This window comes from Hemicordylus capensis, chromosome 4 (genome assembly GCF_027244095.1).
Source record: "Hemicordylus capensis ecotype Gifberg chromosome 4, rHemCap1.1.pri, whole genome shotgun sequence".
NCBI classification, from domain to species: Eukaryota; Metazoa; Chordata; class Lepidosauria; order Squamata; family Cordylidae; genus Hemicordylus; species Hemicordylus capensis.
Window position 1 is genome coordinate 132,548,060 of NC_069660.1, and position 288,358 is coordinate 132,836,417.

At 45.0% G+C, this 288,358-nt stretch overlaps 2 long non-coding RNA genes across 2 annotated transcripts; one reads left to right on the forward strand and one right to left on the reverse strand.

Annotated features, from left to right (window-relative positions):
• Positions 1 to 28,148: 28,148 nt before the first annotated feature.
• Positions 28,149 to 208,913, reverse strand: LOC128325436 (uncharacterized). Its single transcript, XR_008307448.1, has 4 exons — positions 206,817 to 208,913; positions 172,000 to 172,101; positions 127,740 to 127,823; positions 28,149 to 28,338 (listed from the first exon to the last, which is right to left on the reverse strand). It is a non-coding gene; the product is annotated as an uncharacterized LOC128325436 (long non-coding RNA).
• Positions 81,873 to 96,829, forward strand: LOC128325437 (uncharacterized). Its single transcript, XR_008307449.1, has 3 exons — positions 81,873 to 81,987; positions 91,672 to 91,917; positions 94,914 to 96,829. It is a non-coding gene; the product is annotated as an uncharacterized LOC128325437 (long non-coding RNA).
• Positions 208,914 to 288,358: the final 79,445 nt, after the last annotated feature.

The following is a 288,358-nucleotide window of genomic DNA, read 5'->3' on the forward strand; positions in this document are numbered from 1 at the left end:
GAGGTGAGGAAGGGAGAGCTCCCCTTAACCAACTCTTTACCTTTTACCCAGGGCGGGAGGGTGGGATGGGGTATGGCACTGGTGGCGGAGGCTGCAGGGAGGGGGGTGAGGAGCCGAGAGTTCCCCCTTTTACTGGGATGGGAGGCTGCGAGCTCCTTCCAGCTGCCCTCCCTCCTTCCAAATGACTGCATGGGCCTCCCGAGTCCCACTTCTCTGCTTCCTCAGAGTACCCAGAATGTTGGGGGCAATATGCTAAATCATTGTAAACCGCTTAGAGAGCTCCGGCTATAGAGCGGTATATAAATGTAAGTGCTATTGCTATTGCTATTCCTCCACATGGAGGAAAGCAGGACACAGGCCGCTCATCAAAGAGACTCTGCGCCCCAAACAAAGAGGGAAAGTTTCCCCTCAACTTCCATCCCTGTAGCTATTGCTGCCATGCGGCAGCAGTTTTTTTAAAAAAACAAAACACCATGATGGGACTTTCTCCTCCCCCCTCCCCCCACCTTCAGCGCAGCTGCTGCCGCCATCCCCGGGAGGCTGGATTTGAGGCGCGGCAAGCCACTCTTCAGATTTTGCCGCCGTAGGCAGATGCCTCTTCTGCCTCTCTGGTAATTTGCCATTGTGTGCTTCTGATCAGGGGAAAGCTGTTCGATTTTTAAAAGCCATAACTTAACTACTTTCTGATCTATGGGGCTAGTTCTTGATTTATTACATTTATATCTGGCCTTTCTTCTGTGGAACTCAAAGCAGTGTACATGGGGTTCCCAGTCAATCTCCCCTCCAGGCACTGATCAGACTCAAACCTGCTAAGCTTTAGCAAGATGGCTGCATCATGTGCTGTCAGACTCTGTCACTCATGGGAATTCCCCTGATGACGAATTGGCTGCATGCAATGTATTGGGGAATTGTGTGTGTTTATATTTTGAAGACAAAGGACATTTTGTAACAGAATATTATGGCTCATATTTCTTGTTGCTTATTTTGTTATTCCCAAGAGCTCCATAGAGAGCAGATGCCCCATCTTTCTATTTCTTGAAAACAAAGTGTGAACCTGCCTTTTGTGGCATTTCGTCAAAGAGTTGCTATGGTTTGAGCTCTCTATTTACAATGTCTGAACCCGTAATGTGTTTGTAACAAATAATGATGGCTGACAATACTGCACAACAGTACATCAGCCTACTAACATTGCATGCGCCCAAGTTGTGGAAGTTACATACATTGTGCAAACAGCATTACACAAGAGTAAGTCCACTGGAAATAATGAGATTGCTCTTATGTTACATTTACACAAAGTTTTAACTTGTGTGCATGCAGTATTAGTAAGCTCTACCATTGCTACCTAATGGCGCAGCAGGGAAATGACTTTCCTAGCAAGCAAGAGGTTGCTGGTTTGAATCCCCGCTGGTATGTTTCCCAAAATATGGGAAACACCTATATTGGGCAGCAGCAATATAGGAAGGTGCTGAAAGGCATCATCGTCTCATACTGCACGAGAGATGGCAATGATTAACCCCTTCCTGTATTCTACAAAAGAAAACCACATGACTGTGGTCGCCAGGAGTCGACACCAAGTCGAGGGCACAACTTTACTTTACTTTACCATCGCTATTATGCCAGCCAATATTTCAATTGCCAGAATATTTTATAAAACCCCTTTCTAATAGGTTGTTATATGTTTTGTTAAACCTCAAAGGGCAGTTGCATTAACTCTTGTACATGGCAGGCATTTCCCCTAATAGTGCTCTTACTTAATAATTACTATTATTAATTATTATTACCTAATACTTACTATTTTTCCCTTAATAGTGCTCTCAGTTTTCTTTGCCATTGGTGGTTAGCTGTAAACTCTTATTTTATATGTGTTTTGCTAGCTGCTCTGATGGCCTTTCTTAGGGCCAAAGATGCAGGATATAAATCAACTTATAATATCATATAAAATAAATAGTGGTACTTATCTTAAGATTCAGTGCCATTTTGTAGCAGTTTATACTATGCATACGTTTATAACTGCACTTTGCCTCAGACAATATTAGGAAGTTAGTGGAACTGTCTACTGCTAGTATATATGCATATGCTGCATCTAACCGGTTATTCATATCTTCAAAAAGCAATTTAAAATAGTTTAATCTGGTAAATCAAAAACAACCCAGTTCCCTCCAAAATATTCAGGTTCATATTTTATTTGAAAATGACAGAATAAAATGTGGTAGAAATGGATAATTTTTGGATAATTTCTTGCAGGAGCTTGGATAATGTACTCTAGGAATAAAGAAACAGAAGTTCTAATCTTAAATTGGTGCTCAAAAAAGCTAGAAAATAATCTTGGTATTAAATTCCATTATTAAAGTATACTTGATATACTTTATCTATCTTATTTTCCACAATTCTAAGTTTATCCCCTGAAATGTTGCATCTGTTTGCTTTGCATATTTTAGTGGATGCACTAACATTAAATGAAAATTGATTTTTAAAAGCTTGAAGGAAAACATTGAATCGCAGACCCACATTGTCCTTGCATTAGAACATGTTGCACAATGGTTTTTGCTGATCGTCCATTTCTACCTAATGGTGCAGCGGGGAAATGACTTGCCTAGCGAGCAAGAGGTTGCTGGTTCGAATCCATTCTGGTACGTTTCCCTATATGGCAGCAGCGATATGGAAGATGCTGAAAGGCATCATGTCACACTGCACAGGAGGAGGCAATGGTAAACCCCTCCTGTATTCTACCAGAGACAACCACAGGGCTCTGTGGTTGCCAGGAGTCGACACCGACTTGAGGGCACAACTTTACTTTACTTTACCATTTCCTACGCTAAGCCTGATGCCTCCCCAATATGTCACTGAGGACTGGTGGACCTTCAGGGGCATACATCGGGGTAGTAGAGGGAAGGGGGGATTGGCAAAAAATGTTGCATGCACAAAATGTTCTAATGCAAGGGCAGTGTTTGTCTGGATGTTGCCCATTGCACGTTTGCTGGATTCACAAACAGTCCCCTACCCCTCCCCCCCGATTGAGGTGCCACTAGTGGAATAAATAGACAACTAGTAGTTCAGGAAGCAAGCCTGTCCATAATTCTTCTCCCTAACATCTAGCTTCCTATATACAGAGAGGTTTTTACTGTCATAATGAAGCATTACTCGTGCCATTGTACACCTGCGATCTGAAGAAGTAGTTCTACTTCAGAACTGTAGTCCATAAAAGTGGACTACACTTTTTAATAAAATCTTATTATGCATGGCACTTGTCATTTTGCTGTTCTTGTTCTGAGCTAGTTTTTGTAAGCAACTTTATCCCAATGGGCAATAGTAAATTTCACATGAATGATGAATGTCAGTTGGAGTCTGTCCTTCATGGTGCCCTTGTACACTCCACTGGCTCAAAGGAAAAGACAGGCAGTGCTTTAAAACTGCAGTGCCTGTGCCACGGTTGGCCAAAGTAGGCTGCCCATAATAGTAAGTCATTGATGGTCATTAGCTGTTTTTCTTGTTTAATTTAATTTAATTTAAAATTGAATGTATTTATTCAGATGATATACTGATTGTTAGAGTGTTGGACTAGGACCGGGAAGACCTGAGTTCAAATCCCCATTCAACCATAAAACTCACTGGGTGACTCTGGGCCAGTCATGTATCTCTCAGCCTAACTTACCTCACAGGGTTGTTGTGAGGATAAAAATAACCATGTACACCGCTCTGAGCTCCTCGGAGGAAAAGAAGGATAGAAGTGTAAAAATAAATAAAAATAATATTCAAGCAGCATAAGTTGCCTTACATTACTTTCACAAGAGCCCTGTGAGCTATGCTGGGAGATAGTGGGGCTATTCTCATAACCAGCAAAAATCGGGCTAGGAGAGAGTCTAGACCGATTTTTGCTGGTCGTGTAAACCACTCTGCTCACAGGCAAGCCCAGTGGTTTACAAGCGAGTAACCCACTTAATTGCCCCTGCCCTTAGCTGAGGTTAGCGGAGTGAGCGCTCCGCTAATCCCGTCTTTGTGCTCATGTGTTGCTACGGCGTGGCTCCATGCTGTGGCAACTCATGAGTAGACCCCCTGACTGGGAGGCTAAAAAGCAGCTTCCTGGCTCGGGGGTCTCTCCAGTATGCCCTGCACGCTCACACAGGGCATGCTGGCGCTTCCGGAGGCCCCGCCACCTCCATAATGGAGCCGGCAGTCGTGTGGGTGGCTGCTTCGGCTGCCCAGAGCAGACTGCTTGCTCGTGGAGAGCTAAGCCTGCTCTCCCTGCTAACCCTCCCCAGGCTCTTCTCACCAATCATGAGAAGAGCTTCAGTGACTTGTCCAAGATCACCCTTTTCAAGACTGAGCAGGGATTTGAACTGAGACCTCCCTGATCTAAGATAAACACTTTATACACACCACCACCACACAATGTTCTCACCACTTCTTAGACTCACCATATTTCTCAATGCTGAGTCTAAGCAGCTATAACATTGTGGTCTCAGTAATGTCACTGATCAGCGCCTACGTCTTTTGTGCCATTGGCTGAGTGGTCTCTACATAGGGACCAGAAGACGAGGGCATTTCCATCTTTTAAAAAACAAGTGTACCCCTTCTTTATGAAACCTTCAGCTCATAAAGGTACCCCATAGAGGGGTTTTTTTTGAGATATGGACCTTTTCCATAGTTTGCTTAATTGGACTATGGCAATCCTGACACAGAAGGGTGGGATGAAAAGCCTATGGTGGAATGATAACTTTGGGATCTTTCTGTGCACAGTATTGGCTCACGCCTTGTAAATAATAGTCCAGTCAATTCTAAAACCAATGTTAATGATGAGATCTCTCCACATCACCATGTTGCTTTATGCTAGGCAGCTAATCAATACAGTTCTTTTATTCACATAAATCTATAGCGTTGCTCTTTTTACTGAGCATTTACATGGAGATATTGGATAAATGAAATTCAGAGAAGACTTCAAAAGGTTTACAAGTATTATCTCACCCTCTTTATCAAGCATGTTTTTAGCAGATGACTACACTATAACAAAAAAAAATATTAGCAGTATGTCAAAATAACAAGACAATGTAACAACAATACTTTTATCTTGATTGTTATTTCAAAGTGAAGCATTGTGGCTTCTCTGTAGTTTCCATAGAAACATTATAATGAAATGAAAAACAGCATTTTCACTTTTGAAGTGCTCTGTGTGTATGGTTTTTCTCTCCACAATAAAACTTTATGAAAATTCCCATCAGACTGCAGGCATGGAGCTGTAATGTAATGTCATTGGTGAATTTGCAGAAGTATAGAGGCTAACATGTTAAGATGGCTGGCTAGGCTCTATGTGGATGTTTTGATTTAATACCCATTGCCACTGGGGATTCCTGGAGCTCAGAGTAATAGTGTCTCCTACATTAATGTGCACTGAAGTGAATGTAGCATTAATCTTCACAGAAAGTTCAATTCTCTCAAGACTGTAAGAAAGATAATATAACCCACATTAGGAGATGGAATGAGCCAAGTAACGTCACACACACACACACACACACACACACACACACAACGTACCCCCCACTGTTCTTGATTAAAGGAAACCTTAATATCTGATATCCTTGCAATTTGTCACCATCATTTCTTCATAATGAAGTATAAGAAATATTGTCATGATGTGTGTGCATATGACATTCAAGTCTAGTTTTATTTTTTCAATTCAGGGATCAATTAATGACAGCCATGTTTTAAAAAATGGTCTCATGCAGTTGAAATCCCATGGAGGGAAGTCACTCAGCTGTGGCATTTGAAGTAGGCAAACAATGAGGAGGGTAGAGGTTAAGCATTAATGCTTAATGGGGATTCATGCCTATGTGAGTTATTTTCACTGTTTGTCCAGAGAAATCACACAGAGGTTGTTCACACATGGCTCAATGCCTTGGGGTATCAGAAGAGCAAATCTGCTTCACAGCAGAGCAGAGGCATTTTAATTCAAGAGATTAGATGGACCATTCATATAGCCATCAGCACCTACTTTGCATAGCCATCATCACCTCCATCAACTCCTTTTGAGAAAGCAGAAGCCCTGGAGTCCCCCCACCCAAAGCTGCTGGAAATAGAGGGTTTTTTAAAAAACCCCTTTGGAGAAAAACAAAGCCCTGTCTGTCCTGGTCCCTGATAGCCTGCAGGGAGGTCAGGTTAAATCCAGCGAATATGTGGATGGGCACACTCCAATCAGGAGTGGATTTGGGGGAGAACGAAGCCATGTCTGTAAGACCTCACAGTGAGCATCTTCTCATGATTAGTGAGAAGGGCTCCGGAACGGGATTCAGAAAAGGCAGGTAATACTTACCTTCCCTGCACATGATCCATGCTGCGTTGTTGGGAGCTTTCCTCATGTGCCCAAACGATTCCCTGTGCGCCCAGGCAGGGGGGAGGGTCGGGGACCAGGATGTGTCATCCCGGAAATACCATGATGCAACACTCAAGTGCATGGGGCATCATGGGGATGTCGTGGTTGCCAGATGATTTAAAAAAATACCCCTGCTAACTTGGCAAAGAGGCACCTTTTAACATGGTGATTCTCTTTATTTAGCAGGGGGAGAGTAACTGGCCCTATCCACCCCCAGCACAGTACCTCCAGTGACTGTTCCTGGTGTCTATCTTATGTTTCTTTTAGATAGTGAGCCCTTTGGGGACAGGGATCCATCTTATTTATTTATTTATTATTTCACTGTGTAAACTGCCCTGAGCCAAGGGCAGTGTAGAAATCGAATTAATAACAATAACAATAACAACAACATCAGTTGATAACCCCCAGGGAGGCACTACCAGTGAGGCACTACGTACCCAGTGAGACACTACAAATAATAACCCCCAGTGAGGCAATACCTTGGTGTGGTTGTGGGGCTTGAGTGCTCTGAGGAAAGTGAGAGCTATGCCAGAGATCCAGCCATACTAGACAGGTCTCATCAGAGGAGCCAGACAAAGAGTGCCTCTCCCATCAACAATATAGTGAGACGTAACTTTAATAAATCTATACCGGATCGGTCGTCGCCCTGGTCAACAAGGACTGTGACAGGTGCTGGAGTCCCTGGACATCTGGTGGCAAGTGGGCAACAGGACTCAGGATCTTCAGTTGAGCAACCAGGGCTGGAGACTGCAAAGTTACTGGAAGAAATGTTGCTTAACCAAAAAAAAAAAAGAAAAATGCCAAAAAGGAAATAATGATCTGCTAGTACAAGTGTAGTCCAACTAGAAGAGGTTACTTTAAAAGAATGTACCAAATTTGGAAATAGAAGCATCCCCATACAGAAATAACAGAACAAAGGCTAGGAGACCAGAGAAGATTTATAATAAGAAATAAAGTATTCACAGGAGTTGAGCTAGAAGAACTGCAAAGTGCAACACAGGCTCAAGATATGGAAGAAGAATTGCCACCAACTGAAGCAGTTGCTCAGAAGTAGGTGGAGGAGGTGTTGGAAATAGAGGATGCCACTGTTGCTGAACTGTTTCAAAATCAAAACCAGGCAACCACCCTTTTGCCTTCACCTCAAAAACGCCAATGCCATTTAACAGAAAAGCAACAAGAACTAAAGCAAAAAAACCCACAAAAAACTGAGCACATGAACCAAACAACCACCAGGGTTCGACTTCCAGCTCTAAAAACAGTTGCCAAAAAACAACTTGCTCAGGCATTAAAAGATGTCAATGCTGCACTTGCAGAAATAACAACCAATAATTTGCAAGAAATAAACCAACTAATGTATAGTGCAGCAACAATAACAACACAAGCGCTCGGATATAAGATCAGTGGACCTGTAAAACAAGAAAGTAGTACATCTCCTAAATGGAAGATTAGATTAGAAAATAAAATTGCCAGGCTTAGATCAGATGCTAGTAAACTGAAAGATATGAAAGACAAGAAGCTGAAGAATGAAAACACCAAACAGTATCTGATCCAAAAATACCACCTAGATTCAAGGAAAATTAGAGGAGTCCTGGAAATAATAAAGCAGCAAATAACAGCAGTGTCAAAGAAGATTAGCAGATACAAAGCCAGAATTACACAACACAGGCAGAATCTCCAATTCTAGTCAAATCAGAGACGTTTCTACCAAAGCATAGAAGGAGAAACTGCAAGAAACATAGAAACACCAAATAAAGAAGAAACAGTGCAATTCTGGGGGAAATTATGGGACAATCCTCTAGATTATAATAAAAAAGCAGGCTGGATGAAAGAGGTCAAATAATGTAACCAAGAAATGCAAGATCTAATAATAACACCAGAATTAATAAGTGAAAGAGTAAAGAAAATTAAAAATTGGACTGCTCCAGGCGACGATGGACTGCATGGCTTTTGGCTTAAACACCTAACAAGCCTTCATAAACAACTATCAAAACAGTTCAATCACATTTTGCAAGGAGGTGATATTGAACAATGGCTAACAACTGGAAAAACTCATCTCATCATGGAAGACCCAGCAAAAGGTGCAGTTCCAAGTAATTATAGACCGATAACCTGCCTGCCAACCATGTTCAAATTATTAACTGGAATAATAGCAGATGAAGTGATGCAACTCTTATTAACTAACAAACAACTTCCAGTTGAACAGAAAGGAAATTTCCTGAACACCAGAGGCACAAAAGACCAGCTGCTGATTGACAAAATGATTTTAGAAAATGGCAAGAGAAGAAAAACCAATCTAAGTGTTGCATGGATTGACTACAAGAAAGCCTTAGATTCATTGCCTCACACATGGATACTAAAATGTGTAGGAACAACTGGTGTCAGCAAAAACATTCAGATATTTATTTAAAAAATGCAATGAGTATGTGGAGTACACAGTTAACAATCAATGGCGAGACACTTAGACAGGTTAGCATTAGAAGAGGCTTCCAAGGGGACTCAGTATCCCATCTGTTGTTTGTAAGTGCCATGACCCCACTTTCACAAATACTAAACAAAACAGGCCTGGGATACCAAACATCTAAAACATCAAGTCAAATAAACCATCTGCTGTACATGGACGATCTGAAGTTGTATGGAAAGTGCCAGTCAGAAATTGAATCACTGCTAAACACTGTCCGTATATTCAATAGCGATATAGCAATGGAGTTTGGACTAGACAAGTGTGCTGCATTAATAATGAAAAGAGGAAAAATAAGAAAAACAGAAGGAATAGAACTGCCCAATGGAAGCAACATCAAGAACCTGGAAGAGAAAGAACATTACAAATACTTGGACATTCTCCAGGCTGATAACATTGCACACACTGAAGTTAAAAGAAAAGTTGGAAGTGAATACATCAGGAGAGTTAGAAAAATCCTCAAGTCCAAACTCAATGGCGGGAACACCATACAAGCCATAAACACCTGGGCTATACCTGTTATCAGATACACTGCAGGAATAATAGACTGGACCTAGGCAGAGCTAGAGATGCTAGATCGTAAGACCAGGAAAATCATGACCATCAATCATGCTCTGCACCCCCGCAGTGATGTAGATAGGCTATACCTCTCTCTCAGCTCAGGTGGAAGAGGAATGCTGCAAGTCCATCAAACAGTAGAGGAGGAGAAAAGAGGCCTTGAAGAATATATCAAGGACAGTGAAGAAGATGCACTTCAAATGGTCAAGAACAAGAAACTATTCAACACCAGTAAAACAAAGCAGACCTACAAGAAAGAACAAGTCAAGAACCAAGCAGAAAAATGGAAAAATAAGCCACTGCATGGTCAATATTTGCACAATATAAGTGGAAAATCAGACATCACCAAGACCTGGCAATGGCTTCAGAATGGCAAACTGAAGAAAGAAACAGAGGGTTTAATACTGGCTGCACAAGAACAGGCACTAAGAACAAATGCAATAAGAGCAAAAGTCGAAAAATCCACCACAAGCAGCAAGTGCCGCCTTTGTAAAGAAGCAGATGAAACAGTGGACCACCTAATCAGCTGTTGTAGAAAGATCGCACAGACTGACTACAAACAAAGGCATGACAAGGTAGCAGGAATGATACACTGGAACATCTGCAAAAAATACAAGCTACCTGTAGCCAAAAATTGGTGGGACCATAACACTGAAAAAGTTGTCAAAAATGAAGATGCAAAAATATTATGGGACTTCCGACTACAAACAGACAAACATCTGCCACACAATACACCAGATATAATTGTAGTGGAGAATAAAGAAAAACAAGTCAAAATAATCGACATAGCACTACCAGGGGATAGCAGAATAGAAGAAAAAGAAATAGAAAAAATCACCAAATACAAAGATCTACAAATTGAAATTGAAAGGCTGTGGGGAGTTTGGGGGCCGTGTGTCTCCTGGAAGCTCCAGTATGCTCTGCGCAAGTGTGCAGGGCATACTGAAGAGGCTCCCGACCGGGGGTCTACTCATGAGTAGCTGTGGCGCAGAGCCATGCCACGGCAAAAAAACTGCTCGCTCCGCAAACCCGGTTTAAGGGGAGGGTTACTTGAACGTGTTACCCTCTCAGGAACCACCGGGTTAGCAGATGAGTCCGATGGTTCACATGGTTGTAGAAAATCAGGCTAGCGGAGGCTAGCCCAATTTTCTACAATCGTGTGAATAGCCTCAATCACTTCTACCCAGGTTTTCCTGTTACCTTTCTTCCACACAACCAAAAACTGAGAGCGCACATACCTACCAAACCTAGGTAGAACACAGTTTACGATTGTATGAATGACCGTACTGTATTGTAGATCTTACCTTCTGTCATCTAGGCATGACCTTCAGACACATATTTAGATGCATGCAAATGATACAACCAATCTTTAGTGAGGCGGGTCTCACGATCCGTGAGACCCGCTTTTTTAGAAACTGCAGGGAGAGCGGGCTAAGCAGAGAGTGGGCTAAGTGGGCTAAGCAGACAAGCGGGCAGGAAGCCCTGGGCGGCTGGATCAGCCGCCCACACGGTTGCCGGCTCCGTGACGGAGCCGGCAGGGAGTGGGGGAGCGGGGGCCGCGCAGCCCCTGCAAGCCCCAGTATGCCCTGCGCGAATGCGTAGAGCATACTGGGGAGACCCCCGGAGCCAGGAGGCAGCTTTTTGCCTCCTGGCCAGGGGTCTACTCATGAGTAGGTGCAGCGCAAAGGCACGCCACGGCTACTCATGATTGCAAAAAGCAGGTTTGCGGAGCACTCGCTCTGCAAACCTGCTTTTTACCAGGGTTTCCAAAGCGGGTCAGCTGCTCCAGAACCACCAGGCTCGGCTGTGAGCCCGGTGGTTCTGATGATCAGCAAAAATTGGGCTAGTGGAGGCTAGCCCGATTTTTGCTGATCGTCAGAATAGCCCCAGTGTTTCATTCATCTTGAAGATATGAAGCTGCCTTATCGGTCAGATCACTGGTCCATCTAGCTCAGTATTGTCCACACTGATTGGAGGCAGTTATCCAGAGTTCCTTTCAGGCAAGGATCTTTCCCGGCCCAGCACTGAAATGTCACCAATTTAATTGGGAGCTTCTGCATTCAAAGCATGTGCTCTAACACTATTGTCCTATCCCCGATAGTATCTGAAACGGTAGTGGGTGTGTAAGGAGAATCAGGAAAAGTGACCCACCAAACTTCAGTGTGTGAACCACCCGAACAATATAAACAAAACAAAATACACAAAAAGGTTTTTCCCTATAAAACCTTTTATAGGAAAGAGATTAAGCCACTGTAGCCTCAGGCAGTGGTAATTTATATTCAGGAGTTTATGAGTGCTTTACTGACTTCATTATTCAGAAAGGAAAATCCATACTTATTATTATTTCAGCTGCTGCATTGACACACGCTCTAGGTATTTTCAAAGCTCAGAGCATCAGTGCAGTGAATCTGTATGCACTTTTTATGCGAATTACCAGAGAGAACCTAATGGCATTAGGCCTCGTGTATATGCAAAATCTAGCTTCCCACAACTATTTCTTTAATGCAATTTGGAAACACAAAGCCTGAAAGGCAGATGGAAGAAGAAAGCAGCATAACATTAAAGACAGGCCATTCTTTCAAGGATCTTTCCTCCACCTTACACATCCTCACATGGACTCCCTGGACCGGGTCTCACGATCCGTGAGACCCGGATTGGGGCTGTGAGCGGGAAGGGAGCCCTGGGTGGCCGGATCTGCCGCTCACACGATTGCTGGCTCCGAGACAGAGCCGGTGGGCAGGGGAGTTTGGGGGCCGTGCGACCCCTGGAAGCCCCAGTATGCCCTGCGCGAGCACGCAGGGCATACTGGGGAGACCCCCGGAACCGGGAGGCGGCTTTTTGCCTCCTGGTCGGGGGTCTACTCATGAGTAGCCACGGCATGGAGCCGCTCCGCGGCTACTTACAAGCAGATGCGCTCGCTCCACAAACCTGGGCTAAGGGGCAGGCTACAGGAGCGGGTTAGCCGCTCCAGAACCAACGGGCTCAGCTGCGAGCCCGGTGGTTCTGACGATCAGCAAAAATCGGGCTAGCAGAAGCTAGCCCGATTTTTGCTGATCGTCAGAATAGCCCCCCCCCCTCTTTAACTGAAAGAAAATTGTTCAGACAGAGAATAGTGATAGTGATGCCAGGAGTGGGTTCTCTCATATGTTCCATTTTTGCAGGTCTGGCTGACCTGCAGAACTCAGCACTCCTGTGTAGAGAGAGGTGTGCGAAAAGCTGCCTCCCGGCTCCGGGGGTCTCCCCAGTATGCCCTGTGCACTCGCGCAGAGCATACTGGACCTTCCGGAGGCTGCGCAGCCCCCAAGCTCCCCAGACCCCACCAGCTCCATCATGGAGCTCCCACTTACTTGTGTGCGGGGAGAGCGGGCTTAGCCTGCTCTCCCCGCTCCACTTCTCAACTTCAACCCCGCTCAACTTTGCAACTCACTAATCATGAGACCCGGCTCTAAGTACAAGGGGGAAGGGTTCTAGCTTAGCCTTTTTCCTGACAAGCAGTGGTGTCTGGTGGCTCCTGGGAGTGGGTGGGTGCTAGTCAGGGCATGTAATGGGCGGAGCCAGTGTGGGCGGTGTTGGGGCGGAGCCAGTGTGGGTGGTGCTGGAGGTGTGGCATTACAAAAAACTCAGGAAGCTCACCAATTTTCCTCCCTCTGCCACCTTCCTCCTTAAAAAAAGAAAAGAAGCAATTTAAGCAGTGCCATACAAGGCTTTCTTCTACTATACTGCACTGTTTCTTACTGTGGTTCCTGAAGCATTGCTCTTGCTCCTCCACTGGGAAGAAAAGTCTGGTCTCTGCCTCCCCGCAATAGCCACCCCAATAGCCACCAATAGATTTCTTCTCTTCTTGTGAAAAGAAGACTTAAACTCCTGAAAAGAAATTTTTAAAAAAGATAGTGCAATTATTATTAGAAAGAAATGGGCCTCTATGCACACACATCCTTTGAGTAGCCTATTATGCTATCTGATGTGTGTTAATCACTTTGCTGTAGTTATGAGGTCCAAAAAAGAAGTTGCAATAAATGCTCTTAAAATGCATTGCCTTTAAAAATTTTAATTGTGTTCACGAGTGGCCTTTAAAACTTGCTAAGAACCTTGCATTTCCCTCTGAAATATGAAATTGCACCTCTGGCCCAATAATCAAGTGATACATTTGCTAGAAGTGCTAGGCCCCAAGATGGTTTCAAAAATCCTCGGCCAGACATCCCATCTGCTGCCAGACCAGATGCTGCTTGCCCTTGCTGATGTGCTTCTAGACTAGTCATTCAGCTTGGTTAAGAGGTAGGGTGGTGGGTGTGTGCATGTGTGAGAGAGGGTGAGTCTGTTCTCGCTTGCCTGCCCATAAGAACCGTTGGGATCCATGTGGCTCTCGGCGATGCTGCTCCGCGATCATGTGTCAGTGCGAGTTGCTTGCAGCTCACACTTGCACAGAGATGGATGCCTAGAGCTCCCATCCCCTGTGTACTATGCTTGGCATGTGGTGCACTGTGGGATTCACAGAGGCCGGGAGAATGAGTCCTAGCCTCTGTTGACTAGCACTGCCAGGTGTTGCATGGAGAGTCATTCCCGCTGCTCCCATCCATGCTAGTCATGTGGGCACGTGGCTTGTGTGCCTCCTGGACTGTTAGTAGTCATCTGGGGAAAGGTAGGTTGCCTGCCTTCCCCCACATCTGCTGAACCACGCATGCAGTCATGTGAACAGCCCCAGTGTGTGTCTTTGAGAGAGGGTGGCAGCGAGAGCCCCCATAGGAAGTGCACATGAGGCAAGCCCAGGGGCGTAGCTAGGGGAGAGGGGGCCCGTGTTCATCCCTCTCTCGGGCAGCCCCCCAGAGTGAGGGAGACAATGAAGAAAATAGGGAGGGATGGAGCTGGAGGGCCCTCAGGAACTGGGGGCATGTGTTCTTTGAACCCTTTCATTCAATTATAGCTACACCCCTGGGCAAGCCAAAAGACATCTAACCCTGCTCAGTACAACCTGACCAAGGTGTAGACCAAGGTGTAGACCAGGGCTGCACAACTTTGGCCGTCCAACTGTTTTTGGACTACAGCCACATTAGTCCCAGCCACAGTTACCAATAGCCAGGGATTATGGGAACTGTAAGCCAACATCTGCAGAAGGGCTGAAGTAAACACTTCTGGTTTACATCTCTATATATATTTCTCTTAGGCATACCCACCGCTAATCCCATGTGTGGCAGCTCTTGCGAGAGTTTGCAAGCAGCTGCCAGATAGCGACAGGGATGGGTGGGTGGGGAAAAAGAAACTGCTGGCCAGGAGAATGGCCAAGGGTGGCACAGCCTCCCTCTCCAGGCCTCCTGCCCGGTCAAATGCAAGGATGGCAATGGCAGTGGCGTGTGTGCGGGAGAAAACGGGGGTGGTGGTGGTGGTGGCAGGTGGGCGGGCAAAACTAGAGGCACAGATGCTCTGTGCCCGGCCGAGCTAGTATTTATTTTATTTATTTATTCGATTTCTATACCACCCTTCCAAAAATGGCTCAGGGCAGTTTACACAGTGAAATAATAAATAAATACGATGGATCCCTGTCCCCAAAGACCTCACAATCTAAAACGAAAAATAAGATAGATACCAGCAACAGTCACTGGGGGTACTGTGCTGGGGGTGGATAGGGCCAGTTGCTCTCCCCCTGCTAAATAAAGAGAATGACCACGTTAAAAGGTGCCTCTTTGCCAAATTAGCAGGGGTTAGTATACAGGTGAAACTCGGAAAATTAGAATATCATGCAAAAGTCCATTAATTTCAGTAATGCAAATTAAAAGGTGAAACTGATATATGAGACAGACGCATTACATGCAAAGCGAGATAAGTCAAGCCTTAATTTGTTATAATTGTGATGATCATGGCGTACAGCTCATGAAAACCCCAAATCCACAATCTCAGAAAATTAGAATATTACATGGAACCAAGAAGACAAGGATTGAAGAATAGAACAATATCAGACCTCTGAAAAGTATAAGCATGCATATGTATTCAGTACTTGGTTTGGGCCCCTTTTGCAGCAATTACTGCCTCAATGCGGCGTGGCATGGATGCTATCAGCCTGTGGCACTGATGAGGTGTTATGGAAGGCCAGGATGCTTCATTAGCGGCCTTCAGCTCTTCTGCATTGTTTGGTCTCATGTCTCTCATCCTTCTCTTGGCAATGCCCCATAGATTCTCTATGGGGTCAGGTCAGGCGAGTTTGCTGGCCAATCAAGCACAGTACACTGTATACTTTTCAGAGGTCCGATATTGTTCTCTTCTTCAATCCTTGTCTTCTTGGTTCCATGTAATATTCTAATTTTCTGAGATTGTGGATTTGGGGTTTTCATGAGCTGTACGCCATGATCATCACAATTATAACAAATTAAGGCTTGACTTATCTCGCTTTGCATGTAATGCATCTGTCTCATATATCAGTTTCATCTTTTAATTTGCATTACTGAAATTAATGGACTTTTGCACGATATTCTAATTTTCCGAGTTTCACCTGTAACTGATTGCTGCTGTCTTGGGGGCAAGTTTGCAGGAACATGTGAAGAGGGGCCGAGATGTGCCCACCCTGATGTCAAGAAAGGATATCCCGATGTGCTGTCAGGATGTCCTTTAATTGGGTGAGGGGGCTATTCATCCAAATAGCCCCCCAAATGTAATTTGCTAATGTTATTTGAAAGATGTGGACATTATTCCACAATCAGTGGCACATTTTTTTTACTTGATTCTGTGTTGCTATTAGTTTTGCCAATCCAGTTTGAATCAGAACCGGCTTCGAATGGACCCGGCCCAGTTCGGTTTTGGTTCCGGGAAGCCGGTGAGGATTCCCTTTACAAGTAAAGAGGCAGGGGGATTTCCCTAAGCTTAGAGGGGGTGGGAGGGGAGTCAGTCAGTACTTACAAGTACTATTAGAAGCAGCCACAGCTGGGGGGGGGGGCAAGGCAGCTCTCCTCCACCTCCAGAGTAGCCCAGGTCTGGTTCGGGCCTTGCTACTCTGGGGGAAACCGGTGGAGGTGGGGGAGAGCCAGGGTCACCCCACCATCCCCCCGGCAGCCACCACTGCCGATGATAATACTTGTAAGTTCTAACTGACTCCCTTCTGCCCCCCCAGGCTTAGGAAAGCCCCCCTTCCTCTTTACTGGTAAAGGGGAATCCACACTGGATTCCCCTTTACCAGTAGAGCTCTGAACTAGTTTGGTTCAACCCCGAACCTGTTGAGCCGAGCTGGCTTGACATCAAGCCCAGCTCGAACCAAGCTGGCTTGCACACCCCTAATTCAAAGGTTTGATGGGATCCAAACTCTGTTGAGTGCAAACTTCATAGAATCATGGGGAACACAGATTTCACTGAGTGAAATCACGTGAATTTCACTTGAATTCAGAGTGAATATGGACTTGGTACAGGAGTTCCACTATACCTGTCCCCACCTTAATTGTTTACATGTCTATACTGCCTTTTGTTAAATAATCTCAAGGCAGTGCACAGAGTTTAAAAACATAAAAACGACAAAATATAACCAATACCTTTCTCCCTTGTGTTTCTGATTTGCTTTTGAGATGTTAATGTTTGATCTCGCCTTGCTTTTGAGATGTTAATGTTTGTGTAATGCAGCACGCACTCTATTTCTCTTCATCACGGATCCCATTATAGTATACTGGTACCCCAGATTCCCACCTTCCTGTGAGGAGCTCAGAACAGCACAAATGAGGATTATCCCATCTTGACCTACTTGCTCAGGCTCCTTTGTTTAACATGATATCTTGGAAATATCCTCTTGTAGCGGTTATGTGTTTTTGTTTCTAATTAATTGCCCCTTCACTCCAATAGTATTTTATTTTTTGTATGTTTTAATGATCTTTCTACTTTCTTAAGCTGACATCTAAACTCTCTATCTTCCACACATAAAAAACATAATGGTGATTACTTCTTTACATCAATTTCTCATATTAACTGGTGTATGTGCACTGGTTCATATTTTATCAATTTCCAGAATTGCTGGAAAGGTTATTATCCTTGTCTTGAGAGGTGCCGCCAGCCTTACTGGGGCCGTCTGAGTGGTGGAGGGATCAGGAGCAGCCATGGCAAGACCCGGCAACTGGGGAAGGGCCCATACCAGTGGCCGGCTGGCCAGGGAGTGTGGGAGGCCATCACTGAGCAGCCGCCTGGGCTGCGCATGGAGAAGGCACCTCCTGATGACATCAGGGAGGCACCGCAGGGAGAGTGGTGGGGCCACGCGAGGGGTGAGGGGACAAAGGAATGGAAGACAGCTGCCTGTACTCAGCAGGGACAGGGGTTAAAGCAGGGCGGGGGCTGCTCAATTTGCCAATGGGTATTTAGAGGGCAAGTTGCTAAGGATGACAGGGTAAGCCAGGAGAGTGCAGGACTCAGCGGGAACACCAGAGTCAGTTGCCGTGACCCCACACCACCTGGAGGAGGAGGGCTCGGGTGATCGCTAACTCTTCCCCTCTGATCTCTGAGGCCTTGCAGCAAAGGACCAAGGTGGGTTGGAACCCTAGTGTGACAGAGTACCCTATGGACAGAGAACCAGAGCACCTCCAGGCAAGTGGGAGGTACTGGCAGTCTCAGGGTGACTCATAGATATGTTGGTTTCACAAAGATCTAAAGGGGGAAAACGTAAGGTGACCAAACGCGCCCCCCCCACCAAACCTGCCCTATGTTAGTCAATGGGACAGAATATTCATGAGCTCAGATATTTAACAGGTAGACAGGGTTAATGGAACTCAGGGAGGTCATTCACACAATCAAAAACTGTGTTCTGCCTGGGTTTGGGAGCTGTATGTGCTTCCAATTTTTGGTTGTATGGAAGCAGGTTTAGAGGAAAGCCTGTGTAGAAGTGGTTGTGTGGAAGCAAGGTAAGAGGGTTTCCCTCCTACCTTGCTTCCACTCAACCAAAAATTGGGAGCATACACAACTCCCAAACCCAGGTAACACAGTTTTTGATTGTGTGAACGACCTCCTAGGCTAGGAGGTGGGAATGAGGCTTTCAGTAAAAAGAGCAGGGAAATTTTGAAGAATACTTCCTCAAGACAATAATGCCTTCCACCCCTTAGGGGAGAAATGTCTAATAGTCAATGGGGTGATTCTCATGATCAACAAAAATCGGGCTAGGAGAGCCTAGCCCGATTTTTGTTGACTGTAAGAACCGCCGGGCTCGCAGCCGAGCCCGGTGGTTCTTGAGCGGGTAACCCGTTCGAGAACCCCTGCTAAAAAGCAGGTTTGCAGAGCGAGCGCCCCAGCAAACCTGCTTTTTAGGATCGTGAGTAGCTGCGCCATGCCTTCGCGCTGCGCCTACTCACGAGTAGACCCCCGGGCCAGGGGTCTCCCCAGTATGCCCTGCGCGCTCACGCAGGGCATACTGGGCCTTGCGGGGGCCATGCAGCCCTCGCTTCCCCCCCCCCCCCGCCGGCTCCATCACAGAGCCGACCATCGTGTGGGCGGCCGATCCATCTGCCCAGGGCTGCCTGCCCACTCGTGAGCGGGGAGAGTGGGCTTAGCCCGCTCTTCCCGCTCACTGCCCCAAACCGGGTCTCACTGATTGTGAGACCCGGTCCAATGTGGCTGTTCTCATGGGCAGGCAAAACCAGGCTAATGAAGCCAAGCCTGGTCTTGCTCACGCGTGAGAACCACCAGGATCATTCCTGATCCTGGCAGCACCTCAGCGGCAAGCCCACCAAGCCAGCCACCCTCTTAAACAGGGTTAAGAGAGCAGGTGCTCTCTTAACCCCATTTTGCTGATTGTCTGCCAGCCCCAGCTGCTTGCAGGGCTCCCTCCCAGTGTCAGAAAGCTCCCCATAATGCACCATGCACTTGCATGGTGCCTTATGGGAGTTCCAGGGCCTCCTGGCCCCCCAAACCTCCCAGCTGCCCATAGCAGCTGGCAAACATTTGGGCGAGCGATCCACTCACCCAGCAAGAAGACCAGAACCTTCTCCTGGGGAGGTAAACATTTTAAGGTTTCGTCCCCTGCAGCATGGAGCCTTTTCTCCGTGATCACAAAAAATGGCTGTATAAGAAGAAAATACTGAAACTCTGTGACTCCCTTTTCACTCAGGTAATCCAAATCTATTTCTGAAAGGGAAGGAGTATGACACAGTTGATCTCTTGGTGTTATGAAGTACTGCCCTCTCAGGTGCTGGTGGGCAAGTTCTGAGGGAATTTTGTCACAACTCCTCAGCTTTATGGTTCAGATCACCTCAACAAGACTTAACAGAGGAAATATGCCTTAGCCCACTCTGTAGAAGTTACATAGAACTGAAGATCCCTGCTTATTAACATTAAATCATGAAGCTTTAGGGCTGGGAGAAAAGGAGCTGAGACTAAGCACCAGTGTCCACCCCCACCCCCATTAAAAAGACAATTTGCACATGGTGTAAGATGCAGTTTAGAGCAGGGACTCCTGTCTATTATCAAATTTTGTTTTTCATCATGCTCAGCCACAGGCTCAAGTTACAGATGCACACTGGGGATATACTGCACCATTTTGTTGTCGGGCCATACTTGTTTATGATATATGGAAATAAATAGCACATATGATGAATGCCTTTGCTCCATACAAAAGGGATCTGGAAAAGTAAGTAAAGTAAAGACATCAAGTCGATGTCGACTCCTGGCACCCACAGAGCCCTGTGGTTTTCTTTGGTAGAATACAGGAGGGGTTTACCATTGCTTCCTCTCGTGCAGTATGAGACGATGCCTTTCAGCATCTTCCTATATCACTGCTGCCTGATATAGTACCAGCGGGGATTTGAACCGGCAACCTTCTGCTTGTTAGTCAAGCATTTCCCTGCTGCATCGCTTAAGGTGGTTTCTGGAAAAGTACAGGAGGACAATTAAAATGCTCAGGAGCTTGAACTATCTTCCCTATGATGAATGGCTAGGGTTGCAATCCTATACGTCCATACATGGGGAAAACCAGAAGCATACACTCAGAAGTGGGTTCTGAAAGTTTTACAGCAGCCAAATGGCGGAACTGGGAAGTAGAGCTGTGCATAGACGAAATTATCTGATTGAACCCAATACCAATATGATGCAAGTGATTACTGAATAATTGTACCAACCAGGATTGAATCATTCAATGTAATGGTATCAGAGTTGATGCATTGGCCCACATAATGGCCCCAAATGGGGAATCATCAAAATATCTATAAAAATATTATTGTAAGTCAGAATGGGATGAAACTTTCAGGTGTGATAGATATACTTGATGGTGGACCCTTCTAAGGCTTGATACCACCTCATTTTATGCAGACGTGCTAAGGTTTCTGAGAAGCAGGCAATGCCTGAAGAGACAGTGTTTCGAAGCAGGGATGTCAGCCGTGTAACTGTTCTCTTCCTCCCCATCCACCCCCAGCATTTTCAATATATGGCACACTACCAGATTCAACAACAAGCAAGTTTTGCAAGAATGCTTTTTTTTTTTTTTTTTGCAATACGTGCAATTTTGCATTGAAACCGACATGATGAAAATGTTGTTGATAGGAACTCGGTTGAATTGGATCCGATTATTGTTCTGTTTTGAGGCACAGAACTAATATCTGAGTACCAGATGCCAAGGCAAAACAGAGAAAGGCTGTCACCTTCATGTCCTCTTTATGGACTTTCAGAGACATCTGGCATGACACTATTAGCAAAAGAATGCTAGACTAGGGCTGATTCCAGGATAAAGAATGCCCTGGGCAATGAGGGCAATGCCCAGTTCTAGATGATCCATGTTGTCAAGTTGTTTGACTTGGGCAGGATTGCAAAACCTAGCAGTGTGATAGGCCTTACTGTGCTCAGGCTTTCCCAGCAATGCTCATGAAGAGCCCAGAGTGACCTTTCAATAATCTGCTGCCAGTGTTCTCCTGCTTCCATTCTGGGATCCCACGTCCAAATTCTCACAAGCCTTCTGCAGCTTCTTCTTCAGTCTTTCTCCCTCTCTTCCCCTTGCTCACTGCAGACAGTACACTTGAACAGTGAGGCACCAAGCTCTGTTCAGCACCCCCTCAGATAGCCACCCTGGGTGCCCACCCAGCTCACCCCCTCCTAAGGTTGGCCTGGTCAGGCTGGCAGAGGGCATGCTTTGACAGCTTCATAGAGGTAGTCACCAAGACAGGGAGGCCTGTTGGCAGGGTACCCATGCCTGCAGCTTTCTTATTTAGAGCAACCTGTATTGGTTGACATCTGCCATCTGGCCCCATGGACTGACACTTTTGTGAGAGAGCGGTCCATGGGAAAAGGGGGATTGTTGTCTTACATTATTAGAGATTCTGCCTGATACCCCATCCCCTCAGATGGTTATGAGCTGTGAAGGGGTGTTCCCATGGCCTTACACTCTCATGAATGAATGGTCTGCTCAGGAACAGCATCCATCCTAATCACACATGAGGAATTCCTTCTTTCACTGGGGCAATGCTGATCCCAGCTTGTATTATGAATAAGCATAAAGACAGCACCAGTTCCCCCAAAGGGAAGGGGTCCCCTTCTCCAGCATCATTACACAAAATTAAGATCTTAGCCATTCAAGAAACCCTGGTTGGGGCTGCCTTTTAACCCAACCCCAGGTATCACTGCCTTGCCAAATGTTTCTGTCCCAGCACTCTAATGGGGTTGCCCTGCCCATGTTGCAATCTTGAAGAGGTGTGCTTGTGAACATACATTGTTGTCGCTTCAAATTCAGGCAGCAAAGCACTTAGTACCCATCTTGTCATCCCATCCCCTTTCTCTTCTGCTTGCTGGGGGGCAGGAGGGACAGTAAGAAGAGGACAGCTGGTCTTGTGGTAGCAAGCATGACTTGTCCCCATAGCTAAGCAGGGTCCACTCTGGTTGCATATGAAAGGGAGACAAGAAGTGTGAGCACTGTAAGATCTTCCCCTCAGGGGATGGAGCTGCTCTGGGAAGAGCAAAAGGTCCCAAGTTCCCTCCCTGGCTTCTCCAAGATAGGGCTGAGAGAGATTCCTGCCTGCAACCTTGGAGAAGCCGCTGCCAGTCTGTGTAGACAATACTGAGCTAGATAGACCAATGGTCTGACTCAGTATATGGCAACTTCCTATCTTCCGATGTTCCCTGTGTAACCTTGCCATTTGACAGGCTGACTGGGATCTGGCGGTGTCCCTGTTGCTGTCCAACTGCTTTGTTGGATCAGAGACAGGGGGTGAGGCGAGTGCTGCACCCCAGTCATGGAGTGGTCTGCACCATCTCTATGACTGCAGCCCCAGAAGCTAACAAACCCATGATAATGACGTGGTAATGGCACATTTGGTGGTAATGCCACTGCTGCCAAACTTTAGGGTGGGACGGCAACACTTACTACAAATTGAAGGTTCAAATTTGAGTTTGGTGAGGCAAACCACAGGTCGCTTTTGCAGCGAAACTGCAGTTGCATGCATTTGGACATAACAGAGTTCCAACATCTGCCCCATTTAACTGCGGTTTCATATTATGCACGAATGCGGCCTCTGTCTATTGAGCACAATACTTTTGTAATGTGACAAAATTAAAATAAATTAATTTAAATTAATTAAAGATACTTTTAATTATCTTTTGTAAAAGCACAACACATACCCACATATAACTATTTTACAAAGCACAGTAACCAGATTTCTAAATGCAACATATTTCTAAGTGCAACATAGAAAGCCAGACGGAGACTTTAAAATAAGTCAACTAGGGCATAAAGCTTTTGTAAAAAAAGAGGGTCTTCAGTTGTTTTTTGAACATGGCTTGGGATGCAGCCTCTCTGAATTCCCCAGGGATGGTGTTCTATAGATGCAGCACTGTAACTGAAAAAGCTCACCACCACGCAAACTGAAGACAACAGTAGGCCGCAGAAGGGGGTTTTAAGACAGATCTTAGAGGTTGGGCAGATTCACAAGCGTATCGTCAGTCCTTCAGGTACTTCAGGGCTTTAAAGGTTAATATTGACACTTAAACAAATCAGACACCAATACTGACAAAAATCAACAACATTGATTACAAGGAGGTGCTGACTCATCTCTGATCCCTGATGGTGATAAATGGGAATCCCTTTGAGCTAACGATGCTGACTAAAGGATCAACTGTGATGGGGATCTTATTTTTCTAGTATAATTTCTTACTAATTATACAATCCTTTGTGATCATTTATTTTTATTTTTCATTTAAATTAAGCATTCATAAAGAAACAGCTGGAAGTCCACCTATGTGATAAATGTATGATTTGACTATGGGGCTATTCTTACGATCACAAAAATCGGGCTAGGAAAATTCTAGCCCGATTTTTGTGACCGTAAGAACCACCGGGTTCGCAGCCGAGCCCGGTGGTTCTGGAGTGGCTAACCCGCCCCGGTAGCCCGGCCCTTAGCCTGGGTTTGTGGAGCGAGCACTCAGCAAACCCGGGCTATCTGCGCGTGAGTAGCCGTGGCGCAGCTCCGCACCGTGGCTACTCATGAGTAGACCCCCGGCCCGGAGGCTTAAAAGCAGCCTCCCAGCTCGGGGGTCTCCCCAGTATGCCCTACGTGCTCGCACAGGGCATACCGCGGCTTTCAGGGGCCACGCGGTCCCAGAGCTACCCAGCCCCCACCGGCTCCAGCTCGGATCCGGCCGGCCAGGGCTCCCTTCCCACTCAGCGCCCTAAACTGGGTCTCACTGATCATGAGACCCGGGTCTATGTGTGACTCAAAAGGGCTTCAGCTCACCACTCATCCCGTGAACTTTATCTCTGCATGTGACTTCCTGTCCTCTCTCCTACATCCCAGGTGTAGTGCCAGCTACTGTCAGGGCATAGTATAGATAGGGAAGGGAAAGGCCAACTATTGTATCGGCATAGTAGAGGTAGGGAAGGGAAAGAACGAATAAGGGCAGGCCATGAACCTTCTTGCCATTCCCGATATTCAGTCCAGAGTATGTGTGTCCAGGGATGGTTCAAGACATGTTGCTGCTTGAGGCAATATGATACATCCCCAATCTGTTGGCCGGTGCTCAGGCCATGCTCCTGAGGTAGCAGCATGCAAGCACTCTCAGACTATGAGCCAGGTCTCACAATCAGTGAGACCCAGTTAGGGGAGCTAAGCGGGAGAACGGGCTAAGCCCGTGACGGGCTAAGCCCATGAGCAGGGCGGGAGCCCTGGGCAGCCGGATTGGCTGCTGACATGATTGCCGGCTCCGTGACGGAGCCGGCGGGGGCTGGGGGGAAGCGGGGGCCAATTGGGAGCGTGCAGGGGATGCTGGCAAGACCCCCAGAGCTGGGAGGCGGCTTTTTGTCTCCCCTCCGGGGAGTCTCCTCGTAAGTAGCCACGGCATGGAGCCACGCCGCAGCTACTGACAATTTTTAAAACCAAGTTTGCTGAGCGCTCGCTCGCTCTGCAAACCTGGTTTAAGGGCAGGGTAGTTAGGCGGGTGATCCACTTGCAAACCACTGGACTCACAGCTGAGCCTGGTGGGTCACGCGATGGGAGAAAATCAAGCTAGCCTCCTCTAGCCCAATTTTCTCCCATTGTGTGAATAGCCTCTATGTCATCAAGTCAGGCAGTAGTGGCAGGGGTGTTTCTAGCTCACTTTGTGGGGTGGGGTGGGGTGAGGGTAGGGAGTTTGGAAAGAAGTGATGTGCCTCAGTAGAGTGAGGAGGGGAAAATGGCCCTGTGGGGTGAGGAAGGGTGATGGCAGTGTGTGGCAGGGAGACCCATGGAGTACCTCCAGTGGTGGCAGGATCCGTGCTTGCCTCTTTCTGTGCCCCCCTTGCACCTGTGCCTGGACTTCACTCTACCTCACCCTATGAGGGTGTCTGCAAGGTCCTCACCCAATTTTAGGGAACAGCCACCCAGTGTATGAGGTTTATCAGCCTTTCTAGCAGCCTATCTGCCCCCTAGTGGGCCAGGATGGGAGGAAAGCAGACGAAGGTCCAAGTCTCTTAACCGACATCTGAAGTGCCTTGAAGTGAGGGCTCCAGAATAAGCTGGTGGCACAAGAACAGTCTTTCTTATCCACCCTGGAGCCAAGCCTTTGCTGCCATGTTCATTATGGAAGCTATAGGCAAGATGTTGCAGATTGGAGAATTGGGCTGCCTCTGGCTTAACATGGCCATGCACAGCACATCCAAAACATGCTGGGGTTTTGTATACATGGTTAGTGCAGGAGAGTTCAGTCTTTGACTCATCCTGTCCTATAAGTAACAAGAAGGTGGCAACTACTGCTGAGTTGAAGCTTTTTACCTTGTTTCATATTCTTTTTTCAGAGCACTCTTTCCATTTTACGGGTGTTTCATTCATGTGTGAAGACATTCTTGTTATGTCAATACTGTCTTCATGCCATTTTCCTTCCTTTCCCTCACAGTCCCCACCGACATTTGCCCCTACTGTCCATTTAATTCTATTGGCCACATGATTTTCACCCCCCGCCCAAACTTGTTGGCAGACATGTTTCATTATTGCTCTATGCAGATGATATTGCCCTTTTATCTCAAACCAGGAGAGGTCTCAGTCGTGCTTTGACCTCCTTAGGTAAGTATACTGAGAAGGAGACTTTAGAGATCAATTATTCTAAGAACAAGATAATGGTGTTTTCAAAGCACCCCAAAATCTTTAAATGGACAATAAACAGGCATAGTATTGAACAGGTTAAGGTTTTTAAGTATTTGGGGGTAGTATTCCACCAAACTGGAACATTTAAAGCCCATCTTGATTGTATTTCCCAAGGTGCTCAACAGACGGCAAATGTGATTAAGTCCTTCTGTTACTCTAGGGTGCCTTTTTTTTGTACCAGTGGCTATAAAATTGTTGAAGGCCAAGATATATCCCCAAATTCTTTATGGGGCACAGATTGGTCCTCTGGAAAATTTCTCTCAGCTTTAAACAGTACAAACTAAATTCCTGAGAGCTATTTTTCAGGTACTCAGGGGTACAGCAAATGCCATCCTTCGTAGGGAAGCAGGGGTCACCACTCTGAAAGCTAAAGTATGGTTTTGCATAATGAAATTTTGGTTAAGCCTGGTCTTCTTTCCGGCTGGTCTTGCCCCTTTAGTGTTATCAGACAGTTTCGTTTCCAAATGGAAATCAGCTCTGAAATTAAAATTGCATCACTTGGGCACATCTCAAGAAGATCTTATTGGGCGAGGATTAGAGCAGGCACTTTGCTTTGTGAAGCAACGGCTCCGAGATATAGATTTGCAGGAGGAGTCCGCATGGCTACCCAAGGGAATATACTTAGGTTCTCAAACTTTTAACTATAAACTGGCTGAAAATTTAGACCAGATCAAATTTAGACCAGTACTAAAATTTAGGAGATTTCTGACCCTCGAGCGATTGAACGTTCTCCCTTCGGCACTACTTGATGGTAAATTCAAACGACTTCCTTATGATCAGCGCTGTTGTCCCTGCAGCTCAGGGGATATAAGGTCTATCACCCATGTTATTCTTTATTGCCAATTTTATAAGGACGCTCGCACCAAATTTATTGCTCCTATTTTAGCCATTTATCCTGGTCACACAGACCAATTTTATTTGGAAATTATGCTGGCCAGAATTTTAAATCTGTAATTTCAGATAATGTGGCAAAGTTCTGTTTTGTGGCATCGAAACTCTGAAAAGACTGTATTAGTAATTTGAACAGTTCGTGATTTTGTAAACTTTTGAAATCCTTGAATTTTCTTATTAATGCTATTAATTGATATTGTTTGTTAATCGGGTCTGTGACCACAATAAACATACTACTCCTCCTCCTCCTCCTCCTCCTCCTCTTACACATGATTTTTCTGAGGATGAGACACTCAAAGGCTATGACATCAAACATAATCACAAATCAATGGGAACAAAAAAGTAGTCACAACCCATTGACCTAAATGGCAGTGTAGGCAACTGAGGCAGGGAGCTTTGAGGGCAAAAAAGAAAAAAGAAACTGGAGCCAAGAAGGGAATAAAAAGAGCATCAGTGTTGAAACACTATGAATGGTCAACGAGGTGAGTACTTTTTGTTTCAGTTTGGCTCAAAGGCAGTCACCATGCCATTATCTGACATTCAGAGGCCACAGACTATATTCTCATCCAATGACTGGCCTACAGTTGTCATTGCCAGGGCCTATTACCAAAGACTAAGGGAGTGGTGCACACCTGCGTTGGAGGGAAATTGTCCAGATAGAAGTAGGAGGAGTCCCCAAGGGGTGGGGACTCTGTCCCAACAGTGGGAGGAGTCCCCAAGGAGTTGCATATAGAATCCAGGGACATCAGGAGAACAAACAGCTGGACCCAGGGACTGCCTTAAGAGAGAGAGAGAGCCTGCCACTTTCAGGAAATTTCTCAACATAGCTACAACTGAACGCCAAGCACCTATGTGAAGAAGTTCACAAAGAAGTCAGTGCCTGGTGCTCTGAAGTAATGACCCCAGAGCCGACTGGAGAAGACAGAGGGCCTCCGTTGTGATGTTGCAACTCGAACTAGGAATAAAGGTCTGTTACAGTTGTGTTGCCTGTGCCGGGATGGTAGGGATAAGAATAAGTTCCCAAGGTCCTTATGATGTGGAACTGCAACCCTAGGGTGGCAATGCAGACAGCTGCATTGAATATACTGCTTTTGAACTAAACATTGACCATGTAGAATATTCGGCTCAGCTCTAGGAACTGAAAACAAAATGTAAGACCTACTTGGGATCGCAGTCATCAAGTGTTGACTGTGCCTGTGTAAAGCAACCCATAGACCCCTTCCATGTTTTGTCCATTCATTGCAGTAGGCAGTGCTGGCTTTCTGCAGCATCAATAATGAGCATTCACAGTTGTAAGATGAAAGCACCCCAAGTCATAGCCATCATCAAAGCCTTTTACAAAGTCACAGGCAATTTGGAGCTTTACAAAATAATATGTAGACAAATAGATATTTTTATATGCAGCCGGGTTTTCAGACAAAGTCCTCACGGGCAGGAAAATGATACTTGATCTTTCTCTGTCTCTTCTCTATTCTTTTTCTCTCTTTTCCCTGTCAGTTTCAATTACAGTCAGAAGGTGGAAAAACCTGGAAGATGTGGGAAGAGTATGCAATTTTAGGAATCAGTAGTCACAATAAATTTACATCAATGGCTTTGGGGCTAAAATAAGTTTGTTTACATGCACTGTTACAAACACAAAGGAGACCCAGCTAATACACAGTGTGGAATGGAAAATAGGAATATTGACAAGAAAATAGCTATGATATGCATGAATAATGATATGTAAATGTGATCAAATCTAATCTATGTGAAGTTAACATTTAACAATGAGGATTTTTTGAAATAGCAAGTTAGATGGTACCTAGGATTCAACCAACTACACTTTAAAACCCTGAAAGTGAGCTGTTGAGGTGTTTAAAATGAACAAAACTATTGTTTAAATGCCCCAGTGGTAGAGTATGTAACCATGTAGAGCAATGGAAGGCTGGAACAGAGACCAAGGACACGATTCAAAGTTCTGCAGCCACCTCCAACATTGGTAGCAACCATGTGCTTCACAGGCCATCAAAAGCTGCCAGTGCTTCTTGACTCAGGATCAGCACCAAATTCATGGCGGCCCTCAGGCAACTTGGCCTATGAGTCTCCCTGAAATGTTTTGGGAAGGCCAGTGAGAGGCAGAGGTCGGTAGGCTATATTTATATGGTGTGTATAGAGCAAATGTCTCAGAATTCCCTGCTTCATCACAGGTGGAGGAACCCTCTCTGCATTCAGTGCTACCCTCTGCAAACAAGCAAGTAATGCATGGATGTCCAGGGACATGGCCACTTTCACAGGAGGCGTGGGTAGTGTGTGCTTCCGGTTCCTCCTCCATGCATTCAATGAAAAAAGGAAGGGTAAGTGGGGGTTATTGTGAAGCTCAGTTCTTAATCTGGTGAACCCCATACCATGTTTCAGAATCCAAAAATTGCCATACCCGAAAATGTCTATATATTAAGGATTTACTGACAAGAACACATAGCATGACTCACTGTAAAATGCCAGGGAGCACAGGAAGGTTGGGTTTCATTTGACACTTAACACTTAACACATAGTTATGGGCATAAGTGGAATATAAACATTCACATCTTTTGATGTGACCCATTATATCCATGTTTCGTCAAGTAGCACCACTGACGTAGATAAGCTTCATGCTCTATAACATTTAGAAGCCTTTCCCAAAATTGGGAAAACCTTCAGAATTGAGAATTGGTTAAGGAAGAGAGCACCTTAAGCATGTGGAGAATACTACTTACTGCAGTCTCTTAACATCTCTCTTTCTGATTCTCTGGCAGCCCACAAGCAATGGATTGGAAAAGTCAGGCATCTGGGGCAGATGGCTAAAACATGTTCTTGCTAAACGCTGAGGGCACCTTCTTTTACCAGACAGTGACCTAGAGCTACCTGAGGAGGTCTTCCATCATAAAATGATCACTCTGGGAGCTTTATATGCCAAACTCTGAATGCTTGCATGCACTGCTGTGAATAGTGGACCGTGAGGGTGAGGGAAGGAGGCAAAGAACATATGGAAGTGCAAACTAACTGGAAATGTAAGGAATGGGAATGCAGATAATTTCCTGACCACAAAAAAAAAGGCAATGCTATGAGCCTTTTCTCACAGTTGGAGAAAGGGGTCAAAAAGGGTGAGGAGAGGAAGGTTTCAAAAGCTTACCTCCATGCAGACGAGCTCCTCATAGAGTCTGAGTGCAGAGATCGCATCCCCAGATGTGTGGAGGGTCAGGGGCCTGGGAGCATCTCCCTGCCCCCAGAACTCTCATAATGCCACACGCGAATGCTTGGGGCATTATGGGGATTCCTCCAATGCTGGCTGACATCCCCACAGTCTCCCTGCCCTGTCTCCCAACCCCAGGGCTGGCAGATGACCAAAGAAATGAGGTGAAGAGAGCACTTGCTCTCTTCACCTCATTTTGAACGAGGGCTCCTCCAGCAGGTTTGCTGCAGCAGTGGCAGCCACTTGCCTCCCACTGCTTCTCATGAGGAGCCAAGAGGAGGCTTTGCTGCCTTCGCCCGCTCTTGGTTGCTTGTGAGAACAGCCTCTCTATATATCCACAAACTTGATAGAAGAAGTGGTTGCAGAACTTGGTTACAGAAGAGGGCAACCAAGATGAACAGGGACCTGGAGCCCTTTCCTTATGATAGGGATGTGTGAGCTGGCTCGATTCAAAGAGCCGGGTCTCTCGATCAGGGAGACCCACTTTGTAAGGGTAAGCGGGGAAAGCAGGCTAAGCCCGCTCTCCCTGCAGACGAGCAGGGTGGGAGCCCTGGGTGGCCAGATTGGCCCCACACACAACTGCTGGCTCCATGACGGAGCCAGCGGGGGCTGGGAGGATCGGTGGCTGCGCGGCCCGCGGAAGCTGCAGTATTCCCTGTGCAAGTGCACAGGGCATACTGGAGATACCTCTGAGCCGGGAGGCTACTTTTAAGCCTCCCGGCTTGGTGTCTACTCATGAGTAGGCATGGAGCCGTGCCACGTCTACCTATTATTTTGAAAACCAGGTTTGCGGAGCACTCGGTCTGCACACCCAGTTTAAGGGGAGGGGTAGTTAGGCGGCTTAACCGCCTGGAAGCCACCGGGCTCACCTGCGAGCCTGGTAGCTCACACGGTCAGGAAAAATTGGGCTAGGCTTTTCTAGCCCGATTTCGCCTGATCGTCAGAATAGCCTCAAACTGTAGTTTGAATTGAACTGGATCCGGTTCAGCCGGTTTCAGTTTGCACTGGTCTGGTTCATACCAGTTCAGGGGTCTACTGGTAAAGGGGAATCCGGTGAGGATTCCCATTTACCAGTCAAGGGGCAGGGAGGCTTCCCTAAGGCTGAACAGGGAGTGGGACTAGAGTCAGGGGTACTGAATACAATTAATACAACCGCCTCTGCAGCAGAGGCAGTGGTGTGGAGGTCACTAGAATGGAGGCTTGAATGGACTGCTAGCAGGCTGGGCTACTCTGGGGGAGTTTAGTGGGGGTGGGGGAGCCACTACCACCCCCATTTCTACTCCCACAAATTGAGTTAATTACCCCTGACTTCCCTCCTGCCCCCTCTTTAGCTTTAGGAAAAAACCCCTGCCACTTTATTGGTAAAGGGGAATCCTCACCAGATTCCCCTAGACCTTCAAACCAGTCTGTAAACCAGTCCAAACCAGTCTGGTGGTCAAACCAGACCAGGTCCAGTTTGAACCAGATGAGGCTGGGTCAGTTCGAATCTGGTTCAGCTGTGAATTGAACTGGCTAAACTGGTTCCATGTACACCCTTCTCTTATGAGGCAAGGCTGCAGCATCAGCGCATTTTTCATTTGGAAAAGAGGTGACTATGGGGGGACATGATAGAGATGTATAAAATTATGCATGGAGTAGAGAGAGTGAACAGAGATAAAATTTTCTTCCTCTATCACAACACTAGAACCAGGGGTCATCCCATGAAATGGAAGGCCAGGAAATTTAGGACCAACAGAAGGATGTACTTTTTCGCACAGTGCATAATTAACCTATGGAATTCTCTGCCATGGGATCTGGTGATGGTCACTAGCTTGGATGGCTTTAAAAGGGGCTTAGACAAATTAATGGAAGACAGGCTTATTCAGTCTGGTGGCTATAGGCTCAGAGGCAAGTTGCCTCTAAATACCAGTTATGGGGGAGCAACAGCAAGAGAGAGGGCATGCCCTCACCACTTGCCTGTGGGCTTCTTAGAGGCAGCTGGTGAGCCACTGTGTGAGACAGGATGCTGGACTGGACAGACCTTCAGCCTGATCCCTCAGGGCTGTTCTTATGTTCTTAGAAGTGATCTCTGAAGCACAAGTGTCCTCATCCATGGATTTTAATTTTAACTTTAATTTATTTTTAATAACATCTACCCCACCCTTAGCCTATGCTCTCAGGGTGATTTACAACCTAAAAGCAAAGAGCAATAAAAACAATCAGTATCAAACCAAAACCAAAAATAAACTTTAAATACAAAATATTGGGTAGGTTTGAATGACTGTCAGAAAGTCAGTTGGAGGAAACGGGAAGTTTCCAGTGAGCACACACTTCTGGCATGAGCTGGAAATTGTGCACATTTTGTGTCTGAACTCACCAATATCGAGTTTCCTCCACTGCCCAACAGGCACTCTATATTTGTTAATATTATTTGAGAGTGTGCTGGCAATGTGAGGTGGCAAAGGAACCCAACATTAGCAGGTTTAGGTGACCAAAAAATTGTGCAACTTCCAGCTTGTGCCAGAAGCACACACTTGCCAGGAACTTCCAGTTCCCTCCAACTTATTTCCTGGCAGTTGTCCAAATCCACCACATAATCACGGTCAGGAAATAAAAAAGCTTTCTGAAATAAATAAGAGTCACACTCCAGAGGGGAGGAAGTGTGTTCCTGGCCCTTTTTGACTCCAAAAATCCTGGGGTGAGAACTACCCCCGAGTAAGCCAGGGAAGGAGGTCACTTCATCACTTTAATCCTCCTCCTGGCTCGCTACATCCAGCCAGTTCCCTCTCCAGGGGAACCCCAGTTCCCATGCTCAAGAGCAGACCTCAACATCGGGTGCCTTGGCTTTAAATGCCCTAGTACGGAGCTGACAAGGCTTAGAGCCTACTCCAACCCCTGTCCCCTTCCTGGTCTCGCTTCCTGCTTCTCCCAACATGGTGGCCTCCTGGAGCTGTTACCTGCAGCTCTCCCTGCCTTGCTGCTCAAACCCACCAGGACCCAACAGGCCTGGAAACATCTCACCCCTGCTCCCTTTGAGGGTAGACAGAAGGCCCAAAGGCGGGACACCACACTCCCCACGTGCCCCGCCAACTCCATGGGGCCACTCAGGCAACCAGGTAGTGCAGCATCCCAGCAATAAGTCTTAACATACTTTCCAAAGATGGGGAAAGGGCAGGACTTTTGTATGTTCTTGGGGAAGACATTCTACATGATAGGCCTCATTATTTGATCACAGATCATGGAAAAAACATATATCCATTTCAACTGTAGGGAATAAAATGATTTGCACTAGCAGAGGAAACCCATAAAGGGGACTGATCTCAAAGAACACCTAATGGAGTCACATTCATAAAGGTGGCTAACACTAAGGCTGAGCCAAAATCTCTCAGCCAATACCACACACAAAGTTTTCACCAGCCAGATCAGGCACAATAGCTTCTGGTCAGGACATAGTTTATTCTTTCTCTTTGATCTGTGGTGGAATGTCTGTCTTGTGGGAAAGGTGATACAGAAGTACTAACAGTAAGTACGTTGTTTAAAAACAATTAGTCTCTGGAAGTCAATATAAAAAAAGCAAAGCTAAGCAAACTATCCATTACACCTTCTGGAAAATCAACAAGCTAAAAGATGCAGGCATAAAAAGCAAACACAACATTATAAGACGCAAACACAATAACAATATAAAGAGAGCAACAGAATTAGCCAGCTTCAAATACCGGATCAAACAAGCCTAAAATTTAATGAAGGTTCATGGGGCTGTCTGTCATGGGAGATGGAGCAGAGGGGGCAAGACCCTGAACACCAGATGGGAGGAGGCAGTTGCCCACTTTTCCCCACTTGCAGGCTTCCCTGATGCAGCTGGTTGTCCACTGTGTGAAGCAGGATGCTAGACTAGATGGACTTTTGGCTTGATCCAGCAAGGCTTTTCTTATGTTCTTAAACTATGACTGAGGTGCCACCACCAAAAAGGCTGCACTCCTGGGTCTATTAGCAGAGCTATTTATTTGCTTGGGATTTCCCCCCATTTTAACTGCCTAGCACAATATGAGATAATTTATACAGAATAATGATGACAAGTCTTATGATGGACTAATTTCTTCAACATTTTTTGATAGAGGGTATTTACTGTATAGATGTTATCACAGTGAATGGAAAATAAGTAACTTTGATTTTCTGGAAGCCCTTGATAGGGTTATGCCGAACCATTCTGGGCTAGTTCGACTGGTTTGATCATGGACCAGACTGGCCTTTGCGAAAGGAGTCCAGTCCATAATTGGTCTGGACGAAGCCTGGTTTGCCCACAGACTGGTTTGCCAGTTTGAGGAGCTGTAAAGGGGAATCCGGTGAGGATTCCCTTTTGCTTCTGAAGTAAAAAAATTTTTGTAATGGGGGGGGGGTGGCAGCAAGTGAGAGTTGCCTTTAAAAGTCAAATAGAAGGTGCTTCCTGGCAGGCCTGCTGTGCTCCCCCATCCTTGCAGCAGCAATATCTGGCCACTACACATGCACAGAGGCCATTTGTGGTGTGCTCAACAACATGCTGACCATGCAAATGGGCTCCATGCCTGCACGGAGGCCAGCTATTGCTGCAGCCACTGCTGCAAGGATGTGGGGAGCACCACAGGCCTGCCGGTAAGTGCTTTCTATTTGACTTTTAAAGGTGCCTCTCACTCACTGCTGCCCAGCCGCCCTTTACAAAAACTGTTTTTTACTTCAGAAGCAAAGGAGAACCTTCACTGGATTCCCCTTTACAGCCACTCAAACTGCTGAACCGGTTTGAGTGGGTTCGTTTGGACAGCTTGGATCAGCTGAATGGTCTGACCAAACTGGTTCACGGACCACAGTCTGGTCCAAATTTGATCCGAATTCAGATCGAACCATGAAAATTGGTTCTGTGCACACCCCTAGCCCTTGATGAAGTTGTTGTTATTTATTATTATTATTATTACTACTACTACTACTACATTTATATCCTGCTCTTCCTCCAAGGAGCCCAGAGCGGTGTACTACATACTTGAGTTTCTCTTTCACAACAACTCTGTGAAGTAGGTTAGGCTGAGAGAGAAGTGACTGGCCCAGAGTCACCCAGCTAGTTTCATGGCTGAATGGGGATTTGAACATGGGTCTCCCCGGTCCTAGTCCAGCACTCTAACCACTACACCACACTGGCTCTGCACAGCACTATGATAAAGAAACCGCGTTCCCACATAGGCTCTTTTGCACCTTCACCTGAACACACATATATGAGATGAAGGCCCAGCAAGCTACTGTGAATTGCCACAGTATTTCTCTTTGTATGTGTGTTGAGTGTAACATATGAAAGGAGCTACAGGAGAGTACTTTTTAATAGCCATAAGTCCATCAAATTGAGTTCTTCCAAGGCTGCCACCTTGAACTCTCTTGCTTTGTCATGGATCCTATTTGGTAGTCAATTCCACCCCCATCCCACCCCAAAGTCCTTGCGCTCTTAAACAGTAGGGATAATGTGCCAGGCAATTTAGCAGTGAGAAGCATTTCTTCTTATTACTGGTTTCATCAGCAAAAGCTAGCAGTAAATAACAATGTCACTGAAAAAGCTGTGGTGAACCTAAAGCCTCTGTGTTCAATACAAGTATCTGTTTATTGGATGTGTCCTCAATAGGATCACCACTAATGGTTCATAAGTGGGAGAGGGGGAGTCGATTGTCCCCAATGACAACCCAAGAAGACAAATGCTTCTTTCACTTTTCCTTCTTTATTCTAGCCAATTTAGAAGATTCGGAATACAAACCAAAGAAAGCATCAAAGAACTGCAAAAGGCAAAACTATACATCTCCAAGCAGCTTTTCATTCTTTTGCATTTTTGAGGAAGACATTTGATCTGAATCTGCTGAAACCTGACATACCAGAAATCTGGGTTTCTCAGATAATTAGAGACAGAACTCAAGGACAGAGAAATAGTTCATCTCCTTTCAACAAATTTGTACACTCTTAATAAGAGCTGATTAAGTAAGTATATTTTTGTCTTCTCTTTGCTATCTAGCCCATCATATTTGGTGAAGGTAGAGATTAAACATTCAACTGCATAGAGACAGTTTGAATACTTCTGTCTGCCATCTTGAGCAAATAAATATGCCAGTCAGAAGCGCCATGTTATCCTCTTCAACAAATATGGTGATATGAAGCTTCATACTGAAACTAACATATTGTTATCTTATGGATCAGCTTATTGATCAACATACTGAAATGAACATCCTGTCAGGATCTGCCTTTATTGAAGAACTAGTCACATTAGGCCCGTTACAATAACGGGCGCTAGAGGAACTGTTGCTGCGTCCCCTCTCACCCCCCCAGGGGGAGACAGAGGCCTTGACGCCCCCAGCAGCCTGCTCTCTTCGGGAGCAAGCACTGCGCAGCAGCAATGGGGCTCCTTGCCCCCCCCCCGAAGAGAAGGAAGAGAAAGCCAAGCCTGGCCGCCCGCGCCCCCACCTCACCTCCTCCGGGCCTCCTCTGGCAACTGGTGGCGGCAGCGGCGCCGGGTGGTCCCCGCCGCGGACCAGCTCGGCCGCCAGGAGCCAGCTCGGCCGCAGGCCAGCTCGGCCGCCTGCAGCTCCGGGCTGGCGGCTGCCTCCAGCGGGGCCAGAAGGAGGAGGAGGCCGCCGCCGCCGCCAAGCTCGGGCTCCTTCAGGCATGCGATGTCGGCCGCCAGCCCGCGGAGCCCGATGTCGGCTGCCAGACCGCCGCCTCCTCCGGCTTCCCCCGGGCCCGCTTCCCCCAGGCACCGGCTTCCCCCAGGACCGCCGCCTTCTCTGGCCTCCCCCGCCGCCTCCTCCTGGCCAGGCCCACTGCCTCCTTCGGCCGAGCCCGCGGCTCCGGCCGGGCCCGCCACCACCCGGGCCTGCCGCCGCCTCGCCCGGCTTCCCCCGCTGCCGCCTCACCCGGCCAGGCCCACCGCCTCGGCTCTTCGGCCTGTCCCCGTCGCTTCCAGGCCAGGCCCACCAGCGGCCATGGCCACCGCCGCCACTGTTCTCCATCTGCGCGCGCCAGCCAATCAGGCTGCAAGCACAGCCATGCATGCGCAGAACACCTCACAGAGACACGGACGCAGATACCCTAGGGTTTTATTATATAGGATGGCAATTGTAGAACCTACATACTGCTCCCCTATTTGGCAGCCAGCTGAACTACAGCAGCATTGCCAGACATAGAGCAGGGATGTGCTCGGAATGTGCACGCGTTTTGGGTTTTGTTTTGAGCTTGAAACAAAATGCCGACAGCCAAAATGTTTCATCAAAACAACGGTTGACCCGGTTGAAACATTTTGAGTGTTTCAGCCATAGAGAACAATGGGGAAACCTGAAACACCCATTGTTCTGCATGGGTAGTGCCTAGGGACACCCAAGGTGGATTGGGTGTAGGGCATGATGGGTGCTACCTATCACCCTACCCACAAAAGCAATGGGCAAGCCGGAAATTTGTAACAAATTTTATGAAGCAAGTATATTGCAAGCCATCAGCAAGGGGAAAACAGGCCTCCAAAATGGTGCTCAAAATGTCAAAACGTTTTGACTCAAAAAAGGGTTGTTTTGTTCCAAGCTCAAAACAGACCCTTTATTTAAAGGGCTTTTTCTTTTAAGCTTGAAACACTCAAAACAGCCCACTTTGAGTTGAAACGTTTCAACGTTGAAATGTTTTGCACATCCGTAGCATAGAGTTCTCAACCCATGAACTGACCCCACCCAGCCAGGCAGCTCATTGGCTCTTTTCAGAACAGGAAGGACATAAAGCCTCCTTGCATAGGCTCAAACATTGAAGTGCTTCACACGATTGCTGTGAAGCACCTCAATGTGGTCTGCGGGGATTGACCGCCCACACAGCTGCCGGCTCTGTCATGGAGCCGCAGGGGGCTGCAGGGATCGGGGGCTGCACAGCCCCTGGAAGTTCCAGGTTGCCCCGTGCAAGTGCGTGGAGCATTCTGGAGAGACCCCCAAGCCCAGGAGGCTGCTTGAAGCTGCCCGGTTGGGGGTCTACTCATGTGTCACCAGATGCTGCAGCAACACATGAGCAACCAAATGGGGTTAATGGAGCGCTCACTCCGTTAACCTCATTTAAGGGGAGGGGGATTTAGGCAGGCTAGCCACCTTGGGAGCACCAGGCTCACCTGTGAGCCCAGTGGTTCCCACAATCCCTGGAAAGCGGGCTAAGCTCCCTTAGTCTGCTTTCCAGTGATCGTGGGAATAGCCTCTTTGCCTCAGTTTCATGGTCTCCTTGGTTCTGGTTTGTTGTGAATCTGATCCTGATTTTAAACTCTGACACATTCTCCAATGGATGCCCATGACACCTCCTTTACAGAATTTTGGTGAATGATGATCAAGGAAGTTCTCTGCTCACCAAATCTTGATTCAGCCATGAACTGGCTAGATGATCATTATTAATGTATGAGTATATATGTAAGTTTTTAATTTACATTTCCCTCTACCCTTATGATCCAGGCCATTACAGAAGTGCATGAAAGAAATTTTTCAATTTGTTTTGAATTCAAACCAAATTCCAAAAATTCATTTAGAATTCAAATCAAATTTGAATCTAGTCCAAACATTCAATCTGGATTTGAATCAAATTCAAATCAATTTAATCATGTTTTGGTGCCTTTAAGAACCAGTCAGGGGGCCAGAGTGGTTTTTAAAAAGTGGCAAATGACTCTCGAATCAAATTTTTAAATCAAATTTTTAAATCTGATTTGAATTTGAATCAAATTGCCCTTTTAAGGGGTGATAAGATTCAAATATGAATCACCCAAATCACCCAGATTTGAGTCAAATCAATTCAAATTTGAATCAATTTGCACATCTCTACAGCCCATTGTTACAACATTATTGTCCAGAACTTTGTATGGGACAAGGAATAGATTTTATTTAGCAGCAAACTTCAAAGTATAGTGCATATGCATTTTATTTCAGAGGATTGTCATGAGTGCACTCATTCAGCCATATGTTGATAATTATTCAGAGTTTCTTAAGGCTCTATGGTTGCCCAGAGCATGTGTATTAAGACTGGATTTTGGCTGATTGTATCTCTTCTGCTCTGGGTGATGGGCTGTCTTTGGAATGGGAACCTTATAGATTCATCATCAACACAGGACTTGAATGTCTTTTTGCAAAAATGATGATTTCATTATCCATTTGTGCTGGATGTGATTACTCTGTGCTTATCATCATTTGGGAAAGAGATTGTCAATATTTCTACATCCATGTCCTTGATTTGATGCCTCTTTCTATAGATGCCTCCTCCTTCACAGCAAGATCAGGAGAATCTCTAAAACAATCTGTGTGTGCAGATTGGCCAGAAATTTCTGGGTAAGTCCCTTTTCTCATACACATCTACTCAGAGGATCACACATTTCATACTGATATATTTTCGTAGTTAACAATCACAATGTTAACAATCACATGTTAGTGTGATTGTATGAACCAATATTAGTGTGATTATGTGAACCCATGCCAAGGCAGGAATCTCAGGCCATAAACCACCTTGAAATGGGTTCACACAATCATGTCAATGTTGGTAGCCCACATTTCAGCTCAATTCAAATGACTGCATGAACCAGGCCTATGTCTATGTGTGACACCGGGAGAGCACCAGAAGAATTCAGGTTGTACATGGTTTTTTCTGTTTAATTCCTATGAAAACTCTGTAAGGTAGATCAGGCTGAGAAAGAGTGATTAGTCTGAAGTCACCAGTAAATTTTATGGCTGAGTGGGGATTTGCACCGGTGTCTCCCAAGTCTTCGTCTGGCATGCTAACCGATACACTATGCCCAGCATTTGCAATATAGAGATAACAGCAGTAACCTACCTTACACAGTTATTTTAAGAATTACTGAGAAATTTATGTGAAGTGCTATGAATACTCTAATAGGCTGTATAAATTATTCTTTTATTTTAACAATTAGCATAATTGAGACTGAGGTTGCTATGTAGCATTATTTCTCTACTATTTTATGCTATGTTCCTGCCAGTGGAAAGCAATGTACACCACTGGGTTAGATCAAGTTTCTTCTGAGGCTGGAGAGCAGTAGGATCCAAGCAGTACTTCCGGCTTGAGCTTGATGTCGAACATGCTCAGCTTGACAGGTTTGGGGTTGAATGAGGAGCAACCTCGGCCGGTCCAAGTTTGAACTGAACTGGGCCTAGTTTGAACCCAGCTGGTTTGGAGCTCTATGGGTAAAGGGGAATCCGGTGATGATCCCCCTTTACCAGTAAATGGGCAGCGGGGCTTCCCTAAACCTAGAAGGGGCAGGAGGGGAGTCATTTAGTACTTAGTGTCAGGGTCGGTTCAGACTGGTTCAGAGCTCTATTGCTAAAGGGGAATCTGGTGAGGTCACGTAAATGGCCTCTGTGCATTCACAGAGGTTTCCCCCGCAGACCTCTGTGAGCAGTGGCATGAGGTCATGTGCATGACATCATTGTTTACTGGCTGGAAATAACTCCTTGGAAACAGCTGTTTGCTGCAAATAGCAGCTTTGGTGGCAAAAAGATCCATTGGATAAACAAATTTCAGCAGGAAATTTGTTTGGGAGAAAGGGTTAAACCCCTTCTCCTGCACTGCACTCCTGATCTGGGCCCCTAGCTGCTGCTTTTTGAAAATAAAAGTGAAAATACAAAGCACAGCAAATTACCATTACTGATTAGTAATGTCTACTTTGGCCCAAAAGTGTTCTCCACTCAATGACAGGGGCTGTCACTGGTGGTGGTGATGTGGGGAGCAGAGAACAAATGTTCCATATCATGATGCTAGGGCACAAAGTAAGATAATTACACACTTACGGAGAAGGAAGGGGAACTCAGCATTGGCAGCAGGGGCGTATCTAGGGTAGGGCAGGCAGGGCACATGCCCCGGGTGCCACTTGAAGGGGGGGCAATTTTTAATTTTTTTTTTTAAAAAAGGTCACCAAAAACAAAATGGCCACCATGCATGCTCAAATGGCCTCTGTGAGGCCCTAGGCCAGGCCAGGCCTCGCAGAGGCCATTTGAGCATGCGCAGCAACCATTTTATTTTCAGCAGCCATTTTTCTATTTTAAAAAAATTAAATAAATGGCTACTGCACATGCTCAAATGGTCCCTGCGAGGCCCTAGAGACCAGCAGGGGGAGGGGAAACCTTTTCAGACCCCCCCCCATGGCCTTTAGGAAGCCCCCCAAAGGGGCTACACGTAATTTTTTAAAAAAAAATGTCACTGAATATATATTTAGTTTGGCACTATGTGCAGAGAATCAGGGCTTGTGAATACTAAGCTGAAGCTTATGAGCTATGATTGTATTCATTTGCTCTTACTTTGCTTCTTGTAATAAGTGAGATAAATGTGATGTCTTGCTAATATGGCTATTAATGGTGAGTTTGTCTTTGAATCAGTGTGAAATCCTTAGGATTAAGGCCCACTGGGAGTTTCTTGCTCTCTTTCTCTCATTTTAACTGTCTTTCTGAAAGACTAGAATATATTCCAAGCAGTGACACAATTTACTCTGCATATCCTTTAATTATTTTCAGAGTATCTGGGAAAAGTCAAATTCTCCATAGTTTTCCAAGTACACCTCCACATAGTATTTGAGTATTTCATGAGACCCAGCATACTGAAATTTTTTGGTCTGGCTACATCCACTGCTAAATAGTTTATGAAATATTAAAAGATTAACGAGCTTGACTTTTATTTTTCAGCTGATATTATGGTAAAGTTATCTGAAAGATGGGTGTCAGATGTATGGACATGGGGCGCAATTTCAGTGCTTGCCCTAGGCGCTATTTCCCTAGATACGCCTCTGATGGGCAGTTACAGGCTACAGCCCAATGAGTAGTTTAGTTTAACCTTCAGGTGACAATAGCAAAATGCAGCAACTAACAGTATCCAGTAAGATGCTGGTGAACATCTCCCAGCTCAGATTTTGAGATGGCATTTCAGGGTCTTGTAAAACCTTCCTCAACAGAGAAGCAAGCTTTTCAAGCCACTACAATTAAATCCAAACCATATAAAGAACTGCCAGCATCCCTCCATTTCCCCATCAGCTTCCCTGTCCTGAAACCACCCTCCCCACAGCCCCCCACTCCCAATATACATTCTTCTCTGTCTTTACTTGTCTGGCAAGGGAAGCAGCAGTAGTTACACAAGGCAAGACAGGAGGAGGAAAAGATAAGTCCCAAGGGCTACAACACATCAGAATGATGGAGGGAGAAAGGGAAAAAACCAGCTTCCCATACAGATCTGATGCTGCTGGTATTGGTCTGGCAGCAGCATGAAGTGAAGAGTAAGGGGGAAGTGTGTTGGGGAGTCATACTGAGGGTCTTTTGATGAAGGGGTGGCAGTTGAGAAAGGCTGCTAGGTGCAGTGGGTCATTTTCTGGGCCTTGAATTGGCTCAGAAAATGATCCAGCTTATTTTCCACTTTGGGGAAGGCAGAACTTGGATTATTTGCAAGTTTACCTGCGGCAAGCAAGAGAGAGCTCAGGAGAGCTAGTCTTATGGTAGCAAGCATGACTTCCCTCTTAGCTAAGCAGGGTCCACCCTGGTTGCATTGGAATGAGAGACCACATGTGAGCACTGTAAGATATTCCCCTCAGAGGATGGAGCCACTCTGGGAAGAGTATTTAGGTTTCAAGTTCCCTCCCTGGCATCTCCAAGACAGGGCTACAGAGAATCCTGCTTGCAACCTTGGAGCAGCCGCTGCCAGTCTGTATAGACAATACTGAGCTAGATAGACCAAAGGTCTGACTCGATATATGGCAACTTCCTATGTTCCTATCCTGAGCCATGTACCTTCCAAACTGGATAACTGATCCATTCTCTGCAATATAACTTTATGCTGGGAATGAATTTGATATAGGTTGTACTTTATTGTTGACTGCTGAAAGGGACAAGCAGCTTCTGACTCTTTCTGGAGGAGATGTAAATCTCTGAAGGAGAGAAATAATAGGGAAAAGAAAAAGAAAAATGGTGAAAGATGGGGGAAAGAATCTGAAAGAGTATATCATTTATTTTATTTTATTTTGTCTGATGTGTGTGTTGAAAGAATGTTTTCAAAATACTGGGAAGTCATATGGTGGAGGTGGAGAGGTCATTTAATTCAAATAATAAAAGCTTGTTAAAGGTAAACCTTTCTTATACAGTATTAATCCATTTAGGCTGATAATCCCATGATTACACCAAATCAATGTCTTTTATTTCATGTTGCATTTGTTGGAATTGTTTTCTTCTCCCCTACAATTCAGGAACTGTCTGGAGGGAATATTTTGTTTCACTTTATTTCTTCCCTTCAGCCCTATTCTCCGTATGTTTAAAGTGAATGTCACATGCATCTCACTTACATTACATTACAGCATCTTCACGGGGCACAGCAGGCAGTTGGCAGAGTTCTTGGGGTACTGTATTAAATAGAAGGTTCATGGAAATGGCTTCAGCTTATAAAACACATATGAAACAAAATATGTGCAGAAAGAAACTGCGGATTCATACATCCATAATTCTTTTCTTAAAAATATGGGTAGAGTCGGCTTGTTCTTGTGTTATGTATGATCTACTTCCGGCCTTTTCTCAATTTGTCCATCACCCCCAATTTGAAAGGTAATTCTTGTATGTAGATGAGGTCAGGTAAGAACTGGATATTCTGAGGGAAAACGCTGCATTCCAAACTCTGTGAGATCATTCACACAATCAAAGGCTGTTCTCACAAGAAGCCTAGACTGGCTTATCCATGCCGGGCTCTTAGCCTCACAAGCTCTTAGCCGAGGTTAAAGGAGCAAGCACTCCCTTAGCCCAACTGCCAGGATTGTGTTATGCTGCCGAGATCGGGCTAGGCTGCTCGTGTGGACTGCCAGGTGGCTTTCCCTCCTACCTTGCTTCCACACAATCATTCTACCCAGGTTTTCCTCCTACCTTGCTTCCACAAAACCAAGAATTGGGAGCACACACAGCTCCCAAACCTGGGTGGAACACAGTTCTTGATTGTGTGAATGACCTATGTGTATTTCTGCAAAATGAATGCGGTGCTGGAGAGACACTTGTAGAGGACAATGCACTGGGTGGGAGAGGGTGATGAACACCACATCACAAACGCTCTTTCACCATTCTAAAGGCCAAACCATTCAATATAGCTATTGCTTGATTGGGGCCTGCATGTTTGTTATTTATTTAATTTATTACGTTTATGTACTGCCTAATATGTGCATCTCTAGGCGATGCACATATCAGGTGGTATATAAATCATACCACCTGATATGCACACATTTTAGCACATATCTGTGCTAAAATTTGTGCTAAAATTACTAATTTTATCATAAATAGCCACCATGGGGGCTTAATCTGGATCAAAACCAACATTAATCCTTTGTTTTTAGTCCTTTGGCACTAAATAAATGTTTTCCTCAGCTGGGCTCTGAAACTGGGACTAGCTGGAATTAAAATGGTCTCAGAGTCACATTTGCAGGGGAGAAATTGTGAGCCAACCATGGTTAAGAACTCTTTCCTCCCACCTGTCAATCCTCTCATTTTACACCTGGGTTGTAAAGGATCTCTTCATTGCATGTTCATTGTTCAAAATCACAAGCTTGTGGAAACTTGTGACCATGTTATGGATAACTGCTTCTGTTAACCTCACAAAAGGCAAAAAAGAAGCATTACAATGCAGGGTGTGTGTGAAAGCAGGAGCTCTTAGAAACAATCACTTGCAGTTCTAACTCATATTGAGATGAAGCTCTTCTTCAGGGGATAGGACAGCAATATCTAAAGTAATACTCAAGGATGTATTTTTGAAAGCAATGAGAAGCATGTCCCTGTGGGAACATGGGAGAACAGTGAAAATTGCTTCCCCTCTGCAACACTCTGGCTGAGTTCAGAGCTGCCTCTCTGCACCAGATGCAGCTCTGGATGTCTACCACTATCTGGAGGTTGTTGCGAAGGATCTCTCTACAGTTTGGTGAGAGAGGGTCTTCTACTAGAGGAAAGGTGTAGCACTGACTCCAAGCCAGATTATCTACTTTGGTAAACTAGAGCTGGTGGAGACAACAGAGTCCCCCTTCCTGCTGCTCCACCTCTTCTTCTCCCATGGCCATGACCTTTCCCAGAAACTCCCTCTTTGGTACTCATTGTGACTATGAGCAGGATCACAGACACTGTGTGATGCTTCCATTCACACAAGCAATGAAGCAAACTAAACACATATTCAAACATTGAGGCTATTCACACGTGCATGCAAAACCAGGCTAAGGAAACCCAGGCTAAGGTGCAGTTTACCTAAGCACTCCCTAGAGATGCCGCTGATGAATTTCTGTCTGATGAATTATTTATCAAGGCAAAGTGTTGGTGCATGGACCCTCATTTCTAAAGCCATCATCATATACCAGGCAGAACAAATTATTTACAGCTTATATGCTGCAGAAGTTAAGATGGGCACCTTAACTGGCAATTTCCATTCTTTTTAGAGGACAAATGAAAATGTAAAGCATCTTAACTCTCAGTTTAAACCAAAGGTTTTTGGATTACTGAATGTTCATTTAAGTGAATTTATTCTTGTAGCTTGTCCTTGGATATGCATGCCTATGTGGGAAGATTAGTGCATAGAACATCTGTCTTCTGTTAACTACAGGTGTGCATGAACAGGTTCAGCGGTCTATTCACACACCCACCACTTCTGGTATGACACTGTCCAGGCCAACGAGCAGCCGCCTTGTATCAGTGGGTTTGGAAGCAGCACCGGAGGGGGAAACTCAGCGGGGGAGGTAAGAGCACCCTCTCCACAGCTTAAAGCAACCCCTCCCCATAATGCGGTTGTGCATGGAACCGGTTCCATGCACATCCCTACTGTTAACTGAGTCTGTTTAAAAGCTTTTATTTCCTATAGAACAAATTCCTCGTTATCCTTATGAACCTGAATCTTTGCATGCTGGTGATCTGTTTTCAAGCTGTAAAGACAGCTAACAGTAAACATTTTATTTTAAATCATACATTTTTTTTTAGTCTTCTCCACTGTAGGGGTTCTAAATCACCTAGGGTAAATCTCATGGGTTGACTGTCCCCTCAGTGCTGCCCTCTTCAGACAAATGCTGGAATGGGAAGAGCAGGGTGTGTGGCTAAGAAGCGCATTGGTACTGCAGTGTGGAGTTAGCAGGAGCACTCATGTTCTATCCATGTACAGTGTACCCACATTAATCATGCCTAAATGGGTTTTTGTTTGAGTAAGATTATGAAAATGAAAGAATATTGCAGCCAAATTCTACCTACTTTGACCCAAATATTAATCTAGTCAAACACTGAGACACACCACATGAGCAGTGTGGAGAGCCTGCAGGGCTTCTGTGGGGAGCTGCTCTCCCCACAGACAAGTGTAAATTGATGAATATTGGGGCAAAAAAAACCCAACTTCAAGTATACTTTGATGGGATCTGAGCAGTTGGTGACTGACCAGGAGAGGGATCTTGGGGTCATGGTGGACAGCTCTTTGAAAGTGTTGACTCAATGTGCAGCAGCTGTGAAAAAGGTCGATTCCATGCTATCATTAGGAAGGGGACTGAAAATAAAACTGCCAATATTATTATGCCCTTATACAAAACTTTGGTGCAGCCACACTGCGTACAATTCTGGTCACCACACCTAAAGAAGGACATTGTAGAATTGGAAAAGGTACAGAAAAGGGCAACCAAGATGATCAGGGGCTAGAGCACCTTCTTTATGAGGCAAGGCTACAGCATCTGGGGCTTTTTGATGATTGTGGGGAGAGATGATAGAGATGATGATAGATTGTGGGGATAGATGATAGATAGATATAAAATCATGCATGGTGTGGAGAATGTGGATAGAGAGACATTTTTCTCCCTCTCACATAACACTAGAATCAGGGGTCATGCCATGAAATTGATTGCCGGGAAATCTAGGACCAACAAACGGAAGTACTTTTTCACACAACACATAATCAACTTGTGGAATTCTCTGCCACAAGATGTGGTGACAGCCAACAACCTGGATGCCTTTAAGAGGGGTTGGATACCTTCATGGAGGAGAGGTCTATCAATGGCTACTAGTCTGGTGGCTATAGGCCAGCCTGTGCGGCAGGATGCCTCTGAATACCAGTTGCAGCGGAGTAACAGGAGGAAAGAGGGCATGGCCTCCTGCCTGTAGGCTTCCAGTGGCATCTGGTGGGCCACTGTGTGAAACAGGATGCTGGACTAGATGGGCCTTGGGCCTGATCCAGCAGGGCTGTTCTTAAGTTCTTTTGTTCTCCTTTTATGGTGGCAAGAGAGGTGGGTTTATTTCATTTTCATTTGGCCAGCAGCAAAAACAGCTAGCATTCTAACCAGAAGCTGCTGTCTGTCATGTCATCTCCCACCATAATGCCCTAAATAGCTCCACATGTGGGGAGGAACATGGTGAGCAGCAACCACTGGCTAGAATGAAACCACCCCCTTTTTGTTACTTGTCCAATGAGAATGAAAGAACCCCATGTCTGCTGCCATGGTAAGGGGAAAGGGCCTACCTAGCCTGGAGTTAACTTGCAAAGAGCCCTTTCAGACCTGGAGCTAGCCCTGTCTTCACCAATGGGTTTGGACCTCTTCCCCACTCCCCCTGACCATTTAGAGCTAACTGTCCTGTGAGCAGGAGGCAGAGGGGAAATGAGCATGGTGAACTGTCCTCATCACCTTATCCACCAGTCACTGCTTCAACAACGAAGACTGGGCTCCTTCCCACTCTCCTCACAGCAGCCATTTAAAACTAACTGCCCTATTAGCAAGAGGATCAAGGCAAACTGTCATAATTGCCACCTCTGTCTGCTGTGCTTCACCAAGTGGGAATGGACCCTTTCTTCCCAGGAGACTATTTAAATACTACAGATCCATTTACAGATGGGTTGGGATGGAGTTATCGTTATATATTTTTTGCTTTTGCTTTTAGCTGTATCTTTCTTTATTTTTGGTGATCTGACATTTACAGCAGAAGGAAGTGATATTCTCTCTCTCTCTCTCTCTCTCTCTCTCTCACACACACACACACACACGAGTGAATGAGGTATATTGTAGGAGGGACACAAAATTCTTTGTGAGTGGAAAGGAATCAGTTGCATTTGCCCTTGTAAAAAAATCAGAATGTTTTGTTATGGAGTTTACCACAGAGGCTTTGCTGGCTTAGTTTGACAGGATTCCTCTGAAATCACTCGTAGCTAATATTTAATTTGTGATCCCTTTAGGAGAAATCTATGTCCAGATGAGCATGTACAGAATGCCAGTTTAGTTGCCACAGCAAAAGTCAGCCTTTGTGGGTCAGCAGTTACAACTGATACATTGGTCTGAGCTATATGGGTTGGTTCAGAGGTCATCCCCTCCCTGCCACCACAAGTCACTTCTTGCATAATGTTTATTTATTTGAAGTATTTATATTCTGCCCCTTCAGTAAAATCCTGCTAGGGGCGGCTAGAAGAGAAACACCTACCATCCCATTGATCACAAACATAAGGTAACATGTGACATGCAGGCTTCATACATAGCACTGTCTGTCCATAGGCCCAACTTCTGCAGTTTTCTTCCCTCACCTCCTCTGAAGGTTAAGAGCAGTGCCTCAGCCTTCATAATGGTGTCACACACAAAACTCTCATGTCATATATTACCACATGTGTGTCGTAGGGAGGTTGAAAGCAACTTTCCTTCTCTGTGCAAACTGGGATTGAGGACCAGGAGAATACATGAAAGAACCCTATCACAAATGGCCTCAAGCAATTAAAGAAGCAACATGAATGCCTGATGGGGTGGCGGAAGGAAAGCTTCATGATACTGATCTGTTGATGGAACCATTTTAGATTTCATTGGTTTTATTGTGTGTAGTGGATTGTACATTGCTTTTGATGTTGTGAATTGCTTTGTTAATTGTATAATTGAAAAGTAATATAAAATGTGATTGATTGATTGATTGATTGACTGACAGACCAATAGATGACCAACAGTAATATCTACAGTTTATGGTACAACAGAGTTATTATGCCTATGGCCAATATTTCTAATTCAACATTTCTATAGCTCTTTTCAGTGTACAAAGTGCTTTAGAGTGCACATTTTATATGCCCTCATGGCTGTTTAAAAAACATTGTAATGCTATCAGCATTTCCTCTTGAGCACTGTACCCAGTCATTTTATCTACTTTTTACTTGAAAGGGGGGTCCGACTGAACAAAACAGCCAACTGCTTCTCCCCAAAGCAGCACAACACAAAATGTCATTCAGATAAATATTTGTAGAAAGTGATAATTCATATATTCCGTGAAAGGTCTCTCGACCTCTATCCTCCCAATGGCCATTACTCTGTACAAATATTCCCGTTGGTGAAAATAGATACTCCAGGTCTGCAATGGCTTTTGTTAGCAATAATCCACTCGATGATTCGGAGGTGATTTTGAAAGACACAATCTATTCTGAAAACTGACAGGCTCAGTCTTGTGATGTTTCCAGCTCTAATCTACTTTGGAAAAGCCTAGAATTGTCTTGTAACTCATGTCATCTTTGTGTCCTTTAAAAAAAAAAGTTGCAGAAGTGAACTTGGAAATAGCAACAAGCTGTTGTGGAGCTTAAAATGTCTCTTATGTGAAAATAAGAATGGGAGAGGTGTTAATGACTCAAGTGATAATATTGCACTAATTTACACAGACCAAGTAAATGGTCAGGGAACAGTAGATGTTGCTGCTTTGTTGAAGATGAGGTGTTCTTGATCAGTGCCCACAAAGGAGACCAGTGGCAGCCCCATATAAGCTGCTTTGAGTTTTCTAGAGAAAGATTGGGATTTACACAGGCACAGTAATGCCTATATAGTTTAACTGAGGTGTTAAAAACTCCAGTGGACCATTACAAACCCTGATCATTCTATTGGTCATAAAATTCAAACCATCCATCCAATCTTCCTGATATTTGGCAAAGAGCAACTAGGTACAAAGCACCACTCGCTCGCTCTCCAAACTTCATACAGATTCATTTTAGAAAAGATAGCTATACAGAAGTTTGAAATATGACTTTAAGAAGCTTATTTCACTTGTTGGCAACCTATATCTGGCCAGGCTAACCTACCTTTTTTCTCCTCTATTGTACTTTGAAATTCATCTGAATGCATACTTTTTTTGTTTTGAAAGACAACCATTCAAATATTTCTTGAATTATTAGCCTTTTTAATCCTCATTATGACAGGATAATCAAATGAGAGTGTATATCACAGCACGTGCCAAACAGCCTGATTGCTACCAGGCCATTTTTCCCCTCAAAAAAGATGGCTGCCTTTCTGCTTACCTGTGTGGACCAATTGAACTACTATAACTAGGTGAGCTGTCTGTGACCTTTGTTTAGAACAGTGATTGCTAGGTTGCTGAGACTCCTTTGTGTCTACAGCAGACTGTCTACTTACTCCAGAGTAGAGCCTATTGTTACAAAGGTGGAGGGAAAGTAATGGAAAGATTTGTAAAATCTCTGTAAAGTTGTGGAGAGGAATGGAAAGGTCCTTTTAAAACCATTGGGAGAATAATGAATTAAAAAAAAATGTGAGGGGCAGAGAAACACCTTTTAAAAGATGTTAAAAGAGCATCTAGGAGAGACCATATTACTCCTGTACTGAAGGAGTTACACTGGCTGCTGATATGTTTCCGAGCAAAATACAAGGTGTTAGTTATAACCTATAAAGCCCTAAACAGCTTGGGCCCTGGGTATTTAAGAGAACATCTTCTTCGTTATGAACCCCACCACCCATAGAGATCATCAGGAGAGGTCCGTCTGCATTTGCCACCAGCTCGTCTGGTGGCTACCCAGGGACAGGCCTTCTCCGTTGCTGCCCCGAGGCTTTGGAATGTGCTCCCTAGTGAAATAAGAGCCTCCCCATCTCTGACAATTTTTAAAAAGTCTTTAAAGACACACCTGTTCGCCCAGGCTTTAACTGATATTGTTTTGATTGTTTTTAATGTTTTTTTAGAATATTGTTTTTGTTTTGTTGTAAACCGCCCAGAGATGTGGGTTTTGGGTGGTATAAAAATATGTAAAATAATAATAATAATAAATTAATTAAAAAAGATGGGCAGGGAATAATGGAACAATCCTGATTAAAGGGGGAGAGTAGTGCATCCATCTCCCATTGCACACACACTGTGCTCATATCAATCTGACAATATCCACAGCACCCCTTGGGGATACAATTTGTTAATATATAGTAATTAAGAATGCCAAGAAACCAACCCTACTACTTTGTAGGTAGTACAGCAAGAAAGAGATCAAAACCACTAAGCAGGAGACTGTTGCTTAAAGGAGAGTAATATACTCTGTGTATGCTCAAAGTCTGTGTCCTCTGTTTGTTTGTTTATTACATTTCTATACTTCCCTATCCATCCAAATGGATCCAAATGTGGGCGGTGCAAAAGAACCCAAAACAAAAACAACCATTTAAACCAATGAACTTTAAAAAAACCAAACACACACACAATTTTTTTTAAAAAAACAAACACCATTTAAAACCAGTTAAAAACATTTAGGAACAATTTTTAAAACCTTGGAAAACCAGGCCAAACAAATAAGTTTTCAGGGCTCTCTTAAAGGCCAACAATGAGCCCAAACTACAAATTTCTGGCAGGAGTGCATTCCACAGCCCAGGAGCAGCTTCAGAGAAGGTCCAGTTCCCAGTTGCCACCAGACGTACCAGTGGTAACCAGAGAGGAGCCTCTCCAGATGACCTCAACATGTGGTGGGGATCATACACTGTTAACTGTGTTTACAATGTAGTAAGTTCTGGGGGGTTTGTGTGTACTATTTATAGACACCAGTAAGTGGTGGTTTCTCATTCTAGTTCCCCCATAGGGTCCAATGAAGAGTATGACAACCTACCTCACAGAGTTGTTGTGAGGATAACTATAACCATGTACAGTTGACCCTCACCAACCATGTGGGTTCCATTCCTGGAAACCCTCACGGTTGGCAAATTTGGGGTAGACGAGGCATTAAAGTCAATGGGGAAAGGGGGGGTTAGGGGAATTGTGGTCACGAAGCAAGTGAAAACAAGGTGAAAAATTTAAAACATTGCCCCCTGACCCCCGAAAATGTCCCCCTAACCCTAACCCCTGACCCCCAGAAATGACTCACAGGCACCCCAAAATCACCCCAGTCCTCTGAAAATGCCCCCCTTACCCCTGGAAATGACCCTCTGAACCTGGAAATGACCCCATGACCCCCCAAATTACCCCCAAGCCCAAAGTTTTTTGCAAAATCGCCAAACCACAGATACTCAGGTCGTGGTTGGTGAGGGCGGCCGCAACTTCCCAGTCACAGATATTCAGATCTGCAATTGGGGAAACCACGATAGGTGAGGAATGATTGTATTCCACTCTGGGCTCCTTGGAGGAAGAACTGGATATGAATGAATGCATGCATGCATGCATGAATGAATGAATGAATGAATATTGGCAACGACACACCTCCAGCATTTTGGTAGTACAAAGGACTCCATAATCTCCTCTTTCTTGGATTGATAACCTGGACTTGGAAGACTGTATTCATCTGTGTGTACACACACACACACACACACACACACACACGCACCCAATGCAGGGATCATAATGCTCATAATTTCTTTAGAGAAACATAACCCATCCTTCCTCTCATCTTAAACAATGCTTGTGATTGTATGGGGAAATTAACACAGAGATGCATATTGATGGAGTCACTGAAGAAGATTAGTTCAGAAAAATGAATGCATTTTTAAAGTGTTTGTGAGACTGGCCCTAAAGTCTTACCTGACCCCAAAGCAGAGTTGCCTCGACAGTTTCCAAACGCTTTAGGAAGGAGTGTAATGATGTGATGCAAACCTATATGTATGCAGGCCTGGGCAAGTGCAGCCCCAAGATTAAATTTTGAATGGTGCCCATGAACTATTTGGTAGTGAAGAAAGAATGAGGGACCCTAAATTCAGCCAGCCTTCCCTATCTCAGGCAGCTGATAGTCACTAATCAAAGTCTCTTCCTAGGCCTATATATGAATAGCACCAGCTGGTTATTTGGGCAAGGGAATTGTGCATGTAATTCGTTCCCAACCTGGCTAATGATACACATGTGGGAGCTTGATTCTGCATGCATATGGCCCCTTTGTTAGATCAGGGCACCTGTACTTGGCTGTATTTCCAAGTCAGAATAGTTCCTAAGGAGCACAAACTGCCAATCATTTAATTTTGTTTCCTGATACGCGGTCATGAGATTGGCACTGCATATTCATGAACGTATGCACACTCTTTTTTAGATATGCAACTCTGCAACTTTCTCAGGGAGTATTTTTCTTTATTTGGGTAATCATTTTCACAAGGAACAGATTGCTGATGATTATTTACAGTTCATTCATCACACAGAGAAAGCAAAATATATGGCCCAGTAGGAATAATTGATTCCGTTTCTCATCCTGATGCAGAACTTTAGTTCCCAAGAGGAGAAAATATTTGAATAGCATTACAGCATGTGATGAAGAAGAGATGTAATAATTTTAGACAAAATTATGTCAGAGAGACTTCACCTCATATCATGAATCAAATTTTTGATTTGCATAATTATTTCCAGACATTAAGAGAGAAACTCAAACATACGAATTGTTTGATGTGATAAAAACCTTCCAGCAGCAATTAAGTGCAATGCGTAACAAGTTGTTCTAGTAAAAACTAATCTGCCAACTTTCCTTTCATTGTCCCTACAACTGGTCTAAATTTGGTCCAAATCGGTTAGGCAGTTCACAAGTTAGCCCACTTGTGCCTCAGATGTTCACACATCTGCCATCTTGAATGGGGGTGGAAAACATAATCACAAACCATGCCATTGAGGTGTCCCTGTGTGTCACTCACTACAACTGTACCAAATTTTGTTCTAATCAGTTAGGTGGTCCACAGGCTAGCCCACTTGCACCTCAAATGTTTACACGTCAACCATCTTGGATGACATCATTACAAACTACAACATTCAGGTGTCCATATGTGCCACTACAGCTGAAGAAAATTTGGTTCAAATCAGTTAGGCAGTTTACAAGTTAGCTCAATGTGCCTCAAACATTTACACATTCACCATCTTGAATCAGGGTGGATGACATCATCACAAATATGCCATTGAAGTGTCCCTGTGTGTCTAGCTACTCATCAATTCAGTGGGGGCTATTCTGAAGTTTTTCTACTCTAAAGGGGGACAATTAATAGCCCCAGCACTTAAATATTTCAGGGCAAGGTGATATCACTGATTTTGTGTGGTGTTGAGATCTGGGGATTGGATGAGACAGCTGCTGCTCATTTGGAAATAGCCCAGAACAACATCCTAAGGAAGATTTTGGGCCTCCCCTAGAACATTCCTGCTGCCTACCTAAGAATGGAAGTAGTGCTACCTGCAGTCTTCAGCAGAGTTTCTTTATCATTGCTAAGGTACTTCAAGAAATTAGACAGCCTCCCAGAATATCATTTAGTTGAATCTTGCTATTTATAATATATGGACAGGAATCAATGGACTAAATTTCTAACTTATAATCAACAGTTGCATTTCTTGCCCTTGGTGGGGAGACTCAGATCTTGGAGCAGAGAAAACATGAGAGAGCGGCTCCTTGAATGGGATGCTTGTAGACATGTCATTGTGGTAGAGCTCTCAATATTTTCATTTTGGTACCCACTATTATATGAAACATAGACGTATGGGTGAGCACAGAACTGTTTAGACTTGAAATGGGCTGTTTCAAGTGTTTTGAGCTCAAAACAAAACACTCCCTAAATAAAGGGTCTGTTTTGAATATGGATGTGCAGAATGTTTCAACTGCAAAACATTTTTACTTGAAATGGGCCATTTCGGGTGTTTCAAGCTCAAAACAGAACACCCTCTAATAAGGGGGCCTGTTTCGAGATTGAAACAAAACAGCCCCATTTTGATCCAAATATTTCAAAGTTTTGAGTGCCATTTTGAAGGCCTGTTTTTCCCTTTCTGATTGGTTTTCTGGAACTGGCTTCTGATTGGCGTTGGGAGGCAGAGAGAGCCCTTATCCACTCTTGAAGAGGATACATCAGGAAAGGAGGAAGGGAAGTTTGATGTGGTTTTTCTGGATCTTAGATTGACAAGGCATAACTTGGGAATTTGCCTTCCTTGAGTTGTGGTTTGTTATGTTTGTGTGATAGTGTTGTAGCGAAAAATGGACAGTGGCAGCTCCCTGCACCCCCACTCCTAGTCACTGTAATATTTCTTGGTGATTGCTATGGTGAGCTCCATGTCTGGCCTTGAGACTAACTTGTGCTTCACTCACTGCTTTAGTCTGCAATCTTCATTGCAAGGTGTATTCAGTCAAAATGTGGCTGAAGTTGCTCTAGTTGAGCTTATGGCTATGCTGGCTGCTAAGGGTGCTGCTGTGGCAGCTGTTGCAATGCTAGGAAGTAATGTAAAGAGTCATAATTGTGCATGAGAGAGCAACTTGTGCTAGTGATGTTACTGCAGCGCAGGCACTGTGGATGGCAGTGGATTCTGAGTAGATGATTGGTTTTTGGCAACTTTTGGACTATGTTTGAAATGTGTGTTCTGTGTTACAAGAGACAGATTCCCTTTTACCGTGTATTTCTGCAGTGTTTATCAAGGCAGGGTTGCAAATTGCAATGCAAAACTTCTGTGTGCACTCTGTGAGTGTAGCTTGTTCTGGCCATAGGGAACAATGGGAAACTCGAAACACCCCATTGTTCCCCATGGGTAGCTCCTAAGGACCCCAAATCAGGTTGTGTGGTAGGGCATGATGCGTGATTTTCCAAAGGAAATGGACAAGTGGCTGGTTTTAAACAAAATTTTAACCTTTTCCCCAAACCCCCATAGGACCTAGTGGGGGTCTGTGTACATAAGCTACCCATTGTAAAAATAAAAGACAGATTTTGCACATACTGTCCCCCACCCACATTATGAAACACTTCAGTCCAGGAGGACTGTAAAAAAGCATAATTTTAACTTTTCTCCTGAATATGCTAGCTTATCACACTGAGGAAGTTTATGGTATTGGCTAGCCCTTGAACATGCATCCCCAAATCACATTCTGAAACTCTAATGTCTCATAGGGACTGTACTACATGGCTTTCCCCCACAGAACATTTTGATTTTTTTTCTTTTATGTTCTTGGAAAATTATATAAGACTAGAAAAAATAATTACATTCCCAAGTCCCAATTCAATTCTACAGACACCGTATTTTATGGGTGCAATTAAGGCACCTATATATCTTTAAGAAGATTTAACGATTGCTACAAATAGAAAGGTTTTGCAGAATGTGGACTAAAAATATATTGTAAGCTATAAATTAGCTCTTCTACATAAAATGGACCACAAAATTTTAGTCAAGGTGGTGATATGCATGAAGGGATTGCCTTACTAACTGAAACACAAGTACTGTCATTACTTTACTCTGCATTCCTTTGTCATGGTAAATTTAGCAGCAAACACCTTTAAATATATTAAATTTTAGTATCCTGCCAATGGAAACCTGTATCCTTCCTTAAATACTGAACAGTACAATCAAGTTCTTTTGATATCAATTTTGCTATTGATATGAAGGGATAATGATTACACCCAAAGAGAGAACCCACATATTTTGCAACTAAAAGGCAAGGATACTGAATGTTACAAAGTTAACATTAAAACTACATTATTTATTTGCATAGTGCATTCACTGTGGATCTTCTTAAAGGAAAGAGTAGATTGATATTTCGGTATGGCGTGGCATTTGGTCCAATCAGTTTGACTCTTCCTTGTCTCACAATACAATGCAAGAGATGGGAAGGCAGAGTAGTTATATGGATGGCCACTTGGAAGCTCAGACTTTGGGTAGGGTTATGAATGCACCTGCTTAACCTCCCCATTTATGTTCTCCCTCCTGGGCTCTTCTGGCCACGCCTTTTGGGGCCATGAAGGTATTTTGCCTTTCATCTCTTACTAGCCTTTGTGCCCTCATCAACATTTTGGCGTGTCTCTTTGTTTATTTCATGTCACAGCTCTTTGTGTTGACAGGGTTAGCTTTGTGTTAGCTGGATGGCAGCAGAGTGTAGGGCTGTTATGCTGAGGCAAGGCACTCAGGAATGCTGTCTAGAGCTGTTGCACCTCCAGCCCCAATGAAGACAGGACATGCTTAGTTGGAGTGAAATAGGGCCACTTTATTAATGTACAATGGAATGACTTGCAATGAGGTACCTGACTAACCAGAGTGTGGATACTCCTTGCATGTAGGACTGCCTCCTTTGGAAGGCTGTCTTCACACCAGGGCCGAGCACTGATTCAGTCAAGTGCCAGGTCCTGACTTCCTCTCACCGTGAGGCTTTACCCTACTGAGGTGGAGGGGCAACCTGATCCTCCCCCAACTCAAGTTGCCAAAACTCTGAGCTGGTGAGTTGAGCCACCCGCTGAGCAGGGGCCCTTCCCAATCCTCCAGGCTGCACAAACCCTGAAGGACTGATGCTTGGCCCCCCTCACCCCAAATGGCCCTCCAGCCAAACACCATTAATCAATCTACCTACCCAACACCCACACTCTCCTGCCAAGTGATCGGGTTACCTTCAGTGCTTACCTAATACCCAAGATCCAAAAGACTCAGTGAGAAGTAGGCGAAAAAGAGACTGTGCCTAGTGCCAATCTGGTGCGACCCAAAAAATTCCTACTTGGCCCCCGCAGGCGACCAGCTATCCCTCACTGAGCACAGGGCAGGTGGGTAGGTGCCAAGAAGCAGAGCAACTGAGGAATGGAGGCGGCTGGGACCCGATTAGCGGGCCTACTTCCTTCATTGGCTGATCCCGCCTTGTGGAGGGGAGGCAAGATGGTGGCCCATGCCTGCCTCATGTGATAGGGGCACAACCCCGTCCCATCATGCTGGTGTTGAGGCAGGGACCGGCATTGCACCCCCAACCCCAATGAAGACAGGACATGCTTAGTTAGAATGAAATAGGGCCACTTTATTAATGTACAATGGACTAAGACTTGCAACAAGGTACCTAACTAACCAGAGTGAGGGTATTCCTCCCATGTGGGCCCGCCTCCTAGTGAGGGCCACCCCCCCCCCACACACACACACACCAGGGCGAAGGGCTGGGTACTGATTCAGTCAGGTGCCAGGTCCTTACTTCCTCTCACCACAAGGCTTTACCCTGCTGAGGGGGGGCAACCCAATCCACCCCCAACTCAAGCCGCTAAAACTCTGAGCTAGTGAGTCAAGCCATCCCCCTGAATGGGGAACCTCCCCAATCCTCCAGCCCACACAAACCCTGAAGGGCTGGTCCTTGGCCCCGCCAAGCAACAGCCAAACACCGTTAATCAATCTACCTACCCAACACCCACACTTTCCTGTCACAAAAGTGGGGCAAACCTCTGTTTAGCCCTGCTTACCCCACCCTGCTAGGGCTTCCTGAATACCTCGCTGCAAGTCTCAGAGGAACTGTTCATTCCCCCAATCAGTCAAATGTACCCCATCCCCTCTGTACAGTGCAGCATCCTGCACCCAAAAGCCCAGTTGCGGGATCACCCTTCCGCCCAAGAAGGTGACTGTTCTACCAAGTATGTTGGACCACGGATGGGCTAACTTGCCTTTGTTTTGCAGACCACCGACCACTGTAGGCCTGGGTCACAGCTATATGTTTTGGGCCAGACAAAAAGCCTGCCAGGTAGCTCAGCTGCCCAATGTGGGCACCCACTTGGGCCTTGCTTGGGACACGGAGATGGATTGGCTGTGGGCAGTGAGGAACACAGTGAAACCTTTCCTTCTGCTGCTGGATGAGTACACGAGTACATTGCTGGGGCCAACACATGTGCTAGTCACCCAACTTGGGGCGATGGCATTAACTAGCTGCATTGGCTTGCTGTGGGGCAAAGCCCTGGTATTCCTGGTGATTTGCCTGGGTGGCGGTGGCAGATGGCAGCAGCTTGCTGCGGATTAGCCCGCCTCCTTCCCTCATTGGCCGATCCTGACCATGTGGAGGGGGAGGCAAGATGGTGGCCTGTGCCTGACTCATGTGACGAGGGCACAACCCTGCCCCCTATCCCATGCTGGCGTGGAGGCAGGGACCGGCATTTTGAAAACTGGGGTTTGACCAAGGCCTGTGGGGTCCTCTGGCTACGTACTTGCCAGTAAGGGAGGCTGAAGTAAACACCAGCCAGGCAGCTGAGCTTTGCCTGAACCTCTTCACTGGTGTGCCCTTAGGGTTAGGATTAGTATTGAAGCTTGCACCCCCAGGCCGCACTAAAGAAAGGACATGCGTAAGTGGAGAAACTAGGGTCACTTTATTGATATTACCTGCAACTAGGGGTGTGCATGGTCTGGTGCACCCCCGGTCCGGCACGGGGGGACTGTTGCTTTAAGCGGGAGATGGTAGTACTTACCCCCCCACACTCTTCCCCCTCCGGCGCTGTCATTTGAAAAATCTTCTTGTCAGAAGACGAGCGCGCATGCCGCGCTGGGTGCATGCGCGCCGCTAGCGCTCGTCTCTTTGAAGGCTTTACAAACAACGACGGGGGCAGGGGCGGCAGAGGAACTCTGCCGCCCCAAGAAGATTTTTCAAATGACACAGCGCCGGAGGGGGAAGAGCGGCGGGGTGCGGGGTAAGTACTACCACCCCCCACACTTAAAGCAACAGTTCCCCGCCTATCCGGACCGCCGGACTGGTCCGGCAGTCTTTTGAATTGTGCCGGACCGAACCATGCACACTCCTACCTGCAACGAGGAACTGAAACTACTCAGAGTGTGCGGGTACTCCACTCATGTGGATCAAACTCATATGGAGGACTGTGCCACAGCAGGGCAAAGGGCCAGGTGCCATTTCAACCAGGCACCAAGTCCTGACATCATCTCACCACGAGGCTTATCCCTGCTGAGGGGAGGGCATCATGACCCACCCTCACCCAAGCCACAAAACTCTGAATGGTGATGCCAAGCTGCTCTCCAAGTCAGGGCAGATCCCAGCCAAAGGGCTGCAAAACCCAGAGTGGCTATTCTTTGGCCCCTTCCCACCTTAAATGTCCTCCAGCCCAACACAGTAACCAAAATAACCTACCCCAAACCTGCACTCTCTTGCCAAGTGACTAAAGATCCTAAATCTGGGGGAATCCCTATCATCAAACTCAGTGAGAAGTAGGAGAAAAAAGGCCACACCTCATGCCAATCAGGTGCAACCCCAAAAATTCCCACTTGGCCCCAGATGGTGACCAGATAACCCTTACTGAGAACAGGACAGGCGGGTGGGTGCCTTGCCCAAGAGCAACTGATGGACATTACTAAAGCCTGCTGCTTATACAGGCAACACCTGCTCCTCATTGGCTGGCCTGCATCACATGTAGGGGGAGGCCAGACAACAGTTTAATTGGCCAGCTCAAATCATATGCCAGAGGAAGCAAGGTGGTGGCCCCCATGTTTCTGTCTGTGGAGCCTTATGCAGTGCAGCATAATGGATACAGAAAGAAGTCTATGTGCCATAATTCGGTCTAGGGTCCCTTCTGCTCCTGTCCAGGAATGTTATAAATGTCCAGTGCCTATGCCACTTGTGGCAACCATATTACAAGTTGACAACTCATGATGTTGAAAGAGAGATGAAACACTTTAAAGGCAGTTGGCTTCAAATCAAGACTGACCTCCAGAAATATGCCGCTTAAATGGTGGAAATATGCATGGAAAAGTAGTTTTGAGAAGCGTTGTAGCTTAGTGAGTGGGTGAGTGAGTGCTGGTTGCTGCTCTGTATGTCCACATTCATTCTTGGTTCTTTGTTAAACATATGGCCTTTGTCTCTTGGTTGTTGGACATACAAATAGGTCTGAAATGAAGCTAGGCATTGTAATACCTGCTGATGTTGCACAAGGATTGATGTCCCCCAAAGCAGTAATACTGTCCTAGGCAGAAATAGCATTTGGGGGGGGGGGGCTTTCTCCTGGGTGAAAAATAGCTGATACCACAAAGAGAATCTATTACCTCCCCCTTCTTAGCTTTTCAGTGAGATCTTTCCCACACAAGCTAGGAAAGCACTTCTGGAGGAGATGGCACACAAACACATAGATTCACAGGGGTATGGAGCATAATTATATCTGACACCGTATTGGCTGAGAAAACAACATTAAGGGAAAATAATCTTATTGATGAAGAACAGTGAAGTAGAATGCAGCAACTTATATATGTGAAACAGTGCCCTTTTTTTTGTTTGTTGGAGGGAGTCGAGCAAACTTACATTTCTCATATCCTCTGGGTTTGCATGCATATATTTGTTAGGATTAGGATTAGGTGGAGTGGTATTATTAGAATTTGACATTTGCAATGTTTCCTTTTTCTTTCCATTCATTTCCTTGATGGCGTGTAACAGGCAACTGTGCTCTTCTTCTGTTAAACAGATTTATAAGCTTTATACCTCATTACGTCTAGGCAAGGACCTTGACTCTCAATTTGGCTTTTGTGTTTTGCACTATAAATCATCTTCTTTGCATGATGTAATGGTTGAGCCATTTTCTTTCTTATGTTTGGGCATACCTTTACTGTTGTCCTAAGGTGAAAAGCCAGAATGACATTCTCCTTTCTGATTTTTAGTAACACAGGTAAACAGAACTTGGAGACAAAACAACCATGTCCCCAATCCACCCCACCCCACCCCACCCACAAAATATATATATATATATATATTGCCAAACTGACTGATTCATGTTTCATGGTAAGCCAGATCTGCATTTTTCATGGTAGAATATTTGTCCTAAGAACTGGGCTGTTAGGTCAATTTTTAGAATTCCATCATATTTGAACAACTTCCCGACAATGCTTTAGTGTACTTCACTGATGTTGTGGGAAATCAGGTTTGAAGGTAAAGTAGATGAGATGGAAGATGAGTGGGAAAGAGAACCTTGTTTACCACTTTCAGAGGCATAGGGGTTCGTGACTTATTTACAATAGATAGAACTACTTTAAGGTACAGTCCTGGACCTCTCTCCAGGTTGCTGAAAAGCTTAGGCATATGACTGATATCACATCCAGCATGGAGGTAATCTGCAGTTATTTTTGTAATGTTGTGTACCCAAAGAAAAGATATTCTCATAGGCTTCAGATATTTTCTTAAAAGAGCAGCCAAGGAGGGAAATAATATTGATTCCCACCCCCTAATTTTTACTTGTGATAGCCCAGTTAGCCTTCCAAGAAACCTCTTGTTGTTCCCATGGGCATCATTGAACTCAGCATGAGCCTTTCCACTGCAATGGCCTGCAACTGGCAGATAATTTTGCTGCCTATATATTTTATTACCAGTTTTAATCTTCAGATCTTAGGCATGGTGCTGAAAGTGGGCCGTCTACATAAAACATTCTAACCACATATTTATGAAGACAGTTACAGTGATTATTTGTTTCAAAGGTTTGCTGAGCCTTTACAAAATTCAAGATCAATGAAGGGACTTTGGTGATTCTGACCTCTTTCTAATTACCACTGGGGTTACCATTCTGGGCTTCTCAGAGATCTGTCAAGGTAACCTAATTTATTTCTCTGTTAAATTGAGAGTGACCTTAGCAATCAGTCTTTTAAATGCCATTCATTACAGGGTACTTGTTGTGATCTATATAATGAAAGTGGCCATCTTGGTTCTATAATGATTGTACAAATTAAGTCAGAATATTTTACATCTGTAAGTTAGCTAAAGGTTAGATTTATCATTAAATGAGATTGACACTAATAATTCCCTTTGGAAGTGATATAGGAATTGGATCTGATTACAAACAATAAAGCTTCACTTAGATGTTAGCTACTCTGTTGGATAACTTATCACCTTATTATCTTGTCATTCCCACCACCCCACATACACATATATGATGCAGTCTTTCCCTGTCAGTTCACTATTTAGTAGGAGATGAGGCCCAAGGTAGGTTTTAAAGAGGGAGCAGTGGCAGGCAGGCATCTTAAAGTCATCTCCTTGAGGCAGTCATAGTGCAGCCTTAAAAAATAAAAAGCAAAGGTGAGTTGCCCAGTCCTCAAGGAAACACTTAGATCTGAGATTGCGTCAAAGTCTTTCAAGGATCAGCCTCCAAAAAGTCCGCTTTCAATTCTTGGGTGATGGGGGAGAGAAAGCCAGTTCTCATTCCAATGGGGCCAGAAGCAAGTAACATGTTCTAGGCAAGGATCAAACTCCAAAAGCAGTCATGGAAGATAAAAAGAGCCAGACGGGAGTAGTGCAGTCCCAATGAGGCAGGAAGTGAAGTTCCATAAGCAGCAACTGGAGGTCAGAATGGCTAAAAGCTGTAGTGAAATCCAAGGCTGAAAGGGAGTGTTTCTGACAGAAAGTGTGAGACAGCAAGGGCGTAGCCTGAAAGGATCTTCTCATAGCAAAACAAGTTGTTCAGATTGAAGGCCCCACCCAATTCCAGAATTTGCCTTTAGAAGATGTGTTTTGGGGCTTAGCTAGCCAAATGCTCAGTGGAGTGATGGAGCATATATTGCATCTTAGGTGATGCCCTTGAGTAGTGGTGTGCACGGAACCATCTGGCCTGGTTCGGTTCACCGTTGCTAGGCCTCGCAGAGGGCATTTGCGCATGCGTGCGGTGGTCAAAATGGCGGCCACTCACTTTTACGGAGGCCCAAAAGGGCCCAAAAGACTATGTTTACCCAGCTGCGGCGGTGATGAGGGAGGCCGGTGGGGGGAGCGGGAACTCGCGCGGGAGACACACACACACACACCGCGGCTACAGCAAGCCCCCCAAAGGGGCTAGAGGTAGTTACTTTTTTGATTTTGATTTTTTAAAAAAAGTTTGTGGACCTGACGGACCAGACCTGGAGGTCTGGTTCCGGTCTGGACGGAACCTGGGGGTGGGGGGTTCGGTTTGATCACAAACCCATGAACCTGTGGACCACCAAACTGGTTCTGCACATCCCTACCCTTGAGAAACCTTTCTGTCTGCAATGCTTGTAGCAGGAACATGACCCTGGTGATGCAAGAGGTAAGGCACCAGAACATTACTCCTGGTTTGAGACCTCCCAGCTCCTGGTGTCTTCCAGGTTACCATCTCCCCCAACCCCAGATTTGATCCTGTGTTCTATGGGTAGAAGCTCATAGAGAAAATCCACTGCTCTTATACAAGCTCTTCTTGCTTTGCTTAACATTCCTATGATGTTTCAGTTGGAAGGAATCTTCAGATTTGCTTTAAGCAAAATCCAGTGGCAAAGTATTTTATTCTAATTTATTTACATAAATGTTTCTGTTCCAGCATCCTGATAGTGGAATCCAAAATGGTTCACAAAACTTAAAATCTCCACATAAAACAACAATCAATGCAATATATATATATATAATTCTCTTACGGCCGACCCGAAAGAAAACTACATCCGGATGTGTCTGGATGCCTGGAACCACCAGCTGGGGAGGGAATGGCAGCAAGGGAGGCAGGCAGAAATCAGCAGAGTCAGGGGGCAGAGGATGGAGGAAGAAAGGAGGAAAGGCAGATTGGAAAGGAGAAACCAGACAGAGAGGGCGGTGAAACGATGGAGAGAGTGAGGGAGGGGTAGTTTGTTTGGGAGGTTGATGCCTGCAGGAGCCGGCAAAAGAGGCTGTTCCTGGGCTGAGGAGAGAGGAAATGCAGCTGAAAGGTCACGAGGAAGCGGTTCCTGACTGCGGGTGGTGAGGCAGCCGGGGGGAGAACTGGGCCGGCCAGCGAGGGTGGGGAGAAGCGGGCTGGGCGGGCATCAGAGACGCCCGGGGGAAGAGACAGGGAGAAGGGGCTGAAGGGGGGGAAGAGTAAGAGAGAATTAGGGGCACATGAAGAAAGGAGGAAAGGCCGAGTGGGGGGGAGAAGGAAGAAAGGAGGAAAGGCAGAGTTGGGGGGAAGAAGGAATAAAGGAGAAATGGCAGAGTTGGGAGGGGAAGGAGGAAGAAAGGAGGACAGCCAGAGTCGGGCAAAAGCAGGAAGGAGGACAGCCAGAGTCGGATGAAAGGAGGAAACCAGACCACAGAGAGGGCTGGCGGGTAATGAGAAATAATTGCGGTGTGAGGAGGAAGAAGAAGCGGCGGCGCGAGCCCTGGCCTGGCCTGACTGCCGGGAGGAGGAGGCTGGGGGTAGCTGTTGGTTGGCTGCTTCAGAAACCGGCAGGAAGTTGGGCAGCTGAGGGAGGCTGGCAGTTGTGGGGGACAGAGAGTGAGCGAGAGAGTGGTGATGGGGTGAGAGCAAGCGAGCGAGAGTGGTGGGAGGAGAGAACAAGCGAGAGAGTGGGGGGAGAGCGAGCGAGCGAGAGAGTGGGGGGGAGGGCGGATGCCACAGGCTCAGTGCACTACTGCACAGATGCTCTGTGTAGGGTCAGCAATACCCCCAAAAGTAAGTAAACTACCGCACAGATGCTCTGTGTGGATTCAGCTAGTTAACAATTAAAGCACCATAGGAAGAACAGCTACAACAATAATACAGGGGTGGGGGTGGGGTGGGGTGGGGTGGTGCAATCTAAAGCTGAGATATATGATGAGGAGATACCAAGAGCTTGATGATCTAGGATTGTCTTCACCTGGTGGTGCCTATATGATGACTATGTCAATACCAGGCTTCTTCCCTTTTGCCACCCACCTTACTTCTGGATGCAGGAGTACCCAGAGCAGGGCATCTGAACTTATTCAGAAGTTTTGCATGAGGAAGAAGATTAAGGAATTCCTCAAGATTAGTCAGCAATACTAATGGACATCAACATTTGTCAGAGGGGATCCACAGATGTGCTAAATGTACCTTCAGAATAATTAATTTAAAACATATAAAATCTTATTTATCTGATTTATAAGATCCATCTTATTTATATATCTCTGTGTAAACCACCCTGAGTCATTTTTGGAAGGGCGGCATAGAAATTGAATTATTATTATTATTGATGATGATGATGATGATGATGACGACGACGACATATTTTTACCATGTCCAGATCTCATCAAAGGCAGACAAAGAACCAATAGCAATCTGTGAAGAAACAATAGGCTTTGATGGAATTTGTTCTAATTGTGTCTATTTCTGTCCTGCATTAACCAACAGCTATTGTTACTTCTTCTCCTGCTCATTATAGATTACAACATGCCAATTTCTATTCCCAAAATAATTTTCTAAATCATCTTATGATGGCTCCTCTTTTTAATATTTTAAACCAATAAAATACATTATTGAGGACGAAGAGAGCTATTGTGCCCAGCTAATAGACAGTAAATGTGTTGTGTGGGTTTCGGAAACTTAGATTTTTCCAGAATTTTCAGACACATTGTTCTGTTGTATGTGTTGGGAATTCTCTGTGGTAAGAGAATCCGTTTTTCATTATAGCAGAGTGCACAGAGGCACAACACAGCGGAATTTATTTAGGCATGTGTGTATGCTGAGAGTAAAGTAACTTGGAGACAATTCATAGTTTCAAATCAATATATAAGGCATTTATTAAGGAACTCCATTCTAGATAGGAAAGTGAGGAGTTTGGATCTCTAATCTATCTACCTAGCTGGATGCAGATGGATTCTGCATATTCTCTGCACACATGGTGCAGGGAGAGGAGCTTGCCATGTTGCAAGGTAGAAAGACAGGTAGGGAAGAGAAGGAGGAAGTTAATCCCTAAGAGTACCAATCTACATTTCAAAAGGAATAGTGTCAGAGCAGTAGAGAAGGGATGACCAATGTCTTGACCCTCTAGCCCTCTGACTCACTCCACTGTCTGAGACAAGAGACAGCACAAAGTCCTTAACTTCCAACAGTATGAACATGTGAAACTACCTTCAACTGAGTCAAACTATTGGTCCATCTATCTCAACATTGTCTACATGGACTAACAGCAGCTCTCTAGAATTTCAAACGGGGGTCTTTCCCAGCCCTGCATGGAGATGCCAACAGGGGGTAGCTACAATTGAAAAACGGGGAACAAATGTCCTGAACCCCTGAGAGAGGGGGCCCCACTGGGTGACATCTTGCTCTTTGCTTCCCCCCCCATCTCTCTGAAGAAGAAAGCAGGAAGTGTAACGGCCCATCTTCACTTGTTCTCCCAGGGTCAGCTCCAACCTTGCTACACCCCTAAATGCCAGGGTCTGAACCGGAAGTAAGACTGCCCTCCATCAGTGAGCTATAGACTCTCTCCTATTTTGTGATTCTGGGTGACAAAACAATAGCATTGCATTTGTAATGAAAGCAGGCACTGTGATCATTTTTTAAAAAATAAATACTTTTTGCATTTTCAGTCACTAAGCACAAAAAGAGGTGTTAACATTAGGCATGTGAATATTAAAATATGTATACATTCCTTGAAATGATAGGGTTCTGGAGGTGAGGTATCCATTGGCAAATTTCTCTCTACTGCCCACTCTACTCTCTCCTTTACACTGGGACACAAATTAATAAGTGTCCACCCACCCTGGGCATCATTTTATATCAGGCCTGCACAACTATGGGCCACTAGGCCAGATACAGACCGATAGCTATATTTAGTGGCCTATAGGAGGACTGAGAAACCTTTTGATTTTGCTGCCTGCCAAACTTTAAAAAATGTGAGTTGCCAAGCCTCAATACATGGCTTCTGGACTGTATGTGCCGTGTAGTGAATCACAAGTTATGCAGCCATGTACTGTATTTTAGCTAAGGCAATTGGTACTCAATACATTCCTCTCTTCACAAATCCCTTTCTTCCTACATTTCCAATTTTCCATTGGTTGGACCTGAGCCCCAAACCTCTTACTCTGCTATTCCAAATTTAATTATGCCTTATGGGGTCTTGAGAAGGATCTGTGTGAATGCATTTGGTTACTTATTTTATTGCCTATAACAGAATACACTGCAGACCTTATGGAATCTTTTCTTCTAATACTGTAATTTGCAAGGAATTCTGGAAGTATACATTAGGGATGTGCTGGAAACATGATTCGATGTCCGAATCGGAGCACCATCCCTTTAAAACCGAGAGTTTACACAGCCACTTTAACATGGAGGAGAGCAGGTCCATAACTGCTCTTCCTCCACTTGCCGCCACTTCCATAATTACGGTGTTCTCCCCAGCTATGATTGTGTGCTGGCAGGGCATCTCCCAGCTACTCCTACATGCTGGTGTCACACAGGGGCAGTTGGGAGATGCCCCACTGGTGTGTAGCTGGGGGAAGCACTGGTGTGTAGCTGGGGGAAGCACTGCAATTACAGAAGTGGAGGCGAATGGAGGAGGAGCAGGTATAGACCTGCTCTCCTCCTTGTTAAAGCAGCTGCGTAAGCCCTCAGTTTTAAAGGGTGCTGTGATTCAGATGCCAAATCACATTTTGAGCACTTCCCATATCCAGAGCCCATGTGAGAGGTGGGGTCTGGGGTGTGTTGGGTTAAAAGGGCTGGGGCAAGGCAGAGGCACAGCCGTTGGTGCGGGCACCATTAGGAGGGCTGCCTGCAGGCACCTGCAGAAGCTGGTTGCCGAGAGGGCCTGCCTTTGGTGCTGGTGCTTTGGTTCAGGACTGAGGTCTGAGGGGAAGTTGTTTAAGGTCCTCCAGTTTTTGTTTTTGTTTTGCTTTGCTTTAGTCATTGTCCCAGGCTGCTCACAAGGATGTGTCTTGGTTCCCTATTAAGGATGGATCAGGGGAGAGGGAACTCATTCGTTGAAGATGGGGCGGCTATTTTGGTAGTGATGAGGAATAGAGGATCGGGCATTGGCAGGCCAGCATGCAATTACAGGGGAAAGGCGTCCAGTAAGTTAATTACTGTATTCCCTTCCAGCTGCCCCGTCAGCTCTCAGGCCTCAGGGAGTAGTTTGAACACCCCACTGAACCTAGCCATGCTCCTTTGTAATGCCAGGGTGGTTCATAATAAGATGGAATCATCCTTGATTTGATCATGAATGAAGGAGCTGACCTGGCTTGTATAATTGAGACCTGTTTGGGAGAGGCAAATGGTCCTGTACGGGCTCAACTTCTTCTCCCAGGATACTCTGTTGCTGAGCAGGTTAGAGGAAGTGTGTGGGCTGTCTGTGTGCAGTGGCTGTGGGTGGTCCATAAGAATAACATCTCCCTTACCAGGATCCCTGTGATTTATACTGAGTGTGTGTACCTTAGGCTGGGGACTTGGGATAGACTGGGGATTCTGTTGGTGTACCACCCACCCTGCAGCCTAGCAGACTCCCTAACTGAGCTGACAGGAATGGGTTGCTGAGTTGGTCTTGGAGTCACACGGGCTTTTGGTGCTGGGCGATTTTAACGTCCATTTGGTGACTGGCTTGTCTGGTGCTGCCCAGGAGTTCATAGTTGGGAAGCAGCTTGCCTAGGAAGCAAGAGGCTGTTAGTTTGAATCCCTGCTGGTGTGCTTCCCAGACTCTGCCTAGTAAATATATATTTGTAGTCACCTCTATTGGGCAGCAGCAGGAAGGTGCTGGAGACAGATGCTCACTTCATTGACCACGGCAAAGGTATCATCTCATACTGCATGGGAGGAAGGCAATGGTAAAACACTCCTGTAAACCACAAGGCTCTGTGGTTGCCCAGGAGTTGACCGAGTCAACACCGAGTCAACAGCACAATCTTTCCTTTACAACTATGGGCTATCCCAATCAGTCCTAGGACCTATGCATGTTGCTGGTCACACGCTGGATTTGGTCTTTTGCTTGGATCAGGGTGGTGTTTTGTCAGTAGGGTCTCCTATAGTCTTCCCATCGTCATGGATGGACCACTTCCTGGTTAAGGTAGGTCTCACAGTCACATCTGACCCCTGCAGGGGTGGTGGACCTATTAGAATGGTCCACCCGAGAAGGTTGTTGGATCCAGTAGGGTTCCAATTGGCCTTAGAGGGTTTTGAAGTTGGTTCTGCCAGTGATTCTGTCGATGCCCTGGTCGATATTTGATGCTGAGAACTTACCAGGGCAGTAGACATTATTCCTCCTAAGCACCTTCTCCGATCCGCTTCAAAATTAGCTTCATGGTATACAGAAGAGCTGCAGGATCTGAAGTGGCAAGCTAGACAACTGGAGTGCAAATGGAGGAGGACTCATCTTGCATTCGATAAGACACAGCATAGAGCCCATCTGAAAGCATATGCTGTGGCAATACGTGCAGCAAAAAAGTGATTTTATTCTGTGCATATTGCATCTGCAAGTTTTTGTCCAGCAGAGCTGTTCTGGATTGTTAGGGGTTTAACTGAAACCCCTTCTCTCTTAAATCTGTTTCTGGAAATAATGTCTCACTGTGATGCATTCAATGAGTTCTTTGCAGGAACTATTTCTCATATTTGGACTGATCTGGACTCCAGTATTTCTGCAGGACCACTTAGCAGGGTGGCTAGCAATCCCTCTTGCGAGATTATATTGGATCAGTTTCATTTTTTTACTCCTGCGGATTTGGACAAGGTGCTTGGAGCAGTACAACCTACCACCTGTTCTTTGAATCCTTGCCCAACATGGCTGATTTTATCTTGCAGGGAGGTTGTTGGAGCAGGCCTGGTGGATATCATTAATACCTCAAAGTGGGGTGGATCTCCTGAGGGATATGGGGATAGGAGATACTGTTTTACAGTGGTTCTGCTCAGGTAGATTGTCTCAGGTAGATTTCAGAAGGTGGTGTTTGGTGACAATTGTTCTTCCAAACAGGAGCTATTATATGGAGTCCCCCAGGCCTCCATTCTGTCACCAATGCTTTTTAACATCTGCTAGAAACTGGTGGGTGAGGTCATCAGGGGATTTGGTACAGGGTGTATCTGTATGCTGACACACATCTATTTTTCCTTGTCAACAACATCAGGAAATGGCATTAGCCCCTTAAATGCATGCCTAGGGGCAGCAATGGGCTGGATGAGGGATAATAAACTGAAGCTGAATCCAAGCAAGATGGGGGTGCTCATTATTGGGGGTCGTAATCTGCAAGACAGGAAAAAATGTCCTATTCTGGATGAGGTTACACTCCCCCAGAAAGAACACAGTCATAGCTTGGGAGTGCTCTTGGACCCTGGTCTCACCCTGGTGCCTCAGGCACTGGTGCCTCAGGCACTGGAGCACTCAGGCACTGGAGCACTGTGGCCTGGAGCACTTTTTACCAGTTATTATTTATCTGACAACTCTGCCCATTTCTTGAGAAGAATGACCTGAAAACAGTGGTGCACCAGCTGGTAACCTGCACCAGTTGGACTACTGCAATGTGCTCTACGTAGGGCTGCTTTCGAATATAGTTTGGAAACTTCAGTTAGTTCAAAATGCGGCAGCCAGATTTGTCTCCGGGGTATCCCAGACAGAACATATTCTGCCTGTTCCTAAACAGTTGCACTAGCTGCTGATATGTTTATGGGCAAAATGCAAAGTGCTGGTTATTACCTTTAAAGCCCCAAATGGCTTAAGTCTGGGGTACCTGAGAGAGCACCTTTCTCTACAGGATCCCCACCACTCATTGAGATAATCAGGAAGAGTCTGTCTTTGGGTGCCACCAGTTCATCTGGTGGCAACCTGGGATAGGGTCTTCTCTGTTGTCGCTCCTAGTTGTCGCACTCCAGTTCTCCTGTTGTCACATTCCTGTGGAGTGCGTTTCCACCAGATATGAGGGTATTATCCTCCTTGGAGGCCTTCAGGAGAGCTTTAAAGACTCATCTTCCATATTTTTAGACTGGCTTTTAATTATATCAAGTTTTAAATGCAATTTTAACCTGCTTTTAATTGGTTTCTGATTTTAATTGCTCTGTATTTCTGATTTTGGTGTAAACCACCCTGAGCCATTTTAGGAAGGGGGGCATATAAATAAAATAAAATAAATAAATTCCAAGTATACATTTATCTAGAGTAAATAATAGACAGCTTCTGACAACATTTAACTTGCCTGCATGCATCCTTTACTCTATTGCAGTGATTCTCAAACTTGGGTCCTCAGGTGTTATTGGACTTCAACTCCCATAATCCCCAACCAAAGGCCACTGAGGCTGGGGATTATGGGAGTTGAAGTCCAATAACACCTGAGGACCCAAGTTTGAGAATCCCTGCTCTTTTGGAATGTGTACCTCCTAAATTCTGCATCAATTTTTTTTGTTTCCCTTGGAATTTACAAGTTAAAAAAGCAATATGAAAGTGAAAAGGTATCTAGAAGTAGGGTTGACACAGTTAGTTTATGCAACTTGGTTAGTATCGCACATTGAAGTCGAAACAACCTTGGAGATCTCCTAGTCTGACTCCCTGGCTCCATGCAGAAAATTGCTACAGTATCCTGTTTGAAAATATTGGAAGAAGGCCAGAGGCGCAACTAGGGAAAACGGCGGCTAGGGCAAGCACTGAAATTGCGCCCCCCCGCCCCCCCAACATACATCTGACTGACACACATTTTAGATGTCATTTACACAAAAACTAACAGAATGCAAACTCAAGACAGAAGCTCAGAGCTGAACTGCTTAAAGCAAAGACTCCACAGGAATTTGGTGACCTCCAAGACCAAAAGGCTAGTTCTTGTTCTAAAAACCCCAACAAAAATTGTACACAAGGTGCAGGGGATAGAACATTGCTACCAGGGCCCTTTGTGTTCCGCTCAACAGATCAGGGAAATATGGAAATGTGTCACAGCCATACTCAAATGTGGGTTGTGGGCTGAATCCGTGCAAGTATACTGGGACAGGAAAAAGGAAACATGAGGCTACAAGGCTCTTTAGAAATATATATTTTAAAGAAATGTCTTGCATACCAACAGCCTAAGTTTGCAGTCCTCATGGCCAGAAAATAATCACTGAATATACAACGAGAAGGCCATGATGCCCTCCCTCTCTCTCCCATTTAGGTTTGTCACTTGGCTCTGCTCCTGTGCCTTTAAGAGCAGCCTGGCATTCAGAAATTAAACAAGCAGTGCGTTTTGCATCCCTTTTCTAGAAAAAGCTTCACCCTGTTGAACTTCAGTGTGTGTTAAGCTGCTGCTCAATGAGCAGGAGCCGTACAAAGGGAGACAGCAACTCCTACCTCCTAGAAAAGCACAGCCCAAACCTGTGCTTTTTCTTTTTGTGGAAGAAAGAGCCGGTTGCCCCCTAAGCCCCACGAGCAGCCTTTCAATCAGGTCGAAGACCCTCCTCAGCCAGGGGCATAGCAAGGTTGAATGGGCCCAGAGACAAGATTTTAAAATGGGCCCCTCACTGATATATACACACACAAACACACTTCACAATATATAGTGCACTCACACTCACATCCCCATTATGAATATGGTGAATATTAATATAGTTATATTTATAACTATATCATTATAAATATAACTATATTTATATAATTATATAGTTAATTGCCAGAATTATTATCTCAGGCAGGGCCGGGGGCACTGAGAAGGCAGTGGAATTGTGGCAGCAAGCATGACTTTTCCTGAGAGAGATTCCTGCCCGCAACCTTGGAGAAGCTGCTGCCAGCCTGTGAAGACAGTCCTGAGCTAGAGAGACCAATGGTCTGACTCAGTATATGGCAGCTTCCTATATTCCTATCTTAAACTGTATTCTCACCTAGATTGTCTAGTAGACTATACTCTTTTGACATATGCCCTGCATTTTATCCGAGATTTATGAACGGTGGGTTGTAGTTATTAAAAGATGAGAAATGCAATCTGTACATGCTTCAACAAAATCTCTTTAATGTTCCACACTTTCTAGAAACAAGCCTCAAGCACATTCCAGGGTTGAATATTGGTTCAGATTATGCCAGACCTGAACTCTTACTTCTCCCAAATTTATACCCTGAGTTTCTTGCCATAAGAGACTCAAGGCAACTAACAATTATGGAAAGCAAAACATGACCCAAAAATAGAGAAATGTAACTTTGCACTGCAACTGGGTGACCTTGACAAACAGAAGGAAACCTTTTTCTTAATCAGCAGCAAGTGGGAATCCCCCCCTTATTTATTTGTGTATTTATTATAACACCACCATACCATGGGCAAGGAAAGAGGAAAGCAGCGACAGGCTGTACCCTTGAGGCGGTACCAAGTCCAACTGGGCAGAGGCTGAGCAGGCTGTTACATGCCCTTTGGTACTCTGGACTTTTCTTCTAGGCAGAGGAGCTTCTCCCAGGCTGCTGCCTGCCTCCTTGTTAAAGTGTGCTGGTAGGGTAGCAGTTATTATTTGTTAAGGGCAGATGAAGAGAGGAGAAAAAAGAGCAGCCGGAAGAAAAATTATTATTTTTAAAAACCCTCGAAGGCGAAGTGGGAAAGGCGGGAGGAACCCAGTGGGTCCCCTTCCAGCACCTTTCTCCTGTAGTTGCTCGGAGCAGCTGAAACATACATGGCAGCTCTCCTCCATTGGGCGGAAGCCGCAGTCCGTACTGAAGAGCAAAAGACTAGCCCGCCCCGCCCCAACAGCCTTTCTGCCTTTGCTCCTTTGACAAGTCGGAACAGGAAGGGATTTCAAAACTGATGAAATGATGAAAGTCATTGCGCACGGACTGCACGTGCCGCGATGCTCGGTCATGCGAGACCGGCAGCCATGCGCTGCTCACCTTCTCTTGGCCTCTTAAGCGCAGTCAAGCCCAGTAGCCACCGCAGCTCACTCTGTTACAAAGTAACTCTCCAGTCGCAGCCGAAAGTCCCCTCCTCCCGGAATCCGGCAGTCCAAAATTGGGCATTAGAAGGACTTAAGCAGTTTGCAGCTCTTTGCTGCCTTCAAGACAGCGCGAGCCGTTGCACTAAAAGCCAGCAGCAGGCAGCAACACAAATGCTTGTGTCCCAACTCCAAACTCCGAAGTCCACGTGCAGGCGGCGAGAGGAGGACACACGCATGCGCGACTGGTGGCGGGGCGGCAGGGCGGGGAGTGAGCGGAGGCGGAGCGAGGCAAGCCCGCCCAGGTCAGGAGGAGAGGTCTGTCTCGTGAGTCGAGTGAGTGACGCGTGAGTGACGAAGTGACTGAGTGACTGGCAGCACCGGAGCCGAGCGGGCCGCGGGGGGGCGCCGGCGCCGGGACCGCTCGTGGGGGGAGCGGCTTTGCGGACTGCTGTTGCGCACTGTGCGCTCAGCGCTGCGCCTGACCAAAAAAAGAAATGCAACCCCCCCAATTTTTGGGGGGGAAAAGGAAGGGGATCAGCAGGGGCACTTTTTGGTGCCCCCTGCCACGTGGCGCCCAGGGCATGTGCCCTGCCTGCCCCCCCTATTGTTATGCCCCTGAAGAAGGCTAACCTATGATTGCATGGGCAGAGATGCAATGATGGGGGTAAATAGGGGCAGTGCCCCCAAATGATGATTCTGCTCCCCATATGCTTTCCCCCAGAAACCTCTTTTATTGTAACCTACCCCCAAATCTTCCTACCTCTCTAATCTTTGTCTCTGTTTATTTATTACAAACATTTATATTCTACTTTCCAACAAAAAAGCTCTCAAACCAGTTTGCATAGAAAAATCTATAGTATGGTTCCTGGTCCCCAAAGGGCTCATAATTGTTTCCAAGTTCAAGCTTTATTATGGTCAGAGACCAGCATAAAATCACACATTGTTACCAGAACTGCACAGAAGCACTTGACTAGATGCTTTGGCTATGGTTTTGTGTTAAGTGGAGAAATGAACTCAAATTGAAGTGCATTTCTGACACAGCATTAAATTTAAGCAAGTAAGGTGCATTGAACAGTTTGAAAGAAGAAGGGAGGCATAATTATGAGTTCAAAGCTTTATTAAACAAACTTGGGGGAAATTAAAAAATGAGAAAGTGTTTGGTTAAGAGTCTTAATAAATTGTCTGGCGTTTCACAGAAGGTAAAAGGAAGCTTGCTTAGAAATTTTGAGTGCCTGGCTTAGAATATTGGGGATAAAAAGAGAGAAGGGGTGAAAAGAAGAGGTGGGGAGGATCCAGGGAAGAGATGGCGAGTTGGAAGTTTTACGTATCCTTCCTAATGCACATTCGATGCACGGAGTTTGATCCGGTGATCCCTCTGGAGTAGGGCACATGGCAGGACGATAAATGAAATAGCAGAAGCTACAGCTGGCTGTGTGAGAGTCTGCCAGGTAACAGATTCCCACAGGTTCTTATTCATGTGGCTTGTGCAGGGCAGATATACCCAAAATCTTGCACTGGTGCGGTATCAAATCCATCATGAAGTTATCTCCCCCTGGAGAGGGTAGGTAAATGGCAGCATGGCAAAAGTTGCCATTGCTAAAGTAAACTAATAGCAATAGCAATAGCACTTACATTTATATACCGCTCTATAGCCGAAGCTCTCTAAGCGGTTTACAATGATTTAGCATATTGCCCCCAACATTCTGGGTACTAATTTTACCGACCTCGGAAGGATGGAAGGCTAAGTCAACCTTGAGCCCCTGGTCAGGATCGAACTTGTAACCTTCTGGTTACAGGGCGGCAGTTTTACCACTGTGCCACCAGGGGCTCAGTGCAGGTGTGCCATCTGTGGATGTATAGAATGGCGAGGGAGACAAAGATGGTTGCATGTCTGAATGTATGTTCATATGGTTGATGACTTCACCGAAACTAGGGTGTACCAGGTGCAAAAATGTAAATCTATTGTTTGCAAGTGAGCTTTTCTTCCTATCATTGCGAGTCATTGCATTTACTAATGAGGGGGAAATGACCCTATGTTTGCTCATTTCTACTGAGCACTCAAGTCTTAGCACTGGAGTATTCCCACCTGAGATAGTTTCTTTTTGCTGGTCTGCTAGCCGGCCTCCTCCAAAAGGGAGTTGTCTGTAACACCATTTGTAGTAGTGTTTGACCTGGAGGTGTGTTTCCAAATGTGGCCTGTGCTAATGACCTGATCGTGCCAAGAGGCTGGGGACTGCACAGGATGAATAGTTACTGCATGCTGTCAGCCTTTAACTTGGTGCTGTTGCTAGATCAGGGAGAGGGGTGCCTTTTTGCGTGACTCCAAAGTACTGCTATTGGCAACATAGTCTAAAAAGAAACACAGTTTAAACCCCAGCAACAACCACTGGAGAGATGCTGTGTGAGTTGGATAGGGACAGTTGCTCTCCCGCTGCTAAATGTAGGAGAATCGTCACTTTTAAAAGAGCCTTTTTTCTCACTTAGCAGGGCTTTCACTGGTCTGTTCCCCCATGAAAAATATCGTGTCTCACCCTTGTGCATGAGGCAGACTCTTCTGCTGTCTAACAGCTCTTAAAGTCAGGAAATTCTTTCTGATATCGAACCTAAATCTGCTTCCTTGTCATTTCAGCCCATTGGTTCTGCCTTTAGGAGCAACAGAGAACAAGTTCATTCCTTCTTCTGAAGACAGCTCTTCAGATATACAAAGAAGACTATTGTATTTGCCCTCTGTAATCTCTTCTCTCCAGGCTAAACATTATTATTATTTATTATTATTATTTTACACAGTCAGACAGGTGTTATTGACTGGTTTGTTTTATCCAGACATCGAGTCCTTCCCAAGGACCTGGGATGCCAGAATTTTATTGTCAATGTTGTTGCTGTTGTTATAGATATCGTCGCAGAATATAGGCTGTTCCCAGTAAAGCTGCTTTTTGTAATTGGCTGATGGTGATTTCTGTGGCCCCTATGGTGTTGAGGTGCTTCTTCTTCTTCTTCTTCTTCTTCTTATTATTATTATTATTATTATTAATAATTCGATTTCTATACTGCCCTTCCAAAAATGGCTCAAGGCGGTTTACACAGAGAAATAATACATAAATAAGATGGATCCCTGTCCCCAAAGGGCTCACATTCTTAAAAAAACACAAGATAGACACCAGCAACAGTCACTGGAGGTACTATGCAGGGGGTGGATAGGGCCAGTTACTCTCCCCCTGCTAAATAAAGAGAATCACCACGTTAAAAGGTGCCTCTTTCCCAGTTAGCAGGGGAGAGTACCCAGCTCATGCAACGGTTCCTCATAGGGCTTGGTTTCCATACCCCGAGATATGGTGCCAGGTCCAGGGAAACCAGGCCATCTCTAAGCATTAGATTACCCCTGGTATTGCAGTGGGTTTAAAAGACCTTGACACACTCATGATGCAGGAGATCACCCTGCATTCTTGTCTAACCTGATACGCTGCACAAATGTACAACTTGCCTAATGACAAGACTATCCTGGACTAAGCCGGCAGGGGGTGGGGGTGGGGAAGCAAAGGTAAACAGCCTTACGATACCAAAATAAAAAACAAGATAGTGCTTTGTAAAGCCTCAACCTTTTTAAAAGCAATTCTATGTGACTGGAGACCTTTCTTAGCATTAGTTATTTTTTGGTATTTACTACACATTTCTTTCTCCAAAGCACAATCTTCCTGGACAGCTTGTTGCACTTTCTCTGCAGTAAGATAAATCATACCTGATATCAGAAGTGACATTCGGTATATATGTAATATTGTCTAAAAAGCAGTCCTTCTTAATCTGTGTGGCACTGGCATGATGAAATGGTAACAAAGCAGGTTTCAACAGTCTAGGGACCTAACACTTGTCAAAAAAGTGTGTCAATGTACTATGACAGCCTTTGATTAAAAACATTGATTAATCCAGTATCTTACTTCCAGTGCCCAAGGATCATGGGAAATTGCTGGAAACCCGTCAGTGCTCTTGTTTGTAATTCATCAAGGCATCCACTACACTCTGAAAACCCAAGCCAATACAGCTCTGCTAAAAAGTAAGCATGTAAATCCTTGAAGTCAATAGAATAATACCAGGAATGATTTTCATGGATGCATAACTTTTTGAGGCTGAAGTCTAAATGGAATTAATTGGGGGGGGGGGGACACACACATCAATAACTCTGCATTTATCTAAAGAGTTAAGGGTGATATATGGGGTTTTTTTGGGGGGGGGGAAATAAAACTCAAACCAATAAAAGCAAGGAAATGAAAGCTCAGCCCTCAGATGTCATTTGCATGAAATTGTCCTAAAATGCAGACTCCACACTAGCCAAGGCATGATGTAAATAGTTTGAAAGTGCTAACAAGCTAACTTTAATTTTACACATTGTTGCACCTCAATATAAATTGGAAGGAACTAGTCATGTGGAGTCAGCGGTGCTATGATGTATGAATGAATATTTAGCCTGCCCTGCTGTGCTCCCTGTAATCAGAACTTTCCTGGGTTAGGCTGCATGTGAGAACAGCCAAGATCGAGGCCAGCCCTGTTGGGGCAGTGACACCTAGCCCAGGTTTTTAACCAAGCTTTAAGCTGGGGTTAAAGGCACAAGTGTGCCGTTAACCCCAGCTCCGGGATCATGTGCTTACTCAGACTGTATTTAGCCTGAGCGGACACAGAGATGGGTGCCTAGAGCATCTGTCTCCTGGGGGAATCACGAGGTGCATTGTGGGATATCCAGAAGCCAGGATGCATAAACCCAGCCTCCAGAGCTCCGTGCTGTATGGCAAAACACAGATTGGGAGTGTATTCCACGATCCCAGAAACATTTGGTTGCTCATCTGGAGGGAAGATGAGTTGGTCCAGTCTGCTCACCCATGCAGTATCTTTTATTATCTTTTATTTATTTATTACATTTTTATACCACCCTATTCCAAAGGCTCTGGGTGGTGCACAACAACAAAGCAAAAAGCAAACAGTCATTTAAAACAATTACCTTAAAACAATATTTTAAAAAATTTAAAACCGTTTAAAACCATTTGGACTAATTGAAGTTTCCGAACTACATAGAAAGGCAGCCCCATGTAGAGTGCACTACAATAGTCAAGCCTGGAGGTTACCAGCTGATGCACCACTGTTTGGGTGCATCAAGGAATGGACACAATTGTCGAATCTGCTGAAGCTGATGGAAGGTGCTCCTGGCCATAGCCTCCATCTGAGATACCAGAGTGAGGCCTGGATTCAAGATCACTCCCAAGTGCTCCTTCTAGGGGAGTGTAACCCCATCCAGCACAGGAAGATCTAATCCCTCAAATTCCTATCCCTTACAACAAGCATCTCTGTCTTGCTTGGATTCAGCTTCAATTTGTTATCACTCATCCAGTCCATTAATGACTGTAGACAGGGATTTAGGGAATGAATGCCTTTTCATGATGATGATGATGATGATGATGACGATGACGATGACGATGACGATGATAGCAGCAATGAGAAATAGATTTGGGTGTCAGCAGCATACTGATAACACGCAGCAGCAAATCCCCTGGTGACCCTACCCTGCGGTTTTATGTAACTATTAAAAAGCATTGGTGACAGAATAGAGCCCTGAGGGACTCCATATAATAGCTCCCATTTTGAGGAGCAACAGTCACCAAACTCCACCATCTGGATCTACCCAGAAGATAGGAGTGGAACCACTGCAAAGCAGTGCCTCCTGTCCCCAACTCCCCCAGATGATCCAGGAGGGCATCATGTTCAATAGTATCGAACACTGACAAGAGATCCAAAAGAACCAGCAGAGTAACACTCCCTCTGTCAATTCCCTGGTAAAGGTCTTCCATCAGGCCAAACAAGGCTGTCTCAACCCCATAGCCAGCTCTAAAGCCAGTTTGAAGTGGGTCTAGATAATCCATTTTCTCCAAAACTGCCTCAAAAAGAGCCACCACTCTCTCTCTCACCTTGCTCAAGCATGGGAGATTGGAGATTGGCCTATACTGTAACTATCCATCACTAAGGGATCTAGGGAAGTCTTCTTGAGAAGTGATCTAACCATTGCCCCCTTTAAAGAAGGAGGCATCCTACCCTCCCTCAGTGATACGTTAATTTTATTTTATTTTATTATTCATTTTATTTATTTTATTTATATACCGACCTTCCCAAAATGGCTATCGACCATATATTAACAAGGCCACCTCCAACAATTTCCCTGCTAGATAGAAGCCGGTCAAGGATCTGGAGAACCAGTGGTAGATCACATTGCCATAAGTAACTTGTCCACATCCTCAGAAGTGGGTGTGTGGAACCATGTGGGGGTACTCACAACATTGTATGAGTAGCCCCACTATCTTGTTACAATAATCCTGTAAGGTAGGTCACTCTTATTATTCCCCTGTTGCATATGGGGGAGGGTTGAGAGTCAATAGTTTGCCTAAGGCCACCCATGAGTTCATGGCAGAAGCACGGTTCAAACTGGAGATGTTGTGATTCATGTTCAGCTGCTGAGCCTCTATGTGCTTTCAGCTCAGGGTAAGTAAACCAATGTCTTTTCATCACTTGATGACTGCAGCATCAAATGTGAGGCAGCCACTATAGATCTTATACCACATGTAGAGCTTTATCATCATCTCAGACAAAATACTGTTCAGAGAATACATTCAGAGGTGATTCCCACAATCGCTGGGGATGGGATGGGAAGGTACATGGGGAAGATTAACTCTTAGCCTACCTTCCCCCCAGACAACCAAATTGCCCATCTTCGGATATCCCACAATGCAATGTGTGGTATGTGCGTTGGGGATTCCCCCCATCAGATTGGTGCTCTATGCACCTATCTCTGTGTCTCCTTGGGCGGAACTCAACTCAAGGAGACACATGATAACCGGTAGCCAGGCTAAGGGTGCAAGTGCACCTTAGCCTTGGCTAACAGCCGGGTTTCTTAGGTGGGTGGGGAGTAGAGGAATCCATGAGGATCCTGCTACTTCTTACAACCAACCTAGACCCAGCTGGGCTGCCCCAGGCTGGGTTAGGCTGGTCGTGAGAACAGCCTTTCAGTTTGGGCCTGAACATTATGTGTGCCACGGGGATTAGCATAGTGAATTTCATTATATATTTCATATATGATGAAATGTTTCCATTTCAGCCATTAATTAGCAATATGATTCTAATGCCAATGTTTCTGACAAACCTACAGAGAACTGGGATTTATATGCCCAAGGATTTTGAGAAATAAAAAGGAAACATTCTCGGAAATGTTAGGATGGACTCAGTTTTACTAGCACTACTCCATGATCACTTCTCAAAAACATTACATGCAGGTAGCCACTGATTTAGCGTGTGAATGAATGTTGAATAAAGGTTTATATTCTTGTTATGTGCTTGATCACAGTAAAACAATAATCCTGGAAAAATAAGCCATTTTCATTTGGGAATGATTGAAATGTGAATCTGACTTCATTGTTCTTTCATGTTCCTGGTTTGAAACATTCTTTTTGGAAAACAAAATGCTGTGAGATGAGTATTCTAAAGAAGGAAATCTAGAGGTGTTTGATGAAGAGGCTTGTAAGGACAGAACAGGTGAGTCCATTACTGATTGCAATGAATGTCAAAAATCACTTCATACTTCTGATGGATCTCCAACTCCAATTGCTTTCTACACTTGACAGTTTACAAAGAACTGTGATGATCACATCAAATTAGCCTTTGTGGGGAAGTGTTGCAAATCACAAAGTTTACACAAGTGTAAAAAAGAGAGATATGAAACTGTGATGTCCGTTGTACACAGCAAAGTTGTTTGCACCAAAGTTTTACCTTTCTCTCAGGCCAGAGCAGCACATGATGAGGCAAACTCGCTCTTTCCCTCATAATATTAATATAGGAGTAAAAGGTAGTTTTAGGGGATAATCTGTGGGTGAGAGTAGTTCTTGCCCACTTACCTGCCAAATGAGGTCCACAGCATTAGTCCAATTCAGACATTTTTTTGGTACATGTGTACAGGTGTCTGTATTCATGTACATGTGTTTTCAAAGTGAATCTGGGTACATTCCTCAGATGTACCGGTTACAGAGAGGAAACGTACAACTGTATATGTGATAAATATAGCATCTGAATAACTTTATGTGTATACACTACAGATATGTGTGTACAGATATGTACATGTACACAGATTGTACATGTGTAGAACATAATTTGTTAATAGGGCATTGTCTCCAGCCATCCCATTTGAATCTGGAAATTTGAGACTTGCTTTTTAAAATCAAGTCATAGACATTCACTTTCATCTAGGAAAACAGATGAAAGTGAATATGTTTCATAAGATACTAGAAACAGCTTTCATCCATAGAATTCCTTTCTGGAGTGGAGACTATATATATGTGCAAAAGGGTTCTTTTTATATGCATAATGTGCATGTAGTGCTATTGTTAGCACCCCTGCTAACTTGGCAAAGAGTCACCTTTTAACATGGTGATTCTCCTTATTTAGCAGGGGGAGAGTAACTGGCCCTCTCCACCCCCAGCACCGTAGCTCCAGTGACTGTTGCTTGTGTCTGTCTTATGTTCCTTTTAAGATTGTGAGCCCCTTGGGGACAGGGATCCATCTTATTTATGTGTTTTTTCTCTGTATAAACTGCCCTGAGCCATTTTTGGAAGGGTGGTATAGAAACTGAATTATTATTATTAGAAATAATAATAACTGGCCAACCCCGCACAGAGCATCTGTGCTGTGCTTTGGGACCAGCTGTTTCCCCCTCCCTCTTTCTCCAGCCCAGGGGTCTCCTCTCTTCCCCTTCCCTCCGGCCCCACGGTCTCCAGCCCTCCTCTCCTCCTGCTTCTCCCCCCACACAGAGCCTCGGTGGGCAGTGAAGAAGTGCCCCGCCGCCACTGTTTCTCTCTCTCTCCCATCTGCCTGCCGCGGCTTTTCTCTCCCCCACTCCACCCACCCCGCTACTTTTCTCTCATCCCCCCACCGCCTTTCTCTCCCTGCCGCCTGCTGCCCACCACTGCTTTTCTCTCACACGCCTGCACGCCACACGCCACCCTTCTCTCCCCGCGCCTGCCGCCCGCTGCTGACTTTCTCTCCCTCCCTCCTTCGCCTGCCAGCCGGCCGACCAACTGGCCACCGCCAGCACTTTCTCGCCCCTCTCCTCCTCACTCCACCGGAACACTCGCAGCATGTAGCGAGAGTTCCACCGCCAAATCCTGGACACTCACCAGGTAAGAGAAGTAATTATATAGATAATAATAATAATGTATTGTGATGTATATTTATATGTCAGGCATCCATGATGCCTCACCATTTGCTCTACCCAGTGTTGGTGGGGATAGGTGTTTGCATCAGGATTGGAATCCAAAGGGAATACATGTCCCCATCCATTGGCTTGAGTGCAAATTGTTGTCTATGATTATGCTTGGACTGGAGTCACCAACAGCGACATTTTTAAATAATTTTAGCATTATTTAAATCATGAACTGCACCAGCTTGATATACATTATCATGAGATTATTAACTCTCTCCTGCTGTTTCTCCCCTGCAACTGGTATTCAAAGGCATCCTGCCTCTGAGGCTGGAGGTGGCCCACAGCCACCAGACTAGTAGCCACTTATAGACCTGTCCTCCATGAATTTGTCTAAGACCCTTTTAAAGCCATCCATGCTAGTGGCCATCACCACATCATGTGACAGAGAATTCCATAGATTAATTATGTACTGTGTGAAAAAGTACTTCCTTATGTTGGTCCTAAATTTCCCTGCTTTCAGGTTCATGAGATGACCCCTGGTTCTAGTATTGTGAGAGAGGGAGAAAAATTGTTCTCTGTCCACTCTCTCTACTCCATGCATAATTTTATACACCTCGATCATGCCTCCCCTTAGTTGCCTCTTTTCCATTGCCTCTTTATGCTGTAGCCTTGCCTCATGAGAAAGGTGCTCCAGGTGCCTGTTCATCTTGGTTGCCCTCTTCTGCACCTTTTCCAGTTCTACAATGATCTTCTTAAGATACAGTGACAAGAACTATACACAGTACCCAAATGTGGCTGCTCCATAGATTTGTATAAGAGCACTATAATATTTTCAGTTCCCTTCCCAATGATCCCTAGCATGGAATTTGCCTTTTTCAAAGCTGCCATGTACTGAGTTGACATTTTCAATGAGCTGTCCACCATGACCCCAAGATCTGGTCAGTCACTGACAGCTCAGACCCCATGTGTGTATATGTGAAGTTGGGAATTTTAATTTTTTTTTTTTTTTGCCCCAATGTGCACCACTTTACACTTGCCTGCATTCAACTGCATTTGCCATTTTGTTGCCCACTCACCCAGTTTATTCACCCAGTTTGGAGAGATCCTTTTGGAGCTCCTCACAATCTGTTTTGGATTTCACTGCACTAAATAGTTTAGTGCCACTTTGCTGGTTACACCAACTTCCAGATCATTTATGAACAAGTTAAAGAGCACTGGTACAGATCCCTGGGGGACCCCACTTCTTACTTCCCTCCATTGTGAAATCTGTCAGTTTATTCCTACCCTCCTCTGTTTCCTGTCCTTCAACCAGTTACGAATCCACACATGAACCTGTCCCCTTATCCCATGACTGCTAAGTTTACTCAAGAGCCTTTGGTGGGGAACTTTGTCAAAAGTGATTCCTACCTCTGTCTCCTGTCCTTCAACCAGTTACCAATCCACACATGAACTTCCCCCCTTATCCCATGACTATTAAGTAAGACTACTACTACTACAGCTCATGCCTTTTGACACTCTCAAAGAATTCCAAAAGGTTAGTGAGGCAAGACATGCCCTTCAGCAAGGCCTGTTCTATACGTTTCACAATTTTGTCCTTAATAATGCTTTCCATCAATTTAACCGGCACAGAAGTTAAACTAACTGGCCTGTAGTTTCCCAGATCACCCCGGATCCCTTTTTCTCATGGGGATACCCCCATGAGACAGGTGCTCCAGTTGCCCGTCTCTGTGTATGTTGGACTGCAAGTGGTGTGCAAGCACCCATACGATCCCGACACCAGGGTAGGGTGCACTTGAGCCCTTAACCGCAGTAAAAGGCTGGGGTAAAAAACTGGGTCAGGAGGACAGGCAGCAGTGGGATCCACACAGATTCTGGTGCTGTACACGAGCAACCTATACCAGGCTGCACTGACCTAGCCTGGGTTAGGATGCTCATTAGAACAGCCTTACCATATAACCTAAAAATGAACTATTGAACAATACGGCTGTTAATGCACGCACGCACACACACATGCCAACATGCCACACAGGCAGAGAGAGTGCATACACATATATCTGGGGAGGATGCATTGAATAACAATGCTCAGAAAGATACTCTATTTCTGTTCTGAACCATCCTGCAGTTTATTCATTACTTGATGGCTATTGAAGTGCTTCTAACATGGATTTATGCATTTGTTCCAGGTGGCAAATGATTTTCCAGATTACCATCTAGAGGCCTACAGAGACTGTTGGACCAATATGTCACTATTATAAAAACACATCTTTATTATTTAGGAAACTGGAGGTTAAGATAAAATATTGCAAGTGAAAGGTTAGCTGTCAGGCTTCAGAAGGATAAGGAAGAAATCTCACCTCTTTGGGGCTTAAAAATATTTTATAAAGGAAATTTATGTTGTGAGCATTCATAGTAAAACCTCAAAGGTGGCAGCTGGCTTACCACAGATTTTTGGCTAGCGCAGGTATATTCGATATATTCCTTCAGTTAATGCGGGAGGTCAGTGATTGAGCACATGGTTTGCATTCAGAAGGCCCAAGGTTCAAACCCTCACATATATAGGCAGGATGAAAAATGACTTTGGTTTGAAGAGCTCCTGCCAGGGTGTGTAGAGAACACTGACCTAGATTGACCCATGATGGTCTTCACATGACCTAATGGTGTGGGGCTGGAGTGGGGGGGGGGTGGAGGCAGGATTGTATTTACCTTCACCCCAGATGATCCTAATCTTCTCTGCGGCTGTGCCACTTGCAGGCATATGACCGGGTACTGGTATAGAAAGGCATGCTTGCACCTGTCTACCTCAGTAGAAGCCTGAGTTAAAACATGAGGCTACCTGGCAGGGCAACGCCAGGATCGGGACTGATCCTGGCACTCCACAAGAGCAGCCCTACCTGGGTAGGGATCTGCAAACCTGGGTAGGGCTGCTTGTGTGAATACCCTCATGGTTTAATTCAGTATAAGTCAGATTCATGCATTAAAACATAACAATATTATTTGACCACTCTCCTAAAACTGTTTACAGGCCCATGCTGTTCCATCAATACTTGGATATGTAAAAGGACTTTCAGACTGGAACTAAGGATGTGCAAACTGCTTCAAATTCAAACTCGCTTGAATTAAAATCGGGACAGCTCGAAGGTTAAAATTTGGACCAGACTGGCCATCAAAAAGGCAGAGCCAGACTGAGTTCAAACCAAGCTGAGCCCTGTTCAAATTGAACTGGTTTGAAGGCTCAAGCCTACATTTTGTCAAGCAGTGGCCATTTTGTGACACATGTGTCACTTTCAGTGATTGGCCGAGCTGCAGCTGCCCTGATTTGCCAGATATGTCTGTCCCTTTGTTTGGCTTGCCAATTGTGCCACTCAAGGACAGCTGTCACCCCATTGGCCAGGGGGGCAGGACATGGGGTTGCTCCCAAAGGAGGGTGATTCAAGTTCTATTTAAAGGCCACCTTGTGGCCTAGGAAAATCACTCTGCTGACTGGAGTCAGAGCTGCCAGCCTTCAGATGTGTTCTCTGCACACAGAGAGGCTTGACTCATCCTGCCATGATGATTTTTTTGTCCTCCCCCCTCCTACTTCTTGCTTTTAATTTTTTTCTCGCTGACTGTCCTTTTTTAATTTTTTTGTCCTGCAGTGAGTGAGTGCGGTCCTATTCTTCTCCTGCTAGCCTATCGACCACCCAGGCTGCAACCCTCTCTGGCCAGAGGCCTCTAGCCCATTTTTTGCCTCCCCCCTTTTTTCTGGCTATCTTTTTGCTGAGTTTGATTTTTTGCATTTGTGTCTCCCCAGATTTTTTGGCAGCCAGGCAGCAGGTTGTGATCTCGCTAGCCTGCCTATTGCTGGACCATTGGCCTATATTTATTATTATTATTATTTCTTGTTTACACAGTCAGACAGGTGTTATTAACTGGTTTGTTTTATCCAGACATCGAGTCCTTCCCAAGGACCTGGGATGGCAGAATTTTATTGTCAATTGTTATAGATATCATCGCAGAATATAGGCTGTTCCCAGTACAGCTGCTTTTTGTAATTGGCTGATGGTGATTTCTGTGGCCCCTATGGTGTTGAGGTGCTCTTCAAGGTCTTTTGGAACTGCACCCAGGGCGCCAATTACCACTGGGATTATTTTGGTCTTTTTCTGCCACAGCCTTTCAATTTCAATTTGTAGGTCTTTGTATTTGATGATTTTTTTTCTATTTCTTTGTCTTCTATTCTGCTATCCCCTGGTATGGCTATGTTGATTATTTTGACTTGTTTTTCTTTCTTCTCGACTACAGTTATATCTGGTGTATTGTGTGGCAGATGTTTGTCTGTTTGTAGTCAGAAGTCCCATAATATTTTTACATCTTCATTTTCTACCACATTTTCAATTGTATGGTCCCACCAATTCTTGGCTACAGGTAGCTTGCATTTTTTGCAGATGTTCCAGCATATCATCCCTGCTACCTTGTCATGCCTTTGTTTGTAGTCAGTCTGTGCGATCTTTTTACAACAGCTGATTAGGTGGTCCACGGTTTCATCCGCTTCTTTACAAAGGCGGCACTTGCTGCTTGTGGTGGATTTTTCGACTTTTGCTCTTATTGCATTTGTTCTTAGTGCCTGTTCTTGTGCAGCCAGTATTAAAACCTCTGTTTCTTTCTTCAAGTAACCATTCTTAAGCCATTGCCAGGTCTTGCTGATGTCTGATTTTCCACTTATATTGTGCAAATATTGACCATGCAGTGGCTTATTTTTCCATTTTTCTGCTCGGTTCTTGACTTGTTCTTTCTTGTAGGCCTGCTTTGTTTCATTGGTGTTGAATAGTTTCGCATTATTGACCATTTGAAGTGCATCTTCTTCACTGTCCTTGATATATTCTTCAATGACTCTTTTCTCCTCCTCTACTGTTTGATGGACTTGCAGCATTCCTCTTCCACCTGAGCTGTGAGGGAGGTATAGCCTATCTACATCACTGCAGGGGTGCAGAGCATGATTGATGGTCATGATTTTCCTGGTCTTACGATCTAGCGTCTCTAGCTCTGCCTGGGTCCAGTCTATTATTCCTGCAGTGTATCTGATAACAGGTATAGCCCAGGTGTTTATGGCTTGTATGGTGTTCCCGCCATTGAGTTTGGACTTGAGGATTTTTCTAACTCTCCTGATGTATTCACTTCCAATTTTTCTTTTAACTGCAGTGTGTGCGATGTTATCAGCCTGGAGAATGCCCAAGTATTTGTAAGGTTCTTTCTCTTCCAGGTTCTTGATGTGGATTCCATCGGGCAGTTCTATTCCTTCTGTTTTTGTTATTTTCCCTCTGTTCATTATTAATGCAGCACACTTGTCTAGTCCAAACTCCATTGCTATATCGCTACTGAATATACGGACAGTGTTTAGCAGTCATTCGATTTCAGACTGGCACTTTCCATACAACTTCAGATCGTCCATGTACAGCAGATGGTTGATTTGACTTGATGTTTTAGATGTTTGGTATCCGAGGCCTGTTTTGTTTAGTATTTGTGAAAGTGGGGTTGTTGTTGTTATTGTAATACATTTTTATTTTTGCAGCAGCAGCTTCAAAATTTCCCTATTTTTTTTTAATAGTATGCTGCCCACACTTCATCAAAAGGAGCTAAATCTCAGGGTCCTCTCCAGGCCTAGTCTCTAGGCCCTGCACTGCTCCATCCCCCCGCTGTTTGGGAAGCAGTGGGCCTTCCTGAGAGAGCTGATTGTTAGACAGAGAGGCAGGCATCTCTCTCTCTCTCTCTCTCTCTCTCTCTCTCTCTCTCTCTCTCTCTCTCTTTCTCTCTCTGTGATTTTTTTTAATTTTTCATGGGTTTTTCCTATTGGCTTTTAAATTTAATTTAATGGTATTTATTTTCATTTGACATTTTGGGTGGGTGGGTGGGTGTCCCAGCTGCAGGGCATCCATCTGCCCTCCCCACCCATCTGTGTGACTGCCAGGTGCTGCTATATTGGGCTGCAGCCCCTGTCTAGCAGCCGGGGTCGACAACTCCAGTACTATGGAGGGGCAAGTCTGTGGTTTTTTAAATTCCCCCTTTATCCCTTAGCTTGTGGGTTTAAATAGGGCCTCCTGGTTGATTTGGGGGGAGTTATGTTGTACTGTTTGCATTCTGTGCTTTCTTTCTTTCTTTCTTTCTTTCTTTCTTTCTTTCTTTCTTTCTTTCTTTCTTTCTTTTTGGCAGGGTCCCCCCCAGGTCCCCCTTTAGTTGTATCCTTGTATATTTGCATTGTGTTGTTGTTGTTGTTGTTGTTGTTGTTGTTGTTGTTGTTGTTGTTGTTGTTCTTCTTCTTCTTCTTCTTCTTCTTCTTCTTCTTCTTCTTCTTCTTCTTCTTCTTCTTCTTCTTCTTCTGTGGCTGAAGGTGGGGAGATTAGTTATTGTGTAGGGTGCTAGTTTTTTGTTTTTTGTTTTTGTTTTAAATTTAAGCCCCATGGGATGGGAAGACAGGGTTGTTTAACACTAAGGTTCCAAAAAGGTCTTAGATCCAAGGGGCAAGCAGAGGGAGGGGTGGCCAACCTGCTGGTGGAGATAGGGGATGGGGCAGGGCCAAGAAGGTGGGAGGAGAGGGTGCTGCAGCTATCCGTCCCCCAATCCTTTGCACCTGGAGAGGTGGTGCACACAAGGAGTCCTGCACAGAGGAGTCTGCTGGTCCTGCACTGTCACAGGAGGTGCGGCCGCCCATGGCACCTGCTACCAGTGCTGGGGGTGGGGGAGCACTTCCTTGCCATGGAAACTGATGCTTCTGTGGCAGTGATGGAGCAGGAGGGCTCCATGGCTGCTAACTCAGCCAGACTGTCCCTCTCTCTTGTGACCCCCCAAAACCCATCTTGCAGTGAGGCCCCCCTCTGCCCATGTCAGAGTCTGCTTCTGGGTCCTCTGGGACTGAGTCAGACTCTGAGGAGGGGTCTGCTGTGAAGGAGGAGCCAGGCTGTTCTGCATGTGGAGGCAATGGATGTGATGCACACCTTGGAGGAACTGGTGGCCATCATTAGCTGCCAAACTGAGGAATGGCTAGCCAGGATGCCAAACCTCAGGCGGGGATTCATTATTACAGACAATGGCTCCAATATAACTAAGGTGGTAGAGTGGAAGGAGTGTGTGTTCATATGATGTATGGCCCACACACTTCATCATGCTGTATCAGATGCCATTGGCCTCAAGGATGCCAAAGCATCCAGAGAACAGGGCCACCGGCCAACAGGCACTGCTGCTGCCATGCCTGCACTTGTAGGAAAGTCCCACAGTATTGCAGCCCATTTCCATTGGAGTGATAAGACCAAGTGCATGCTCCATGAGAAGCAGCATGAGCATCCCCTCCCTCAATGTCTCATCTGTAGGGATGTAGAGAAGCGATAGAACTCTACCCTTCTCTTGCTCCAGCGCCTGCTGGATCAAGGGGTAGCCCTCAATGACCTGGCAAGGAATTGTGACTTGGGCATGTATGACCTCTCCAACATGGCGTAGAAGCTCATGTCTGAAATGGTTTCAACACTCGATCCCTTCCTGTTTGCAATGAAGAGCTTGTGTGCCATGGCCACACCTCTGAGCTAGGCCTTGCCCACTGCACTTCTCCTCAAGAAGCTCGTCGGCGAACTCCAGACAAGGAGGCTATTCACACGGTTGTGCAAAACTGAGATGAGCTCCCTTAGCCTGGTTTTGCATGCTCATGTGAACCACCGGGATCATTCCCGATCCTGGTGGCTATGTGGCGGCAAACTCACCTAAGTAGCCTCCCTGCTAAATGAGGCTAAGGGAACGAGTGCTGGCACACTTGTAGGGGAAGGGGGTCCCAGTAAACCACCGCATTCTCACATGGTGCATTATTTGGGCTGGGGGGGGCAATGCGCAGTGGCACATCCCAGCACCCTGACCCCAGGAGCTGCCGGGCAAGTCTCCAGTCTGGGTGGGTGATCCACCCACCCAGGGACGACACAGCAATCGTCTGCAGGGAAGGTATGTTAAACCCTCCTTCCCCATGAGAAGACCTCTCTTGCTTACCATTAGGGATGGTATTGTCTTGGCAGGCCGGCTGAGGACTGGGGTAGTCGAGAGGCTCATCAAGAAGTTGTGTGACTAAGAGGAGCATGTCCTGGCTTGTCGTTCTGACCTGACGATGAAGGTCAGTGTTCACCGTGTGGACAACATGCCTAAGTGGATGGACCTGCTAGTCAATCAAGTTAAAGAGGAGGAGAAAACGAGGCTCAGAGACCAGAAGGAGGGAGATGGCACACTTCTTTCGAATGCATATTCCAAACCCAGCAGCAGTACAGGTCAGTCCTCTCCCCACCCCCAGTCCAGCTGCATGGCATCCCAGGCAGTGGTGCCAACACAGCCAGCAGTTCCATCCACTTGTTCCATGCTGTGGTTCAACTCCTCTTGAGGTGATTCAACCCTTCAAGAGGGGTTGTCTTGGTGCCTTGCCAGGGGTGCGGGAGGCTTGGCCAACCAGGCCCTGCTACGGTGCCAAGGAGAGTGTTCTTGTACCTGCAGGAGCCAATGGAGGAAAACCCGGAGATGGATCACGTCCAATTCTGGGCAGTGCATTGCCAAGGCGATGGTTGCCAGATGCCTCCTCTCATGCCCACTAACCAGCATCCAGAGCAAGCCAGTGTTTTACATGGCTGGGGATATAGTCACAGCCCTTCACTCACACCTGGATCCTAGCTTGGTAGAGCAACTGCTTTTCCTCAAGTTTAACCTCCCACTACTGGGCTAACCCGAGCTGGAAGTGGAGGGCGAGTGAGTGACCCATAGTCACCCTCCTCACCCACCTGCAACACCACTTCATAACAGTTCACTTCACCCTCCCTCACCCTGGTAAGAAACACATGCGTCACAGTCGGCCACTGGTGTTGTTCACACACACACATATGCATACACCCCACTGACAGGCCCTATGATGCTGAACAACTAGTGCCCCCAAACCCAGCAGCACTCGGGAGCTATGGTGGAACACACACACACACACACACACCAATTAAGAGGGACTGTAAATGTGTAAATAGTTGAATCTATTGTATATAGTTTTCTTTTCTCTTCCTATATTCTAGCACCCACACTCATACATGCATGCACCACACACACACACACACACACCTCCAATGATGAGTCAGTGGTCCTGCGCCACCATATGCCTAAGAGTCTTGCTATGCAGGCTCTCAGCAAAGCTCTGGTGGCCCAACTAGTCTGAGGCGGAATTGTCTTTGTTTAGCATGCATGCATGGAGAGAAGAAAATAATACTTCTCAGGGTGTGTTATTTCAACTGTTTTCTAAATGTCTAAAATAGGGGTTTTTATATGCTTGCAGTGTGTTTGTTCTTAAATGCTTGCTTTCTTTGAAATGCTTGTGTTAAAATGCTATCTTTGGAGTTTGTTTTACTCGGCAGTTTTTGGTTAGAAGAAGTTATAACACACCAAAGCATCTAAAATACTTTAAAATTTTCAAAAAATCAATAGAGTGCCCACACTCCTGCCCTCATGTCAGCTTGCTGGCTGGGGATTGACTGGCCACTCATGAGAGGCCCAGTCCATTGGAGAGGACCATAGGCTCCAAGAACTTCAGTTCTTCGTTGGACTGCACTCTCATGAGGCAAGCCATCCAAATAGGGGGTTCCCTGCAAGCATCCATAGAAAGGGTTCCCTGCTCCCCATTCTCTCTGGTAAATAATATAACTTTTACACAGCGACACCCCCCCCCTCCACAGGCAATCCTCTCATGCACCCAAAGAAGAATTTGCCACTCCATGTGTCTGGGTAGTACTGGGTGGGCAGACTAGGGAAATACTGCGACCAGAAATAGATTTCCACTACCCGTTCCTTTCATAGATAGTGCATGGGTGTCTCCATGACCTTTCACTCTCATGAGAATGTGGTCCACTCCAGAGCAGTAGCAGCATCACACAGGAAGTATATCTCCATTAACTAGAGGCCATGGTGCTCCTGCTGGAAGGTTCTTCTCATGAGTAATGCCATACGGAGTGCACTTGCACCCAAGGAGAAGGGGCTGGGCCCTCCTTCCCCAACTTTATTGTACAAAAAGTAGAGCTGAGCCATTCACAAATTCTTTGATGGGGCTGCCTTTTAAACCTGACCCCGGGTATTGCTGCCCTGCCATATGTTATCTTTGCAGCAATCTCATCGGGTTGCCCGGATTATGGTGCCACCACGACTGCATGTGCTCGTGAACATACTTCTTTGTTGATTCATTTTCAGAGAACAGAACTCATAGTGCCCGTCTTGCCATCCTGTTCCCTTTCTCTTCTGATTGCCAGAAGTGGGGAATAAGGGACACAGTGGGAAGCAGATATCCCCCACTTGTGACCTTTCCATTTGACAGGCTCAGAAGCTTGGGATGGGATAAGAACAGTCCTGCTAGATCAGGCCCAAGGCCCATCCATGCCACTGGAAGCCTCCAGGCAGGAGTTGAGGGCATGCCTTCTCTCCTGCTGTTACTCCCCTGCAACTGGTACTCCCTGTACCACTTGTTCCCTGTACCGCTTGTTCCCTGTAGCCAGGCAACAGCTTCATCATTAGACAGGGGGCAGGACAAGTGCTCAGAGAGGCAGCCATAGAGAAATGCAGCAGGCATGGAGTAAGCACATTCCTGGGTGGGTCTGGGCCACCCTCTCTATGAATTCGGTTCCAGAAATCACAGCATAGAACTGCAGTTATGGCAGCGTCTGCATTCAGACGTAACGCTGCCACCTCCATACCTCAGGTTGGTGCGATGAAACTCACTACAAACCGAATGTTCATATTTAAGTTTGGTGAGGGAAACCAATGGTTGCTTTGGGTGCAAAGCCAGCGTGGTGTAGTGGTTAGAGTGCTGGACTAGGACCAGGGAGACCCGAGTTCAAATCCCTATTCAGCCATGATACTAGCTGGGTGACTCTGGGCCAGTCACTTCTCTCTCAGCCTAACCTATTTCACAGCGTTGTTGTGGGGAGAAACTTGTATCTGGGCTCTGGGCTCCTTGGAGGAAGAGCGGGATATAAAATGTAAAAGCAAACAAAACAAACAAAACTGTGATTTCACACTTCCAGACATACAGAAATTCCAATCTCTCTCCCCCACTTAACTGTGGTTTGTTGTTATGTGTGAATGGCACTACTGTTTACTACAACACTATGGTTCTTAAGAATTTGGTTTAGAGGAATAATGAAAAGACAAAATGTGGGGCGGGGGGGGGATATCTAATTGAGTTATGATATTTGAGATTGGCTATGCCCGAAAGAGGTATTTTCATCACAATCAACTTGCTTTATAGGTATTATAGTTGAACACGGTCTGTCTACATCATGTTTCTTGTGCACTATAGAGAGAGAGAAATCCCATTTACATTTGCTTGGCAGTTGAAGACTGTTCATCCATCAACAGTGACTTTTCCGTGACATTTTCTTGCTATTTTAAGCTGCGGAAGCTTTTGTATGACCTACTGCAACAGCTGTTTACCCTCAGGAAACTAGATAAATGGGGCAAAGTCTATTCTGAAATTGTGAAATTCCAGTGCAGCTCAATCGAAAACAGTTGGCTGTTCTGGATTATGTCACTGTAACTATATAAAGTATTGTCCCTTGCCGTGCTGGTGTGGGATCTGAAGTAGTTATGACTACAGCTTTAAAGTTCAGTTACCTCCCATATTCCAAAACATGAGGTCACATGCTATGCAAAATGACTCTTCACTGACTCTAATCTGTTAATTTGAAACATCGGGTAAAATCTTCTGAGTACAATATGTCTAGAGAAGGGATGAGAATCTCAGGCAAGCAAGACTGAACAGACAACCAGATGAGTATAAACAGCCAGATCCTGACTAGTTTAATAGGACATTTCCAAGTGTGTTTAGCCTCAGACATATGACTTCCCAAATTATTCTGTAAATTCAGCCCCTCCCCACTAATAGCTGGTGCCATTAAAAAATGACTTGCAGAGCAGCAGAGAGCTGTGAAGTGATGCTTACTCTTGTTGAGAGGAAGGGCTCACCGTGAGGCTACTCACGTGAGCAGCCTAACCCAGGCTGCTCATGTGGAGCACTGGGATCGCTCCTGACCCCAGTGCTCCCACCCAGCCTGACCCAACTTTTGACCCAGGCCTTTAGCCAGGGTTGAGCATGCCCCTGAACCTGGTGCCAGGGCCATGTATCTGGTCAGGCTGCACGCAGCTCGAGCATACAGAGTCAAGTGCCTAGAGTGCCCAACTCATGGGGCAATCCCTAAATGCACTGTGCTGCTCGTGCAGTGCATTTAGGGATTCCTGGAGGCCAGGACTTATTTTCCTAGCCTTCAGTAATCTGCGCTGCTGGGAGCAGCATGGATTGTGCAAGTGTGCAGCAGCATACCAAAAATCATGGCAGTGATTGTCTAGGGGAAAGTAGGGCCAACCCTGACTCCCCACCCCCACCCACCAAGGCTTCGATCATGTGCTTAGCCTTACTGTCTTTTTAGCCTTCTGATTAGTGAGTAAATTCAGTGCTGCTAGACTGCTGTTGCCAACTGACCCAAGGCATAGCTGTAGTGTTTGACTAAAAAGCTGGCAACCTCCCCAAAAGGTCTTGTCAGCTCTTCCCACCATGATTCAGACCACATGTGGTTATTCCACAAGTGCCCTTTACACTTTGCATTTGTTCAGTGATTAGTGCCTCAACCATGGTAATAGTGTGTGCAGCTGAATGTCTCGCCACATGGTTTCAAAGCAATCATAGAATTTGAAAGCATTGACAAATGTGGAGGCTCTGCTTTGGGTCTTGATAGGCACAGTATCATTGCATGGATGACCTGTGCATCTGAATGTTTGCTCCATGGTGCCACAAATCTCTTCCAGGGAGATTTGGTGGAATGAGTGCCTTGTAATCTGAAAGCTAACGTTCTACATCCCTTCTTCTTGGGTCCTGTGCCCTTCTGACCAGCTCTGTCAGACCAGCTGACAGAGCCAGCATAGTGCAGTGGTTAGAGTGTCTGACCAGGACTGAGGAGATCCAAATTCAAATCCCCTTTCAGCCATAAAATCCATTGGATGACTCTGGTTCAGTCAGGGGCATAGCCACTATTGGGCAACCGGGTTCAAAGAACCCAGGCCGCTGCCCCTCAGGGGCCACACCTCGCAGCCCCAACACACCCCCTGCATCTAATGTCAGAGGCAGGGGGTGCTGGTTTAGCTCTTGAGCAGGGCCCCATTCGGGAGTTAAATGGCTGGCGCTGCATTCGCAGCATGGCTAGGAGTGGCTCTTCCCTGCTTTGAAAGCAGGGAGAGCCACTTCTGGCCACGCTGCGAATGCAACGCTGGCCCGGATCTAGCTCCTAAATGGGGCCTCACAGCCCCGATTGGGAGTCGGACGGCCAGTGCTGCATTCGCAGCGTGGTCAGAAGCGGCTCTCCCTGCCTTTAAGGCAGGGAAGAGCTGCTCCTGGCCATGCTGCAAACACAGTGCTGGCCTGGATCAACCTCCCGAATGGGGCTGCGTGGCCCCGTTTGGAAGCCAGACCACACCTCCGCGTCTGATCTCACACATGCGGGTGTGGCTAACCCCCATGCCTGATGTCAGACGTAGGGGGCGGGGCGAGTGGGGCAGGGCGTAGTGGGGCGGACACAGACCACCTTGGGCCATGGCAGCCGGACACAGACCACCTGTGGTCTGGTTCCACTAGTGGGTTCAGTCACTCATCTCTCAGCTTAACCTACCTCATAGGGTTGTTGTGTGGATAAAAGTAATCACGTACTATGAGGATCATGGTCCAAGCTGCGGTCCGAATTTAGAGCGGTCCGTGGTCCGGCAAACCAGTTCGGTGGAACTGTGAACCAGTCCAGTGTTTCCAGTGCCAGGGCAGCAGCAGGAAGCACCTTTAAAAGTAGAGGTGCAGGTCTTTACCAGCATGACCGCTGCTCCAGGCATGGAACCGGGGCGGGGGTGTGTGTGCGGTCCTGCTCGAGGGTGGAGGGGAGGATACCTTTAAGGGTGGGGGATGGTGTTTCCACTGCATTTCCCTCACCCACGCTGCACTTTAAAAGGGTCTGATGGGGTGGCAGTGTACCTCCCTGCTGCCCCATTGCCTCACACACGCACCAGGCACTCCCAGTCACTTCCGGTCTGACGAGGCAACGGGGTGGCAGGAAGGTACGCTGCCACCCCACCGGACCCTTTTAAAGTGCAGCACCAGTGGGGGAAACACGGTGGGAGAAGTAAGAGCACCCTCCCCCACCCTTAAAGGTATCCCCCCAGCTTAGAACCGACTGAACCGACGGTTTTTCAGACCTGTTCAGAGGCCAGTAAAAGGGCCTCCCAACAGGTTCGTACACATCCGTACTCCAGGCAGCTTCCTTCAGTGGTGGTGCTCCTCCCAGCAGCCCATGCACGACGGCGGCACAGCTCCCTCACATGCATGCTTGGAGACCAGGTGAGGGATGGAGCCACACTGCCACCACACCCAGGATGCTGGGGGGAGCACTGTCGTAGCAGGAAGCTGCTTGGAATGGCAGTCACACTGGTAAGGACTTGCACGGTTAATTTTATAGGTGCCGCTCACACACACACACACACACACACACACACACACACACCGGCACTGCCTTGAACCTCGGGACTGGTCCGTGGTTCAGCTTGTACTGCAGTCCATGCACACCCCTGCCATATATATTGCTCTGGCCTCAAGACGAGTGGGATCTAAATGTAAAACTAAATAAAGATGAATAAATAAATGTATGTCATTGCTCATACCTTCCTCATTGATCTTTCATTCTTACAAACAGCTGCTGCTTATGAGCTTTAACAACATATTTGTTTCCAATTAAAATGTTCCTTAGGTCCAATTTCTTTTATGTTCAGTGTGATGTGTCGCTATGCATTCTTGCTATGCATTCTCTCTCACAATGGTTTAGCAAGGCCCCATTTCAGTGCTTTTTTGAGAGCTAGTATCGGCAGCCAGTAACTGTATTGTAATCAGCACCATATTCAGTAGAAGTTAATTGCAAATGAGATCTGTGGCAGAACACGTTCATTTTCTTTGGGGTGAATCACAGGTATTTGTCTTTTTGTTTGTGTTTGCTCAGCAGCATCCAGCTTCTGAACAATCTGTAAGTTTGACAGTAGGGAGAGAGTACAGGGAAGGGAGGCATTGGGAAGGCAATGCTAAGGGGAAAACAGGATATGCACGCTCTTCCACATTAATGACAAGCCAGCTAGCTGAATAAATGCCTCAGTAATTTCATGAGAATGTAAATTACTGTCTACATGTGTGCATATGCATTCCATCAGAGTACTTCAATATCAGCTCCACATTTGAGGCATCGATCATGTACACATATGTGTTATGCTCACTGAAGACGGCCTCTGGTGAACAGAAGTGTGAAGTGGCAAGCCTGGATGAAACATCCTGGGAGAAAGATTTCATCTAGAGGTTATTGTTATTTCCATTACTGGGGTTTTGGAAAACAAAGGAAAAAACAGTACCCTTGCATAAATTTGAAACTCAGGCAAATCCGTTTTTGAATCTGTGACATCATGTTGCACATTATAGTGTTTAGCCCAATTTTTTAATATATGGTTGTTCATTGAGCTAATTGTTGTTTTCAAGGTCATTTGATTTTTAACTTTTGCAGTACTTCCAGGGACTGTTGCTGGTGTCTATCTTATGGTTTCTTTTTAGATTGAGCCCTTTGGGGACAGGGATCCATCTTATTTGTTTGTTATCTCTCTGTGTAAACCGCCCTGAGCCATTTTTGGAAGAACGATATAGAAATCAAGTAAGTAAGTAAATAGCCGCAGTGGGGGGAAAGAGAGTGACACTTGTTGGAAACAGCTAGAACTAGTGATGGTTTTCCTCCTAGTTGTGTTGTAATTGAATGGGCATGAACAGAGCTAAATTCCTCCCAAATTAGAAAATAGCTTGGTTCATTTCTGAGTCAAACTGGATATAAACTCCTACCTAAATACCAAGAAACGTATCTATCAAGAAACCTATTCAGCCAAAACCCCTTTCTCCCATCCAGTTTCCTGATTCCCCTAGTTTAAAGTAAAGCCCTTTAATTTTAAATTAACTACCCTGGCTGGGCTGCAGTGGTCCGGCTGCAAGAAGAGAGTCTTTGGTTTCCTTCTAGAAGAGTCTTTGGTTTCCTTCTAGCACCAGTGCTCAGATCTGAACTGGAGAAGAATTCAAGCTCCTAATGCTAACCTCTTCTTTGAGGCGAGCATAATGAGCCAGTGAAACTTGTGCTTGAGCCTAGCTACAGTGAGTTTCACCAATGTCTCATAAGAACATAAGAGCTCTTCAGGATCAGACCAAAGACCTATTTAATCCAGCATCCTACAATGGCCAGTCAGATGCCTCCAGGAAACTCACAATACCACTCACCAGGGCTAGCTCATTGCCTTTAGCTGCTTGGGGCAAAGGCAACTTGCTGCTCTGCCTTCGTCTCTTACCAGACTGGGCAGCCCTCCAGCAAGTTGCTGTTTGCAGACCCAAGAAACGGCTTCAGCATCTCTCTGCTGATTCTCACAGGTTTTCTCTCCTGCTCATGATAAAAGGTTCCTCAAAATTATTTGGTGGCTAGGTTAATGAGTGAAACTTACCACAGATGCTCTTGTATCTGTGGCAATTATGAGGTATTTTAAAAAACCACAATAAATGCTCTTAAGATGTGCTGTGTTTTGCAAGTTAACCTTGAATTTATCAAACAGCAAGCCTTTAAAACTTGCTCTGCATTTTGACCCCTCTGCTCATCTTCCCCTTGATGATGGAATACTTGCTAAGAAAGAGCTCTTGGGTTATCTGACAGCCAGTGACTGAAGCTAACTAGGATCTTTCCCTTACTTCTTAACCACAGGTTGATTTAAAGGATAAAGATGTATTAAGTAAATATTTTTTAATTTGTCTTTATATCTTACTCTTATTTTAAGAAGCTCAGAGCAGCATCCATAAAGCAGCATACTAAAACATACATCCTGTTTTATCCCTAGAATAACCCTGTGAGGCCTGACCGAGAGTGAGGACGTGCACACGGCCTCTTTTCTCAGAGCCAGGGAGGGATGGGGAGAAGGCAGGATCGCTCCTGCCTTCCCCCTCATGATCCATGTCAGAGCTCTACTCAACGCACCGTGCGGCAGACATGTGCCACTGCAGCAAGCAGCACAGCAGCAGGGAAACTGAAGGAAGGACACCCAGCCTCCGGATATCCCACAGTGCACCGTGCGATTAGTTTAGTGCATTGGAGGAATCCCCTGTGAGTCAGGTTGACTCTGGGGCTATTCACACTATTGTAGAAAATCAGGCTAGCCTCCGCTAGCCCAATTTTCTACAATCATGAGAACCACCGGGCTCAGCTGCAAGCCCGGTGGTTCTACTCATGAGTAGACCCCTGGCAGGAGGCTGAAAATCAGTCTCCCGGCTCGGGGATCTCCCCAGTATGCCCTGCACGCTCACAGGTTCCATGCGGCCCCCAAACTCCCCAATCCCTGTCGGCTCTGTCATGGAGCTGGAAATCATGTGGGTGGAAGATCCTGCCGCCCAGAGCTCCCGCCCTGATCATCTGCGGGGAGAATGGGCTTAGACCGCTCTCCCCACAGAGCTTCACAAACCAGGTCTCACTGATCGTGAGACCCGGCTCTCTGTGTGTGCTCAGGCTGTGTGCCGAGGTTCTTCATGAACTCTGCTGCCTATTAAGATAATGTTGCCACTGGCTCAGTTGAGTTGGTGGCAAATCAAAACCTGTTGCCCCAGGACTTTGGAATGCATTTCCTAATGAAATTAGAACCTCCCCTGCTCTTGATGTTTTTAAGAAAATCCTGAAGACATACCTGTTTAATCAGGCTTTTCATTTATAGTTTTACATTTTAGAGTTTTTAATCTGTATTTTAAACTTTTAATTGCATTAATGTTTTAATTGTTGCCTTTTTAGATTGCGAACCACCCAGGGACTTGCTTATGGCGTGGTATAAAAATGTGCTGAATAAATAAATAAAGGTTGAGGTAAAAAGTCAGGCTACCCACAAGGGCAGTGCTGCTATCGGGCTTGATCCTGATGCTCCACACGAGCAGCCCAACCCAGGGGGGGCTGCCCTAGCCTGGGTTGGGCTGCTTGTGAGAACAGCCTTATTAGCTCCTCATGGTTGCCTCAGCTAAGCAAGGCTTTGAACCCAGCACACTCTAGTTTGATACCACTATATCCACTTCACTACACTAGTTTGTGGCAACTGAGACATCATTTAATACATGGTGGGGCTGTCCAGCTACACGTCCCTGTCTCCTTTACTCAGCCTGGCTAGGCTTGTCGGGACCGGCCTCAGAGCAGAGACAAGGAGCGGATTGAGCATCACCCTGTGCCTCCTCTGTCCCAGGCTGCTTGTTCCTTGTGTCTGCCCCTCTCTGGGGGCCCCTGACACTCTCCACCAGCCCACCTCTCATTCCTGGCCGGCTCCTGATATGCCTCCTCACAGGCTATGCATCACCCGCCCCCAATTACGGGGCCAGTTTATTACCTGTAATTGATTACCCCTTACAGCTGTTGCCAATGCCTCTCCCCCTTCTCCTTCCTCCTGCTCAGACTCCCTCCCTTCAGAAGGCATGCTGCTGACGTTATCCTTGCATGCCTCCCCTTCAGTCCTATCAGGGCTCAGCTCCTCCTCCACTGGAGCTGAGTCCCTGCCCGTTGGCAATCTTTCCTCTGTCTCTTCCCGGCTGCCACCCATCCCTGTCTCTTTGGACCCTCTCACCACTCCGTCCCCGGAGGTAACATCAGCCGGCCTCGCTGGACAGGGGCCAAACTGTAGCACATGTGCTACTTCTGTATAGGAAGAGAGGAGTCTGTGGTTACAGTTAAGGCACACTACTGAGCCTGCACTCCTGCAACCAGCTCTGGAATGTACCTCTACCTACTCCCAGGCTCAGCAGATTAGACACAACATGACATCAGCCACCTAATATGTCAGCCTTGACTTGTGGCACACTCCCCCAAACCTTGGTTACCATTTACAATGCCTATATCAAACCCTACAGGGCAATATGTAAGTGAAGTTAACAATTTTGCCTTGACAAAACAACATAGCCCTCTTACCAGAGTGCCTAGCTCAATATCTGCCCATAGGCCCTGGGAAGCAATTCATCACACATTTTCCAAGTTGTTAACAATTATGTAAATGAATCCTAGCATTGACCCTTTTTGAGTTCTCCATAATTTCCCTGTCACTGACTTCCCCCTATAATTTCTATTCAATTTGCCTAGCAATGCACTGGGATGCATTCCAAAATTCCAGAGTTACTTTATCCATCCTCTACACCCGTGGTACAGAAGCAATATTAGGAATAAGCACCATATTCACTATTTTGGAAATTACATATTATGAGCCTGATCCAGCTTTGCATGGAGGCAGTTGTCTGAGTTCTAGTAACTTGTGCCCTTTGTAAGAGGCATGGTTAGATAGGACTGTTAGGCAGAGGGCTCTATTGAATCCCATATCAGTCCCTCCATACACTGTGGTTATAGCTATGTGGGCCTGGAGTTAGTCCTTAATTTCTTTCATAACTCTTTGAATATTGGATCCATTGAATACTGTGGTAACTATCAGCATTTGGTGGAATTAGGGACAGCAGAGTTCAGAACTTATTTTTAGAAATATGTCACCCTCATACTATTGACCAGTTGACAGTGCTCCACAAAACTTGTCAGGAAAACTATTTTGTGAGGTTCAAAATAATCTGTTTAAACAAATACTCATTTCTGTTAGTTTTATGTCTTTTGTAACTAGGTTTTAGTGAAGTGCTGAACGGTGCCTGGTACTAATGCAAAAATACTGACACATTATTATCACTTACTACAGAGTAGCGACTCACACACCATTGTGAAATGTAAGTAGGTGTAAATTTGTGAAGTAATTCAGCAAGGGCTGTCAATAGGCACACATCCAGAATGCAGAAACATGCATCATTTCCAGAGATAATATAGGAGACTGTACAAAGCATGACTTCAGTGGTAGGTTTTGTGAAAACACCTGTAACTAGATAAGTCTAACGCCAATGACCAGTCATAATAGTTTGCATTAGGGATGTGCAAACAGGTTCAATGTCGAACGTGTTCAATGTCGAACCGGTTCTGTTCAACAGTTCGGGGTAGAACCATATCACCTCCTGTTCAGTCCAACCCTGGATGGAAAAAAACACACACACACACACACACACACACACACACACACACACCCTCCACTGGCCTTGTGCCAAAAATTGCTCAGTTTGGGCATTCTTTGGCACTTTCCGACCTTTCCCCCATCACAGCAGCCATTTTGGAGGCCGCCGCGCATATGCATTGGCCCCCGAGTGGCCAGGTCGCCCAGGTCACACATGATCAAACAAATGAGTGATTTGCTCCCTTAATCTCATTTTAGAGGGAGGCAACTTAGGTAGATTTGTTGTGTTTAGCCGCTGGAATTTGGCCCGATCCCGGAGGTTCACACACACGTGCAAAACTGGGCTGGGTTCCCTTAGCCTAGTTTTGCGTGCACATGTGAGTGGCCTCATAATGTGAAACCAAAGTTAGACAAGTAGTGGTTTAAAAACCAGCCTCTACATGGTTTCATATCTTGGTTTGTCAGTTCGAAATGACTCATGGTTTGTGGGTAAGCTCTTGAACAAAATGCAAAACTGTGTTCTAGCTAAACATACCATGGTTTTACATTCTGTCTGAATCTAGTTATTGGGTCTCTCCAAGACATTGACTTCACTGAAAGAGGTGCCCTGGAACTTTGGCATTTGGGACAGCTGCTCAGTTTGTTTCTATGGTTAGGCTGGCCCTACTGCTGGAACAATATTCTAAACACATGCACACTCAGAGTCCACTTATGTTGTATTTGAATAGCTGCACTCAATTGCAAACATAGTTCAAGAAGCGACCTTAAGCCGTAAATAGTATTAAAATGCTCAGATAATGTATTAAGAAATGATCATAAGGGTTGACATAGGGAAAATAATATATAAAGGTTCTTATCGGAGAATAAGCCAGCTAAGCTCAACATGGAGAGCTGAACCTGGGATGGCTTTCCAGCTTAGCCGATCAGTGAGAAAGCCCTCCACTGACACATACAGCTCAAATGTCAAGCTGATTGCCACAGCCTTCATGTCAATTTACATAAATTACCCGTAATGCTCTCATATTTTACTTCTAAAAATTATGTTTGCCAGTATTCATAATCTAATTAAGTGAGAATATAGTAGCTGTTACAGTTGATTGCATCTTTCTAAAATGTAGTCTTTCAATTCTACATGACAATGGCAGACAGAAATTCTAGTCATTTCCACATTTTTCTCTCTGCTGTGCATTCAGTGGATAACCAAAGCAGTAGCAGTCCCCATCATCTTGCTAAGATGGATGGAAAACTCCTGGGAATATGGTATAGTTGTTCCTGCTTTCCCTATTTTTAAGAGTTACTAAAATCCTCGGTGTCCTCTATCTGCATAAATTATTTAGCGTCTTAGAAATTAGGGAAATAATAACCCACAGAATCAAAAGCTACAGCTCTCATTCACTTGATTTTTAACCTTAATTAGCATTAAAGAACTGACTAATTTAATGCTGTAACTTCCCATCTTTAATGAACATGAGGAATGAAAAACTATTTTGAAGGTTTTATATGCAAAAATGATAGTGTTGGGGGAAATAATTTGTAAATGCAACTTTCTTTTGACCCCTGCTAACTAAGCTTAGAGGCATCTTTTAAAAGTGGTGATTAGCAGAGGGAGAGTAACTGGCCCTAACCACACCCAGCACAGCATCCCTCCAATAGCTGTTGCTGGTGTCTATCTCATGTTTCTTTTTTAGATTGTGAGCCCTTTGGGGACAGGGAGCCAATGTATTTATTTATTTCTATGTAGCAATAGCAATAGCACTTACATTTATATACCGCTCTATAGCCGGAGCTCTCTAAGCGGTTTACAATGATTTTTAGCATATTGCCCCCAACATTCTGGGTACCCAGAATGTAAACCACTTTGGGAACTTTTTGTCAAAAAGCGTATATAAATATTTGTCATATTCCTATTCATCATATTCTTTTGTCAGAATTATATCAATTTGGACATCTTTTCTATTTTGAAAGAAATGAAATATTAATTTTGAATCAACACTTTATTAACCACCAACATACTTTCTAGAGAACTTATAAAATGCTTTGCTCTCACAAATAATAAAATAATATTTGAAATGATCTTAAAAATAGCTTGCTTTCAAAATAATCAGCAATATGAGCAGGATTGATCTGATGGAAAATGCACACTTCAGCTGCTCTTTCTTTTGTAGAATGAAGGTAGACTGGGATCTACTGGAAGATCTCTGCGTAGGGAGTGTGACCCATGCATTGCCCCTGGCCATGTTTTGGAGTACAAGTACTCTTCCTGGCCCAGCCACATGGCCTCGGAATCAGAATTAGGATCAGAATCAGAACTGGAATCAAGATCTGACTGGAAGTGTACTTGGAATTACACCATAGTGGTTCTCAAGCTTGCAAGTGGTATCTCTGTACCACTTGTTCATCCTTCCTTCCTTCCTTCCTGGTTTTCTGCTGTGTAGTAGTAGTAGTTGTTGTTGTTGTCATCATCATTGCTTTCCCCCTGCAAAGAGATCTGCTCATGTGCACCATCTACAAATGCTACGGATTAGGATAGGTAATAATAACCCTCCATCTCCCTAAATCTCCTTACCCCTCTCCTTTCTTCATTATTTATGCATTTTTAGCCCTTTCTACTGCAAGCCTGAAGCTGGCTGATCTACAGTTTGGACATTGAGCTAAAACTCCTATTTGTGAGATTCTTTTTAAGACTGTTAGTTAAGATTTTACTACTTTGCCTAACCAGTTTTTCATTCCCTGTACCCCTTTCCCCTGAATAAATCTTTAAACTGTGTACTTGCCTCTTCATCATTTCCAGAACACAAAACCTGCTTAAATTAATACTGGAACCAGCTGCTCCCCCAGCCAAGCTAATTTCCCCACTTAAAGCCAAAAAAACAAAAAAACGCAGTTAGAGCGATTAGCCAGCACTCTGGAGCAGTTCTGGTAACAGCTTAAACATTTGAATGGCAGACTTCCTCATGTCTAGCTCATGCAGTCATTATGCCATTGGAGCTCTCAGACACTCCAGCTATGATCCATATCATACATTCAGCAGCGTCATTTCAGGCTGTAGGGTGGGTTGCAGCATGTGTGGCATGTTTTCTGCTGAGGAAAAACTCAAACAAAACTTCCAGATAGAAATGGCATATCAGAGAGAAGAGTAGGCTGAAGGTTTGTTTTCTAGGCTCAAGGAGGTTCTATTGTGTGGGGGACCATTCCCTCCCCCTTGTGGGCAGGAATATAGTCCAGAAAAATATTTCCAGTTGAGTCTGCTGAATGCATTAACTGGGCTTATATGTCTGCTCTTCCTGAATAAGAGTGAAGCAAATGCTGGGTTCCATGCCTCGGATTATTGTGCCATTGAACATGATACCAAGAAGCAATATGAGAAAATGGCTCCATAGACGCATTCGAGTTCACCTCTAGGCAGCAGCCAGACTTATTTGTAGATAATACATCAGAGCGAACTTTAGCCTACCTCAAGGATGAGGATGGATCATGTTTGCCCTACAGGTAAAGTAATGTGGTTTGTGTCTGGAATAATCTCGGTTGCTAAAACAATATTCCAGGAGATAAATAATTTGGTTCTTCCTGCTCTAATGTTTTGAACAGTCTTAAGGTCTGTTAATGTTCTTATGGACATCGCATTATCCTTGACAGTGGAACATGGTCTACAGGGAGAACAAATCCTACAACAAAGTATGACGTCACCTTGGAGTGCCACAATGGCTCTACTTCAGGAGAGGCTTTTAGTCATCCATTAGAGTCACTTCTTATTGTGTTTGTAACTGGACCATTAGTAGATGAATTCATGTCAAGTGATTTAAGTACCAAGAGGAGAAGAATGCCCAAGCCCTGATTTTTCTTAGATTAGGTGCGGGGGGGGGGGGAGGCGGAAGTGGAATGGGAAGATTGAAGAGTGTAGTTGCTGTCAGTCCATGGGAAATATTCATTGCTAGTGTTGCTTGCAAGATTTATATTGGCTGACATATTTCTTGAAATTTTAAAAACATAAAATTGAAAGAGCCTGTTTGCATATTAAGCTAACATGAAACAAACAGTATAGTTTTGTGCAGCTGCCTCCTCAGACAGCGTGGAGATCGGGGTGCTGGGAGGCATTGCCCCAACCCCCATAACCCCCATGATGCACCACATGAATGTGTGGTGCATTATGGGGATCCCTCCTCTCCTCCCCAAAGCCAGCTGGGAGCCCTGCAGTCTGCCCTGCTGTTCATAGGATTGATGCTTGGCTTCTTTATAAGTCTTCAATCTATTCAGACCCAGAACTCATCTATAGCCTAAACATTCATTATGCGTACCTTTTCTGTTTCCCCCTCTTCTCTCTCTAGGGTGACCAATATATAAAAGGAGGGCAAGGCTCCAGTATTTTAATAGTTGCAATAAATTTGGCAGGTGCAGCTTGTCATAAAGGAGTGAAAAGCCAGGCTTATCTCCTGGCTTGGAAAGGGCATGAAGTTAGTCCCTTGCACTCTTTAAATCCCCACCCCTGTACAAAACAGTTGTCTCTTCTGGGGCTGTTGACAACCACTTGATCTCACATCCATTTTGATCTTAGCACCAGAAGACAGGAAAGGGTCACCTGGTTGCCTAGGCAACATAGGGGTGCTTCTCTCTCAGCACAACACTGGAAAATTGGAAGAGTTGCCTCTTCCAGTGGTGACTTGCCTGGACAATGCAAGGAATTTCTCTATCTTCCTGTGCACAGTGCCATAAGGTCAGTGCCATAAGATCATCACAATGCCAGAAGAGCAGAAAATTATTTATTTATTTATTTATTCGATTTTTATACTGCCCTTCCGAAATGGCTCAGGGTGGTTTACAATTAAAAACAGAAGCCATTAAAACCAATAACAATTAAAACAGAAATATAAATATGAACACCATTTTTAAAAAATCTTAAAAAACAATTAAACTATCAGAACAATTAAAACCCTGAAAACCAGGTTAGCAATAAAACAATTAAAATTAAATAAAATCCCTGAAATGCCAGGCCAAACAGATGGCTTTTAAGGGCTCTCTTGAAGGTCAGTAAGGAATTAAGATTGCGAATATCTGCTGGGAGTGCATTCCACAGCTGGGGAGCAGTTACAGAGAAGGCCCGCCTCTGAGTTGCCACCAAACGAACTGCTGGTAACTGGAGACAGACCTCCTCAGATGACCTTAACTTGCGGTGGGGATAATGTAATAGAAGGCACTCTCTAAGATAAAATTTACCTGGATTCCTAAGCTATATGGATTACCCTTTCCTGTTTTCTGTTGCTAAGATCAAAATGGATATGAGACCATCATGACTGCAAATGGCCACAGAAGGGATGAGAGTTTGAGGGAAGGCGGGGTGTCATGGCCAGCCTATCACAGTCCCCACTCACCGTAGTGACTCTGTGTCAGATGCTGAGGATGCAGCAATATCAATGGGATGCTGCTTACTCTAAAAGAGGCCTCCGTGTTCACAACTTTGGACTTGTCTTCAGCCTATCATCAAATTCCTCTGTGCAAAGGTTCTCACAAATAAGAGAACCCAGAAGAGAACCCTTCATTAACCCAGAGGGTCTCTTTCAGTACAAAAGACTATCCTTTGGAATAGCCTCTGCAGCCTCAGAATTTCAAAGAATGATGCATGCAATTTTTGGGACTGTGGATGGCATCACTTACTTTCAGGATAGCATTTTAGTGTATGACAAAACCACTGAGGAGCATGATGCTAAACTGACAGGAGTCGATTTAGCATCAAAACTCTTGACAACACAGACTTCCTATCTCTGAAGAAATGTCAGTTTTGCACACACTCAGTGACATACTTGGGACACACACTATCTCAGAGTGCCATACATCCAAAAATGGTCTTAGTGGAAGGTATTTGGGAAGCACCAGAGCCACACAACAAGGATGCACTTTGATCATTTTTAGTTCTCTGTGAGAATAACTCTAAATTTATTAGACAATTTGCCTGCAAAGTTGCTCCATTGCATCGTCTTTTTAAAAAAGAGTGTAGCATTTAAATAGGATGCATCCTGCAAGTTTCCAGACTATCAAATCAGCCATTGCTGAAAGCCCTGCTTTCATTTCTTTTGACACCAACAGGCACACTGTTGTAACCACAGATACTTCTGAATATGGTTTGGGTGTTGTCTTGACTCAGCAAAAAAGGGACAGGGACATCACAGTTGCTTTTGCTTCAAGAGTGCTTACTGCTTCAGAGAAGATGTATTCTCTCATTGAAAAAGAATCTCTAACATGTTTCTGGGTGGTGAGACACTTCAGAACTTGCGGGGCAGAAAATTCACTCTACGGTCAGACCGCACTACTCAGGGATCAAGTCAAGCAACCCCAAGAATAGCCAAATGAATCACCAGACTTATGGATTTTGATTTACAGAAGGAATATTTTAAGGTCTTTGGAATACAACTGCAGATTGTTTATCTCGACTTCCACTTCCAAGCCAAGAACAGATCCCAGAAGAAGAGTATGAACTTGTGCAAATAGCTTCATCCACTCATGCAGTGATCACATCTTATGAATGAAAAGCAGCCCTCAGTGCTGATCAAGTGCTTACTGAGTTTAAACCTTACATACCTAAGTGATGGCCATGCAAAAACAAGGGACCATAGCATCTTCAACCATACATGCATGGAGCAAGTGAGCTGTCCCTTCTCAGGGAGCTGGTGATGAGGACTAATAGTTTGATGGTGCCAACCTCCATACAAGCAAAAGTGATCAAAAATGCCCACGAAGATCATCTGGGCATGAGCTTGACTAAAAGGCGTAACAAAAAGTTTTTGGTAGCCAGGTATGGACAAACACATTGAAGATGTAATTAGACACAGTATGGCTTGTGCTGTATCTGACAAATCATAGAAGACCTTTACCACCCACTTGACTCCAGCAGAATATCCCAATGGCCCCTGGGGAAAACTTCCTCTGGATATAATGGGGCCTTTTGATAACCAGCCCAAAAAACAAAGATTTGTTATAGTGGTGGTAGGTTACTATTCTAGGTGGCCAGAAGTTTCATTTGCTGACAACATTACTACAAATAAGGTGATCCAGTTTATGGCTGAAGTTTTTGCGAGATAAGCTCTGCTTAAAGATCTAGTGACTGACAATAGGACACAGCTTGCCTCATTTGAAATGGAGCAATATTTGCATAACCATGGGATAAACACAAGACTCTTTCATTGTACCATCCTCGAGGGAATGGCTTAATGGAAAGAATGAACAGATTAGTGAAAGAAAGTTTACAGCTGGCTACGATCCATCAACAACCCTGGATAGAAGCAATCCATGAAACTCTATTTGCTCATTCTACTACAGGAAAATCACCTTTTGAACTGCTGAGAGTATCAAAGCTACTCTGAAGCTTACCCCATGGCAACACCTGATAGGGCTTTCCATGCCCCCTTACACTGAAGATGCAGAGATTCGTGATTGGTGAAAAATACAAAATGTATGTGGATCAGAAACAGAGTGCAAAACAGCAAACATTTCTGGTGGGGAACTTTGTTCGAGTACGAGTGCCTTATAAAGTGAGAAGGGGATGTTCCCAATATTCTGGACAAAAAAAAAGTCAAAATCTGAGGAGATTCTGTAATAAGAACATAAGAACAGCCCCGTTGGATCAGGTCCAAGACCTAACTAGGCCAGCATCCTGTATCACGCAGTGGCCCACCAGATGCCTCTGGGGAGTCCACAAGCAAGAGGTGTGTGCATGGTCTCTGTCCTGCTGTTGCTTCCCTGCAACTGGTTAGAGGAGAGGAGAGCTGGTCTTGTGGTAGCAAACATGACTTGTACCCTTAGCTAAGCAGGGTCCACCCTGGTTGCATATGTGTGGTGTAGTGGTTAGAGTGCTGGACTAGGACCGGGGAGGCCCGAGTTCAAATCCCCATTCAGCCATGAAACTAGCTGGGTGACTCTGGGCCAGTCACTTCTCTCTCAGCCTAACCTACTTCACAGGGTTGTTGTGAAGGAGAAACTTAAGTATGTAGTACACCGCTCTGGGCTCCTTGGAGGAAGAGCAGGATATAAATGTAAAATAATAATAATAATAATAATAATAGTTGTTGTTGTTGTTATTTATTATTATTATTAACAAGAACAACAACAATAATAATAATATTCAGAGACGTTTTTACCAAAGCATCGAAGGAGAAAAACGTAGAAACACCAAATAAAGAAGAAACAGTGCAATTCTGGGGGAAATTATGGGACAATCCAATAGATTATAATAAAAAAGCAGGCTGGATGAAAGAGGTTGAAAAATGTAACCAACAAATGCAAGATCTAATAATAACACCAGAATTAATAAGTGAATGAGCAAAGAAAACAAAATTGGACTGCTCCAGGCGATGATGAACTGCATGCTTTTGGCTTAAACACCTAACAAGCCTTCATAAACAACTATCAAAACAGTTCAATCACATTTTGCAAGGAGGTGATATTGAACAATGGCTAACAACTGGGAAAACTCATCTCATCATGAAAGACCCAGCAAAAGGTGCAGTTCCAAGTAATTATAGACCGATAACCTGCCTGCCAACCATGTTCAAATTATTAACTGGAATAAAAGCAGATGAAGTAGTGCAACACTTATTAACTAACAAACAGCTTCCAGTTGAACAGAAAGGAAATTGCCAGAAGACCAGAGGCACAAAAGACCAGCTGCTGATTGACAAAATGATTTTAGAAAATGGCAAGAGAAGAAAAACCAATCTAAGTGTTGCATGGGTTGACTACAAGAAAGCCTTCGACTCATTGCCTCACACATGGATACTAAAATGTTTAGAAACAACTGGTTTCAGCAAAAACATTCAGATATTTATTAAAAAAGCAATGAGCATGTGGAGTACACAGTTAACAATCAATGGCGAGACACTTGGACAGGTTAGCATTAGAAGAGGCATTTTCCAAGGGGACTCACTATCCCCTCTGTAGTTTGACTCCACTTTCACAAATACTAAACAAAACAGGCCTGGGATACCAAACGTCTAAAACATCAAGTCAAATAAACCATCTGCTGTACATGGACGATCTGAAGTTGTATAGAAAGTGCCAGTCAGATATTCGAATCACCGCTAAACACTGTCCGTTTATTCAGTAGCCATATAGCAATGGAGTTAGGACTAGACAAGTGTGCTGCATAAATAATGAACAGAGGGAAAATAAGAAAAACAGAAGGAATAGAACTGCCCAATGGAAGCCACATCAAGAACCTGGAAGAGGAAGAACATTACAAATACTTGGACATTCTCCAGGCTGATAACATCGCACACACTGAACTTAAAAGAAAAAATTGGAAGTGAATACATCAGGAGAGTTAGAAAAATCCTCAAGTCCAAACTCAATGGCGGGAACACCATACAAGCCATAAACACCTGGGCTATACCTGTTATCAGATACACTACAGGAATGATAGACTGGACCCAGACAGAGCTAGAGACGCTGGATCGTAAGACCAGGAAAATCATGACCATCAATCATGCTCTGCACCCCCGCAGTGATGTCGATAGGCTATACATCCCTCGCAGCTCAGGTGGAAGAGGAATGCTGCAAGTCCATCAAACAGTAGAGGAGGAGAAAAGAGGCCTTGAAGAATATAAAGGACAGTGAAGAAAGAAACAGAGGGTTTACTACTGGCTGCACAAGAACAGGCACTAAGAACAAATGCAATAAGAGCAAAAGTCAAAAAGTCAACAACAAACAGCAAGTGCCGCCTTTGTAAAGAAGCAGATGAAACTGTGGACCACCTAATCAGCTGTTGTAAAAAGATCGCACAGACTGACTACAAACAAAGGCATGACAAGGTAGCAGGAATGATACACTGGAACATCTGCAAAAAATACAAGCTACCTGTAGCCAAAGATTGGTGGGACCATAAAACTGAAAAAGTTGAAGAAAATGAAGATGCAAAAATATTATGGGACCTCTGACTACAAACAGACAAACATCTGCCACACAATATACCAGATATAACTGTAGTCGACAAGGAAGAAAAACAAGTCAAAATAATCAACATAGCAATACTAGGGGATAGCAGAATAGAAGAAAAAGAAATAGAAAAAATCACCAAATACAAAGATCTACAAATTGAAATTGAAAGGCTGTGGCAGAAAAAGACCCAAATAATCCCAGTGGTAATTGCTGCCCTAGGTGCAATTCCAAAACAACTTGAAGAGCACCTCAACACCATAGGGGCCACAGAAATCACCATCAGCCAATTACAAAAAGCAACTTTACTGGGAACAGCCTATATTCTGTGACGATTTCTATAACAGCAGCAACAACATTGACAATAAAATTCAGCCATCCCAGGTCCTTGGGAAGGACTCAATGTCTGTATAAAACAAACCAGTCAATAACACCTGTCTGACTGTGTAAACAAGAAATAATAATAATATAAATGGGAGACTTGATGTGTGAGCACTGAAATATATTCCCCTTAGGGGAAGGGGCCGCTCTAGGAACAGCACATGCATGCAAAGGTTCCAAGTTCCCTCCCTGGCTTCTCCAAGATAGGGCTGAGAGAGATTCCTGCCTGCAACCTTGGAGAAGCCGCTGCCAGTCTGTGTGGACAATACTGAGCTAGATGGACCAATGGTCTGACTCAGTATATGGCAGCTTCCTATGTCCTTATTTTCATATGGTATTCAGAGGCATTGTGCCTCTGAGGCTGGAGGTGGCCCACAGCCACCAGACTAGTAGCCATTGATAGACCTGACCACCATGAATTTATCTAAGCCTATTTTAAAGCCATCCCAACTGGTGGCCATCATCACATCCCATGGCAAAGAATTCTATAGATTAATTATGTGCAGTGTGAAAAAGTGCTTGTTTGTTTGTTTGTTTGTTTATTCGTTTATTCGATTTCTGTAGCACCCTTCCAAAAATGGCTCAGGGCGGTCTACAGAGAAATAACTAATAAATAAGATGGATCCCTGTCCCCAAACCGTTCACAATCTAAAAAGAAACATCAGACAGACACCAGCAACAGTCACTGGAGGGATGCTGTGCTGGGGGTGGACAGGGCCAGTTACTCTCCCCCTGCTAAATAAAGAGAATCACCACATTAAAAGGTGCCTCTTTGCCAAGCTAGCAGGGGTAACTTCTTGTATTCTATGAAGTATTCTCTGTGAATAATATTGTATTCTGTGCAGCAATATTTTATGTTTTGTTGTTTAGAAGTTTGTCCCAGTGGGGATCCTATAGAGACTGTAGGGGGTGGAGTCAGAAAGGAAAGGGGAGGGAAAAGAAGGATAAGAAAATGGAGTTGTTTCTGAATAAACTCTTAGTTAAATCTACATAAGAATACTTTCTTTGAAGCTATTCCCATGACCAGGGGCTAAGGGAGCCTAGCCCGATTTCCCCTGATCATCTGCTGCCACAGGAGCCATGCAGCTCCTGGCAGCAAACCGCAAAAACTACCCCTCGCCTGAAATGAGGTTAGTAATTGGCGCCCTAGGTGCAATTCCAAAACTACTTGAAGAGCACCTCAACACCATAGGGGCCACAGAAATCACCATCAGCCAATTACAAAAAGCAAGTTAATCCTGCGCTGCCACAATCCAACGACATGGCCCCACAGCTGAAACAACCCTCCCAGCCCCGGGGGTCTCTCCTGCCCCTTCTTGCCTGGGGCATCTTGGGAGTTCTAGGGGCCAGCTCTCCCCCGATCCCTGCCACCCCGCCGGCTCCATGACAGAGCTGGCAGTTGTGTGGGCGGCTGATCCGGCTGACCAGGGACGGCTCCCTGCCCATGTGTGTGGAGAGTGGGCCAGTCACGTGAAACGCCTCTTTGTGAGGGAAACAGCTATGAAACAAGCAGCAACAAAGGGAAACAACAAAATGCAAGCACATCTACTTGGTTTCTTAGGCAGCCGAATGCAGCAGTATGAACGGGAGCTTAGGCCAAACTCTACCCTCTTAGACCAGGCCCAGCTGGGGGCTGGCAGTTTGTTGTGTGAACTTCATGTCGGCTATTGAAAGAAACGAGAAAGTGACCAATTTGCAACAGTGAAGTATGGAAGTAATAACCCACTAATGCTATCTTCCTGCTATTTGTGCTGATTTATCAAGCATTAGAGGAAACGAAGAGAACTTTGCTTAACATATTTGTTACTTTAGCTGTTGAAAAAGTCAGCACAGTCAAAGTGATCACAATGTTCACTCAAGCAAATTATTGCCATAAATATGGGAACTAGCCCCATATTTCCTATATTGCAGTGCTCATTAATCAGGATGCATTTTATGTTGATGAAGTGACTTGCTGGTTTCTATTAGGAAAGTAACTTGCTGGTTTCTATTAGGGAAGTATGACCCCTTTCCCCCACCCTAGCCAACAGGTTTCTTTTCAAACCTCTTTTTGTTTCACTTGAAATTCCTCAAATGTTTCACAGGAACTTCCATGTTCATTTCAAGATTGCCCCCCTCCCCCACAATGAAGACAGAACACACATGTATGGGATAAAATAGGGTCACACTTTAGCAATAGCACTTAGCAATAGCAATAGCACTTACATTTATATACCGCTCTATAGCCGGAGCTCCCTAAGTGGTTTACAATGATTTTAGCATATTGCCCCCAACATTCTGGGTACTCATTTTACCGACCTCGGAAGAATGGAAGGCTGAGTCAACCTTGAGCCCCTGGTCAGGATCGAACTTGTAACCTTCTGGTTACAGGGCGGCAGTTTTACCACTGCGCCACCAGGGGCTCTTTTTACGATCTATAAAGGAAACGATCTATAAAGGAAATGCAACAAACTTAGCAAGAATTAACTAGAGTGTGGGCTACTCCAACCCCTCTCCGGGGCATTCAACCTCCTAGTGCGAACTGTCTGCCGCTATCACTGTTGGACAAATCAACCGGGCCTAAAAGATGCCAGCAGCGACTGCTGCCTAGCTTCTTCCATCTCCACAGTTTACTGTGCCAAGGAGGCAGCTTCCCAGATCACCCCCTTCCGCTCAAGCCTCACAGCTCTGAGTGGGTAATCCAAGCGGCCACCTAAAAGTGGTCAATTCCCAGCCTGCTCGGGCCACGAAACCCTTAGGGTCTGTTCTATGGAGTCAGCCTTCACCTAACAAAGGTGCCTGCAGCTGAACACCAATGAATACCCTACCTTACCTTACCCGCACTTACCCACTCGTGTGACCAACTTCTTATCAAATGACACATAGGAACATAGGAAACTGCCATATACCAAGTCAGACCATTGGTCTATCTAGCTCAGTATTGTCTTCACAGACTGGCAGCGGCTTCTCCAAGGTTGCAGGAAGGAATCTCTCTCAGCCCTATCTTGGAGAAGCCAGGCAGGGAACTTGAAACCTTCTGCTCTTCCAAGAGCGGCTACATCCCTTGAGGGGAATATCTTACAGTGCTCACACTTTTATTCTCTTTTTCATGTGCAACCAGGGTGGACCCTGCTTAGCTAAGGGTACAAGTCATGCTTGCTACCACAAGACTTCCACCACTAACTTCCATAAAACTTACCTCAATGAGGAGTAGGCAAAAAATTCTACAGCCCAAGCCAATCTTGGTGAAGACAAAAATTCCTACTTGGCCCGGAAGTGAACAGCTAGTCTCCCACTGAGTAATTGAGAGGGAGCCAGCAGCCTGGTTATAACTGAGGGGGGAGGGAGCATGCGCTGTGTATTAAACACAGCTTTCGCTCTCTCATTGGGCCAGCACAACCACATGGCCTCACCCCCCTCACATGAATGTGGACGAACACATGTATCCTGCCCTCAGGAGGCCTGTGCGCAAATCCCACCCTGCTGGATAGCCTTTAGGTGTCAGGAAAAATGGCATTCGCTTTGGTGAAATCAGGTGACAACCTAGGGATCTTAATCTGAGGAACCTTCTGGAGAACGATAGAGGGCTGGCTGAACAAGGAACAGTAAGACCAAAAAAAAAAAAAAATCACCCCTTCTTACTTTTTAGCCTACTTCTCAGTAGGCTTACGAGATCACCCTGAGTTTTTGTGTGTGTATGTGTCCATGTGTCCGTGTTTCCGTGTTTCTCTGTGTGTGTGTGTCCAGACCCCCATCAACTGCACAATGTCTGGACCAATATGAACCAAATGGGGTACAGTTGTAGGGACACATAGGGACACTTCAACAGAATACTTTGTGATGCTGTCATCCACCCTAATTCAAGATGGTGGATGAGCAAACATTTGAGATGCAAGTGGGCTAACTGTTGAATCACCTAACTAATTTGAACCAAATCTGGTACACCTGTAGGGACACACAGGGACACCTCAATGGCATAGATTGTGATTATGTCATCCACCTCAATTCAAGATGGCAGATGTATGAATATTTGAGGCACTAACTTGTGGACCGTCTAACTGATTTGAACCAAATTTGGTACAGTTGTAGTAAATGACATACAATGGGGCTATTCCCATGATATGCAAATATCGGGGTAGAAGAGCCTAGACTGCTTTCTGCAGATCGTCAGAACCACCGGGCTCAGCTGCGAGCCCGGTGGTTCTAGAGTGGGTAACCCACTCAAGAACCCCTGCCCCAAAACCAGGTTTGTGGAGCAAGTGCTCCGCAAACCTGGTTTTCTAGATCGTGAGTAGCTGCGATGTGGCTTCGCACTGTGCCTACTCATGAGTAGACCCCAAAGGAGAGGCGAAAAGCCACCTCCCAACTCCGGGGGGTCTACCCAGTATGCCTTGTGCGCTCACGCAGGGCATACTGGGGCTTCCGGGGGCCGCGTGGCTTCCGAGCTCCCCAGCCCCTGCTGGCTCCGTCACGGAGCTGGCAATCATGTGGGTGGCTGATCCGGCCGCCCAAGGCTCTCTGCCCGATCATCTGCAGGGAGAGTGGGCTTAGCCCGCTCTCCCCGCAGTTTTGGACAAAGCCGGTCTCACAGATCGTGAGACCCACCTGAATGAGGTCATTCACATGGTCAAAAACTGTGTTCTACCCAGGTTAGGGAGCTGTGTGTGCTTCCAGTTTTCTGTTGTGTGGAAGCAAGGTAAGAGGAAAACCTGGGTAGAAGTGACTGTGTGAAAGCAAGGTAGGAGAAAAGCTACCCAGGTTTTGCTCCTACTTTGCTTCCAGACAATCACTTATACCCAGGTTTTCCTCTTACCTTTCTTCCACACAACCGAAAATTGGGAGCACACATAGCTCCCAAACCTGGATAGATCACAGTTTGTGAGCCGAGTCTCGTGATCAGTGAGACCCGGTTTTGGAGAGTGAGCGGGGAGAGTGAACTAAGCCCGGTCTCCCCACACATGAGCAGGGCGGGAGCCCTGTGCGGCCAGATCGGCTGCCCACACAATTGCCGGCTCCGTGACAGAGCTGGCAGGGGCTGTGGGGAGTGGGGGTCAATTGTCCCCCAGAAGCTCCAGCATACCCTGCGCAAGCATGCAGGGCATGCTGGAGAGACCCCTGGAGCCAGGAGGTGGCTTTTCGCCTCCCCTCCGTGGGTCTCCTCATAAATAGCCGCGCCGCAGAGCCGCGCTGCTGCTACTCACAATTTTGAAAACCGGGTTTGCGGAGTGCTCGCTCTGCCAACCTGGTTTTAGGGGAGGGGTACTTAGGTGGGTTAACCCCTGGGAGCCACCGGGCTCACCTGCGAGCCCAGTGGCTCCCACGATCAGGCAAAATCGGGCTAGGCTCCCCTAGCCCGATTTTGCCTGATCGTGGGAATAGCCCCAGTTTGTGATTATGTCAACCACCCCAATTCAATTTGCTAAACAATAAATTTTCAATCAGTATCACAACCCAGTGGTGGTGGTGGTGAAATGGCTCCTTCTCTGACAAGAAAATAGACTGAAAAGCCTGGGTATCAGTGCTGCATGAAGCCTCCCTGTTCCAAGAGCAAAAAGCAGTGGATTGATCCATTATGGTGGCTTCTGTTTTCAAGACACACTGCTGCTCCACTCAGAAAGCATGTGTGCTTTCATGCACAGTTTCACACACCCTTTCAGAATCACTGCTATAAGAGGAGCACACGCAACTCAGTGGGGTCTACATAGCCTGCATGTGGTGGATAAAAAGATCTCCTGCTCTAGCTGCCTGGCTGAGACTGCAAACACTGATTATCAAGTGCCTGGCAGTCCCATATACATTGCTGCTAGGCTGCGTTAAGCTTGGTGGGGCACAAAGTGCATAGGCTGGAGCTAAAAGGGAAAAGAAACCATCCATGTTGTCACCAGCACAAGCTAAATGCTGGAAGCTGTTGAGAAGCAGAAAGGTGTTTTATGTAACTCCTACCACACACTTCTCACATTAAAGTCACCTTGCACATGAATATCCTCATCCCTCTTTTATGTCAACCAATTGCTCCTTTGCTGAGAGGAGAGGTCTCCATCTTTTTAAATAGCATAGCTACACTAGTGACAGCACAACCCCCCAGGAAAACTGCCACCTTACACCATGACCCTGGGGAAGCCAAACTGAGCTGTCCCATATTCTGAGCATGAAGTGTGTATGTGGCAGCATGACTGGATGTTTTCTGACAGCTCCTTTAATTCAGGGCCCATCACATGACAGATAGAATGATTTCTGTAATTATTTTTAGGCATAAGATCCTAAGTCGACTCTATTAGTGCATATTTTTGAAACTGTTTGACATAAAATACATATGGATAGTTCAGATACACCCCTCTGGATAAAGGCCTTTGAAATCCAAAGTGTCTGACTGCATGAGCTGCTACTGTATTGCTTCCAGGCTGGGAATAAGGCAAATATTCAACTGGCTGATTTTCATCCAAGAGATCTCATTGGAGTGCAATTTCATTCAAAGGCTTACATAAGCAGACTTTCTCTTTCTCATAGCTAAAGCAGCTCTGTCATGGTTTTGCTTCGGAGTTAAACCCTCATCATTTGCTTTTGTAAACCAAGAAGCAGAAGGAAACGCATGAAACATGTGCTAGCAGAAAACTAGCATTAACTCTAGCCATGCTAAAAGATTCTTTGTCCTCGTTAATCGTCTATCCTTTTACTTGCAAGTGAGGTGGGGTGGGTATTTTGAGTGGGAAGGTCTCCAGCCTTCCTCCACCCATTATCATTATGCCCCTCACACTTTAGTATTTAATTCCGTCTTCACTCAGCACTCTACCTCAGTTTCTCTTTCCTGACCCAAGACCCATTCACACAGTGAGGCTCTACACACGATCTGTGTGTAGAGACTAACTGAGCTCTGCAGGGAGCTCACCCTGGGCAGCTGGATTGGCTGCCCACACAACTACCAGCTCTGTTATGGAGTCGGTAAAGGCAGTGGGGCTAGAAGGCCACCTGGCCCCCAGACGTCCCAGAACGCCCCATGCGAGTGAGCGGGGCATTCTGGGGAGACTCTCATGGACAGAAGGCTTTTTAGAGACTTGCAGTTAGGGGTCTCCTCATGAGTTGCCACAGTGCAGAGTCGTGCTGTGGCGACTCATGATCACCAAAATGGGGTTAATGAAGCACTCGCTCCACTAACTTTGTTTAAGGGGGGGAATTAAGCAGGCTACCTACCAGGAGCAGCATGGCTCCTGGCGGTTCTCATGACCACTCAAAAGTGGGCTGGACTCCCTTAGCCTGCTTTTGAGCGGTCGTGTGAATAGCCTCATTATGTTCAGCTCTCGTTTAACACGAGTACAGTGTACACAGGCACAGATTTGTACACAGGCACAGTAATTCACTATGTTCTGCTTTCTATCACACACTTTCTATCTGTACCATGCATTTAGTGGGGCTGTATCCAGGTTCACCTTTAAAATGAACAGTCATTAACAAACATGTTGGCAAGTGTATAGACATCCATACACACGTACAGTACCATGTCTGAATTGGGCACCAGTCTATCTCTGGTGCAATTTCCAGGCTGAGAGGTGTGGTGTTTGTAAGAAAGCAATTTGTTAGTTTGGACTAGCTTTTGAAGAATGCTTTGTTGCAGCCTAGACCAGTGCTGGAATTTGGGATGGGGCATACACACAACAATCAGGATATCAGAAATGTAGGCTGGATTGGTTGCTATGTAAGTAACCAAAGGACATTCTTAACTTGTCAATTTTGCTTTACTGCCTGGCAAAGCACCAGGAATGCATATTTCCATTCCCTCCCACATTACAAAGCTAGAACCTGAACTGTGGAGAGAGGCAATATGTCTTCAGCTGGGTTCTCTTCATACAGGTTTGTGTTTTTAAAACCCACATAAGCAAATAGTAGATTCATTCACAGGACACTCCAGATGTCGGCTTCACCAGTGATAGTGGTCAGAAACATGGAAGCAAACTAGGCTAACAGAAGATGTTCTTAGAAGGATGCTATTATTATTATTGATGTTGTTCTTATGTTTATGGCCCATCTTTTTACCAAAGTACAAGGGGCAGTTAACCACCCGGTTAAAACAATACAAAATAAAAAAACAGAAGCAATATTTTATATAACACTGTTAACAGATACAAGGTAATATGACAATATTCACAGAGCCATTTTATTAGCAAGCACAGCCTGCAGTAGGAGCCTTTCCATATGCTGTTGGCTGCTTGGGTTGAGAAGCATCCCAGAGCTTAGTCAAACACATTGAGGTCATTCACACAAGCAAAAACTATCTGCTGCCCAGGTTTGGCAAATGTTACTTTCTACCATATGCACAACATTGCACAGAATGGTAAGTCTGCCAGAGAAAAGAAAGTGTGGGGGGGTGGGCAGGGCAGAGGTGGTGGGGGCCCTAATGAACATTCTGCCCTCAGGCTTCTCAGTGTCTTAAAAAGGCCCCGTTTCCTCCTCTCTACCTCTCCCTTACCTTAGCTGGTGGCACACAAGCTACTGCTGCTGCACAATTCCTACTCCCACTTCAGACCGTGAGTCTGCAACCCTGCATTGATATTAGACACTAACTGAGCAAAAAGCCCACTGTACTTATCTAACAGGTGCAGAATTTAGTGGAACCTAAACTTTTCCACCCATACCATATTCCTAATTTAAGTGAGGGTTTGGGGTTTTAGCAAAGCACCAAGGAAGCTACCACTTCAGTTACAGAGTGCAGAGTATAGTTGTTGCTTTGCTAAATAATCACAAACCCCAACGGGGTTATGGGCCCAGCAGCCCAAAAGTCTGCAGCAGATTCCCCCACACCCCATAAAGTGCAGCTGAGTGAGTTAGAAAGACAGCATGGATCCAGATGTGAGCAGGGCTGCCCTCTCCAAGCTGAATGGAAAGAATTACAATCAATGGGTCATAAAAATGGAAGCCCTTCTGATGGCAAAAAGACTTATTGGAGTTCTCACAGAACCACGACAAACAGATGGGGCAGCTGCCCAAAAGGAGTGGGATTCAAAGAACAACAGAGTATATAGCTAGGTTCTTCTAAATGTAAGTGATGACCTAATAATGCATTTCAAAGTGATTAAAATTGCCTCAGAGGTGCTGAAAAAGCTCTAAAAGCTGCATGGCAGAGTCTCCCTCAGTGCTATTGTCCTTGTAATTCAAAGGATTTGCAAAATACAGCTGGAAGGAGGGGATATTCCAACCTATATAAGTGTAATGCAGGAGACTCACAGATTACTCAAACAACATGGATCTACTTTGGATGATCATGTGTTAATTGCCTTGATTCTGAGATCTTTGCCACAGAGATATAACCATGTGAAGATGGCATTGGAAGTTTCACATGATAAACTTAAATTGGAAACTCTAATTGCATGCATGCATTATTTCAGCCGTAAACAGGGAGAAACAGATTTTGCAAAGCATGGGGACTATACTGTAGCTTTCTACAGCAAACAGAAGCTGTCCCCTGCTAACTTGGCAAAGAGGCACCTTTTAATGTGGTGATTCTCTTTATTCAGCAGGGGGAGAGTAAATGGCCCTATCCACCCCTAGCACAGTACCTCGAGTGACGGTTGCTGGTGTCTATCTTACATTTCTTTTTAGATTGTGAGCCCTTTGGGGACAGGGATCCATCTTATTTGTTTGTTATTTCTCTGTGTAAACCACCCCGAGCCATTTTTGGAAGGGCGGTATAGAAATTGAATAAATAAATAATAATAATAACATGAGGCTATTTACACGGTGGTAGAAAATCAAGCTAACCTTCGCTTGCCCGATTTTCTACCATCGTGAGAACCACTGGGCTCAGCTGCAAGCCCGGTGGTTCTTAAGTGGGTCATCTGCTTAAGTAGCCCAGTGCTTAAACTGGGTTTGCGGAGCGAGCGCTCCACAAACCCAGTTTTTGCAATCATGAGTTGCCGCAGCGTGGCTCCGCGCTGTGGCAACTCACAAGTAGACCCCTGACCGGGAGGCTCAAAAGCAGTCTCCCGGCTCAGAGGTCTCTCCAGCATGCCATGCGGCCCCTGAACTCCCCAGCCCCCGCCGGCTCCGTGACGGAGCCAGCAGTTTTGCGGGTGGCCACTACAGCCACCTGGAGCAGACTGACTGCTCATCTGTGGGGAGAGTGAGCTAAGCCCACTCTTCCCGCAAACCCTCCCCAGGCAGCTCCCACTGGTTGTGGGAACCGCCTCATTGTTTTAACTGTAACCAAGCAGGGCATTTGTATACTAATTGCCCAGAGCCCAAAGGTGGGAAATGCAAGAAGAATTCTAGAGGAGGAAAATCTGGTTACCATAGCTACAGAGATGATGCACAATTTATGACTACAACAGGAAAGAGAGCAAACATTTCTCACAGACAGAAAAGCAAACCGCATATGGGTTTTGAAGAACAGGACACAAACAGATAGTCAAACAGCCAAGACTTTCAATGTAGCAAGCAGGAATGAAAGGAATTATTTTATTATTGACTCTGTTGTTCCCCAAAATATTCGGAATCCCCTGAACTGTTTATTGATTTAGACAAAAATTACAAAGTTCCTTTTTTTTGTTGCTAATGGGGACATGGTTTTTTCCGATGGGGAGAGGAACAGCTGAACTGCATTGCTGGCAATATGGTGGACAGATTGAGAGAATTTTGATCTAGGATGCTCTCTTAGTCCCTGATATGGCGAGAAACTTGATCTCTGTGAGACTGGGACATGGAGACAATAAAGGATGCAAAGTGACTTTTGAGGACAAAGTTTGCTACATCACCAAAGATGATGATTTAATTATGACAGCCTATATGTGTGAAGATGGGCTTTTCCAACTGGACTGTGTAACTGAACAGCAAGGCTTGCAGCTTCATGCAAACACAAGAATTGTTCTACCATATGGCATAAAAGACTAGCACATAGGCAAATGAATGTGATAGATGAATTTGAGAAAAATGGACTGATTAAGGGCTTTAAAGTGGAGTCATGCAAAGAAGCTGCCACAATATGTCAGTGTTACTTACTTAATATTATTATTATTATTTTACATTTATATCCTGCTCTTCCTCCAATGAGCCCAGAGCGGTGTACTACATACTTGAGTTTCTCCTCACAACAACCCTGTGAAGTAGGTTAGGCTGAGAGAGAAGTGACTGGCCCAGAGACACCCAGCTAGTATCATGGCTGAATGGGGATTTGAACTCAGGTCTCCTTGGTCCTAGTCCAGCACTCTAACCACTACACCACACTGGCTCTCCAGTGTAATAAAGAGTTGAGACCCAGCTTTTCTGGACAGACACAGAGGGAGTCATAACATCCTCTGGAACTAATACATTCTGAAGTATGCGGTCCACATGAACACAGTATGGGTGGCAATCGCTACATACTCACATTTATTGATGATTTTTCAAGATTTACTTATGTATATCCTCTGAGAGAGAAAAGTCAAGTGTTTGAAAAAATTAAAGAGTATGTTGCACTGGTCAATAACAAATTTAGAAGAAAGCCTCAGAGACTAAGGTCAGACAATGGAGGTGAATACATGTCAAATGACATGAAAAGATTCCTAAAGGAACATGGGATTTCACATGAACCTACACCTGCATATACACCAGAAATGAATGGTGTGGCGGAGAGGAAAAATCGCTCCCTACTAGAAATGACCAAATGCATGTTACATGATGCTGGTTTGGCGAATAAATTCTGGGGAAAAGCAGTGATAAATGCAAATTACCTGCAAAACAGATTGCCAACCAAAGCAATAAACTAGATAGCAGCTGAACTATGGCATGGGCACAAACCCCTCTAAACCATATCAGAGTATTTGGATCAAAGGCTTATGTATATGTCACAAGGGCTAAGAGAACCAAACTCCATTGCAGATGTGAATTGGGAGTATTGGTTGGATATGAGCCTGGCCAAAAGGGATACAGAATCCTTGATCCTGCAAGTGGAGAGGTCAGAATTCGCAATGTGGTGTATTTTGATGAGAGACAAGAGCCAACTAGAGGTGATGTGCCAGAACTTGTGCCAGAGACCCAGATGAAAGAGGAACCATGTGAGTGGACCCTAATGAAGCTAGAGCCAGACAGTGAACTCAAAGAATCTGTCAGATTCAGAAGGCGCTGCACAGCCTGAGCCAGAACTGAGGAGCTCACAGAGGCCCAACAAAGGGGTTCCACCAGAAAGGCTCTCACTCAGAGGCTTGTGGAACCACCTGCAGAAAAAAAAGACTGTGGGATGCAAGTGGGTCTTCGAAGTCAAGCAGCATGCAGAAGGGGATGAACAGCACTACAAGGCCAGACTAGTAGCCAAAGGATACTCTCAAAACTATGGTGAAGACTACAATAAGACCTTTGAACCAGTTGTGAAACACGCTTCAGTTAGGACACTGCTCAGCATGGCAGTAGCCAGAAAGATGCAAGTTGACCATTTGGATGTAAAGACTTCTTCTTTCATGGGGAAATCAAGGAAGACATCTACATGCAATAGCCACCAGGCTTTGAGGTACCTGGAAATAAGGGGCTTGAGTGCAAACTACAAAAGAGCATCTATGGCTTAAAGCAAGCAGCCAGAGCATGGAATGAGAAACTGAATCAACTGCTACTTAAGGAGGGGTTCATGCAAGGAAAAGCTGACCCCTGCCTATATTCAAGACTCAGAGACAATAAATGGACTTACATCCTGACTTACATTAATTACTTGATCCTTGCATATGAGGAAAAACAAGACAGCCATGAGATTGTACAGCACCTGAACAAGGAAATAGAGGTGAAGGAACTCGGAAGCATCTCCCATTACCTTGGCATCCAAATAGAAAGTGAAGAGGATGGGACATACCTTCTCAACCAGAAGCAGAAGATAAAGGATCTTCTAGAATGCCTGGGACTAACAGATGCCAATGAAGTCAGTACACTAATGGATGCAAATTTCTGGAAGCAAGATGGAGACAGCAAGCCTTTACCAGCCAACAATCAATACAGAAAGGCAATTGGAAAGCTTCTGTATATAGCCACAGTGATATTGCTTCAGCAGTGGGAATCCTGAGCAATAAAGTAAGTGCACCAACCAATAATGATTGGATTGCAGTCAAAGGACTGGGAAAATACTTAAAAGGTACTGCACACTACATGTTGGAGATTCAAGCAAGCAGCAATCCCAGACTCTTGGGATAAATGGATTCAGATTGGGGTGAAGACAGAACAGACCACAAGTCCACCAGTGGACACCTGTTCTTGTATGCAGATGGAGCCATAAGCTGGGCTAGCCACAAGCAGTCACTTGTGCTCTCACCCACAGAAGCAGAATATATTTCCACAGCTGAAGCATGCACGGAAGCAGTGTGGATACACCACCTACTATCAGACTTTGCAACTGAGCAACCAAAGCCCCCAGTGTTGTTTGAGGATAACCAAAGTTGTATCCAGATCTCCCAGATGGCGAAGATGAAGTCTTGAACTAATCACATTCCCATAAAGTATCACTATTTTCAAGATATGCAATAAAAAGTGGTATTCAAGTTGGAGTACTGCCCAACAGAAGAGATGGTGGCGGATGGATTGATTATGCCACCACCAGAGACAGATTCCAGATGCATTGTGAGAAGATAGGAGTCATGAGCTGGTGTGAAAGGCAATGGGGAGGGGTGCTGGAGATGGAGTTCTAGTACATCAACCTTTTGCACCAACTATCCTAATGACCACTAGGGGCATTGGTAGTAGAGGTAGCTAGTGAGGGTCTCCTTACCTGTCCCTGCTTGCCTCTCCTCTATGACTCTTGTTTTGACTCCTCAGGTACTTCCTGTAGTGAGTCAGTCCTCTTTTTTTCCTCCTAGAGAGAAGATGGAAACATATATATATATATCTCCCTACCTATTCATTATGTAGCTGATAGACAGTCTAGAAGGCTCTTCACATGATTTGTGTGAACAGCCTCTAGGAGGTTTGCGGGGAAAGCGGGCTTAGCCCACTCTCCCCACAGACGACCAGCCAGTCTGCTCTGGGCAGCCACAGTGGCTGCCCACACGTCTGCCAGCTCCATCACGGAGCCAGCTGGGGCTGGGGAGTTCGGGGGCCGCGTGGCCTCCGGAAGCTCCAATATGCCCTGTGTGAGCACGCAGGGTGTACTAGAGAGACCCCCAAGCCGGGAGGCTGCTTTTAAGCCTCTCAGCCAGGGGCGTAGCAAGGTTGGAGTGGGCCCAGAGACAAAGAAGGAGCAGTACCAGGCTTGCAGCAGGGGAAGGTTCAGTTCACCTTCCCGCCCCCCCCCCCCGCATGCCATCGACGTGGGGTGTTGGGAAAGTAAGGGGAGAACAAGGCACAGAGTGGGTGCGACATAGAGGGTGGTGTGGGAGACAGAGGAAGTTTGACACCCTTTTAGAGCATTGCTGCAAAGCTATACAAGATGCAAAGCAGCAAAAAAATTGCTCCGATTTCCCCTCCATGTTTTGCAGAGAGGAGAAAAAGACACTTTGCAAGGGACTCCTGTGGATGCAGCAGCACCTCCCACTCCCCTTGGGCTGAGATGTGGAAAGAGGGGAGGCTCTCTTCTGCCTCTGCTTTCCACCGCTGCCCCCACCCCGCTCACTGGCTCGGCTTCACTCTTGCCTGCTAGGGGGTCCTCCAGCCCACCCACTCCCCACTTGCCCCTTTTCCATTCGTCACACAACTGGGACTGGGACTCCAACCAAACAGAAGCACTTGGGGCAAGGGGTGGGGGGGGGGCGGAAGCAGTCATCGCAAGTGCTTGCCCCCACTTTTGACTCTCTCACACTTTAACCCAAGGATGGCTTCTCAGTCGAATGCCAAACGGGGGTATCATGTGCAGCTGCATCAAACAGAAAAGGTTTTCTGAAAAGCCTTTTTGTTTGGTGCAGCACTACAGCTGCACATACCCCACTTTCTGTTTACTGAGCTTCAGTGAACTACTGGGAGTAGCACTGCACAGAGTCATTCCTGGGCAGGGCATCCATACCTAGGCAGTTTTTGTGGGAGCCCTTGCCGCTGAAACCCTCACTCATTCCAAGACTATGCAGCTCGGTAGCTTCTTTCCACCACGGTTGCACTCCGCACTGCTCCCTCCTGCTGCGAGCTGCTCCTCTGTCAGGCTAAGCTGTTGTCTTCCAAGCCACCCCACCCCAGGGACAGGCTGGACTCCGTCCCTTTTTCTTTCTGTATACAAGTCAAGGTGGCTGTGCTGTCCTATTGCAAGCGGCTGGCGTTGCAGGCTCTGAAGGAATGGGAGAGGAAGTGGGAGGGACGCTTCTCTTGCTGCTTCTCTTATGATTAACAGAATTATTATGTATATGGGTGCCAGGTCGGCGGCCAAAGAGGAGGGAGAGGGGCTCACTCAGGGTGCACTCGGGGATCAGCTGCTCAGCCAAATGCCGAGGGGAGTCATGATCGGGCGCTGGGGAGTGGGTCATGTGACCTGCCTCTGGGGGGGGCTCAAGGTGGGGGCCCGCCAGACAACTGCCTCCCCTTGCCTAATTATAGTTATGCCCCTGCTCCCAGCTGGGGGTCTACTTGTGAGTAGCCATGGCATGGAGCTGCTCTGCGGCTACTCACAATTTTAAAAACCAGGTTTGCGGAACACTCACTCCGCAAACCCGGTTTAAGGGGAGGGTCAGTTTGGTGGGTTAACTGCCAGGAAGCCACCAGGCTCTCCTGTGAGCCCAGTGGCTCCCACAATCAGGCAGAATCGGGCTAGGCTCCCCTAGCTCAATTTCACCTGATCGTGGGAATAGTCCCTAGCTCTTTCCTAGCTCAAATGTACTTCACTAATACGTCAATTCAGTATACACTCTACAGTGATCTCCATGCCTTTTACTTAAATACCTGCAACAACTAAACTCTGCACTCTGTAACTGGAGTGGTAGCTTCCTTGCTGCTTTGCTAAATAATCACAAACCCCAACAGTAGAAAGTGTTAAGTACTCCTCACATCAGCACTGCTCTGATCAAAGCTGAGCTTCCCATGGTTGCTTTAAATGGAAAAGAAAAGTTGAGAGATCTGATCACAGATCTTCTGCATTACTTCTCTGTGGCTCCAGGCAGCATGATTGGTAGCTGAAAAGGTTTTGGAAAGGGATCATCTCTGTCCCTGTTGAAATGCCCTGCAGTGCTGCTGAAAATTAATACTTTTATGAAAGTCTTCCCCCCTCCTCAGTTACTCTGTCTGTATGCCAGAATGATGGATGGTGTACAGTGCAATCCTTGCACTTCAGACAGAGAGAAAAGTGAGGCTGGGGGTTGCTTTAGATGTAGTGTGGATAAAGTAGATAGTTTTCACAGTACTGTCATGAAAAGGGCCCTTTGAGGAACCTGTTTATAAAAGCCCTTTTTTGTTGTAGAGGTTTATTTGTCAGAGGCATGACATGCAAGACTCTTCCTGATTGGCCTGTCTAGTTCCCTTCCTTTGAGCAGGCAGGGGTTTGAGGAGAGATTCTCAGAATGGACAGCAAATGTCAAACGTAGCTTCATATGCTTATGGCATGTGCTTGCACATGGTTGGGAAGGGAAAAGAGAATCCTGTGGTGCTCTTGTGACACCAGCCAGAATCCAGATTAAAATGCACAGATAGTAATAAATGGTTTCACAGTGTGAAGGTAGACTTTTCCCCATCTCCTTGTTCAGCATTGTTGTCCTTATTCCAGAAGACAATGGAGTAGGGAGATACTGGTGATTATGACTTAGCTGACACATGGAACCTGAGGTCCCTGCTTGCTATCCCAGCCTGCCTTGTACAGCCTTACAGCCATTGGTCCTGATGGTAAAGGGGGTGAGCTTGTCTGGAATGAACCAGAGGTTCATGGACAGCATGGGTTCAGACATAACATGCCTGACATAACAGTGGGAGCAGCACTTAGTTCGGCAAAACAACTTCACATCTTGGTTTGAGGCCTCAGATAAACCTCAGGTTCCTGCCATGATGTAGGTTCAATCACAGACAAGTCCATTACCAATTTTCCCAGTAGGTTCCATATTCTATGTGAACCTATTTGTCTGATATATTCCATTTTTTGCATATATGGCAGTTGTGATACACGTAAGTATATAAAAGGCGAAGAGTTTTTCTCACTGGTGAATGCTTGCGCAGTCTTAAAATGATGAAATCTACGATGTAATGAAATACAAATGTGTGGAAACAGCTGGAGTTTTTATTTATGTCCATCATAAAACTTTATACCCTAGCCCTTTTCACATATTATGTTCAACTCTCGTACAATCCGAGCACATCATATTCTGTTATTCCCGTGTTATGTTGGTTACAGGTGCAGCCATACACGTTTTAGCTGTATTCTGCATTGCAGGGGGCTTGTATCCAGGTTTGCTTATAAAATGAATGCAGGTATAGTCATTTACACAGAAACATGTATGTGTGCACAGGCATCTGAACGTGTGTACAACATAGCGAGGTAAGTCACATAAGCAGCCCTACCTGGGCTTGCACAGCCCTACCCGGGTAAGGCTGCTTGTATGGAGCGCTGGGATCAGTCCCAATCCTGGTGCTCTTCACCGGGGTAGCCCAGGTTGGTTTTTTTACCTCATCTAATAGTGGGGTAGAAGGGCATGAGTGGACTTTTACACCCCCACTCCCTGGTCATGTGAACACTAGGGCTGCCTGCAGCCTGATTGTGTACAAAGCCAGGCGATAAGAGCTCCTGGTGTGGTGCATTGTGGGATGCCAGATGATTGCCTTCTCCAGCTTCCTGCACTGCTGCTCGCTGCAGTGCCACTTGCGTGCCGCGGCAAGCAGCCGAGCTGGCAGGGATGGGTGATCATGTGTGGGGAGGAAGGTAAGAGCCTGCCTGACTGCCCACCCTCCCTGGCGAGTTCGTGTGAACAACTTTCATGTCTTTCAAGTAGGTTATCCCAAGGCAGTCTAAAACAGGCTATACAGTACAAAGGAATTGTGGGTCGGGGTCTGGAATGACTGTTCTGCTTACATGTTACTGGGTTCAAAATCCTGGTTGCTGGAAGAGGCCTCTAGAGAACCTTTGTGTGGTTGCGGGACGGGCGAGGTGGAAGAGGAAGAGGAGTGACTTCTTTGGGACCCCTTCAGATAGGAGAAATCAGTTTGCCAGGGATCTCCAGAAACCTGAATCCACCCTGAATGATATATGGAAGCTATTCTCATGACCTGGGGAAATCGGGCTACGGGAGCCTCGTCTGATTTTCCCCGGTCGTCTGCTGCCACAGGAGCTGCACAGCTCCCGGAAGCAAACTGTAAAAAGCACCCCTCCCCTTAAATGAGATTAGCGGAGCCAGTGCTCCGCTAACCCTGTTTTGTTGATCGTGTGCTGCTGAGGAGACCCTCGCCAGGAGGCTGGTACCAGCCTCCCGGCCACGGGGGTCTCTCCAGAATGCCCCACGCACTTACACGGGGCATACTGGAACTTCCGGGTGCTGGCTGGCCCTCGATCCCCTCTGCCCCTGCTGGCTCAGTGACGGAGCCAGCAGTCATATGGGCGGCCAATCCGGCCACCAAGAGATGGCTCCCTGCCCGTGTGCGGGGAGAGCGGGCTAAGCCCGTTCTCCCTCCACTACCCCGAATGGCACTTCACACCGATTGTATGAAGTGCCTCGTGGTTTCCTTTTGGTTTGTATACTGTTTTGTGAACTTTTTCTTGAAAAGCAATATATAAATATTCTGCAGAAAAATAGTATGAGCATAGGAAGTTGCCTTGTATTGAACTGTCATTGGCCCATCTAGTTCAGTGTTGTCTACAATGATTGGCAGCAGCTTTTGAGGATTTCAGAGAGGGGTCTTTTCCAGCACTTCTTGGAGATGTCAGAGAATGAACCAAATGAGTAAACCACATGTGGGACCAATAATGTCCTGTACCACTTAACTATGCCACTTCTGTGAATATGTACCTCTTCCCCAAACACCTGAGCAGCACTATTCACTGTATCTAACCAGTGTATCTAAGATTGGATAGGAGACGAGACAGTTTGAAATCAGGAATCCACATCTTAGTTTACATGCATCAAAACCTGAATGTTTATGTTTCTATTATGTTCGCAGATTTTTTTTTTGTTTCTAGAATAAACCAGCACTGTCAAAGCAACCTGGAATGATACTACAGTTTTGCATCACCATAGCTACATTGTTTGGAAAACACTATGGAAGTAGTTAAATTGATGAGGTCATGATCAGAGTAGAATTATGTGCTGTCTTGTTTCTTCTCCCTAAATAATAGAAGAATGAATACGCTGTATGCAGTCTGTACTAAAAATTCATGAATATGTTTGGAAAGATTGATTGAACTCATCTACTTTCAGAATTATAGTGGAACATATAAGTTCAAAAGCAGAAATACAGTAATCAAGCAAAACTAAATTCTAGATTAGTATGTTACCAGTCAATGGAAGACTTAAGTGATGAGGGTCGGACTCTTACACATAGACTGCAGCTGTGCGCCAGGTGTTTTGAGGCAAAGACTAGAAAAGGGGCTTTCTGAACTTGCATGATCAAACATTTCTGTTTAAATTAGCATATACTAACAAAGTAAATTATTTATTTCTCCTCCACCTTTTGCACAGTTGTTGGAATTGGTCCAGTTCTGTCATTTGGATGTTACAGCTCAGAACTGTGGCTGTCCCACAACTGTATGAAGGAAGATGACAGACATTCCATATTATATTTGGTACTCTATACGCAGGGGTGGCCCAAGGAATTGAGGTGCCCAAGGCGAGGTGCCAAATGCTGCCTTGCCCCATGCCCCTGGTGGGGGCCAACCTCCTTTCAAAACCAGCCCTTGAAAGCTTTGAAAGTGGTGTGGGGAGCAGAGAGGAGCAAAGGCTTGCCACAGTCTCCCCTTCTCTCCTTGTGCTTTTGTCCAAGCTTTGCAAGAAGTGTGAGAAGAGATGCTCCCTGAAAAGCTTGCAGAGGTCATATCGGTCCTAAAGAGCTGCTCTGATGGTGACAACAACAGGCATCTTGCCCAATGGAACCCTAATAATTTGTTGTCTGAGGCAATTGCCTCGCCTCACCTCATGTGCATACAAATCAGGAAACTGCCTGACAAAGTCATACACATTTATCACGTATTTTATAGCTCCTTTCAGTTCTGATCTCCCATATTTGTCTCCCTTATATACATAGATGTCATTTACACAAGTGAAAACTGTGTTCTGCCTGGGTTTGGGTGCTGTGTGTGCTCCCAGTTTTTGGTTGTGTGGAAGCAAGGTAGGAGGAAAACCTGGATAGAAGTGATTGTGTGGAAGCAAGGTACAATAGAAGGAAAAGCTACACAGGCTTCCCTCCTACACTAGTTCCACACAACCAGAAATTGGGAGCACACACAGCTCCCACACCTGAGTAGAACACAGTTTTTGCTTGTGTGAATGACCTCAGATTGTTTTATAGCTGCTTCCCTCATAAACAAGGAGGCTCTTCACATGATTTGTGTGAAGAGCCTCTAGGGGGTTTGCGGGGAGAGCGGGCTTAGCCCACTCTCCCTCACATGAGCCGCAGTCTGCTCTGGGTGGCCGCAGCAGTTGCCCACATGACTTCCGGCTCCGTCATGGAGCCGGCCGGGGCTGGGTAGTTCGGGGGCTGTGTGGCCCCTGGAGGCTCCAGTATGGCCTGTGCAAGCACGCAGTGCATACTGGAGAGACCCCTGAGCCTCCTGGCTGGGGGTCTACTCATAAGTAGCCGTGGCGCGGAGTCACGCCACAGCTACTCACGATTTTTAAAAACTGGGTTTGCGGAGCGCTTGCTCCACAAACCCAGTTTAAGGGGTGGGCTACCAAAGCGGGCTAGCTGCTTGTAAGCCACCGGGCTCACCTGTGAGCCTGGTGGTTTACACGAGTAGCAAAAATCGGGCTAGGCTCTCCTAGCCCAATTTTTGCTGCTCGTGGGAAAAGCCCCATGAAGTAGTCTTAACTTGGTTTAACCTAGACTTTATTCAGAAACAACTCCATTTTTCTCCTTCTCTTTCCCCTCCTTTTTCTTTCTGACTCCACCCCGCACACTGAGGCTATTCTCACGATCGGCCAAAATCGGGCTAGGGGAGCCTAGCCCAATTTTGGCTGATCTTGGGAGCCACCGGGCTCGCAAGTGAGCCTGGTTGTTTCCTGGCAGTTAACCTGCCTAAATACCCCTCCCCTAAAACTGGGTTTGCGGAGCGGCTACTCACGAGGAGACCCCTGGAGGGGAAGCAAAAAGCATGCCTCACCAGCATGCCCCGCGCGCTTGTGCAAGGCATGCTGGAGCTTTCAGGGGCCAATCGGCCCTCGCTCCCCCCAGCCCCCACCAGCTCTGTCATGGAGCCGGCAATCGTGTGGGCGGCCAATCTGGCCACCCAGGGCTCCCACCCGGATCGTCTGCAGGGAGAGCGGGCCTAGCCTGCTCTCCCTGCTGTGCTTCCCAAACCGGGTCTCACCCTCTGTGCATTAGACCACCACTCACTCTGGGCCACCCCAGAACCCCACAAGTGTCTTTAAGGTTTTTCTCCATAGGGAAGAATGGAGGTTTCAGCAGGCCCATAATTGCACTTGGGGGGTGCTGGGGTGGCCCAGAGCAAGGGTGCTAACCACCCCATGGGTTGCTAACCCATGGGGTAGTGGGTTTTGTTGTTTCTGAAGTGTTCTGAGTGTCAGTTCTTTGGTAGCATATAAGATTTTCAATGACAAGCCATGAATCCACTCTCATTGCTAACCTTAAAGACACACAAACCTCAAAAATCACTTAAAAATCAGCCCTTTGCCCAATTCCTTTCAAATAATTCTGAAAGCTTCCTTGCCCCCATTGGGCACTACCAACCACCACACTCTGCTCTAGGACACCCCTTTGACCCCGACATGAAGTTATACATTTGTTGACACCTCCATGCTTCTTTATGGAGAAAAACCTTAAAGACACGTAAACTTCAAAAATCACTTAAAAATCAGTCTTTTGCCCAATTCCTTTCAAATAATTCTGATAGCTTCCTTGCCCACCTTGGGAACTACCACCCACCACAATCTGCTCTACAACACCCCTTTCCCCCCAACATGAAGCTATACATTTGCTGCAATCCTCATTATTCCCCATGAGGAATTCAAAAATACTTTTAAAATTCACCAATAATCAGAGGAGTGTCCAATTGCCTTGGGGGGTTTGGGGGGGGTAGGCACCCCTGGGTGCCTACCACCCACCCCATGTTTGTGCCTCTAGGTCAGGGATGGGGAACCTTGGCACTCATGCAGATGTTGGTCTACAATTCCCATAATCCCTAGCTATTGGCCTCTATGGCTGGGGATTATGGGAGTTGTAGTCCAGAAACAGCTGGAGTGCCAAGGTTCCCCATCCCTGCTCTAGGTGCTCCACAATAGGGGATATGGGCTGGTTCATGTCCCATTATACCCTATGAGAAAAATAATTAAAAATATTTCAAATGTTGAATGCTTTGGGGGTTGGGTGGTTGTTGGCACCCATGGGTGCGCCACAATATGGAATAATGGTCTGGTTCGAGTCCTATTATACCCTATGAGAAAAAAATTAAAAAATATTTCAAAAATTCATTTAAAAATCGTACGAGTGTCCGATTGCTTTGGGGTTTGGGTGACAGGTACCCATGGGTGCCAGCTACCACCCCACCCACTTTTTGAGGATTGAACTGGTTTGAACTGGTTCGAATTAGAACCGAACCAGAGGGTGTTTCGAGCAAAACCAAAACCGAACCACCCCCTCCTGGTTTGAACCCAGTTCGAATTCAAACCGAACCGGGCAAATCAGTTTTATGCACATCCCTAATGAAATGCAACACATACATACGGTTTTCATCTCTGAGATGCATCCCTAGCCATATTTTCATGCTATAAAATTGCCAGGGATGGCAGGGTGAGCACCCTCATCTTATTTTTCTAATGCTTGGCAGTTTCTAACAGTGTGCTCAGTCAGCGTCTATCAAACACACAACAAAGCAGCACGAGAGAAGATAATGGCTCCAATCCAGAGTTTCACAGGTACTGTCCTGCACATGCTGGATTGAAAAGTACAGATTTTCCTATTAACTTTGAACTGTAGAGGCAGGTCTATGCATGGAGAGTTATGCATAGTTAGTTATTACATATGCCATTAAAGTGAATGTGGAAGTCATTGCTTCATTGAGGTTTCAGATATACATTGTCCTGCTGCATTGGGGTTCCAGATATACAAGAAGTCACTGGGTTTATTGACTATTTGGCAGTGTTTTTTCTTGTTAGCAACTTATCAGTCCTGCTTCGTTAAACTCTCTAAAGTAATATGCATCTTAACAGAAGGCAGAGAAAAGCAATGTTGGTTCAATCTACTTTAATAGCAGCTTGCTGCTATAAGCCACATCCCGTAAAGACTGAGATTCAGGGCCAGTTCACATCACCCTTTTGGCCTCAGGTGTTTCAGAATCACTCACAGGAGTCGTACCCATACCATCAACAAAAATAACTCAAGTGCAGTTATTCAGCATGAATTTTGTTTGTTTGAGACAATGATCAGGGCTTGGGGGATACCTCAGCCTCTCCATCTGTACTTAGCAGATGCTGATCTCTACAGGAGTCTTGAATTTTAGAGAATCTCCTGTAGAGACAGGGTCCAGGATCATGAAAGTCTGTGAGAGCTCCCATGTCAAATTTTGCTTCATCTCTAATTGGGATACTGAAAGATACCATAAAAATACAAATGATCATATTTCTTCTCATTATTTATCCTTTGGTTAACAACAATGCATAATGTTTGGCATGATTCACTGCATTTGTCACTCTGTAGCTGAATTTCTCCTGGATGCTGTGCTGTTTTTCAGAAATATTTTTTAGCCAAATCCTTCGTAATATGTTTTTAAAAGAGCTCGAAGATTTCTTCTTGTTTGGCATGGCTCACCAAGAGTATGTCCAAGCAACTTGTGAGCAGATTCATTGCCAGCCTGACAGATGGGCACAAATATTGGCATTTACAAACATTTGCAAAATGTAGAAATCCATTGCTTTTTAAAGAACAAGGTTAATGTTCTCCACAATATGCTGCAAGGCAAAGAGTGGCTAACAGATGGAAACCCTATGTGATATGATGACTCTCATATTTTCTTCACCATGTTTTCTGACAGCAAAAATAGGGAGGGGCAATTTCAGTATTGTCTCAGCCTGCTAGCAACTATCTTACCTTTCCCTCCTCCAATCACCCTCAGACTGACAATGAGGCTGTGCACACAAGCAGCCCTACCCAGGTTAGGGAAGCCCTACATAGATAGGGCTGCTTGTTTGCAGTGCCAGGATTGATCCTGATTCCGGTGCTGCCTCCCTCACAAACACAGGTTTTGTATGCAGCCCAAGCATACACAGAGGACCGGGTCTCATGATCAGTGAGACCCGGTTTTTCCGAGTGCACAAGGAGAGTGGGCTAAGCCCACTCTCCCCGCACACGAGTGGGGAGGGAACCCTGGGTGGCCGGGTCGGCTGCCCACACAATTGCTGGCTCTGTGACGGACACAGCCCCCAGAAGCTCCAGTATGCCCTGTGCAAGCACGCAGGGCATACTGGGGAAACCCCCGGAGCAGGGAGGTGGCTTTTTGCCTCCCCTCTGGGGGTCTACTCGTGAGTAGCCACGGCGTGGAGCTGTGGCACAGAGCCATACCGCGGCTACTCACGATCAGATTGCCCGGGTTTGCGGAGCGCTCGCTCTGCAAACACAGGCTAAGGGGAGGGGTTCTTGAGCGGGTTACCTGCTCTAGAACCACTGGGCTCACAGGCGAGCCCAGTGGTTCTCATGATCAGCAATAATCGGGCTAGTGGAGGCTAGCCCGATTTTTGCTGATTGTGAGAATAGCCTCAGAGTCAGGTGCCTAGAGTGCCCAACTTCCAGGGGAATCCCCCAATGCACTGTGTTCATCGTGTGGTGCACTTGCGGATTTCTGGATACCAGGACAACAGGTCCTGGCCTCCAGAGATCTATGCTGCATGGAGCAACATGGATTGTGTGGGCGCACGGCAGAGCATCAAAGAGGTCACACGATCCATGTGTAGAGCCGAAAGGGGGTTTGCGGGGACAGTGGGTTTGGCCTGCTCTTGCTGCAGATGAAAATATAAGATAGTCAATTATTGTTCATAGTTCTAAAGTCAGGTCTCTTAAAAATATATGACTTGGAGCAGACATTGTTCTATCTCCTAATCATACTAAGAAGCTATTTTCACGAGTAGCAGGAACCAGGCTAAGGGAGCCCAGCCCTATTCCTGCAGCTTGTATGCAGCAATGGGAGCCGCATGGCTCCCTGCGGTGGCTTGGTGGCAAGCCCGCTTATGGAGCCCACCGCTTAAACCAGCTTTCGGGTGCGAGAGCACCCAAAAAGCCGGTTAAATGATTGTGTATCACCGCTGCACGGCCCCATGCCACAATGAGGCTCTTCTCATGATCCATGAGAAGAGCCTCTAGGGGGTTTGTGGGGAGAGCGGGCTTAGCCCACTCTCCCTCACATGAGCCGCAGTCTGCTCTGGGTGGCCGCAGCAGCTGCCCACATGACTGCTGGCTCTGTCACGGAGCCGGTAGGGGCTGCGCAAGTGCGCAGGGCATGCTGGAGAGACCCCCAAGCCGGAAGGCTTCTTTTGAGCCTCCCAGTCAAGGGTCTACTCGTGAGTTGCCGTGGTGTGGAGCCGCACCGCGGCAACACACAAGTAAATAAACTGGGTTTGTGGAGCATTCGCTCCGCAAACCTGGTTTAAGGGCAGGGGTTCTTTAGTGGGTTACCCGCTTAGGAACGACCGGGCTCACAGCCAAGCCTGGTGATTCACACAATGGGAGGAAACTGGGCTAGCCTTTGCTAATCCGATTTCCTCCCACCGTGTGAATAGCTTCAATGACTCACAAGTAGCCTCCCAAACATGTCTCCCAGCATCTGGAGGTTCCTCAAAAGGCACCACACACTTGAGCAGTGCCTTATGCAATTCTTGGGGGCCTGGTTGCCCCCGAACCCCACCGCACCAACTGGCCCCATGACGGAGCTGGTAATTCTCTGGATGGCTGATCTGGCTGCCCAGGGAGGGCTCCCTGCTAGTCTGCAGGGAGAGCAGGTCAAACCCACTCTCCCCGCAAACCCCCTTTCTGCTCTACACATGGATCGTGTGTAGAGCCTTTAAGTGTCCTTTGGGTTCATGTACTCCTTCTTCCTCTCATATTCTCATGCTCTTTCCCTGTCCCTTCTCAACACTTGAATTCAAATTCTTCCCTCCCTTACCTTTTATTTTATTTTAAGAGAACTTAGATAGCATTGACCATGATTAGGTCAAACCACAGTTTTCAAACCCACTTCTTCTAGCCATGGGTGAAAACTGTGTCCTGCAGCTAATCTTGCTTAGCTAAAATGACAGTGCAGACTGTAAGCTAAGCATGGATAGTTCTGAAAAGGGAAGCAAGTGAGGGATTTGATGTGTGAGAGAAATGAAAGGAAGGTACATATTATGGCTGTGCATCACAGTGGCCTGAAAATCTGATCCAAAGAGGTGCAAGCCCTATCCGAAAATAACATTGAAAAAGAATGGATGTGGGTGGAGATTACCTTTGCTAAGGATGCAGCATCTCTAATGAAATCTGCTGCCTTACAGGCAGCCTTAGGGGTAGTGTTACAAATTGCTGCCTGAGGTAAAAATAGCTGCGCCCTGTAACTATAGAGGCAGACATTTTTTCTCACCAGGAAAAGGATGCAATGTCGTGATGTTGCTTCCTTTTCTGGTGCATTGTAGGACAACACCAGTGAAGAAAATGCCACCACTGTGACTGTGCCCAGAAGGCAGCCAATTTCTTCCGAGAAACCACATCTTCAGTAAAGGCAAGCCTCCCAACCTGATGCATCAAGCTGATACAGTTTAATGTGATCTGATCCACCCTGGGATCAAATGCATGTTTTGATCATTACTGGGATCAGGTCAAACACTTCCCGTGCACAGCTGTAGTGTGTATAAGCCTACAGAGTAGGGGTATGCATGGAACCAGCATGGGCAGTTCAGTTCGAATTGGAACAGAATACTAACTGAGCCACTGGGTCCATAAGCCGGTTCGTTAGAACTGGCAGTGGTTCAATTCAAGCTGTCAAGCCAGGTCCAAGCAGTTTGTCCTGGTTCGATTGCCTGGCTTGTAAACGGGAATCGGGTAAGGAAGGATTCACCTTTACGAGCAAAGGGGTATTGCATCTCCAAAAATGGGTTGAGGGATGGGCAAGAGGGCACCTTTCTAGCTCTCGCAGTGGCTGTGGCTCGCTGCGGCAGTAGCTCCGTGGTGGTGGTGGCCCCTCTTGACCCTGCTGGTGCTATCTCCCCCGCACCACAGGAGTGCTGGTGGGGCTGAGAGAGGTTGCTGCCACTGCTGCTGCAGGGCCACTGCCACTGGGGAGTTGCCACCAGAGCTGCCACCATGAGAGCCAGTAAGGTGCCCTCTTGCCTGCTTCCCCAAACCCATTTTAAGAGAGGCAATCCCTAGGGATGTGCACGGAACCGCGGAGCTGCGGTCCGGCACTGGGGTGGGGGGTTCCAAATAACGGCGGGGGGGGGGGGGGCTTTACTCACCCTCCCAAGAACGGCGCCGTATTTATGTGAGTAAGCGGGCGGCATGCCTCCCTGCCGTCCGCTTCATTCCCCCTCTCGGCGTTCCCTCCGTTCAAATTCTGAATCGGGCGGCAGGGTATCTCCCAGTCCCTGCCGCCCTCTTTAATGCCCCCGCTCGGCTGGCGGCCGCCCCATTCAAGCCTTCAAGACCCCTGCCAGGCCGGCCCTTCCCTTCCCTTCCCTTCCCTTCCCTTCCCTTCCCTTCCCTTCCCTTCGCAAGGGGGACGAGCGGCAGAACTCCCTGCCTTCCCCCTTGCCGGCTGCGCTGCAAATGGCTTCTAAGAAGCCTTTTGCGTGCATGCGCGCAAAAGGCTTCTTTTTCGCGCATGCGCGCAAAAGGCTTCTTAGAAGCCATTTGCAGCGCAGCCGGCAAGGGGGAAGGCAGGGAGTTCTGCCGCTCGTCCCCCTTGCGAAGGGAAGGGAAGGGAAGGGAAGGGCCGGGCCGGGCCGGGCCGGCCTGGCAGGGGTCTTGAAGGCTTGAATGGGGCGGCCGCCAGCCGAGCGGGGGCATTAAAGAGGGCGGCAGGGACTGGGAGATACCCTGCCGCCCGATTCAGAATTTGAACGGAGGGAACGCCGAGAGGGGGAATGAAGCGGGCGGCAGGGAGGCATGCCGCCCGCTTACTCACATAAATACGGCGCCGTTCTTGGGAGGGTGAGTAAAGCCCCCCCCCCGTACTCCTGTGGAACCCCCCACCCGAACCAAAACCACCCCGTGTCCAGACCGGTCTGGAGGCCTTTAGAATGGCCTCCGAACCGGTCCGTGCACATGACTAGCAATCCCCCTTTGCGTGTAAAGGGGAATCCTTACCAGATTCCCCTTTACAAGCAGATCAATCGAGCCAGGCGAACTAGGCCAAACCAATTCAATCTGAATTGGGGCCAGTTCAGTTCAAACTTGGACCGGCCCCCTCTTGGCAGGGGGCAATCTGGTTCGAGCTCAAACTGGCCGAACCAGGCCAGTTCAAAAAGGTTCCACACATCCACACGCCCCTATTATAAGGCACTTCCAGTCTCCTAACTATGGTTAGGAGATCAGGCAACAACAGTGCATCAACCACTGGACTTTATATTTGCATACAACAACAATTGGCAAGTGGTGTGTTAAACAAGAGAACACATAGGTGTCCCTCCTGGAACTATTAGATAAAATAAGAACAATGCTTTGCTTAAATGAAGATGGTTTCATTTTCAGCCTGTGTTAAGCTCTGAAATCTGATGCACTATAAATAGAGGCAGGCAAGCCATTAGATAACAAGCAGAAATGACATTCATAGCCGGCAGTTCCACATCCTCATCAAAAATGTGCTGAAATGACAGTGAATGTGTATTAGGAATTTAATGTAACTTGCTAGTGAATTGTTATTGACCTTGATCTTAAGGTTCAAGCAGCCTCTGAGTTTGCATTTTATTCTGGCTCTCAAGCATACATTACAATGCCTGGAGCTGAAAAAGTTGCAAACCCACAATCCCCTTAAGGATGTGAATGTAAAAGGGGTTGGTGGAGGATAAGGTCATTTCTTACTCCAGATCTGATTTTAAGGATTTTTTTTTTTAAAGGAAAGTCTGAAGCTTAGTTATCACAGAGGTGGTAAACTTTTTTGCCTAGGATGGACTACATTGGCATGCAGTTGGATGCTCACGTGACTGAATCTTCTTCACACAAGAAATCTCTGCTGCATTGGCAACTAAATGTTAAGGAGAAGAGTTCTAGCCTTGCCTCCTCCCTGACCTTCTGGTTTTCTATCTGGATGGGAGATTTTTGTATGGATGAGCATTTGATCGTCTGAATGAACTCCTGCTTGCAATCTGATGTAGTACAGCTCAGGCTTGACACCATAATAAGGACCAGGCCAGAATATTTAACATGTTTTCACAAGACTTTCATTTTTTAAAAGGCTGCTTTTCCATCTGAGATCCATGCTGTCACCTAGCACTGATTTCATACTCTGCATCTTTTGATGCAATGTATTTTACTACCAGACATCATAATTATATTCTGCGAAAGACCTGGTTCGAAAATAACAGCATACCGGTTTATTAAGTAAACTATTCAGGAGTAAGAGCCAATGGTATCACATCCTACAAACTGAAAATGCACTGAATTTAGTTGAGTTAAACTCTTACTTACTTACTTGCTTACAAAAAAGACCCTGGGCGGTTCATCATCATCATCATCATCATCATCAATAATAATAAACAAATCTTACACATGCTTGATGTGACTTACACACTCTTGATGATGTAAGTCACATTATCTAGAAAAAAATTCTCTGAATCCTACACTTGTAATAGCTATGTATAACACCCACATACCCACAAACAAAACAGAAAAAAACCCACCATCTGAGAAATGGGTAATCACAACCCTACATTTGTAATAGTTATATATAAGAACAACAAAAAACTGAAAATCGCAAACTTTTTTTATTTAGTGTCAACAATGCCCTGAACCCTATATGAAAGAAAAAAGTGGTGGGATCTCTGCATGTAGCAGACTTAACAACAGTTCTGCATAGCTTGTTACCCACCAACCCAGTCTACCAGTCATGTCTTCTTGCCTGCCAGGTGCTTTGTAAATTTATTGACCCTCGTGCTTCCACGTTTCCTGGTAAGGTGCTGTCCCTAGTTCCAAAAACAAGAGCTTTACCAAGCCCCTGGTTGGCTTGCTAGGTAACACATTTATTTATTAATTTATTAAAAGATTTAACACTCCATACATGAGTCTCTAGACTGTGTAAAAACTATTAATGCAACAATAAATAAAAATAAAACCATTCAAATAGGGCAGCCTGGTTTACAATCTGTAGTGGGCCACTGCCATAAGTCGATTAAGTTTGAGATATTCAAAGCTTTTGTGCAAGTTCCATGTGGGATCGTAATCGACATACACATGCGGCTGCAGGCTTCTGAGTTGCTTCCCAGTGCATCCTTACCCTCTGTACCCACGCCAAGCAGGGTCCTTGTGAAATTTCCACAGGGCCATCTGCTGGACATCTATTGCATTCCAAGAACAACTGTACTTTCCCCCAATCACCACATTAGTGCTAATGAAAAGAGGTGGGTGCTCTCTTGGAATGTAAGAGCTGGCCAGCAGATGGAACTGTGGAAATCACTTGAGGTCCCTGCTTGGTGTGGGTACCAAGGGTAAGATCATGCTAACAAGTAGCCAGGAGCATGCAGCAGCATGTGTACAGGGAATGGGATCACACTTGGAATCTGCATTAAAGTTTTGAATAGTCCATACTTTATCACCATATGGAAGTGGCTTGGAGAAGGCAGGGTACTGAAGGTAATCAAGAGTTGATAGATAGCAAACGCTGTGCCATTTTCTATGACTCTGCAGAGCCAAATGTGTGACAACATTCCTCAGGCTATAATAATTTGAGTCCCCCGGCCCCCTGGCCTTTCTTACCTTTACACTCCTTTGCTGAGCCCAGTGAATAATGTTTCCATTGCAAGAAATGCATTGTACAAATTGAGTGGTTCCTCTCTGGACTGAGGCCAGGCCTGAGAACAGTCTGGGGAAATCCAGTCATAAAGAACAACCCAGAGCATACCAATCCATTCACCTGATAATGAGGCTCTTGCTTGAACATGGAGACCAGGGTCAAGGGACAGAACTAGCTTCTAAAATTCATAAATGATCTCCCCTAGCTTAAATGGCTTTACAAAGAATTATACAAATCCATGAAGGTAAGGTCAGTACAATGTGGGGGAGGCAGTATGTTTTTGGATCCGATGCTTGACAGAAGCAATAGAGGGCATTATCATCATTCCCTACTTATGAGCTTCCAGCGGCCTCTGACTGGCCACTATAAGAAACAGAATGCTGGACTAGATCTGACCCCACAAGGCTCTTCTTATGCCTTTAAGCAAGAGAGAGAAAGGAGAAGAATGTATGAGCCTCAAGGCTTCCTGCACTTTTAGGCATGCAGACATTCTTAGGAGATAAATGCAATAAGTCAAGTTGTTGGGTTGTTGTTTTTTTAGTTTCCTTCTTGATTACTGATCATTTCCAGAGAGAATATTATCACCCCAAAGCTGTTCTCTATTCAGCATGGCCGATTCTGCAGGGTATTACACACATCCTTTTCAACTGTAGTGTGGTAGTTTTCTGAAATTATGCACAGTCCCCAGGTGCAGCTGTGTATTCTCTTACAGCAAAAACAAATGGAGAGAAAATCTTAACTTCCCCTGCTATTTCTTTTGTTTTAGAAGTGGCAGAATGGTATGTCAATGTGTTTGTGTGCCTCCAAGGATCCTGGACCAAAAAGGAAAAAAAGAATTTCATTTTCCTTCTGAGGCAGAATGGAACTTTCTCTCTCTCTGAAATAGAAGCTCACATTAATTCTTGAGAAGCCTTCCTAAAAACAAAAAGGACATTCAGAGGTTGGAGACAGACAATAGACTGACTCTCCCCACCACCCAGAGAAAGCTGAAGGTGGTATAATTGTCTATGGTGTACACATTCATACTTCTGTATTCTCAATTCATAGGTTTTGTCACAGGTGTGATGATTGTTGAGTCTCTAGCCATGTTGCCCCAACCCTGCAACCCCCAAAGACTCAGTGCAAACCTACGCTTGGCCTTGTTGACCCTTGAGACCATCTCTGAAGAAAGAAAAGACTGACCTCATTGCAGGATGCTTGCCTCTTGATCTTGTTCTACAGCTGGTCTTTACAGTGTCCCTGCTGGAGGGTATTGTCAATACAAGGGTGTTTTCTCAGAGAGAACTAACCCACACAATGGCAGGATTGGGGCTGTGATACTGCAGGGCTGATGAAATCCTACCTGTCCCTCTACCGCTCTTTCTCCTAGCCACCTGCTATGTCCTGCCTTCAGCAAGAGTATGTGTGGAGAAATGTTGCCTGAGTGCCACACGGATATCAGCACCTGGAAGTTTTTCATACGGGGCTTTCAAAGCCATTTAATATGCATCTGCTCTGGAATGGAGGAGGTGTGTTCACATATCAGATTTACCCCCGAAGTCCCTGTGAGTTATTGGGGAGCGCTCTGCACACAATTTAGTTTTTTTCACAGCACATTAGAGTGTAGCCCGATTTATATCCGGGGTTTAAAAAATCCACTATTTGTGTTGGTTTTGTGGGACAACTTCGAGTTCACCGTAAGGCCTCCCAGTAAAGCCTGCTGTGTGTAAAAGTCCCAGATGGTGGAGGGGAAAGCACAGTGACAGTGAGAGACATATAGCAAGCAGTGTTGGCCACAGGGTCAACGCATGTGCCTAGCTGGAAGGTGAGGGAGAAGAGTGGTGGTATCAGTGGAGGCCTCTGGCTGGGCAGGTGGGACCAGGGAGGAGGAGAAGGAATGCTGGGCTCATCCAGGGGGTTGTTTGGAAAGGGGACATGTTGTGACTCACTTGAGAGTGGCAAAAGCAATGAGCTGCCTCTGCTCTTCACTGAGCAGCAGCACACAGTCACCACTCAGCAAAGAGCTACATCATTCCTTCTCCTGGCCTCCTCTTTTTCACTGTTGCCTGCCCTCCTCAGCTTAGGGTGGGCAGATTTCCCCCTCCATCAGCTCTATCATGTGCCCCTGGGCTAGTTGTAAAAAGGTGAAAGAAGCAGAAGAGAAAACAAGGGAAGGACAGTTAGACACTCTATAGAACATCCGCAGTACCCTGCTGCCCTTTCTTCACCATTTTCATCATTGTAATTTCCTCTCCTACTTCCTCCCCCATTTCATAATTAACCCAGAAGCACACAAAGGCGGAGGATGTGGAGGAGGACACGGCAAACAAGGAACAGGTGGAGGTGAGTGTGTTATGTGTGCATGAAACCAAGTGGAGGTGGTGGCTTTTCTTGCCGTTTGAAAGACAAAAGGGAAAGAGGAGGAAGACATTGTGCTCAGAGGCAGTGGCATTTGGCATCTTGCTTCAGGCACACAGAGATCTTGGGAAGCCCCATTGGCCAGTATCATTGCGCAGGGATGTGCACGAACCAGTTTGGTGCCTCCTTTGGAAAGTGCCAAACCAGCTTGGGCACCCACCCACAGCCGAACTGGTTTGGCGGGGCAGGGAGCAGTTCCCTTTAAAAGCAGGTAAGCAGGTCCTTACTGCTGGGAATTCTCTGTGGTGAGAGAATCCTTTTCTCATTATAGCAGAGTGCACAGAGGCACAACACAGCGGATTTAGTTAGGCATGCGTGTATGCTGAGAGTAAAGTAACTTGGAGCCAATTCATAGTTTCAAATCAATATATAAGGCATTTATTAAGGAACTCCATTCTAGATAGGAAAGTGAAGAGTTAGGATCTCTAATCTATCTATCTAGCTGGATGCAGATGGATTCTGCATCTTCTCTGCACACATGGTGCAGGGAGAGAGGCTTGCCATGTTGCAAGGTAGAAGGGCAGGTAGGGAAGAGAGAGAGAGGAAGGAAGTTAGTCCCTAAGAGTAGCAATCTATATTTCAAAGGGATAGTGTCAGAGCAGTGGAGAAGGGATGACCAATGTCTTGACCCTCTAGCCTTCTGACTTACTAGTCTGTTCTCCACTGTCTGAGACAAGAGACAGCGCAAAGTCCTTTAACTTCCAACACTTACCTGCCCCACTGCTGCCCTGCTACTTTTCCAGGTGTAGTGCTTGCTCTACCAAAGGCTTTGTGTGGCTGCGGCGCTGTTCCATGTGTCTGCCAACACCACTCACAGGCAACAGGGAACAGTGCCACAGATGCGCTTGGCCTTTGGTCGAGCAAGCACCGTGCCTGGAAAAGTGGCAGGGCAGCAGCAGAGCAGGCAAGGACCTCCTTTTAAAGGGAACGGCTTCCTACCCCGCCTGTGCCCGCACGAGCTGTTCGTGCACATCCCTAGCACTGTGTGGATTCCATGTTTATATGTTTACCTCCATTCATGTCCCTGTGCCACAGGAGCATAGACAGTTCTCTGGCAGTGTGGCATCTCAGAACAAGGGCTCCAGGGTTCTGTTGTAGCACTTCAAAAATTTGTTTGACTAGAGACATCATCTGCTCATCTCTTGAAAGCTATTGACAATACAGAAGCAATGTGTTGGTAAGTGTGCAGTTCTGGAACCCTCATGTATTGTGTCAGTGGAATCTCCATTTTGCAGACTGGGATATTAGATCCATTCCTAAGTGTTAGGAGTCCTGTTCTTCAGTAGCAGGCATATACAAATATTTTATATTCTTAAGGTGAATGATCCTCTTAATGCTGCCACTGTCCAATTCCTGTGGAAATGACATCCTCTGACAGCACGTCAGTGATAACCATTTCTAATTCTCAGTTTCCCACTAGGATTTAAATTAGAATCTGTTTTGCAGATAGCGGCTTCAGAGCCTGCATTCCTAAAGCAAGCTCAGTCCTGAAGTAATTGCACTGGCTCGGATTTGTTTCTCTAAACCACCTGCCACTCCAGCTGCTTTTTTATTTGGGGAGAAAAGACTGATGTCACAGCGGAAGTAATCTGAAATCTTATGGCATATCCTCAGTGTGTGTATATGTTTAAGTATAAGCACTAGACCCTATGGAGAAGTAAAGCGACACAAAATTAAAAACAAAGTGCAGTGCAAGGGAAATATGTGATTCAGTCTCATCATGCGGAGCTAGATATTTCATTAATTGATACCACTTCACTGTTTATGGTAGCCAGCTTTTGTATGGCTCTTTGAAATGGAGCACGTTGTGCCCAGATGTTCTCCAGCTGTTGATGCAGCCAGCTTTTTACATGTTGGACACAAGAACAAGATGAGTAGATTTGCATTTGACAACATCAAACTGATTGGACCAAGTTTAAATCTCTGAGCTGGGGCAGCAGAGTGATGGTGCAGGAAGTCTCTAGTTCAAAGCTCCCCTCTGCTATGGACTTGCTAGATGGCCTGAGGCAAATCTTTCTCTCAGTCTCAGCCCGCATCTGCAATAAGAGAATAAGAATACTGGCCTGGAAATTGTTAGATAGCTCAGGAGATTTTTTCTCTCTGACTCAACTACAGTGGAAATGCACTGGCAAGGGAGGTAAAGGCAAGGTAAAGTGTGCCATCAAGTCGATGTTGACTCCAGGCGCACAGAGCCCTGTAGTGTTCTTTGGTAGGATACAGGAGGGGTTCACCATTGCCTCCTCCCACACAGTATGAGATGATGCCTTTCAGCATCTTCCTAGATCATTGCTATCCAATATAGTACCAGCGGGGATTCAAACCGGCAACCTTCTGCTTGTTAGTCAGCATTTCCCCGCTGCACCACTCAAGGTGATACCTACAGGTAAGGAGAGCACTGCTAATTAATATTGCCTGTGGAGACATGGAGTTAAAGTTCCAAATAAAGCAGTTTATTTAGGAAATCCATCCGGGAAATTGACTGAAACCTATATGCCTCATTGCTACTGACATACAAGAAGAGGCAAAGGAGAAGAAAGAAATATATCTCTCAGGGGAGAGAATGAAAATTGAGACTATCACTCTAACAAAGGGGAACATAAGAACAGCCCTGCTGGACCAGGCCCAAGGCCCATCTAATCCAGCATACTGTTTCACACAGTGGCCCACCAGATGCCACTGGAAGCCTACAGGCAGGAGTTTGTTGGAGATGAACTTCCAGTGCATCAACCTTTTGCACCAACTGTCCTAATGACCACTAGGGGCATTGGGAGTAGAGACAGTGAGTCCGGGTCTCCCTATCTGTCCCTACTCTATGACCCCTGAACTGACTCTGCAGCACTTCCTGTGCTGCGTCACAATCCTTCCTTTCCTCCTAGATGGAAAAATATCTCTCTCTCTCCATACCTATCCACTATGTAGTCCTTTAGATTAGAGATAGGTCTTTCCTATCTAAGTGTATTTAACCAATAAATGTTTAGTGTACAGTCATACAAGGATCTCCATGTGTTTTCTCTAAACAGCTGCAATATCCAAACCATCCTCTGCTACCTACTCTGTAACCGGAGTGTGTGCTCATTCCTTAGTGCTCTGCTGTCTTACCTATTGTGGGTAAAAATCAACAACCTCTAACAGAGTTGAGGGCATGCCCTCTCTCCTGCTGTTACTCCCCTGCAACTGGTACTCAGAGGCATCCTGCCTCTGAGGCTGGAGGTGGCCTATAGCCCTCCAACTAGTAGCCGTTGATAGACCTCTCCTCCAAGAAGTTATCCAAACTTATCTCCAAGAAGTTATCCAAACCCTCTTAAAGCCATCCAGTGTGTTGGTTGTCACCACATTTTGTGGCAGAGAATTCCACAAGTTGATTATGCGTTGTGTGAAAAAGTACCTCTGTTTGTTGGTCCTAAATTTCCTGGCAGTCAATTTCATGTGATTACCCCTGGTTCTAGTGTTATGTGAGAGGGAGAAAAATGTTCCTCTATCCACTTTCTCCACACCATGCACAATTTTATAGACCTCTATCATATCTCCCCTCAGTCGTCTTTTTTCTAAACTAAATAGCCCCAGGTGTTGTAGCCTTGCCTCATAAGGAAGGTGCTCTAGGCCCCTGATCATCTTGGTTGCCCTCTTCTGCACCTTTTCCAGTTCTGCAATGTCCTTCTTTAGATGTGATGACCAGAATTGCACGCAGTACTCCAAGTGTGGCTGCACCATAGTTTTGTATAAGGGCATTATAATATCTGCAATTTTATTTTCAGCCCCCTTAATGGTCTCTAGAATGGAACTGGCCTTTTTCACAGCAGCCGCACATTGAGTCAATACTTTCAACGAGCTGTGCGCCACGACCCCAAGATCCCTCCTCTGGTCCGTCACCGACGGCTCAGATACCATCAGCATAAATATGAAGTGAGGGTTTTTGGTCCCAATGTGCATCATTTTACCCTTGCCAACATTGAACCACATTTGCCATTTTGTCACCCTTTCACCCAGTTTGGAGAGATACTTTTGGAGCTCCTCACAATCCATTTTGGATTTCACTACCCTAAATAGTTTGGTGTCATCTACAAATCAGGCCCCCTCGCTGCTTACCCCAACTTCTAGATCATTTATGAATAAATTAAAAAGCACTGGTCCAAGTACAGAACCACTTCTTACTTAGTAGAATAGAGAAATCAAAGCATGGTCAGAGGGGGAATGCCCTTACTGGCTGCCTCTACCCTGAATGCCCCAAGTGGTCAATAGGGTTGCTGGTGCTAAGAGTCGATGCCATGCAGGAGCTGCATCTCCAACAAAAATGGGGCTATATACTACCCCTTTAAGTTATATTTAAGGTTTTTGTTTTTGTTTTCATTTTGTTACTCCATTCATTGTCATTATTAAAAGCCCCCCACCCCAATTATTGCCATTAAGGCCATGATTCATTTCTTAATGAATGGTGACTGTCTATTATTCTGCTCCAGGGGCGTAGCAAGGTTGGAGTGGGCCCGGAGACAAGATTTTAAAATGGGACCCCACCTCACTGAAGCTCAGCTCATGAAGTAAAGCAATCTTAAATGATGCTGAATGGTGGAAGGTTTTGTAAATTGTGGACGATGCAAGTCATTTAATGGTACTAGAGAAAGACGTGCTGTTCTGGTAGCTCCAGTTCTTAACACTCACATCAATTTCAGAGGATGAATACAACTGAAGGAAGCCCTGGAGGTTGCGCAGCTGGGGGAGTCAGTCATGTGACTTGCCTCTGGCCCCCCCCCAAGGCAGTAGGCCCCCAGACAACTGTCTCCCCTTGCCCTATTATAGTTACACCCCTGCTCTGCTCATTTTCTCGGTAGGAGATTACCTTGTAGTGTAACAGAGTGGTGGACATTTTTCCCCTCTTTTTCTTTCTTTCTTTTTTTTTTTTTTTGAGCTGTTTAAACTTGAAAAGGAGCAGCAGAGGTCCTTTGGGCAGCTGCCTCTGGCCATCCCACCCCCGCTGCCACAATGTCCCAGTTGTTGCATCATTCTGGGGCATGGTGAGGCAGAAACAGCTACCACTTGCCAAGTGTTTGTGGCACAGGTTATCCCCCCGCCCCACATCGCCACCATGCTCTGAAACAACGTCGAGGGCATTATGGAGAAAATGGCCATGACTAGAGGCAGTTATCAAAAGGAGCTCTAAACACTTTTTTAAAAATTAGAGAGCTCCATCACTGCTGCCAAGAAGTAAAGCCCGCCTATGAAAACTAATGAATTTCCAAATGCACCAAATGGATTGTATTCTATTTCGTTCATTTGGGAACCTTTCCCATTTCTCTTGGAATGAAGAAAAAGGATTTGGATCAGTTTTTACTCATTCCAAATCATGGTGTGTCTATAATTGGATGAATGTGTTCCAAGAACACGAGCTGCCCCAGGCCCCCAGGGAAGAGGGGTTGCTAAGCCCCACTCTCCTGCCACCTCTGCAGTGGCTCCATTAAGCCTGAGTAGCCATGAGCTTCAGCTGGCTTGCTAAGGGTTGCCGACAGTGGCACAGAAGAATCATGTCATGGCCTGAGGAGGCAGGTGAGTGGGGCTTGGCAAAGTGGCAGGTGAGTGGGGTGGTGGTGGCTGCGGCGGCGGCAGTGGCTGCAGATCAAAAATATGAACATGGGCCATCACCAACGTCGCTATGCCACTGATTCTGAAACTAATACATATACCTACAAGGTAACACGAGGAGTGCTTTGAACACCCTGAAGCTCATAGGAACTTAGGAAGCTGCCTTATACTGAGTTAGACCATTGGTCTATCTCGCTCAGTATTGTCTTCACAGACTATCAGTGGCTTCTCTAAGGTTGCCAGCAGGCATCTCTCTCAGCCCTATCCTGGAGAAGCCAGGGAGGGAACTTGAAACCTTCTGCTTTTCCCAGAGTGGCTCCATCCCCTAAGGTGAATATCTGGCAGTGCTCACACTTCTAGACTCCCTTTCATATGCAACCAGGGCAGACCCTGCTTAGCTAGGGGGACAAGCCATGCTTGCTACCACAAGACCAGCTCTCCTCTCTGATCAAGCTTTTGTACATAAGAACAGGATGTGGTGTAAACAACAGCCCTTCTTTCAATCACCAGCAGCTGACACATGCCCTTAGAGAACAGATGGTCTGGAGAATGTGGTACCTGTTTCAATTTTGTTTTAAATCTAAGCTTGGTTCAGGTCATTAACAGACACATTTCTCTCTGACTGTAACCCACTTCCCTTTGCAAGGGAAAGTCCAGTCAGTTTAAAGTGAATGAAGTCTCACTCATGGCCCAGTGAGGCATGCAAGGCTGAAAGATCTCTCTTTTATATATTGAATTGTGAGGAGGGATTACTAGTACATGACTGTTGCTTGTAAAACACAGTTCTCAAAGAGAAGGCAGGACTTAGCCATGGCTACAGCCATGAATATATTGGTGTTCTTGGAGTCTAGAAAGAAATAATTGTGTTGCAGAAATCATTAGACATTATTGCATTACCCCATAAATTTGATGCTACAAGGCAATGGGGCAAACATGCCCCAAAATGTCCTGGGACATTGTGTATATAAGAAAAATGCCTCTCGAACTGGAAATATTTGGCATAACCACCCACATTCCAGGGAAAAATTCTAAACTTCCAAAGAGCAAGGCCAGTCCTGCACATATCTGTTGCCCCATGCTTCATGGCTTTCTACCTTCTCCTGCAAGATAGCTGTCACAATTATTAGTAGTGCAAGTTCCAGCAGCAAGTTGAGCTTAGAACCAGTGCAATATATATAATCACTCAGCTCTTTCTCTCTTTCCTCTCTGCTGGTGGGAAAGGGACGCTGATGGGAAGGAAGGATGTCCCATAGCATACACTTGCAAATTGTTATGATCCCTTTACTGTCACAATCAATCAGTGTTGGTGCCCAAGATAATATATAACTCTTTAATGGGGCATGTAATTATACTGGCCACCCAGGAAGAGATGAGTTTCTCCAAACAATGAATTATGCTAAAAGTGGGGGAAAGAGTGCCTTATATGTCCTTCAGTGTAATGCAGGGCTCTAACACATGCATTGACGATGGGGCACAAGACCATTTTAACCTCACATGTCATGTAGGCTTGAGCCCAAAATGGCTCAGCCACTTTTCGGCTCCTTAAGGGCAGGGGAGAGTGCAATGATCCCTCCCGCCACAGTCCCCCATTGGTGTGCCATTCATACCACAATCTATGGGGTGGCAGCATGCCTCCCTGATGCCCCTTCCCCCTTTCATCGCCAAAAGTTGCTGGAAGTACTGGCTGTGCATTTGCCCATCATGTGCACATGTGTGCATAGCAGACGGGTTCACAGGTGCACGCAACGGGCGCACACACAGCCGGTATTTCCGGTGATTTTTGGTGACAAAAGGGGGAAGGAGCGGCAGGGAGGCATGCTGCCACCCCATGGATTGCAGTATGAACGGAGCACTGGTGGGGGGAAAGCGGCGGGAGGGGTAAGTGCACCCTCCCCCACCCTTAAAGAATGTCCCTGCTGGCATCAAAATGCTGAAACGGCCAAGGAGCCGAAACATTTCGGAAGCCTCTATAACAGCCTCCGAAATGTTTCGGGCTCCAGCCTAATGTCATGTGCTACTTCTGGTGATCTGGTTAAAGGTGATCCAGTTGAGATAGTATACTTGGACTTCCAAAATGCTTTTGACAAAAAGGCTCTTGAGTAAACTTAGCAATCATGGCATACGGGGACAGGTTCATGTGTAAATTGGTAACTGGCTGAAGAACAGAAAACTGAGGGTAGGAATAAATGGACAGTTTTCACAATGGAGGGAAGTAAGACATGGAGTCCCCCCAAGATCAGGGGTGGATCTTAACTATAGACAAAGTGGGCACTCAGCATACATTTCTCAGTCAGCCATGTTGTCTCTGCCTCTATTTTGTGTGCCCACTGCCTCCCTCTGTTGTTCCCTGATGCTCTTGGCTGCATCCTGCTGCTGCTTTAAGAGTAGTGAAGGTGGGCAATAGTAGCACAAAACGGATGAAAAGCCCCAGATCTTATAAAATATAAATTTTAATAAGGCAAGAACCAATGAACTTGCTCACTTTTGTTTTTGCAAAGTGCGTGGTCTTAGGATTGCTCTGTAAACCAATCAGGCTGATTGACTCCTCAGGCAGCCAGTCAGAGTGCCCAGAGGGTGGGGAAGAATCCAATCACTATTTTGGTTAGAGAACAGGCGGGCTTCCTTGCTGTTGGTAAATCTTTTGCTAGCTTAGCTTGTTTGTTTGTTTTTGTTTGTAGGGGAGGAATGCAACCTCAGTTTTCTCTCCCTTGCTTTCTGATCTGATCTGTATGCAAAGCATTATGGCCCATTTCCAAAATGACATGCCATAAAACATTGGAAGGAACAGCAAACTGTAAGACTGGACTAATTAGATTAGAAACTGGTATAAGAAGTGAGGCAGTTCTTTTAAAGGATATGCATGGATTTCTGAGTCCAAACTGCTTTTCAAATAACTGCAGAAGTGGCTTTCCATATGGGTGTGGTATATGTAGAAAAGCAATGGATTCTGTTGGAAGAGAAAGAATTTTTTATAATCCATATGTTATGCAGAGAGCTACACAGGTTTTTCTCTGAATTGTGGCCAGTATCTGTAACATTAATATCTCCACTGGCAGTTATGGTTCATTGGGCAACGATTAAGGAAGTTATCTCTATTTAAGAACATTTGTTGCTTGCTAGGATGGACACCCGGGTTAAGTGGTGGGCACTCAAGGTGGCCAGAGTGTTAGCCAGCTGTTCAGCAGGCACTAAGTAGGGAGAGTGTGTCACCATGCATCTTTGCTTTCCCCAGTGTCCTCTAAGATACAGGAGATGGTTCCTAGCTGCAGCAAGCATCACTGAAAAACCTGTGATCTTTCTATTATTTAGGTATGCATTTTTGAAATACGCAGGCAAAACTGCCCTTGTGACTTCTAAATGCATTTGTTCTCAACCTTTGAAGCTGGTCTCTGCTTTACCTGTGGCTTATATAGATTTATTTACTTTTACGCATATAGCCTATGCTTCCTCCAAGAACCCCAGAGTAGTACACATGGTTACATTTATCCTTCCAACAGCCCTATGAGGAAGGTTATGTGGAGAGATAAGTGACTGCCCCAGAGTCACCCAGTGAGTTTTCATGGCTGAATGGGTATTTGAATTTGGGTTTCCACATTCTAGTCTAGCACACTAACCACTGCACCACTCTGGCTCAGAGTTCTTTCTTGTTTATTATTATTATTATTAGTAGTAGTAGTAGTAGTAGTATTGAATTTTTAAAATACGAGCTACCCTGATAACGTCAGAATGCATTTACTCCCACAGAAGCAGCCTTTTGCAGCTGGTCTGTGCTTTAATTATGGCTTGTACTATGTGTGTGTGTGTTTTGATCCTGCCATGTTAGACACAAATCTACACACTACTGTGCTTGTCCTGTTAAGCACTATAAAGCAGTGGATATATTTCATATTTCTCTGTATCTTTGCTGATGAGCAATTGAGAGTAGGGATGTGCACGGAACTGGGCAGGGGAGACTTGAGGCCAGGGGGGTGTGCCACTTTAAGGGCGGTACTTCTGGCCGCTTCCAGCCAAAGAGGGGGAAGGGGTAGCAGGGAGGTACACTGCCGCCCCGAAAGCTTTTACAGGCAGTGGGCACTGATGGGGGGAAAGCAGGGGAGGGGTAGGTTTACCCTCCCCCACCCTTAAAGTGGCACCTCCCCTGGCCTCCATCTTCGACCCCCACTCCTCGGTGTTCGATTCTGTTTGTAGGCCCATAAAAGGGCCTCCAAACAGGTTCATGCACATCCCTAATTGAGAGTTGTGTGCTTGTGTGTTTGTATTTTGATCCCAATCAGCAACAAATCTGCCAGTTACTGCTAAGGCCAGGGCTGTCCTTAGAGAGCCCTGGCGAGGTGCGAGGCCCGGGGCAAATCAGCCAGTGAGGGGCCCCCATCCAGTTAATTCTAATGGGGGTTAAAAGAGTGGGGCCCGGGGTGGTCAGCCTGCTTGCCATGCCCTAATGACAGCCCTGGCTAAGGCACCACTTCCACAGCTGCCCACAGTTGGCCTCACCTCTTACTACCTGTGGCTCCACCTATCACCTGCCACCTATCACCTGCCATCCACACACACACACACACACACACACACACACACACACCCCAAATCTCAGGAACTACAAGCTGCAACTGTCAGGGATCTGTACTGGGACCAGTACTCTTTAACTTGTTCATAAACGACCTAGAAGTTGGGGAGACCAGTGAAGTGGACAAATTTGCAGGTCACACTAAACTATTTTGTGAAATCTACAAAAGATTGTATGGATGCCAAAAAGATATCTCCAAACTGGGTGAGCGGGCAACAAAATGGCAAATTCAGTTCAATGTAAGCCAGAATACATTGGTGCATAATGAGGCCAAAAAAACCACCCCATATTCACATACACACTGATGGAGTCTGAGCTGACAAGGATAGAGATCTTGGGGTTGTGGTGGACAGATTGTTGAAAGTGTTAACAGCTGTAGAAAAGACAAAATCCATGCTGGGGGTCATTAGGAAGGGGATTGAAAATAAAAATACTAGTATTAGAATGTCCTTCTACAAATCTATGGTGTGGTCACATTTGAAGTACTTCATACAGTTCTGGTCACCACATCTTAAGAAGGACATTGTAGAACTGAAAAAGGTGCCAAAGAGGGCAACCAAGATGATCAGGGGGCTGGAACACCTTCCTTATGAGGCAAGGCTATAGCATCTGTGGCTTTTTAGTTTGGAAAAGAGGCAACTACAGGGAGGCATGATAGAGGTGTATAAAATTATGCATAGAGTAGAGAAAGTGGACAGAGAGAAATTTTTCTCCTTGTCTTACACTTTAGAACCAGGAGTCATCCCATGAAAGTGAAGGGCAAGAAATTTAGAACAAAAATAAGTACTTTTTCACACAGCGCATAGTTACTCTATGGAATTCTCTGCCACAGGGTGTGGTGATGGCCACTAGCTTGGATGGCTTTAAAAGGGGCTTAGACAAATTCATGGAGGACTGGTCTATCAATGGCTTCTAGTCTGGTGGCTGTGGACCACCTCCAGCCTCAGAGGCAAGATGCCTCTCAATATACCAGTTGCAGGGGAGCAACAGCAGGGAGAGGGCTTGCTTGTGGACTTCTCAGAGGCATCTGGTGGGCCACTGTGTGAGGCAGGCTGCTGGACAAGATAGGTCTTGGGCCTGATCCAGCAGGGCTGTTATGTTCTTATGTTCTAATTTTCCATTATTCTAAGTAGAAGGTAGCACACAACATTAGAATTGCAGAAGAGGCCATTAGTTGCAGTATTGTCTCTCTTGTGCAGTGCCATCTCCTCATGTAATGCAGACTTAAAGCACTCAGTGCCAGATATATCGCTATTTATGTCTGTATATTTTATTATGGATATTTTACTTTTCTACAATGTATTCAAGGCAACTTACAGTATAAGTAAAAAAAAAGAATGGGGCTATTCCGACGATCAGCAAAAAATCGGGCTAGCCTCCACTAGCCCGATTTTTGCTGATCATCAGAACTACCGGGCTCGCAGCTGAGCCCGGTGGTTCTGGAGCAGCTAACCTGCTCCTGTAGCCCACCCCTTAGCCCGGGTTTGTGGAGCAAGCGCTCCGCAAACCCGGGCTATCTGCTCGTGAGTAGCCGTGCCATGGCTCTGCACCGTGGCTACTCGCGATCAGACCCCCGAGCGGGAGGCAAAAAGCTGCCTCCCGGCTCCAAGGGTCTCTCCAGTATGCCCTGCGCACTCACACAGGACATACTGGGGCTTCCGGGGGGCGCACGGCTCCCATTCCCCCAGCCCCCACCGGCTCCGTCTCAGAGCCAGCAATCGTGTGGGCGGCCAATCCAGCCGCCCAGGGCTCCCTCTCCACTCATGAACGGGGAGAGCGGGCTTAGCCCGCTCTTCCCGCTCACTGCAAGAAACCGGGTCTCACGGATCGTGAAACCTGGTCCAATGTAATTAAAAAGAAAAGAACAAAACAGATGTCTTCTGTGAGAAAACACACACACCACCTACATGTGAAACAGCAACAGTAAAATAAGCAAAATACCTTGAAGTAGAATTAGGTAAGGGGTTGTTAGTTGAGGGACCATTAAAGGGCACTAAACCATTAATCAAATTTTCATTTTATGTCCCCCACCCACAACATGTCTATTGGGAGCAAAGGTAAGTTATATCATTTGAGTTTTCTGCTTCAGTCACCAAAATGTACCAACTGATTTTCTCCATGTACAGACTGATGACCAATTGATGACCCAGTGTTTGTTTGCTTAAAAATAAATCTCACTGTGTTTAAAGGGACTTACTCCCTAGTAAGTATGCTTTGGATTGCAGCCTATATTCTGCAACATGTTAAATGGTTTTAATCCTTCTCTTTTTAAAAAAATGAAAGGATTTGTATTTCTGTGATAAACAGTTGACTTCTGATATAGTAGCTGAAACCATAGAATTACCATCTAAGGCATCACTTTGGAGAGAGAGGCAGGCAGGTGGGGAGATGATGCCATGTCAAGCACAAGGGTGTTTAGTAGAATGCATTATATATGAGCACTTAAGGCAACCGGGTCAAAAGAGCACCATTATAATGTCCTATATTTTAGGCCATTATTTTTGGAGCTTTTGCTTTTGGGCTTTCTTTCATATTAACTACCTGCTCTTGCCCTAACACAAAAGCTCTGGCCAGGCCTTTCCCCCTCCTGCATTGCTGACTGAAAACTGTAACTTGCACTGCTGCTTGCCAGCTACAGGGGTGAGCTGTCATTGACAGAAGCAGACGGCTGTGTGGGAGGCAGAGAGCCTGAAACGTAAGGCAAATTCTTTAGCCAACATTTCACCTGAGTCATTTGACCTACCTCCACACACCAGATGGAACTGGCCTGCATATTTGAAGAGCTACTCTGCTCACGTCACTTTGTATTTACATGGCTTCAGTGGTTTTGCAATACCTCTGACCTTAGCCAAGTGACCTGTTATTAGCTTAGTGTCTGAGAGATTCGGAATTACTGTTCTTCATTATAATCCCTTCAATATATTTAGAAGTCTGTGGGAAATAAAAAAAGTTGAGAGCTGCAGTTGGGTTTTTAATTAGCTGAATAAGGTTAGTGACAGACTTAGAGAGGGGTCTCTTGACTATCTTTATTTCTTTTTCGCCTACTTTCCAGTAAGCTTATGATATCACCCGGCATTCTTTGTGTCTGTTCATCCGTATGTGTGTCCCCCACTATCAACTTCACAACACGTGGACCAATATGAACCAAATTGGGTACAGTTGTAGGGACACATAGGGACACCTCAATGGTGTAGTTTGTGATGATGTCATCCACACCAATTCAAGATGGCAGATGTGTAAACTTTTGAGGTGCAAGTGGGCTAACTTGTGAACTGCCCAACCAATTTGAACCAAATTTGCTAAAACTGTAGGGGCACATGGGAAAACCTCAATGGCATCATTTGTGATGATGTCATCTACCCCAGTCCAAGATGGCAGATGCCTGAATGTTTGAGGCACAAGTGGGCTGACTTGTGGACTGTCTAACCAATTTGAACCAAATTAGTTACAGTTGTAGTGAGTGACACACAGGGACACTTCGATGGCATAGTTTGTGATGATGTCATCCACCCCAATTCAAAAGGGCAGATGCATAAACATTTGAGGCACAAGTAGGCCAACTTGTGAACCGTCTAACCAATTTGGACCAAATTTGCTACAGCTGTATGGACACATAGAGATGCCTCAATGGTGTCATGTGTGCTGATGTAATGCACTCCAGTCCAAGATGGCAGATGTGTGAACACATGAGGCACAAGTGCACTAACTTGAGGATTATCTAACTGATTTGAATCAAATTTGGTACAGTTGTTGTTATTGCTATTGTTGTTGTTGTTGTTGTTAATTTGATTTCTATACCCCACTTCCAAAAATGGCTCAGTGTGGTTTACACAGAGAAATAATAAATAATAATAAATAATATAAGAGTTGTAGTGAGTGATACACAGGGACACCTCAATGGTATAGTTTGTAATGATGTCATCCACCCCAATCCAAGATGGCAAACGTGTGCACATTTGAGGCACAAGAGATCTAACTTGTGGATCTTGATTTGAACCTAATTTAGTCCACTTGTAGAGAAAGTGAAGGCAGATTAGAAAGTAGGCAGATTAGTTCTTACTTGAACAACTTGTTTTAATAATCTTTTATTAATCTGCCTGGAGCCAGCTGGAATGCAAGACGCGCATGCACCCCGTGTCTGTATCAAGGCACATGTGTGTCTTGCATTCTCAGCTGTCTCCAGGCCAATGGGAAGCAGAAAGCCATTGGAGGCTTTCCTGCTTCCCACTAGCCATGAGGAGCCTGGTGAATGGGTGCTGGGGGTAGTGCATGGCATGGCCATGAATGAGTGTGGGGGTGCACCGCTTGGGGAGGTGTCATGGAGGGCAGAGGGGCCACCCATCTTCATGCAGTGAGCATGGGCTCTCTCTGCCCTTGCTGCGCCAGTGACTGACGTAGAGTGGGAGAAAATCCTCAGAACTAGGAATTGATAGCAGTATTACAGAAGAGTGTGATATTCATTGCTGAAGATTCTGTGAGGATGTTGGGGACCCCCCCACACACACATTAAACCCAGAATACCAACCCAGAATTGTGTAGGATTCAGGTCTGTGTCTGATTCCATTTTATCAAGAGTTCAATTAAATGCCTGAACTCAAGGTGAACTGACACCCAGGTCTCATGACTGCCTCTGCTAACTGCTCTGTGAAAGAGGAGGCAATCCAGCATTGTATTGTGAAATGGGTACTCAAAGAAACATAAGGGCTAGGCCTGAGCTATCAATATGCTAAAATGTAACTCACTATCAGATAATGTCTGTGGAAGAGGCCAGAGGCTGAGCTCCTCTTTCCTGTTGCAAGAAGTCTATGTTAATCCTTGTCAATGATGGCTCTGCTCTGCCCAAAGGGGATACTCAATTGCTGTCTATAGAAATTCCACTCTAGGAAAACACCTATAGATTTTAATTCTTATTTTACTAACACCTTTTAACACCTTCTGGGACCAGGCCCCAAATCTGAGGACAAGAGAAGATGCCCATTTGCATCTCAGAGATGCAGATTTGCTTTGGGCAAAATAGAACTGTCCCCTCCCCAAGATAGCAGTTTACAGAAGATGGTATTAAGATCTCCCTGGACTGCCTGGATAATTAAAAAACAATATCCAGAAGGTAACAGCAAACTGTCACCTTTTGGGGGACCCAGGAAGGGTGAGGATATTTTGATTAGACTCTATGGAGATCAAAGGAGGATACAACTATAAAGAATGAGGCTTACTGGACAGAGTCAGCAATCTTGCCTAACAAGCATACTTGCTCAAGAGCCACCCCAGAGTTTGCTGCTAAGCCGCGGGGCAACAAGCAGAACTCTGTCCATGGACAGGAACTGTCTGTGACTTCTGCTGCGCAGTGAGAAGTCAAGACTTCCCCAGCCATGGTGCCCTCACTCTCAGCCTTGTTCTGAGCAAACTGCCTGCTTGACCAGAGTTCTCAAGCTACTGTTTCCAGCTACAGCCTCTCTCCTTCAGCTGAAAGCCCCACCACTCTCAAGCCTCTGACCCTGGTAATATGCTGCTCCACAAGCCTTGGATCCCTCCATCCTTTCCCCTCCTTCTCTCTTCCCCTCTTCGCTCTACTAATTCCTGATCTCCCCAACCCATGCCAGTCCTCAACCTTCCTCCCCGCCCCCCGCTTTTCCACTTATATCTGAATTATATTAGGCTCTAGGAAGATTTAATACACATACATATGTTAGTTAGGAACACTGGGTGAATGTTGTTGCTGTCCAGGGTTGGTAATACTGATAGATTGTTCGGTTTTCTGTTCAGTTAGATTGATGTTTTTATTCTTTTATACTCAATAAAGCCCATTGAATCATTTAGGGTTGCTTTGATCTCCTTTCTTCCTTGCATTCCCAGATCCTACATGGTCACCATATAAAAGAACTGGTCACTTTGTGACACTGGTGAAGCCAGCCTAATTCAGGGTTGCTAGATTTGGCTGATTTTTAGCCAAACTTTGGGTTACAGCCCATTTTACCCATGAGTATACCCCTTGGATCCTGGCATCCTTGGCCTAATTTCATATGCTAAGCTCCTGAGCATATCTAGTATACAAATCAGGCTTGGTTCTCTACAAGGAGCAGCAGTGGAATCCATGGGAAGCATCTTTGACAGGAGGAGAAGAAATGGTCTGGGAATAAAAGAGCCTTTACTACTCACTTTCTCATGGTTAGCAATCATTTTTTACATCATCTAACAAAATACAACTAGATGACCCCGCACAGAGCATCTGTGCAGTTGTGCACTGAGCCTGTGGCATCCCCCCGCAGCACTCTCACTTGCTCTCCCCCTGCAACTCACTCGCTCTCCCCCCTGCAGCTCGGTCCTTCTCCCCCCGCCCCCGCAGCTCGCTCGCTCACTCACTCTCCTGGGCCATTCCTCACTGCTCTTACCACCATGGCCGCTCGTTCCCCTCAGGCTGCTGACAGGCCCGGGCCCATCCCTTGCCTGCTTGCCTGCCTCCCTCTGACAATGACCTCGGTAGCCCCAAACAGCAGCAGTGGTTGACTGGGCCCCTCCCTGCTGCCAATAGGCGCTGCCATGGCCGCTCATTCCCCTCAGGCTGCTGACAGGCTCAGGCCTGTCCCTTGCCCTTCCTTCTGTCTCTCTTCCCCCTCCCTTCTTTTTCTCTTTCTCTCTCTCCACTCGCTCTTCCCCACTCTTTCTTCCCCCTCCCTTCATGTTTTTTCTCCCTCCTTCCCTGAGTTAACAGATTTTGTTCATCTTGTTTCCTCATTTAATTCACACAACAGCATCCTCCTTCTCTTGAAGGCGCTCCTTCCTCCCTCACGACCTGTCTTTTTGAAGACCCCTGCCTACTATCCTTATATATATAGAGAGAGAGAGATTCCTCTCCTCTACAATCAAGAACATCTTCCGACCAGTAACAGTTGCATTCCAACTGACCTTAACCATCATAGGCTCTTCCTCCTTATCTGCATAGGGAATCCTCACAGCCCAATCACAACAGTGCCACAGGCTCCTCCTCCCTATCTGCATATGGAATCCCCACTGCCCAATCAGGTGCTTCTGCTTGCAAACTCTGTCAGCCAATCGCCTCCTTTCTACCACGTCCCCACGCGTGGCCCATCTTGGGGAATTAATAATATAGATTTTTGCATGACTTGGATTTCTGAACAGCACAGATATGCTTTTAAAATTGCACTTTTTTCTTTGGAAATGCACATTTTGTGTCTGGATGCACATTAAAAAACAAACAACCCTTGCCACCTCCTTTCCCTAATTTTCTTTATTACAATAATGCCAGTCAATTCCTTTCTTCTTTCAAATCTCTAGACTTTCTTTCCTTTTCCTCTAGAAAAGTGGAACCACTATGTCACTTTTCTTTCCTTCTGCTATAGGCCATCCATGGGGGGGGGACCCTGAGGGGGAGCTTTGTGCTGCCCCTGAAAACTGGCTCACACTTTGCCACCTGACCTAGCCTGCTTGCCCCTGTTTCATGGTAGGGCGGGGCATCCTGTACACAAAAAATTGGCATGTCAGGCACAACAGAACAGGTAGCAGCACAAAGCACCCTTGGATAACTGCCAGTGGCACTGATGTTGCTGCCCTGGCCCTCTGGGGAGGAATGAGTCAGCTGGGTGGATCCTGATAATTCTCAATAGGACAGCAGCAGCACCAACAGTGTTCTAGATGGTGGCTGGTGCCACCATAAATTTTTTTTCCACTGCACAATAGCACATGTTGTGTTGCAATATTATATGGGGCATTGAGGTGAGACAATACAGTTGTTAGTCAGATGGATTACTGTTGCTTCAGGCTTGCCAAGAATGAAAGAAATGCATGTTCACTGCCAAGGAAAGGAGGCCCACCAGGGGGTTACTTTGCTGATGGTTCTGTTGCGGTTCCATTAACACGTCCCCCAAACATGGAGCCACCCCAAAGCAGACTGGAAGAAAATGCTAGGTTTCTGTGTGTAGGGGTTTTTGATTGAACAATAATTTAATAATGCAATTTCCTACCTGAAGTGGCATAGTCTAGTCACTGGTTCACCACTCACTGAGGCTGTTCTCATGACCAAAATGGGGAGGGCTGGGGGGAAGGCAGAAGCCTACCTGAAGCACAATCCAGCAGCTCCCACAGGCTCAGCTGCCCGCACACCCAGATGAGTGGTGCGGCAGCAAGTGGCACAGTGTGTGGGAGGTGGGGGGAAGGAAGCCCGGCTGCCAGAAATCCCATAGTGCACCGTGCAAGCAGCACAGTGTATTGTGAAAATTCCTGCTGCCAGATTGCTCCTTATCCTGGTCTCAGTTTTAATGGTTGCTGGCAAACCGAAAAAAAGCTGCTGGGAGACCGAGCTCTCATATCATATGATCAAGCAGTGAGGTAGGAGGTGTGCATGCATCCTCTTACCTCACTTTTAGCCCTGGTTCCCAACCCAGGTTACCTGGTAGAGGAGAACCAGGGTTGGGAGGAATTTGGCATTTCACATGAGCAGCCCTACCCAGGCTAGCATTGCCCTACCTGGGTAGGACTGGTTGTCATTATGACCTCAGTGACCTATATGACCTGCAGGATCCACTGACATTGCTCACAAATATTACTTTCCCTGATCTAGGGGACACTTCTTACCCCTTTCCTGTACTTCACCCTTTCTGATGTCTATCTCCAGTATCACATCACCCAATCTTTCCATTAGTGTTGCTGAGCTCACATGTTACATGACATGTGAGTCCACTAAAGTAACCATTAGAATGAGAGAGCTCCCTTGTAGCAAAAGTGATTATGTCATCCAAAGGTGCTGCTCTCGACAGCAACCTAGGTTGCCTAGTAGCTAGACCAGTTACACTGATGGGCGGGGGGGAGGGATTTACTTCCGTACAATGAAATTTTGCCAAGAGCAATATATAAAATCCTTTGTTGAATATCCATTTGTGTTGCATGGAGAAAGGAAGGAAACAGATGTGTGGGCTAACCTTTCTGGGCCAACCTTTCAAAGTAACTTCCTGCTGTGTTACAAGCAAAATCCTATAAAGTTTGAATAAACCTTTGCCCCGACACCCCCAAGCCCCAAGGACAACACGCACATCAAGAGTTGGATGAAAAGGTCACAGCTGATGGGCTGTGGAAGCTGTACCTATCTGAAAAGAACAAAGACCGAAGAACTGGATGGGTTTGCCAAGACACAGGAATGCCCTATTTAGTACCAACCAGAGTTGGAACTGAGTAAGCGGAGTGTCATCTAGATGCATGAATAAACAGTCTCTGCTGGGAGGCTTCAAAGCCATTTACCAATGGAGTGCTTAAACCAGGCAAATGGGGTTATTCCCGGAAGAGAACAGGCTGATATGCGGATCCCTGCCCTTCTGGTTGTTTTTGGATTTGTGCAAAATCTGTGTAACCCCTGAGTCAGAGAAGGAAAGGTCCCTATGTGCCAAACTCCAGAATGACATCAACAATCCCTAGGGGAGTGTCCACTGCAAGGAATAACCTCTGCCAATCTAAAGGCTCCAAAGAAGGACACGGTCACTGCTGCCTGAAAAAGGACAGACTCCCAAGAGGAAGAGCATAAAGAGGGCAAAATGCTCAACAGTGATTCCAGCAGCTGAGAAGTAATAGGCTAGACAGCCTCTGATTAGGGACCAGGGGTATTCTCGGGCCCATCCCTCCAGCATACACCTGATCCTGACATCAATGGTATAGTCCTGCACACACACCTGTGCCTGAGCTTCAAAGCACAATGCCACCATATAGCTGGCCAATATAGTGACTACCCACCACGAGGATCTGAAATGTACAAAGTATTGTATCACATGCTCAGTAAGAATAGGCCAAAGATCTTCCAGGCCCTTCAGCTGTCTGAATGTATGGAAAGATGCTACCTTACTGGCATAACTAGATCTCAGAACTAGACCTTACTGGCATAACTACTCAAAGCAAAGGACACATCAACAGCCCTGTGGGGCATCTGGTTGCCAGGACTCCAACATTAGTTCTGGCTCCAATAGTGGTGTGTACAGAACCACGCCTCCATGGTTTGGTGCGGGAGGGGTTCTTTAAGGGTGGGGTAAGTGCACCACCCCCGCCCTTAAAGAACCACCCCCGGCACCAAACCTTCAAACTGCGCCACATTCGAACCAGTTTGGAGGCCTCTACAATGGCCTCCGGACCGGTTCGTGAACACCTAGGCTACAACATTGCCTCCAGAGCTAACACCCTGAAACGCCCTATCTGAAAAGAGATAGGGCATCGTTGATGTCGTTCTGGAGACCAGGCACATGAACTGGAGCTGCTAAACTCCTCCATCCACAAGTGCATGGCACCACTATAGGAAACAGTTCCAAGAATGTGAGATCCCTCATGAACCCCCATGCAGCCTGCTGTGAAGGCCACCTCGCAGAGCACCAGTGTCCCCGAAATACATTCTGAAACCCAACTGTCGAGCTGCATTGGAATGCACCAGAAGCTCAAATTCAAGCAGCTGCTCCAATTGCCAAAATGACAAAAGTCCTGCAGGACCATTGCTCATACTGCGAGGTCAGCCTCATGCCCTCCATGACCCATAGCCCATTATGCAGCTCATGGATGCCCACTGTGGCATTACAGAGATGCTTCAAAAAGGCCCCTCCAGGTGCAACCACCTTGCAAGCAAAATTAAGGTGACCCAAGACCCTGCAGTTCCCCAAGGGTAGTTTTTCTACCCAACCCCATGGCCCTGTTCCTGTCCCAGAAAGCGCTCAATTTCTGCCACCACCATGAGGGTGCCACGCAGACCGTGCCACCCACAGGCACCCCCACAGCCCAAGGAAAGCAGGACTCTGCCCCACACTATCGCCGCTGCGCAAGTGGCCCACTGACCAGGCTCTTCCAACTGCATGAAATGCACCACTCGCTGCACTGCCCACTCTGTAGTGAGCGGGCACTCAAGAAGGCCTCAATGGCTGGGAAGGAGAGACACACAAACTTTCCCTTCCCAAAGCCAGAGCTTGGAGAATAGAGTGGGGAGGCAGGTGATGGACAAACAGTCCACTAGCACCCGCTCACCCCACCCCAGCAATCAATCAGGTCCCACCTTGCAGCTCTACTTGCGGCAAACAGCCACTCACCCACCACTGCCACAAGGCAGTGGGATGGCCCAATATATGGATTCTCTTGCTAGTTTCCTTTTCTCCCTTAAAAAGGTACATCATTTTAACAACCAATTTGATCCCATAAAAAGAGCAAGAAAAATTATGAAACCCAAACTCTCTCATGTGCATCTTCAACACTTTTAGTGAGCAGGTAGGGGAAATGGAAAAGACATTTTGTCTCAAAAGAAACAAACTATACTATGTTTTTGTTGTATCCTAACCATGTCACTTTTATAGATATTGATTCTCCCAAAGGACAGTGAAATTTCTCAGTTGCTCTATAGCAACTCACAAACAGGCAGTTGCTAGGGTCAAATATAATTGTTTTCTGACTTATGGCTCACAGTTTAGACTGGCTAGTTCTTCAAACTGTGTTTAAATATCCTGAAGGGATCTGTAGGTTTCTTCTTTCACTAAGTATGCTATTTTTCATAATATATATTTTTGAAGCTCTCTATTCTGAGGGCATCTTTGAAGTTTTGCTGTAATACATTGTTTTGTAAGAGTCATTGTCAGATATGTTGTCAACATGTATTGCCCAGTCCCACGAGCATTTTTACACTCTCTGATTCTTTTGTAAGGACACTTTCAGGATGATATGCTGTCTTTGAAAGGATATATATCTATGATACACACACACACACACACACACACACACACACACACACACACACACACAGGGGTGTGTGTACACAATCCAAAATACAATATAAAGAGAGTGAAACTATTACAATATTATTATTATTATTATTATTATTATTATTATTATGCTTCCCAAGCTGTTCTGAACAACAATTAAACAGCTTAAAATTAATTTTAATTAAAAGCCAGAGAAAACAGGTGTGTCCTAAGGATCTTTTAAAAAGCAACCAGGGATGAAGAAGCTCTTATTTTGATAGGGAGTGCATTCCAAAGCCCGGACCTCCCCAGATGACCTTAATAGGTGGCAGGCTTCATGACAAAGAAGTTGGTATCTTAAGTACCCTGGACCTAAGCTATTCAGGGCTTTATGCATAATGAACAACATTTTGTATTTCCCTTGGGAACATAGCAGCAGCCACTCCAATTCTTTCAGAATCAGTGTTATATGGTCACTTGGTGATGTCCCAGAGACCAATCTGGCATTCTGTACCAGTTGTAGTTTCTGAACTATGTACAAAGGCAGCCCCACATAGAGTGCATTACAGTATTTACTTATTTTATTTATTTTATTGTTAAATTTTAGGAACACTAAAATTTCCTGTCTCTTCTTTACTTTTCTAGCAGGCAAATATAAAATGTGGTACCAATTATATATGCTTAAGTGGAGCTGTAGCTGGCATGTGGACTAGAAGTTTCCACTCTCGCTCTCCCAGAGTCAGTCAAACACTCTGAGAGGGTTTGTAAGTAGTATAGGTACCCACCAGCTGTCAAACTCCATCTGCTTTTGTTTACAAACAGATGCACATGGCTGGGAATGACATCATAGCACTCACATGGGTGCTGATGTCACAGGAGCTGTCAAAATGTGCTTACATCACCAGAAATGGCCAAAGGAGGGGCTTGCATCAAAGGAAATTGTCAAAGGAGACCCCCACGTGATTGGAAAGGATCAGAAGTAGGGGTACGCCCTCACCCTGAAGGTGGACATGTGACCCCTCCAGTCCTACCCCAGAATATGTCCAGGCATGTACCAAAGATGGGCATGTGACCCTCTATGATCATGCCTAGCCATCCTGGACCAATAGGAACAGGTTTCAGACCCCAGAAAGGGCCAAGTGCACAGGCATGATAATGGTCGGGCGGCCATTTTGTGTAACTTTATTGGCCGAAATGGGGTCAAGTGACCCCTCTACGAACAGGACTGGGGGGCTACATGTTTAGAGGGGGCCATTTTACTGTTGTACAGAGACGATGGCTGATATTATGAATCCACAGCATCCCATGGCTTTATCATTACCACAGACACCTTTGAACATTAGGCTTATGACACCAATGAGTCTGTCATACCCTCCTACTGGCCTGAAAACCCGCCAGATGGCTGACCTTATTGCTGGTAAGGTTCCAGTTCCAGAAACTAACTTTGCAACAGACTCAACGGATGAGGATGATAAATTAGAATGTGATTGTGGCTGCTGTAACACCAGCCCTGCAGCCCCTATGGAAACTGAAGATGGAGAGCCTTCAGCTACTGCCTCCAAAGAGGGAAACATGTGTGTTCATCAGATTCTGAAACAGAAACTCCTGTGAAACAAAAAATGCGTAGGAAGAAAAAACTGATGAAGAAGAGACCTCAGCATTTTTGGTGCAACAACAACTGTTGCCACAATTCAGAGGAGAACTTTTCTGAAGATGAGGAGTGTGGTTGCGATTCATGGTTGTCAAGCAGGTCCTGGGGGCCACATTGTAGGAAACCATGCTGTGTATCTAGTGAAAATTGGTCATCTTGTGACTGCCTGACACCAATTTCAGGTAGCCCAAGATCCACTTACTGCAGGGCAGTGTGCTTTACTTCATCATCTGAAAGTGGGGAGGAGGAAGCCATGGATGGCCTTGTGCTTACAAAACCTAAAGAGCCAGCCCCAGCTGAGGAAATCGACAAGCTGGTAAGCTGGATGTGATTTAATCTGCCTGCTTTGTTTGGCTGTGTTAACCCTGCAGTATTAAAATACTGCCCTCTTTTGTGCAGGTGCGGGCCTTTGAGAACATGCAGCTCGAGGATGTCAGCGTGTCCTGCATTTCCTATGCGTGTACTGATGGTAACCAATAAAAGACATTTGTTTTAAATATGTGTGTTCATACCTGTGTTACGCAGAACCATGGCAAGGCACAAGGAAATCCTCAAGAAAATATATTACACCCCTGGGAGAGTGGGGAATTTCGGGGGTGTAAATCCATTATTTCAAGAGGCCAGGCAGCACAGTAAAGTAGTGAATAAAAGGCAAGTTGAGGCCTGGCTTTCAGAGCAGGATGCTTACACTCTACACAAACCTTCAAGGGTTTGTTTTAAAAGAAACAAAACTGTTGTTTCAGGGGTGGATGCACAATGGCAGGCAGATTTAGTGGACATGCAACAGTATTGCAAATATAACAAAGGCTACAAGCACATTTTGACAGTAGTGGATATTCTATCTAAATATGCATGGGCTGCACCTCTAAAATACAAAACAGGGAGGGATGTGGCCGCTGCTTTTAAAGCTATTTTCAGAGAAGGCCAAGAGCCTGGCAACCTCCAGACTGATAGAGGGAGGGTGTTCTTAAATAAGCCTGCAGGTGCACTGTTAAAGGAGCATGGGATTCACCATTTTGCCACCAACAATGATGTCAAAGGAGCCCTTGTGGAGAGAATGAACTGGACATGAAAAACCCGTATGTTGAAGTATTTTACTGCTCACAATACCTTCAGGTGTATTGATGTCCTATCTCAGCTCCTAAAGAGCGATCCCACAGCTTTCACAGAATCATACAGTGCAGGCCAGCAGATGTCATCACCAGCAATGACCTGTATGTTTGGAAAAGTTTCACCAAAGTTTCACCAAAGTTTCACGTTTCACAACATTTTCACATTTTCACCAAAGTTTCACCAGTTTCATCAAAGTTTCATCAAAACTTCACCAAGTTTCGCCAAGTTTTGCCACATTTCAAATATTGACAATGAAAAATATCAGTGATACAAAGTTGCAGTTCAGGAGTGAATTTGTCCTTTCATTATTATAACCCTTTTGGTGACATCCTAGCATGAAGAATCTACAATTCGTGATAGTCAATCAATCAATTTATTGCGGCCGTAGGCCATACAGAAAACATACAAGAATTAAAAGAAAATTAAAAACAGAATATACCAGCAGTAGTATGGTACATAATAATGAACAGTAGCTCCTAAAATTTAGATCTTAAACAGGATCTTAGTCTAATAGCAACATAAAAGAATTTTGCCACCACCTTGGTAATTTCATTGTCTAGATCCTCAAGACAAAGATTCAAATAAAAGGGGTCAGCTCTTCCTGGAAAATGCTCCAATAGAGGGAATATGAGTTCTTTTCTGGTATCAGAATACAGGGAGCAATAGAGCAGCACATGCGAAACAGTTTCAGGAAGGCCTGCACCACAGGGGCATAGGCCATAATCTGAAGATCCCTTGCGAAATCTTTTTTCCAGAAGGGCTGAAGGCAACACGTTCATGCGGGCCCTAGTAAAAGCTATCCTAAACTTAGGAAAGTGTAGGGAAGCTAAATACTTAGCACCTTTATTCCTCAAAGGGGGCATAATGCCAAAAAATAGGGAAGAACAGGTCCTGTTTCCCCCAGAAACAAGATTTTGGTGCTCAATATCATGAAGGTGTTGTATAAGTGTAACCTTCGCCTTCTCAATTCCCATGAGTAGAATTTCAGAGGGAGATAGGCCCATTTGCATTGTTTTGTTGTTAACATATGACAACCAAGGGCTAGGAAAGGAGTCTCTCCATAGGAACAAAAAATAGGAGCGCTCCTGGGTATCCAAGCAGAGTTTGATCCATCTGGTAAAAGTAAGTTCCCATGCTTTAGCGAGAACAGTAAAAAGTCCAGATTCCAAACACAATGCAGAGTAAGGTACACACCTGGGAACTCCAAAGATAGCCCTAAGAAATAATGACTGAACCGTTTCCATCTCTGATGTTACTCCCTGAATCCAAAGTGGGACGCCATAAAGTAATTGGGCTACAATCTTTGCTCGAAAAACTTGGAGGGCCATAGGCATATACTGGCCTCCTTTAGAATAGTAAAATTGCAAAAAAGAGTTGAGGGTTTTACGGGCAATAGAGATAGAATATAATATTTGAGATTTCCAGTTGAGATTGTGGAATTCGTGATAGAATGCTATATCCCATATGCTAAGGATGTACTCCAATGAAACATGAACATTATTAAGAGGCAATGATAACTGCAATGTCATATTAATTACCTTGTGAAATCCTTGTGGATTTCAGCCAAAATGGCACAGTGACTGGTCAGGACCAAACCATATACATAAGTGTACCCTCATACAGATGACACCTCCAATATTTAGAAGTCTGTGACAATCCCTTATTAAACATTCTCTGAGGTGTCCAATAAATGCAGAGTAAACATTTGTGCTGTATTCACCACATTTTGAGATCTAAAGAGGCACATTTCACTGCCTTCAGGGCAACCCACCATAGATTTAATAAGATACAGTATTCAAGGTCATTGTTCCAGAGATCTCGGATATAATCAATATTGACCTTATCAATATCTTTAAGCTTCTGATAGAGCAAGGTTACAGGCTTAGGTGCATCCAATAGATGTCTCAGGACTAATAATAGAAATGGAGTTTCATAACCTGCAATCACATCAGGGCCAAAGAGCCGTGATAATAAATGCTTTAGCTGAATAAACTGTCAGCTAGCATTTGAGGGTATATCAAACTCAGCTCTCAAGATGTCAAATATCTTCAGAAGAGATCAGTTGATCTAGTATTATGATGAAATATTTACAAGAAATCGTCAAACAGGGATTCTCCCACAATGTAAGCTTTTCGTGCTGGAAAGGATCGAAACCGTGTCTAGAACCCAAAGTTCTCCATTTATATCTTGCATCTGGGAAAGACTGACTCTACATAAACTCCTTTCCTGCTCAAGCATGCCTCAAAAGATCTTCTTTATCTGTAGATTTAAGAAACTAGATGAGGTTTGTCGGTGAAACATGAGGGAGGAGTAGATATATGATAAGATCTGCACTGATATATGTAGATATATGATAAGATCTTTCAATTTCCAACTCATACTCCTCTGGCAGGGAATATATTTTTCAAAGGAACTCTTTTTTATCTTCATTATCTTCTAATGAAGATAAAATTTCATTAAAGAGTTCCTTTGCAAGATGGATTCCCTGCCAGAGAAGTTGATGTCGGATAAATCTTGCATCATGTTTTCCCCGGATTTTCCAAAAGAGGTGGCTGATAAACACTGTTCTTTTCGAAAGGCTCATCAGAGAGCTAGAGAGAAAAACCTCCAATATCATGTTCACTTTCCAGCAGTGTTTTGCATTTATTATTAGGCATGTGCACAAAACCGGCTGGCCTGGTTAAATCTGGGTCCAAATTGGACCAGAACTGGACCGGACCAGTTTGGTACAACACCCCAAGGCTGTCAGTCCAACAAGGTGATTGTGAAGCTACACTTTCGCCCCAGGAGAATCCTACAACTTTAAGGGAACAAAAGAAAAAATGCCAATTCTGAAAAATTATGGTGACCCCACCCTTTACAGGGCCCAGGCTGGAAGTGCCCTCCCTGGCTACATGGGTGCCCCAGTCATGTATGGGGTTGGAATTGGTGGTATATTCCGGAGCCTTTTCCAGAAAGCTGTCCCTCTTTTGAGATGGGGGTTGGAAATCATTAAGCCACACATTAAAACAGCAGCACAGGGCATTGCTAAAGATGTGGGCATGCCTCCCAAGCTGTTCTGAACAAGATGGATCCCGCCTCTTCCTCACAAGGGGGTCAGGACTGATGTATATCAAAAGAACGAAAGTATCACGAAAGAAAAGGGGTGAGCCAGAAAAATCTGCAGAAACATAAAAGGTGTCCTAAGGGGAAGAGGAAACGCACTCCCAGTGACATCATTTAAGCCAAAATGGCTTTTATACACTGCAGAGGACATGAACACTCGTAGGGGCCAAAAGCCATCCTCTGCTGCTAATTCTTTAGACATCCCATCCACACCATCTGCTGATGATCCTACAGAGGTGTCCCAATCAAACCTATCTGCTGATCGGTGGGGTGCTGATGAACAGTTGGTTACCCATCATGGTCCATCTACAGAGGAACTTTTCAATTGTTGAATCCTCCTATGGGTTCTCGGTCAGATACCTCTGCAGAATCTCACACTAATATGGCTTAATGTGTATACCCAGACCCTGCCATATTCAAGATGGGGTATCTGCTTTAACAGTGTCCTCGCTGTGTGGGCACTGTATCTCAACCAGTCCCACTTCCTATTCTCCCCATTCAGGGCATAACAATATCTTATTAGGAGCTATACGTCTGGATTATATTTTCAACATTCCAAGTTTCACCAAGCTTCACCACATTTTCACCAAAGTTTCACCAAAGTTTCACCAGTTTTTACCAAGCTTCACCAAGCTTCACCAAAGCTTCACCAAGTTTTGCCACATTTCACCAAGTTTCTCCAAAGTTTCACCAAGTTTCACCACGTTTTGCCACGTTCCGCCACGTTCTGCCGCATCTCACCAATGTTTCGCCATTTCAGCAAGTTTCACCAAAGTTTTGCCACATTTCGTCAAGTTTCATCATTGTATTACCAAGTTTCTGATAAAGTAAATGTTGTATAGAATTACAGCCAGGGTTGATAGAAATGAATGATATATATTTTTTAATCCAGATTTTTAAATTTAAATTAGATTTTAAGTTTTTCTTAAATCAATTTTTTAAAAGAACACAGGTAAAAGTTATCATGATCATGAGTGTTAATCATAACTCTTAATTATATTCTGTGAACTTGTTGGTACATTCACACATTATGTTCAACAGTTGTACAATGAGTGTGCACACAGGTATAAATCTGTGCACAGTTACAGCCATTCAAATGTTACACAGATACAGCATTATACTTCCTATCTGTACTTTGCATCTGAAAGGCCTGTATCCCTGTTTGAATTTAAAAATGAATCCAGGTACAGTAATTCACAACAACATGTGTACTCTTCCACAGAATAGTGTCTGAATCGGGATAAAGGAGGCCAAAGAACGACTAGAGGATTTGGGGAGGTTGGCATAGATCTGGGCAAGGAACAGGGACATAGAGGAAACCTTTTCCAAATGTATCCTACATTTTAGAAGGGAAACACCTATCATGGCTGCACACTTAAAAGAGAACTCACTTGGGAATATTTTAATGACATTTCTGTACATGTGGGTAAGCCAGGCATGTGTGCCAAAAAAAAAAAAAAAGTGCAAACAGTGCAACAAAGAAATGCAATGCCTGGTTGCCCGAATGAAAAAGCATGAATGAAAAAGCATAAAAAGCATTATGATCTCTGAATATGTATTACATCTCTGATACATATTAAGATTATATTAGAAAACAAGAATATACTTTTACTAAAAAATGGTGATTAAATAGAATCTTCTTGACTAGTGATTTAAATTGTGATTTAAATAATTAAAACTGAGTTATGTGAAGTGATTTAAATCGTGATTTAAATCAGAGCACCCCTGTTTGCAACAATTCTATACAGTTTCCATGTCAAATCCTTAATGAACTCGGGGGGGGTGGCTTACTCCCAGGTAACTGTTGTGTGCATAGGCTTGCTACTTAAGGATATATCCCAGAAATGTTTATATTGTGAGACAGAGAGAGAGAGAAAAGTGTGCATGTGCACATTTGTGAGAAGAAAGGAAATTAGTGGGCTTTGGTGGAAACTTATCATCATCAGAACTTGTGCTAATAGAATGCTTTCTTGGGCTAAGTTTTACAACGGTCAGTGGTACAATAGTCTCCAAGGATCTCTTGGGGGACCCCATGATCACACAAACAGTGAATCTGCAAAAACAAGGTGGCTCAAAGAGACACGGGGTATTCCTACAGACCCAGGGTGGTGGGACTTGTTCATAGAGGGGGCACTTGACCGCATTTCAGCCAATAAAGTTACGCAAAATGGCCACCTGACCATTATCATGCCTGTGCACTCAGACCTTTCTGGGGTCTGAAACCTGTTCTTATTGGTCCAGGATGGCTAGGCGTGTTCATAGAGGGGTCACATGCCTACCTTCGGGGCATGCCTGGGAATATTCTGGGGTAGGAGTGGAGGTTGGGTGGCCAAATTTCTAGAGGTGAGGGCGTACTGCTACTTCTGACCCTTTCCGGTCACTTGGGGGTCTACTCTGACCATTTCCTTTGACGTAAGTGCATTTTGACAGTTCCCATGATGTCAGCACCCACATGGGCACCATGATGTTATTCCCAGCCATGTGCGTCTGTTTGTAAACAAAAGCACATGGAGTTTGACAGTTGGTGGGTACCTATACTACTCTTGTAAAACAAAGAAAACAATATATTGCTTTATTATAAATTTAAAAAGAATAAGCCTGTTCAGGATCTCACGCGTAGCTGTTGCAAATATTGGTGTCATGGTTACAAGAATATTCAAAACACCCAGATGCTCTCAGGCATTGCTTAACTTGTTCATTACTACACTTAAGTTGAAGATAGGTAATTACAAAAGCAGATACTTGGGAATACAAAGCAACACACACACAAAAGAAAATAACTTCTAATGCAAGTCTTACTAAAAACACTTTCTCCTAAGTCTAACCTTCTGAAGCAATAAGCTTTGGTTCCCTCCCCTTGGACCTCACCAGGACCTAGGTGAGATCAACTCCCTGCAATCCCTGCCCAGGAACTTGCAGAACTCACCCTGTGAGGACTTGGAAAGGCTCCATTGCTCCTTCCTCATCAGGGCATCCCTTCTTCTTCCCAGAAGCCCCTCTGGAGCCCTCTAGTCCTGCCCCACTGGTTAACCAATTGGGTCATGACCAGTCTGTCAATCAAGGTCAACTGCTTCCCCCCACCCCAGGTAACTCTATCAATGTTGGCCCACTAAAGACTCAACTAATCACAAACATATGTTTGAATGTTCAAGTTGACAGCAAGTTAATCAATGTACATACAAAGGTACAGAGACTACTTACCACCATGAATGTCACCTGCAAGGCAGGCAGGAAAGGAGTAGACCAGATTTCATACAAACTATTTCCAATTTTGACTCAAGGTTTCATCAAAGTTCACAATTTTCCATATACAGTATGTACAATTGATGCTCTATTGCATCAACCATATGAATGGTTGAGTTCTCCCATACTAGAAAACATCCTGTACTGGGGACTGTTTAACAACCTAAATATATCTTTGTTAATTTATGAAATACTTTCAGTATTTGAAGTCTTATTCATTCTCATAATACAAAACTTTGAGGTAAGTCAGAATCCCCATTTTGCAAATGGGAGATAATGATTTGCACAAGGATACCTGATGAACCGAGGGATACATTGGAATTTGAACCCATCTTGTCCAGTCCAGTAATCTATCCAATAGGAGGCACACAGCACATGTGGTGAACTGCTACTAAGGGAGCTTTTCAAGATAGGACTTCCCCTACAGCATCTGTTCTTGGAACCACCTGCTACCAATAATACGCTGACTTAAGTGTTGCCAGCCTTGGATGTTTTGAGTTTGTTTTGCCAATGTTAACATCTCCCTAGTTAATGCACTGAAGTTTAAGATGCAGCAGCTGCCGCTTCTGGTAGGGTCAGGCTCTGAGCCAAAGGTTTCAGCAGCAACCTCAGCAACATTAGGACAGAACAGCCTCCATAATGTGACACTCAGTGATGATGATTTATGCCTGCAGCCACCATTAAAGTTCAGTGCTAGAATGGAAGCCCAGTGCGGTTGGGAGAAGCAACAAAAACTACAGATCACAAAATCGGGGTGTGTTTTTCTCCAGTAGCCTACTCAGACATTCTGCAACAGCAGCCTGCTTCTAGCATGTACATGCACAGAAACAAACATGGCCACAAAGGCTCATATACCCATGGGCTTTGCTTTCTTCCATTTTTGGAAGAAAAATATTTGTATATTGCTTTTCAGTTATGATGGTTCCTAAAGCAATTCAGAATAAAATCAGATTTATATATTGCCATCATGATCCACCTATTCAAGCCTTATGTACCAGGGTAGTGTACCCAAGTACAGGGCTAATGTGAGCATGCCAGATAGCCAACTCTTCATGCCAGCTCAACCAGTATCTTTGCCCAGTGCTCTTCCTGGGTACTGAGTTCATCTTCAGTGGCAAATGTTGTACCCAAGGAGAATTTTCCCCCATGATCAGGAGAGTTTCTCTGTGAAGAGCAGACAGCCCTGTTCTATTTTGGGGGGCCAATAGAAGATTCTGGAACACCAGGAACACTCCATACAAAGTTCACTGCAACAATCTAGCCTTGAAGGTAAATGATACTTCCTAGGTCCTGATCATTAAACAAGATTTAGATACAAATGTTCACAGCCTTCTCACAACTTGGGCATTGTGAATGGCTCACCTGGCTACAACCATGGCCTGGGCTTCTAGGAGACCATGGGAGACTAGACAGCAATTATAGGGGTCACTCCACCTTACAAGATTTGCCAACAGTCTTTAGCTCAGTCAAGCCTGGTTTCAAGTTCTTCTAAACAGTTGACCTTGACTAGCTACAGCGGCATGAATATTTTTATTATATGGTTTGTATCTGGCTTCCCACAGAGAATCTAATAAGCTTACATAGGTTGGGGTGAAGCCTGCTGCCACAAGGTTACTCCCTCCATGCACATACCACATGATGAAAGGCTGAAAGAGGTTATTGAGTTTTCCCTTCACAGGATAGCCAGAGTCATGAGAATAACATTATCCATGGAGGGCTTTCATTGTTGCCATTATTGGAGCTTCACTTGAGCACATTCACCTTGGTGTATCATGTTGTATATCATGAAATAAATAATGGAATACTGACAGTTTTTACTTTGAGTAGGTAACTATACTTTGACTGGTCAAGTTTGGAGCTGGTCAAGCATGTTGACCTAATTAAAAAGGAGTGAAAATTACTATCAAGCAAGTGCGTACAGCCACAAGTCCAAATGGTTTTCATTCTGATCCTCAGCTCCTACTTAATGTATTTTGGGGGATTAGATCTAACAAAAGTATGGATCCACTTCCTATTAAAAGTAGTAAATCTGTCAAATGCTTTAAGCCAAGCCAGTTTACATCTACTCAGTGGCATAGCTAATTAATGTCTGTTACTTACAACAAACATCTAGGCATGCGATTTTTGAAGTTTTAAAGGCTTTGCATATCATACTAAGCTGAATGCCAATGCTATTATCCAAAATTCAGCATAAAATATGAAGGAACAGTACAACATACAGGCCAAATATAGAAGGGCATATTGACAAGCAATTTACCTTGAAATTGTTTATGTGGAGCCATAGCTCGAAGCCCCTTTTCATTATACTGTTCAACAGATTTAATGGCCATTAACAAGCGGAGCGACTTACCACTGTAGGGAGAAGTGCAAAATGCCCTCCACATAGCAGCTCTTTTGTGTGCCCTCAGGACCTTTTCCAGCATTACTTTCAGTGACATGGGAAACACAGACTGGTTCTTTCTCATTCAATTGGTTAACACAGCAACCTAAGTTTAAGTGGAAGCAGTGCATGTGATGGCTCTTTTTACACCAGCATTGCTCCAGTTCCAGAAAGGGCTACTCCAGTGTGGGAAACAGCAGCTAAGTGGGCTTCTCCTCATGTGATCCTAGACTTCAGATGTTACCAACAAGTGCAGGATGAAGCCACACTGTAGTGACTCCTATGCCACTTTAGGTAACATAAGGAGTATTTAATAGGAATGTGCACAAAATGGGAACCGGTGCTTTGGTTTGAATTCAAACTGGACTCAACCCGGGGGCTGCTTGTTCAAGTACTGGTTTTGTCGAATGGGCCACTGGTCAAATTTGAACTGGACTCAAACCGGTTCAAGTTGGTTCTTCCAAAGGGAATAATGGGAATCCAAACCGGTCCATTATTCCCTATAGATAGTGTGTAGGGACACCAAAATGGGTTAGGTGGTACATCATGATACCACCAGTCATGAAACCATGTCATACATCTACTACCCAACCCACAAAGGAATCAGGAAATCAGGTGATTTTGAATGAATTTTTGCATTTTTTAAAAGGGTCTGTAGGTCAACCTACTGACCCTGAAAAATCCAAAAATCCATTAAAAATCACCCGATTGCTTTGCAGGTTGGGTGGTAGGTTGCATCCATCATGATCTCCTTGGACACTTGGCCAAATCCAGGGAGGAGTTAAGCTCTGTAATTAGGGCGTGGTGGCAACAATTACCAAGAAACAGTTAAGTTTTAAAGACTTTGTTGAGCAGACATGGAGGGAATGAATCAGCATTTTTTTCTTTCCCCCACATGGACTTGCTCTGAAACAAAGGCTGGGCTCAAATCTGCCATTCGTCAGTTTCCATTCGTTCCACTCTCAATTGCTACCAGAGAATCTACTCTCAGAACACCTCAGAAAAAACAACCCAGTGGCTTGTGGTTTTGGGGGTGGTTTGCAGCCTATGTGCACTACACCCCCACTCAATCTGGGCCACCCTGGCGCCCCCCAAATGGAGGTATGGGGTTGCTGAAATACCCATTATTCCCTATAGGAAAAAGCTTAAGGTGAGCAAAATCCAGAAATTCTTTAAAAATCACCCCTTTCACCAATTTCTATGAAATCTGGATGGTAGCAGGCACCCATTGGGGCACTACCACCTGACCCACTCTTCTGCCCCCAAAATCCCTTTTCTGCCCCAAATCTGCCCCAAGGACATGCCAACTTCAAAAATTCTTTAAAAATCACCCCTTTGCCCAATTCCTTTGAAATCTGGGTGGTAGCTTCCTTGAACTCATTGGGCACTACCACCCACCACAACCCACTCTGGGCCACCCTGGTGCCCCCCCACACACACACATACACACCCCGGGGAGTTATAGCTAAGGCTGCAGAAATCCCCATTATTCCCTATGGGAAAAAGCATAAAGATGTGTAAACTTCAAAAATCATTTAAAAATCACCCCTTTGCCTAATTTCTTTGAAATCTGGGTGGTAGCTTCCTTGAACCCATTGGGCACTACCACCCAACTCACTTTGGCCACAAAATGGCGGTCCAAATCTCCGAACCTTTTGGATCCGAATCTGGGCTGATTTGCTTTGTACCCAAATCTGGGCAATTGAGGACAGGGGTGATTTGTTTTGTCTACAAATCACCCGAATAGGCCAAATACAAATCATTTTGTACCCAAATCATTTCGCACTTCCCTACTGATAAGTGCTTGAGTGACCTATTTGGACAAACCACCCTCACATGCTTTGGTGGTATCAAGAGAGCGCATTTAGTGGGTGGTAAGACATGTGCACCCACACCTCTCCACTTAAAAGGGCCAGATGGACTATCTGCTGAAGCAGCCCAGTAAAAGAAAGAATCCATTAATTTGATTTATAGACATTGCATGCAGACTTCCAATTTCAACGCCATAATCCTTCTTCAGAAATTGATGCTATGGTTTATTCGTTTACAGGCAGGCCTAGAAAAAATTTGTGCACTGAATAAAGGAGTATGCAAATCCATACTCCTGCTAACTGAGCAAAGAGACACCTTTTACATTGGTGAGTCTCTTATATATAGAAGGGGAGAGCAACTGCCCCTATCCAACCCCAGCACAGCATCCCTCCAGTGGCTGTTGCTAGGGATATGCACAGAACCGGCAACTGCCAGTTTGAAGGGGGCGTAGCTTTTAAGGACTGGAGAGGGTGCTCTGCCCCCCCACACACACAGACACATTTCCCCCACTGGTGCTGTGTCCCATGGCAGCATACCTCACTGCTGCCTCAGTGTGTTGCAGACCGGAAGTGTGATGTGCCAGGCAACTTGCGCACGCACACCAAGAACTTCCAGCCACTTCTGGTCTGTGACACACCAGGGTGGCAAGGAGATATGCTGCCGCCCCGCAGGACTGATTTTGCACACAGTGTTGGTGGGGAAAATGTGGCATGGGGAAAGAGCACCCTCCCCAGTCCTTAAAGCTATCCCCCCCAGATTTTCAAACCAGTTTGGAGGTCTGTAAAAGGGCCTCCAAACCAGTTCTGTGGACATCCCTAGCTGCTGGTGGTAACTGCCTCATGCTTCTTTTTGGATTGTGAGCCCTTTGGGGTCAAGGGACCATCTTATTTATGTATCATTTATTTTCTATGTAAACCGCTTTGTGAACTTTGATTGAAGAGTGGTATTTAAATATTGTTATTATTATAACTACTAGTAGTAATAGTAGTAGTAGTAGTAGTAGTAGAGGAAAATGTAATTTTACTCGTCTTCAAAAATTGAATGCCCAAATTCTATCTAAAGACAGGGTTTGGCAAGAGTAGGACTTATGATACGATAAATCTTTATTGTCATTGTCCTGTACAGAACAACGAGATCGAAAGAATCTACAACAACCCCTACAGGACCTAACAAAAAATAGCTAAATATATCCCAATATAAACACCCCCCCATATACCCATTACTCTAAAAAACTCTAAAAAGAAACACTAGGGAACACTGAGAACTGAAAACAAAAACCCCATCAGAAACTGTATTTTACTGCATTCAAAGCTAAAACCGCTTTTGGATAGAAGCTATTTCTCAAGCAGCTGGTCCTGGCCTTTATGACCCCGTACCTCCTTCTCGAAGGCAGAAGCTGAAAGAGATCGTTTCCAGGGTGTGTGGGATCCTGCACTATCTCCACCGCTTTGTTAAAACACCTTGTGGCATAAATTTGGTCTAAAGTGGGAAAAGTACACCCAATTATTCTCTCCGCAGTCTTGACAACCTTGGACAGCAATGCTCTTTCCCTAACTGTGCAACTCCCAAACCACACACAGATTCCATAGGTTAACACACTCTCTATGGTACAGCGGTAGAACATCAACAGTAGATTATCTGAAAGATTATTCTTCCTGAGAGTTCTCAAGAAGTATAATCTCTGCTGTGCTCTCTTCACCAAATCTTTGGTGTTTGCTCCCCATGTCAGATCATCTCTCAACTCCATTCCCAGAAATCTAAACACCGAAACCCGTTCCACACAAATCCCTTACTCAGACTTAGACCTTACTCCAATTGGAAACAAGTATAATATTTCCCCTTAAGAGCATAAGCACTACTATTTCTTATTTAGGGAAGCCAGCAGTGTGTTTTCCAACTATTATGGCTACCAGGAAAATCAAGATGTATATACATAAAGATTATTGCTGGCTGGCATGATGTGCAGCCTTTCAGAGATGGAAGACTGTCTGCAGATTGACAGAGAGCTATCAGCATCCTTGAGCTGAAGTCTTCTTGCACAGCAGACCAGGCACAGAACGGGAGAGGGAAAGATTTTTGTGTCTCTTCCCTCTCTCCAAATTTATTTATTTATTTTTATTTTATTTAACATATTTCTATACCACACAAAACTTGTGTCTCTGGGCAGTTTACAATTAAAATCATTTAAACATTAAATCAATTAAACAATTAAATTCATTTAAACATTAAAATAATTAACATTAAAATCATTTTAAAACAACATTAAAACATTAAAACGATAAAACTAATTAAAAGCCTGGGTGAATAAATGTGTCTTCAGTGCCTTTTTAAAAGCTGCCAGAGATGGGGAGGCTCTTATTTCAACAGGGAGAGCATTCCAAAGTCCAGGGGCAGCAACGGAGAAAGCCCATTCCCAAGTAGCCGCCAGACAAGTTGGCAGCAACTGCAGACAAACCTCTCCAGATGATCTTAACAGGCGATGGGGCTCGTGGTGAAGAAGACGTTATCTTAAATATCCAAGGCCTAAGCTGTTTAGAGCTTTATAAGTAATGACCTGCACCTTGAATTTTGCCCGGAAACATATTGGCAGCCAGTGTAGACCAACTTGGCTGCTGCATTCTGGACTAATTGCAGTTTCCAGATACAAAGCCAGCCCCACATAGAACTCATTGCAGTAATCTAGACTAGAGGTTACCAGCAGACATACCACCGTTCTGAGGTCATTCATCTCAAGAAATGGACGCAGCTGGCATATCAGCCAAAGCTGATAAAAAGCACCTCTGGCCACCGCCTCAACCTGGGACACCAGGGAGAGGTTTGGATCCAGAAGTACCCACAAGCTGCATACCCATTCCTTTTGGCGGAGCGTGACCTCCTCTGGCAGATCAAAATCATCTCCCAAGTTCTGACCCTGCACTATAAGTGCCTCCATCTTATCTGGATTCACCCTCAGTTATTTATTTTATTTATTTGATTTATATACCGCCCTTCCAAAATGGCTCAGGGCGGTTAAAACAAAACACTAAAACAGTAAAGAGCTAAAACTAATTAAAACAATATAACAATTAACAATTTTAAAACATTTTAAAACAACAATTACACAATTACAGTGATGTACCATTATCCCTCATCCGGCTCATTACTGCCTCCAGGCAGGGATTTAGGGAGGTTATGCCTTCTCCTGATGATGTTAACATGGAGAAATAGATTTGGGTGTCATCAGCAATTTCTTTCCATCTGTGTAAATATATTCCCAAGGACTGTGAACTTTGCTCCCCCCTCTGCACACAAGAAGCACAGGGACACTGGAGGCCCTCTGTAGACCAGCAGCACATCTTTTATCTCCAGAAGAAGGATCGTGCGCATCATGCCAGCCACTATGATCCCTGTTTTCATACTAATTTAATGGGGGGGGGGGAAAGGAAGTACAGTACAGTACAGTAATCCTTTTTTAAAAGTGGGAAAAGAACAATGCAATGATCCAATTCAATTAGAGCAAATGATGAGCTCTATGGATTTTCAGCAATTGAATAGGAAATACAATTTAAACCTTCAAAAGGAATGATAATATATCCACCAGTGACACATTTTAGCTACTAAATTTGGTCTAGAGGCATGCAGGCCTCCAAAGCTCACACAGTTTATAAAGGCTGCAGTCCTGCAATGAGAGCACATAGAGGACATGGTATAGAGGACATGGTATAATATGGCATTAGAGAGCTTATGCCATATCATACATATGTTATATCATACAGTGCTGAGCTGGGTTAGGGGCATGTAGAATCCACTCATTCTGTTCCTCAACTGGACAGTCATAGTCTTTAGTAGTACAGCCAGTGGCCAGAATTACAAGAATAAAATCATTTAGAATTAACAACTTCATTCTGAATAACACCATAAATATAACAACTGGACAGATACTTTAATTCATATGCTGGCACCTCCACATTACATGGGGGAGAATGTGTGTACACACGCCAACTCATCTGACAGACTATTTTGCTGCCTCATGACCATGTGGGGGGAGGCTCATCTGATTCATCCCTTAGTGTGTAAATAATTTGGTGACTTAACAATTTCATGCCTTCTGATTATGTGGCTGTGAAATAGCATGCTGGATGAGAGGAAAACATGGACACACATGCTTTCCTTCCACATGATGAAAAGGGGCCTGCAGCAGTATTGTTGGAACTGCTCCTGTCCAACCAAACCTATTCCTCTCTCTTCTACTGCACATTTCCTTTAAATTCCAATAGAAATGCATATTGTTATACTAGATCCTTCTGGTATAGAGGGTGAATGAGAAGGCAGGGGGCCTATTTATGCAAGGTGCCATGGACCCATTCCTTTCTGATGAAAGAGAGGCTGCTGTGTTCAATCCCAGGCAGAAATTTGGCTCATAACCTGTAAACACAGCCTTCCAAGCGCATTTCCTCTCAGGAAACCTCTCTTAGATTTCCTTCTCATTTATGATCTCTCACCCATTTAATTATACATGCCATAATCACTCTCAACAGCATTATAATTCAGCATTGCAATCCATTTCCTGCTCTTTAATTTATACTAAAATGGTTTTTTTGTTTAAGGCTGGTGCATTAGAGGTGTTTATGACTTCTGCTGCACTTATTTATTGACACACTTCTGATCATAATTGTATCCGAATATCAACCTTTTCTTAACTGTACTTTTCAGACACTCACATTAATCAGGGATGGAACATTTTTGCCTAAAACAAGATATGCATTTTATTAAGTTTCTCAATGTAACAGTAAATGAAGTTGCCAATTCTAGCATGAACTGCAATTTGTTCCATAAATAAGGTTGCTGAGCATTTTGCGTGGAGGTCTCCCCCCGCCCCGCCTCATTCTTTGAATCTTAAAAATGACTTTCAAGAAACCCCACAATAGTATATGCAAATAATTCAATATTGAGGAGTCTTGTTTCTGAGATAATGTTAACTCCTGGTATTATCTGCCGAGTGATACGTATGCCATGGCTACTAGGGCTCTGTGCAGTCATGTTGATCTGACAGAAATGTTAGACCAGCATGCCTCTGTTAGACATGGTTGGAGGGAGTTCCATCATGACAAAAATCTATTAAAGTACATCCAACATGCTTTAAACAGGGTTTTGGAGCATGTGTGCAGGGGTGAGCCAGGCTGAGCCCAGAAGCTCAAGGTCAAGCTGAACTCACTGGGCCAGGTTGGGGCAGGTTTGGGCTGGTTTGGGTGTGCCAGACATGGTTATCCTCCCCACCCAAAGATTGCACTTAACACCGCTGAGGACTTTGATAGCCTCGGGGGTGTTGCTGCAGAGGTTTGCGGACCGTTTTGGGCCTCTGTGAGCATGCAGTGGCCATTTTGGAGGCCACTGCACATCCACATGGGCCGTTTGTGCGGATAGTCATGACCCAGCCAAGCAAATGGCCCACACACATGTGACAGCCTCCAAAATGGCCACCGCATGCTCAGAGAAGGCTGAAATGGCCCGAAAATGGCCCAAAATGGCCTGTGGGAGACTGGGGGGAGGAGGAGCCATTGGAGACCCCCATGTGACTGCAGCAGCATCCCCTGAGGCTGCTTAAGCCTTTGGCGGTGGTAAGTGTGATATTTTAAAAACAATTTAACCATGATTGGCACCCCTGAACCTGCCCAAACCAGCTTGAATTTGAACCAAGCCGGGCCCTCGTTCAGGGTGCCAGAACTGAATATGACCAGTCCAGTTCAAATCTGATTAGGATATGAACCAAACTGGGCAAACTGGTTTTGTGCACATCCCTACAGGAGAAGTACATCCCTACATCACAAGTACTGTGATGGTAACAGAAAGAAGAAAATAGGAGGAGCAGAAGTCAAAGATCTGTATGATTTGGATAGAAGATAAGAACGTGTGTTTATATGATACATGAAACATTAATTTGTTTTCTCCATCTTTAAAGGAACATTCATTTTATGAACTTGTTAAATTACCCTGACTGTATAGGACACTTGTATCCAGGCAGTTAAAATATGTCACTTTTGGTTTCAGGTGATTTAAAAGAATTAACAATGCAAGTTTATTTTCTTCTGAGTAAAAAGATGAAGCTAAGCAAAATAAATTAAAACATGAATAAATAAGAGTTAATGGAGAGCTGATTAAGTTTGCAGGAAATTAATCACTAGCTGAAATGCCCAGAGTGATAGACTTAAAGGTGAAACTAATATAGAGTCTTTATTATGATTTCACAGAAAAGTTGCAGTATGCTGAAGTTCTAAAGCGGGGAAAGGCTATAGGTAGGGAAAGCAATCTGCTGATTTTACTATTTAAAACAGAAAATGAATGCAAAGCACAAAGCCTGAGATCCTTCCAGCAGATACCACATGTATCTGCTGATTTCAGTGAAGCTACCGTGTAGAGTTAAGTGGATTGAGAATGGCCAACATCCTGATGAAAGCTGTGCGTGTATAGCTTTAAAAAATGCATGAGTGGAGCAGTAGCATCCCCACTTTTGAAGCATGAGGACTCATGTGGTGGTGGGGGGATAATTTTCACCAATCTCCGCTCCCCCCAGAAGTGCTCTATGCAGTGTGAAAATGTATATATTTATTTATTTATCATATTTTCATGCCACCTGGTATGTATCTCTCTAGGCGGTGTTCAAAATTTAAAATATTTAAAAGTTACAAATTAAAATACATGACAATACAAGTAGAATAAAATTATTAAAACAAGTTTTTAAAATTATTAAAATTAATTCTAATTAAAAGCCTGAGAGAACAGGAGAGTCTTGAGGTTCTTCCTGAAAACAAACAGAGAAGGAGATCCTCTTACTTCAGCAGGAAACTTATTCCAAGGCCTTGGGGCCGCCACAGAAAAAGCCTGGTCTTGGGTCACCACCAACGAGCCGGTGGCAACCGGAACCAGACTTCTCCAGAAGATCGTTAACAGGTGGCAGGGATTATGACAAAAGAAGCGCTCTCTCAAATAGCCTGGACCTAAGCCATTAAGGGCTTTATCAGTAAGAACCAGCACTTTATATTTCACCCGGAAACTTATTGGCAGCCATTGAAGTTCTTTTAGAACCGGTGTTATGCGATCTCTTCGTGTTGTCCCAGAGACCAATCTGGCTGCCACATTCTGCACCAATTTTAATTTCCGAACTATGTACTAAGGCAGCCCCACATAGAGCACATTACAGCAGTCAAGCCTTGAAGTTACCAGCATATGTACCACTGTTTTAAGGTCATTTGCCTCTAGAAATGGACGTAGCTGACGTATCAACTTAAGCTGATAAATAGCGCTCCCGAGTCCCGGCCACTGCCTCCACCTGAGAAACCAGGGAGAGCTTGGGGTCCAGGAGCACTCCCAAGCTATGTACCTGATCTTTCAGGGGGAGTGTAACTCCATCCAGAGCAGGCAAGTCTAAACCATCTCTCGGGTCCTGGAACCCCACAGTCAGTTCCTCCATGTTTTTTTAATTCAACCTCACTTTGTTATCCCTCATCCAGCCCATTACTGCCTCCAGGTAAGCATTTAGGGAAGATGAGGGCTGTGTGGCCATCAGAAGTAGGGGTTGTACTACTTCACACATTGGCAGCTGGTGAGGGGACCGCTGGGGGTCAGCAGGATGTACCTTTGAAACTATAGTGCTTACCAGCATCACCACCACACCTGCAAGGTGTGGTGAGCATCAGCACTGCACCAGGCATCCTGCATAGTGGCAGGACAGCTTTGAAACTCACCTAGTCTCTGTGCATGCGCGGAGGCAATTTGTGTGGTCAGCATGTTACTGATCATACAAATGGCCTCCGTGCAAAAGTAGAGGCCAGGTGAGTTTCGGGGCCACCCCCGGGATTCTAGGCACAGTACCACTGCTTGCTGCCCCTTGCAGGAGTGGCAGTAACACTGGTAAGCACTAACTAATTTAGTTTTAAAGGTACCTCTCCTAGGGGCGCCCTCACCAGCTGCCACTGGCTTCACACATGCTTTTTTGGCTGCATATGCACAGCTGTACTCAAGATTTTGGCCAATAACAGCAGTATTTAAAAATATTTTATTTAAAAACTACATTAGGAGAAAATATATTATAATTTTTCCAAGCAAACTGAACATTAGGAAAAATTGCTTCCAGATTTCCCTCCTAAAGTCATTTCAGCTTTAGTTATGAATATGATACGAAAGACCAGGCAGTCCTTAAAGTCTGAACTTCGCTGTACTTGGCAAAAAGGCTTATAGCTAAACATTCTAGGAGGCTCCCTACCATCGTGGTGTCTTATGGAAGCCTGCATTTAAGCATATTAGATGTATTTCAATAGACTGTTGTTAAGGCTAACCTTTTAGTGCCAAGGGCTTAGGTGTTTTTAAGCACTTCTGTGCTGTATCTTAATATGATATTTTATTTGAAATTTGCTTTCAAAGTGGGGCTTCAGAATAGGACAGACTATAATAAATGCAGACTATAATAAATGCAGGTGGCCCTTGTTATCCATGGGGGTTCTGTTCTTGGCTACAACCACAGATAACAAGACCTTGAGGTAATGGGAATTGAGGGGTTAGGTTCCTAGAGGCTAAAAAAAGGGCTAAAGGGGGATTTAAAAGGCAGAAATGAAAGAAATAAGTGCCATACCATGTTCTGCAAGTCTCCAGCTGACCAGGAATGCCTCCCCAAACTCCCAATTTTGCCAATTTTCATGAAAATTGTGGGGAGGGGGGTTAAACAAAAGAGTCACAGAATGGCTCCATTTAGCAAAATGGTAGCCAGAAATGACATCAGGTCATTTCTGCCCACCCAGCAACCATGGTCAGGCAAATTTCTAGTATTTTTCAAAATGTGTATAATGAGGTTAGGTCTCCATTGCCCAACCATGGACACGTGAAACTGTGGATAATGAGGACCACCCACTTGTAACCTATTTTATTAAAAAGCTAAGTAAATAAGGAGAGCCCCATAAACATTCTTTAGCTGCAGCACTTTTCTGTGGCTATTCCCCTTTTACACCCACCCATTCCCACTGCTTTCCCCAGTATGCACAGACATTCATAGCTGACTACCTACCCATAGTGCTGCTTGCTCCTTTTCCAAATTTTCATTGACAGTTTTTGATACTTCTGAGTAGCTACCAATAAAACATTATTTAATACCCCAGCAGCTGAGCAACACCATTTTAGACAACTCCAGCTCTCACCACCAGTTGCAAAAGAGTTTTCAAACAACACACACTACATTATTTCAAGTTTTTTCTCTTGTCAAGTTAAATCTATTTGAGGGGTGATTTTAAACTCACTGTCTCCATAATGCTCTTCCCTGGGGCTGCTGCAGTTTTGGAAGCAGCCCCAATGCTGTTTTGAATGAGTAGCTGAGCAAGTGGTGCTACCACAGTTTTCCTGATTGCAGTGAATGGAGGAAACTGTGGTAGTACTGCTTGTGCGATGGCTGCTTCTGAACAGCACCGGGGCTGCTTCTGAGGCTACAACAGTCCTGAGGCAGAGCATTACAGAGATGGTAGGCTGTGCATCATACCAGCCACCATCAGGGGGCGAGGCACAAATCTGCATGTTGGACACTTTAATATCATAATTAATTTGTCTCCATTCAACCACAGCCATGCTAGCCAATTATCCAAAACTGGTCTTGATTTTGAAATTAAATATATCGATAAAGACACACTGGAAGTAGTATTTTGACAGTGCTAAAATAAGAATCATCCCTGAAATTTGTGGCCATTGAGTGACTTACTCAATGCAAGCACTGACTTACCGAACTGAGAAACAGCCACATACATATTTCAACAATCTAGAGCAGGCCAGCTCCAAGTTTCAGAGGGCCCTTGGTGAATGTGCCCTTCCTACACGAGTGGGGTGGACCCCAAGAGTCATTCTACTCTCACCACACTAAGGCTTTCAGGTGGTCCAGGAAGCAGCCTTGGGCTCTAAGCAGCTGCCCAGTGGGGCTGAATCCTGATGCTAGCCTTAATCCACAGCTTGTGCATGTTCATCCATGTACTCAAGTTGGCTCAGAGTATTTTGATCAGTGGTCCACTATGTTCTGTTAGATGGTTTGTTTGTTTTTAGAACATCTTGAAATAGCTATTGTATAGCAGTTTTGACTTCAGCTGACCTACATTTATTTTACTTTAGCAAAATGCGGGTGGGGGAGAGAAATATCATATTTTGACAGGAAAAAGAACTATAGTGCACACTCTATTTTTATTCTTCAAAGCAATGGTTATGTATACTTCGGTGGCATAAATGGATGGATTTTATGTGCGACAGTGCTTTCACATGATAGACTGGCAGATGAAAGGTGACAGAATTTGTTGCTGGGTAACCAAAAATGGGGATTTTAAAAAAGGAAACTTTGACATTAGCCAAGATAACATAACAAAGGTGGACATCCAGACTAATTAAGCATTGGTGCTATGAAAGAAGTCCCAGTGCTTCTGAAGAGTTCAGCTTACTCAGTGTCACCACTCATGAAGTGGGGATGGGGCACATTTAGATAAACTCCCTTTCTTCAGGAAGCTCTCTCTGCCACCCAAATATATGTCTCTGTCACCCTCAGGGGCATATTTTTGATGACACAAAGTGTTTCCTTAGAAAGGGTAGGTCACTGAAATTACACACACCACACACACGCTACTGCACTGGTGCTACATTGGTGAATGTGTAGCACTGGTAGCTTTTGTCTAGACATCAGCCAAGAGCAACAAATGGTGGGGGTGGGGGGAATGCTTACTTTTTCACAACATACTGCTACATGAAGGAATGTGTTTTAACACTTACATCTACCACCATATAATGCTTCCCAGCTACAAACTAAAGTTTGTATCTTGTGGTCTTGAACTAAAGGAACAAATGGAAAGGATGTGAATCCGTTTGTATCTCATTAGATTCGCCATTAATTTTTATTTAAATTAAAATGTGAGGCAGATTTGGAGGGTCCTAGCTGGATAAAACTTTGAACATATTTGAAGGAAACGAAAAGTTTCAATAAGACTTGTCAAAATTTATTAGGGTGTCAGGTGGCTGCACAAGCTTCAGTTGCTGCTGAACTCTGCCAGAAACAAAATGCAAGAGAAATTTGGAGGCTCCTACTGAGGCAAAAGTCCTGAGAAATTGTGAGGGAAGCTCAAAGTGTTTGACACTGAGCAGCATTTCCCAGGGTGCTCTCATATATCCCTAGTTCCCATTTGTACAGAGAGATTGGAAACAAGTGGTTACTAGTGAAGTTACTAGTCACAATGACAGACAACATCCAGTGTCACGGCCACCAAAATTATACAATACTTACTATATATATTGGCTGACATGCTGAGCAACATTCCGCCTGCCTGTTCTGTAAGAGAACATGGATGCAGTTTGACAAGACTGCTCTTGCACAAGAGGCAAGAATTGCATAAGCACAGTTGCGTGATGGATAGCCATTGTTTCCAAAGGCCATCAGTTGTGCAACCACATTTGTGCAATCCTTGCAGCTTGCCCAACACTCCTGCACAGCTGTGTGCACCTTCTGTTAAAAGGCAGATGAAAAGTTGTGCAGTATGTCAGCAGGTATTTTTAACCCTACATAATGTAGCTTACAGATTGATAAAACAAAATAGCTGGGATTTAGAGAGCTACTTAGTCGTACACAAGGGGCTTTCGGGTTTCTTTGATGAGCTAACTCCCATGCCATATCACAAACGGCTTTTGAAATTCTCCCCAGTTTCAAAGCAGTGTGCTAGACAGGGAGGCCTAGTGTTTGAGAAAGAAACTGTCGGGAATTGCTACCCTCCCCCACGAGACAGGGTTGTGTACCCAGCCAAAAGGGAGGGTGCCAAGGGAAGCCGAGGGCTTCAAATGCCAAGGCCACCCCAGTAATTACCTCTCAGGAGTCAGGGAGGGCTCAGAGAGAAGCACAACAGCTTCTGGGGGATGGGCGGGGACAGCCCAGGAGGCAGCTTGGTGGAGAGGGAATAGCAAGGATATTAACTCCACAGCTGCAAATGGGTGCAGGGATATTAAGGAAGGGGGTGGAGTTAGAGAACAAGTCCCTTTTGGGAGCCAAGGGTTGGCTGGCCACTACACCGGCCCAGCCAGGAAGGCAGAGCAGGTTGGAAGAGGGAGAGAGTGTCTGAAATGCAGGGCTCTATTTAAGCCAGGGGCTGCTGAGGATGAGAAGATCAGCTGGGGTGGGCTTGTTGGTCTGTGTCTCCCAGAGAGGAGCTCAGGCCTTTTTGCTCCCGCTGATAAGAGAAGAAGGGAGTGAATTAACTGCCCTCCTTCCCCAGCTCTGAGGCCATGCCCAGGCCTAGAATTTAGTGCTGGAGGGCAGAAAGTTTGCCCTGGAGAATTCCCCGCCCCAGGAATCCTGTCAGAAACCATCAAAAGCCCCCACTGGGCTCCTCGAATAGGTTTCATAGTTCTTTGCATCTGGCCAATGTCAACCAAATCAAGTTTAAAGAGTTTGGGCTCACCACATAAGGTTCACCCTCGGCCTATTCACTGATGATTAATAAATTCATTGGGACCATTAGCACCTGTTTGTAATGCCAGAACAACGGCATTTCCAGCACTATTCTTCCCAAGAACTTTTTCTTCCAGTGCAGTAAATCTTAGGATAGGCCAACAGGAAAAACACATTAGCTTAATAGCAATCCAGGAGTGGGGATTGTCCCCGTGTGTTCTCCTTCCATGCCTGTCCAAACTGTCTGTGCTGCTAACAAGCTTAGAGAGGCTGTATCACTGCTAATAATTGCATCACTACTACAGTGATTATGCAGTTCTTAGTAGCGACAGAGCCTCTGCGGGTTTGTTAGCAGTGTGGATGCAGTTTGGAAAGTCACAGAAGAAGCGACCCCACCCCGATTTTGCATCTACGAGTCATTGCAAGGCATTGGATGTTATCCAGTCAGTTAGACACTTCAAAGCATTGAAGTGAAAGACCACAGACTCCCAGATGAAACTGCTGAGGCCATGCTCTGAATACTCCCTATACTGGATGACATATCCAAGAGGCATCTATGATGAAGTGCCTATTTTGTTCTTCCAAGCCTTTGTTAGGGTATAACATGGAAGTGTTTTTATTTATGATTGTATTTGCTGTTTTTATTGGGTTGCTGCTGCTGTTTTTGTATTGCTTTCTGTTTGAATTCTTTTAATGGCTTTATTTTTTACTGTTTAAAATTGTCTGTAAACCACCTTGAAGGCAAATTGGTGGGAAGGCAGGATCTAATTTCTAAAAACAAATACATGGGCTTATAAATATATAAATAATTGATAAAATGATGTAATATCACCCCTCTCCCACAAAAAAAACCCAAAAAAACCCACCTCTGAGATAATTAGGAAATGTAAGTGTAAGCTCAGGATTAAGTCAGTAAGCAAAGATTTTAATTTCCCTCGATCCACTGAAACTCCAGTGATGGGGGAGTGGGTTGATAGGAGTTAGAAGATGCTCTCGTTTTGTGGGAGACCCACAATATTTTCTTCAAGTTGAAGTGGGGGATGGGAGGGCTTTTCTAGGTCAGCACAGCGGTCACGGTTCTGTCTTGCTCTTGCTTAAATTAGACCTATCATGATCGTGGGCTGAAGCAACAGGGGTGGCCATGTCAAAACCACTGCTTGCCTCCCAGCTAGCATGATTTTACTTCCTGGAATGCACCATGGAGTGACATTGCATTGTGATGGGACATCATTCCCTGATGAATTCCAGGAGGTAAGGTAATGCTGACCCAGACTCAAGCAACATTTTAACACCTCTGTGCCTGCTGCTGCCCACAGAAGTAGCAGGTGCTACTTTAAGCAAGAGTTTGGCAAGAGGATACCACCACCATTACTCCTCCATTTATTTACATAAGCACACGGTCTCAAAATGTGGGGTCTCCACAGTAGTATTGAATCCTCTCCCTCATTTTTGCCCCAACAAAATAATCTGTGAAAATGGGAGAGGGTATTTGACCCAGTCCTAGAATGAACTCCATAGAGCCAGAGTGGACCACCAAGGGGTAATAGTGTTGGACCAGATGTGTTGGGGTCTCGCCAGACAGCCTGTGCAGCAAAGACCTTTGCCAAGCTCTGTATAAGGTGCTGCCTCTGCTGCTGCTTAGACAGGGAGAAGCATAGGAGGCTAAAACAATCTAATTGTGTCATCCAGCCCTGTGCTCGGCCTATAAATAAGTAAATAAATAAATAGTATCAAAAGGAGAGTGCTCATATAAGCCCCTCTTCTTCCACAGGGGTCCTTTCCAAGGGGTAGGGGGAAAGCAAGCCTAGTGCCCCTCTTGGGTTCTCTTAGTGATGGAGTCTAGGGATGTGCAAGAACTGGGCAGGGGTGGCTCGAAGAAGTGGAGGTAGGACTTTAAGTGTGGAGGAGGGTACACTTACTGCTCCCCCCCCAGTTTCCCCCCCCACCGGCGCTGGAGTTAGGTAAAATCCCTTGGGGGCGGCAGCATGCCTCCTGCTGCCCCTTCTGCTTCTTTGGCCAGAAGTGGCCAGAAGTATCGGGTGCGCGTGCGTGCATGTTGTGATTGTGCATGCCCCATCTGACGTGCACGAGCGTGCATGCGACATGCATGTGTGCGTGATCGGTTTGCACCCGCGCACCCGGTACTTCCAGCCACTTCTGGACGAAGAAGCAGAAGGGGTGGCAGGAAGGTATGCTGCCACCCCGAGGGATTTTACCTAACTCTCACCGGTGGGGGGTGGGGTGGGGGGGAGGGGTGAGTGCACCCTCCCCCATCCTTAAAGTCCTTCTCTCCACCCCCGCTGAATATTCTAACCGGCCAGTGTTCAAACCTGTTCGGAGGCCCATAAAAGGGCCTCCGAACAGGTTCGTGCACATCCCTAATGGAGTCTATGGTTGGCCTGCTCCTGCCTCGAACAATGCCCAGGGCATGTTGAGGCCACTCTTTCTTTCCTTCGTCACAAGTCTCTCGACTCACCACTCCTCCCAAGCCATGGAAGAGACATGAGTCTTTTATGTTTCTGGAGCAGAAATCCTGCCCATTCTTTATGTAGTTCCTGCTAGATTTGGAGGGAATATGCTCCCAAAACATTCTCTGAAATTTTTCAGGATGAAAAAAATGAAGAGGAGAAATTCTGAGGAACTTTTGAATGTTCTCAGAAATTCTCGTGAGTGCCTTTTTCTTCAACACAGCAGCTGACTTCCAAGAAAGGTCATTCCCGCCCCCACTCCCCCAGCATGATCCTCATACAGGAGAAGAAAATACACTAAAAACAACAGTGGGCAGCAACATTAAGAGGGCAGAAACAATTGAGACTTCATGGATAGCTGCAAGAGAATCACTCCACAAGTGGCTGATAGAATCTAATTTCTAAATCAAGTTTATGAACAAGTTTATGACTCTGCACATGCCCAGGAACTGTGGACATACTTAGATTTATACGAAGCAGATGTGGTCTTACACTTAGCAGATGCTCAGAGTGAACAGTACACATAATTCAGTAACAGGCTTCACTGAATGAAGGGAGAGACACAAGACAGGTTGATGATAGTGTTACAGAGGCGCTCTTTGCCATAGACCTTGGGACTCTGGTCCATGGCCCCATTTGGGGGGGCCTCCAAATGTCCTGGAGGGCCTCCCCCCGAAGCCTGCCGCACCCACCCCGCCACTGCCCCATTGAGCTGCTCTTTGCCATTTTCGCCACTGCCATGTGCACAGCCAGGGGTGGGGGATGAGCCGAGCAGGCCTCTCCTTCAGCAGGCGTGGTGGCTAGTGGGACTGTCCTTCAGGTGGAGGACTCATTGTCCATCAGGTGGAGGGATATGCTGATCAAAGTGGGATCTACTTCCAAGGGGGCCTAGTGCTTTCCTCAAGCTGCGGCCAACAGCTGCCCACACCCGCGGCTCCCCGCACCATTGCCTGCTGCCTGGGACATTTCAAAGACACCCAGGCTGGAGGAAAATATGATCTGGATAGAGGCACAGCTGCTGAGTCTCCCTTCTTCATTGCTAATAATATGAATCGATCTCCTCTGGCGCAGCTTTAACAGAAATGCCCCGGCGTGCTCAAGGCTCAGTAGCTGTTCATGAGTTTGCAAAATAATTTTCAGCTGTGCAGATGCCTTTAGAATTGTAAATGAACATTTTAGCCTGCTTTTCTTAAGGAAAGTAGCTTATGAGCTCACCCAACATATGTGTGTGTGTGTGTGTGTGTGTGTGTCTAGTCTGTCTGTCTGTCTCCTATCAACTCCACAATGCCTGGACCAATATGAACAAAATTTGGTACCGTAGTAGGGACACAGAGGGACACCTGAACGGATGACATACTCATTTGTGAGTATGTATGTCATCCACCCCGATTCAAGATGGCAGATGTATAAATGTTTGAGGCACAAGTAAGCTAACTTGTGGACCGTGTAACTATTTTGAACCAAATTTGCTACAGTTGTAGGGACACATAGGGATGCCTCAATGGTGTATTTTGTAACCCCAAATCAAGATAGCAGATGTGTAAACATTCGAGGTGCCAGTGGGCAAGTGGGGCCAACTAACTGATTTGAACCAAATTTGCTACAGTTGCAATGAGTGACACATAGGGACACCACAATAGCATAGTTTGTAATGATGTCATCCACCCTAATTCATGATGGTGGATATGTGAATGTTTAAGGCTGAAGTGAGTTAACTTGTGAGTATGGTAATTATCAATTAAGATTATAGTGAAAGGAAATTAGGCCGATGAGTTCTTACTAGAACTACTTGTTTTTACTCTAGCCTACAGAAAGTTTGTCAGGTCAATGAGGGACTTTGTTTCTCTGATCTTGGAAAAAATGTGATTTTGTTTATAAACTTGGTTATAAATTAAATAGATTCTATCAGCTGCTTGTGCACCCTTTTAAAACAAACAGAAGACTAAATCTATTGTTTCCTCCTTAAGGTATGAGAGATGTGTGCTTCCCATGTTAGCCATGTTCTCATCTATGGATATGTGGATTATTCATCTGTGAAGAAAATCTTGAGGTGAGAATTTGTGAATTGGACAAAAATTCTCATGCATTCTCCTCTCCTTTCTCTTAAGCATTCTCCTTCCCTCCAGGCGAAGAATATTTGAAAAAACAGTGACTGGATAATATTCACATTCATGTCTAGTTCCTGCCACATTTGTTGAACTGGGTTCTGGTGACCAGAGTTTTGTTGACATTGAAAAGGTCAGGAGATGCTGATCAGAATGGAAGATCAAATCTTCACCAGGCTGGTAAATGAGTGAAGTGCTCAAATGGAGCTTGCTCTCAGCAACATCAGTCTTTGTTATCTTGAATCATCAGCTTTAAGCCACTGTATAATCAATGAAGCAAATTGCTTTATCAGGCATAGGGAAGTCAGCCCAAATTGTTGTTGCTATAAGGAAAACAAGAAGTTCTGGTAAGAATTAATCCACCTATTTTCCTTTCACTATAATTTTAACTAATTATTACCACCAAATGCAATATGCAGGGTATAGTAAAACAGTGGATGCCAGAGCCTAATCTGTAAGATCGGGGTGCATTGCATATAGATGGAGAATGGCAATGAGATAATGGCATCATTATAGAATACACTATTGAAATGTCCCTATGTGGCACTACAACTGTACTACATTTGATCCAAATTGGTCCTGGCATTGCAAAATTGTTAGGAGGGGAAGAAGCATACAGCCGCCATCCTGAAATTGGTTCTGCAATTAATTTGTGGGCTATCAAGGTTTAATGTGCTCTATAATCTTACCAAGCTTGGTGCAAATCAGTTTGGTGGTTCAAACGTTAGCCCACTTCCACCTCAAAAGTTCAGGCATCTACCAGCTTGAATTGGGGTGGATGACATCATCACAAAATATGCCATTGAGATGTCCCTATGTGGCACTACAACTGTACCAAATTTAGTCCAAATTGGTCCAGGCATTGCAAAGTTGTTAGGGACACACACACATACACAGATGGAGAGCAAAGTGATCTCATAAGATTACTTTTCATGAGAAAAGTAGGCTAAACATACACAGATTACTTATGCCAATTGTATAATTCGTATTGGTTACTTGAATGCAGTAGTCAAGTTATGGAAGCTTTGACTCACAAACTTAGATAGTATGTCCCACTGGTTTCATTGAGATTGGAAAATAATCTAACAACTCTATGAAATATTTCACAGAAAACATGGTGTTAGGAGATTAACAAAAATGTGTTTCTATTAAAAGTATCTGAATACATAAAATGTTCTGCAAATATTTCTTCTGCTGACAAATCAGCATTTAAGGCAGCCCTGCTCAGCTTTGGCCCTCCTGCAGATGTTGGCCAACAACTCCCATAAACCCTGGCTATAGGTCACTATTATTATTATTATTATTATTTCTTGTTTACACACTCAGACAGGTGTTATTGACTGGTTTGTTTTATACAGACATCGAGTCCTTCCCAAGGACCTGGGATGGCTGAATTTTATCATCAATACTGTTGGGTATTATAGATATTGTCGCAAAATATAGGCTGTTCCCAGTAAAGTTGCTTTTTGTAATTGGCTGATGGTGATTTCTGTGGCCCCTATGGTGTTGAGGTGCTCTTCAAGTTGTTTCGGAATTGCACCTAGGGTGCCAATTAGCACTGGGATTACTTTGGTCTTTTTCTGCCACAGCCTTTCAATTTCAATTTGTAGATCTTTGTATGTTGTGATTTTTTTCTATTTCTTTTCCTTCTATTCTGCTATCCCCTGGTATTGCTAAGTCAATTACTTTAACTTGTTTTTCTTTCTTCTCGACTACAGTTATATCTGGTGTATTGTGTGGCAGATGTTTGTCTGTTTGTAGTCGGAAGTCCCATAATATTTTTGCATCTTCATTTTCTTCCACTTTTTCAATTGTATGGTCCCACCAATTTTTGGCTACAGGTAGCTTGTATTTTTTGCAGATGTTCCAGTATATCATCCCTGCTACCTTGTCATGCCTTTGTTTGTAGTCAGTCTGTGCAACCTTTTTACAACAGCTGATTAGGTGGTCCACTGTTTCATTGGCTTTTTTACAAAGGCGGCACTTGCTGTTTGTTATTGACTTTTCTACCTTTGCTCTCATTGCATTTGTTCTTAGTGCCTGTTCTTGTGCAGCCAGTATTAAACCCTCTGTTTCTTTCTTCCAGTTGCCATTCTTAAGCCATTGCCAGGTCCACTTATATTGTGCAAATATTGACCATGCAGTGGCTTATTTCTCCATTTTTCTGCTCGGTTCTTGACTTGTTCTTTCTTGTAGGCCTGCTTTGTTTCATTGGTGTTGAATAGTTTCTTGTTCTTGACCATTTGAAGTGCATCTTCTTCACTGTCCTTGATATATTCTTCAAGGCCTCTTTTCTCCTCCTCTACAGTTTGATGGATTGTAGCATTCCTCTTCCACCTGAGCTGCGAGGGAGGTAGAGCCTATCTACATCACTGCGGGGGTGCAGAGCATGATTGATGGTCATGATTTTCCTGGTCTTACGATCTAGCATCTCTAGCTCTGCCTGGGTCCAGTCTATTATTCCTGCACTGTATCTGATAACAGGTATAGCCCAGGTGTTTATGGCGTGTATGGTGTTCCCGCCATTGAGTTTGGACTTGAGGATTTTTCTAACTCTCCTGATGTATTCACTTCCGATTTTTCTTTTAATCTCAGTATGTGCAGTGTTATCAGTCTGGAGAATGCCCAAGTATTTGTATTTTTGTAATGTTCTTTCTCTTCCAGGTTCTTGATGTGGCTTCCATTTGACAGTTCTATTCCTTCTGTTTTTGTTATTTTTCCTCTGTTCATAATTAACACTTGTCTTGTCCAAACTCCATTGCTATATCGCTACTGAATATACGGACAGTGTTTAGCAGTGATTCAATTTCTGACTATTATTATTAATTATTATTATTATTATTATTATTATTATTATTATATAATTAATAATAATTAATAACTATGGCTGGGGATTATGGGAGTTGTAGTCCAAAGCACCTGGGGGGCCAAAGTTGAGCAGGCCTGATTTAAGGTATCAACCTTTTCTGCAAATGTTATCCCCAAAACCTGTCATAAAATTGTCCTTTAAATGTGTTTTGCATTTTATTTTCCTGTATCTACTTATTCTCATTTATTGTTCTCCATATCATTTATTTATTTTTATTTATTTATTTTACATATTTTAATACCGCCCCAAACTTACGTCTCTGGGCAGTTTTGATATCATGGATAGCAAAACAATTTATTGGATGTTTATTGGGTGGAGGAGCAGGACTGATCCTACCATGAAGGAGGGTGAAGCAGGCTGCTTCAGGTGGTCTACTGTGGGCTAGTTTGGAGGGTAGCATAGCAGCCCCTGCCCTCTCCAGTATACCTCCCGCTACTGATGTTCTTTAGAGGAAGATAGGCAAAATGGTAACACACTACCTTTCCTCTTCCTAATGAGGGAGGGAGGGAGGGAGAAAGATTTACAAGTAGGGAATAATTTGTGTTATGGTATGCAAAGGGGAGAAGTGGGGAGTGCCATTTGTTGCCCTGCTTCAGTCAACAAAATGTCATTGGCCCGCATTGCATAGGAGAATATGATAACTGATGTTTGAGAGCCTTACATGCCAGCATTTCCTATCTGTATATCATTCCATTCTCCTCATCATGGATATCAAACCGATGTATCATGTGCTATTTGTCTGAGAAACTACAAACTGCTAAGAGTCCAGATAACAAAACTGAAATATGATCTGTTTCCCTAAACCAGGTATAGGAAAATATGGTCACTATGTTTCTAAACACCCTACATGCCAGTCAGTGTTCCAGACATAAAAGGAAGAAATCTTGTTCAGTTTAGTAGCACTTTAATAATTAGCAAGGCTACATTTGAAAGTTCAAATATAAAAAGACTCGAGTTCTAAAATGTTAACTAAAGACAGGGCAGTGAGTTCAAATTAGAACTAATAAATGTTGTCATGGTCCCTAGAGTACCTAGAAATAAAACAAATTGAAGTCAAGCTTTAATCCATAATCTGAAACAAATGCTGACATACCTATTTCAAAAAAACCAAAATATATCTCCAGTCCCAAGGAAAGGAGGCAATTGATTTCATTACAGGAAAATCAGACGGCAATAGCATTGAATTGTGTTGTGTTGAGTGCAGTGTAATCATTTATTCAATAAGTGAGATTACTGGTTAGTAGCCAGGTTGCCTCGTAACATGGACTGACACAACACACAAGGGTAAATCCAGCCTAGGAACATTGCATGAATGCAAGTTGTACACATTGCACAAACCACAAAATTAAGCAAATGACATTTCACAAGAGTAAGTCCATCAAACATCAAGGGCTTACTCTCTTGTGTAATATCATTTGCTCAGTTTTTGCATTTGTCCAGTTTGTACAACTTGAGTACATGCAACACTACTAGACATGTTGGTACGTCAGCCAGTATGCTGTGTGCTAAAGTTAAAAAAAAATGTTTATCTAACATTATCTTTTAAAAGGATTTCAGTTCAACTTCAAATGAAGAACAATGAAAGAAGAAATCCTATGGATTTTGGCAACCATCAAGAAAAGGGTGACTCAGTGGAGAAGATGCCAGCAGGAAGGACAGCACTGAAAGGAAGGCCCGGTGGGGGCAGGCGGAGAAACCCTGGGAGCACTGAGACAGCTACTGCTTCCTATGGATGAAGAATGGTGACTAAAAGTTTTGTCTTCCTTGCTTGTCGGGAAGATTATTTGGTTTTAGAAATCTCTTCTCTAATTAAGGGCCATTGGTGGACTCTTTAATGAATTATGCCAAGCTCAAAATGGCAGAACAGAAGACATTTTCTCAGTCTCATCCGGGTGCATTTCTTTCAACCTTTGATTCCACACCACTCAAATAAGCAACTTTCACATGCTCCTTCAGTAGATGATGTGTGCCTGAGGCAGAAATACGTGCCTAGGATGCAGAAAGCTGAGTGTTTAACAGCGCACACAGAAAAGATTCAAGCTGTCCGATTAGTACAATGGGTGGTCAATATATCTTCATTCCATACACCTTGGCACTGAGCGGAAAGGTGGATTTTTGTGTGGCCAGAGAAAAAGGTCTGAGCTTCCAAGCCTCGAGGCTTCAAATATATGAGTTCTAGTGAACCCATTTCTCCCTTGGTTGGTTAAATCTTCCTAAAACCCATGAGCGTGATTGAAGTTCATGCATATTTGCACAAGTTTGTATTGCTTCATCAAACCGTTGTTATATTGCAAAGAGCTAAAAACAAAATGGGGAGACAGACAGCCTCAAGATATTTATGAACTTCCAAAGCTAAAGGGAAAAATAATTATATACATTTCTTACAAAAATGAAAAAATTAATCATCACTTTTTCTTGCTCACAAAGGCAGATGCATCCTTAAACAAGGTTGCTTTTGACTGAATCTTTGTTTGACATTGAACATTATGTCCTGCTCTTGTAAATGGGTATGTTGGTTTCCTGAGGCCTTTTTGATATGCTTGTTTGAATGAGTGTATGTTCTTCTGACATGCTGCTCCTATAAAGCAACATAAAATATAAGTGACAAGACAGCTAGGTGAGGCAACGTAATTTTTTGTTTTGTTCTTAGCTGCTTGTTATTAGAGGAAAAATGAATGCAAACTTTCAGAAGTATCTGTATTTGGATTTTGAAAAAACAGCCTCACTGATTAGGAATTAATTAATACCCTTGTATGCAAAACTTTGAATAAAACCCAAATAAACCTGAATGAAATGAAAATGCTTAATCAGGGAGGCCATGTGGTACAACTGTTTCTAGGCTTTCAGGACTGCTGCTATTAGCTTTTTCAGTGGTGGCTCCTCCATAAGCCTGTTTGTGAGCCGCAATTGTTTTGGAGCGGTCAGTAAATAAAGTTGTTATTGTTACTATCATTATTATTAACTATAAAATGCCCTTCTTGGTGAGATCTGGCAGGCTTCTTCACTTCTGACCTTTATGTGGGCTTTTAGCATGTTTTAATTCAAATTGGCATTTGGAGTTATCATGGTGCTATTTTATTAATTACTAGCTGGCCTGGGCACAGAGTATATGTGCCTCTAGTTCCCCCTGCCGCTGCTGCTTTCTCTATCCCCCCACCCACTCCGCTTTCTCTTTTCCCCCTGCCGCCGCTTTCTCTCTCCCCCCCAACACCACCACTGCCGCTGCTTTCTCTCCTCACCCACCCACCTGCCTGCCTGCCCATTAACTGGCCTGTCCATTGGCCTTATGTCCCCCACCTCCATCGCTTTTTTCTCCCCCTCCCCTCGCTTGCAAACTCTCATGAGAGCTTCCACACATGGGATTAGTGACGGGTACGTCTAAAAGAATTATATAGAGAGATAATACTTATTTATAATTAATCTGCTGGGGGGGGGGATTGTTAAAATTTTTGCTCCCCTGTACCTTGCCTTGCAAAAAAGCACTCTATAAATGACATGATACATTGCATTAAAAAGCAGTCTATACATTATATAGTTATATAGTCTGTAATGATGTCATACATACATATCATAAAAAGGTCTTTACCTGGTCCTAAAGGGATAGCCATGTATAGCAGTGTAGGTAGGCACCAGGCCAACCACTGTGTGGAGGCAGTTCTACAAACAGGGTCTGTCACAACCAAAAGACTAACAAGACTCTTTGTTAATTTTGCTGCTACAGACTCTCATGGCTATCATTTTGTTGTAGACCGCCCTGAGCCATTATTGGAAGGGTGGTATATAAATTGATTAATTAAATAAATAATAATCATGGCTACCCCTCTGGAAATTACATCCCCCAAATCCTTCTCATATTTATAGCCTGGGGTGTGTCTGGATGGGAGTGGTGGTGGGGCATCACTTAGCCCTCAGAGCAGGGAATGCTGAGGTAAAGGGAGGGGGAGGATACTTGGAGGGCGGCATGTTAGGAAAAAGAGTCAGGATTTGACAGTTGCCGAGTCACTTGGGGTGGGGGTGGATAGAATTCTTAGGTTTAGGAATACGTTAGGAGTATAGTTGCCTTGGAACTGTGTGAAAAATAAAAGAGAAAGAAAAGAACCGGAGACTAGTAACATTACATGCACCAACAACCCTCTTTCTATGGCATGTACTTGATTTTTATGAATTAAAAATAATAAAATTCATCCTTTTATGAATTAAAAAAAATCAAATTGGTTCATTTTGTCCTATACCCTCTGAGACCCACATATTTAGGGTTACACACTAAGGCCCAGTTCATACATAATGGGATGCCAGAAATCCCTTCACCTCCAGTTCCCAAACCTGAACATATAAACTGGAGAATTATAGGTTTGTTTGTTTTTTTTAAAGGACCTGCAGTTTCCCTCCCAAAACTGTGCTCTGTTACCTTCAGTTCTCTCCAAGTCTCATCTGCTCATCCTCCGGTTTGCCTGTACCAGCATTACGTATGAACCTTGGCACACAGTTTCACCTCTCTAAAACAGAAGTTAAGGGAGGAAATTCCTCCATTGCTCTGGCTCCTATTGGCTGTGCCGGCTGTCCTTCAGGAAAAAAGGAAGTCCACATAGCCAGCTCCCCCACCTCTCTGCAGTCTCACTGACTGCAGGGAGACTGCTCTCCTGAGCGTACCAACGTGTATGAGAGAGCAGGGGGTGGGTGGAGCTCTGGACCCTTAGTTCCTCATTATGTATGACCCGGCCTAACTGTGTTGTGAAGAAACTGGCACAGTAGGACTGTGGCAGCATTACAGTGGCTGTATGCAGTGTTATGTCAACCTAGTAATGCACACATTGTGCAAGTTGATCAAATGCAAAATTTATTACACATATGATGTTAAACTAGAGTAAGCCCATTATCTCCAATAGACATATTCTCACATATAGTTTCCACATGTACTCACATGTAACTTTATAAGACTGAGGCCAATAACTATAAATATTTCACTTTCACATAGACAGTCCCTAAACAGAAGCTACTCTAATGGTCATATCAGTTCTTGAGTTTAGGGCTAACCCAGTGTCACATCCAGTGGGTCTACTTGAGAGCCAGTGTGGTTTAGTGGTTAGAGTGCTGGACTAGGACTGGGGAGACCCGAGTTCAAATCCCCATTCAGCCATGATACTAGCTGGGTGACTCTGGGCCAGTCACTTCTCTCTCAGCCTAACCTACTTCACAGGGTTGTGGTGAGGAGAAACTCAAGTATGTAGTACATCGCTCTGGGCTCCTTGGAGGAAGAGCGGGATATAAAATGTAAAAAATAATACTTGTGCCTATTTGATATCATGCAATGCAATCTGGGAACTATGGAATGAGCATGTCTGTCTGTCTCTTCATCTGTTCATTTATGGAACTGTTAGCTTAGGTTTTGGAAACCAAATGGAGTTCCTTCTATCAATATTTCTTTTTCTTTTTTTAATTTTCTGAAAGGCTTAACTATCTAACCTGCCTCCCATGCATCTCTCTTCCCCACGACTTCAGTCTGTAAGTTGTCAAGGAGAAAGGCGGCTAGACGGGTATAGAAGGGGCAATCTCTGGGGGGATCCAACTTCAAGTTACAGCCAGTGCACTGAGGCATGTTTGTCCTTATGTGTGTGGCTGAGGGTGATGAGGGGAAACAACTCTGCCGTGGTGGGCCCACAAAGGAATGGACTGTACTCATTATGAAATAATTCCTTAATAGCTGACCCCGCACAGAGCATCTGTGCACTGAACTTGTGGCATCCCCCTGCAGCGCCCTTGATCGCTCGCTCTCCCCCCTGCCGCTCGCTCTCCCCCCACTGCTCGCTCTCCCACCGCTGCTCGCTCACTCGCTCGCTCTCCCCCCTCCACTCGTTCGCTCTCCCCCCTGCCGCTCGCTCGCTTTCCCCTGCTGCTTGCTCACCCCCCGCTGCTCGCTCATTTGCTCACTCACCCCCTGCCACTCGCTCACTCACTCGCTCTCCCCACTGCCGCTGGCTCACTCGCTCTCCCTCCCCTGCCGCACGCTCGCTCCCTATCCCTATCCCCAGAGACCTCCTCACCCTATCCCCGCTCCTGCTCCTCCCCCCAGGAGCAGCAGCAGTGGTTGACCGGGCCGTTCCTCGCTGCTGCCACCACCATGGCCGCTCGTTCCCCTCAGGCCGCTGACAGGCCCAGGCCCAGGCCCATCCCTTGCCTGCCTGCCTCCCTCTGACAATGGCCTTGGTAGCCCCAAACAGCAGCAGTGGTTAACTGGACCCTTCCTCGCTGCTAGTGCTGCCATGGCCGCTCATTCCCCTCAGGCTGCTGACAGGCTCAGGCCCGTCCCTTGCCCTTCCTTCTGTCTCTCTTCCCCCTCCCTTCTTTTTCTCTTTCTCTCTCTCCACTTGCTCTTCCCCACTCTTTCTTCCCCCTCCCTTCATGTTTTTTCTCCCTCCCTCCCTGAGTTAACAGATTTTGTTCATCGTGTTTCCTCATTTAATTCACACAACGGCAGCCTCCTTCCCCCTCTACAATCGAGAACATCTTCTGACCAGTAACAGTTGCATTCCAACTGACCTTAACCATCACAGGCTTCTCCTCCTTATCTGCATAGGGAATCCCCACAGCCCAATCACCACAGTGCCACAGGCTCCTCCTCCCTATCTGCATATGGAATCCCCACTGCCCAATCACCATGGTGCTTCTGCTCTCACAGGCTTCTTCTCCCTATCTGCATATGGAATCCCCACTGCCCAATCAGGTGCTTCTGCTTGCAAACTCTGTCAGCCAATCGTCTCCTTTCTACCACGTCCCCACGCATGGCCCGTCTTGGAGAAATAATAATACAGATATGTTGTGATTGATTTTTCTGTACAATATACAATCATAACAACTATTATGGGGTGGTTTTTTTCACATTTCCCAATCACAAACACACTTCCCACCAATTTTCTTCAAACTCCACTTTATTCTGGCTGTAACCATTTAAAGAAATAAGTAATATAAGAATGTTTGTGGAAACATGTAGCTTCAACACTTGGATGCAGCTGAATAGTTATTTTTAATCTGGAGATAAACATTTCATTTTGCCAAAAGGATTTCCCCCCCTGCCTTTTCGCAGATGTCTCTTTTGCAGTTGGAAACAACAGTAGTCACAATACTGTCCCCAGCTAATTAAGACCCATCTGCCCATATTAAAAAAAGGCACCTTTCTGTCTCCCCTTTGTATTCTTTTTTAACCCTGCAGTGTATGTTAAGAAGTACTGCAGGTGTCTGTAATGTGATAAAGAAAAGAATGGCTCTCATATAGTCTACAGTCACTCAGTTATGCACAGCATCAGTTTCCCATTGGATGATCTCTGCAAACGAAATATGTTAAGTTGGCATGCAAAATCTGCTGCCAATTTAGCTATACTCTGTGAAGGACAGAGAGAAAGAAAGAGAGATGAATAAGGTGCTACAGGCCAGCAGCTTGTCAAAATATCACTTGAAACGGTAGGTTCCAAGTCATTAAATCCCAGCTTATGCTATACCCCAGAGATTCCTGAAATAGCTAGATGGTATGCATGAGTATGTACAAAAGATAAAAAAGACAGATGTTGTATTGACCTCCTCTCATTGGAATCTGGTCCGCTACAGTATTAGCAACATAAAAGACAGTGCTAAAGCTTTACTTTTGGACCCTGCTACAACGGTAATGACAGGGAAAAATTTATTATAGTAATATTACCCGATACCAGTTTTCCAAAAGAAAATTAATGTCATAATCCCATTGAATCTCCTTTCTGGATACAGGTTCATGGAGACAATTAATATTGATCAAGTCACTCTCCTGGACAAACGAATTGTTCCTAAGCATTCCTAAAGAGCAAGCATTGATGTTCCCATCCAAGATCTCATAAAATGTCTGGCAGTGCTGAAAGAAAAGTAATTGCAATAATAAGAGAATTCAAGCCATGTTAAAAAAAAGAATGCATGTATTCCCCTAAAACGTTGACATGTGTTGAATCTTTTAGAGTCACCATGAGCTGGTGGTAAAGCAGCAAAAATATAGCTGAAATTGCACCGCAGGAGCAAATTTTCATTCAAATGTTTTATACAGATTTGCATCATATCGGTTTGAAATGGAATCATTTTAAAAGGAAATGGGTAGCTGATATTCCTAAAGTGACATTTTCTAAGGAGAGTGTGTTATTTTTCAGGCTGTGCCAAATATCTGCTGGCTACAATTTTTAGGTTTAAACTAGCAATTCAGTGGGGCAGTTCCAACCCCCCACCTTATAACTGTGCAAATATTAACTTTGTAAAAATCCTATCCACCACTGTTTTATCTAACTGCTGCTACTGCATTCCTCACTCCCCTACCCTCATCTACAGTACATCTGCCTCCTTATCAACCTTTATTGCTACAGTCCAAGACCAGCCAACTGGCCTCCTGAAGTTACAGCCTAATATAAGTTTACTTGGAAGACTCCCAAAGTGTTGAGTTGGGCTAAGAGTAAGCATGCATTCAATTCCAGTCTTAAACCCAATGATAATCCTACCTTACCAGGGATCATACAGTAACTAGAGCCCAATTTACACATAACATAGTATGAGTGCATGAGTGCCTGTACACATACATGGGTTTGTATGCATTACTGTATATGGGCTGTGATCCTGTGTACAGAAAAGTGATACTGGGTATTCTCTCAAACGCAGGGGACAGAAAGGGAGTGCACTACTGTACATGCATTGAACATAATGTATGAATGCATGCAGATCTGCAAACACATTGTACATGTTGTGTGAATAACATATTGTGTGAACATAATGAGTGAATAAGGCTTAGGATGATGCCATATCAGGAAAAAAGATCACAACCATTCAGGTTTAGATCCTAGAAGGCATTTTCTTACATTTGTGGGCTTGCCTAAGATGTCACGGATGGGCCCATGGCTCAGTGGCAGAGCATCTGCTTGGCATGCAAAAAGGCCTCAGATTCAATCCCTGGTAGGGATTGAATCAATCTCCAGGTAGGGCTGAGAAAAAATTCTGCCTGAAGCCCTGGACAGCAGCTGCCAGACAGAGTAGCCAATATTGAGTTAGGTGGGTCAATGGTTTGACTCAGTAGACAGCAACTTCCAATGTTTCTATGTCACACATGCCACAGGTGATGAGATACAGCATCATGCCTAATTCATAGATACTTATGAACATCACTAAGCTGTGTCCCCACTGATGCACTCACTTCCATTCTCACCCTGTCAAGCAGAGACAAGCAGCATGTTCAGCTTTTACACCATTGATCATCCGCTGGGGTGCACAGAGAAGGGCACGCCAGGATTTGCCTCCTTCCCACTACACCACCATGTCTTCTCTCTACAGATGATGTAGCTTTTGTGACCTAAAAATCTCTCCTCCACACTCCTCCTGAAGGATGTAGCAGAATGCCACAGTTGCATCCCATTCTAGGGTGTTGTCCTATTTCATTTTCACAGCAGCCCTAAGAAGTAGGTTGAGCTACAATGGTATGAATTGTCATACACCGAGGTGGGTCTCATGATCTAAGAGACCCTCCTGGGGAGGGTGAACAGGGAGAGCAGGCTTAGCCTGCTCTCCCCACACACGAGCAGGGCGGCAGCCCTGGGCGGCTGCAGCAGCCGCCCACACAACTGCCAGCTCTGTGATAGAGCCAGCGGGGGCTGGGAGGATCGGGGGCCGTGTGGCCCCCAGAAGCTCCAGTATGCCCTACATGAGTGCGCAGGGCATACTGGAGAGACCCCCAAGCCAGGAGGCTGCTTTTAAGCCTCCCAGCTGGGGGTCTACTCATGAGTAGCCACACCATGGCTACTAACGATTTAAAAAACCATGTTTGCGGCGCGCTCACTCCGCAAGCCAGCGTGGTGTAGTGGTTAGAGTACTGGACTAGGACCGGGAAGACCCAAGTTCAAATCCCCATTCAGCCATGAGACTTGCTGGGTGACTCTGGGCCAGTCACTTCTCTCTCAGCCTAACCTACTTCAAAGGGTTGTTGTGAGGAGAAACTTAAGGATGTAGTACACTGCTCTGGGCTCCTTGGCGGAAGAGCGGGATATAAAATGTAGAATAAAAATAAAATATGCAACCAAGGAGGACCCTGCTTAGCTAAAGGGACAAGTCATGCTTACTACCACATGACCAGCTCTCCTCTCCTCAATGTTCCTGGGCCATTGGGGTTGGGGATCTTCCCTGGCACCCCCCTTGAGCAATGGGGCAGGGGGCTGTCAGCTAGAGCCTACCCTTGGACTGCTGACGAGCTCCTTATGCCCCTGAATTGTACTAGGCAACTAGCACAGCATAGAGAAAGGCTTAGCATGGCCTGCTGCCTGCCATGTTGGCATACTACACGGAAGAGGACTTTTTAAAAAAACTGGAGTAGCATTCATATATGTGATGCTCCACGTTCCATCAGACTAAAGTGGGACAGTTTTAGATTTGATTGCCTCAGTCTCCCACCCTGTTCTGCACAATATTCAGAATGACTTCAGAGAGGAGCACAGCAGTAGGCATGGAATCTTCTGTTGTTCTTCAACACATGAGCTAAGTTATGATAGCAGAGAAGGAAGCCTCTTTTAAAAGACTAGGTTAGAATCTTTCTTAGCAAACTTTAGATAGATTTAATACAGATGAGTTCCAACACATGAACCATCTTCTAGTCCCTTCAGTCACAACCCACCACATTGGAAAAGATCTGTGTGATCTGCTGTCATATCTAGTAGATACAAAGAAATACTATTTACACCAACGTTTATTCCACAATATTTCAGCCTGTCACAAGAGGTTTCTGTCCTAGGATACTGTCAGATTATCAAAATTAATGTTGCACAATGTGCTTAGCTTGCTGAATGGCACTCTAAGTGCCCTGGCAACCTGTTTGGAAAATTGGGTAATAATACCATGGATATAAATGTTGTTATCTCCCCCCCCCCCCCCGCCGCCTGGCCGCATCAGGCAGCACATGTGTCCCACTTTTATTATAATAAATAATTGTTCTGAATCAGGGATTTTTCTAGTTTACTCCACAGCAGATTTTTTTGAACTGTTCGGCTGCCTCCCCCCACCTCTCTGGTGTTTTTCTAAGACACCTCTCACTGTGGGCATGCCATATGGCATGCACCATCTGGGGCATCTATTCAGCAATGGTAAATGATCATTACCCTTAATTAAACCAATTATACCTACATCACAAGGATGTCATGAATGATGAATTGGAGCCCAAGTATAGGTTGTCTTACATATACAATATGCACAAACATCTCAAGGGAACTAGAAAGAACTTTGGAAAATTCTCTCAATAAAAATACGATGACGGTTCACAGACCCCATGAGAAAGCCTCAAAGTCTAAGTATGTGTTTATGTTAACATTCCCTTCCCCTCTTATCCTTGCCTCTCAGGCAAGGTTGCAGAACAGCTTTTTAAATGTCTCCTGGGCATGGGCGGAACTACCATTAGGCAAGGGGAGACAGTTGTCTGGGGGCCCCACTGCCTTGGTGGGTCCCCCAGAGACTCCTCACATGACTCCCCATTGTGCCCTGCCCAGCCCCAAGTCCCCTCTCCCACTTGCCCTGTTTGTCCTCTCTACTGCTTGTCCTCCTGGCCCACAATCTAAGCAGCAGGCAAGCTGCAAAGAGCTCCTTTTCTCCCCGCCTCTCAGCTGATTGGAGGGTGGGTGGGGCTTCCAGGGAGGCCTCCGTGTAGGCCTCAGTGAAGCCTGAACTCGAGTAGGCTTGCAGGAAGGCCCCAAGCAAGCAAGCAAGGAGGCAGGCAGTCAGGCAGGCAGAGTGGCCCCCACAGTTCTCTGCAGCAGACCCTCTGCCCAGCCCAGCCCAGCCCAGTATTTGCCAGATAGAATGTGAACTCCTTTTTGTGGTCACCCCACCCCCCGATATATAGGGATCTGCTTGCCATAGGGCATTGATATGGGGGGTGGGGGGAGAGACTGAGAAGTCTCTGAATATTTAATGTGGAAAATTTGCTGGCTTAAAAACTATCTAAAAAGTCCTATAAGTGGCTTGTTTCATGGCAGAAAATTATAAAAACTTCTGGAACAAATAATATTATATTTATTTTATTTATTCAATCATTCATTTATAAATGCACTTATTTTCAAGTTGTTTTGCAACCCAGAAGGTTGGAGTGAGAACTGTGAAGCATGTGTTGTGCTTTTATTTTATTTTATTTTATTTTTCTTGTGTGTGAACTGCTCCCCAATAACTCACAGGGACTTCAGGGTAAATCTGGCCAACATGTGAATGCAGCACCTCCATTCCAGAGGAGATGTGTGTTAAAGGGCTTTAAAAGCCTCGTGTGAAAAACCTCCTGGAATCAAACTTTACTGAATTTGTTCAGAATTCTGAGAAAACAGACATAGGCTCACCCTGCATGGTTGAAAGTCTCCTTTGCTAATCTGCAACGAGGGGGCCATTTTAATAATTAGTGTTTCTAGTGTGTTCTAGGCATTAAAAGTAGCACAAATATATAGTACTCAATGTATATCACTATATATTGTGAAGTGTGTGTGTGTGTGTATTCAGTGAAATGTATTTCCAGGCAGCATACATTTTGAAATATCAGACTTAAATCCTTGGGGGCCTGGGGTGTGTGGAGGCCCTGGACTTTGATGGGGGGGGGGATTTTAAAATCTTGTCTCGGCCTACTCCAACCTTGTTATGCCCCTGCTCCTGGGGAATTGCCAACAGGAACTGGGTGATATCTGGTTCAGCAGGCAAAACCCCCTAAGGTACAAGGGTGCAAACATTTCAGATAAATCAGAAGAGGACAGAGTAGAACCAGGAGTAAAGCAGATGGAAATACATTTATTTTATTTTATTTTATTTTATTTTATTTTATTTTATTTACATTTATATCCCACTCTTCCTCCAAGGAGTTCAGAGTACATGCTTATTTTTATCCTCACAACAACCCTGTGAGGTAGGTTAGGCTGAGAGATACATGACTGGCCCAGAGTCACCCAGTGAGTTTCATGGTTGAATGGGGATTCGAACTCAGGTCTTCCCAGTCCTAGTCCAACACTCTAACCACTATGCGATGTTGGCTCGTGACAACTGATCAAAAAGATCAAATGACGGTAAGGGAGATAGCAAACACCAACACCTAGAAGCCTTTTTCACACGGGGCTTTTAAAGCCCTTTCACTCGCTTCTCTTCCAGAATGGAGTGGGTGCATTCATATATCTGCCAGATTTACCCTGAAGTCACTGCGAGTTATCGGGAAGCAGTTCACACAAAATTCTGGTTTTTTGCTGTATGTTAGAGTGTGGCCCAATTTATATCCAGGGTAAAAAAATCCAATATTTGCATCCGTGTTTTGGGACAACTTCGAATTCACACTTAAGCCTCCCTGTAAACCCACAGTAAAGCCTGCTGTGTGTAAAAGTCCCAGGTAAGTGATATGGCATATAGGTGTTATAAACCAATGCCAGAAGCCTCTGAGCCAAGATGGGCAATCTGAAGTGCTCGGTTACTAATGACAACATAGATATAGTGAGCATAACAGAAACCTGGTGGAACAGTGAGAACCAGTGGGACACTGTTATTCCTGGGTACAAACTCTATAGAAAGGACAGGGAGAGGAGGATTGTAGCACTGTATGTTAAAAAATGGGATAGAATCCAACAAGGTAGAAAGCACTAGGAGGACCAGAGTCCTCCACAGAAACGTTATGGGTGACAATATTAGGAGGACTGAAAGGAAATGTGTTACTAGGGCCATGCTATTGACCTCCAGATCAAAATGCTGAGAGTGACCTGGAATTGGAGAAGCAAATCAGAGCAGTGTAAAAGAGAGACAGGGCGGCCAAATTTCTAGACGTGCTAAATGACTGTGCTTTAGAAGAGTTGGTCATGGAACCAACCAAAAAGAAGGCGGCATTGGACTTAATCCTGAGTGGTGCCCAGGACCTCGTTTGAGATGTCAAAGTTGTAGAACCATTGGGGACAGTGACCTTAGTGTGATGCACTGCCAAGGACTGGCTTCACTACCAGTGAATCACTGCCAAGGAAGTCCAATACAGATGCATTGGACTTCAGAAGAGGAAACCTCTCAAAAATGAGGAGACTGGTAAAAAGGATGCTGAAAGGGAAGGTCAGGAGGGTCAAATCACTCCAGAAAGCATGGGACATATAAAATAATAATAATAGAAGCTCAGTTGGAATAGATACAAGAAGGAGGAAAGGCACCACCAAGTTAGGGAGGAGAGGTGGTCTTGTGGAAGCAAGCATGACCTTTCCCCTTAGCTAAGCAGGGTCTGCCCAGGTTGCTGCATTTGAATGGGAGACCACATGTGAGCACTGTAAGATATACCCCTCAGGAGATGGAGCTGCTCTGGGAAGAGCAGAAAGTTTCAAGTTTCTTCTCTGACTTCTCCAAGATAGGGCTGAGAGAGATTCCTGCCTGCAGCCATGGAGAAGCTGCTGCCAGTCTGGGTAGACAATACTGAGCTAGATAGACCAGTGGTCTGACTCAGTATATGGCAGCTTTCTATGTTCCTAAATTCAGGAGGATTCCAGTATGGCTAACAAGTAGAGTCAAGGAAGCTATAAAATGGAAGAAGACTTCCTTCAGAAAATGGGTCCTGCCCAAATGACGATAACAGAAAGGAACATAAATGTTGACAAAAGAAATGCAAGGAGACAATAGGAGATGCCAACAGAGAGTTCAAGGAGCATATAGCTGGAAGTGTCAAGGGAATAACAAAAACTTATTTAAATATATCAGAAGCAGAAAACTTGCCAGGGAGGCAATTGGATCCTCCTATGATGAAAGCAGGAAAGGGATTATTAAGGAGGATAGGGAGATTGCAGAGACGCTGAATGAGTTCTTTGCATCTGTCTTCACGGTGAAAGATAGTGACCATATACCCACTCTGGAACTGAGCTTCTCAAGCTTGGAGACTGAAGAACTGCCTCCAACTGAAGGTGATAAGAGAGGATTTTTAGTTTGGAAAAGAGGTGACTACGGGGAGACATGATAGAGGTGTGTACAATTATGCATGGGGTAGAGAAAGTGGACAGAAAGAAATTTATTCCCTCTTTCACAACTCTAGAACCAGGGGTCATCTCATGAAACTTAAGGCTGGTAAATTTAGGACCACAGCACTTAATTAATCTATGGAATTATCTGCCACAGGGTGTGGTGATGGCCACTAGCTTAGATGGTGTTAAAAGGGGCTTAGACAAATTCATGGAGGACAGGTGGGTCTATCAATGGCTTCTAGTCTGGTGGCTACAGGCTACCTCCAGCCTCTGAGGCAAGATGCCTCTCAATACCCATTGCCAGGGAGCAACAATGTATTAGCAACTTCTCAGAGGCATCTAGTGGGCCACTGTGTGAAACAGAATGCTGGACAGGATGCCTCTAAATACCAGTTGCAGGGGAATAACAGCAGGACAGAGGGCATGCCCTCAACTCCAGCCTGTAGGTTTCCAGTGGCATCTGGTGGGGCCACTGTGTGAAACAGGATGCTGGACTAGATGGGCCTTGGGCCTGATCCAGCAGGGCTGTTCTTATGTTCTTATGTAAGTAGAACCTAAGCTAAAATGACAGTTAAACATGATCTTTAAATAGTCTTGTGTGACCAGTGAAGAGGTTCATTCGTGAAAACACAAACCTAGTTACTCATCTGAAGCTGTCATGAGGCAGGCAAAAGAGGCTCATGGAGACTATTCACACATGCATGTAAAACCAGGCTAAGAAAGCCCAGCCCGGTTTTGCACACGTGTGTGAACCACCAGGATCGAACTCGATCCTGGCGGCACCACAGCAGCAAACCTGCCTACTGAGCCACCCTTGAAAACGGGGTTAGGAGAGCGAGCGCATCCGGCAGTCTCAGGTAGTGGAGGGGGATCCTCATAATGCACCATGCATTTGTGCGGAGCATTATTGGAGCTCTGGTGGGGGGGGATGTGGGGGGGCGACATGTGGTGACACCTACTGGCACCCCGGCCCTCAGAGCTACTGGCAGCTGCCAGTGCTCAAGTGGGTGGGCGTTCTGCCCACCCTGGGACGTTGGCTCAATCGTCTGTGGGGAGCTAAGTGCATTCAGACTGACTCCCCACAAACCGGGTCGTCCTTTCTCACTGCTTGTGAGAAAGGGCTCATAGTTTTCTTTCCTCCTTTCTGTACCTGTGCAACTCAGTCTGCAAGGGTGACCTTCTCCTGAACCTCTTTTTGGCAGAAGCTATGCTTCTGATGGGAGGGCCCAGCACTCAATATCAGAGCACATGCTTTGCATCAGGAAAAGTCTGAGTAAAATGAACCTCTGAAGATCCATTAACATATTTGTTTATCTTTTTAGCCACAAGCTGATAACCAAACTGCTTGTTAAATTGTTCTCTTTGATTTATATTGTACGCAATAAATTTACCTACAAGTGGATTGCCTTGGAAATATAATTACACATTTATTTCCTCTACAGTTCACTTTTCAGCAGAAAGCAGACATTAACTGTGCTGTGAAAAGCCTGTGGCAGCCGGGACTCAAGGCAGGTGCTTGGCTGCATGGCTGCTTCTTCTGGTGGAATAGCCAGTTTCACCGTGGAAGCAACAACATGTGTCAAGCACCACAGATAGTTGCTTGGAATGGCAAACTTAATTTAAAAAGAGATTCCTCGAGCTTTGTGTCCTTTAACCAAGGCTAAGAAATGAAAGCCGAATAGAGAAAGAAGCCGTACTATATTTTTTCCCTTTTTAATTAATGTCGCTGAAAATTGGTTAAGTCTGCTCCAAAAAGAAAAACAATACTTCATTTCTAGATACATGTATCTTATTAACAAAATTATTGGCATCATTCAGGAATGCTTAGATTACATTTTCTATTAAAGTTTTTTATTATTATTTCTTGTTTACACAGTCAGACAGGTGTTATTGACTGGTTTGTTTTATCCAGACATTGAGTCCTTCCCAAGGACCTGGGATGCCAGAATTTTACTGTCAATTGTTATAGAGTATTATTATTATTATTATTATTATTATTATTATTATTATTATATCCCGCTCTTCCTCCAAGGAGCCCAGAGTACTACATTCTTGAGTTTCTCTTTCACAACAACCCTGTGAAGTAGGTTACGTTGAGAGAGAAGTGTCTGGCCCAGAGTCACCCAGCTAGTTTCATGGCTGAATGGGGATTTGAACTCGGGTCTCCCCGGTCCTAGTCCGGCACTCTAGCCACTACACCATGCTGGCTCCACCATATTATGCAGATATGATGGGGATTCTATGTAGAGCAGGCCTATTCAACTTAGGCTCCCCAGCTAGTTCTGGACTACAACTCCCATAATCTACAGCCATAGCGGCCAATAGCCAGGGATTATGGGAGCTGTAGGCCAACATCTGCAGGAGGGTCAAAGTTGAACAGCCCTGGTGCAGAGGAATACTGCTCCACTCAGGTTTACTGAGAGTAAGTAAGTGCAATGATTAGCATAATATTGAAGGCTCGTTCACACAATCCTCATCTGGTAGGAAGAGTGCCCAGTAAGGGTAAGAGAGCCAAGTGCACTCCTGATTGGTGATCATGTGAACTCAAAAGGCAAGGTAGGAGGATGGGAAAGTGATCATGTGGAAAGCGGGAGATGGGAAAGATGGCTTTTTGTTCACCCTCAGTAAAATGCTGGGGAGAGAATCTGTGCAGGGCAGTGGCAACCAGTGAGGGCAGCACTAGGGGGCTGGGTGGTGAAAGGTACCTATAAAAGTGATTACCGGCGATTACTGGCAATACCACAGGCACCTGCAAGCAGCTGCATCCCTCCTGGCATCCTGCGTGGTGGCTGCTGCTACCTGGCCTCTCACTTGGCACTCACTGCGCTGAGACCATTTGCACAGTCAGCATGGCGTTGTTGACCATGCAAATGGTCTCTGCCACGCACAGAGGCCAGGTAAGTGCCAGAGCCATGGGATGTGGCTACGTGGGATGCCAGGTGGGCGCCACTGCTCGCGGAGGCTTGCAGATGCTGGCGGTATGGCTGGTAATCACTTTTTAAAATTACCTCTTGCCGCCCCCAGCCCCAGCACCACCCCCACCACCATCACTGGCTGCCACTGGTGTAGAGTGCGCCAGTCCTACCCAGCTCCCAGCAACTACACAATCACTTTCCCTTCCTGCTACTGTTGTGCGCCCAGGCATCTCCACTGAATAAGTGGACTAATGAGTCTTGAGGCCAGAGTTCAGGCCTGTTGGAAGTGAAGGACTCTGCGCTGTCTCATGTCTCAATGACAGAGGGGGACAGACTAGTGAGTCAGAGGGCTAGAGGGGTCAAGACATTGGTCATCCCTTCTCTACTGCTCTGACACTATCCCTTTGATATGTAGATTGCTACTCTCAGGGAATTCCTGCCTGCATGCCTCCCTCCCTCCCTCCCTTCTTTCTCCCTATCACACACGCTTGCCTCTCTCTCTGCACCATGTGTGCAGAGATGCAGATAGCATCTCTCTGCATCCAGCTAGCTAGCTAGATTAGAGATTCTATCTCTCCACTTTCCTATATAGAATGGAATTCTCCAATAAAGACTCCTCATATTGATTTGAAACTATGAACTGGCTCCAAGTTTCTTTTGGCTCTTAGCAGGCACACATGCCTGGGCAGACTCCACTGTGTTTTGCCTCTGTGCATTCTGCAGTAATAAAAGGGTATCTCTTACCAGAGAGAATTCCCAACAAGGCCTACTTCTATGCTGGCCTTCCCTGTCAAGGACACTCTAATAAAGATGTGCTTCACTCCCAGTGAACTGTTAAAGCTCAGAGAAAAAGAACATCTACCAAAGATGACGTTGCTAGAATTGTAGTTGTATTACTGATTTCCCCAAAGGAAATGTATTCTGCTGATATATTAACATATGGCTTGTATTGCTCTTTCATAAATGTATATCAATGACTTGTAATGACAGACTAGAACCTCTTCTGCTTCACTTCTATTATTGAGATTGCTTTCAGTTAGCTTGTAACACTAGGTTAGCTGGCAACACCTATGTCTTAGATTGTTATCTCCTGGAATTCCCAGCCACCTTCTCCCTCTTTCCCAGACTCCCTCCACAACAATTCACATTTGTTAATTACTGCTCACAACTTGGGATACTAAAGAACAGAGACTGCAACTTTGTGTTGGCATCTGGTAATTATTCCCCTTTACCAATAAAGGCGCGGGGGGGGGGCAGGGCTGTAGTGGCTGCAACAGCTGTGGGGGTGGGTGGGAATGTCAAGAGGACTCCCCCCATCCCAACAGGAGCAGGCAGGGCCAGTTCAGGCCTGGTTCAGGCCTCTGCGTTTGCATGGAGGTCAATAAAATGGCCATTTTATTGATTCCACTCATGTGCAGAGGCCCGTACCAAGCCCAAACTGGCCCTGTCTGCTCCGGCAGTGGTGAGGAGAGTCCCCGCTGCCACCCCCACCAACCCCCATGGCCACTGCAGCCACCACCCGTGGCAGCTTTAGGGTAAAATTTAACGCCCTTCCCATCCCAACTCTCTTTAGCTAAGCCCCCTGCCCCCTGCTTTACTGGTAAAGGGGAATCCTTACCAGATTCCCCTTTACCAGTCTGTTCAGAGCCAGTTTGAGCTAAACAGGGCCCGGTTCTGCTCAACCCAAACCCCGCTGAGTCAAATGGCTCAATGTTGAGCTGGCTTGCACAAATCTAGTGTGTATTTCTATTTTACATTAGGCCACCATGAATTCTCCCTCCCCTCTGCTCTTTTCCACCATAGACTTTAGAACACATTAGAAATACTTTAGAAAGTATTCTAAATCAAAATGAGCCATTTGGGTGTTACATTCCATGTGCTGATCTCAAGATAAAAATTGTGACAAGACTCAAGTATACTGAAAGTCTTGATCCCTAGTCTTAACCCCTAGTGCTGATTTTTAGGGGTGTGCACAAATCAAAATCTGTGATTTGATTCAAGGTCAAATCGTATCACAAACCCCCCAATTGATTTGTTGAGAGAAGCTGGCTTGGCAAATCAGTCCCAAATCATCGATTCAGGTGACTCGTGCACCAGCTTGAGCCCCTTTTTGCTGGAACAATGGGCCTCAAAATGGCACTTTGTTTCGGAGAGAGTCGGTCTACCAATTGGAAGCCATGGACTCCAGACTTGGTGCATCATCCCACCTCAGAGGACAGGTCTACGAGACCTGTCCTCAGAGGCAGACTGATGCCCACCTCTCCAGACTTGGTGTGTTATCCCACCTCAGAGGACAGGTCTACTCAGATAAACCTGTCCTCTGAGGCAGGCTGATACACTCCAAGTCAACTGGCCAGCACATCAGTTAATCAGCATAAAATGCAAATTATTTGCAAACTACTTTACATAATATGTAGATTGGAGTGACCAAATTTGGAGAGCTTCAATATGACAACCCTTTGTGGAGTGGGGGATGTTTGAATGAGGGTCATGGCTCTCAGGGATGGGTTTTTGACACTTCACCCTGTGCCATTTTTCTGATTTAAATCACCCCCCTGAAGCTGCAATTAGCCCTGAAGTAGAAGAAGAAAGGTACAGTATGCGCTTTCCCCTGCCTCCTCAACTAATAGCAGCTTTGAGGCGATAATTTACATTGGGGAAATAGTGAAGAGGGAAAGGGTTAAATCTCCCTCAGCCATAGGACTGCTTCAGATGAGCAGGCCCTCCTCCATGGTTGCTTGCAACAAAGAAAAAGATCACATCTTGCTTAGTCATTTGAGAAGAAAGGAGGCAAGCAACAGAAGTATAAAATAGTTTGGTTATCTTGGCCTCTCCCTTTTGTCTTATTCTCAGGAGTCATGAGAGTGCTACCTTTGGGACTCACTCTGGAAATTTATTAGATCTTGCAGCTGCAGCCTCCCCTCATCCTACCCCAAATGAAGCCTAACCCTACTAAGAACTCATGCAACTGACCCTGGCATCACCAGTGATGCTATAGCCATTAATACATTCTTCCCGTAACACTGTATTTGGTACAGGACAGGATTAGTTACCCAGAGGGTGGTAATGGCTTAATATCTAATGGACTTTGAAGCTTGAATAGCCTTTGACACCCAGGAATAATTGCTGAGAACAAGGGTCTTCCATAATGCTTTTATGGCAATGTGCCTGGTAACATCTCCTTATGTTGAAGATAACATTTGAGCCATGTGATCTACTGTAGCAACTATCTACATGTTGCTGCAGTTAAGCAGTTTTCTGGGATTGCAGTATTAAAATTTAATCATCGGTGCAACTAACTGTTTGAAGAGCTCCGTTGATTTCCCTTCTCTTTAAGTCTCACATCTCAGTCCAGGCAACCTGGACACTGACATGAGAAGCCTATAATGAAGGTTAATCCCACTGCAGCACAAGGAGCGCAACTGTGCAGGGGTTAGAATAATACAAATAAAATGTGTTTGTTCATTTGACTACATCACCATTTCCATCCCATTATTGCAAATAAGTTAATGTTATACTGTTGTAAAAAGCAGGGCTACTTATGCTTAAGAAATTCCATCATGCGTTGATTGGCTTCCATTACTGTCTCAGCCAAATCGACAGAAAAAATAAAATCAGTTCTCATGATGCTTCCACTGAAAAACCTTTTGGGGAAAAAACCAAGTTTGCCCAACTCACATACAATGCATGATTTATATCTTACTGTGTGAAGTCAGGAAAACAGAAATGATACCCTATGGCGAAAAGTGCAACTATGGTCTCAATTCAAAATGTCCTTTCATCTGTTTTGAATATGACACTTTTTGACATTATTTAATGTTGGCTTTTCCTTATATCAAAAGGCAGAACAAATCAAAGTTCCTGATCCACCTTCTTAATGTCATTCATTGCTGCGTGTGCTTTGATCACATCATTTTTTGCCTCCATCTAAAGCAAACAATTCCAATCTGTTCATTCTGTCATCATGTGAAAACCGTTTTATCTATGGCCTTCATAATTGCTGCCTTTTACTGAAACTCCCGCAACAGTATGCTTGTCAATATTGGGCAGAAAAGGAAATAGAGTCACTATTTTTTGTTGTCTTCCAAGGTAATCAGCCTGTCAGGGAAGCTGAAAAGTGGAGCGTGAGGAGAACAACAAAAAAAGAGCCCAACCTGGGCCTGAAGTTGGTGCCTCTGTGCCTGCTATTTGGCATGGAAAAAAGTTTCATGTGCAAATAGCACTTGGGAGGATCCAGATCACGACCACAGTAGGCAGCCACAGATCAGGACCATGGCATAAAGCCCCCACCACCACCACCATAGGATGCTATGGGTGGACTAGGCTATGCATGGGAAGAGCCAGGATTGAGCTGCATTTAGTCGAGGTTAAGCAAACATGTGGTTCGCATAACATTGGCTGGCGGTCATGTGCATGATCACCGCCAGGTTCAACATTTCCCCCTGGCCCACTGCCACTTCAAGCAGAAAGCTGGAGAGGGAGAGGAGCTGCCGCACTGAGTGTGGCAGCTACTGTAATGTGAACAGCTGCCATACTTGTAGTTCCGGGCACCTTGGGATGCAGGAAGAAGAAGCCCTCCTGCTCCCAGCTCTTGCCTTCACCACCGCTCATGTATTTATTTATTTATTATTTATTATTAAAAAATTTATACCACCCTTCCAAAAGGCTCAGGGTGGTTTACATTAAAACACCATTAAAATCAATTAACAAAACAAAAATTATAAATGACATAAAATAATAATTAACAATTAAAACAGCATAAAACACCAATTAAATAGCCAAAACAATTTAAAAACAAGTTTTAAAAAGCTGAGAAAGCTTGGTTAAAGAGATGCATTTTGAGTAGTTTCTTAAAAATTGCCAAGGATGGAGAGGCTTGTATCTTATTAGGGAGCGCATTCCACAATCCTGGGGCAGCAGCTGAGAAGGCCCGTCTCTGTGTAGCCACCAAACGAGTTGGTGGCAATTGGAGACGGACCTCCTCAGATGACCTCAATGGGCAGTGGGGCTTGTACTGACTGAAGAAGACGTTCTCTTAAATACCCAGGACCTAAGCCGTTTAGGGCTTTGTAAGTTATAACTAGCACTTTGTATTTTGCCCGGAAACCTATTGGCAGCCAGTGTAGCTCCATCAACAGAGGAGTAACGTGGTCTCTCCGGGATGACCCAGAGACCAACCTGGCTGCCGCATTCTGAACCAACTGAAGTATCCGGACTATGTACAAAGGCAGCCCCATGTAGAGCGCATTACAGAAGTCCAGTCTGGAGGTTACCAACAAATGTACCACTGTTTTGAGGTCATTGATCTCGAGAAACGGGCGCAGCTGGCGTATCAGCCGGAGCTGATAGAAAGCACCCCTGGCCACCGCCTCAACCTGAGAAACCAGGGAGAGGTGTGAATCCAGAAGTATTCCCAGACTGCGAACCTGTTCCTTTTGGGGAAGTGTGACCCCATCTAGAACAGGCAGATCAAAATCATTTCTAGAATTCTGACCCCGCACAATAAATACCTCCATCTTATCTGGATCCAGCTTCAGTTTATTCTCCCTCATAAAGCCCATTACTGCTTCCAGGCAGGCATTTATAGAGGATATGCAAACTCCTGAAGAGGTTTACATGGAGAAATAGATCTGGGTGTCATCAGCGTACTGGTAACACCCAGCTCCAAATCCCCTGATGATCTCTCCCAGCGGTTTCATGTAGATGTTAAAAAGCATTGGAGAAACTATGGAGCCTTGGGGGACTCCACACTTAAGCTCAGATTTTGAAGAGCAACAATCTCCAATCGACACCATCTGAAATCTGTCTGAGAGGTAGGAGTGGAACCACTGTAAAACAGTGCCTCCCACCCCCAACATTCTCAGATGTTCCAGAAGGATAGTATGGTCGATAGTATCGAAAGCCGCCAAGAGATCCAAAAGGACCAACAGAGTCACACTTCCTCTGTCAATTCCCAATTGGAGATCATCCATCAGACCGACCAAGGCAGTCTCCACCCCATAGCCCGCCAGAAAGCCAGTTTGAAATGGGTCTACATAATCAGTTTCATCCAAGACCGCCTGGAGCTGAGAAGCCACCACCCTCTCAATTATCTTGCCCAACCATGGAAGATTGGAAACAGGCCTATAATTGCTCAACTCTGAGGGGTCTAATGCAGGCTTCTTTAGAAGTGGTCTAATAATTGCCTCCTTAAGACAAGGCGGCATCCTGCCTTCCCTCAGAGAGGCAAGGATGTAGGTGCATGGTGTAGCAAAGGCAAGAATGGCCACCGCTCATCTGCCAGGGAAGGCAGGGGAGTTCCTGCCTTCCCAGCAGCCTGTGAAAGTGACAGCCAAAAGTCATGTGCATGACCTCACTATAACCAGGCCAGAGCGGCCCAGGTTGGGGCAGCCCAGCCTGCTAGGCTGCTCTTGTGTAGCACTGGGATCCACGCAGATCCTGGTGCTACCCACCCAGCTAACCCCACTTTTAAGCCCAGCCTTTAGCCCAAGTTAAGGGCATGAGCACACCCTTAACCCTGGTGCCAGGATCATGTGTGTGCTTGGACTGCTTGCAGAGCAGAGATGGGCACCTAGAGCACCTGTCTCATGGGGGTATCCCCCAATGCACTGTGCTTGTCACATGGTGCATTGTGGGATACATGGAGGCCAGGGCTGCGCTGCATGCAACAGTGCAGACCATGTGGGAGCACAGTCCGTGCTTCCCACCAATGTAGAGGAATCATCTGGGAGGAAAGTAAGTTTAGTGCAGCCTTCCCCCCACCCGCCCGCCCTCCTCACCTCCTGGTCGTGTGAATACCCTTAATATCTTGTGGACAGGAATATAGCAGATTGTCAATCCAGATATCTATGTCCTGTTTCTTATCTGGTTTATCTCTTTCTTTTTACTTTTGATGTTAATCTGCATAGCTTTATGTTACACTGTTGTAGCAGATTATAGCCTTTGTCTCAGAGCAAGCTCACATGAAGGAAATAAATGCTGAATCATCCCTGCTGAGCTTCATAACTAGCCTTCTCCTAAAACTCTTCTGTATTTTTGGTAGGTTCAAAAATGGCTGCCACCATCACCCCTCTTTAATAAAGAGCTTGAACCTTCCTGGGCTTGGGGTAGAATTCCCAGGGGAAACTCTCTTTATTTTGCTAATGGAAAAGTACAAAAATCTTCCTTGTGCAAGCCTACATGTGGTCAGAAAACTGATAGCTGCTGAATGCCTGACGAGATGTGTTTGCACCAGAGAAATTCCCCTTTAGCCCCACTTTCCAGAGTTAAAAACCCGCTTAGAGAGGCTTGTAAAGGAAAAGAACAAAAAGAAAAACAGCTTTATTGAAGTACCACAGACTGCTTCCATCTGAGGCTTTCTCAGTTTTTAGTTATGGATTTAAAAACAACAACAACTCTGTAGGTTACATGAATACTTCAAAAGCACCCCGAATGATATTTGGGTAGCACACTTTAAAAATCTTGGTTACCCAGTTGCAAAGGACAGGTATGTAGGAAAATGCAAAAGCACACTTAAATGGTTAGAGTCTTCTGCTACACCCCAGGTGTATGGAGCGTAGGCTAGTGTTTCTTATTTCAATTAAATTGTAGATAAACTATAATAGAACAGTATCAGGAATATGCAAAACATACACAAAAAAGGAATATAACTTCTAATGGAAAGTCTGCCTAAACAAACTTGTCCCTAAACTAAACTTCCCGAACTCACCAAACTCCAGAGAATTCAAGCTTCCTGCCCTCCTGTCTTTCAAGGATTTGCAGAGTCATTTTCCTGCAGCCCTCCTTCCTAGCTACATGTCCTTCTCTTCTCCAAAAAAGACTCCCTTCTTCTTCCCAACAGCTCTCTAGGCCCCACCCACCTGGTGTACTGATTGGCTGAGCCCTGAAGTTCACCAGCCTGTCAGTCAGGACAGGGTTCACTTCTGATTAACCCTTTAGGGGAGGGGTGGCTGATCACTACAACTGTGAAGACCTTTTTGCTTTACAGCTCATTTCTATTGTTGCCTCTACCCTACTAAGCTCATTACTTATCTTATTTGAACCCTACCCTTCCTCCAAGAAGCTCAGACTAGTTTAGGTTATCTATTATTTCTCTCTCACAGCAACTGTAAAAAGTAGGTCAGAATGAGGCACAGTGATGGTCTAATGTCACCCAGCATGCTGAGCAGGAATCTGAACTGAGCAGGTCCAAAGAGCAATGAGAGTCCAAGTCTCCAATACACTGGGATAGTTCAGCTAATACGGGCTGGCAGCACACATTAACAGGAAGGCACATGCTGAGACGGTGCCCATCAGGGCCTCCTCCATGAACATTCTGATGCCCTCCTGATGTGTCCTTTACATTGCACGTGGGGACCGTTCATACAAATGACCCCTAGACACACACTTTGTGTGTATGACTGGAAACCTTTGTTGAAAAGTGGTATATAAATATTGGTGTTGTTGTTGTTGTTGAATGTGTTATCGGGTGTAGCAGATTAAAGACTTTGTCTCAGAGCAAGCTCACATGAGGGAAAGAAAACGCTGAATCATTCCTGCTGAGCTGCCTGGCTAGGCTTCTCCTAAAACTATTCTGTATTATTGGTAGGTTCAAAATGCTGTCACCAAGCACTCTAAAACTTGCAGAGAACCTGACCATTGAATCAGGTGCTGTAATCCAAGGTCCCCCTGTAACTCAGTATTGGGCAAATACAAAAAAACTTCCATGTGTAAATTTACATGTGGTGAGAAAAATGATAGTTGCCGAACATTTGAGGATGTGTTTGCTCCAGGGTAAACTCCCTTCACCCCCCTTTTTCTGAGTTAAAAACCAACTCAGAGAGGTTTGCAAAAGGAAAAAAAACTTTAAAAAACAGTTTTATTTAATTACTATAGACTGCTCCATCTGAGGCTTTCTAGCTTTCTTAGATACAGTTAAGAATACTTAGTAGATTACAAAAATAGGTTATCTTAGGCATACTTAAATGTTTATAGAGTCTTTTGCAATGCCCTAGGTAGGATGGGCATAGGCTAGTGTTTCTTATTTTATTTACTTATTTATTTTATTTACTGAATTTTTATACCACCCTTCCCAATTTGGCCCAGGGCAGTTTACAAACAAGGTTTGGAACAGGAAGAGAGAACCTAAACAATCTATTTGTATGAAATGGGCTCTGTTCATGAATTTTTGGGATTTAGCAATAGGCAGGGCACATAGCAGAGGGCTCTGTGCTCAATCAGTTATCTGGTGGGAGGGGGGAGCTGTCAGGAGAAAACTCTGCTGTCTCTCCTGAAAGTAGATTGATGCTACCACATTTTTGGACTGGGGTTCTATGTACACAGCACAAGTAGGTGGATTGAGCCAGAAACTTCACATGCAGCATATGTGGTTTCTCATCTAGTTAAGGAAAATGCTCAACAAAGCGGGACCAGGGTGATGGGTTTGAATCTGTTAACTTGAATTTGATACATTAGTAAATTTGTAAGAGTTGTTCTGAATCTGAGGTAAATCAGAGTTATAATTTTATGCATTTGATTTATTCCGTTTGTTGATTTTTTAATATATAAAAGTAAAAAGGTTTTTAAAACAACATGCTCCTTTTAAACATCATCTTGGATTGTCCAAATCGGAAGCTGCCTTATATTGAAATAAACCCTTGGTCCTTCAAGCTCAGTAGTGTCTAGATTGACTGACAACCCCTCTCCATGGTTTCAGACAAGGGCCTTTCCCTGCCCTACCTGGAGATGCTATGGATTGAACCTTGGCCCTTCTGCATGCAAAGCAGGCAATCATCTGCCACTGAGCCACCATCTCTGCAGATGGACCTCCCTACAGACAACAACACATTGTTGTTTTTGTTTTAAGTCAGGGTGAAATAAATTGCTGAGGCTCTCTTTAACATATTCATGTATATATAACCAGACAATGGAGAAATGATATCTGCTATACGGAGAGGAAAATATCATATAGCCTGAGTCTTTTCTTCACTTTTAAACAAAATATTTAGCACTTAAATCTGCTCAAAATCAACTGAGCTTAACATTCATCAATCATTCCTGCTAAAGAATAGCATTTGTTTCACACAAGAGGAGTAATTAAAACTTGCAATTAATTGCCCATGACCCAAACTCCTACTGTGTCCCAGCTGGCATGAAAAACACTATAGTTTGCAAACAATCTTTTTTTCCTTTTTTTAACCTTTGGCACACAACATGTATTACTCAAGTGTTATTAATTAGAACAGGTCAGCAGCGCCAAGTATGGTGCACTGTGCATCACAGCGGTGAGGAGTTATCCACAGCATTCTTAATCCGCTGCAGTGAAGCACACGAGCTTATAAATTTACACCAACGCCTCTCAAAGCATAGTTAATTTGTTCATGTTTTTCTAAGATCAATTAACAGCAGGCAGGCATTTTAATGAAATAAAGTTGTGATTCCCACTGGGACTATTTGGGAAGAGCATTACAAAGCAGCCAGCGCTTTACACTTTTACATTAAGACATGATTAATAACACCACCGTTAAGCTCCACATCAGCTTACATAGAGCACTGAGTTAATAGATGCTGCTAATTAAGTAATCATATTCTTTTGTATGTTCCCCCACCCCCACAAGTTGTCTTTCTACATTACTCAGGTTCGTCCTTCACAACCAATAGATACTAGCATCAGTAAAAGAAACCATTATGACTTTTTCTGCACACTTCCCCATCAAGTTAGTACCTCTTGAAACACTTCAGAAACTTTAATCGGAGGAAGCAACTTTGTACCTAAATGTCTGACGGTAATATAAAATAGCTGTAAATAAACAAATTATTATTAGGACGAAGTTAACTTAGAATGGTAAACGTATTGTGGTGGGGCATATTTTATAAAACGTGGGGAAAGTTAACAATGGTCTGGTTCAGACAATACCTCCCTAGCCCATGTGATTAAAATGAAGACATGCCAGATGCATACCCATTGTGACAGTTTTTGTGACATCCCAATGCCTGCCTGGCACATCTCTTTATCACATGGAATGGGGGCAGTTTTGTCCAAATGGCAATTTTAAATCTGGAGCATATGTAGAGTGCCTTTCGGATGAACAGTGTCCCACACACAGAGACAATAATGGGATGTGCTAGGCAAGTACTCAAACCCCCCCCCCCCATTTCACTTCTGTGGGCTGGGCAGCTATAGTCAGAACTGGCCCAATGAGATACATCCTCTTACCACCTGACAAGATCTTGATATTACCTATTGATCCAGGATTTTTAAAGATGGAGACAGACTATGGCCATATTCAGATTTATTTATTTTATTGTTAAATATATACCCCGCCTTTCATTAAGAAAATTCCAAGGCGGCTCACAATAAAATTTAAAAACAAGATTATAAAAAAGACACATTAAAATATTGAGCTAAAAATATATAAAAACAAATCTGATTTAAAAAAAATAAATTAATTAAAACACCAAGCATAAAAACAGTACAAAATACAAGAAGCAGCAGTGGAGACAATCATATAAAAGCCTGGGTAAAAAGCCATGATTTGACATGCTTTCTAAAAACTGTGATGGAGACTGAGGAGCGGATACCCACCAGGAGATCATTCCAGAGTCTGGGGGCAGAAACAGAGAAGGCCCTGTCCCAAGTGCACGACAACCTAGCCTCCCTCATTGTTGGCATCCTGAGCAGAGCCCCCTCAGATGACCTCATCAAGCGGGCAGCAACCCTTGGGAGCAGGCGGTCCCTCAGGTATCCCAGGCCCAAACTGTTAAGGGCTTTAAAGGTCAAAACCAGCACCTTGAATTGGAACCAGAAATGAACTGGCAGCCAGTGCAACTCTTTCAGAATGTTTGTGATGTGCTCCCACCGGGCAGCTCCAGATAAAACCCTAGCTGCCGCATTTTGCACTAGCTGTAGTTTCCGGATATTCTTCAAGGGCAGCCCCACGTAGAGCGCATTACAGTAATCCAGCCATGACGTGACTAAGGCATGTGTAACTGTGGCCAGATCTGCCTTCTCGAGAAAGGGACGCAGCTGGCGCACTAGCCAAAGCCGTGCAAAGGCACCGCTGGCCACCGCCTCCACCTGAGCTTCCAAAAGCAGAGTCGGGTCCAGTAGTACCCTCAAGCTGCGTACTTGCTCCTTCAAGGGGAGTGCAACCCCATCCAGAACCAGTAAAATCTCCTCATCTCGATTGGCTTTCCTACTGACCAACAGTACCTCCGTCTTGTCCGGATTCAATTTCAGTTTATTAGCCCACATCCAACCCATCATAGCCTCCAGCCCCCGATTCAGGACATCCACCATCTCCCTAGGATCAGGTGACAAGAAGAGATAGAGCTGAGTGTCTTCCACATATTGCTGACAACTCAGTCCAAGTCCCCGGATGACCCAGCAGTTTCATGTAGATGTAAAACAGCATGGGGGACAAGACCAAACCCTGCGGGACCCCACAGGCAAATGGCCATGGAGCCAAGCAGTAGTCCCCCAGCACCACCTTCTGGACACTCCCCCCAAGAAAGGACCAGAACTACTGCAACGCAGTACCTCCGATTCCTATACTCAAGAGGCGGCCCAGAAGGATACCATGGTCGATGGTATCAAACACTGTCGAGAGGTCCAGCAGAACCAACAGGGACACACTCCTGCTGTCTAGTTCCCGGCGTAGGTAATCCACTAGAGTGACCAAGGCAGTCTCAGTCCCATTTCCGGGGCGGAAGCCAGATTGAAAAGGGTCCAGATAATCCGTATCATCCAAGACCCTCTGCAGCTGGGTTGCCACCACACGCTCTATCACCTTGCCCAAAAAGGGCAGGTTAGAGGCCGGTCTATAGTTGTCCGGGTTGGAGGGATCAAGGGAGGGCTTTTTTAATAATGGTCTTGCCACCGCCTCCTTGAGGAACGATGGCACCCTGCCCTCCCTTAATGAGGCATTAATAATCTCCTCCAGCCATCTACCTGTACCCTCCCTGTCAGCTTTTATTAGCCATGAATGGCAAGTGTCAAGAGCACATGATGTTACTCGCACACTGCCCAGGTTCTTGTCCACATCCTCAGGCTGCAGCAACTGAAAAAAATCCAACACAATGAGACCAGATGGTACCAGAGGCACATCTGCCGGAACTGCCAAAACTATGGAGTCCAAATTGCCGCGGATGCAAGCGACTTTATCTGCAAAGTGACACGCAAACTGATCACAGCAGATCACAAACTCATCACAGCAGGCTGGAGATGATTCCTCCCCCATTACCTGGGGGGATGTGTGCAGCAATGTCTTTGCTACACGGAACAGCTCTGCTGGTCTGCACTGAGCAGATGCAATGGAGGCGGAGAAAAAACATTTCTTCGCTGCCCCCACTGCCATGGAGTAGTCCCTAAAATGGGCTCTAGCCTGTGCTTGGTTGGATTTGTCATGACTCTTCCTCCAGCATCGTTCCAGCTGTCGCCCGAGTTGTTTCATTGCCCTAAGCTCCGAGGAAAACCAAGGAGCAGATCGGGCTCCACCAAGCCAGAGAGGACATTTAGGAGCAACTGTGTCAACAGCCCGGGCCGTCTCTCCATTCCAGAGATCAACCAGGGCCTCAACATGGTCACCAGCTCTGGACATTGGACACTCTCCGAGAGCCCTCTGGAATCCAAGTGGATCCATAAGCCTATTGGGGCGGACCATCCTAATCGGTCCACCACCCCTGCAAAGGGCAGATGTAGCAGTCAAACTAAACCCCACCAGATGATGATCTGTTCATGACTAGGGAGTTGTCTCATATCCCCTCACCTCCAGATAATTTATTCCCTGGTCGGCAAAAACCAGATCCAGAGTATGTCCTGCCATGTGGGTAGGGCCCGATACCAATTGAGACAGGCCCTTGGTTGCCATGGAGGCCATGAAATCCTGAGCTGCACCCACTAGGGGGGCCTTAGCGTGGACATTGAAATCCCCCAAAACAATAAGCTTGGGGGAACCCAAGGCTACCTCCGAGACCATCCCTGCCAGCTCAGGTAGGGAGACTGAAGTGCAGCGGGGTGGTCGGTACACCAGCAGAATCCCCAGCCTATCTCGGAGGCCCACCCTCAAGGACAAACACTCAATATTCTGAGATTGCCTGACTGGGCACCTGGAAACGGGGAGGATCTCTCGAAAGATGACTGCAACGCCCCCTCCCCGACCCTCGAGGCGGGGCTGTTGCACAATCTGGAAACCTGGAGGACAGAGCTGAGAGAGACCAACCCCGCCCAGCTCATCCAACCAGGTCTCCGTCACACATACCAGGTCAGCATGCTCATCCACAATCAAATCATGGAAGAGAGATGTTTTAGCATTGGGATGCAATGGGAAGCCATATTTCCCTACCATGTAGAGAGCTGCAGGCTTACTCACTACCTTCCCCTCCGCCTCCTATGCATGCAGAATGAGGAAAACAAAAGTTTTGGCTTTTGATTTTTAAGTAACTATCACTGTGCATGTTGTCCAAACTCAGAGACTGTGGCTAATTTTAACAATAGCTTTTTCAAACATCCAAAGATCAAACTCTGGTTCCTGATCCTGGGTTGTGGACAAATCATAGCTAAAATTAACCTCAGGTTCCCATGTTCAGATGATACACAGAACTGTAGTTAGTTCAACATCTAAGTATGATCTTCTGATCTTCTCCTTCACCATGTGAAAGAGGAGGAAAGAGGAAAGAAAGCATGTGAGCCTGTAACAATCCAGGGTTTGTTTATATTACAGGAACACAGGGTTTCCTGTAATGTTTGAACTGAACTTTTTTCTTCAGAAGATAACTTGATACAATAGAATCATGGTTGCCTGTGATATCTATGCTCCTCCTCCTATAGTCTCTGTTAATTGGTTTTTGTAGAGCTTCAAAAACCTACAAAGCAAGTTTAACATTATAATAATGGGGCAAAAGAAATGAGTGTATGTACAGCACAGGCAATGGAGGATTTATCATACTACTTTCAGCTCTCTGGGGGGAAAACACCCACTATTGTTTGTCTCCAGCTTTAGCCAATGGTCCTTCAACTGGAATAAATAATATTGAAAAATCCTTTCCCAGGTAGTAATTTTTCTCCTCCACCCAATATATTCAACCAATATATTTAAGCATGTGCTAGACCAGGCATCCCCAAACTGCGGCCCTCCAGATGTTGCTGAACTACAACTCCCAGCATCCCTAGACACAATTTTTTGTGGCTGGGTATGCTGGGAGTTGTAGTTCAGCAACATCTGGAGGGCTGCAGTTTGGGGATGCCTGTGCTAGACTGAGCTCACCCTCTTTAAGTAGGATCTGCATTGCTATTTCTGCATATACAATCCGTATTTGACTAAATAAAATGCTTCTCTTCTGTTACATTGACACGGAATGATAATAACCCAAATAAAAATCACCTCTCCAATACAGGAGGATTTTTATCAGGTAAGACAGATCCATGGATTTATCTCAATGGGGTAGCTTTTCCTGCAGTAAAAATTGTGAAAGTGGTACAGATGCTGGTTATTGAGATTTGCCAGGACTCAATGATAGAAGAAATGCTTTATGTGAAGATCCCAAATTGATTTCCCAACATCTCCAGTGGAAAGCATCTCAGGCTGATGGGACAGACCTCTGCCTGAGTCCTTGGAGACCAATCTCCAGCTGAAGTGGACAAAACTGGGCTAAATGGACCAGTGGGCTCATTCAGAATCAGGCTGGTTCATACTTTTATTGTACACACACACACACACACACACACACACACACACACGAGAAACTAAGTTGTATGTATTATGCATTTCATGTATTATGCATCTAATCATCTAATGACCTCTTAAGTAATTTGGCTCGTGCTCAGCCAGATACGTGCTTATTAATTTAAATCTGTATAATATCGTCGGGGTCAGAGTAGGGGTGTGCATGGAACCAATTATGGTGGTTGGGTTTGAGATCAGGGCTACTGTACTTTCAGTCCTGGTCCTGAGCATTTGGAGGGCCGCCACCACCTCCAACTGCAGGTGCCTTCTCCCCGCCACTCCATTAAGATTTTTGCTAAATTAGGCAGGGTTCCCCCCTTTGCTTGTAAAAGGGAAAGCCCATTGGATTCCCCTTTACAAGCGATGACCCCTCAAACCGGTTCCAAACTGGCTCCAATGGAACCGGGGCCAGTTTGGCTTGAATTCGGACTGGCAACCCATTTTGGGGATTCAGTTCAAGTCTGAACCGGTCACTCCAGTTCTGCACACCCCTAGGTGAGATCACAAAAGGGGAACAGCACTGAATGTCTCAGAAATCACAGCCCTAATATGGTCTGCTGGTTCATAGGCAAGGTACCTTTCCAACAGATACTGATAGGCCTCTCATCACAGGCAACGGATTACTTTGTGACAATTGCCTTTTCTTGGATAACTCACTGAGATGAAGTCTTTCTCTTCAAACCACTATTTTGTGGTGTGTGCAGGCATGGAGCGAGGCTGGAGGCAGCCTGTGTTCAGCCGCCGCCGTGACCCCTGGCCCTGCCACCATGTCTGACGTCAAACACAGGGGCCCAGTTAGCCATGCCCCCCGCATTTGACGTCAGACACGGGGGGCATGGTCTCCCTCCCAAGTGGGGCCATGTGGCCCCATTTCAAAGGCAGATTGGCCCATGCTGTGTTGGGCAGTGTGGGCCAGAGTGACTCTCCCTGCCTTTAAAGGCAGGGAGAGTCGTTCCAGCCATGCTGCCAATGCAGCACGGGTCAATCTCCCTCCCAAATGGGACCGCATGGCTCTGTTTGGGAGGGAGATTGGCCCCGCTATGTTGGCAGAGAGACCGGGGCGGCTCTCCCTGCCTTTAAAGGGTCCAGCCCACGCCGCCAGTGCTGGTTTTGTTCCCAAACGGGGGCTGCATGGCCCCATTTGGAAGCAAAATAATGCCCCCCCCGATCTGACATCAGATGCAGGGGGGTGTCAGGGCCACGAGGCACGGCCCCTGATTGGCAGCAGTCCGGGTTCTTTGAACCCATTCACCCAATGGTGGCTCCGGCTCTGGGTGTGTGTGTGTTTTTAGTTGCAGGTGGCCGAAGAAAAGTAGGGAAGGAGTCTCTTTAGGCAGTTGTGCCATTCAGGCATGAAGTCCCACAGTCAAGGTTTCTGGTAGTCTGGTGTCAACTCCCCTCTTTTTCTCTGCTTTAATTCTGGATTGGAGACATGCCCTGTTGCAACACACACATCACTTCTAGCCATGCTTTGTTTCCTCCAGGTATGGATGATCATGCTGCAAAGATGCTACCTAGCCATGAGCAAGCATGGTGCTTCACAGTAAATAATTCAGTGCATCTGAATATTTGCCTCTGTTTCCCAGGTTGCCTTTCCTTTATGCTGGCTGACAAAGGTGATATCACAGAATTTCTGAAATCAAACCAGACATTAGAATAGAAGTGTCATTAGCACACCCATATTTCTTTTAAACATGAAAAGATGCAGATTTGAATCATATCAAGTAGGGAGTAGGGATGTGCATGAACTTGTTCGGAGACTTTTTTACAGGCCTCCGAACAGGTTCAGGACCAGCGGTTTGGCCGGGTTGAAGGCACAGAGGGATACCTTTAAGGGTGCTGGAGGGTGCTCTTACCCCTCCCACCACTCTTTCCCTGCTGGCGCTACACTTCAAAAGTGGGGTGGCAGCGTACCTGCCTGCTGCTATGTTGCCTCATTGGACCAGAAGTGACAGGAAGTACCAAATGCGTGTGTGCACGTTAAGCGTGCTCATGTCACGCTCGCTCACACGTGCATTGGATACATTGCCCTACATGCGCACATGTGTTGGGTACTTCCTGTCACTTCCAGTCCAACGAGGCAACAGGGTGGCAGGGAAGTACACTGCCGTCCCGCCGGATCCTTTTGCAGTGCAATGCCTGTTGGGGAAATGCTGTGGGAGGGGAAAGAGCATCCTCCGCTGCCCTTAAAGGTATCCCCCCACCTTCAAGCCACACACCCCACCGGTTCCGTGCACATCCCTAGTAGGGAGGGGGCATGTAATCCTTTCCCGTTGTGCCACAGTCCTGATTAAAATCTCCCTCCCCACAAAGCTGCTATTGACCTCAGACGGGAAGCTCTCACTAGTGTCAATAGGAGCTGCCTTACTTTAAATAACAGCTACTCCAAGGGGCAATTTTTACTGGGACAATGACATGAGGGGAAAGGGAGTCTGGTAACCTCTGGAGGGGAAAGGGAGTCTGGTAACCTCTGTCTTATCTACTCTTGTGGTTTCTAATTATGAATCCCCACAAAAAGAGCGGGACACATACAATGAAGCAGGAGTTTCTTTCAATCTTTTGAAACCTTCTGCCCTTTGTAGCAGATGTGGCACTTGTTTGGGTAAGCCAAGTCTGATTTTAGGAAGAATCGCTACCTCTAGTACATATGGGTACCTTGGCACATAACAGCAAACAGCGGATCCAATGGACCCACAGCTTGCCCCCATTCCCGCCACCATGCACCCAAACGATGCCAATCTGCAGTCTGGGAGGCTGCAAGTGGGGAGGAACTGGCTTCATGGGCTTCCTCCTTTTCATGAAGGAAATCCACGACAGCCAATTGGAGAAGCTGAGAGGGAGTAGCCTCCTGCCCTCAATGCTGGTTTTACACAGCTGCAGAATCCAGCAAAATGATACGGCTTCTGAACCCCAGTTTTGGTGGCAAAACGCAAGAGGAACCAAAGGTTCTAATTCAGATTTGGGGTCAAAAGCTGAGCCGTGGTTCAGTGATGAAACTGCGGGTTCATTAATTTGGATGGCCACAAATCTGAACCTCTGGCATGGTTGCCTCCAGTTTGGTGTTATATCTCAAGGTAGCCACAGAGATCTACAATGTTGTGTCTAGAATTAGGGTGAATGGCTACCTCAAATCTGCTTAACTTTGATCCTCCAGCGCTTTTTGGACTACATCTTCCAACATTCTCAGCCACAGTGGCCAATAGTCAGGGATGATGGGAATTGTAGGCTAACATCTGCAGGAGAGCTGAGCAGCTCTGGACTACATACTTATATTTCAGTAGGTGTACATTGCTTAGGATCACAGCCTATGTCTTTTTTTAAAGCCTTAATATGTTAATGGAATTAAATTCATGTTCAGTTCATGCCCACACATCTCACTTTTTTATTTACTTTTAAAAAATTAATGAGTGAGTCAAGAACATTTCTAAGGAGACAAGCTTAAATTAGAAACATTAAAATTTACATAGCTATTAAAATATTTAAAACATCATTTGTAATGAACTAATGTCAATGCAATTAAACACAAAGACTGCAAATCATAAATATGGGTTTTATTATCAGCATTATTTTCTTTTTTAAAAAACTTAGGCACATCTGTTGCTTTATTTTGCATTTGTTTCTTATACAACTCTGGAAACCTGTATGCCTCCTGATTACTCCATTTCCATTATATACATATTCAGCACATAATTAGAACATTTCAGAATTATTCACAATTAAAGGTGAACTAAAGTAGAAATAGAACATGGGTATTATGCATTTTTAAATCTCTCTTACATGGGAGATTCCAAATTTATGGTAATAAAAATCTTCCTTCTAAGAAGTAATATCACTATTGAATGTGCTGGAAATCACTCATGTCACGCAAAGGCCTCTGGAACATATAAAGTGGAAGCTTAGTGATATAGATAGATAGATAGATAGATAGATAGATAGATAGATAGATAGATAGATAGATTTCATGTTATTATACATCCTTTTAAGGGCAAATGATTAAACTGAAGAAACAATGTAATCTAGAGAGCGATGAGTAAGTTAATAGGCCCAGTTCATCTCCACATGTCAATAGGTGACTTTTTTTTTTGTGTGTGTGCAAGAAATGCTGGAAAAAAAGTTGTTTTTATTTTTTTTAAGGCAGGCATATTTTGACACTGCCTATGAAAGTGTTTTGTTTTTTTAATAGCACCATAAGTATCCTTAGCTTAGCCCCTTGTAAGAAATGCCTCTCTTTCATGCTTGTTGAGATGGCTTCAGGGTTTCAGTAACTGCCAAAAGAATGGCTGGACCTTAAAATACACTGATCACGAGGGTATCATTTATTGGTACTGATACTCAGGAATTGATTCGCTGCAATGTAGTGGTGCCATGTTTTTTGAACTGGAACTGTCTTGATGGCACATTATAAAAACAGTTCTCTAAGAACACAAGCCAATATTCTCATTCTCTAGAATCACTCGGGACAGTGGCCTCATTCCTAAGCAGGCGTAGATGAGCTCTCCTTTTCAATACTAACTTGTTTAAATTACATGCATGACAACAGTTTACATCTCCTCCATGATTATGTTGAAATTAACTTGCAAAACCATTCGGCATTTTCTCCAGGAATCGCAGCTGTGCTCAACTCACTATGAAGCAAGGTCCTCCTCGCTTTTCTGGAAATCTAACAAAGCAGATGCTGTACTCAATCAATGTAAAATATTTAGTGAAGTTAAACAATTAAACAACCTATTGATCCTACCGGCAACCCTTGGCCTCACCTTCAATATGGAAAAACAGCAAGAAGAGCTCCATCTAATGGACACTAAGAACAACAGTAACCAATGGAATCTTGTACACAGTATCAAGAGAGGCAGTTATGCTTTCTGCCACATGAAAAGTTAGGTAGGTCTTTCCCAGGTAAGGATATATTAATTGGGCCTTAATTAACTGGATTTAAGGTCTGCCAATTGTCATCCTTAAGCATTTGGAGTTTTCTTTTGAAGGTGTATGATGCCCTTCTTTTTGCAATATAAAGTTTTGGGTGTGGTATATATGCGTGCAGCAGAATGAACACTTAGATTAGTGTAATGCAAGTTATTGGGGCAGAGCCAGAGCTCAGTGGCAGAGCACATGCTTTGCATGAAGAAGGCCATAGTTTCAATACTCGGCATCTCTAGTTTTAAAAGAACGCAATGGCATTCAGGCTCTCAAATATAAGGCACACATTTAGGGACTTGAATTGGAAATCATTACTTGCTTACTTGAATACTTAACTGCCAGCCCATCCTCAGTCATGCTTTCTGCCCCTGGTCCTTTTTTATTGTGATCTGTCTGCTTGAGAACCTGACTGTCTCAACAGCATCATCTGCCATTGCCTTACCCTGTAACAGAATCAGACCCCCCCCAGCTGTAGCCTGCTCAAGAAGCTGGCAAAGTCCTGATGCTCAAAGAGCAGTGCTGGGAAAGACCTCTGACTGAATGCCTGGATGGCCACTGCCAGTCAGAGTAGACCATACTGTGCCAGATGGATGAATGGTCTGGTTCACTCTAAAGCAGCCTCATAGGTTCATATGACTGTAATTAAAAATCCTAGGTAGTGCAAGAGCCTCCATTGCCACCCATCTCCCTCCAGCCCAGTGTGGACAGCTCATAGGTCGGTCTGTGTAGCTGTGCTTTGCCCTTTCGTCTTCCTGAGTGCTGGCAACTATTTCCAACTGTGAGCACTAATTTTCATCTGCCCCAGCTTGGGGTCACATGTGAGAGAAGTGACTCTGAGTTTTTGGGAGCCTATAAAGATGGAGGGAGTGCCAGCAGCACAGCCGGAGGTAGGCGGCCGACCTGTAGGCAGCTGCTGAAGCCGGCCACCAAAGGGGCTGGCCTTTGGTGCCTGGCCTTTAGTGCCCAGTCTTCGGTGTGGGACTGAGGGCTGGGGCATACTATATTCCTATTGGTTATTTTAGGAACTGAAGCAGCTGGTTTGCCCACTTGTTACTGAGACTTGGTTGAACTTAATTTGTAATGTGCCTGGGTTTGTCTAGATATGGGGAGACAGGGGGCACTTTTGTTGACTGTGGGGCAGCTATTCCGGTGGTAGTGGGGAATAGAAGAAGTAACGTTAGCAGGTCAGCAGGCTGTTTCAGGCGAAGGGCAGTCAGAAATTTAATATCTGTCTTCCCCTCTGGTTGTCCTGCAAGCTCTTTGACTTTGGGGAGCACTGCCAACAACCCACATAACCTCACCTTGCTCCTTTGCAATGCCAGGTCAGTCCAGAATAAACCCAAACTCATCCATGATTTGATTGTGGATGATGGGGCTGACTTGGTGTGTATCATTGAGACTTGGTTGGGGGAGCCTAGTGGCCCAGTCTGATCACAGCTTTTTCCTCCAGGGTATTCTGTAGAGGAACAGGCGAGAGGACATGGGCAGGGAGGTGGAGTGGCTGTGGTCTATAAGGATAACTTCTACATTATCAGGGTCCCTGTTGGGGTGTCCGACCATATTGAATGTGTGTACTTAAGTTCGGGAACCAGGGATAATTGGGACTTTTGTTGGTGTACCAATCACCCAGCTGCCCAACAGAGTCCCTTACTGAGCTCATGGACTTGGTTTCAGAACTTGCATTGGCGTCTCCCAGACTTTTGGTGCTGGGGGACTTCAATGTTCATTTTGGGACCAACTTGTCCAGGGTAGCTCAGGAGTTCATAGCAGCCATGACATCTATAGGCCTATCCCAAGTGGTCTCTGGACAGACGCATGTTGCAGGTTGCATGCTTGATTTGGTATTTTTCTCTGATCGGGGTGGTGTTCCGTGGGTGGGGACTCCTGTGATTTCCTCATTGTCATGGACGGACCACCATCTGGTTGAGGTTGGACTTACAACCACTTCCCACCTCTGCAAGGGTGAGGGACCTATTAGAATGGTCCACCCGAAGAGGTTATTAGACCCAATAGGATTCCAAAAAGCCTTGGAGGGATTTAGTGTTGGCTCTGCCGGTGATCCTATTGATGCCCTGGTGGAGAACTGGAACAACATGCTCACCAGGGCAGTAGACACTTTTGATCCCAAGCGTCCCCTCCGACCCACTTCAAAATTGGCCCCTTGGTATACAGAAGATCTACAGGGGCAGAAGCGGCAAGGTAGATGACTGGTGCACAAGTGGAGAAAGACTCAACTCGAATCTGACAGATTACGACATAGAGCACATCTAAAGATCTATGCTCATGCAATATGTGCAGCAGAGAAGCGGTTCTTTTCGGCCCGTATTGCATCTGCGAGTTTATGTCCAGCCGAATTGCCCAGGGTTGTGAGGGGACTAGTACGTGCCCCCACTTCCTTGAATCAGAATTTGGAGCCATCAGTTACCTGCTGTGATGTGTTTAATGAATTCTTTGCAGATAAAGGTTCTCGTATTCGGGCCATCTTAGACTGAATCCAGATAAGACGGAGGTGCTTATTGTGCGGGGTCAGAACTCCAGAGACGATTTTATCTACCTGTTCTAGATGGGGTCACACTTCCCCCAAAGGAGCAGGTATGCAGTCTGGGAGTACGTCTGGATCCACACCTCTCCCTGGTATCTCAGGTTGAGAGGCTTTCTATCACCTTCGGCTGATACACCAGCTGTGTCCGTTTCTTGAGATGAAGGACCTCAAAACAGTGGTACATATGCTGGTAACCTCCAGAATTGACTTCTGCAATGTACTCTATGTGGGGCTGCCTTTGTACATAGTCCAGAAACTCCAGTTGGTACAGAATGTGGTGGCCAGTTTGGTCTCTGAGTCATTTCGGAGAGACCACATTACTCCTTTGCTGATAGAGCTACACTGGCTGCCAGTAGGTTTCTGGGCAAAATACAAGGTACTGGTTATAACCTATAAAGCCCTAAATAGCTTAGGCCCTGGGTATTTAAGAGAACATCTTCTTCATTATGATCCCCACTACCCATTGAGGTCATCTGGAAAGGTCCGTCTCCAGTTGCGGCCAGCTCACCTGGTGGCCACACGGGGTCGGGCCTTCTCGGTTGCAGCCCCAAGATTGTGGGATGCGCTCCCTACCGAAATACGATCCTCCCCATCTCTGACAATTTTTTTTAAGCATTTGAAAACCCACCTCTTCACCCAAGCTTTTTCAGCTTTTTAAATTGTTTAGGTTTTAATCTGTGTTTGATTTTAAATTATTTAAATTGTTTTATGTTATTGTTAACCACCCAGAGGCAGAAGTTAGGCGTGGTGTACAACTCTGATAGATAGATAGATAGATAGATAGATAGATAGATAGATAGATAGATAGATAGGATATATGATGATTTTGAAGCCCGTGGGAGTTTTGTGATGAAAGCAAACCACTTATGTAATTAGCTTCAGAATACCTCTAAAAACAAGCAAAAACATGTTGCCAGTCTGAGAATCTGCCCTGTTTTTTATAATCCCTCATTAAAGTAGAAAGATTTTTTTTTTAGGTATTTTATTATGTAAAAGCAATATTCATGTCCGTTAAACCAACAGACAAGATAATTAACAACAGTTAGACAGTGATTTAACTCCCTTTATAACATAAAAATGTAATTCAACATTATCAGAGGTTGCAAGGGGAATTGCGTGTTGCGGAAACCAGCTGAACCCCAGCTGTTCATGACATTTCCCTAAAGGGTTTGAGGTTGTTTTTAACATGTACAAGTTTGTTTTAGTACAGTTTTAGTATAGTGTCATCACGGGCTTGTGATGATCTATTCCAACTGAGCAGGTGAACTAGTGCGCCTTGCAGATCTCAAGGGCCGCTGCCACTGCCATGGCGGGGGGGGGGGAGGCCTGCTCGGCTTACCCCCTATTTCCCCTGCCATGCACATGGCAGTTAAATTATGGAAAAGATTGGTGGTTTGGTGTGGTGGGGCAACAGCAGGGCAGGTGCGGGTGGTGGCAGGAGCCCCCCCAGACATTTGGAGCCCTCCCGGACCTAGGAGGCCACAGACCGGGGCTCCAAGGTCTGGGGGTGAAAGCGCCTCTGCTTCATTGGTTTCAGCAACTTTAAAACATACTGCAAAGCTTCAGCATTTACACCTGAAGAAGCAAGGATATCCCCATTGCTTCCTGTGAAACTGGAGATTTAGCAATGAAAAATCTTGACTGACATCCAGACTAACAAGGTGAGGGTGCTGCATGAGAAGTGCTGCTGTAGCTGCTGAATTCCCAACTATTGCAGCACCAACACTTGCATGGGGAGAGGTGGTGAGATTTTGATGACCTCTCCTTCCCCCCAAAGTGTTCTGTGCAACTCAAAAACATATTCCTGATGACTGTGTGACCTTCAGGGACATATTTTTGGGTGGCACACAGTGCTTCGGGGAGAAGGGAAGGCCATCAAAATTCGTGACCACTGGTGCTGCATTAGTTGAAACCATTAGCAGCACTAATACATCTCATGTAGGACCTACACTGTACTAGTCTGCATGTCAGCCAATATAAACAATTAGCTTTAAAATTTACTATTGGCAACTCAACACAATTTCCTGAAATTTTTTTTCATGCCAAGAAACTTTCCAGGAATGGCTGGAGCAATGTGACACTTCCAACTGGTCACCAGCTTCTCAGATATATCTGAAGGCTTGATATGTAAAGAATTGTCTATTATGTTGTCTATATAATCCTTTTCTTGTGGGTAGTAAATTTTCCAGCCAAAGGAATGCATAGATTTACTTTGACCTGCTTGCAAGTCAGGTAAGGCCAAAACAACAGATTATGAAGGATGCCACCAAAAGCAGCAGCTCCACATCTCTCCTCCTCTCCCCTAGGATCTAGTAAGGTTGCCCTACATTTATTAAACTCCATTTCATTGGCTGCCATTTGTGGGGGTGGGGAAAGATGTACAGTGATGTAACATCACATGCCTGGTTTACTGGGCATTACTAGGTGAGGGAGGGGAAGGAGTTGCCCCTGCTTCTTTTCTCAGCTATGTCATCTCTAAAATGTCTCATTTCAGCCTAAATCAACAGAAACAATTATATTTAAAAATTATTTCCCTTCAGTTACTCTTGCATTCCTCATGTTCGCCCTTCGGTGCCTTGGCGATGAAATCCAGTTTGCTATACTTTGTATGCTACTAATGATTAAGGTAGAACAAAAAGCTTGCTGATGGAACATAGTTGGTCCTGACATTTCAACTCCGGATCTGACAAGGGAATTCATATATCCTAAGTAAACATTTTCTCAGACAGTGGGAGCTCCTCGATTTGAGCCTCTGTGAACTTGACTAAAGCTTTGTTATAAGTCCCCTTAGACGGTGCTGACACTCTCTCAGGTTGCTGACAGGAAAACCCTGCAGATGGCTCGAGGGCCTTTCTGCATCGCTTCATCTGCTGCTATGATCAGGTTTTTAAAGTTCTCCTTGAAGTTTTGCCTGTGAGGGTTTGAAAGGCAAACACTTCTAAAAGCATCTTCTGCCGACTTGATGGAAAACTCAGGAAATCTCACTGATATTCTTAATAGAAAAAGGGAGAAGCACTGAAATAAACTACAAAGCAGTTGTAAATAGTTATACGATGCCTTATTATAGAAAAAGGGGATGCAGCGCGTTCTCAAATGAACAGTTTCATTTTGATAGAACAGCTCATTTTGTTTGCAATCAATGGTCCTGATCCAACTGTCTGTGGAACTAAGCCTTCCTCAGAGACTGTAAATACTATCTATCAGCTCTTTAGCAGGAAGGAAAGAGCAGGGAATTGCTCCCTGTCCCAAACACCTAATTGGCACTGTTCAAACTAAGGTCACTTGCATTTCACTCTAGCTCAGAGGTCTGAATCATGTGAGCAGCAGCCATTTGTGTGAACAATTGTGCAGCTGGGGATTTGCATGCATTTGGACCTCTAGCTGAATTGGGGTAAATGCATTTATGTTCAAGTACACATTTTGGTTAATATTTTACAGAATAATTGGAAAGAACCACTCCTTTGCCTGTCCTGAATTAGCATCGAGATTTGTCTCACACCTCTTCCATATGAAATGCTTACATGTTCTTCATTGCAAGGCCCCTAGAGCTCTATGGTATTGTAGACCAGTACAATATATCAAATTGGACATCAGCTCTGATGCCTTCATGACATGCACATCACGGGCCATCGAATTTCCTTGCTTTTTGGAACTCAGTTGGAGCTGCAAGGACCACACTGATCTGGACCAACAGATGGTTCCAGGGAGATACCATCATCATATGAGCCCTCAGATTGGCCACAGACCCTGGACTGGACATGCCACACTTTGAGAAGCCCGTGTTTCAGATTGCTGTGTGTCATTTACTTTACTGTAAATGTGGTGGAGACTCAAATGCCTTCCCTAGCCTTAATGCCTTGTATGAGCAAACTTACAAGCCATACTCAAGCTCACATAATTTACAAAGTATGTTGACTTTTACTTCCTGTTACTTAAGTGTGATAAATTCTTTCATCTGGAGCAATGAAGGTATCTCCCTGGAACCATCTGTTGGTCCAGATCAGTATTCCCTGTAACAGGAATTCCTAGATGTTGATTACTACAACACCCATAATCCAAGGCCAAAGGGCATTACAGCTGAGAAAGATGGGACTTGTAGTCAACAACATCTGGGAATCCATGTTACAGGGAACACTGGTCCAGATCAAGGTATTTATCATGAAGACCAGGAACCTGGCCCAGGTTCTGCAGCACATGATGTGCCATGGCGGGCCCCTCCTGCCATCCCCTATAGGATAATATGCTAGCTTCAGACTTCAGAGGCGCTTCACTAATGAGGCAAGGGGAGCCTCAGGAGCTGCCTGCCACATGCGGTAAGAAGTACAGGCATCCTGCCTGCCCCCCTTCCAACCTCAAGAATTGCCTCACTTGCTTGTCACTCTCTCTGAGCCATCCAAAGAGTGAAGCAGTGAGACAGAAGCAAATCCATCACTCCAGGTGTGGGCCGTGAACGCGCCTCCAGGGTGGCGGCGGGTGGCTTCTTTAAGTGTAAACGGAGCCAGTGCTCCGTGCCGCCCAGCAGCCCCAGTGGTGGGGAATCGCCTCCGCCACTCACCTGGCTTCCACAGAGCCAGCGGCCAGGTGAGTGGAGGAGGCGATTCCCCACCGTGGGGGCTGCTGGGCAGCACGGAGCATTGTGGCCACTGGCTCCGTGGGAGCCAGGTGAGTGGAGGAGGCGATTCCCCACCGTGGGGGCTGCTGGGCAGCACGGAGCACCGGCTTTGTTTACTCTTAAAGAAGCCGCCCACCCCCCTAGAGGCACGTTCACAGCCCGCACCTGAACAGGCCAGACTGGACATGGCTTGGTAGAGAAGTGCACATTTATTTATTTAATTATCAAATTTGTACACTGCCCCAAACTTTCATCTCTGGGCAGTTAACAATAACATAAAACCAGTTAAAAACATATACAAAAAACTTAAAAACAATTTAAAAGTAAACCAGAGATTAAAACCCCAATTTTTTTTAGGAAGCTAGAAAGCTTGGGCGAAATTTTAAGGTGTTTTTTGAAAATTGCCAGAGATGGGGAGGATCTTATCTCATCAGGGAGCACGTTCCACAATCTCGGGGCAGCGGCCGAGAAGGCCTGTCTCTGTGTAGCCACCAAATTAGTTGGGGGTAACTGGAGATGGACCTCCTCAGATGACCTCAATGGGCGGTGGGGCTTGTAAGGAAGAAGACGCTCTCTTAAATACCCAGGACCTAAGCAGTTTAGGGCTTTGTAAGTTATAACTAGCACTATGTATTTTGTCCGGAAACCTATTGGCAGCCAGTGTAACTCCATCAGTAAAGGAGTAACATGGTCTCTCCGAGATGACCCAGAGACCAACCTGGCTGCTGCGTTCTGGACCAACTTAAGTTTCCAGACTACATACAAAGGCAGCCCTACGTAGAGTGCATAAGAAGTCAAGTCTGGAGGTCACCAACAGATGTACCACTGTTTTGAGGTCATTGATCTCGAGAAATGGGCGCAGCTGGTGTATCAGCCAAAGCTGATAGAAAGCACCTCTGGCCACCACCTCAACCTGAGAAACCAGGGAGAGGTCTGAATCCAGAAGTACTCCCAGACTGTGAACCTGTTCCTTTTGGAGAAGTGTGACCCCATCTAGAACAGGTAGATCAAAATCATTTCTATAATTCTGACCCCGCAAAATAAGTACCTCCATCTTATCTGGATTCAGCTTCAGTTTATTCTCCCTCATCCAGACAATTACTGCTTTCAGGCAGGCATTTAAGGAGGATATGTCAGCTCCTGAAGAAGTTGACATGGAGAAGTAGATCTGGGTGTCATCAGCATACTGGTAACACCCAGCTCCAAATCCCCTAATGATCTCTCCCAGAGGTTTCATGTAGATGTTAAAAAGCACTGGAGAAAGTACGGAGCCTTGAGAGACACCATACTTAAGCTCAGATTTTGAAGAGCAACAGTCTCCAATCGACACCATCTGGAATCTATCTGAGAGGTTAGAACAAGCCATGCTAGACAAGGGTCAAGAGAACAAGTGGTAGGCCTCACTGCTCCAAGCAACTTGTCCAGATCCTCAGGAGTCACGAACTGAAACCGATCCAACTGAACCACATAAGAGGAGTTGTTGGGCACCTCCAGTTCAGACATAACAGTAACTGTGGAGTCTCTATCTAGATTGGCCGCTCAAGGCATTTAGCAGCTCAAGATCTCTCCTTTTCACATGCTACCTCCTTTACCACTTTGGGAACTTTTGCAGAAAAGCGGTATATAAACATTCATCATATTCATAAATGTCCGTCATATTTGCAAGTCTTAGAGCTTCATCAGCCCTTCATCATCTCTAAAGTCTCTCTCTCTTTTTTCCAGCTGTCATCAGGCCAGACTGGGGAAAGGCAGATGTTATTGAAACCCTAACCTAGCAACTGGAATACTTCCCAGACCTCCTGCAAAACTCTAGTTCTTCATCTGCTTGCCAGAGCAGCTGGATCACAGACAACCTGCTGCTGTGCTCCAGACCTCAACCTATCCACTCCCTACACCTATCTACTCCCTGCTCAGCACAAAGACCATGACAAAGAGACCTCCTTGTCACATAGTCATAGTTACAGTTCTTTGGAAAAGCAAAACGCATGCACACACCACTTAGTGAACAATGCTAACACAGATATACAAGGGTGGCAATGCGGACCATAGCAGGGGATCGATTTTCTTTGCCACTGTTCTAGCTACTGTCTGCCTGCTATGTTCTTCTCCAGCTGATTGTTTTCATTTTGAAACTCTGAATTCTCAGTGTTGGTTGTTGACATTTTCATCTTTTTATGATGTTGCATCTACATCTGTTGGATTTTCTTTGCTGTTTTCCCCTAGAATGCAGGTGACCCTTTACAATTTCTGAGGATGTATTTTCAATCTTGACTAGTTTTTAGTCAACATTAGATAACATTAGGGAGCATTTTATTGAAATACATCCATTGTAATATGTTCTCAGACTTCTTTGTTTGGATGTGCTACTTCACAAACAACCTTAATCATATTAAAACCAAGGTTGCATTTGCTAAACATGCCTGTATCCTTCAGGCCAAGGGTATTATTGTTGCCTCACTACATTGCAATTCTATTTTCTCCATGCTACTGTTACTGACTTGTTTTTCCCCAGAGTCCTGCTAAAATGACTTTTCTTTAAAGTGTGATAGTGATAACACTTTGACATTTTATATTTACTGTGACCTGGTGAATCAAAGGATAGATTCACTTTTCTTCCACAACTATGGTTCCCCCTTCCTGCCCAATCTTTTCATGTGGTAAAGTATGAATAAGGATGCTTTCAAAGTTCTCCTGAATTTCTCACCAGAGTCCCAAATGACCTGCCCTCATTTCCAAAGAGCAACCAATAGCTTGGTAATCTTCCATTGTTCCATTATATCAATGTTGCATATGGCACTGCTCATGGACCGTTCAGTGCAACCCTCAGTTCAGTCATATATTATTCCCTCTGCACTAATGATATGCATGTACTAGGCCTGTGTACAGCCCAAAATACTGATTCTGATCTGACCTGACAGTTAAACATGTCAGGAGGGGTCGTGTCAGCCCCTGTTTGCTTTGGGTTGAGGCCATTCAGAGACCCAACATGTCAGACCTTTCAACCCTGCCCTCTCCTCCTCCTCCTTTTCTACCTGGGACCAGATGGGGAAAGCACAATATCCTTTTTTGCTGTTTAGGGAGCACCCCCTCCCCTGTTCTGTTGCTTTGCCTTCCACAGCTTCTGTTTAAAATGCATTTTTTCTTCCTTTTTTAGAACCGGGGTCTGTCACATAGGCAGTCTCCTGCCTCTACCTGGTTTCAGGTATAGGAAGGGGAGAAGGAAAAGGCAGGGCAGGGCAGGGCCATGTTGGATGTTCACAGAGTTCTGCCACAAACAGAACTGATGGTTCTGACTGTCAGAAGATTTCCTGCTGTCATGGCAGAACTCCCTCCATTAACACCTGACCAAGAGCATGTCAGTTTGACATATCTGTCAGGGTAACATGACTGCACAGCCCTACTGCACATTGATAAAACACGGCAATATAGCAATCTTGATGCATTTGTACATATGACTTCATTGTTCTTTGTGTGGTGCTTTAGCGGTGCACTTATGCATGATGGCTGACATTCAGAGCAAAAAGTGCCGGTGCAGCAAGAGAGCAGCCTAACAGAACTTTCCAACTAACTGCACCTCCCTGTGTAGCAGGGAAGTGGCCATTTTAGACACCCTCCCCTTTCCCCAGAAAATAATTTCTGTGCCACCCAAAAATAAATCCCTGCAATTGTGCAGGCCTCGGGGACATATTTTTGTTGGGACAGAGGACTTCTTAGGGAAGGGAAGGGCATCAAAAATGGCCACTTCTCCACCTCTCCAGTCCAGTTAGTTGAGAAGTTCTGGCTGCTCTCTCCTTGCTCTGAATGTTAGCCAACGATTTTTAAAAGGTGCCTTATGTGTGATTATACATATGGTTCTGTCAAGTTTCTTTCTACAGGGTGTTTTACCAATGCACAGAGGTGTAGAAGCACAAAAAGGAAATCACTGTGCACGCACACACACACTGAAGCAATAATATGTAAGATCACATAAAGTTTAGTTTTTCCCCCTCACTGGTTTATTGATGCACATGTGTGCATTACAGATGAACACAGGAAGCTGCCTTATACAAATTCAGACCATTGGTCCATCTAGCTCAGCAACTTCTCCAAGGTTACAGGCAGGAGTTTCTCTCAGCCCCATCTTGGAGATGCCAGGAAGGGAATTTGGAACCTTCTGTATGCAAGCATGCAGGTGCTCTTCGCAAAGCGGCCTCATTCCCTAAGGGGACTACCTTACAGTGCTCTCACATGTAGTCTCCCATTCAAATGCAAACCAAGTTGGACCCTGCTTAGCAAAAGGAACAATTCATGTTTAATCTGAGCAAGCTCTGATTCTGATGTTAATTTTAGCAATCTTTCCCAGTTTGACTTAAGAAGGAGTGGAATGCAAGGCAGAATGAACCCATACAATAAAAAAGGAACGATATGGAGAAATCTGCCCACCTTTAAGTAAAGCAATAGATTCACAAGTAAAGTAAAGCACAGATTCACAGACACAGAAACACAGACACACACAGAGACATGTTTATTGAATGTAGACAGTGGCTGAATTGGGACCTAACATGAAACCGGAGGTCCCTTCATCTCCTTTCCGGTAGCCCAAGTCCAAATGCTGGCAACGTACAGGAAGTGGGAAAATGGACCCGCAAATTCCCTCCCTAAACTCCAATCTGAACCTTCAGTTCAAAGTGGAGTTTCACCTCCTTCAACTCCAGTTGAATTACATCCAAATGCTGGCACCGCAGTTTCCCCCTCATGCAACCAGAGTTGAGGGAGGAAACTACTCTCTCAGTCCAGCTGCCATTGGCTGCCGGGGCTGTCCTTCATTAAAGAAGGAAGCCACAGCAGCCAGTCCCACTCCTCTCTGCAGTTAGTATTGACAGCAGTTAGATCGCTCTCCATTTCATCCAGATGCAGACAGGAGAGCAGGCGGGGGTCCATGGGTCCATTGGACCCATGGTTCCACATTACATCTGAAGGCAGCCACTACAAGCTAAAAAGACTTAAGACAGTTTACAAAAAAAAAAATTAAATGCCAATAAAACAATTAAAACAACCATTTTAAAATATGATTCACAAGAATAAAACCACAGATGGCATAAGTGTGTGTTTGTAACCACAATCAGACAGCAGGCAGGATTCAGCATAGCCAGGGAAGGTGCACTGAAATCTATGTGTTTTCAATCAGCAGCAAAGGGCAGCCAGTGATGAAACCTGATGAATCACCAAGCTGAATATACACAACCCATCAGTGTAAAAACAAGGCTGAAGCCACTACCAGTGTAAATAGCTGCCATCACACTTCTGTGTGAATTATATCACCATTCCCTACACATGAATTCTGCATCCTGTTAGGTTAAAAAAAGAACTTGAGAAGTAGCCAGCCAGAATTAAGCACTTTAGGTCTTACTTACTTACTTACTTACTTATTTATTTGATTTCTATACCACCCTTCCAAAAGTGGCTCAGGGCAGTTTACATTAAAATAAAAACAACTAAAATCAATTTTCTTTCTTTCATTCATTTATTCGATTTCTTTACCACCCTTCCAAAAATGGCTCAGAGCCATTTTACATTAAAACCAGTTTTAAACAGTTCTAAAAGTTAAAATCAGAAACTATAAAAACAACATAAAACCATTAACAATTAAAATATTTAAAACAGTTTTTAAAAAAACAAACCCTGGAAGGCCAGGCCAAACAGATAGGTTTTAAGTTCATTGATTTAAACAGGAAAGAGTTACATGTGTAATTCTACTACCAAAAAAAATCCTGCTACACAACATATTGGATTTCTTGAGCAAACAGTTTGGTCCAATCCAAAGAAGGGAGACGGTTAAAATAAGGACTGAGGCAGAAATATGTGCTTCTTCCTTTCCATAACTCCCAAAAACCTGCAATCTGTAGAAGACCAACTGGAGGAGAAACTAATTAGAAATTATGCAAAGCAGCTTGTAACATTAGTAAGAAAACATAAGGATAAACAGGATGTCAAATACAGGGGTTGATTTAAGCACATTCTTAACTCTTGAACTGTCATAAGTGGGTTGTATCCTAAGTTTGTTGGTGGAAGTTACCACAAGGGAACATGCTCACCCCCTTATCACCACAGTACTCCCCTGCAGGCGTGTGAACAATCCACTCCTGAGGACTGACAGATGCTCCAGAGCAGGATGGGATATGGCATGGATGGGTCTTGAGAGGCGTATGGATCAGCAAAAATATCCCTCCTATGCCTTCCATGCCTTCCATTCACACAATCACCTTAGAGTACAAGCCAACATGCTTACCTGTGGCTGGATTGTGTTTATTAATAATACAGCTTTTCTATAGCATCTGTGTCTTACTGTCATACACCAGAAACAAACGAGACAAATTCCAATCTACTTAGGCAACACAGAAATAAAAACCTAAAAATGTTCACTGCCCTCAGAAATAAAAGTATACTACTTTTGAACTTTGATGTGAGAATCTCAGTCTCACTGGATTGTGGAGAAATAACTGCTGTCTTTTTTATTCTAAACAAGAGGAACTGCAGGCGAATCTCGCCTTATACTAGTCAGGACAAGAGAATGAGTGCCATTTCTGTGACATCGGTGTATGAAAGGACAATTGATCTACATTAGTCAAGAAAGGATGCATTGTGAAACCCGATGGGACACATGCATGACCGAGACAACAGGAAATGAGAACACAGGGAGAAGCTGGTCCAGCAAGCACGTCAGACAAGAGAAATGTTGCATATTCAAGGTCATCGTCTGACTTTAGAGAGTGTTCATTGATGAAGTGAGATCTAAGGATAGCTTGGGGGAAAGGTAGTTCAGTTATCTCACCAGATGACACATCCCTTAAAACAGCAGTGGGAAAACAAGGCATCAGAATCAAAAAGGCAAATACAGTAGGTGAAGCAACTGCCAGCAGAGGGGTTGAGGTTTTATACGAACTCAGCAGAATGGAAATGAAAGATTAATGAATTAAAAGCAGAGGAAAGGAATGTGAGGAGGGAAGCCTTCTGTATCTGCAGAACAGTGATGGCAGGGACAGTGAATAATTGAAGAGATTCATAATGAAGTGAGAAAAGTTCCTTTATGAACCTAAAACCCAAAGGACTGTAATTTCCACATAAAAGCACAACCTCCCCTGGGCACTTTTAAAGTACTCTTTGGATACATATTGTATACACAATTGCTATGATCTGACGTTCCATGGGGTTCCAGTGCTCACTTGGAGTTCTGCATGAGCAGAAGGAGCTCCTATCTCTTTAACTTGCTTTTTTTAATTATTTACTTACTTACTTATTTATTACATTTATAAACCTCCCCATCCAGAGGCTCTGGGCGGTATACAATAACTTTTAAAAAGACATAAAAACCCACAATTAAAACAACACTAAAACAATATAAAAACAATTCAAAAATGATTAAAACTATTTAAAACCAACTGAAATACTTTTAAAAACAACAACACTTTATAAGCCTTGGAAGGCCAGGCCAAATAAATAGGTTTTTAGGGCTCTCTTAAAGGCCAACAGTGAGCCTAAACTGCGGATATCTGCCACAGCTTTTTTTGCAAAGCACTGACTGGGTATTAATTGTGCAGAAGGGAAGTTGCACCAGGGAACATGAACTTCTCAGAGTTTTTGGACTCTTAGTATCTGCTGGGTTATCCAAAGACTTCTGGGGCGCAACTGGAATATTTTGTTTGCTCAGAACACTTTCCTCTGAAAGTTTCTCTTCCTCTGTCTCCTTCCCCTTCTTTCTGATCATCCATCCAACGGGGAAGTGGAGGTTCTGCTTCAGACAGTGGCAAGTTGCAGAGTGACATGATGCAGGAGCATGGATAGGTAGGCCTAGCAGGTGCAGCTTGCTTCTTTCATGTGGTGGTAGTAGTTATAGAGAAGTTAGTAGTTATAATTTTTTTGATAAATAATTATCCATTTTTAAATCCAAATATGCATGTATAATACCAATAAACATATGCAAATTGTATGCCAAGTGGAGACTTTTTGGAGTCTTTTTTGGTTAAAAGTGTATTTCCACTTTTTGGGTGATAAATATTGACTTCTTTCACCATCTGGACCTGGCAACCCCATGTCCCAGAGGCATTTGCTGGGCCACTGTGGGCAATGGCATGCTGTACAAGGCAAGCCGTGGGCTGGATCCAGCAAGGCTCTTCTTATGTTCATATGAACCTATGTGCCCCAGTGGGACCTGTATATTTCCATGTGATTACTGACAGCACATAAATCATGGCAGTCATGTAAACCACTCCCACGTGGAGGCCCTAGTTCTTAACAAAGGCTTCTTTTTGAATAGAAGAGGATTGAGCCCAGCCCAGTCACAAGTTCCGGTTAAATTTGAACTCGCCTCCTCCAGTCAAGCTTTGTTCCTTACTTTGTTGGCATCAAGCTGCCAGGCTTATAAAGCTGGTCTGAGTTCACGTGCCTCAACTTTGGAAGCTTGGCTCTACTACTTTCTGGACAGAAAGCAACTCTGACAAATGGAAAGTAAGACTAGGCATGATTTGCTAAAGGACTTGAGTTTAATTTATTTACTTTTCCTGTCACAAGATCCAGGTGAGTATAATTACATACGGATCTCTGGTTCAGGAATTAATCTTCTAAGGTCGATTTGAAAATCCATTTCCTAAATAACGTTTTTATCCTACTGTAAATGAGATGGATTATTTTGACACTGAAAAATAACATCCTGGTGTAGATCTTTTTTGATGCCTCATAAAGAGCCAGGGCCAGGCCAGGGCAACAGGCAGCCATATCTAAATAGAAACATAAATATAAATGTGTTCTCCAGCTTGAGCCCTGATATTAGTGGCCGGAGAAGTTGGAACCTGAAATATAATTAGCAGAAAGTACTGGTCTGTTAGCCACCTAATGGCGCAGTGGGGAAAAGACTTGATAACGAAGCCAAAGGTTGCCAGTTCGAATCCCCGCTGGTATGTTCCCCATATCGGGCAGCAGCGATATAGGAAAGATTCTGAAAGGCATCATCTCATACTGCGCAGGAGATGGCAATGGTAAACCCCCTCCTGTATTCTACCCAAGACAACCACAGGGCTCTGTGGTCACCAGTAGGGATGTGCACAAACCTGTTCAGAAGCCCTTTTATGGGCCTCTGAACAGGTTCAAACACGGGGCTGGCTCGAACTTCAAAGGCCCCAGGGCTTGGCTCTTTAAAGGCAGGGGGAGGGTGTACTTACCCATCCCGCAGCTTTTCCCCTGCCAGCGTCATTTTTTTTGTAAAAAAACCTTCAGGGTAGCAGCGTACCTCCCTGCTGCCCCATTGCCCTTAGCGGCTGGAAGTACCAGGCACGTGTGCGCCCGTTGCATGCACATGCATGTACATCAGACGAGTGTGCGCACCGGGCGCCTGCCCGCCAGGTACTTCTGGCCACTTCCGGCCGATGAGGACAATGGTGCGGCAGGGAGGTACGCTGCCGCCTGGGAGGTTTTTTTAAAAAGTGACGCCAGCATGGGGAAAGCAGTGGAAGGGGTAAGTGCACCCTCCCCCAGCACTTAAAAAGCCAACTCTGCCGCTTCCAAACTCCCGACGTCACCAGGAGTCGACACCGACTCGACAGCACACTTTACCTTTACTGCTCTGTTAACTAGATATAGGCAGGAGCCAAGCTCCTGGTATTTATTCCTAGCTGCCCATTAATGGTGGGTACTAATGTTGCCAGCCCTATTCCCTAAAGAGGGTTCAGGCCTTCTTCAGTGACACACACACTCCACAGCAAATCTCTATACTTCTTTGGATTCTCAGAGATTCCCTTCCCATTTCAAACACTTCAGTCCTCAACCTAATAGAAGGTCCACAATTATTTCTTTCTTTGGTCACCTGAAAGTCTACAAAGACAACCTGAGATAAAATTAATGGCTGACATACAGCACAGTGTTAGGAGGACCAAGAGTTGCACACTTGCAGAGAGTCTGCTTCGTAGCTCAGTCAATGTGTTGCTGAACAACCTAGTGTGAGTGTAGGGGAGGAGCAGCAATCGTCACTTTTCTCCCTTCTCTCCAAAAGTACTTTGTTCAATGCTGAACTGTTTCACTTTGAACCGGGCCAGTCCAGTGGCTCAATCAAAAACTGAACCGGGGGTAACTTCAGTCTGCAATCAGACCAAAGTATACCTGGTTCGGGTAGACCAGTTAAGCATTGAACAAGTGGCTGGGGTGATGGTGAGGAAGGTAGCTAAATGGTCTTACCAACCCAGCATGGCTACAGGTGCTGCCACTTGGAATATGGGAACATAGGAAGCTGCCATATACTGAGTCAGACCACAGGTCCATCTAGCTCAGTATTGTCTACACAGACTGGCAGCAGCTTCTCCAAGGTTGCAGGCAGGAATCTCTCTCAGCCCTATCTTGGAGAAGCCAGGGAGGGAACTTGGAACCTTCTTCTCTTCCCAGAGTGGCTCCATCCCCTAAGGGGAATATCTTACAATGATCACACTTGTAGTCTCCCTTTCATATGCAACCAGGGCAGACCCTGCTTAGCTAAGGGGACAAGTCATGCTTGCTACCACAAGACCAGCTCTCCTCTCCTTGCCCCCCTGGTGCCGCCCAAATGTGTGAGATGCCTCTTTTTGCAAGCTGCCCATGCGGTGGATGTGCACAGGCTGGAAGAGCACCACCACCACACGGGTGGCTTGCTCAGAGAAGCATTGTGTGCACTTGGGCTATGGGTGGTGCTGAGCAGGGAGTGAGAAGTGGTGCCAGCAGCTGTGCCGGGCAGCTAAGACCCTTCAACTACCTCTCTCATTGTTGCCCTGGGCTTTCCAATAGGGATATGCAAGTCAGCTCAGGGTCAAGATGGCTTGCACTCAAAATAGCCTGACCCAAGAGCTTGCCCTTGAGCTGGACCAGGCCTGGTTCAGCTCAAGGTTGAGCCAAATTCGCTGGGCCAGTCTGGGGCTAGTTTGGGGTTTCATTAGAAAAACAAAACAAAACAAAACAAACAAAATGGTGCACTTACTGCCATTGTGGGGCTTTGGGGGTGCTGCTGCAGCCATGGGAGGGCCTCCTGATATTCCACCTCCCCCTGCTGGCCACCCACTGGTCTGTTCTGGCCCCCCTTTTTGGCCATTTTTGGCCCATTATGGACCTCTCTGTGGTGGCCGTGGCCCTTTTGGAGGCCACTGCACATGGCCACTTACAATCTGCATGGCCGGGGTCATGATCCTTCCTAGTAGATGGCCAGTGGACATGCACAGTGGCTTCAAAAATGGGTAGTCCCACCACAGAGAGGCTCGTAACAGGCCGGAAATGGTCCAAAAGGGGCCAAACATGACTGGGGGAGGGGAAATATCAGAAGATACCCCCCTGCAGCCACAGCAGCACCCCCAAAGCCCCACTATGGCAGTAAGTCTGCCTCACTGCTTTTATAGAAACCTTTTTTTTTCATCCACCCCCTGCTCTAGGGTACACAGAACTGGACCAGACCCTGTTTGGTTTGAGCCTGGTTCTACTCAAACTGAATTGGGTTTTCCAATTTTGTGCACACCCCTATTTCCAGTTTCCCCACCTCTTTACTTGTAAAGGGGGATCCTCACTGGATTTCCCTTTACAAGTATAGCGGCTTGAACCACCGAACCAGTTCAGTCACATGGACTGGGCCAGCTAGTCAGTTTGACTGAACCATTTTGGCAACACGCAGTTCAGTTCAGGTTTGATTAAAATTTGAACTGAACCACAATTTGTGGTTCATGCTTACCCCTACTGAGGTCTGCAAAATGCTCGGAGACATAGAACAACAAATGAAATATTCCATATAATGTATCTTAAAGCTATATTGAAAGGGGCAATTTGAAGCATGGTGACAATATTAGCTGACAGCCAGACTAAGGAAGTCCTGGTGCTATGTGAAAAGCGACAGTGCTCCCAGTGGCTGCAATTAACTCAACAACAGCAATCAGTCTTTGAGGGGTGAATTTTGACATCCTCCCCTTCTTCCAGAAGCACTCTGTAGCACATGAAAATGTCCCTGAAGGTCATGCAGCCCTCTGGGACATATTTCCATGTGGCACAGAATGCTTCCCTGTGTGAGCCTTTCTCACCTTTCCTCGCCCTCATGAGAGCCTGGTGCAGGAAGCAATCAGGAGGGCTACTGCTTCTCAAGTACCATCAGTGCTTCCTTAGTCTGGATATCAGCCATTTTCATTTGGGATAGGCTCACATTTACTCTTGTAAAGGCTGACAACTTTGCATTGATGAGACACTGTGCAATTTAACGGGATGAATTTGACAAAATTAAGCACTTTTCAGTCCTATTGATTTCAATAGGAGAATTAAGTACATGCTTAAATCTCTCCCACTGAGATCAATGCAACTTAAAAGTGCTTAACCTTGGCTGAATCATGCCCTAATATATTTGCTAGAAACTACGATGCAATGTTCCTTTTAAATGTGCAATAAATTTCCCCCTCTAGCATCCCAGTAAAATGAACTCCTGTAATGAAAAAAAATCATATAAATTATGCATGTAATTACATTTTTATCTGGCCATCATAATTTAGCAAATAAGACTTGAAAATATCATCAAGGGATGAGGACACAAGTCAAAGTTCAAAACTCATTATCATTTTTCTAGCCTTCAATTATAATTAGCATTTTCTTTCTGCATACAAAGCCCTATATTCTGTTTTTGTCAATTTCTCCTTAAGAAACAGATACCATTGTTGATGCCTGAGAAAGTCTTTTTCAACCTCTTGAAAAAAATAGGATTCTTATCTTTATTTAAAAGTTGCTTTTTGTACTCTAGAGCTTTCAGAAGCCTCCAATGTCAATATACCTCTCTGCTGATAAAAAGAAATGTTGTTTACTAGACATTTTTACAGCCAAGTAATAAAAACCTAAATATCAGGAGAGTCAGACACACATGCATTAAAACAGTGATGCGTTCAAATATTAGCTGTTATAGTCAAAAGTGCATTTTACAACAAAGCAGCAAAATGCTCACCATTATGACAGGTGGGATGTCTGTGGTGAGAGGGCTGCTATATTACAACTGCATATGCCTTTTGTGTGTGTCAGTAGCAGAACCAGAAAGGGGGCAAAAGAAGGGGCGAAGTTCAGTTATGTCCCACACATTAGATTTCTGAAACAAAAATGGGAAGCAGTTGGGGCAAACTATTTTTCTGAGGGGGCACTTTCACCCCTTGCCCAACCTGGAGGCATTTTGTGTGTGTGTGTGCATGCACACACATGTGTGCATTTTATTGTAATTTCCCTGTGCAATCCCTTTCTGTGAAGGATGGAACTTCCAGGGGTCAAGGATAAGTATTTTGCTGTCTTTGCGAGAGTATTAATAAGTGTAGTGCTTTAGCTACTCCACAGGAGTGAATTGCAACATTTTCCTTCCCTTACCAAAAGGGTGCAGTCAGGTTCATTAAGAGCTGACTTTCGCGTCCCCAGTGTTTGAAAACCAGTCCTTCTTTGACAGGCACAGTTCATTAGGGGTGTGTGAACTGGTTTGACTAGAACTGCGGTTCGAGTCAAATCTCCCCAGTTTGACCAGTTTGAGCTCTAACAGGACCAGCCCTGGAAAAAGGGGGCCAGTCCAAGCTTGAGTCAAACCAGTCCAGTTCAAATTGAACTTGTTTGGCCCAGTTCGACTGGTTCTAGTGCTTGTAAAGGGGAATCCAGTAAGGATTCCCTTTTACAAGCACCAGGGGAAACCTACAGGTTTTTAAAAGGGCAGGCAGGGGGTAGGCGGGAGGTTACCTTACCCACTGCAGTGGCGTGGCTCCTTGGGCGGGGGTGGAGGGGTAAGAGCAGCTCCTCTAGGCTCCGTTGGTGCTCCCCCCATGGTCTCTGGCTACTCTCCCCCATCTTCTTGGGCCTGCAGGGGCCCAAACCAGGACCCTGCCTGCCCAAGATGATGGGGTAGCACCAGCAGGGCCTAGGGGAGCTGCTGCCAGCCTGTTGATGGCCTGCCGCTGGCCCCGAGGAACTGAGCCACCACAGCAGGTAAAGGAACCTCCCGCCTCCCCGCCCCCATCCTTTAAAAAACCTGTAGGATCCCCCAGTGCTTGTAGAGGGGGATCCTTACTGGATTCCCCTTTACAAACACTACAACCGGGGTCAAACTGGTAAGATTCAATTCAACCATGATTGTAGGTTAGAACCAAAGTGCTGGCCAGTTCTACAGCAGCGGTACGCAACACAGGCAGCTCGGTTCTGTGCACATCCCTACAGTTCATCTGCACAGCTCCAATTCTAGGTTGTATTTCTTGGCTACAGTCTCTTTCTCTCTCCCTCACACACACATGCACACACACACACACACACACACACACGGACAGGGCTACTGTGATTGCTGTGAAAACTTCTGGCATTCAGGCTTGGACCAGGGCCTCAGTATCTGCACAACCTGGAGTGCCACTGGTGCTCAGCAATAATACAGTATACCATGCCAGTTTTGAGCCCTTGTTCATACTAGGGATGTGCAAACCAGCTTGATCTTGAGCCAGTTTGCCATCAAACTGGTACAGCTCAAGGGCTCGCCCTTGAGCCAGACTGGGCATAGTTTGGCTCTAGGTCGAGCTGAAACCCCCAGGCTGGTTCAGGGCCAGTTCAGGGGCTCTACAGTTTCTTTTTTTTAAATTGCCACACAAATGGCTAAGGCGCATGTGCGGCAGCCTCCAAAATGGCCACCATTACATCAGAAAGGGCCGAAATGGCCCTGAAATGGGCTGAAATGGTCCATGAGAGACCAGGGGAGGCTGGCAGGGGGAGGAGGAACCACCAGTGACTCCTCCCCCGTGTCCGCAGCAGCACCCCCCTGGAGACAGTGAGTTGTTTAATTTTTTTTGAAAACTGTAGAACCCATGAACCCACTTGAATTTGAGCCAAGACAGGGGGGTCTATTTGGGGGGCAAAACTGAACATGTACGGTTCGGTTCGAGTCCACTTTGGACTCGAACTGAACTGGGCAAACTAGGGGTGTTTTGTGAACACCCCCAATTCATACATGAAGCTGTCTCCTTGTCAGTGCTTGAGAGCATGTATCAGAACCAGCTCAAGGTTTCAGGGGGCCCTCAGCAAACTACCCTTTATGGGTCCCATTCTACCTGGCAGATCCGCAATAGTATCACTCTGTAAATACCACACAAAGGCTATAGGCACAAATGTGGCCTCAGGGATACAACCCCAGTGGGGACTCTCTCTCTCTCTCTTATATATTTGCAAAATAATAAAGTCATTCTCATGATCAGCCCTACTCAGGTAGGACAGTTCTAGCCCAGGTAGGGCTGGTCATGAGAACCACTGGGATCACTCCCAATCCCAGCGCTGCACTCCTGGGTGGCCCAGTTTTGAAACCTCAGCTAAAAGTGAGGTAGGAGGATGTGTGCACGCCTCCTACCTCACTGCCTGGTTGTTTGGGCAAGTGGGCTTCCAGCAGCCATACTTTCCACAGAGGTTTCCGTGTGCATGTCTCCTGATTGCCTGACCATCACTGGCACTAATATGAAGAACCTCCAGTAGCCATGGTCATGGTCATGTAGGAAGTAGTTCTCACATTTCATGTAGGGGTGTGCACATAACTGGTTAGCCCGATTTGGTTTGAGTCCAAACCAGACTCGAACTGGAACGGGCCATTTTGGTTTTGCACCCCCTCAAACCCCCCCAGTTTGGTTCGGGGGGTTCAAAGTTTTAAAAACTCACTTTTAATCAATTTACCCCCTCCAGGGGATGCTGCTGTGGCTGTGGGAAGGTCTCCGGAGGTTCCTCCTCCCCTGCCGGCCTCCACTGGTGCTAGAAATCACCTGATTTGGGCGGTCTTTGGCCCATTCCAGGCCTGCCCTCCATCACGGTGGCCATTTTGGAAGCCGCTGTGTATGCCCAATGGCCCTCTGCATGGCTGGGCGATATTTTTTTTTTTTACTTCAAACCCCCAAACAGGGGGTGTTTGGCTCAATGCTGAACCAAACCAGGGAGTTCGGCTCAACACTGAGACACTGAACCAAATCGGTTCGATTCGATCCGGTTCAGTTCTGAATCGGTTTGCACACCCCTAATTTCATGGTCTTTGCATAGAGCAGCTTGCCATATTTCTAGCAGGTTTCTGCATGGAGGCTGAAACAAGAGATTCGACCCTTAGCTTGCTGAAATGCACACTATACTACAACTTGATCAAAAAGAGCTTTTGGCATGGGGGGGATACTGATGTGATCCTCTAAATAGCTGAATTTCTCAAAGAAGTTACTCCGTCTCCACAAAATAGGGGCTGGTGAATAAGGTCAGCATTATGCTACAAAATCAAGGTAATGGCACAGGCAATGCAAATGCAGAAAGTAATGGATGCTTTGTATTTTTTAATCTGGAGTTATTTGCTTTGCAGGCACATTTTCTGAAATGCAATATGTGTGTTTTCTGCTTGGGATACCAATGGTGTGCTCTGGTCAGGATTTGTATAGACTGAGCTGTGGTGGGCTCCTGGGTGCATCACCCTGCCTTTGGGCAGACTCTTACATTGGATGGATTTTCAGTTCTTTCTCATGCCATTTTCCTGCCGTCTGCTTGTGCAGACCCAATTACATGACTCAGATTTTAAAACAAGAATGCATAAAGAAATGCATGAAGCTCTTTCTCAAAGACAAATGCCTAGCAATGCTGCTGAAATTGGCCAGAGAATTCAGTATCCTGAAGATATATACAAGATAACTGACTTGCCTCCAAGCCTTATAGAAAAGGAGGACATTTCTTCAGAGGGCAAATTTTCTTCCCATATTGTTTTTAACCAAATTTGATCCTGTTTAGTAGCAGGGTAAGAATGACAGCTGTGTTTGTTGGTTGAATCTTGCACACACCTGGTCTCCTTCAATCCCATAAACTCCAGGGAAATTTAAGCAACCAGGCCATGTGCAGGATTGCAATGAAAATCACTAAGAATTTCTCTGCATTTACCTGAAGAGTTAAAGCCAGAGTCTGCAGTATTTAATTGAAAACAGAGTTCCTCTGAATGATGCAGACAATGGGCTTAGATAAAGGTGAAGTCTCTGAGCTTCCGCTATCTCACAAGTCAGTGTTCTAGGTGTTACTCTTTGAAATAGTCTTAAAATAGAAAAAAGTAAAAGCCAGCTTCCCTTAAGTAGGTTCTTGTCTGTATTAAGTTAGTTCCTTGATATATATTGTACATCTCCCACTCATGTAACAGTATTCATTTTTGACATTCCCTTTGAAGTAGTTAGCCCATAAGAATAGCGGAGCAAAAAGAATTGAGAGAAACTTTAATCCATAAGAAATGTATGATGAATCTGAAAGGCAATTGTTTATTAACACTGTGTTGTTTAGTAGATGGAGGGGCTGTAGCAATCAGGATAAAAGAAAGAGAGGGCAAAAGAATAGTAGGTCACTTTCAGTGGTTCTGGCCAGCTCCTAATCTCATGGACAATACTGCCTGCTTACACAGTAAGAAGCAGGGCCTTTTCCCTCTCAAAGCACACTTTCTAGACTAGCATTTTGGTGCACCACGTTCTGACTACTGTTTTGGAAAGTGATATAAACCACGATTTCACAATGTCCTGCAAAGGCCTCTTGCTATGGATGACCTAGGGGGGAAAATACTTTCCGTCTCAGAGATGAAACATGAAATGTACACTGTGGAACAAATGTCCACTTCAAAGAGGCAGGCAGATTTTAGTAACAAGTCCAACAATCCTGAGGCCCATGGTGTGTTCATAAAGTCACCACATGTGTTAGGTGCTGATACGGATGAGCCACGTTCTTACAGGAAGGAGGGCAAGAGTTGAAGTGCCCACCCTCCCACAACTGCCACCATAGAGCAGCCAGGAAACATCTTGCTCTGAGGGGAGGGGAGAGGAAGTAAGACTAAGGCCTATGTACAAATGTAAATGTGTGGCTTGATGTATTGTCCTTTATTTGAGTTTTTTTGAAAACCACTTTGGGAGGTTCACCTGCAAAACAGTATATAAATGCATAAACAAACAAACAAACAGTTGCATTCGGGAAAGTGGGGAAACCAAACCTGCAGGAGTGCTGCTTGTGAAACTGCCCATTTTGTGCAGCCCCAACACTACCTTTCAAGGGTACAGCAGCCCCCAGCACAGCCTTGCAGACATGTAATGCTGTGCATCCTGCCAGCCAATAAGTTTAATTGGACTTACATTTAAGTGTGCGTAGGATTATGGCCTACATCCTATTAGAAGCATTAGAACAGCAATTAGCCACAATTAACTTATTCAATTCTTTTCAGCTGGATTGGGCTGTAAGACAAATAATGCCCTCTGCAAGGAGTGCCTCTGGTGCCCTTCCTCCATGCTTAGTCTATCAATGCTTTTTCTCTCTAGGTCACTGTGGACAGCAACCTTGGCAAACAGAGAGCCACACAAAACTCAGTTCAGCACCTCCTTCAGGCAGATGTCCTGAAGGACTGCCTGGCTCACCCACTGCTAAGGAGACCGGTTCTGACTGGGCCTTATTTCATTTGGTCCTCATAATATGTGTTAGTACACTATGAACAAAATTCTTTCATTCAAGCCCCCTGAAATTTTCTTAAGCATAACCCCCAAACTAAGATAGAATTTTTCTATACTGTAGTTGCTAATAGCATGGTTAAGGGTGTCTCCACACTAGTGAGATGTTCACCACATTAATGTAAATGCCTTTAAAAGATCAGTTGGATCCACACTGGAAAACAAACCGCTCTAAGGGAAAGGTGTTTCTAAGGACAAAACTTGCTGGGCCATAACATCTGTAATGTTGGAATAGAAGAAAAGGAGTGTCAAATTATTTCTGAAGTTTGCTTTAGAAATTTCCCCTAGACCTATGAAATATGCTGTTTGATTTGAAACTAAAAAGCTGTAATTTGCTGAATAGTATATTCCGCTCCTGGGATATTTGTGGTAAATGGATTTTTCTATAAATATAGGGATTTCTAAAACACTTGCATAGTTTCTTATATTTTAATACTGGCCTGATTATTCTAGTTTAAGCAGCAGATTGATATCCTTTTCCTTCTGCTTCTGAAAGGTTTTGAAAATAAACTTTTATTCAAATCATGTTCTCATAGATGCTGTCACTCTCTAAGTATTAGAATTGCATACACTCCCCTTGTTGCTCTTTTCAGGTAACTATCCCTAATAAATCACTGGCAACATTTGGTTGCCTATTTTGCTTTTGGGGAAGGTTTTCTTTTTACTTTTATTTTTATACATTATTTTTATACATTTTATGTTTACCTGCTTTTCCGAAAACTAAAATGAAGCAGATTATAATACACAGAACAATAATATATTCTATTTTCTTTTATTTGCCATGTAGATGGCTTTGTGAGCTTTTTTTTTTTTTAAGTGGTATAATTATTTAAAGGAAGGAAGGAAGGAAGGAGACACACACACACACATATACACCTTAAACACAGTTGAAAACAAACAAACAAAAAAACTCAGCAAAGTATCAGAATTAAAAAAAAATGACCCCACAGGAAACTAGAAACTAGGCTTGTGTACAGCCGAAGGCCACATTTGCATGTAATGTAGAACCACAGTTGAATAGGCCTGCAGTTCTGTGGATGTTATGTCCGAATGTAGGGAACTGCAGTTGAGTGCAACAACAAAACCCAGGGTTCAGGATTAGGACTCCAGTCTGAACCCTCAGACTGAATTAAGTTTCATCATCTCAACCCGAGGTTCCAAGCAGCCTGTGGTATGTCCACATTTGGAACTGTAGGCTGCTGGCCCTGGAACCACTGACTGTGGGTTCTCCTTCTGTTAAGAAGGAAGCCCAAAAAGCCAGCTCCCCCGACTCTCTGCATCTTGCTGACTGAAGAGAGGGAGCTCTCCAGAATGTCTTCTGATGGGAGAGGGAGGCCGCTGTTCTACCTTACATTAGGGATGTGCACGAACTAGTTTGGAGGCCTATTATTATTATTATTATTATTATTATTATTATTATTATTATTAATTCAATTTCTATACCGCCCTTCCAAAAATGGCTCAGGGCGGTTTACAAAGAGAAATAAAACAAATAAGATGGCTCCCTGTCCCCAAAGGGCTCACATTCTAAAAAGAAATATAGAACACACACCAGCAACAGTCACTGGAAGTACTGTGCTGTGGGTGGATAGGGCCAGTTACTCTCCCCCTGCTAAATAAAGAGAATCACCACGGTAAAAGGTGCCTCTTTGCCCAGTTAGCAGGGGTTTTTACAGACCTCTGAATTGGCTCCAGTGGTTCGGCCGGTTTGATGAGGGGGGGTTACCTTTAAGGAGCAGGGAGGGTGCTCTTATACCCACCCACCCACCCACCCTGCCACTGTGTTTCCTCCACTGGTAGGTGAATTAAAAATGGTCCCATGGGGTGGCAGCATCAGACTGGAAGTGGATATGGATATGTAAGTGGAAGTGGATATGGGATGGAAACTGCCCTGGTTGCCCTGGTGGATGACCTACGCCGGGAGATAGACAGAGGGGGTGTGACTCTGTTGATCCTCCTGGACTTCTCAGTGGCTTTCAATACCATCACATCGAACATGGTATTCTTCTGGGACGTCTCGCCAGGTTGGGACTTGGGGGCACAGTTATACAGTGGCTCCGCTTCTACCTGGGTCGTACTCCGAAGGTGGTGCTGGGAGATGCTTGCTCCACCCCTTGGCCTTTGGCCTATGGGATGCCATAGGGATCAGTTCTGTCCCCCATGCTGTTTAACATTTACATGAAAACTCTGGGAGAGGTCATCCGTGGGTGTGGGCTGCGGTGCCATCAATGTGCTGATGACACCCAGCTCTACCTATCTTTTAAGTCAGCAGACACCAGGGAGGCAGTGGATGCTCTGAACTGGGACTTGGAGGCTGTTCTGGACTGGATGGGAGCAAACAAACTGAAACTTTAAGATGGAACTTCTCTAGTTTAGTAGAACTGATCTTTCTAGTAATGAGGTAAATCTGGTCATGGACAGGGTCACACTCCCTCTGAAAGACAAAGTCCGCAGCTTGAGGGTGCTTCCAGACCTGACATTGTCCTTGGAGGTGCGGGTGGCGGCAATGTGAAGAAGTGCCTTTTACCAACTATGACTTGTACACCAGCTGCGACTCTGCTTGGAGAAGTCAGACTTGACCTCAGTCACTCATGTGTTGGTAACATCCAGACTGGTCTACGGCAATACGCTCTGCATGGGGCTGCCCTTGAATACTGTTCGGAAGCTTCAGCTGATCCAGAATGCTGCTGCAAGGCTACTCATGGGCACAAGTTGCTTCATGAGTATCACACCCATCCTGGTGCAGCTTCATTGTTTACCGGTCCGCTTCTGGGCTAGATTCAAGGTGCTGGTCTTGACCTTTAAAGCTCGACACGGCTTAGGGCCGGGGTACCTGTCAGACCTCATTTGCCCATATGAACCTGCCAGGGCCCTCCGTTCATCATCTCAGGCCCTGCTCATGGCCCCACCACTAACAGAGATCCAGTTGGCAGGGATTAGAGACAGGGCCTTTTCGGCTGTGGCCCCTCGGCTTTTAAACACCCTCCCTGAAGAACTTCACCATGCTTCTTCCCTCAGTGTTTTTAAAAACAGCTAAAAAACACATCTGTTTAAAGATGCTTTTAAATGCTCCATCTTTGGTTATATCTGGTAGGTTCTTTAGCTTTTAGTTTTTATAATTCTCAATTTTTAGCTTTTAAAATAACTTTTAATTTGAAACATAATACTGATTGTAGTTTTTAACCTGACATTTACTTAATTTGGTTAATTTTATTACTTTTATTGTATATTATATCTATTTTATTATTGAGATCCACCCTGAGTAGTAGTGTGCTGGAGGGGCGGGGCATAAATATTCTAAATAAATAAATAAATAAGTGCCCGGTGCACGTGCAGATGTCACACTCTTGTGCGCGAACTGGGCATTTCTGGTCTGATGCACACCAGGGCAGCAAGGAGGTATGCTGTTGCCCCCCAGGATCATTTTTAATCACAGCGCTGGTGGGGGAAATGTGGCAGGGGGGTAAGAGTACCCTCCATGCTCCTTAAAGGTAACCCCCCACACACACACCATCGAACCAGCTGTTGCTGGTTCCATGCACATCCCTACCTTACATTTGAATGCACCCCAAAACTCGGAACTCAGAGTTCCAACCTGATTTGACACACATGGCAGTGGCATTGTTGGGAGGGGCCAACATGGCCACTCCCAGTTATTGGGTTGTCATGTTGGATCAGGTCATGTTAGAACTCCAACATTCAGTCAGAGCCCCCCAACTTCTTCTATGCTCCCTCCTTTACCTGAAGCTAGGTGGGCACAGGAGGCAGGCCACCTTGCTTCTTCTTCATTCCAGAAGCAGCACACAACTAGAGGCTTGATTTTTAAAATGCTATTTTTTTCTTTAGCTGTCCATCTAGATGCCTGAGAGGCCCAGATAATCCCTGAAGCAGCTGAGACATTCAGTAGGACAGTTTATCTTCTAGGACCCTGAGTGTCCCTGAGTAGGTCTGAGGTGAAATCCAAGCTAATACATAAAAATTTAAATACTTTTGCAGTGGCTTTTCCACACCAACACCATTAGTGTGGACAATAAGTGAATAAGTATCACCAGCTGCGCCATCGCTTTGATGAGTCTTGGAACCAGCTGATCTTGACCGACATGGCTCATAAGATTCTGAAAAGGCCCTTTTGCTAAGAAAATCTTGTTGAACCTGAGAATATTTGGTCAGATTTTGCCAGCTAGGCTTTGGTTAGCTGTGAGAGCTGGTTCAGATTTAAAAATAAATCAGCAGAGGCAAAGCATATTATATTTTCAAATTCTGGTGTAACAACAGCCCAACTTACTACGTCTGCCATAAGATCTGATAATTCATGTATTTTAATTAGAAAGGGGACTGCAGGTCAGTAACCATTTCCGCCCATTCTAGGAGTAGTTGGTCCCTGTGTGATTTATTTAGACATAGCATTGGGAGGGAGTCTAAGATAATTCACACAAGACCAAGCCCTGACCAAGTTAGGCCTGTACAGAATGAAGAATAGGGCAGAAAGACAAGGATACCAACAATGCTGAAATTAATAATCTTCATTCTAAACCAATGAACATCTTTAATCTAGAAAGGGGGCTCGGTTGATGAAATAAGGAGTAATAAAGAGAGACCTCCCTATAGACTCTGTCTTTTGTTATGAGCTTCATCAGGAAAGACTCTATCTGGGTAACACACTCCCAGCCAGCTTCGGTATTATTTTATGAATCCATCATCTCTCTAATGTCTAAATTAGCTGCTTTTTCAAACTTTACTTTCTCATTGCAGACTGGAATACCAAAATTCTTCTTAAATTATTTATTCCTGTATAATGTACCATTAAGCCTGCAGAAAGTGCCCTTTGCCACTATGAAATAGGTTTAAAGAAATGATCTGACAAGAGACGGCTTGATTCCAGTCTACGCCTCCAGTAATGATCTCTCACCCTTTTTTCCCCTCCCATGCCACAGAACAGGTTCCTTTTGTACCGTCAGTGACAGACTTGTAATCATTTTTTTGTTTTACACAAAAGACAGGGGAGATGTTAAGCTGCTCAAATTTTAAAAAAAATTGATTGCATTGGAAAAAGCAAGTTACTAGACTAAAAACAAAATGGGAAATGTAAAACTTAGTGTAGCTATAATGCATGCATTTTCACTTTCTGTTTTCCATTTTGCAAAACACTATAGAAAATTAGTAAAATATAGTTGTCCATGTAATTATGACTTTTGCAGTTAATGTCATAACCCTATGACTATACAATATAGCCATCAAATGGAAATCTCTCGAAATGGCCTCTGTGAGGCTTCTAGTAGGCAAAATCTGTGTCCCAGAATGCTCTCACTGAAAATATTTTGTTTTTCTTCACAACAATCCTATGAAATAGCTCACTATTATTTTCACTAGGGATAAATAAGAATTTCAAAAATGGGATAGGCAGTAAGAAACAACCCCTTCCAATTGGGACCCCCGCTCCACATTACAAGCTGAACCCAATCTCACACCAAATTTGCCTCAGTTCATAATACTCAGCACCAGCTTTTCATCTGTCAGTTATGCTACACACATTCAAAAACTTCCCAAGGTGTGAGAAGGAAAAACAGGTGGGGTAGCACTGGATGTTGCTGTAATTTTTCCCTGCATACTAAGTTCTTCCTACAGAAATTAGCTCAATTTCAACATTATGCTGTACAAGTGTACAGATATCTGTACACTTGTACACATGTTTGTGTGAATGACTGTACCTTTGTTCATTTTAAAAGTGAACCTGGATACAGGCACTTCAAATGCATGGCACAGATAGAAAGTATACTTCTGTACATGCGTTCAGCATAACATGTGAATGATTGTACGTGTATACAGATCTGTAACTGTGAATACTTAACATTTGTATGAGTGTTGAACACAACATATGAATGGGCCTATAAACTGATAAATTCAATTATTTATTCCTCCTGACTCATTAAACAAAATGATTTTTTTAAAAAAACCTACTAATCCCAGAGTTCCCATAGATACTGGAGAGTTTGGGTATGTCTAGAAATTTTCACTGCAGATTGCTAAAAAGGTAGGGAGAGCATTTGGCTTCTAAAAGCCTTATTCGCTGCAACTTGTAAGTTTGGGAAAGGGTGCAAAAAGGGAGAAGAGGGAAACTGTGGCAGAAAAGAGAGCTGATGACGGTTGAGGAATTCCCTCGGACTAGGTTTTTATGAACCCTGGAGAATATCGGAATGAGTATCATTTTATTCCCTGAGAAGTCTTCAAAAAGGCTCACAAAGTGGGCCCATTCTTAGTCAAGATGGGTAGGTTTCACCCATCTCTAACTGCCATCCTATATATGATAGAACTTAAAATATCTTGTGCTCTGGTTAAGCAGAAGTAATGAAATGCCCTATGCTGCCTATGTCAAAACATCCTATTCCGCAGCCTAAGAATGTGAATACATGGAGTGGAAGAATTGAGTTGTTTCCCAGTGGTTCTTATTGGCAGCAGCTAACCAATATAATTATCAGGACTACCTGAAGACTCCCAGCATGCCTGGGAATCCAAGAATTTCTGAGCTAGACTTGGGACAAATATGCCACAAAGTATTCTTGAAATATACTCATGGCAAATATATGAGGTGGGAAATCCCAATAATATCCTGCTCGAATTCCAATTATTCTAAGAAAGTTATCTGAATAATTATCATGCTGTGACTTACTTCACAAATGAAAAATTAAACTGCAGCTTTTTGCAAATCAATGACTGGCAATTACCAATTTAGCACCAGGAATTAGGGTCCCTCAGCAGGGGAGGCAGAGTCATGCCTTATCTGAAAAAGGCAGGTTGTTTTAAGGTATGGAAGTGAGAATATTTTTCAATTAATCAATTTGATTTTTTATTAATCTGGGAATGGGATTGGCACAAGGTTGCCTGGTTAGCTTAGTGGTTGAGAAGGAGAATTGGGCATGGGTTCTTTTCTCACTGCTCTGAAGACCATGGTGTGGCCATGCTCAGATATATACAAAGATATCAGTACCTGTTCTACTGTTCCCCAATGGATCCCAAGCTGCAGCTGGACTCCAATGTCCATCACCCTATTGTCAATCATAGCAGGGCATGATGGTACAACACCTGAAAGTGGACCAAAGTTGAACAGCCCTGCTCCAGGTCAGGGGTGGATCCTGAGGCTCACTGGCTGTGGCTGGACTCTGACACCCATCGCCCTATCATCCACTGCAGCAGGGTATGATGGGAGACAAAGTCCAAAACTAGCAGGTGTGCCAAAGCTGGGTAGCCATGCTTCAGGTAAGGGGTGGCATGGCCATCCTGAGGCTTGCCTGCTGTGGCTGGACTCCAATGCCCTTTGCAGCAGGGCAAGATGAGAGCCATAGTCCAACACATGCAGGCGAGTCAAATTTTGGCAGCCTATCTCACAGGAATGTTGGGTATGTAGTATTCTCCTTCTTCAGTGTGACAGCACCTCCAATGTATGTGGACTGCTGTCTTCCTGCCTCCTGATATGGAAGTTATGTCTCCAGTTTTTTTGAGGTAAAATTAAAAAGGTCTTTTGATACTGTGAAATTGTAATTTCTATGTGTGCTTTGCTTTGCACCATATGGATTGGATAGGTGAAAGAACTTGACACCCACTAAAAAAGAGCCCCCTCCTTTTGCTTGCAAATGTGTGCCATTAAGGCACATTGAGAGAACGATACATTTCAAGAGCTCTGCCTTTTCTGCCCTGTGGAAGCTGCCACACATTTCCATTTTCCAGAAGTAACTTGCTTTAAGAAAATAAAATTATTTCAATTTTACTTGTGCAGAGGGTGTGCAGTGGGGAGAATTCATGGTGGCTTACACCACAATAATGATAATAAAAGAAAGACACAAAACGCAGCATACATTGTACCTGATGTGTGGATTGACTTTGTGGAATTCTTATTTCTTCTCTTCCCCCACCACTAAGAAAACACCACCTATTTTCTGCCATTGACTTGGTAATGTTTACCTTTTCCAAGAGCGATTAAGGTGAATTCTGCATGCCAAAGGTTTTTTAGTCTGCAATGCATCAATTCTGTGACTGCTTCCACAAAAACACAAACTGTTATATCTTATTTAATACATTGTTTGAAAATGATGACTTTTTCTTGTAATGACTTTACCTTTACCTTCCCCAGATATTTCAGGTGTTATTCATCACAAAGTTATAGAATTCCCTTTGCAACTCCTTTTACTTCTCTCACCACTCCAATTCCTTTCAGCTGATACTGTATCTTACAATATTATTTTATTTATTTATGTATTCATTCATTCATACATTCATTCATTCATTCAGTTTCTATACCGCCCTTCCAAAATGCCTCAGGGTGGTTTACAATTAAAACAAAACCATTAAAATCAATTAACAAAACAGATATTATAAAAACACCACAAAATAACAATTAAACAATGAAAACAATTTTAAAACCCTGAAAAACCAGGTTACAACATTAAAAACCCTTTACAACAGTTTAAAAACTCTGGAAGGCCAGGCCAAACACATAGGTTTCAAGGGCTCTCCTAAAAGCCGATAAAGAGTTCAAATTACGGATTTCTGCATGGAGTGCATTCCACAGTCCAGGAGCGGCAACAGAGAAGGCCCGCCTCTGAGTCACCCCCAGACGTACCAGTGGTAACTGGAGATGGACCTCCTCTGATGACCTTAACGTGCAGTGGGGATCATGCAGAAGAGGGTGCTTTCTATGTGGGACATGTTCCCCCCTCCTCCCCCATACCCCTCCACAGGGTATTCTCAATTTTCTGGACTCTGGCTCCCATCATGTCCTGCTGTGATGAATAATAAGATGATGGGTGTTGGAGTACAGCCACAGCCAGCAAGCCTCAGGATGGCCACCCTACGCTTGTCCTGGATCATGGAAGGCCAATGTTGGGCTGTTAGTGTTGGACTCCAAATCCCATAATGCCATACTGTGATGGATGATAGGATAATGGGCATCAGAGTCCAGCCACAATTGGTTATCCTCAGGATCCACCCCTGACCTGGAGCATGGCTGCCCAACTTTGGCCTGCCTACAAGTGTTGTATCCAATCTCTCATTATGCCCTGCAGCAATGGATATGGGTGTGGAGACCAGCCACAGCCAGAGAGCCTCAGGATGGTGACCTCATGCCTGACCTGGAGCATGGCAGCCCAACTTTGGCCTACCTGCTGGTGAAGGACTCCAAATCAAATAATGCCCTACTGTGATGGATGACAGAGAGATGGGCTTCAGAGTCCAACCACAGCCAGTGAGCCTCAGGATCCACGCATGACCTGCAGCATGGCTGTCCTACTTTGGTCTGCCTGCAGATCTCCCATTATGCCCTGCCCAACTTGAGCATGGCTCAAGTCAGGTCGAGCATGGCTGCCCAACCTTGGCCCTCCTGCAGGTCCCATCATGCCCTGCTGCAATTGACAAAAGGGTGATAGGCATTAGAGTCCAGCCACAGCTGGGGACCCACAGGGGAACAATAGAATTTTAGAGTCATAAGGTACCAAACTCTTTGTATACATCTGAGCATGACTACACCATGATCTTCAGAGCAGTGGGGAAAGAATCAATGTCCAATTCTCCTTCTCAGCCACTAAGCTAATCAGGCGACCTTGTGACAATCCCATGTTCAGATTAATCAAAAACCAAATTGAGTAATTTTTTTAAAATAAAAAAAAAACCTCACTGCCATACCTTAAAACAAATTGAGAGTTTTCTCATGTGCAGCTTAACCAAGGCTAGGGAAGCCCAAGCTGAGTTGGGCTATGTGTGAGAACTGCAGGAATTGGGCCTGATCCTGGTGGTGCAATGCCTCCTAGCGTGGCTTTTTAGCCTAGCTTTTAGCCTGGGTTAATGGTACCAGCATGCTGTTTACCCAGGCTTCAGTGTCATGTGTCTCCTCAGGCTACATTTAGCCCAAGGAGACACAGAGATGAGCACCTAGGGCACTCATCTCCTGTGGGAATCCCCCAGTGCTCAATGCATGGTGCATTATGGGACACTCGGAGGCTGAGATGCATCAACCCAGCCTCTGATGCTCCATGCTACAACAGTGCAGCATGGATCATCAGGGCACATGCTGGCATGCTGATGACTCCTAAAATAATTGTCTAAGGGGAAGGTACGTGGAGTGCAGCCTTCCTCCCTCCCGCCCTGCTACCTGCCTGGTCATGTGAAGGCATGAAGCAATGGGAAAAGAACCCATGTACAATTCTCTTTCTCAACCACTAAGCTAACCCGGTGACCTTGTGACAATCTCATGCTTAGATTAAATTTTTTAAAAACAAAATTATTAATTAAAAATATTCTTACTTCCATACCTTTAAACAAAATGTCTTTTTCAGAGAAGGCATGACTCTATCTCCCCTGCTGAGAGACACTAATTCCTGGTACTAAGCTGGCAATTGCTGGACGGAGCGCCAAATGGATGGAGCGCCAAACGGTTCCGTGCACATCCCTAAATAAGATTTTACAAATTTGTATGTTGCCTGTCTGAGAGTATCAGTGGGTGAGAATTTACTGAAGCAGTTTAATTCTTTTAGCAGTTCTTTCCTGCTAAAGGTGCAGAATATATAGATATTTTAAACCGAATTGTAGAATATTATTTTCCAAGAATAATCTGTGCCCACTTGAGGTTCCATTCTCTTATTGGTTCCAGTCTCTCAGCAGTCTTTGTTAAAGCAAACACGAAAAGACTATTGGTTAGCCGGTCAACAGCAACTCTTTGGAATTCATTGGCTGTGTTTCATTAAGGGTTTACTTTGACCTGCTTCTTTGGCCTTCTGTTTTCTTTACCTTGCTCTTCTTTCCTTGAATACGACTATTTCCCTGCATCTCAGTTGGCAACTGCCTGCCTCCTTGCCCTCAGTTTTATTTCATTGTGTCTGAGCCTACCTCTGCAGCTCCTTAAGTCTGCGATGGTAGCCATGCTCCTGCATGCCCTCGCCCCAATACCTGAGCCCTTTTGCTGTTATTGATCAAAGCTCAAGTTAGTATTCTAAACAAATGGTTCAATAAATAAGTGTTGGCTGTATTGATATTATCAGCACAATCTACATATTCCTTTGCTGACTCTTAACATTATTAACATCATCTATGAAACATTAATGTAGTTTTTAGTGCTTAATGGTCCTCTTTGATTTTAAAGGGAGGGGGATCAAATTGCCTGTGCTGAATAATGTCAACACTGCAGTGGTTCCAATTACTTTCTGAAGCCGACACTTAGTTGTGTTGATTTGAGAGCAGCAGTCCTCTAATTAGGCACCCCAGCCTAGGTTCGCACTATTCTGTTATCTCATTCCCAGTGGAATCAGCCAGGATTTGTTGCATTAGTAATACAAAAATTCAATATCTTTACTGGTGCAATTGAAGTAAATTGTATGGCAGCAGCAAATCGGGTTGGTAGGTAAGACAAATGCTAGAATCTGACTTAGCAACACTATTCAGGCCTTCAGCATTCACCATTACTACTAGAAATTAAAAGCTATGTTCTTTCCCCCCACACTGTTGCTTTGATTTTAGAGCTGGAAAACCCCCAGGACATTTCAGTTTGCAAAAAATTCATGTACAGATACTCGGTTGACCCATATGTGGCCCTTATCTATTTGCCATCGATGGAAACAGAATACTGAGCCAGACTGTCTGGATATAAATTAGTGGCTGTCCCAGACAATTAGGCTTGTCTTGGATTATGATGTATTCTTTGTTTGCTTGGTTAAAAAAACCAAAAACCTTTGCTATGTGTTCTTTTCTTTTAAATTGAATTATTTAAAGTTTGGCCCTGACGACATAATAGGCAATGAAGCAAAATCTTCTTTTCCCCACCCCACAAATAAAAATTGTGAATGGAGCTAAGGCATTTAAATTGTGAACAGAGCTAAGGAAGTGTTGAGAAAGGACACAGATGTGACCCTCAAAAGAAAAATTATATTGAATGCAACATGACAGTTTCCAACACCCAGATGCTAAGACCTGATTCACACATTACCACAGCATTTAAGTGGAAGAGGAATCATGTGAGTGGGGCCAATGACATATAAGCTGCACCCTCCCAGAGAATATAAGAACATTTGCATAGAAAGGAACTATGCCATTTGATCCACCCACATACTTCCTCACTATAGAGATTGCCAGTACAGCATGGGACCAGATCCCAGAGAAATAGCTTCGATGCCGCTGAAGTAATAATGGAAGAATCTGGACTAAAGGTGGAACTACAAATGATAGCTGCAAATCTATACTATAAAATGTAGGTTGTGTCCAAACACATGTAAAGTGGAAAGAGTAAAGTGGAAACACAACAAGGAAGGAGGGCGTGTGGCTGAACTCTTCCCTTTACCTCACATTACCCATCCCTGGATTTCCCACCTGAGCCAGACTCATTTCTGGTGGTTAGGGGAGTGATGAGTGTAGAATCCAAGGGAAAGAGTAATAGTATTCAAGGACAAGGCAATGGAGTGGAATCAGTAATATTAATGGTTTAATGAAATAGATATTGGGGCAATCATGATTGCCCTGGGCGGGTGGGGAGGGCATAGGGAGAGGCTGCTTTCAACTTACTTTTCCCCCAGAAGACCAAGCAGGTTGTCTTCAGCACGCCTCCTGCGCGCCCACACGAGCAGCCTTGCTCAGAGCCACATAGAGCAGGGCAGTGGGATCCGGGTCCGAAACTTGTTGTTCCAGTCTCCGGGCATCCCACAATGTAACATGTGGTACACGCATTGCATTGGGGATTTCCCCATCAGACAGGCGCTCTATTCAGCTGTTTCTGTGTCTCCTCAGGCTGAATTCAGCCCGGGGAGACACATGATACCCGGTAGCTGGGTTAAGGGTGTGAGTGCACCGTTAACATTGGCTAACAGCCTGGTTAGTTATGAGGGTTAGGTGGGTGGGGAGTGGAGGGATTCATGAGCATCCCACTGCTTCTCATGACCAGCCTAGCCCTGCTTGGGCTGTCCCAGGCTGGGTTAGGCTGGTCGTGAGAACAGCCTCATTATATACAGAGAGAAAAGTGCAGGCCGCTTTTTTAGTGCTCTTGCTGCTGTTTGTTTGTTTGCCCCACCTCTACACCAGGGCTGGAAGATTAGTAACTAAAGCCCCATTCAAAAGCTGTCCTGGATCAAGGAATATATTAACCAAAAACACCACATCCCCCATTTCCCCCCAAGATACAAACAAAATTTGGAACACAAAACTATACACATAGAACAAGAACACCACAGTGAGTGGCGAATGGTAGAAGGATTCTGCACTCCCCTCCTGCTGCTTCTCCAATAGAAATCTCCTGTCCATGTTTCTGACAATATCATGTATAGATCAGCCCTAATAATGATGATCATTGTGGCAGTGCTTAGTGCCTCAAATGACACAGGGACTGTTGGGAACACCCCCCCTGACCCCAACATGAAATCTAGAGCCACCAGCCCAGAATTATATGGAACCCAGGCCTGTGTCTGATTCCATTTTATAAGAGTTCAATTAAATGCCTGAACTCAAGGTGAACAGACACCCAGATCTCAGGACTGCCTCATGTACTGCTCTGTGAAAGAGGAAGCAATCCAGCAATGTATTGTGAAATGGGCACTCACAGAAACACAAGGGCTAGGCCTGAGCTAATCAATATGCTAAAATGTAACTCACTATCAGATAACGTCTGTGGAAGAGGCCAGAGGCTGATCTCCCCTTTCCTGTTGCAAGAATCTTCTGCGTGATCCCCACCGCACATAAAGGTCATCTGAGGAGGTTCATCTCCAGTTACCACCAGCACGTCTGGTGGCGACTCAGAGGCGGGCCTTCTCTATAGCTGCTCCGGGGCTGTGGAATGCGCTCCCTGTGGAAATCTGTAATTTGAATTCTCTATTAGCCTTCAGGAGAGCCCTTAAAACGTATTTGTTTGGCCTGGCTTTCCAAGGTTTTTAAATTTTAACCCGATTTTGGGGCTTTTAATTGCTGTAAATTGTTTAATTGCTGTTTTTAAATGTTTTTAAATTGTTAATTGTTGTTATATATTTTTTAATTTGTTTTAGCTTTTTATTGTTTTAGTGGCTTGTTTTAATTGTAAACCACCCTGAGCCATTTTGGAAGGGCGGTATATAAATCAAATAAATAAATAAATAAATAAAAATAACAAGTCTATGTTAATCTTTGTCAATGATTGCTCTGCTATGCCCAAAAGGGATTACTCAGTTGCTGTCTATAGAAATTCCACCCTAGGAGAAGACCTGTAGATTTAGTCCTTTTACTAACACATTCTGGGACAAGGCCCAAGTCTGGGGACAAGAGAAGAGGCGCAGCTCGGAGATGCAGATTTGCTTTGGGCAATGTCCCCTCCTCAAGATAGCAGCTAACAGAAGATGAGATTAAGATCTCCCTGGACTGGGCTAATATCCTGAGCTAATTTTGATAATTAAAAGACAATATTCAGAGGATAGCAGGAATAGACGCCTTTTGTGATCCAGAAGACTCAAATGAACATCAAAGGATGGAACCACTATAAGAAGGAGTCTCTGGACATCATCATCATCATCATCATTATTATTATTATTATCTATACCGCCCTTCCAAAAATGGCTCAGGGCGGTTTACAAAGAGAGATAACAAACAAATAAGATGGCTCCCTGTCCCCAAAGGGCTCACATTCTAAAAAGAAACATAAGACACACACCAGCAACAGTCACTGGAAGTACTGTGCTGGGGGTGGATAGGGCCAGTTACTCTCCCCCTGCTAAATAAAGAGAATCACCACGGTAAAAGGTGCCTCTTTGCCCAGTTAGCAGGGGTCATGGCAGGGAACATGGCAGATTAGCAGTTTTTTTGCCGACAAGCAAGATCTGCTCATGAGCAATCCCAGAGTTTGCTGCTAAGCCGCGGGGCAACAAGCAGGAACTCTGTCCATGGACAGGAACTGTCTGTGACTTCCACTGCGCAGTGAGAAGTCAAGACTTCCCCAGCCATGGTACCTTCACTCTCTGCCTCGCTAATAGCAAACTGTCTGCTTGACCACCAGAAGCCAGACCACTGCTCTCAAGTTGCTGTTCCCAGCTACAGCCTCTCTCCTTCAGCTGAAAGCCCCACTGCTCTCAAGCCTCTGATCCTGGTAATATGCTGCCTTCACAAGCCTTGGATCCCTCTTCCCTCCTTCCTACTAATCACTGCTACCCCCTTCCTAAGCCCTCCCTCCTTCCTTCTTCTCTCTAAATGTTTTATTAGGATTTGTTAGATTATTAGATAGCTGTAATTACTGATTGCACACACATATGTTAGTTAGGCACATTACACTATACTTTGAATCGGAAACATGTTTTTAATGGGGATTATTTTATCCTGATAAGCAACTTTTTATAATAAAGCCCATTGAACTTTCTGAGTGTGCCTCGCTCTATCTCTGTTTGCGCGCCAAGATCCTACATGGTCACCATCTCCAAGAACCAATTCATTCTGTATGATGTGACTTTGCCTCTTTCCCTCTGAGCATGTACAGAGTGCGAAACCAGGTGTAGTTCACAACAGGACCAACTCAAATTATGTATGAAAAAGACCTTCCTGAATTCACATATTATTCAGATACAAATAAGATTTGTACAGGTAACAGTGCCTCTGTTCCTAGCAACATTTTTTGCGGGGGAAACCCTTGTGATTGTGCACTGTATTTGGAAAAGGTTCATCCAACTGACTGTTTAATATGCATAGCTGTTTGGAAAAAGAAATGGGAAAAAATATTTGAGTTGAAATTGGTCCAAATGAGTGAGCACTTTAATATTCAGAGTAAGCAAACAATTGAGATTATCCTAGTATTCAATAGACTATTTACTCACACATTCCAAAACACAATACTAACATTTACTTAGTTTTCCCAAGCTATTTCCAGAATTTGAGTAGGCTAAATTCCTAATGAATTTGTTAAAAGAAATTTGTCAACATACTGGAAAAATAAACTAAAATAAATGAGAAAAAAATAAAACACAAACTTGGGCTGTATTCACAAAATCATGGCAATCCTGGTTGAAGATAACCTGAATCGCTGAGCCCTGCAGTGCTGATTGTAAGAACCCAGAATTTCCAGGCAATCCTGATCAAACCACCATGTTTAACCTGCATTTAATTAGGATAGATAACTAGGATCTGATCTTGGTTATCTATCTTGGTTAAATGAAGATTGACCACAACAGTTTGACCAGGATTGCTCAGAAAATCTGAGTGAACACAGAATTGTGTGAATGCAGCCTGAAGAATTTTTTAGAGCAGCTGCTTTTCCATATTTTTGGCTTTTTGCTGTGATTTATGAGGGATTTGTAAGGAAAAGAGCTGTCAAACTGAACAGTAGGGATCCGCAGAAGCCTGATGTGGTCTAGCTACATAGGCACTGAAAGGGATGGAAAGATGCCATTCATATTACAGCACAGCCCCGCTTTTGTAAATCATATAGTTGCCTGGCCAGCTATACACTGAGATTTGTAATGCCGGCAAAGTATGTGAAATAATAAAGTCAGAGTTGCCATCAATTTTTGAGGCAAATGTGGAGATTTCTCCTCGGGGAAACCATCTGAGAAATGTGGAGGAATGCAAAAGAGTTTCAACAAAGCCTTTTTCAGAAAACAAACTTTTCATACATTCACTGAAAAGTCAGGGGAAGCTGGAGGTTCCAGCTACCCCACACCCTATGCTGATTCACTTGCTGGACATGGCCCACCCCAGATGTCTGCCATTTAGCATTTGCCTGCAGAGAGCAGCTCAAAACAGGGTGGGTTCCAAATCACATGGAGGAACGTTCCTTGCATTCAGTGCTGAAACAGCTGCATATGCTTCACTTTGCCTCCACTCTCTTTCATTTCTTCTGTTGCTTTCTCATTCAAAAATTAGATGTACATTCTTGAGGACAGGGATATGTGTTCTTATGTACTCTAAAGTCCCATGCTTTGCTATTCCTGCTAGATAAAACATCCAAACAATTAATGGAATCAGAAAGAGATTCAATGACTGACATCCTGCCCAAGGCCGCACATGCATTAGGTGAGATGTTCATGTGCACTTCAAGGCTTCTACTACCAACTCAGTTCTGGCGATTGCCGGGAGGGTAGGTGATTTTTGCCAATCATCCCTTCCCCAGAAGTGCCTTGCACCACTTGAAAATATGCTCCTGGGGGTTGTTCAGCCCTTAGGGACATATTTCCTGGTGGCATAAGGCACTTCCAGGGTAAGGGGAAACCAGCAAGAATTGCTGTCCCCATGTGAGCTCCAGTGCCTTAGACAGCATGGGCGCTTCTTCCCACAGTGCACATGCAACCTTAATCAGGACGTCAGCCAAATGCTAGGAAAATTTTCTCAAAGGAGTTTCTACATTCCTAAATACAACTGTGACATTTCAACATTCCACAGGTGTTTCCTATGGTTGCAAATATACTATTTGTTTAAAAAGATCATTTCTTCCATCTGACGATGTTACAGCATCTGCTCAAGATAATATGCCTTTACAGATTCTTCTCTTGAGCTGCAACAGCTTAAAAAAACAACAACTCCAAAAAACAGTGTCAGGCTTCTGTGGAAATTCAAGGGGGATTTTTGTTCTAGCTCAGTCAGGCAATGAGAGGTAACTCATAGAGTTGTGCTAATTAAGTCTTCTGTCGCTGTTTTAGACTTATCCCTGGGAAAGGCTCCCACTGAAGAGACCAAAAATAAATCTTGAAGCATTGCTGAAATCACTGTGATCAAGTTAGCCAGATGCAAGACAGAGTATGTAGAATAGATGCTTAAAATAGCAAATAAGCATACTGAAGACGCTGGATGATATATTTGTAGAATAGCATTGAAAGAACAACCAATACATTTTTCAATCAGAGGAGAAAACATTAGACCGAACAATTAATCTTTTTTAAAATCTTGGATACATAATGAGCTTTTAGGACAAAGATGTTATGGTTAGACAGTAGAAGTGTTGCATCTAGAAGAATAAAAATGTTTTGCAAGAGAATTAGTTATTATCTTTTAAGCCAAATGAAGTATAACTTCACATTAACATGTTTCTCTGCAGTAGAAGAGAAATGAGTTTGCATGTATTAATAACTTATCATTGCAAAAAACTGAAGTTAAAAAATGAACTTGTGTTAAGGCAATATAAATGAGCATGGTGAAGACTTGGGTTTTTTTTTAAAGTGAGTAAATTCTATATTCTACTGCAGCAAATGAGCACAATGCCATTGTTAAACAGCAATATTTCAATGCAAATCACTGAAGAAAGAAAAGAAATACTTGAATATAAATTGAGTCCTAAATGCTCCAAACACTGTATTGACATTCTGAAGATGCATTCAACCCTGCTTGAGGCAGTTAAAACAACAGCCAAGAATATTATGGCGAGGTGTCAGAAGACTGACTTGGGCAAGAAATCAAAGGGTACTTCAGAATTAGGAAAAGAAGAAGCAAAGATTATTATTGGTGTAAAATTGACTAAAACTAAATTCTGAATAAAGGTAAAGTGTGCCGTCCAGTCGGTGTTGACTCCTGGTGACCACAGAGCCCTGTGGTTGTCTTTGGTAGAATACAGGAGGGGTTTACCATTGCCTCCTCCTGTGCACTATGAGATGATGCCTTTCAGCATCTTCCTATATCGCTGCTGCCCGATATAGGTGCTTCCCATAGTCTGGGAAACATACCAATGGGGATTCGAACTGGCAACCTCTGGCTGCTAGTCAGGTCATTTCCCCACTGTGCCATTAGGTGGTGAAGTTCTGAATAGCCCCGTCCAAATTTGAAAAACACACCTGTAGCATGTGCATGTCTCTGGAGACCACCAGCAAGCGTGACCTGATCTGAAGTTGCACCCATCAAGCAGTGAATACGCATACATGAAATTAATGTTACCTTTCCAGTTTGTGCATTACAGGCCACACACATTTAGACTGGGCCATGTGGCAAGCATTTATTTATTCATATATTCATTTATTTTAAATGTGCTGCCATTCTTCACGTGAGAACTCAGGTGAAGTTCTCATGTGAAGAATGGCAACACCTTTAAAATGTGACTTACAATAAAAAAAATTGTGACTTACAATAAAAAAATTTAATACACAGTAAAAACAGCAACCGCTAGAAACATAAACATGCTAGAACAAAAGGCAATCATTAAAGCAGGGCAATCTTTGAAAGATACCATGGTCATTCTCATGACCAGCCTAACCCAGGTAGGCAAGCTGTAGCCCCAGTAGGCCCGGTCATGAGAACTGCCAGGTTTAGCCTGGGTTTTGTTCCTGGGCTAAAAATGTCCTCATTGCCTAGTCATGTGGGGAATCCACATAGAGCCAGATGGAAGGAGCAGCCCAGCAGTGGGAGATCCCCCAATGCACTGTGCTTCTTTCCACTCTAGGATCCACCCTCTCACCACTCCAGGATCACTCACACACTAGTCATGTGGGCCTGTGCCATGGCAGAGTCCAGGAGCAGCGAGGATCTTGTGAGGGAAGGTAGGTTCCCCCCAGCCCCGGCTAAAATGGTTGTGTGAATGACCTTATAGTTATGTCTGCTGAAATAAGGAAGAACATAAGAACAGCCCTGCTGGATCAGGCCCAAGGCCCATCTAGTCGAGCATCCTGTTTCGCACAGTGGCCCACCAGATGCCGCTGGAAGCCAAAGACAGGAGTTGAGGGCGTGCCCTCTCTCCTGCCATTACTCCCCTGCAACTGGTACTCAGAGGCATCCTGCCTTTGCTGGAGGTGACCCACAGCCTTCCGACTAGTAGCCCTTGATAGACCTCTCCTCCATGAAGTCATCCAAACCCCTCTTAAAGCCATCCAGGTTGTTGGCTGTCACCAAATCTTGTGGCAGACAACTCCACAAGTTGATTATGTGTTGTGTGAAAAAGTACCTCTGTTTGCTGGTCCTAGACCTCCTGGCAATCAATTTCATGGAGTGACCCCTGGTTCTAGTGTTGTGTGAGGGAAAAGAATTTCTCTCTCTCCACTTTCTCCACACCATGCATGATTTTATAGACCTCTATCATGTCTCCCCGCAGTCGTCTTTTTTCTAAACTAAAAAGCCCCAGGTGTTGTAGTCTTGCCTCATAAGAAAGATGCTCTAGGCCCCTGATCATCTTGGTTGCCCTCTTCTGTACCTTCTCCAGTTCAACAATGTCCTTTTTAAGATGTGGTGACCAGAATTGTACGCAGAACTCCAAGTGTGGTCGCACCATAGTTTTGTATAAGGGCATTATAATGTTAGCCGTTTTATTTTCAATCCCCTTCCTAATGATCCCTAGCATGGAATTGGCCTTTTTCACAGCTGCCGCACATTGAGTCGATACTTTCAACGAGCTGTCCACCACAACCCCAAGATCCCTCTCCTGGTCCGTCACCGACAGCTCGGATCCCATCAGCATATACTTGAAGTTGGGGTTTTTCGTCCCAATGTGCATCACTTTACACTTGCTAACATTGAACCGCATTTGCCATTTTGTTGCCCACTCCCCCAGTTTGGAGAGATCCTTTTGGAGCTGCTCACAATCCGTTTTGGATTTCACTACCCGGAAGAGTTTGGTATCATCTGCAAATTTGGCCACATCGCTGCTTACCCCTGCTTCTAGATCATTTATGAATAAATTAAAAAGCACCGGTCCCAGTACAGATCCCTGGGGGACCCCACTTCTTACTTCCCTCCATTGTGAAAACTCTCCATTTATACCTACCCTCTGTTTCCTGTCTTTCAACCAGTTAGCAATCCACACATGTACTTGTCCCTTTATCCCATGACAGCTAGGTTTCCTCAGGAGTCTTTGATGAGGAACTTTGTCAAAAGCTTTTTGGAAGTCCAGGTAGACTATGTCAACTGGATCACCTTGATCCACACACTTGTTGACACTCTCAAAGAACTCCAAAAGGTTGGTCAGGCAAGATTTACCTTTGCAGAAGCCATGCTGGCTCACTCCCAGCAAGGCCTGTTCTTCTAGGTGCTTTACAATTTTATCCTTGAGGATTCTTTCCATCAATTTGCCTGGAACGGACGTTAGGCTAACTGGCCTGTAATTTCCCGGATCGCCCCTGGATCCCTTTTTGAAAATCAGTGTTACATTTGCTACTCTCCAGTCCTCTGGTACAGAGCCCGATTTCAGGGATAAGTTAAATATTTTAGCAAGGAGGTCAGCAATTTCACATTTGAGTTCTTTGAGGACTCTTGGATGGATGCCATCCGGCCCTGGTGATTTGTTAGCTTTCAGTTTTTCCAGACAGTTTAGAACATCATCCCTTGTCACTTCTATCTGACTCAGCTCTCTAGCCTCCATCCCTAAAAAGCCTGGTTCAGGAACAGGTATATGCTCAGTATCCTCTGCCGTGAAGACAGATGCAAAGAACTCATTCAGCTTCTCTGCAACCTCCATATCCTCCTTAATAATCCCTTTCACTCCCTCATTGTCTAATGGTCCAACTGCCTCCCTGGCAGAATTCCTGCTTCTGATGTACTTAAAGAAGTTTTTGTTATTCCCCTTGATACTTTTGGCTAAATTTTCCTCAAACTCTCTTTTTGCCTCCCTTATTGTCACCTTGCATTTCTTTTGCCAGAGTTTGTGTTCCTTTCTGTTCTCTTCATTTGGACAGGCCTTCCAATTTCGGAAGGAAGACTACTTCCCTTTTATGGCTTCCTTGACGGTACCCATTAGCCATGCTGGCATCCTCCTGGACTTAGTGGTACCTTTCCTCCTTTTGGGTATACAATCTAACTGGGCTTCTAGTATTGTGCTTTTGAGTAAACTCCATGCACTCTGGAGCGAAGTGACTCTCCTGATTTCCCCCCTCAGCTTTCTTTTCACCATACTCCTCATTTTGGAGAAGTTT